Source organism: Lachnellula hyalina (assembly GCF_007821495.1).
Source record: "Lachnellula hyalina strain CBS 185.66 chromosome Unknown contig00016, whole genome shotgun sequence".
Taxonomy (NCBI): Eukaryota; Fungi; Ascomycota; class Leotiomycetes; order Helotiales; family Lachnaceae; genus Lachnellula; species Lachnellula hyalina.
Window position 1 is genome coordinate 94,280 of NW_022157130.1, and position 224,592 is coordinate 318,871.

The 224,592-nt window shown below is 47.9% G+C and overlaps 69 protein-coding genes and 1 non-coding gene across 70 annotated transcripts; 36 read left to right on the plus strand and 34 right to left on the minus strand.

Moving 5' to 3' along the window:
* Nucleotides 1-4,907: 4,907 nt before the first annotated feature.
* LHYA1_G000988 (uncharacterized protein) lies at nucleotides 4,908-5,792 on the plus strand (the record flags this gene model as incomplete). The annotated part of the gene is made up of 2 exons (XM_031145976.1): nucleotides 4,908-5,620; nucleotides 5,672-5,792. The coding sequence occupies 2 exons, from the start codon at nucleotides 4,908-4,910 to the stop codon at nucleotides 5,790-5,792; spliced, it is 834 nt and encodes a 277-aa protein (XP_031008382.1).
* Nucleotides 5,793-6,568: 776 nt separating this feature from the next.
* On the plus strand, nucleotides 6,569-8,767 carry LHYA1_G000989 (uncharacterized protein; the record flags this gene model as incomplete). Its single annotated transcript, XM_031145977.1, has 1 exon — nucleotides 6,569-8,767. One exon carries the CDS (start codon nucleotides 6,569-6,571, stop codon nucleotides 8,765-8,767), a length of 2,199 nt encoding a protein of 732 aa, XP_031008381.1.
* A 2,741-nt stretch (nucleotides 8,768-11,508) lies between these two features.
* On the plus strand, nucleotides 11,509-12,624 carry LHYA1_G000990 (uncharacterized protein; the record flags this gene model as incomplete). Its single annotated transcript, XM_031145978.1, has 1 exon — nucleotides 11,509-12,624. The coding sequence occupies one exon, from the start codon at nucleotides 11,509-11,511 to the stop codon at nucleotides 12,622-12,624; it is 1,116 nt and encodes a 371-aa protein (XP_031008343.1).
* A 1,646-nt stretch (nucleotides 12,625-14,270) lies between these two features.
* On the plus strand, nucleotides 14,271-15,481 carry DIM1 (Dimethyladenosine transferase; the record flags this gene model as incomplete). The annotated part of the gene is made up of 2 exons (XM_031145979.1): nucleotides 14,271-14,690; nucleotides 14,741-15,481. Coding segments are annotated over 2 exons (1,161 nt in total), but the record flags the coding sequence as incomplete, so codon positions are not given.
* Nucleotides 15,482-15,765: 284 nt separating this feature from the next.
* On the minus strand, nucleotides 15,766-18,524 carry alp6 (Spindle pole body component alp6; the record flags this gene model as incomplete). Its single annotated transcript, XM_031145980.1, has 2 exons — nucleotides 15,766-18,316; nucleotides 18,382-18,524. 2 exons carry the CDS (start codon nucleotides 18,522-18,524, stop codon nucleotides 15,766-15,768), a joined length of 2,694 nt encoding a protein of 897 aa, XP_031008341.1.
* A 409-nt stretch (nucleotides 18,525-18,933) lies between these two features.
* On the plus strand, nucleotides 18,934-20,469 carry HFI1 (Transcriptional coactivator; the record flags this gene model as incomplete). Its single annotated transcript, XM_031145981.1, has 4 exons — nucleotides 18,934-19,159; nucleotides 19,237-19,526; nucleotides 19,576-19,684; nucleotides 19,733-20,469. 4 exons carry the CDS (start codon nucleotides 18,934-18,936, stop codon nucleotides 20,467-20,469), a joined length of 1,362 nt encoding a protein of 453 aa, XP_031008342.1.
* Nucleotides 20,470-20,972: 503 nt separating this feature from the next.
* Nucleotides 20,973-22,913, plus strand: SPAC9G1.05 (putative WD repeat-containing protein; the record flags this gene model as incomplete). Its single annotated transcript, XM_031145982.1, has 3 exons — nucleotides 20,973-21,077; nucleotides 21,135-21,312; nucleotides 21,367-22,913. 3 exons carry the CDS (start codon nucleotides 20,973-20,975, stop codon nucleotides 22,911-22,913), a joined length of 1,830 nt encoding a protein of 609 aa, XP_031008347.1.
* A 482-nt stretch (nucleotides 22,914-23,395) lies between these two features.
* On the plus strand, nucleotides 23,396-26,774 carry LHYA1_G000995 (Uncharacterized protein; the record flags this gene model as incomplete). The annotated part of the gene is made up of 5 exons (XM_031145983.1): nucleotides 23,396-23,470; nucleotides 23,531-24,987; nucleotides 25,042-25,505; nucleotides 25,558-26,214; nucleotides 26,263-26,774. 5 exons carry the CDS (start codon nucleotides 23,396-23,398, stop codon nucleotides 26,772-26,774), a joined length of 3,165 nt encoding a protein of 1,054 aa, XP_031008348.1.
* Nucleotides 26,775-26,993: 219 nt separating this feature from the next.
* On the minus strand, nucleotides 26,994-29,445 carry dpb2 (DNA polymerase epsilon subunit B; the record flags this gene model as incomplete). The annotated part of the gene is made up of 2 exons (XM_031145984.1): nucleotides 26,994-28,668; nucleotides 28,721-29,445. 2 exons carry the CDS (start codon nucleotides 29,443-29,445, stop codon nucleotides 26,994-26,996), a joined length of 2,400 nt encoding a protein of 799 aa, XP_031008345.1.
* A 308-nt stretch (nucleotides 29,446-29,753) lies between these two features.
* Nucleotides 29,754-31,262, plus strand: sim3 (NASP-related protein; the record flags this gene model as incomplete). The annotated part of the gene is made up of 4 exons (XM_031145985.1): nucleotides 29,754-30,251; nucleotides 30,300-30,523; nucleotides 30,578-30,905; nucleotides 30,954-31,262. The coding sequence occupies 4 exons, from the start codon at nucleotides 29,754-29,756 to the stop codon at nucleotides 31,260-31,262; spliced, it is 1,359 nt and encodes a 452-aa protein (XP_031008346.1).
* Nucleotides 31,263-31,756: 494 nt separating this feature from the next.
* On the minus strand, nucleotides 31,757-33,916 carry gyp1 (GTPase-activating protein; the record flags this gene model as incomplete). The annotated part of the gene is made up of 4 exons (XM_031145986.1): nucleotides 31,757-32,020; nucleotides 32,071-33,403; nucleotides 33,457-33,572; nucleotides 33,875-33,916. The coding sequence occupies 4 exons, from the start codon at nucleotides 33,914-33,916 to the stop codon at nucleotides 31,757-31,759; spliced, it is 1,755 nt and encodes a 584-aa protein (XP_031008339.1).
* A 387-nt stretch (nucleotides 33,917-34,303) lies between these two features.
* SPBC660.15 (putative RNA-binding protein) lies at nucleotides 34,304-37,338 on the plus strand (the record flags this gene model as incomplete). Its single annotated transcript, XM_031145987.1, has 5 exons — nucleotides 34,304-34,350; nucleotides 34,482-34,736; nucleotides 35,807-35,847; nucleotides 35,908-36,658; nucleotides 36,699-37,338. 5 exons carry the CDS (start codon nucleotides 34,304-34,306, stop codon nucleotides 37,336-37,338), a joined length of 1,734 nt encoding a protein of 577 aa, XP_031008340.1.
* Nucleotides 37,339-38,223: 885 nt separating this feature from the next.
* On the plus strand, nucleotides 38,224-38,316 carry LHYA1_G001000. The gene has a single exon. It is a non-coding gene; the product is annotated as a tRNA-Leu (tRNA).
* A 256-nt stretch (nucleotides 38,317-38,572) lies between these two features.
* On the plus strand, nucleotides 38,573-39,571 carry PHYHD1 (Phytanoyl-CoA dioxygenase domain-containing protein; the record flags this gene model as incomplete). Its single annotated transcript, XM_031145988.1, has 2 exons — nucleotides 38,573-38,861; nucleotides 38,919-39,571. The coding sequence occupies 2 exons, from the start codon at nucleotides 38,573-38,575 to the stop codon at nucleotides 39,569-39,571; spliced, it is 942 nt and encodes a 313-aa protein (XP_031008404.1).
* A 2,705-nt stretch (nucleotides 39,572-42,276) lies between these two features.
* Nucleotides 42,277-43,326, plus strand: LHYA1_G001002 (uncharacterized protein; the record flags this gene model as incomplete). The annotated part of the gene is made up of 1 exon (XM_031145989.1): nucleotides 42,277-43,326. The coding sequence occupies one exon, from the start codon at nucleotides 42,277-42,279 to the stop codon at nucleotides 43,324-43,326; it is 1,050 nt and encodes a 349-aa protein (XP_031008419.1).
* A 136-nt stretch (nucleotides 43,327-43,462) lies between these two features.
* Nucleotides 43,463-45,250, minus strand: ustT_0 (Efflux pump; the record flags this gene model as incomplete). The annotated part of the gene is made up of 3 exons (XM_031145990.1): nucleotides 43,463-44,510; nucleotides 44,562-44,808; nucleotides 44,860-45,250. The coding sequence occupies 3 exons, from the start codon at nucleotides 45,248-45,250 to the stop codon at nucleotides 43,463-43,465; spliced, it is 1,686 nt and encodes a 561-aa protein (XP_031008403.1).
* A 1,056-nt stretch (nucleotides 45,251-46,306) lies between these two features.
* On the plus strand, nucleotides 46,307-46,689 carry LHYA1_G001004 (UPF0390 protein; the record flags this gene model as incomplete). The annotated part of the gene is made up of 2 exons (XM_031145991.1): nucleotides 46,307-46,453; nucleotides 46,513-46,689. 2 exons carry the CDS (start codon nucleotides 46,307-46,309, stop codon nucleotides 46,687-46,689), a joined length of 324 nt encoding a protein of 107 aa, XP_031008418.1.
* Nucleotides 46,690-47,202: 513 nt separating this feature from the next.
* On the minus strand, nucleotides 47,203-48,594 carry ARI9 (putative E3 ubiquitin-protein ligase; the record flags this gene model as incomplete). The annotated part of the gene is made up of 2 exons (XM_031145992.1): nucleotides 47,203-47,533; nucleotides 47,588-48,594. The coding sequence occupies 2 exons, from the start codon at nucleotides 48,592-48,594 to the stop codon at nucleotides 47,203-47,205; spliced, it is 1,338 nt and encodes a 445-aa protein (XP_031008402.1).
* A 1,466-nt stretch (nucleotides 48,595-50,060) lies between these two features.
* On the minus strand, nucleotides 50,061-51,677 carry LHYA1_G001006 (putative transporter; the record flags this gene model as incomplete). The annotated part of the gene is made up of 2 exons (XM_031145993.1): nucleotides 50,061-50,986; nucleotides 51,038-51,677. The coding sequence occupies 2 exons, from the start codon at nucleotides 51,675-51,677 to the stop codon at nucleotides 50,061-50,063; spliced, it is 1,566 nt and encodes a 521-aa protein (XP_031008415.1).
* Nucleotides 51,678-52,797: 1,120 nt separating this feature from the next.
* On the minus strand, nucleotides 52,798-54,636 carry PAO (Polyamine oxidase; the record flags this gene model as incomplete). The annotated part of the gene is made up of 4 exons (XM_031145994.1): nucleotides 52,798-52,976; nucleotides 53,088-53,287; nucleotides 53,353-53,933; nucleotides 53,986-54,636. The coding sequence occupies 4 exons, from the start codon at nucleotides 54,634-54,636 to the stop codon at nucleotides 52,798-52,800; spliced, it is 1,611 nt and encodes a 536-aa protein (XP_031008401.1).
* Nucleotides 54,637-57,525: 2,889 nt separating this feature from the next.
* LHYA1_G001008 (putative agmatinase) lies at nucleotides 57,526-59,017 on the minus strand (the record flags this gene model as incomplete). The annotated part of the gene is made up of 5 exons (XM_031145995.1): nucleotides 57,526-57,788; nucleotides 57,835-58,367; nucleotides 58,419-58,524; nucleotides 58,574-58,664; nucleotides 58,730-59,017. The coding sequence occupies 5 exons, from the start codon at nucleotides 59,015-59,017 to the stop codon at nucleotides 57,526-57,528; spliced, it is 1,281 nt and encodes a 426-aa protein (XP_031008417.1).
* A 1,769-nt stretch (nucleotides 59,018-60,786) lies between these two features.
* LHYA1_G001009 (uncharacterized protein) lies at nucleotides 60,787-63,750 on the plus strand (the record flags this gene model as incomplete). The annotated part of the gene is made up of 1 exon (XM_031145996.1): nucleotides 60,787-63,750. One exon carries the CDS (start codon nucleotides 60,787-60,789, stop codon nucleotides 63,748-63,750), a length of 2,964 nt encoding a protein of 987 aa, XP_031008416.1.
* A 2,228-nt stretch (nucleotides 63,751-65,978) lies between these two features.
* LAE1_8 (Secondary metabolism regulator LAE1) lies at nucleotides 65,979-67,475 on the minus strand (the record flags this gene model as incomplete). The annotated part of the gene is made up of 5 exons (XM_031145997.1): nucleotides 65,979-66,212; nucleotides 66,265-66,989; nucleotides 67,040-67,122; nucleotides 67,280-67,293; nucleotides 67,353-67,475. 5 exons carry the CDS (start codon nucleotides 67,473-67,475, stop codon nucleotides 65,979-65,981), a joined length of 1,179 nt encoding a protein of 392 aa, XP_031008420.1.
* Nucleotides 67,476-69,648: 2,173 nt separating this feature from the next.
* On the plus strand, nucleotides 69,649-71,145 carry ddc (L-2,4-diaminobutyrate decarboxylase; the record flags this gene model as incomplete). Its single annotated transcript, XM_031145998.1, has 1 exon — nucleotides 69,649-71,145. The coding sequence occupies one exon, from the start codon at nucleotides 69,649-69,651 to the stop codon at nucleotides 71,143-71,145; it is 1,497 nt and encodes a 498-aa protein (XP_031008421.1).
* A 369-nt stretch (nucleotides 71,146-71,514) lies between these two features.
* treA (Acid trehalase) lies at nucleotides 71,515-74,773 on the minus strand (the record flags this gene model as incomplete). Its single annotated transcript, XM_031145999.1, has 5 exons — nucleotides 71,515-72,653; nucleotides 72,718-74,292; nucleotides 74,354-74,409; nucleotides 74,469-74,516; nucleotides 74,592-74,773. The coding sequence occupies 5 exons, from the start codon at nucleotides 74,771-74,773 to the stop codon at nucleotides 71,515-71,517; spliced, it is 3,000 nt and encodes a 999-aa protein (XP_031008422.1).
* Nucleotides 74,774-75,502: 729 nt separating this feature from the next.
* Nucleotides 75,503-77,735, minus strand: ucp3 (UBA domain-containing protein; the record flags this gene model as incomplete). The annotated part of the gene is made up of 4 exons (XM_031146000.1): nucleotides 75,503-77,317; nucleotides 77,369-77,479; nucleotides 77,544-77,560; nucleotides 77,618-77,735. The coding sequence occupies 4 exons, from the start codon at nucleotides 77,733-77,735 to the stop codon at nucleotides 75,503-75,505; spliced, it is 2,061 nt and encodes a 686-aa protein (XP_031008423.1).
* Nucleotides 77,736-78,765: 1,030 nt separating this feature from the next.
* YML079W (Uncharacterized protein) lies at nucleotides 78,766-79,416 on the plus strand (the record flags this gene model as incomplete). The annotated part of the gene is made up of 1 exon (XM_031146001.1): nucleotides 78,766-79,416. The coding sequence occupies one exon, from the start codon at nucleotides 78,766-78,768 to the stop codon at nucleotides 79,414-79,416; it is 651 nt and encodes a 216-aa protein (XP_031008424.1).
* A 532-nt stretch (nucleotides 79,417-79,948) lies between these two features.
* fic1 (Ingression protein) lies at nucleotides 79,949-82,854 on the minus strand (the record flags this gene model as incomplete). Its single annotated transcript, XM_031146002.1, has 2 exons — nucleotides 79,949-82,574; nucleotides 82,622-82,854. 2 exons carry the CDS (start codon nucleotides 82,852-82,854, stop codon nucleotides 79,949-79,951), a joined length of 2,859 nt encoding a protein of 952 aa, XP_031008363.1.
* A 1,124-nt stretch (nucleotides 82,855-83,978) lies between these two features.
* lcc2_1 (Laccase-2) lies at nucleotides 83,979-85,811 on the minus strand (the record flags this gene model as incomplete). Its single annotated transcript, XM_031146003.1, has 3 exons — nucleotides 83,979-85,220; nucleotides 85,270-85,515; nucleotides 85,596-85,811. Coding segments are annotated over 3 exons (1,704 nt in total), but the record flags the coding sequence as incomplete, so codon positions are not given.
* Nucleotides 85,812-87,336: 1,525 nt separating this feature from the next.
* LHYA1_G001017 (uncharacterized protein) lies at nucleotides 87,337-87,994 on the plus strand (the record flags this gene model as incomplete). The annotated part of the gene is made up of 3 exons (XM_031146004.1): nucleotides 87,337-87,475; nucleotides 87,524-87,539; nucleotides 87,589-87,994. The coding sequence occupies 3 exons, from the start codon at nucleotides 87,337-87,339 to the stop codon at nucleotides 87,992-87,994; spliced, it is 561 nt and encodes a 186-aa protein (XP_031008426.1).
* Nucleotides 87,995-88,831: 837 nt separating this feature from the next.
* LHYA1_G001018 (uncharacterized protein) lies at nucleotides 88,832-89,575 on the minus strand (the record flags this gene model as incomplete). Its single annotated transcript, XM_031146005.1, has 3 exons — nucleotides 88,832-89,017; nucleotides 89,069-89,436; nucleotides 89,527-89,575. The coding sequence occupies 3 exons, from the start codon at nucleotides 89,573-89,575 to the stop codon at nucleotides 88,832-88,834; spliced, it is 603 nt and encodes a 200-aa protein (XP_031008374.1).
* Nucleotides 89,576-90,501: 926 nt separating this feature from the next.
* Nucleotides 90,502-92,139, minus strand: CG050 (Uncharacterized protein; the record flags this gene model as incomplete). Its single annotated transcript, XM_031146006.1, has 2 exons — nucleotides 90,502-91,923; nucleotides 92,077-92,139. The coding sequence occupies 2 exons, from the start codon at nucleotides 92,137-92,139 to the stop codon at nucleotides 90,502-90,504; spliced, it is 1,485 nt and encodes a 494-aa protein (XP_031008375.1).
* Nucleotides 92,140-92,235: 96 nt separating this feature from the next.
* Psma6 (Proteasome subunit alpha type-6) lies at nucleotides 92,236-93,310 on the plus strand (the record flags this gene model as incomplete). The annotated part of the gene is made up of 3 exons (XM_031146007.1): nucleotides 92,236-92,589; nucleotides 92,646-92,858; nucleotides 92,924-93,310. 3 exons carry the CDS (start codon nucleotides 92,236-92,238, stop codon nucleotides 93,308-93,310), a joined length of 954 nt encoding a protein of 317 aa, XP_031008406.1.
* A 1,139-nt stretch (nucleotides 93,311-94,449) lies between these two features.
* On the plus strand, nucleotides 94,450-95,173 carry LHYA1_G001021 (uncharacterized protein; the record flags this gene model as incomplete). The annotated part of the gene is made up of 4 exons (XM_031146008.1): nucleotides 94,450-94,462; nucleotides 94,533-94,770; nucleotides 94,825-94,990; nucleotides 95,045-95,173. The coding sequence occupies 4 exons, from the start codon at nucleotides 94,450-94,452 to the stop codon at nucleotides 95,171-95,173; spliced, it is 546 nt and encodes a 181-aa protein (XP_031008405.1).
* Nucleotides 95,174-95,455: 282 nt separating this feature from the next.
* On the minus strand, nucleotides 95,456-96,154 carry LHYA1_G001022 (Transmembrane protein 234-like protein; the record flags this gene model as incomplete). The annotated part of the gene is made up of 3 exons (XM_031146009.1): nucleotides 95,456-95,523; nucleotides 95,577-95,669; nucleotides 95,830-96,154. Coding segments are annotated over 3 exons (486 nt in total), but the record flags the coding sequence as incomplete, so codon positions are not given.
* Nucleotides 96,155-96,835: 681 nt separating this feature from the next.
* YCR023C_0 (uncharacterized protein) lies at nucleotides 96,836-98,994 on the plus strand (the record flags this gene model as incomplete). Its single annotated transcript, XM_031146010.1, has 4 exons — nucleotides 96,836-97,165; nucleotides 97,215-97,531; nucleotides 97,577-97,796; nucleotides 98,011-98,994. The coding sequence occupies 4 exons, from the start codon at nucleotides 96,836-96,838 to the stop codon at nucleotides 98,992-98,994; spliced, it is 1,851 nt and encodes a 616-aa protein (XP_031008407.1).
* A 935-nt stretch (nucleotides 98,995-99,929) lies between these two features.
* TRPT1 (tRNA 2'-phosphotransferase) lies at nucleotides 99,930-100,976 on the plus strand (the record flags this gene model as incomplete). Its single annotated transcript, XM_031146011.1, has 2 exons — nucleotides 99,930-100,223; nucleotides 100,281-100,976. The coding sequence occupies 2 exons, from the start codon at nucleotides 99,930-99,932 to the stop codon at nucleotides 100,974-100,976; spliced, it is 990 nt and encodes a 329-aa protein (XP_031008410.1).
* Nucleotides 100,977-101,242: 266 nt separating this feature from the next.
* Nucleotides 101,243-104,741, minus strand: SWI2 (Switch; the record flags this gene model as incomplete). Its single annotated transcript, XM_031146012.1, has 6 exons — nucleotides 101,243-102,435; nucleotides 102,479-102,710; nucleotides 102,770-102,970; nucleotides 103,019-103,325; nucleotides 103,372-104,575; nucleotides 104,624-104,741. The coding sequence occupies 6 exons, from the start codon at nucleotides 104,739-104,741 to the stop codon at nucleotides 101,243-101,245; spliced, it is 3,255 nt and encodes a 1,084-aa protein (XP_031008409.1).
* Nucleotides 104,742-105,389: 648 nt separating this feature from the next.
* On the minus strand, nucleotides 105,390-106,819 carry LHYA1_G001026 (Uncharacterized protein; the record flags this gene model as incomplete). Its single annotated transcript, XM_031146013.1, has 2 exons — nucleotides 105,390-106,514; nucleotides 106,565-106,819. 2 exons carry the CDS (start codon nucleotides 106,817-106,819, stop codon nucleotides 105,390-105,392), a joined length of 1,380 nt encoding a protein of 459 aa, XP_031008412.1.
* Nucleotides 106,820-107,203: 384 nt separating this feature from the next.
* On the plus strand, nucleotides 107,204-107,931 carry LHYA1_G001027 (uncharacterized protein; the record flags this gene model as incomplete). Its single annotated transcript, XM_031146014.1, has 4 exons — nucleotides 107,204-107,278; nucleotides 107,353-107,389; nucleotides 107,502-107,535; nucleotides 107,592-107,931. The coding sequence occupies 4 exons, from the start codon at nucleotides 107,204-107,206 to the stop codon at nucleotides 107,929-107,931; spliced, it is 486 nt and encodes a 161-aa protein (XP_031008411.1).
* A 780-nt stretch (nucleotides 107,932-108,711) lies between these two features.
* On the plus strand, nucleotides 108,712-110,587 carry prlL_3 (MFS transporter; the record flags this gene model as incomplete). Its single annotated transcript, XM_031146015.1, has 6 exons — nucleotides 108,712-109,062; nucleotides 109,118-109,324; nucleotides 109,378-109,823; nucleotides 109,883-109,989; nucleotides 110,055-110,330; nucleotides 110,400-110,587. The coding sequence occupies 6 exons, from the start codon at nucleotides 108,712-108,714 to the stop codon at nucleotides 110,585-110,587; spliced, it is 1,575 nt and encodes a 524-aa protein (XP_031008414.1).
* Nucleotides 110,588-120,739: 10,152 nt separating this feature from the next.
* Nucleotides 120,740-121,904, plus strand: LHYA1_G001029 (uncharacterized protein; the record flags this gene model as incomplete). The annotated part of the gene is made up of 3 exons (XM_031146016.1): nucleotides 120,740-120,862; nucleotides 120,916-121,159; nucleotides 121,312-121,904. 3 exons carry the CDS (start codon nucleotides 120,740-120,742, stop codon nucleotides 121,902-121,904), a joined length of 960 nt encoding a protein of 319 aa, XP_031008413.1.
* Nucleotides 121,905-122,400: 496 nt separating this feature from the next.
* On the minus strand, nucleotides 122,401-123,305 carry ABZ2 (Aminodeoxychorismate lyase; the record flags this gene model as incomplete). The annotated part of the gene is made up of 2 exons (XM_031146017.1): nucleotides 122,401-122,509; nucleotides 122,563-123,305. 2 exons carry the CDS (start codon nucleotides 123,303-123,305, stop codon nucleotides 122,401-122,403), a joined length of 852 nt encoding a protein of 283 aa, XP_031008366.1.
* An 827-nt stretch (nucleotides 123,306-124,132) lies between these two features.
* On the plus strand, nucleotides 124,133-126,143 carry tom70 (Mitochondrial import receptor subunit; the record flags this gene model as incomplete). The annotated part of the gene is made up of 4 exons (XM_031146018.1): nucleotides 124,133-124,318; nucleotides 124,375-125,326; nucleotides 125,374-125,847; nucleotides 125,899-126,143. 4 exons carry the CDS (start codon nucleotides 124,133-124,135, stop codon nucleotides 126,141-126,143), a joined length of 1,857 nt encoding a protein of 618 aa, XP_031008367.1.
* Nucleotides 126,144-129,597: 3,454 nt separating this feature from the next.
* Nucleotides 129,598-130,354, plus strand: LHYA1_G001032 (uncharacterized protein; the record flags this gene model as incomplete). Its single annotated transcript, XM_031146019.1, has 2 exons — nucleotides 129,598-129,757; nucleotides 129,813-130,354. The coding sequence occupies 2 exons, from the start codon at nucleotides 129,598-129,600 to the stop codon at nucleotides 130,352-130,354; spliced, it is 702 nt and encodes a 233-aa protein (XP_031008364.1).
* A 378-nt stretch (nucleotides 130,355-130,732) lies between these two features.
* On the minus strand, nucleotides 130,733-131,677 carry LHYA1_G001033 (uncharacterized protein; the record flags this gene model as incomplete). The annotated part of the gene is made up of 4 exons (XM_031146020.1): nucleotides 130,733-130,781; nucleotides 130,922-131,068; nucleotides 131,237-131,333; nucleotides 131,578-131,677. The coding sequence occupies 4 exons, from the start codon at nucleotides 131,675-131,677 to the stop codon at nucleotides 130,733-130,735; spliced, it is 393 nt and encodes a 130-aa protein (XP_031008365.1).
* Nucleotides 131,678-132,023: 346 nt separating this feature from the next.
* Nucleotides 132,024-133,598, minus strand: spm1 (Mitogen-activated protein kinase; the record flags this gene model as incomplete). Its single annotated transcript, XM_031146021.1, has 6 exons — nucleotides 132,024-132,316; nucleotides 132,452-132,772; nucleotides 132,822-133,136; nucleotides 133,183-133,249; nucleotides 133,297-133,429; nucleotides 133,486-133,598. The coding sequence occupies 6 exons, from the start codon at nucleotides 133,596-133,598 to the stop codon at nucleotides 132,024-132,026; spliced, it is 1,242 nt and encodes a 413-aa protein (XP_031008370.1).
* A 2,646-nt stretch (nucleotides 133,599-136,244) lies between these two features.
* UPS1 (Protein UPS1, mitochondrial) lies at nucleotides 136,245-136,976 on the minus strand (the record flags this gene model as incomplete). Its single annotated transcript, XM_031146022.1, has 1 exon — nucleotides 136,245-136,976. The coding sequence occupies one exon, from the start codon at nucleotides 136,974-136,976 to the stop codon at nucleotides 136,245-136,247; it is 732 nt and encodes a 243-aa protein (XP_031008371.1).
* Nucleotides 136,977-137,419: 443 nt separating this feature from the next.
* Nucleotides 137,420-138,964, plus strand: wrs1 (Tryptophan--tRNA ligase, cytoplasmic; the record flags this gene model as incomplete). Its single annotated transcript, XM_031146023.1, has 3 exons — nucleotides 137,420-137,799; nucleotides 137,889-138,158; nucleotides 138,211-138,964. The coding sequence occupies 3 exons, from the start codon at nucleotides 137,420-137,422 to the stop codon at nucleotides 138,962-138,964; spliced, it is 1,404 nt and encodes a 467-aa protein (XP_031008368.1).
* A 2,430-nt stretch (nucleotides 138,965-141,394) lies between these two features.
* Nucleotides 141,395-142,926, plus strand: pepA (Aspergillopepsin-1; the record flags this gene model as incomplete). The annotated part of the gene is made up of 4 exons (XM_031146024.1): nucleotides 141,395-141,473; nucleotides 141,560-141,867; nucleotides 141,921-142,793; nucleotides 142,846-142,926. 4 exons carry the CDS (start codon nucleotides 141,395-141,397, stop codon nucleotides 142,924-142,926), a joined length of 1,341 nt encoding a protein of 446 aa, XP_031008369.1.
* An 861-nt stretch (nucleotides 142,927-143,787) lies between these two features.
* Nucleotides 143,788-145,773, minus strand: LHYA1_G001038 (putative serine carboxypeptidase; the record flags this gene model as incomplete). Its single annotated transcript, XM_031146025.1, has 6 exons — nucleotides 143,788-143,954; nucleotides 144,021-144,721; nucleotides 144,771-144,895; nucleotides 144,945-145,274; nucleotides 145,355-145,530; nucleotides 145,581-145,773. 6 exons carry the CDS (start codon nucleotides 145,771-145,773, stop codon nucleotides 143,788-143,790), a joined length of 1,692 nt encoding a protein of 563 aa, XP_031008372.1.
* A 1,128-nt stretch (nucleotides 145,774-146,901) lies between these two features.
* Nucleotides 146,902-149,224, minus strand: prfA (Peptide chain release factor; the record flags this gene model as incomplete). The annotated part of the gene is made up of 6 exons (XM_031146026.1): nucleotides 146,902-147,092; nucleotides 147,146-147,233; nucleotides 147,283-147,410; nucleotides 147,459-147,900; nucleotides 148,014-148,027; nucleotides 148,096-149,224. 6 exons carry the CDS (start codon nucleotides 149,222-149,224, stop codon nucleotides 146,902-146,904), a joined length of 1,992 nt encoding a protein of 663 aa, XP_031008373.1.
* A 500-nt stretch (nucleotides 149,225-149,724) lies between these two features.
* On the plus strand, nucleotides 149,725-151,721 carry ywrD (Glutathione hydrolase-like YwrD proenzyme; the record flags this gene model as incomplete). The annotated part of the gene is made up of 4 exons (XM_031146027.1): nucleotides 149,725-149,889; nucleotides 149,944-149,962; nucleotides 150,015-150,364; nucleotides 150,417-151,721. The coding sequence occupies 4 exons, from the start codon at nucleotides 149,725-149,727 to the stop codon at nucleotides 151,719-151,721; spliced, it is 1,839 nt and encodes a 612-aa protein (XP_031008396.1).
* A 651-nt stretch (nucleotides 151,722-152,372) lies between these two features.
* On the minus strand, nucleotides 152,373-153,533 carry LHYA1_G001041 (uncharacterized protein; the record flags this gene model as incomplete). Its single annotated transcript, XM_031146028.1, has 3 exons — nucleotides 152,373-153,102; nucleotides 153,166-153,396; nucleotides 153,454-153,533. 3 exons carry the CDS (start codon nucleotides 153,531-153,533, stop codon nucleotides 152,373-152,375), a joined length of 1,041 nt encoding a protein of 346 aa, XP_031008395.1.
* A 411-nt stretch (nucleotides 153,534-153,944) lies between these two features.
* Cyp3a13 (Cytochrome P450) lies at nucleotides 153,945-155,990 on the minus strand (the record flags this gene model as incomplete). The annotated part of the gene is made up of 4 exons (XM_031146029.1): nucleotides 153,945-155,035; nucleotides 155,086-155,669; nucleotides 155,718-155,814; nucleotides 155,867-155,990. The coding sequence occupies 4 exons, from the start codon at nucleotides 155,988-155,990 to the stop codon at nucleotides 153,945-153,947; spliced, it is 1,896 nt and encodes a 631-aa protein (XP_031008394.1).
* Nucleotides 155,991-156,953: 963 nt separating this feature from the next.
* Nucleotides 156,954-157,678, plus strand: RPL44 (60S ribosomal protein; the record flags this gene model as incomplete). The annotated part of the gene is made up of 4 exons (XM_031146030.1): nucleotides 156,954-156,956; nucleotides 157,229-157,351; nucleotides 157,404-157,588; nucleotides 157,639-157,678. The coding sequence occupies 4 exons, from the start codon at nucleotides 156,954-156,956 to the stop codon at nucleotides 157,676-157,678; spliced, it is 351 nt and encodes a 116-aa protein (XP_031008393.1).
* Nucleotides 157,679-158,963: 1,285 nt separating this feature from the next.
* On the minus strand, nucleotides 158,964-162,762 carry LHYA1_G001044 (uncharacterized protein; the record flags this gene model as incomplete). Its single annotated transcript, XM_031146031.1, has 4 exons — nucleotides 158,964-161,285; nucleotides 161,466-161,716; nucleotides 161,786-161,857; nucleotides 161,946-162,762. 4 exons carry the CDS (start codon nucleotides 162,760-162,762, stop codon nucleotides 158,964-158,966), a joined length of 3,462 nt encoding a protein of 1,153 aa, XP_031008400.1.
* A 1,528-nt stretch (nucleotides 162,763-164,290) lies between these two features.
* Nucleotides 164,291-166,583, plus strand: sly1 (the record flags this gene model as incomplete). The annotated part of the gene is made up of 5 exons (XM_031146032.1): nucleotides 164,291-164,330; nucleotides 164,383-164,608; nucleotides 164,667-165,052; nucleotides 165,105-165,954; nucleotides 166,007-166,583. 5 exons carry the CDS (start codon nucleotides 164,291-164,293, stop codon nucleotides 166,581-166,583), a joined length of 2,079 nt encoding a protein of 692 aa, XP_031008399.1.
* A 1,856-nt stretch (nucleotides 166,584-168,439) lies between these two features.
* On the minus strand, nucleotides 168,440-171,384 carry chsC (Chitin synthase; the record flags this gene model as incomplete). Its single annotated transcript, XM_031146033.1, has 3 exons — nucleotides 168,440-169,175; nucleotides 169,230-171,109; nucleotides 171,163-171,384. Coding segments are annotated over 3 exons (2,838 nt in total), but the record flags the coding sequence as incomplete, so codon positions are not given.
* A 1,657-nt stretch (nucleotides 171,385-173,041) lies between these two features.
* On the minus strand, nucleotides 173,042-173,736 carry stp1 (Low molecular weight phosphotyrosine protein phosphatase; the record flags this gene model as incomplete). Its single annotated transcript, XM_031146034.1, has 3 exons — nucleotides 173,042-173,257; nucleotides 173,398-173,442; nucleotides 173,503-173,736. The coding sequence occupies 3 exons, from the start codon at nucleotides 173,734-173,736 to the stop codon at nucleotides 173,042-173,044; spliced, it is 495 nt and encodes a 164-aa protein (XP_031008397.1).
* Nucleotides 173,737-174,217: 481 nt separating this feature from the next.
* Nucleotides 174,218-174,862, plus strand: LHYA1_G001048 (Uncharacterized protein; the record flags this gene model as incomplete). Its single annotated transcript, XM_031146035.1, has 2 exons — nucleotides 174,218-174,717; nucleotides 174,775-174,862. 2 exons carry the CDS (start codon nucleotides 174,218-174,220, stop codon nucleotides 174,860-174,862), a joined length of 588 nt encoding a protein of 195 aa, XP_031008392.1.
* A 1,498-nt stretch (nucleotides 174,863-176,360) lies between these two features.
* Nucleotides 176,361-177,706, minus strand: LHYA1_G001049 (uncharacterized protein; the record flags this gene model as incomplete). Its single annotated transcript, XM_031146036.1, has 3 exons — nucleotides 176,361-176,869; nucleotides 177,096-177,298; nucleotides 177,348-177,706. The coding sequence occupies 3 exons, from the start codon at nucleotides 177,704-177,706 to the stop codon at nucleotides 176,361-176,363; spliced, it is 1,071 nt and encodes a 356-aa protein (XP_031008391.1).
* Nucleotides 177,707-178,405: 699 nt separating this feature from the next.
* pld1 (Phospholipase D1) lies at nucleotides 178,406-183,944 on the plus strand (the record flags this gene model as incomplete). The annotated part of the gene is made up of 2 exons (XM_031146037.1): nucleotides 178,406-183,882; nucleotides 183,938-183,944. 2 exons carry the CDS (start codon nucleotides 178,406-178,408, stop codon nucleotides 183,942-183,944), a joined length of 5,484 nt encoding a protein of 1,827 aa, XP_031008359.1.
* A 235-nt stretch (nucleotides 183,945-184,179) lies between these two features.
* On the minus strand, nucleotides 184,180-185,072 carry CAT5 (5-demethoxyubiquinone hydroxylase, mitochondrial; the record flags this gene model as incomplete). Its single annotated transcript, XM_031146038.1, has 2 exons — nucleotides 184,180-184,713; nucleotides 184,800-185,072. 2 exons carry the CDS (start codon nucleotides 185,070-185,072, stop codon nucleotides 184,180-184,182), a joined length of 807 nt encoding a protein of 268 aa, XP_031008360.1.
* Nucleotides 185,073-185,569: 497 nt separating this feature from the next.
* LHYA1_G001052 (RNA polymerase-associated protein) lies at nucleotides 185,570-187,573 on the plus strand (the record flags this gene model as incomplete). The annotated part of the gene is made up of 4 exons (XM_031146039.1): nucleotides 185,570-185,763; nucleotides 185,827-186,581; nucleotides 186,630-186,769; nucleotides 186,821-187,573. 4 exons carry the CDS (start codon nucleotides 185,570-185,572, stop codon nucleotides 187,571-187,573), a joined length of 1,842 nt encoding a protein of 613 aa, XP_031008361.1.
* Nucleotides 187,574-196,576: 9,003 nt separating this feature from the next.
* Nucleotides 196,577-197,697, plus strand: cbh1 (Exoglucanase; the record flags this gene model as incomplete). Its single annotated transcript, XM_031146040.1, has 2 exons — nucleotides 196,577-197,134; nucleotides 197,251-197,697. 2 exons carry the CDS (start codon nucleotides 196,577-196,579, stop codon nucleotides 197,695-197,697), a joined length of 1,005 nt encoding a protein of 334 aa, XP_031008362.1.
* A 230-nt stretch (nucleotides 197,698-197,927) lies between these two features.
* On the minus strand, nucleotides 197,928-200,140 carry PUT4 (Proline-specific permease; the record flags this gene model as incomplete). Its single annotated transcript, XM_031146041.1, has 9 exons — nucleotides 197,928-198,135; nucleotides 198,210-198,597; nucleotides 198,656-198,796; nucleotides 198,854-198,928; nucleotides 198,984-199,248; nucleotides 199,300-199,597; nucleotides 199,645-199,820; nucleotides 199,869-199,926; nucleotides 199,980-200,140. 9 exons carry the CDS (start codon nucleotides 200,138-200,140, stop codon nucleotides 197,928-197,930), a joined length of 1,770 nt encoding a protein of 589 aa, XP_031008355.1.
* A 1,858-nt stretch (nucleotides 200,141-201,998) lies between these two features.
* Nucleotides 201,999-203,963, minus strand: ght6 (High-affinity fructose transporter; the record flags this gene model as incomplete). The annotated part of the gene is made up of 3 exons (XM_031146042.1): nucleotides 201,999-203,202; nucleotides 203,254-203,510; nucleotides 203,559-203,963. 3 exons carry the CDS (start codon nucleotides 203,961-203,963, stop codon nucleotides 201,999-202,001), a joined length of 1,866 nt encoding a protein of 621 aa, XP_031008356.1.
* A 5,748-nt stretch (nucleotides 203,964-209,711) lies between these two features.
* Nucleotides 209,712-210,378, plus strand: LHYA1_G001056 (uncharacterized protein; the record flags this gene model as incomplete). The annotated part of the gene is made up of 4 exons (XM_031146043.1): nucleotides 209,712-209,829; nucleotides 209,867-209,926; nucleotides 210,052-210,231; nucleotides 210,326-210,378. The coding sequence occupies 4 exons, from the start codon at nucleotides 209,712-209,714 to the stop codon at nucleotides 210,376-210,378; spliced, it is 411 nt and encodes a 136-aa protein (XP_031008357.1).
* Nucleotides 210,379-211,165: 787 nt separating this feature from the next.
* het-6_6 (Heterokaryon incompatibility protein 6,OR allele) lies at nucleotides 211,166-214,578 on the minus strand (the record flags this gene model as incomplete). Its single annotated transcript, XM_031146044.1, has 3 exons — nucleotides 211,166-213,785; nucleotides 214,105-214,485; nucleotides 214,538-214,578. The coding sequence occupies 3 exons, from the start codon at nucleotides 214,576-214,578 to the stop codon at nucleotides 211,166-211,168; spliced, it is 3,042 nt and encodes a 1,013-aa protein (XP_031008358.1).
* Nucleotides 214,579-224,592: the final 10,014 nt, after the last annotated feature.

A 224,592-nucleotide genomic window follows, 5' to 3' on the forward strand; every position in this document is an offset into this window, starting at 1 on the left:
TGGAGTAGGGGATCCTAAAGTCGGGACTGGTGACTAAAACAATGCACAAGGGATCTTCTGCAGACGCACTACAGTTAGAGCTGCAGTAAACTACATAGCGATCACGCCTAAAGGCAACGCACAGAGCACATGCCAGACAATACGTTGGTCCTGGAATTCTCCGATTGCCTTCTTTCTGCCGTACTCCGTATGCAGAAGGTTTTGATCCACGGCGTGCGCGCGGGAAGAAGCTTTTACTGGTAGAAGTCCGGAGTGCAGAAAGGAGACACAAATCGAGCGGATACAAATAAAGAGATATAACACCTTTTCCAGAATATAAGCTATAGATATGTGTAGCCATTTTGTAGCTCTGCTTAACCGCGGGTAAGATTGAGGACCTACTCGTCTCTGCCATTAATATATATTAGTAGTATTAAAGATGCAACTAACCCCGGGTTGGTAAGATGTCAAGAACACTGGCGATGAACCTCTAGCTCGCTTTGGATTCGGCATTTGAGGGCCTTCCCGAAATGCGATATGGTGTGAAAAAGGTTCAATTACCTCGGAATGATGACTTCCCCTATACCGAACCTCCGGCCTCCTTGATAAACTTGGTCGAGGTAATTTCTCAGGACAAGAGGAGCATGTCAACTTCGAATGTCATCTTCTTGCGATTTCCGACCTTGGAAATCAACGAGAGTGTTGAAAGTCATGGTGGTACTAGCTTAACACCCTAGAAGTATCGGTAGGCTTTATTAAATGCATGACAGGCTTCAAGCTCTCCACATGCAGGTGTGGGGGTGCTTGTGAATGCAGGGCCCCGTGATTATTCTTGGCCTGCGTAAAGACGGTCTCTTTGATGGGTTCTGATGCAACCCCGTTGGCTGTTTGACGGGCCAATACTGCCCCAGTAGGCGGCTGGCAGAGAAGGGGAATGGAATTCTTGAGGGCTACGCATAGAACCAATCGTGCAGAAGCTAGGAGACCGTGTTTGAAGATTGGGATATTTAAAACAGTCTTGCAAGAATTGTTTGCTGTTTTGAAGCTTAAGAACCGGCATGTACGAGGCACCGTATTATAGAAATATTAATATAGTTGTGACCTAAGTGTCGTTAACCGATTGCAAAAAGGTTTAACGACTTCCACAGAGCTTGTGTTTTGAGGTATGTCTAAACCGATTGCAGCAGCCTAGTTCGGCACAGGATATTGTCTCGGCCTTTGATAGACTTCTTTCGAGATTAGCTTGCCCCCGACACTCGTGGACGAAGAAGACTGGTTGATGGAATAGTTATTTTTCAAGTGGACCCTTTTCAAACGCTCTTTGTTCGCTTTGATCCAGAACTCGTCTGCTTTACTTGATTAATGTTGCACTAGATGGAAGAATCTCGATATGTCACACTCTCCATCCCTTGTTGCAACTGCAGCAAACCCTCGAGAAATTGACGCCTCGACGCAAGGAGCGCAGCATATTAAAAATCCCAGGTATAGAGGTGCCCGTCTGATTGGACGTGAGGTATGTTGTACGAAGTGATTTTAGAGGGTGCGAGCCTCATACCTCGTCCGACCTCCTGAGAAGTGTATCCTAATAAACATTTCTAGTCTAAGCAAACTGTTGCCTGAGACGTTAATAGCTCAGATGACTCTACTTGAGATTTCATCCCTATCAAATCACCAGTACAAAATAGTATATTTTCCGGGAAATTCTCTTGTATATGCTGAACAATTGTAGAAAATATGAAAAATTAATACTGTCCAATACATCATAAAGACTTCTTCTACTCCAAAGCTCGTGATCAATGAAGCGGAAGCAATGTCATGCTCGCTCATGCGACTCCCCGAGACACCACACTTCAAGGTGGAGAAAGATTAGAGTAAGCTTTTACTCGGGAAATCTTTTACTTCGTAATACTCGTCCGGATTCAGAATCCAAATTGCAGCCAAGATCAATAACCGCGGGTCACGATGTTTTACTTTTCTTTGAAGCATTGGCAACAGGTGCCCCACGTATTTCGAGCTCACCGCCTGGCCTCTAGATCTTTAGTTTCGCGGTTTGGTTTTCTTATCCAATGCTTGCATTGCCACTCCCGGCAGCGGTCCTGCAGCTCCTCCAAAGACATGTGGTCCATGTGCGCCAGAGCACTTGCATTGCATATGCAGAGCGGCTACGCGCAGCTCAAACATGGCCAATCATCGGAAAGTCCGGAGACAAGAGAAAGGTGGCTGGTACATGGGTTCTTAGCCTGTTTCATGCGCTTGCCATAGCTAGAAGCCTGAGGCAGCGTTACAAAACCTAAAGGGAGCTCGAGGAACAAGATGATTGAAATTGAGCTGACAAAAGCGTACGACCACCAAAGAAAAGGCTGCCAAACAGAGATGGTCTCGACCGAAGTATCTGAGACTTCTACCCTATCACTTCATCGAAAGAGCACGTCGCGAGTGTCGATCAAGACCATGGTCATTGGGGGTTACCCCAATCACCACGCACCACGTCGTCGAACGACACACCTGGCACCCCTCCTTCGTTCCCCGTTTTGGGCGTCTAGGGTCCAGTTTTAGCGCTGTGGCACCCCCACCACACCAATCTGGACAACAACTGTGAACCCCCAACTCAAAATAACCCAAGCATTTTGGACCTCGCAGCGCATCGCAGCCTCGCAGCTGGTGGTGCGGACTCGCGGACTAGAACCATGACACCCGGCGAGGTGGAGAACATAACACCAACGAATGAACAGCTCGGGACTCTGGACTTACCGGAAAGTCTAGAGTACTCCGTAGCATCATTATGCAATTCATAGGGCGGATCAAAGGTAAATCGCTGTCTGCACGCGCGGATAACGGTCCGTCTACATCTAGCAAGGATCATCATCCTGCCTGAGATTTCCATGGATCTTGTGGCGCCATCAGCCAATCGTGAGCCATGTAGTTTAACGCACGACATCGCTTTGATGGCTTGAACGAGTATGATAGAGCTTCAACATAAAAGGATACCACCACAGTCCGAGGGCCATGATTGCGGATCATAGAAGCCGGGCGAAACCGACAAAAGGAAGATCAAGAGCAATCGGAGTAATCAATCTGGGGCTGATTCTGAAATTGTGGCGTCAACATCTGATTTCTAGCGTCGTCTTCACCGCCTTTCGTGGTCTTCACAGCAAACCCCTCACTGGCTTGAACCTAAATATTCGGACAAGGTACCCCACTACCAACCGGCCAAAATGGCTGTACCTCCGTAGTTGACGATATCTATCTCCTGGAGACCATATTAATTCAATAAATTCCTGTGCGGCGTGAATTCCGTTCATGTTCGGAATAGAGTGAGTAGTAGGCTGTACGGAGGTACAGAACATGTATGGCGCCAGGATCATGTCGCTATCCCACACACACCAGTTCTGGTCCAGGTTGCCATTCATTACTGGGGTGAAGAGCCGTGGGACCTGGATGTTTGACTAAGTTGGATCTTGTCCTTCGTGTGACAGGCAGGTGGTAAAGTTCTAAAGAAAGTAGTGCTAGTCTAGATTTGCAGGGGGTATAACATACTCAGAACTCGGGAGGATTCTCAAAACGGTTGTTCGTCAGCGTATCTGCAGCCCTTTGCTAAAGTCTTACCACCCTTTCCATGCTCACTTCTCCCCGATATTTTGACACCTATCGCCAACAGACGGAATGAAATGACAAGGGAGTTTGCCAGCAGAAAGAGAAATCCCCACCGAGGAAAATCAATAAGCGGAGGCGGGACAGCTATCGAAATCAACAAATGCTAGTGAAGCAGCTTCCCCTTTTGGTATAGTAGCGGGAGTATCCGTTTTTGCATTCGTTCTCGTGACTCAACTTGGCAGGAAAGCCTTTTAACGAGTTTGTGAAACGTCGTAACCGTATCGTCTGTCCCAAATGATGAATCCTGCTCAATTTATATTGCTGCTGCATATGTCACAAACCACAGAAGCGTATGAAAGATCCGGAGGAGGGGTATGGGGGGGGATCTTCATGTGTGTGTGTGTGCTCACTCCCTCGCTTTTCCTCTGGGCAGCGACGGCAAAAGTGGAGTCGATGGCTCTGTGCACCAGTGTAGTAGTGCCGCCATCTGTGGGCATGCGCGGAGACTGCGCTGCTCGAGCATCAGCTCTACAGAACGCACGACATACTTGCGTTGCGACTGCCTCGATGGAAGCAGATCTGACAAGACTGGCTGCACAACGCTGCGAGGCGAGCGGGAATGTGCATAGCATAGCATAGCATAGCATAGCATAGCATAGCATAGTGCATCTACTCCGTAAGTAAAAATGCTGGCTCTGTTGTTAAATTTTAAGTTGGTGGAACTGGACTGGACTGCGGTTCCTGATTGATTGATTGGTTGATAGATTGATTAATGGATGGATGGATAGATGGATCGGAGCTTCAAGTTTAGGATAGGATATTAATGAAGGACGCTGGATGTCGGTAAGGAGAAAAGACCTCGATCGAATAATTAATTGATAGTGAACTGAAGTGATACCGTACTGTTGAACTGCGGGTCCCGGAAAGGAGAGAAAACCGGGTGGCGAAGACTGAACGAGACCCTTCCCAAACGAAAGTGTGCATCCTTATAGGCAAAATGATTCTATGACACAATTCTCAACGTCGTCTTGTTGGACCTTCCAAACTGCAAGGGAGGAGAGTGGGCCAAGGTCGAAGATGGAGATGAAGTTAGAGTCGAAGTTGGAATTGTAATTGGAATTGAAGTTGGAGGAGTTGAAGTTGAAATAATCTTGTGCTTTGAACACACGTGATAACGCGATTTTATTGTCTAGGCAACGCAATCTACCCCGCGACAGCCAAGTCGACATATCAAAATGCAGTCAACGCGATCCTGATCAACTTCCAGGACCGATTATAAGTCTCGCAATGACAACATTGCGTTGAAGCCAAGGCGGTGAATATTTAAGCGCTGGATGGCTCCTCCAAATTCCTCTGTGCCACCGGCGGCGCAGCCAAAACACTCGGCATATTTCGACGCTTGGAATTCTTCTTCAACTGGGCATCAGAGAGCGGAGAATCGACTGGGTGGATCGATAGGATGGAGACAATCACGAAGCATGAAGCTGTCTCATCAATTCAAGAGTGGCGGGACGGGAGGCAAGAGAATTTCAGATACAGTTGGGGCGGGCTCCGAGGACTGGGACGAAAATGCAAAGGCTTTGATACCTAAAGATGTCCGAGAGAGGGCGAGACTCAGTGTTGGAGATATGCTGGCAAGCCAAGGAACCATTGGTGTGTTTGATGAGAACCCTGGCGCTGGAGATACTAAGATGTTTGTAGGGTCTTTAAGTGCCGAAGAGAAGTTGGCGGCCCTTAGGAAGCATGAAGACGTCCAGACAGAGGTCAACAAATCAAATACGAAGAAGGGTGTTTTTGATGGTCTTGTTATTTATATCAATGGCAGCACACACCCACTGATCTCTGACCATAGGCTCAAGCATATTCTCGTAGAGAATGGAGCAAGGTTATCGATTCATCTTGGGCGGAGGCAGGTTACGCATGTCATTCTTGGTCGACCTAGTGGGACTCGGGGACTAGGGGCTGGCGGTGGCCTTGCAGGGACGAAAATCGAGAAGGAGATCAAGAGGGTTGGAGGTGCGGGAATAAAATATATTGGGGTCGAGTGGTATGTGCAAGATTTCCCTCGAAGTTATGAGCGAAGGCTGATAGGATGTAGGGCTCTCGAAAGTCTCAAGGCAGGAAGAAGACTACCAGAAACACAATTCTCCAACCTCAAGGTTGCTGCTAAGAGGCAAAACAGTGTTTATGACATGTTCAAAACAGCTTCAACCACATAATCATTAGAAGGGGCATGCTTAGTGCGGTCTTAAGGGTTCGGGCATTAAGTGTTAGACGAGCTTTGTTCATGTCTCGTTGGCATGTCTATAATATTAGCCAATGCATGCGCGGTTGGGTTGGTTTCAGGGACGGAAGGCTGCGGATTTGGAGTTTGGACTGGCAGCATGGAAGGCAGCATGGACGGTAGCATAGAATGTAGCATGGGAAGTAGCATGGAAGAAAGCTTTGGGACATGCTGGATGCATTGGGCGGGATTTGGCGTCTAAACGTACAGTACATGGATATTTCAGAGAGTTCGAATGCAGATATCCACAGATACCCATGGTAGCAAGAGTAAACCAGCCTCTAGAGGATGATGTTCTCTGGAGTAGAGAGCATAGTACAATGTCCCACATTAAGTACCACTTCACGAGTATAATTCTTGTGTTAGGGCCAATACGTCTCAGAGCATCAATAAATATTTTATAAAGTCACAATCATTAGTCTCGTGGGAATTCTGTAAATACATCCATTTCTTCGGGTAGAAAGTTAGAAGTGTTGGCATATCTTGGTGTGAGATAATTACCTACTTGTATAGTACTGGCAAAATCGCTATGTTTTGGGACTGCCTAACCGAGCTTAGCGGTCGTCAAGATGAGACGAGATGTAAACAAAGCCCGAAGCAAATCAAAAACATCACACACAGCATACCTAACGAGGAATTCAATTCACTGATACCGCCACCGCCCGTACCATGATACGCGGAGTTTGGAATACTGTATCATCAACTGTCACAATGACAACTCCAGCTCCATTGTCCGTCACTGCCGATGCGGCACTCAATTCACAATCCTCATCCGACACCTCACGGAATGACAATGACTACTACGAGGTCACTGCGTACACAACTCAAACATCTACCGATACCGATCTCGAAAGTGAAGGCCCTCCAAGCTCGCCCTTTAATGCTAACGTTCTTGATCCTATCGACCGCGAAAACGTCTCCCCAAGCAAAGCGTCTCGACTGACATCAAAAAGTCCTATTGAGCGCGAACATAAATCCCCTTTCAAGCTGTTCACAAGTCGCACATCGCCAGGACCAAAGACACAGTCTCCCAGAAAGACCTCCGACCCATCGGGGAGTCCTCGAAAACTTTCCTCTCCTATGAGATTTCCTGTAAAGCCTTCCCTTTCGCCAGAGAAAAAACCCGGGACTATGGAAGGAGCATTGAGTATCGAGAATATCCTAAGAGATAATGAAGGGCTCACCAAGGCAATCGAGATATTGGAGGACGGGGATAGCGAGAACGAAGAGCACGTTACGGATGATACCCTGGCTAGCATGGCAGCCGGCCCCAGCCACGATGAGACAACCAATATGGATGACACAATGGCCAGCACATTTAGTAACTTCTCGGCGGTGCCAGACATGACTATGTTCGCAAAAACTGGGTATAGCCCTGCGAAGTATTCTGGTCCAACTCCCAGAAGAACCCAAATCCAGACTCCAGCAACAGCGCGACGACCAGCGAACCGTTCTCCCTCTCCAACTCCTCGAGGCAATAGATACGGACAAGGGAAAGATGATGAAGGAACTGTCAACCTTCTCGACTTCACGGAACAGTTCAACAAATTTTCTGGCCACACCTACCAATCGCCAACCCGACAAGCCAGACAGTCTCCATTGAAGAGCGCAACAATGCCAGATATGGCATGGGGATCGACTACCCCATCAATGAATCGAAATTATATGTCAAATCTTCTTGATTTCGATATACCGCCAGCTCCAACACCAAGGAGTATGCCATCCATCACACCGAGGGAGCTTGAGAGTCTGAAGTCAGGCTTTTTATCTGAAATTAGCAGTCTTAAGGCTTCTCTAAGTGGGAAGGAAGCTGAAGTCCAGTCTCTCAAAACCGCTGTCGGCGATGCAGAAAAGCGGGTCGGCGAGAGTACGGAGCAGGTCCGAGAAGAGCGGGATTTGAAAGAACAGCTCGCAGCCGAGAAGGAGGAGTGGGGAAAACGGGGTCACGAAATGGAGGCTGTTCTACGGAACGTGAAGGAGGAGATAGTACACGGGGAGCGCGAGCGCGAGGAACTTGAAGGTCGCATCGAGGAGAGTGAGCGAAGGAGAGAAGCTGCAGAAGTTATGGCTCAAGAAGCCGAGAGCAAGCTGGCCGCCATGAAGACAGGAAGAGTAACGCCAAGTCCAGAAAGTAACGAGCCAAAATCAAGTGATTGTGTGTGCGGAGGGAAGACTGTTGAGCTCGCTGTCGAGAGAGTCTCGAGAGAACTCCACACATTATACAAGGACAAGCATGAGAGCAAGGTCGCTGCTCTAAAGAAGAGCTACGAGCGTCGATGGGATAAGAAGGTCAGAGATCTTGAGTATCAAGTCGAAGATCTCACCAAGGAGGTCGAAGAGCTGAAGCGCGACACAACTATGACAAAAGTCGACCCTAAGAACCCTCTCGAACTCACCGAAGATCTGGAGAAGCAAGCAGCCCGGGATGCAAAGATGAAGGAGCTAGAAGCCGAGCTTAAGGGTCTCACGCAAGTCATTAACAGCGTCAAGCATGACAACTCCGAGCTTCGAAAACTTTTAGATGAAGAGAGAGTGGAGAAAGGCAAATTGGTCACTGCTGTCGATGAGATGATCCCCTTGGTAGCTGCTTTCGACGACATGCTCGCGGAAATGAATTCTGCACCTGTTCATCAGCAACCTACACCCCAACCGCAAATTGCAGCATCTAACGTCGAAAATCTAAGGGGTAGCATCTCAAGAGCTTCTGGCTTGCGGGCACCAAGTAGCATTTCTAGTCATGCGGCAGTGGAGAGTCGCATCGGCAGAGGAAAGTTTGGCATCCCAGCTGGACCTAATCATGATAGGAGTGGAAGTGCTCAGAGCATGAGACCCGGAAGTGGGCTTGGATATCGAAGCGGTATTATGAGTTCTATTGAAAAGATGGGAAACCATAAGGGGCGAGGAGACTAAATATTTACGGTTTGGTGTATAGCGTTATAATTGCGGCGCTGTCCAAGGGGATTGTTTTTAAGTTTTTTGCTCGGTCTGCCTTGAGATGGCGCCATTCTGGATGATTAATGCCCGTTACTTGTATATTTACAGCTGCTGAATAGCAGTTGTAAACAATGAAATGATTTATGAAAGCATCCATGTCTTCTCAGTGACAACCTCACGATAGCACCCCTAATCACAAAGAAATATATAGATGAGAGCAAATACTTCCTGTTGAGATAATCCAAGCAGGTAGGTGCCTTTATTTGGTCCTACTTCTCTGCTGGGTTGCTCTTTAGTCCACTTGATCTTCAACGGGACCACTTCCACGAGAAGCATCACTGCTACCTCTTCTTGTCGGACCAGGTATTCTGCTTGGATGCATATTTATGCGGAGTATATAATCTTCATTTGAATCCATGTTATTGAGCCAAACATAAGTACCATGCGCCGCATGGTTATTATATATCTCCATTATTTCCAATTTCCTCTCTCCTTAGCATCTACACCTCGAATGTCAAACCCTGTAGCCACGCCTTGAGTTTCGGTGAGATCATACGCCTCTGTCCTATATTTCGAACAAATACTAAGATAGGTGTAGGTGGGGTGTTGTTCGTAATTGACAAAATAAGTAAATATTTGGTGGGATGGTGAAAGCGGATTAGGTTGGGCGCCTCCTAAATACTGTGACGGTTAGGAATTACAAGCTAACTGTCGGTACTTTACCTTTGGGGGATAATAAACACCTGCACTGACGGAATAAGACTGATGCCAGTGACTCTGCCACCCTGTCATCGCGGTGATTAGCGAATATATATATATATATTAGGATAGATCTACAACACCTAGACTGTGCTTGCTGTCTAGCATTCAAGACTTGTAATACACACAAATATACCAAGCAATTTGTAAGTAGGCCACGACTTTCGAAATGGACCTCAATTCAAGTCTACCGTGGCCCGGTGTGTTGAAAAACAGGGTAAGAATACCCACTCGCCTAAAAAGGGGGTGGGGGCTAAAGATAGAAATTTCCTGACTCTCATTGGTGTTGCCGTCAAAGTTCAGAAGGCCAATCGTTCCTTTTGTGTTTTTGAAATTCCTAACGTGCGTAGCAGTGCTGAGAGGTGACCAAAAAGACTAACAATGACACTCGGGTTTTCGATATTCAAGTTGCGTGACTGATCTTATCTTTCCTCAGCTGAGAGAAGGCCTTGCAACAAGAGGCGTGGCATGGTAGTTATATGAGATAATATAGTGGTGAAGGATCACTAGGCTCTGGGGGTTTCCCCTGGCGTATATAGGCCAAGTGTTGGAGCAGTTTCGAGCAGGTGTTCAAACTGGATCTGGTGATAATCTCCTTGGCGGTTGCTGGCCTTTTGAGGTAATGAACCAATCATAAATTGCGTAGTAGAAAATTCTTCGATTCGAAAAGGTACAGAGGGACCTAGTGTTGCCTTTCGAAGGCTTCCCCCCGAAGTCTGTATTCATGTACGGCCTCATTGTTTCACAGGTAAGGCTTTAAACATTCACCACTTCAAGGACATGTGCTCAAAAGTTGGGCAGTATAGCTCAGCAGTTCAATGATGAAACTTGACAGGTAAGACGTAGGATAGCCGGGAAAATTTAACTGTGTACACAACCATCCACGGAGTCCTGCTGAATGTTGATCTTTGGAAGGCGGGCTCATCGCATACAATGCTCAATGATCCGAAAAGACGTTCGTATTCTGTGTACAAATCCAAAAGAAACGGTCTTTTTTTTGGCGCAATATGTGACTTCAAGTATCTCGAATGAGAGGTCAGCGTGCTTGAGTTGAAGGCATTTGATGGTCGGGACCGAAGAATATCATAATTGGGGGACTTCTCCGCACCATTCTGTATCATTGTCCAAAGGGGTTTCATCAGCTGAAGCAGACGCTTAAACGCTGTACTTCACAAGTCCCACGAGGCAGCACCGAACAGTCGTACTCGAATACAGTATGCTGCTATCCGTGCTGCTCCCCCTCCCTATGTCTTCCACAATGACAATGCTCGATCTTTTTCTCTCCGTCCCTTACCACGTCACGTCGCACAGAATGTGGAGAGCAGCAAGGAGCTCGGCTGCTGTATCCAGCAAGAATGCGTTGGAATGGCTTGGCATTCTCAGGAACGGGATGGGTGACATATTTTCTTTGTATTTTTCGGCCCTCTTGACCTTCTTGTCCACGCGGTACATGTGAAGAAACACGGAACATGCAGCTAATTACCGCCTTCTTACATCAAGATCGACAGCGAATCTATATCGCGGCACAGATGACGCTGTTTGTTCTGTCATTTACTTGTACCGGTAGCCATCTACCGTGGACGAGGCAACATCTTATTTCTTCATCGCAGCTGCTCTTTCTTCGAGATGTTTGACTAGGCGTACCTGCCTGGTATCATTGGTACATGTGCAACCGACATCACCTAATTTAAAGGTTGACTTCCTCCTCCAGCCTTCGTTCAAATCGTTGAAACATCAAACAACCAAACCAACAAGCCCAGCCTTCACCATCCTGGGTCTCTGCACGGAGGGCCGTTTTGAATAACAACCACATTTTTGGGCTTCCATAATCTACAACCACCCGTAGGTCCTCAAGACCCTCCCGGCCAAAGTTTTTTGACTTTGTGTATCGCAGTCCACCAGGTCCACTTCCTCAAATCGTCTGCCGTCAGTCAAATTACTGAGAAACCCTCTTCATCATGTCTCAGTTTATATTCACTATCACCACCTTCCTAGCTCTGATTCTGCATGCTTCAACGGCTGTGATCAGCCGTGAGACTTTCCCTTGCAACTTTTTCATGGTAGCTATTGGCGGACTCAACGGCACCATCAGCCAGGACGCCGTTGGTGAACCTAGAGTTGGAGGCACTTTTCCTCAGGCCTCATTCTTGATTGCTCATGGCACGTTGACGGATAGCTTGAACCACACATGCTTGATTTCGCCAATGACACATCAACTTCAGTGCACTCAAGGCTTGCCCGGCTCCGAATTCAAGTTCTCAGACAACTTTTTGGTGTTGCATGATGAGACCAACGCAAATTGGCTTGCGTGCCCAGCTCCTGGACCAGGCCAAGATGGTAGTTACAACATCTACAGCAGCCAGAAAGCAGACTCCACTGGATGCCATGCAATTAAGCTACAGGCCGGAAGCTTTGGTTGTGCTGCTCAAGGTCGACCTGATTCCTCGACAACTGGCATAGCGACTTCCGCAATTGCTTCATCGGCGTCTAAGACGACCAACGATGTTTTTATCACATCTGCTTCTATTCCTGCCTCGAGAATTTCGACTACGGCTGCGACATCAATGCCCTCTCTATCAGCAATATGCCCAACCGACATTTCATCGGGCATTTTCCAATTCCCCCATTTGATCGTTCCGACCTCACCAAAGAGCCCAGATACAGCTTTTGGCAACTCATTCAAAGCCTATATATCCCCTATAAATTCAACCCTCTTTAATTTCGATATCCCAACGACTGCGCCATACACCGGCTTCTGCTCCTTGATCTTCTTGTTCCCATACGCCTCAGAACTTGATCCTTCGGCGGGTACATACTACTTTTCGGGAATCGAGGAGGAAAAGGGCGAGAATGGAGGGCTGGACTTCGCACGCCTCTCAGGAGTGGCATCTGCCAGCACAACATACAACACAACCCCCAGAATTGCGACTAACGGCGAGTATGGCAAGACACAGATCATCCCGGGTAACGGTTACACGATAAAGACCTTCCCGTGTCAGAGCGGCACGCCAGTCACGTACTCGGTGACCAGTGTTGGAAACGTTGAATGTAACCACCCCACCCCTCCTTTTTAGAGTTTGCTGTGCTGGCATTCCGAAAGAGTGTTTTATGTTCTCAGCTCTTGCTCTTAACCGGAAATACCGTACTAATTCGTTGCAGTGGATTACTTTCAAGACAGTGCTTCGAAGGCGATTGGTCTTTATATTGTTCCATGTTCTTAGAGGATTGAACGAGTACTTGTCCGGTATTGGCGGGTGGACAGGCGGAGGTATTGCTAGCTTGAAAAACCACCACAAAAGTTGGCATATTAATGGAGAAGCAACGACACAGACTTGAACTTAGTTATTATGAGATAATGATAGACCTATTGACAGTGTACTTTTTGGGGGGCCTCGCAATACTACCTACCCTACGTCGTAGAGAGTTCTCGCGTATAACAATGCAACCCGCTTGTCCACTTGACTACGGGGGTGTTCTGTTGCAGTTCGTAGAGCCAATGGGAGGATTTGACGAAAATAATAAGGTTTAAAGCAACATCAGTTTCGATTCTGTTGCATTTCGCAATTATCCAGCCAACGAGAGCCTTTGAACTTGAAAATGATGTTCAGAGCAGACTAGCCTGGTGAATAGGTTGATCTAGCTTTGTCGCATTTTGCATGTTATGGACCAATTATAGAGAGCCTTTGGTAGTCCTTGGCTTGGGGAAAACATTGATCCCGGGGGGTTGAATATAGAAGAGCTCCGCCTACGTTTTCTCGGACGGAGAGAGAGCTTCCTTGGCATGGTGCAAGATACTGGTAAACCACTTGATGGTATTTTTGATTTGTATTCTTTTTTGCAATTCGACATAGGCAACGAAAAGAGTCGAACCTTTGATACAGCTTCTGTTGCAAGTCGTCGTTGTTGGCATGTAGCCGCAAATGAGCAATAATACACCCCAGAAAGCATTTGGTTTGCTGGGATTCAAATGCGTCGGGAATCCTATTCCAAACTTTGAGAGCATAGCAAGCCCGGTGTTCTCTCCCCACAAATGCGGGATGAATGAAGAGATATAAGATTATTGAGACGTTAAAAATCGCGCTAGATGAGGAACGATTTCCAGGACGTTGATTTGAAAGAAAGACTGTTCTTAGACGTAGGTCCAAAATAATGACTAGAAAGGAGGGGAGTTGCGTCTATCTGCAGATGCTCCAGCCGAAATAACAGCTGTGGTATTGAAGCTACAGAGTATTGCATTTGTATGTTTGGCAGTCTGAAGATTAGTTGCATAAAGTAAAGTACTGCCGGACAATTGCAACGACCGACCCTTGTGACGATATGTGCTCGTTCAGACATTATGAGACGTAATGTCTGTTGCCAAATTTGAAGATCTCAAGCGGCCATTGACAACAAATTTGGTCGCTGGCCGTGAATGCGATATTTCAGGTGGCGCATCTGCCAACATTGGGAAAATGCCCAGAGCGAGAAATACGAACTGAATATGAACTCGGGAAAACCATAAAGCAATCGCGAAAGACAACACCGAGCACATATCGACTTAGACCTCCACTTGGGCGTCGGAGTGAGGAAGAAAGAAGACATGCGGTCAAAACGAGGAAGAAAAGGGGTAGTGCATACACGTGACAGCATTCTGATAAGACCCCACCGCGCTAAGATAGGGACAGAAAAGTCCATCCATCCCATCCCACCAAAATAAGATCCAAAAGAATCTGACCTTCAGCATTTGAATAAATCTACAGCCATGGGCAAACTAAAGCAACCTAAGCGCAATAGCGCCTCTGCCGCATCCCCCTACGCCAAAGCCCAAGCGACCACAAACAACGTTTTCAAATTCAACACCAACGTCGGCCAGCATATCCTTAAGAATCCCGGCGTTGCAGAGGCCATCGTCCAGAAAGCGAACCTCAAGCCCTCCGACACCGTCCTCGAAGTTGGTCCCGGTACTGGCAATCTGACTGTGCGAATACTTGAGAAAGCAAAGAAGGTTATAGCAGTAGAGTTGGATCCTCGCATGGCTGCCGAATTAACGAAGCGTGTACAAGGTAAACCGGAGCAAAAACGGCTGGAGGTGTTGCTTGGGGATGTAATTAAGACGGAATTGCCTCACTTCGATGTTTGTATCAGTAATACGCCATACCAGGTTTGTTTCCCTTCTCTGAAAGGAAGATGAGAGGGCTGATTGAAGCGTAGATTTCGAGTCCGTTGGTGTTCAAGCTGCTGGCCCTTCCTAATCCGCCTCGGACGTCGATTCTCATGTTTCAGCGCGAATTCGCCTTGCGACTTACGGCTCGCCCAGGGGATGCACTTTATTGTCGGCTGTCGGTGAATGCGCAATTCTGGGCTAAAATTACACATGTCATGAAGGTGGGAAAGAACAATTTCAAGCCTCCGCCACAAGTCGAATCTAGCGTTGTACGTATCGAGCCAAAGATGGGCAGTGAAAGACCCGGCGTAAGCTGGGATGAGTGGGATGGGATGCTGCGGATCTGTTTCGTAAGGCGGAGTCGGACTATGAGGGCGAGTTGGATGGGAAGTAAAGAGGTCCTTGCAATGGTGGAGCGTAATTATCGGGTCTGGTGCGCGATGAATGATGTTGCGCTTGACGAGACGCCTGTTGGGGAGGATGATGAGATGGAGATTGATGCTGCGCCAGAGGAGGAAGAGGAGTGGGGTGGCATTATGGATGAGGATGGGGTAGATGACGTCCCTGCCTTTTTTAAGGAGGAGCAGCAGAGGATAGCGAGGGAAGCTGGAAGTAAGACGAAGAGTAAGAAGAAGAAGACTAGGGTTGCGGAGTTGGTGAGGGAGAAGATTAGGAAGGTGTTGGAGGATGTTACTGAGTTGGCGGATAAGCGTGCTGGGAAGTGTGACGAGAACGATTTTCTACGTTTGCTTTTTGCCTTCAACGAGGAAGGCATTCATTTTGCTTGATTGAACGGATACCAGAGATCTACGTTTAGCATGGAGTTGTTGGAGTTTCGGTGAGGGTTTGTGTCAAAAGTTCAGGCGAAATTCAATAGTTATATCTCGCTTCTATAGAAGGGGCAAAGATTCGAAAGATGTTTCAAGGCTAACAATTCGGCTCGGAATCTATCATCATCATCACTGTCATTCGTATCTTGACCTAGCAAAAAGTGTATCATCGCCCAATATCCATAAATTTCCGTGCATAGACAGACCTCCAAACGCCATTGTCCTGATACGCTGCAGATTCATCACGCTTTCGATGAAGTCCTCCCTTGTTCTTTCCCAGCAGGTCTACTCGTCTTCTTTCTCGCCGGTTGATAGACATCATTAAAATTCATAACCACGCCTAAGAATCTCATATCGACATCCGGCTGGTAGGCTAAATCACCTAACAGCAAACACACTTTCGTCTTAAAATGGACTCCTAATGCTTGGAGCCGTTCCTGCAGCACAGGAAACTCGTCGGAAATGGCATCATCAGAAGCCATGGCAGGAGTGGAGTCTGGGAAATGTTGAGGACCACGACGCGTGGTTGCAGGTGTATTAATGAACATCCCATCGTCATCTTCTCGCCTTCCTCTTACTTCTGAGCGGACATCTGCGCCTTGGCGTCGCGTGAAGTCTGAAACAGCCCAGCTGTAGAGACCATCCACAGCATCGCGGTAACTAAGCATGAGTCGGAGAATCTCGCCCAGCTGCACCATGAAAGTATTTTCATCCACTTCACCGTGGTACCTCTTTTTGGCCCCAAGGAGTCCCTTGTGTGTGATAGCATTCAAATACTTAGTATGTGCTTTAATGAGGTCATCCAGCGTGCAGCCCTCCTTATGGATTGCTGTCTGCAGCTCATCCCAAGAGCTTTCGATGACTTCGAAGAGAATGTAGAACTGCAATTGACCAATGAAATGGATCATCTCAGCTAGAACACCTCGTGTTGACTTCCACGCTTGGGTAGCATTTGCGTCTTCGCCTTGGAGCACTCCACGGGCGCCCGTCATGCACTTTCTCCACGTCGAGGCTAATGCAAATTCGACTCGTTTGATACGCCACAGGAAGTTAAAGACTTTGAGATACTGGCGGTTACCCCATTCTGTCACCACAACATCGACTGGGGCGTCAATCTTGTACTCCAAAGTGAAACAATCCCAGCCAATGTCTCCGTGCGACAACTGCAGCATCCGAGCATCTAATCTGCGTAGGACTTCTGGTGAGTCGTACTGCGCATTCGAACCCCGAATAGCATGCTCGAGTTGCGCGGTGAGAGTGTGGCGGTATTGTGCACCAGCTGGTCGGTCAAGGTTGGAGGACAGAGACTCCATAAGAAGAGCAATGAAGTCTCCTTGACCTAATAGAATATAGTTCTTGAGTGCCTTCAAGTGCTCAAATAGATGGAACTTTTCAGCCATCAAATGTATCAGCCGAGCCATAGTCGTTTTGTATGCCTCGTCAATCCAAGTCTCTAGCGTGGCAGTATCACCGTATCGCAGCTCCTTTGAGGCGTCTTTTGAGTAGTCTTCCACCCATTGAGAATCACCACAGCCATATCTGATGAAGTTTAAGGACTTCCCAATGAGGAACACCTTCTGAGCGAAATCCTGAGTGATAATGCTCGGCACCATGTCCTCATTAAGCTTATACTTGTCCTCCCAAACACTGTTCGCCCCTCCACGAGTCTTCCCCTCCTGAGCCTCAGCAATCGCGTTGGGATCTTGTTCGGAGACGAAGAACTCATGATAAGGATCTGATAACTCGCCGTCGTAAATCCACTGCCGCAGCATATCGTAAAATGGTCGTGTAACATGAATCAATAAACGTTCCGCGAAAGCCCCAACCATTGGATCTCCATGAGAAGAAGAGAATCCATGTATGAGTGAAATCAGTTGTCCACCTCTTTTACTCTTCGACTCCTCACTGATCAGACTCATTAAGCGAAGACCCATCGTCGCCTCATGAGTCCATACCACGCATCTCTTTAATGTAACACCGGCTTTACCGATACCTCCTCTTGGCTCCCTCTCATCCAGTGAAGATAATGCTCTTCGAATCTGACCTTCCAAGGTTGCTACCAACCCAAGATACGACCGGAGTTCCCCTGAAATGGCAGCTCGCAAGCTCTGACCAAGAAGTCCACCATCAGCAGACTTCACGAATGTTGCAAGTCCACGATACAACAGGGAGGGTTCAGCGAGTGTATGGAGAATCGATATTATGGGAACTGGTAGAGTAGGAGGTAATCTTAAGCTCGAGGTCGAAGAAAACGAAAGATGTGTGGAAGATAGGCCTTGCAGTGTGAAGGGTAAGTCCCGTAATAGAGCAGTCTCTGGCGGATCAATCTCGACGTAGTTTTCTGCTAGTAAAGCTGTCTTCAGGGCAACGTTTCCACGTTGCACAGCAGGTGTTTTGGCAAATGCTTGCTCCTCTTCCATCCTGTCCTTCTGTCCACCTTCACGAGTTGGCAGTTTCTTGAGTCCTTCTGGAGCAAAAGCCACGTGGAATGCCCCCTCTTCCCTTTGCGATCTTGGCAAACCGTAATCCAAACTTCGAGGTTCCTTGCGATTTTTCACTGGGCTTTTGAAGGGACTTGTTAAAATTGGTGGTAGCTTTTGCTGCTGGTCGCCAAGTTGGTACAAAAAGTATAGAACTGCCCATTTTTGGTTTATTGCTGGAATCGTAAGGAGTCTGCTGTATAAATTCGTATATCGAAGCGCTTTTTCCGGGGTGGGATTTGTTTGGATCAAGCGTTTCTTAATGAGATCGGATGCTTGATTTACATCTGCGACAATTGCTGGACCTCCCGAACTGTACGAGCAGAAGCGTCAGAAGTGTCAGAAGCTGGAAAGATTATTGTATGGAACACGTTGTACCTCTCTAAGAACTCTCCCACGAATTCCACGGCATTGCTTGCCCTCTCCTCTGCTGCGGCAGGATCCTCTCCAGGAATGTCCCCTAATAAGCGGCGAACTAGGCTAGTAATACCTTTATTGATTCGTTGATTCTGGGAAGACATAATTGCATTGTTGCGAGTCGTAGATTCTGTTTATGGTGGACTTGTTTGTTTTTGGGTGGGTACAGTAGAATCAACCACTTGTGCTGGGAGAGTTGGGTTAAACGCGTGAAATCAATCACCAACGCGACTCGCCAAAGTCTCGGCCCCGGCTCCAAGCCCACCCCACACCAAAACTCGGAACCTTAAATCCAGCCTCACAATCTAGGCAAGAGAAGCCGTGGACTGCGACCTCACTCGAAGAATAGCAGGGGGAAGAGCCATCTTGAGCCATCGCCCACAATCCCACATCGCCCCGGATTATCGCCATCTTGTATTTCCAGACTTGTCTGGCTCTTGCGATTTTCATGGGACCCTAATTACTACCCAGGTCGCGGTTTTATCGCCGCAGCAAGCGCGACTTCTTACCAATATGCCTGATATTGACCCCGCGGCGCTCAGCAGGCCGGCCATCTCGACAACTCCAATATTGCCTCCTAAAACTATCAGTGCTTCTTCGGCGCCAAGTGCACCGAAGCCCTCCAAGTTGAGCCATGTTCCGCCTCGAATTGATCTGGAGCCGCTGTACACCGCACTTAAGCAGGCGATTGGCGAACACTGGACAACATATAAAGAGTCTATAAGTCTTTTTGTAATGGGTGCGTATAATTTCAAGCTTGTTCAAGTTCGCCCAGAAGCCCATTTTCACATTCACTAATACTTTCCCCCATTTTAGGTCAGTTGGACCAGATCGAACTATCAGCAAGGATCGATAGCTTCATTGTGACCCCTGCCGGTGAAATAGAGCATCTTCATAACCAGCTTATCTCGGCGATATACGGAAACGTAACTCGAGAAATTCCCGATCATGGCGTGGCTAGCTGGGTTAGCGCGAACGATAAGCCAACGGCAGGGGCAGGTAGCAAACCAGTCACTGGTGATGCAGCCGAACAGAGACTCAAGACGGAGGTTATGCAGCTACCTAGTCGAGATCGAAGGCGGCTGAAGGACTTGAGCCAAAATGAGGTAGGTGACGTTCAAATTTCATAAAACGTTGACTGACAGAGCTGCCTAGTTTGACCCGCAAGATGTATTCGCCAGTGTATTTGGCGAACATCGTCGTCCAAAAGCCGCCAGACTCGTAGATTCAGTACCTGCAAGCGCTGGTGGTTTAAACAAAACGAGTAAGTTTGCGGACGGTAAAGTTTCTAAACTTTGCTAATACGTATCAGATTGGGATCTGGAAATACGGAAACGATATGCAGTGACTCTGGGGATGGAATCGGGAGAATTCCCGGATATGCAGAATATCGAAACACGGATGCTGCCCATATGTTATGAAGTTGGTCTTACGTCTGGGCACGTGGCTGATGCAGCTCAATTCATGTCTGTGGCTACGGAAACTTATCTTAAGGAGGTACTTTCCGCAGTGTTCAGCAAAACGCGAAGCAATGGCCCTGGAACTGCTGGAAGTGCAGGAACTGGAGGCGGGGCCTCTTGGGTGCAAACCCATAAGTATCGAATACAGCTTGAAAAGGAAGAGGAAGCATGGTCACGAGGCGAAGTGCAAAGAGACAAGGGTGGGCTCTTACCTACTGAAGCCAAAGCTGCACTCGAGCGCGGACCGCTTGGGATGGCGGATGTTCGAACGGCTTTAGAGCTGAACGACTGTGGTCTTAGCCAGATGCCAGTGGTCATGGAATCAATCACATTTGGATTCCGAGAGGGCGAGCTGGAGGCTTGGGACGATTATTCCTTCCCCGAAAGCTATACTCCTGGTTTTGTGGAGGATTTTGATGGAGATATCGAAATGGGAGGTATGAATGGGACGAATGGAGTAAATGGTGTCAACGGCCTTAATGGACACAACTACGACGCGGAAAGCGACTCTGGATGGGCTGGAGGCGAATACGAGGACAAGGCCGATCTCGACAACCTACTGGACTCGTGTCTCGCCATTGGTGCGTGAACGCGCTTCTATGTATAACGTTAACGGCGGATAATTGGCGTTGGAGGCGGCATTGATTCAAGGTTTGCATTGCATTGGCTAGCATTGGCGCAACGGATCCCACTTTATGTACATTGAGATATACTTGTACAAAAAAGATATAAAAGGTGGGGAAGGAGAGCGGGCGTCTTCGGTCACGGATGGCATTCTGTAGGAGACGATACCCCGGATGGCTCTTTTAAACGCCGTTCTGATATAACAATTAACATTATTGCCATTTGAATCTGTTTAAACGTCTACATGATGAGGTGTGTTGGTATTCGTGAATGTATTTGTTAAATAAATACTCGTACATCCCCTCTTTACTGGGGCGCCAAGAGATGCCCACTTCAGCCTCGCTATTTGCGTCAGCCTCCCGGTTTTAGACTTGAACCTGCAATTACTTGGCCCCGTTCAAGTCACCCACCCCTCATGTCCACTCTTCCTACACGAATTTGAATGAGTCAAGTCTACCTCAAGCTACAATGTCTATCAAGATTGACAAGATCCTTGCGGCATCGCCCAACACGGAACGTGGACGACCAACTCAACTCTCCACCGATCCCAAAGGAGAGCGCATAGCATATGCCGTGAGCCTCACCTCTCTACTACTCACCAATTAAGACCTTGCTAAGTGGCCCAAATAGTCTGGCAAATCCATTTTTCTTCGGTCACTCGACGATCCCTCCCTTAGCAAACAATACACAAACCACACAGCCCAAACAACTGTAGCACGTTTCTCGCCCTCCGGTTTCTACGTTGCCTCAGGAGATGTCTCCGGCGCAGTTAAAGTATGGGATGCAGTCGAAGGTGTCAATACCAAAGGTTCGTCTCCATTACTCAAAGGTCTAGTCTACAATTACTGATTGAGGTGTGCAGGCGATTACCATATTATCTCTGGCCGAATCAATGACATAGCTTGGGACGGCGACTCTCAACGCATCATCGCTGTAGGAGATGGACGAGAGCGTTTTGGCCACTGCATAACAGCCGACAGTGGAAACTCGGTGGGTGAAATTAGCGGCCATTCTTCTGCCATTAATACTGTCTCCATTCGGCAGCAGAGGCCACTGAGAGCTGCTACTGGGGCGGATGATAGTTCTATGGTGTTCTTACACGGAGCACCATTTAAGTTTGCTACGAAGATGGGCGGCTTGCATAAAGGATATCTGTATGGGGTAGGCTTCTCGCCAGATGGTAATCACCTTGTAAGTGTGGGTGCAGACCGTAGAATTCAGCTTTATGATGGAAAGACTGGAGAGGCGACGGTGAACATTGGAGATGGGGAGCACAAGGGTAGTATTTTTGGGGTGTCGTGGGCGAGAGACTCGAAGAGGTTTGCCACAGCTAGTGCGGATCAGACAGTCAAGCTTTGGGATGTTGAAGCTGGAAAAGCTGTTCAGACATGGCGGTTTGGCGGAGAAGGCACTGTCAGTATTCCGGACCATCAAGTTGGTGTAGTATGGCCTGCCGGACGGAGTGATGGGATGGTTGTCAGTCTCAACCTGGCTGGTGATCTTAACTATCTTGTTGAGGGGAGTCAGAAACCCATAAAGGTTGTTCAAGGACACAACCGGAGCATTACTGCTTTGGGCTCAAGTGGTGAAGGGAAGAACCAAACCTTTTGGACGGGCAGTTTTGATGGTCGTGTTTGTTCATGGGATACATCGTCTGGGATAGCTACTGCCGTCGAAGGTCAAACTCATTCAAATCAAGTCACCGCTTTCGATACAACTTCAAGCAGAGCGTATAGTGTCGGGTGGGATGACACACTGCGGATTGCGGATACAGCTAGCAACACATTCCTCGGCGAAACCTCCGAACTATCAGCTCAACCCAAGGGACTGGCTTCAGCTGGTGGACGAGTATACGCAGCCACTGTATCAGGGATCGATATCTTTGCCAATGATGCCCTAGTTGGAGGCCTAACCACAAAAGATTTCACACCTACGACCATTGCAGCTTCCGGATCTTGGGTAGCAGTAGGAGATGACGCTAATGTTGTCCATATCTACACAGCAGATGGCGATAAGATATTCCCCAAAGAGAAGCTCGTGCTTTCCACTGCACAAATAACGGCACTGAAGTTTTCGCCCAATGGAGCCTTCCTAGCAGCAGGAAACTCTTCAGGCAAGATTATCGTCTACGACACCAGTTCTTGGGAGGTCAAGACCGACAGGTGGTCAGCTCACTCAGCGAGAGTAACCAGCATTTCTTGGAACGCTGAGAGTACACTTGCTGTAAGCGGCGGTCTTGATACGAATGTTTTCGTGTGGAGCCTCAAGGCGCCTGGAAAAAGAGTAAAGGTGCCGAATGCTCACAAGGACGGTGTCAATGGCGTTTGCTGGGTGGATGGGGATAAAAAGGTTGCCAGCACAGGTGGGGATGCGGCTTTGAAGATCTGGGATGTCTCGGGAATCGAGTAGATAGATGACTTGATAGACTTCTACTTATGAATTTACGATCTAAGAGCTGGAGTTGGTGAAATTCCAGCCAGTGATAGGGCAGCATTAATTGTGAGAAGTAATTGAATGCTGCATGTGCATCAGTATCAAACACTTGTACAGTTGTTATCTACGCAAGGCGGGGTATAGTTTTCACTAAAGTAACAACCACTTGAATTACCAAGACCCATTACAATAGAGCCTGTAGAAATTTTATTGTGTAATAAACCTAGATGATTAGGATTAATTGATTTACTACAAAATTAAAATCTGAATAGGTTGTTGATATTAGGTGGCGTGCAGGGCAGGGATTACCAAAACCTGGGGTAAGTAAGCTAGTGCTACAATAGAATAGAAAATACTCCGGAATACGGTAAGGGAGGAAACCTTCTGATCCTTCCTAAGAGCCACGAGCCCTTGCGACCACTGCCCAATTTTCGGAAAACCATGAAGAACATACAGAGATGAACTCACCCACGGCTTCAGATGGCCCAGCGTCGCCATCAAGTCGAAGATTCTCTCGTTTTGCCAAACGCGGCGTAAGCTCTTCTCCATAATGGAACAGTACGTACATCACTGACACCAGAGCCTTGCAACAGAAGCTGAGAAATGGAACCTTCATTCTACCCGGTACAGGCGAACGAGTACGTCGCCAAATAACTCTCCGCAATCCTGCAAACTTCGACGGACAATCAAGAGGGGAACTAGACCCTCCATTCCTTCGCCGAACATACTCGCGGGTTGGCACAATTAGGACAGCCCTTGGCAAGTCCTCAGATGCTGGGAAAGAGTTCTGGAAATGGCTTCATACCCCTACGGCTAAGGGTATCCTGAAATGTTCCCTGGCGTATGTGTTGGGGAGTATGGGGACGTTCTTCCCGCCCTTCGCGAGTTTCTTGGGGCATCAAGATGGGAAACATATGGTTGCTACTATTACCGTCTACTTTCACCCCGCGAGATCTGCGGGATCGATGGAAGAGGCTGGCATGCTGGGGATTGCGGCATTCCTATATGCGACCTTTATCTCGATTTCTAGTATGGCAACCTCGGTGTTCTTTGAAACACAGATGGATCTTATCGAGCTAGGTTACGCTATGGTACTCATTGTATTTTGTGGAGGAGGACTGGGATTCATCGGTTGGTTCAAGCAGGCATATAACTCGCCGCTTGTGAGTGTTGCTTGCAGTCTGGCTAGTCTTGCCATCATCACGGTGTTGACCAAGGAGAATGCCATTCAAGTTGGGGTGTTCTCAAACGATAAGATTATACAAGTGATGAAGATGGTCATCATGGGAATCACTTCGACATCTATTGTTAGTCTTCTCGTATGGCCTGTTTCAGCACGTACAGAGCTTCGAAATACCATGATCAAGACAACGGACTCCCTCGGAAACATGCTTACAATGATCACCGGAGGCTTTCTCAGTGGATCAGAGGCAGATCTTCGATCGTCAGCATTTACCAATGCCTTAAACACGTATAAATCAGTCTTTACACAGCTTACTAAGAACCTCAAGGAGGCCAAAATGGAGCATTATGTGCTTGGGACTGAAGATCAATACAAGCATGAGGCTAGCCTTGTGAACTGTATGCAGAGGCTAGCTCAGTCTATAGGTGGTTTGCGAAGTGCAGCAATGACACAGTTTACCTTACTACGAGAGAATACGAAAGGCAGCAGTACCCCGATCAACTCCAACAGGATGCTACCGGAAATAGGCTCCATTTCATCGGTTCTTAACATCAGGCAAGATCAATTTGCGGTGCTAACAGCAATCGAGGAAGCTTCTGAAGAAGGGAGCGGGCCCGAAGATGCTAATACTTATCACCATTCAAGGAATCCGACTGGTGGCAGCATTTCAAGTATAGCAAGCTACCCTATGCCAACTGTCAAAACACCTTCAGAGATTTTCTCTCGGTTCATCACGCATCTGGGACCTTCTATGAAATCTCTGGCCTATACTCTTTCTCAAATCCTTGAAGAATTGCCGTTTGGTGATGGTCCTCGCTATGCTATCACCATAAATGAGCATTTCAAGACAAGCTTGACCGATGCACTGTAAGCTTTAGTCACCACAATCGTCTGATACATTTCCACTAATATTTTTAATAGAAAGCTGTATAGTAGCGCTCGATCTGAGGCATTACGGGAGCTTTACAAATCAAAAGAACTTGATCGCGACAGGTCCGAAAGTATCGAAGCGGATTTTGAGGAAGTAGCTGCCAGTTGTGGTCACTTCAGTTTTTCACTACAGGCATTCGCTGACGAGATGCAAACCTACTTGAGCATCCTCGAGGACCTAAAAGATGAGATCGAGTCATCGAGGCGTCGCTCATGGAAGTGGTTGCTGTTTTGGCGGAGTTCTCAGCATCCGAAAACCCAGAACTCCGACCCGGAGCAGGAGAGTCTCATCGACCAAAATGCGGAGACTGAGGTCCCGAAAGGTATTTCAAGCATTCAGTTTCAGGGGCGGTCGCCGAAGACTTGGACATCTGAGACAGAAGGGAAGGGCGGCGCAAAGGCAGGATTATACCGGAAACTTTTCCATATATTGAGAATTTTGGGACGAGATGATGGTAAGCCATAAGGCCTGCTTTCTACATTGCCATAGCTTACAAATTATCCTAGTACGTTTCGCAGTAAAGGTTGGGCTTGGGGCTTCAATCTACGCTCTTTTTGCTTTCATTCCATTGACCAGGCCTTTCTACCAACACTGGAGAGGAGAGTGGGGTCTGTTGTCGTATATGCTCGTTTGCAGTATGACCATTGGAGCCTCCAACACGACTGGCTGGGCTCGTTTTATTGGTACTTTCATTGGAGCTATCCTTTCCGTTATCGCATGGGTTATTTGTCAAGGCAATCCCTTCGCATTAGCTTTTTGCGGGTGGCTCGTCAGCTTACCGTGTTTCTACCTCATCGTCGCTAAGGGCAGAGGTCCTTTCGGCAGATTCATCATGCTTACTTACAACCTCTCCTGCTTGTATGCCTACAGCTTGTCGATAAAGGATGACGATGATGACGATGATGAAGGAGGAGTCACGCCAATCATTACTGAAATCGCAGTGCATAGAGTGGCCGCTGTTTTAGCCGGGGTCCTTTGGGGTCTAATTATTACAAGAGTTGTTTGGCCTATCTCTGCTAGGCAGAAGTTCAAGGATGGGCTTTCGTTGCTTTGGCTGCGAATGGGATTGATCTGGAAGCGAGACCCTCTTTCTACACTTTTAGAAGGAGAGTCGCAACATGCCTACATGAATTTGCGGGAGGAATTTGCACTTCAGAGATATGGTAAGCTGTTTTTTAATCCTTTTTACAAACACTAATAATATCCACTAGTCTTGCGCCTAGACAACCTCAGAGCAGCAGCAGCGAGCGAGTTCGAATTGCGTGGACCATTCCCCTCTAAGCAGTATGCGCGTATCATGGACTCTACCAACAAAATGCTTGACGCCTTCCACGCCATGAATATAGTGATTCAAAAGGATCTTAACGCCAGCAAAGGTGAAACCTCACTCCTACGGTACACCGCAAACGAAAGAGCAGACCTCTGCTTCCGCATTAGCCATCTATTCCAGGTACTTGCTAGTTCCTTGAAACTGGAATTTCCCATGAACGATGCTCTACCCAGCACCTCGAATGCCCGAGATAGATTACTTGCGAAGATATTTCACTATCGTAAGAATTTGGGGATCGAGGAAGGGGAGGAGGTGGCGAGAGATGAGGATTATGAGTTGTTATATGCGTATACCCTTGTTACGGGGCAGCTAGCGGAGGAGATCAAGAAGGTTGAGAAGGAGGTTGAGGCTTTATTCGGGGTTATGGATGATCAGCTACTGGAGCTGCAGTGATTTATGGCGCATTGTATGGGTAGGGACAAATACACGCATGGGAAGGGATGCAAAACATCGGGAATAGCGAGGTGTTATGGATTATAGTTCGTGGCTGCCTTTTGGGTTGTATATATATAATGACTACGTACGACGCCGGTACATGCAATTCCATCCATTCAAGACCATCATTAATTCATCAATGCCCACGATAACGCCCAGGCTACAACATGCTATAATTTAGAACATAACTTCCCTAACCTTCCCAACCTTCCCACGAACATCATATTCCACCCACCTCGCGACGCCTCTCCGTCCAGGCGCCACCACGCTCCCGGGATTCATAACGTGGCATCCCTCATAAGTCACACAGAATGCGGGTGCCTCGGTATCAGCTAGCACCATGGCTGTAGGCAACGGATATACTTGCAGCGCGGATGTGTAGTCCCATAATACAGGCCGCACGGACATGCCGAACGGCGACAAATACCCCTGATCTAGGACTGTCTTTACCAACTTCCTCGCAACATGGAGATCGCTAGACACTGCCTCTGCTGCAGCTGTCTCGGGTTCCGGGACTTGTGATTCAGCTTCTCGGACCTCGCTGTCGATATCCATAGACTGCTCTGGCTCTAGAGTTGGCTCTGGCATCTCGATATCTCCTTCCCCGTTTTCTTCCGTCTCGGGTTTCGAAGACGCAAATTTGATCGCTGTCCGCCTCAGACGACCGGTCATGCTATCTCTGAACAGCACGATTTCGTGCGTAGGACCGAAGAGTGAAAGTCGAGATGGATTACTCGTCCATATCGCTTCTCCGTCCGACTTCTTTCCCTTTCCCTTGTCAGCCTCCGCATTAGCGGTCGCAAAAGCACGTTTTATGCGTGATGTAAACATTTCTGGGACTCCTTTTCTAGGTAAAGCTGTCGCAGCGCCGGCAGAGAAAGAAGATGCCCACCCATCGTTGTCGCCGGGGACGAATATGAATGTTGCAGATTGAAGGAGAGTTGGATATTCCGACAATGTCAGCGCTAGAGCGTCGAAATACTCCTTGTACTCTATACTCCCACCACTGCCTCCACGTGCCATGACGGCGTGCTTGACGAAGTTGCCCATGAGTATGAACGTCATGGGCGTGTCTTCTTCTGGCTCTGCTGCATACAGACCCAGCAGTTTCTTCAGAGCTTGAAGCGTGCGTGGTTGATCTAGGTTCACTTCTCCTATAACCACCATTCGGCCTCGTCCTCCTTCGGTCTCTTCTCCATGTGGATTTCTGATTAATCGCTGTTCAATTTTCCGCATCTTAGATCCTACAGCTCGCTCACTTCCAACACCTAGGAAATCTACCCAGCCAAATCCGCCTCCGGCTGTAACATCCCCTTCGCCATTTTTACCACCGAGTCCAAGAGTTAATTGCCTCCTTTCGCACGGGGGACCGCCGACGAAGAAACCGATGAACTTTCCGCCGATGGTCCCTCCAATTCCTCCACTACCGCCGAGCCCTGAGCCCATGTTGCTGTTTTCCTCTTCATAAGTCCCGTCTACGAGGACGATCATTCCGGGCGCAAACCAGGCTCCATCTTCGGGAATAGCTTTCGCATGAGTGAGGTCTAGAGCTATACTTCCTGTAAGATCATTGATGGCTAATGTCCCGGTTGGAGCGATGGTTAGGAGGCCAAGGAGCATGTGACTGCTTCCGTTTCGGCCGAGGAGGTTGGCAATGGGGGTTAGTTTATAGGATTGCTGGGTAGTTGCTAGGGTTGATGATGAGCGTTTGAGGGAAGCCTTTAAGGTTTCGAAGGTTGGAGTTTGGAAAGATTCATTGCGGAGGAGACGTTGGTGGATTAAATTGTATCGGTTGCGGAAGACTTGGGTTTTGTGTGCAGGCTGCGGAAGTAATGATGGCTTTGATGTATCTCTGAGAAAAGGATTTAGAAAAAGTGGGATGGTATGGGATGGAAATGACTGACCTATCAAAGTGCTTCTTCCCAGCATTGTACACAAGTCGAGGCTGCTCGAAAGCATCAATAACTTTTAACCATTTCCTCGAATCCTTAAGACCTTCATCGTCCTCATCTTCCTCGACGTCTAAACTCGACAGCCCTAGACTCAACTGGCTATCTTCCCTTCCCAATCCTGACAATCCACCCGGTCTGAACCCCAATCTTGTATGCGAGACTTCGCCGTTTTGTGAAGAGCCCAAAACAAGACTGTTCTGCCGACTAAGTTCTCTGGATGCGACAATTCTCCCACCACTCATACTCCCTTCTAGATTCTTCAGGATATCCTTCAATCCAGAATCTTCTCCTTGAACAATCACTCCTCCATTCCGATTCTTCCAGCTCTTAGCAACCTCCTCCAGCACCTTCTCCGCTAAGCCCTCTTCTCGCCATTCTGTCCCGCAATGCCTCCCAATAAATGTGGCTAGCACTTGTAAAGCTGAAGAAGTAAGCGTTAGGCTGTGTTTCTTGGTAAAAGTTCGGAAGGCAAGCGGTCGTAGAGTTGCTGGAGGAAGCAGAATCGGAAGTATGCTAGCTTTTTGAGGAATTGCAGCGGGATTGAAAGGTCTAATAGGATGCGCGGGTGTTGCGAAGGCAGGCGACGATGAGGGGATTGGGTTCAAAGGCGCAGGTGTGGCAGGAGCTTTGAAGATGGGGGCCGCTCGAGGCTTATCTGGCAGAACGGCTTTACTCATGATGGTGAAGATGTCATATAAAGTCCCCAATGATCGTTGTTGACTCGGACAAGTTTAGCTGAAGTTTTGAGGGTCCCACTCGGAGACGCGTCTGGGCGCGTTGAGTGTTTTCGCGTGGTGGAAGAATCCCTGCAGTGGCTTTCAACTCGATCACCTGTCGCATGCTTCTCCCTCACATCACCTTCATAAACAGCTCTTGTCCATCGATTTGAGACCACTGCAATCAATCATAATTCTTGGGACATTGTCGAGAATCCCAAGTCAACTTACAATTTCAAAGTCTACTAAATACCAACTACAAACAAGCAATGGCAGAACCAATCGAACCACCCATCACCCTCTCCGAGCAAGCCTCTTCCGCCGCAGAAGTCTTCAATTCCGTCAAAGTCTCCCTCGCCGACCTATGCGCCAAAGGCACAGCGCAATACGCGCACAAGAACTACGAGGAAGCCGCAGACCTTTATGCGCGCGCTTCGGAACTGCAGGCTGAGCTCAATGGCGAGATGTCTCCTGACAATGCTGAGATACTGTTCTTGTATGGGCGCTCGCTGTTTCGCGTTGGCCAGGGCAAAAGTGATGTGCTAGGGGGACGGGCTACAGGTGAGGAAAAGAAGAAGAAGAAAGCGACAAATGGGGCGAAGGCCAAGAAGGTGGAGGGTGAGAGTAACACTATTGCGGAAGAGGGCGTTGCCATTGTTGCAGAGCAGATTGGAAGCGCAAAGAAACAGGATGATGGGGATGAGAAGAAGCCGTTGTTCACATTTACTGGCGATGAGAACTTTGAGGACTCAGATGATGAGGAGGATGTGAGTTTTCTCGTTGTCTTTAGTATTGCAATTCTCACAAATTATTAGGCAGATGAGGGTGAAGGCGAAGATGAGGAGGAAGACGATGATCTTGCCGCCGCTTTCGAGGTTCTGGATCTCTCGCGTCTTCTGTTCTCGAAGCGATTAGAGGAGCCACAGGAGGGTGACGGCAAGGGAAAAGAAGTCGGCGATTCAGCGATGACGAAGCATCTCAAAGAGCGCTTGGCGGACACACATGATCTACTCGCAGAGATTTCCTTGGAAAATGAGAGGTATAGATAGCATTTACACCCTGTCCGTTTGTGGACTGTTGCTAACCATCCCAGATTCCCTGCCGCAGTCTCCGACTTCAAGTCTTCATTAGCATTCAAGGACGAGCTGTACCCTGCAGAATCCGAGATCCTTGCAGAAGCACATTTCAAGCTGTCACTCGCGCTTGAGTTTGCATCGAATTCGGGCGACTTGAAGGAGGAAGATGGTCAAGTACTTCGAGATGAGGCAGTCAAGGAGTTAGAGGCTGCGCTGAGCAGTACGAAGCTTAAACTACAAAACAAAGAGGTCGAGCTGGCATCTTCTTCGTCCCCTGATGACAACGATGTGACAAGAGAACAAATCACTGAAGTCAAAGAGATCGTTGCTGAGATGGAAGGCCGAGTAAGTCTTCCACGTGGTCCTTGTGACAATATCACTGATATAAATCAGCTCACCGAATTAAAAAGCGGACCCATTGACATCGATGGAGTCAAAGCTACGTTAGGCATGGGCGGCGGTAATTCCATGGGTGGTGTTCTCGGTTCAACATTGGGCGAGACCCCTGAGCAAGCAGCAACCAGGATCGAAGAAGCAAAGAAGGGAGCTAATGATCTTAGCGGACTGGTTCGTCGCAAGGCAAAGGGTGCAGATGCTACCCCCGAACCTACCAATGGTACGAACGGCAAGCGTAAGGCTGAGGAAGAACCTATGGAGAGCGACAATGCGAAGAAAACAAAGGTGGATGTTGCAGCTGAGTAGGGGAGATTGTACGATAGCTAATATGCTTTTCTGAGAGGATGGGTTATGAGGAAATGAGGATACACAGAAGAAACTTGCTCTTTTGCCAGTATCTTCGGATTGTGACAAGGGAAATGGCGTTGTAACAGGATACTGGGGCGCACATGGCTCGATATGGCTATATTGCTACATGGGAATATGACATTTGACTCAACTGCACGTAACGCATCGCATTTCAACTCTTCTGTGGGCTTTAAGGCATCTTGTGATTCCATTGCAGTGAAGGCTCTTGATCTGCTATTTTACTCACCCATCCAATATAGTAGATGGATTTCCGGTCCTGTTGAAAGAGACTATGAAGTCTTCTGTCCGCAAATGTCGTGCGCAATGCGAGGACGGGTCGCTGATGAGAGGGTTTCTAGCGGGCGTGAGAGTTGTAGTGCTGTCATTAAAACCTCAGAATTATTGAGCTTTCAATTCTTAGGCTTGAGGGTATCGTTTTGAGCTTCGTAGAGTCATGAAAATGCAGGTCTTTGGTTCGAAGGTGTTTTATCTGACCCGCCTCGAAGGTGAGACGATGAACCTTTGAAAAGTGATTGCCAAATGAATGCTTCACTCAATAGAAGCTCAATATCCTTTTCGGTCCAGTCTCGCGTGGGTAAAGCCTGTAAAAACATCATGATTTCTTGGAAGTCCATCTTGCGCAGCTTGTCAGACCATTTGACAAGGAATGCAGCGCAGACGTAAAGGTGGAACTCGGAGAAGCCTTGCTCCTCAGCCTAATAAGATTGTAAGTATTTCGTAATACAAAGGTATGCAAACTACGAACCATATATGTGTCCCACATCCTAATGGTATTTTGCACACTAATCTCTCGCATAAGAAGACAGTTCATCCACCGGAAACTAAACTGTATGAATTCCACGCTTTCTCGTTCAAGATGTTTTGCCAAGGGCTCATCAATCCTTGCAGTGAGGTCATGAAGAGCTGCAACCTGGCGCTGAATGCCTGGCTGGGCGAAAATATAGTTATCCTGAATGCCATCCAAAAGTTTCGTCAAACACCAAAATGAATCTGCTTCGACGGCATCCAGCACAGCTTTCGGTAGCTGGCCTGGATCCATTCCACTTTCAACATCCGAGTCCGTAATGTAACTTGCAAGAAATACCTGCCAGAATGGCGTTACCAGATCGTTGATGCCTTGTACGTAGCCACTTGCCGGATGCCGCACAGCCCAGACATATAAAATCCTCTCTAAAGATCGCTGCGTAGCTTCGTAGGCGTAGAGCTCTAGATGTGGATTGGTTCTGGGTACATCGATACTGATTTGATGCCATACTGCTTCATCTAAACCTCTCATTTTACCAGCTGGGGCAGAGCTGCTTCCGCTCCTTTCAAACGCTTGCCGGACACCGTCAAGATATTCTTTTCGTTTTCTCTCCAGAGTGCCAACACGACGTTCACTACTAGTCGGAAGATACCCAAGGAGTAATTGCCAAGTCATTGCCCGGACTTCCTCAGGGACACCCGACCAGGCTGCAGCTCTTAGGTCCGTCAAAGATATCGAGGTGGCCTGGAGTATTCGCTTGAATTTATTAATCCTTGTAATTCGCGCTGAGTGTATGTCTATATCTTTCGGCGCGGCATCCGCAGGTATTGGTGGGTGGTTGATCAAGTGCAGCGAGTTTGCCGGGTCTCTGAGAATTTCCTTGTATTGGGGTCTTAAAATCTTCCCCTCGCTCTTCTTTGCTACTGGGTAGCTAGGTGCTGGCCGCTCAATGGCTATATCCGCACTATTTGAAAGTCTCCTAGGTCCAAATCCACCATATGCACCTTGTAGACTCTGCCCGAAAGATGCCATGTTGCCTGGGGGTTCTGTTTTGTTTTTGACAGGTGCCTTTTTCATTTTCCTTTTCATACTCGATATACTCGGCAGCCCAAAATCGTCCCCGTCATCATTATCATAGCCGTAGTCATCATCATCGTCCCCTTCATCTTCTAAATTCCAATCATCGTTCGTATGCGACAAGAAGTCTGTGTACGTTCTTCTGGGTGGCGAAGAAAGGCCAGATGGTCCTCGGTTCAAAGGCGGGGTATCGCGTGTTTTATGTGAGGATGAAGACGGAGGTGTTCGCGGTCTTGTTGAACTGGCGGATAGAGATCTTAAAAATCAAACATCAGCATTGTCCAACCCAGCCTGCATTCCGAAACATACAAATTGTCAAACTTCATCATATCTGCATGGGAATATGAGGCCCCCACGACCAAGCCTGGGTCTCGGGCCAGTGGTTTCTTGGGAGATGGATCCCGGCGTCCATCTGACGTTCGGCCCTTCCAGAATGGAGACGCAGATCTGGAAGTCCCCCGTTAGCTATTGCTATGTTTCCAATCCGAACTCTCGTTTGCTCGAAAGGAGCTTCGCAGTATTCGTTCCAACGTACTCGGATCTCTCTAAGTGAAGTATTATATATCAGCTTTGTTCAAAGCTTGTTATAATAGACAAGGACGCGCATAACAGCTTCAATAATGGTCGGGTGGGGAGGTGAACTAACCAACCTGGACCATCTCCTATGTTCACGAAGCTACGGTCAGTTTTCTTCTTCCTCCCAAAAACCCATTTATGCTTTACTAACCTGCTGTGCTGGCTTCTTACTGCCATTTGGGGAGGAAAACATAGTTTAGAGCCTCAATTCATGCATCTACCCTTCATTCCTGGAAGCTTGTCGTTTGCCAACGGAGCTCATGCGTGAGCCTATGTCCAAATCGGGTAAGCGCGCCTTCCGGCAGTTGCACGACCCCGACCCTACCTAGATAGAAATCGTCAAGCAAACTCCTGAACATCTCCCAAATTCATACAAAAATCCTCCCAGCATCAGACCTGAGGATAACTAACACTATCGAGTGGTCTCTGTCCATCACTTTCATTTCCTGAGACACTGGATAATCCGCAATCTGTAACCAGGCATAATCTCCAGAAACCTCAGCTCATGAGGCATCGCACAAGGACGGTACAACCACAGTAACTAATACCTCATCATTTTACCAATCTACAGGTCATCAAGATGGCCGAAACAGAGAATATCGAGGAAGACGATCTCTTCGCTGACCTGTACGTATTATTTCTGAGCAGTGCCTGCCCTTCCCAAGGCAACGCAACTTCTCAGCTTCCTACTGCATTTTGTAATTTCTGGCGTCTGCGCAATCACTTGCCATTGGATTTCTCGACTAATCTACTGTTAGGTACGCCGACGATGAGACCGCTCCGAAAGCTGAACCCATCGATGTCAAGACCGAGGTTATCGAACCAGCCGCGCCCGTAGAGCCAGAGGAGACTTCAATTAAACATGAGGACCACAATGGCGATGGAGATCAACAAATGTATGGGGGCGGTGAGGATGTAGATGATGAGATAGACTTCAACCTTGGGGGCAACGGAGCAACTTATGATTCTCCAGCTCACCATGAGGCACATGGACCTGGCATCAAGGAAGACGGGTAAGATTGCTACATTTTTCTTTGGTCTTGATGCATATACATATATTACTTGATCCTAGTATACACGAGCTCGATTTTCCATTCATCTCGTGCTTGGAAAGTCGTGGCTTGGGCTTTAACGGTGCCATCCATCATGAATGCTGCACACCTAACAAATTGGAATGACTGTCGTCGAAATATATTCTCTGCGCAACTCTGGGAGGATCAAATGGAGGAGACAAATATGGTGGATATTCGGAGGGAGGACGGGACCAGCCTTCACAAGAAAATGAACATTCTGGGAGCATGGTAGGGCAGGGGGAAAAGAAATGAGCAGTTCCAGCTTTTGGGCTCTGAACTTCGTTTCAAACAAGGAAATTTAGGGCTGGCATAATGGACCCGGATGGCTGAGCAGAGATAAGAGACTTTGGACAAGCCATACAAGCTGGGCGATGCAGAGGTTGCAAGATACACTTCGTGGATCTGGGGGCAACTGGAAGTCGCCACATGCAATCACCACCAACAGCGGCCATAGTCATGTCTACTACATAGCCTATTGTCGAGATAATCTTCATAGAGCATCAGAGGAGACCACAGATAGGCTTAGCAGAAAGGCAGCGCATAGCGCTCGACGCCAGTACCTAGCATCACGATAGCAAAAGACACGATTATCTTGGATATCCTGTGGTCATTCTTCGTTGCATGACTCGCATGGGTTCACAATGGCATGGCAAGGCCTGGTATCGAAAATCAGACGTATGTGGTTGCGAAATATTGCCACACGAACTATGAGAGCGCCAAATTCTTCTGCCTAGCTGTTCCCATCTTCAACGCCAAGCACGCCTGCTGAGTGCGTGTTGTTGTTCCTTTTGTGTGCCAGGCGGTTTGAAATGTCAATTTTACCGAACGAAATTAGCGAAGCCCAAGCCTTGCTCATGCCTTCCAGCCAGCCAGGGAATTCATTAAGCGAAAGCAACTGGAGTTGAGGGCATCGCCAACACACCACACTGCCCACATGACTTTCAAATTTTTATTTCATTCCTCTGTTTCAACCGCAATGTTTCAGTTACTAACTAGGCATAACTTTGTAGGAAAATGTTTATTGGTGGCTTGAACTGGGAGACCACCGATGGTAAGTACTGACAACAGTTCAACCCCTGCCCTAATCCCTAACTAACGGTTCCCCTGTCAGAATCGTTAAAGGAATATTTCTCCCAATTCGGCGAGGTACTAGAATGCACTGTTATGAGAGATGGTGCATCTGGTCGATCACGAGGTTTTGGCTTCTTGACCTTCAAGGATGCCCGGACAGTTAACATTGTGATGGTAAAGGAACACTATCTTGATGGTAAAATCGTAAACACCCATACTTTCATAAATTCCCTCCGTCAAGTTCTTTCAAAATCCAGCTCTCCTATGAAAAGCAGCTTACATAGTATCAAGATCGACCCTAAGAGAGCCATCCCACGAGACGAGCAAGAACGCACTAGCAAGATCTTTGTCGGTGGTGTCAGCCAAGAGGCCACAGAGCAGAACTTTAAAGAGTTCTTCATGAAATTCGGACGAGTCGTCGATGCCACTCTCATGATGGACAAAGACACCGGTCGGCCACGAGGCTTCGGGTTTGTAACTTTCGACAGCGAAGCAGCTGTCGATTTGTGTTTGGAACAACCCCTCGAAATCCTTGGTAAGCCCATCGAAGTCAAGAAAGCACAACCCCGTGGCAACATGCGAGAGGAAGAGGAAGCTCGAGGAGGCGCTAGAGGCGGTCGGTTTCGAAAGGGAGGTATGGAGGAAAACCAGAACATGAACCAAGCTCCACAAGGTGGTGGTAACCAAATGGCGCCCAGTGGTATGACTCCTCAAGTCATGGCCCAGTACTGGCAACGCATGCAGCAATACTTTGCAGTGATGCAGCAGCAAATAGCTATGGGTCGAGGTATGTCTGGTATGCCTGCAGGTATGAATCCCATGATGATGCAGCAAATGCAAGCCATGGCTATGCAGAATCAGATGCAAGGAGGCGGGGGAGGAGGAGGAGGAGGAGGAGGAGGAGGCAGTCGGCCGCAGCCAAAGTCCACAGAGTCCTGGAATGGGCGGTATGAACCAGCAGATGCAGCAACAGCTGATGGCGCAAATGCAGGGGATGCAAGGAATGGGCGGAGGATCTGGCAGCCCTGCTGGTCCTGCTACCGGCAACAACTATCAAGCTGGGGGTGGAAGTAATCCGGGGGGGCGAATTGGTACTCCTGGTTATAATGCATATGAGCAGCAAATGTTCGAGCAACAAAAGTATGAGCAGCAGCAAATGCGACGAGTACAACGAGATACTTCGCAGTATGGAGGGGGTGGAGGCGGTGGAGGTTATGGAGGTGGGCCGACTTCATGGGAGGGCATGTATGACGATGTTCCGCAACCAAACGTTCCAAGTGGAGGTCGAGGAGGATTTAGTGGAGGCCGGGGAGGAAGCAATCGTGGCTCTGCACCACCACCAAACGGACCCGTGAGTGCTCCGCCAGCCAATGCTCCTACTGGGCCAAAGAACGCTGGCAGGCCGGGAGCAAATTATCGGGGTGGAGGCCGTGGTGGCAACCGAGGATTCCATCCGTATGCTAGAGGCTAACGGGTCGATTGAGTTGCGAATTTGGGTTGGACTTGCAATATGGGGTGGGGTGTAAAAGCTGCTCGTAAAAAAGTGTGAGCTTCGTATAATAGTTTCTTTTTTCACATTGCATAGCCTGAGAGATTGGGACTAGTGGTCTTTCACTTGATCCCTATGTGTTACCTAGCTTCTGGTTACGTTCAACAAGGAATGCAAAGAAATCCTAAAATTCCACTATCATCATAGCACGTGAAACATAGTGTTGAGATAATAGGCTATATCCCGACCTTTATAATCATGTGACCTAGCTTAGTCATCCGCTTAGTTAGTAAAAGATATATATTATCTTTTACTTATAATACTATAAATACTAAGTATTATCTACTAGAATACTAGTATTATATTAATTATATTGTAAAGGTGCTGACATGGAGTATACCGCATCCCCAAGAAATCGCGGTTTTATCGTAGTGGTTCACATAGGCCGAATCGAAAGTAGTTATAAAAGATCGTTCAAAGAAAAGGTATGTATATTGGTTACTGCTAGAATGCCTCCAACTGGAAGGTCTTATATAGAGGGCAGAAGCCTCCATAATTTGCGCTGACTAATCCTCCCCATTACAATATATAATAGTAATATGATTATATATTAACCTATGATATTAATATATAGAGTCTAAATATTCCCTAGTGCTATAAAGCATATATAATTAATCTAAGCAAAGCGCTATAGCTAGTTTATCGTATTCTTCGTCAATCAATGCTTGAGCTATAATATCTTTTTATATCAAATATATTACTAAGCTTCTCGCTTCCACCACCCCACCACCGGACTACGGAGCGGAACTCTTCCGAAGTATTTGTATTAGTTTTATGTATTAAAATAAGCAGAACCTGGCTTACAAAGCTGATTTGGCCGAGTGGTCTAAGGCGATGGTTTTAAGTTTACTTGAATCACCATTATCGAAAGATGCGTGAGTTCGAACCTCACAGTCAGCACTGAAGAATACTTTTTTTGAGTTTCATTTTTTGGCATTCATAGTTATTACTAATAGGTAGAGATCTGATCTGAAGGAGGCTTCGTCCATGTACCTGGTAGTTATGCTTTTGCCTCCTCAGGCGAGGTTCCTTATCGGCTGTCTTCCGCGGGGCTGCCACCGATAAGCCTCCCCTTCAATTGACATTCCACTTCTAGAACAATAAATACCGTTTCCTCATTTAGGTTCTGTTGGGTTGACTTTTACGACTTCTTAAGATGGCCCCCTCACGAACTTCTCCAGATCCTTCTATGACTTCACAGAGTGGGCTTTCAAACGAACAGCTTGCAGCCTTTGATCGAGATGGCTACCTCCTCATTCCCAACGCGCTAGATTCAAATACTGTCTCTTCTTTGCTATTAGAAACCCATTCAATGCTCGAGAACTTCTCTTTAGATGACCATCCTATGACCAAATTCTCAACTGGCGAAGGCAAGGATGGCGAGCATGTTGGAGATGATTATTTCCTCACCAGTGGAGACAAGATTCGTTTCTTCTTCGAAGAAGGTGCCTATCCCCCCTCCCCCTCCACGCCACTCTGAGTACACAGTCTAACGTGCGTAGATGCATTCAATGCTTCTGGAGAGCTCACTAAGCCCAAAGCCCGCGCTATAAACAAAATCGGCCACTATCTACACGCTCTCTCCCCACCCTTCGCCTCCCTACTCAGTCCCTCGTCAACCCACTCCCCGGGTGCTATCGCCCGCTCCCTCGGTTTCCGCGAGCCACAATGCCTACAGAGCATGATTATATGCAAGCAGCCTGAGATCGGCGGAGCAGTACCTCCCCACCAAGATTCTACGTTCCTTTACACAGATCCGCCAAGCGCGGTAGGATTTTGGTACGCGCTGGAAGATGCAACCGTCGAGAACGGCTGTCTGAGTTTCTTACCTGGAAGCCACAAAACTGCGGAAATCGGTAAGCGGTTTGTTCGGAAGAAGGACGGGTCAGGAACCGAGTTTATTGATAATGAGGGCATGAGATTTCCTGCTGGGGAAGAATACAAGGCCGAGACGTCGGAGGGAGTGTATAAATTGGGGGAGGTGAAAGCTGGGACTTTGGTTTTGATACATGGCAACTTGCTTCATAAGAGTGAGAAGAACGTTAGTCGGAAAGGGAGGATTATCTACACTTTCCATGTTATCGAGAAGCAGGGGGCGGTTTATGATCAAAGGAATTGGTTGCAACCGCCAAAGGAAGGATTCACGAAATTATGACTGCATATACAGCAAAGCCTGCATTTCAATACAGACGGTTCGTAATACAAATCAGGCATCAAGTAGCAAATTTTGCAAGGCACATAAAGAAGCCGCGGTTCTTCAGTTGCGTTGTAAGTGGGTCTGGCAGTCTTTTCAACCAATCATGTACATGATGAAATCGCGGACGACTCACATCTTCCTTTCTTCACATTCTGGGCACGTCAACATCACTCTCCAATATTGTGAAAGCCTCAGTTCCGTGGAATACTCTTCCAAGCACAATGTTCTTCCATACTGTTCTCATTACCCAGAGTCACAGTATTTCCTGGAAATGAACCTCTCATCCAATGATCTTGACCCTGTTTCACCATATACTTGCTCAAAATGGCAGTCTTTGAGCTTTTGACTCACCTTTTGCCACAACAAATTGATCTTTATTGAAGCTACAAGCATTTCGTTTGTCCTCGAATTTGATGAAAGAATCTGTCATCGATGGTAATAATCAATTCTGCTCTTGGCTACCGCTCCCTACCATTGATTGACTCTAGCGACGTGAGTCAACGGTGAATGCTTCAGAACAACAAACGCCATGACTTGACAAGCAGTTATAGTCATTGATTGCCGGTTTTACTTATAGATCAAGGCGACAAGTCTGGACTCTTCTTCTATTGCACACATACCATCAACTCTTCGCATCGATTGACTACTACAGTCGATGTACAGCACCGAGTACGTTTCTGCATACCCCTCGCTGCCTTTTGCCCTTGTACATTGTTGCACCAGGTGTTGCATCTCCCTCGGTCTTCTCAACATGAGTGCCCTTCAATTGGAGAATTTCCTCGGAGAGAGGCATCGCGCCGAGTATGGCACGAATGGTCAGAACAAGTATGTCCATTTGTTTGTGTACGACCGGTACTATAGCTGGACGAAGTTCCAGAAGGAGTTCCCCAACGCTACTATGGGAGGGGTCGGATGGCTAAACGGCTGGGAGTGGCATATACAATCCTCGGGTAGGCTTTTGTGTTCCTGCATCTACGCACTTCATTACTGACGTTCCGTAGGGAATTCAAACATCCGTCCTGTCTATGGCTTTGACACCAGGGCTAACGGTTCTACTCCAACGGAGCAAAGTCAGCAGGGCACGTTTGGGTACATTTTCCAGGTTACGCTGGAGGATTTGGAGACTGTTCGGACGTTATATCGCGGCAAACGCATCAAGTTGACGACGACTATAGATGCTGCTCTTAAATGCTGTAAGATAATCGTCGTCTTAGAGTCTTATTTACTGCTTCTGAAACATTTACCTGTAACCATGCACTTCAACAATATTAGAACTCTCAATCCACACCGACTTTCACCTTTTTACTCCAGATAACGTTCTAAATAAGGAATTCTAACTAATTTTGTGTCTAAAGGGTCAAAGGACAGACAATTTGAAGTCGTTGCTTTTTTCGATCCCTACGACACTGATACGATCACTCGGAGAACTGTTGGTGACAGATTCGCCGAGGGGACACTGCTTGAATGGTTGAAGGGTGGTCAGGAACTGCAACTTCTCGGCTGTCCTAACTGGTATATGAAGAAGTTCTTTGACTCTATCTCCCGACGGGTGGCAATTTCACACAGTCTCCGGAGCATTTACGTTAAGCCAGAAACCCGAAAGGCGAACATGCAGAATGCTGGCAACCCTATCGATGAACTTCGTATTCGACTATGAGAACAACAAACAAATCACCAGCAAAGGCTACAAGTAAGAGCCCCGGGGAGCAGCCTGGCCAGCAATTCCGGAGTCTTAAACGTCTCAACTATGAAGGTCGCTCAAGGACCGTTCACACCTGAGCAGCAGCAGTACATGCTTGACACTGCTCAACTTACGCCTGAGGAGATAAAACAGAGAGCGATGTCTCAACTGACGCCTGCGCAGAGGGACCTTATGGCTCGTGTGGCTGGAGCTCAACTATAAGCTGGAGCTGGAGGGGTTTCACATACCAAAATACTCCGCAAAACTCTCGTGTATTGGAACATGGTGGTTACTCTTGGTACTGTTTTCTAGAGAATTAGTGACGGGAATTTTGCGTGCGAGCATAGGATGGAAGGACATACAGTGGAGGCAAGTAACTCATTGCGCTTATATTAGTACCAACATTGAAGGTTTCACAACTTTTTACAGTTGTCACTTTCTTGTTTTGGGAGTTCTGGACTTGCACTGCATCCAATGAGCCTTGTTTTTCTTCTTTCATTCTCCTTCTGGCATCCTCTGCGGCGTAGATTGAATACTGATACACATTTCTACAACTCGCCTGCTTATGGTTTTGAGAACTCCAAGACGTGTTTTTAAAGTCTTCGGAATATCGCGATCTATACTTGTATACTCTACGGCTGAGAGGATGCAAATTGTACAGCAGTGGATGAAGTGTTGTCCAAATGCAAAGTAGGGCAGCAACTCTCATGTCCGAAGTTCCCACGCACCCGCAGTTAAGTAAACCCTAATACACCTATATTTATCAAATTCTTACCCATATTCATCTTTATCTCTGCGATACCCCTGCTGCGAATCCATCACGTGTACCCCTCTGCTTTGAAATCAGAAGTTGGGAATAGCCACTAGATCGTCATACCCCTTTCTTGGCATATATACCGCCAAAAAATCATCCCACCGAGAGAAAACCGTCCATTTACAAGTACCATTCCCTCATCCATTCCCTCACAATCATTTCGTTATCATGAGCCCCTCCTCCAAGCCCAAAACTGTCCTGATAACAGGAGCAAATGGTTACATCGGGTCCGCCGTCACGCGATCTTTCGTCCGAGCCGGCTGGCGAACCTACGGCCTTATTCGCAAAGAATCCGCCATCCCAACTCTCGTAGCTGCAGAGTGCATCCCCGTCCTCGGCTCCCCCTCTGACACATCCTTCATCGCCAAGCTCGCAGAAGACAACGTCGTCTTCGACGTCCTGGTCAGTGTCACTGAAGATATAACAAACTATGTCCCGCACTATACAGCCATCATTTCCATGCTGCGCGCCCTTGCGACGGCGAGTAATGAGAAGGGAGTAAGGCCGTTGGTGCTGTTTACCAGCGGCTGTAAAGACTACGGCATGTCTCCTTACCTGGCCGACTCGCCGGGCCTGGAACCGCACACGGAAGAAACGCCCATCGCGCCTCCGCCTTTCGCCGTAGTGCGCGCACGGTACAGTCTCAAGACCTTCGAGCACACCGATCTTTTCGACACCACTGTCTTGAGGCCAACGAATGTGTACGGACACGATTCGTCGTTCTACGGCTTCTTCTTCATAACTGCGGAAGAGGCTGTGAAAGCTGGGGTCTTGGAGGTCAGGGAGAAGCCGAAGACGATCTTGCATGCTATGCATGTCGATGACTGCGGGGATGCTTATGCGGCGCTTGCTGAGCATTATCTTGTTAGGCCGAAGGAGGTGGCGGGGCAGTGTTTCAATATCTCTGCCACTGAATATGAGACGCTGGAAGATATTGCCGCAGCGTTGGTGAAGGAGTATGGGATTTCCGGGGGTGTGAAATGGGGGAACGAGAATGGCGAGGGACCGGCGACGAATGCCATGCGTATGTTGATGGGGTTCTCGCAGTGGGTGGGGGGTGAGAAGGTTAGGTCGTTGACGGGGTGGAAGGATAAGAGGAGGCTGTTTTCGGAGGAGATTGGTGTGTATAGGCGTGCTTATGAGCTTGCAGCTGGGAAGGGGGAGTTGAAGATTCATCGAGCGATCTTGCAAGTTGACTCTGCTTCCACGAAGAAATAGGAACGATTCCGTGAGCTCTGTCTCGCAAAGGACTATTGGATAGTAGCAGATTGCTCTTTTATATTCCGATATATGCTTATGATGCATGGGTATATACTTTCCTCTATGTAATGTCCAAAACTCCGACCATGCAAGTCTATATCCTTATTCTTCCTCCATCAGCGTGGTCCAGAATGTCTAGATCTCCAAATAGTGATTGCGCATCTGCATAATCGTCGCCGTACTCCTCGCCAAAGCCCATCTCTTGTCGTCGCCGCTGCTTTCTCGTTAATATCCCGAATGACCATACGCCCACACCAGCGATAGAACATATGACAGCGACGCAGTAGAACGGAAGGCCAATCCAAGATCCGCCTTTCTTCAATCCAACAGAGTACAACGCGTTCAGTGAGGGGCCAGCTGCGAGCGAGCCTAATGTCTCAACGACGGAGACAGCTGCAAAAAGGCGACCAACGTGTTGCTGGTCCACCAGCGTAGTGATCAGGGATCTCGCAAAAGCAGAATACCCAGTTCCAAGAGTTGTGACTATTAGGCCAAAGATGGTAAGTCCAATCGTCTCACTGGAAGCCATCAAGAGCGCTCCCATCACCAGTACAATGATTGAGAACCGGGCCAAGAACAAATCCTTGGCTTTTGATGAGAATCCGAGGCGTTGCATGAGAATTCTGGAGAGGAGCGGAATAATGACAAGAACAAGCGCTAAGTTTATTGAAGCGCGAAGTGAAAGTAAGAATGACGTCTCCTGTAGTTTCCATTGAAATCGCTTGGAGATATATCGAAGCGAAATATCGTCACCGACCGACGCAAAAGAATGTGATACAAATGTGAGAAGAAGGAGTACTACCGGGAGCGAGTGCAGGATTGCAGTTGAGCTAGATATGTTGTTCAAACCATCCGCAAACTGAGACTTGACAGTTGCGAGGTATGAGCGTGACTTGTCCGTCTTCCTGGTGGGGGAGAGGTCTCTTTCGGCCTGAGAAGCCTCGACAAGAGTTCCTGATGCTGAAAGTCGAAGATGGAGAGTTTCTGGAATGAAGACGACCAAAGAGCTTCCGATTGCTAGGATGATCATCCCTAAGATCATAGCTATCCAGGGACTTATGGCCATGAGAACGCCTGCGACAGTAGGTGCTATCAGTCCCCCTAAGAGACCTGCGCCATGCCCAATTAAAAATAGGTTTGTTCTTGGAGTTCATTAGCATGTTAGTTCGAGGGCGTGTTTAAGGACTGCTTACCTGTCTGCCTCTGTAGTAATATCACAGCCAATTGCATAAAACATCATTGAGGTTAAAGCTGAACCTCCCCCTATCAATGTGAAAATTGGTGAGAACCATAGCAACTGAATTGGCAAGATCCTCCACAAACTCATAACCAACATGTTGTAGCACCCTCCTAACAGTATTCCAACCATTGCAAGCGCAAAAACGGGCTTTCGTCCAACCCTATCAGCGAGGAGCCCATAAGGAATTGTTGTCAAAAGACCTATTCAAACCACAATTAGCAACACTCAACACTCCTTATCAGCCAACGTACTTGGTATCGGTGTCAGAAATGCAAGCACCCCAATAAATATATTCAGCTGGTTCTGAACCTGATCCTCTTTACACAGCCCTTCATCGATATGCCCGTCAAATCCAATATGATCCTCCCCTTGTAAATCGTTGTAGTAATGATGGCATATGATATCTTCCCATAAGCGTAACCCGGGCACCGCCATAAGGTTACCGCCGAAAGCCATTACGAAGATGGTTGTAAAGATGACACCGGTGACTACTCGAGGGGAGCGTGTTTGGCGGACCTTGAAGGAGAGGCGTGGTCGCGCCCATTTGGGCTGTCCATGGAAAAAATGCGTCTTTCGTGAAATGATTGGGAGGCTAGAGGTATCTGGAGTGTGTTCGGTCGACAAAAGATCGTGGGTAGCCATCTTGGCCGGTAGAAGTCGTCGCGAAGCTTTCCGGCAATTCGGAGTTACTGCTGTACCACGAATGTGCCAGCACAATCGCAAAGTCCAGCGTAGGTAGCTATAGGAATTATAATATGCTATATTATCAGAGAATCACATTGTTGCGGCTGAGGTAAAAGGGGACGAAGGATCGCTGTGCTTTAAACTCGAGACAGTGCTCACTCATGCCAAGAAACGGGAAACTTGTAAGGCGGGCAGTAGCGTACTGCTATAGTAGTAAAGAAAGTTGATATCTACAGAATGCTGATATAATTGAAGAGTTTGGCCTACCTTTGCAATACTTGCTGGGCTTAAAAATGCTGTGCTGTATTGCGAGCACGGAAAATGGCTTTCGAGTTGTCCGTTGAAGGCTGTGCTGTGCCTTACGCGGCCTCGCATGTCAAGGAGTAATAATACTTGTATAGATAGTCAGCAAGTAACATCGCCGACTCCGGCTTGCTGCTTCGTATCTGCATCAGCGTTCATCTGAGTCACGCCCAAATTGAAGGCTGTGTTTTTGCGTAAGAAAAAGGATAAACATAAATACTTGTGGTAGAATTACAGGTTACATGGCTATGAATAGCCTCACTCGGCTTTTACCACCTTTTCTCCCTGCTGCTTCTTGTTACAATTGCAATTGATGATATGCTAGTACCATCTTCTATTAAAAGATGACTTTATTAACTTAAACATGTTGTACGAAGTGACTTTGTGATCAAGCTTTCTATATAAAGTCGCGTATAAATCAATCATATATCTCTTTCCGCTCTTCTTGCTCTTTCATCCATATATCTTCCCTCGTTCTAGCCACTAGCATACTTATATTACCCTTTCTACCGCCCTTCTCACTCGAAGAGAGTAGGTATGAAATAAAAGTCAAAGTCGAAGTACCAGTGGTGGTTCTGGTACGCCTACACCTCCACCTCCACTTGCTTGGCAGGAAGATCACTAGCGCCGGGCACTAAACGTGGGGTCAAGCGAAATATCTTCACCCGCAAATATCCATTTCAACTCGACTCAACCACCCATACAGCAAAAATGGCACAAGGCGCAATCAAGGGCAAATCCACCGCCCCTACGGCGAAGTCCACTGGCCGCCGACAAACAGCTTTGGGCCCCAAGAAAGGCGCGAGGACGATTGCACCGAGGAAACAAGTGCTTGTCCGGAATGCCAAAATGACCAAGGTATGCTAAACGCCTTATAATGGATCACTTTCCTATTTTTAGAACGAATCTCAGACTAGATGGGACAATTAACTGATGTGTTGAAATTGAAGAAACATTCGGCAGGCTTGACGGCGATGACTGAGCGGACATTGGGAGCGAAAGCGGGACATTTAGAGTTGCTCAAGGGCGGGAAGAAAAACAAGGACACCAAGGAGGGCGAGCTTCCGAAGGGAGGGTCGAAGAAATTTGGTTGAGATGCAGGGCCGATGGACAGATTTGTGATTTTGAGACCCTCTCCGATGAAGAGCAGATGCAGCGAGGGCGGGAAAAAAGGACTGCATATGCAGGACAGCTACGGTTCAGAGAAAGGGCACACTGGGGAACTCCCTACGTGGGAGCAGACATTTGTTGTGAGGTTTTCGGAAGAATGGTGTGGGGGGCATTGAAGGGTCGAATTTACAGCCAGGCATAACCTGTCCCAGGAACAGCCTCCAATAAACTACGATTTGTGGTCAAGGCAAAGACCAAACGTTCATGTGACAATGCCAATGTGATATGGGGGTTGCTTCTTCACTTCAATTGGAAACAGTGGCTAACTTAAGTAAGTGGTTCAATACTCGAAACTAGTAAATTGTTCTCGAAGTCGAGATAGTTCTGAAAATTTAGTCACAGAAAATCACTTGCCAGAACGAACTTATACCAAAGTCATTGATAGGAGTACCCAAATCTCCACCACTTTTTCTCAACAATAATCCACAGCTTACACTCTACAACCTGTTCCTCCTGCATCGATTACAGGCCTGTATATTACATTGCCGACATTCGAAAATGTAAGAAGGCAATGTATGATAGCACTCCTCGCATCGAGCCTGGCCTCGAGCATATCTCCACTGCTCATGATCACAATTATGCCTCGTTCTAAGATTTTCCGCTACAGCCGCAACCCTAGCAATTCGTTGCGGTAGATCAGCTCTCACAGGCTGACGAGCAACGACTTGATTTGCTCTTTCGAATAGTCTATCCTCGGTCCACTGCGGACATAAACAAGTCTTCCAGCGTCGGGCACAGACATAGCAGAATTCAGATCCACAGGGGCACCTAGTAAAGTCAGCTATCCATCGACACTAGAAAATCGCTGTGAGATAAACATACGTGATATGGTTACAGCCGATGTCAAGCTCGACGAGTCTTCGGCAACTATAGCAGCGTTGCCAGCCGTTTTCATTTGCAGTGTCGAGCACGAGCTGCAGTGCAGTATCAGCGGGACAGTCTCCCCTATGGGCTTTTCCTTTACACATCGTGCACGTGACTTCTGTGCAAGCCGGGCAAGTTGCCCTCTCATTTTGAATGTTCTCAACGCGGATGAAAGCAAAGCAGAGAACATTAGAGCAGTATGTACGATCCGGAGTCTCGTACTCGATCTTCTTCGCTTCATATTGTCGAATTAAATCACCCGTAAGATGAATACGGACAGAGCCAGCGGGAATTGTTTGGCCGCAACATTTCGGGGGGAACAGCGAGTCATCGGTGATCGAGGCACGGAAGAGATCCTTGAGGCAAGTGCGGCAGTATTCGTGGTCGCAGGGAGCGCGGGCTGTATCGTAAAACTGAAAGTCATCCTGGCAGGCGGTACATTGGACGTTTGGGGGCCTAGTTGTGACCTTCCGTGAGGCAGCCCATTCGGAAGACTCGGGCGTTGAGTCTCCGTTTCCAAGGTATGTCTGGCCACCAGTGTTGGCGTCCTCTACAGGTGCACAGATATACAGAGCCTTCAGCTTCTCAAGCGTCTCGTCATTCAAAAACTCTGATCCTACTGTCCACGGCTCAATTAGAGTATGCTGTGCAACTCCACCCAATCTGCATGCAGTCTCTCGGTCACTGGCTGCGCCTTGTTCTTGGGACTGAGTTGCGATCAGAATTTCTTCATCGGACTGGCATGCTCGAGCAATGCTTTTAGTCATCTGCCTATCTGAGGCAATTGTAGCATGGCGCTTCAAGTCTTCGGTGTAGATTTGAAGGGCCAATTGAGCGTCCGAAAGCTCCCCTTCTCGATGTTTTCCTTTGCCCTCAAAGGTCTCGTAAAGTTCGAGACCATCGGATATCTGGAGTTGGAGGATCAAGTTGGCGGTCTCATCGTCTAGGACGTCGTAGGTATCCATTGTGCAAGGTTCGAGAATACTGTAGGGGAGAGACTCAGGCTGGGCTTATGAAGCTGGTCTTTCAATGGGGAAAAAGAACAATTCTAAATCAACGATTCAATATTAAACAGTTGCTCAATTCTGGGGCTAATTACAAGTAATCTCACGGAATGCACTTGTTTCATGTCGCTAATAAGTGCCAAGGCGCTAAAATATGTATGGTAAGTCCTCTAACAAACAATATCGTATATATGATATTTTACCTTATACTTATAGTCCTATAAGTTTTTAGCTTGGCTAATTAAAGTTGTCCTTATAGAAATAAGAGCAAAAGTAATAGGAAAGTAATTTCGATGTTCGAGAAATCCTTATCTGACGTATTGTAGTGCACAAACAAACAGGGATAGATGGGCTTGATGGGCTCCCTTAAGTCAACTTGGAAAATTGATAAATCGACTTAAGGGAACCCGAATAGTTGATGTGCAGAGTCTGAGACAACAAGTAGAGGCGAGCGTCCAGATTTGGAGATCATGAAGTAAAAATCCGTCATCCGTCAAGTACATAGCCGTGACTTGACTATTTGCTTCTCGGAAGCTGAGAACCAGTGATGATATCGGATTTACCTCTGAAGGCATGTTACACAATCTGGAAGAAAAACAATTACCCCTCACTCTCAGAACTAAAGATAACGGTGGTGAAACATGATATGAGAAAAGGAAGTATGAAAACGAGGTATAGTATTGAGCCCAGATCAGACCGTGCTTAGTCTACAGCCAAAGACAAAGCGATTCAGAGCAATGGTTTATGAAGCAGGAGATCGACATTTCCCCGGATGTCTCAAAAGTCGGCATACTTTGTCCTGTATGAATGATGGGATAAAGACATTTGCATATTCCGCGCTGATTAGGCGGGTTGCTGATTGTCTTGGAAAACAGCAAACAGAAGTCGAACCTGCTGGACTCGCTCCTTCCATTTCTACATTTGATTCTGCTGGTTGTGAGTCTCCTGGTCTAGTCTCTGCGGTAGTGTAACTGCGGTGGGTGTGGCGGAAGCTGCTGGACTTGTACATTCATATCGGAGATGTAAGAATAGAATGACACAGGTCAAGTCCGTAGAGACCTAGCTTTTTGAATTTGTGGTAAGTTTATATCTGGCAGTCTCGTGATTTCTCAATCTAGTAATGAAAGATTTTGTTGCACGTCGTTTCAAACTCCAGAGCCAACTACAGCACTGCGGTAGTACTACGGCTATTCCTTCCCTCCGTGATTGGCTTGTGATCATGTGCTTCTCTATTCCCTGCTTTTCTTTTATTAGTTGAAATCAAAAATACTTGGAAAGATCAGAAATTATTCAGAGTTCAATCAATCTTGGAATCCGTTGTTCTTGTGAACAAGCAAGGCATTGAGTATTGGTCCAAATGAAGGCTGACCGGCTGGTTATAGAGCCCCCTGGCTGCCTCTCATCTTCGTCATCTTCAAATTGGGGCTTCAAGATGACTGAACCCCTTCTCCAGCTTCTCCAGCCTCAGCCCTCTCTCCGTGGTCCATCCTCTTGAACGCCATCAGAACCTGATACTCCCAATCACTCCATGCAACAATAATCCACTCAATAGCTCCCACAAGATACAACGCAATGCACTGTCCAACCCACAAACCGGCCAAACCCCATCCATGGAACGCCAGCCAGATCCCTAGTGGCAAGGCACCCATATAATAACTAACAATATTGACTGCAGCACCAATATGCTGTCTTCCCATACCCCGGAGACTACCTCCACAAGACCCATTCAACCCATCTGCAATCTGGAACAGGGCAACATAAGGCATAACATCTGCCGTCAACTTAACAACGTCAACGTCGTCATTGAAGACCTTTGCATAGAAATCCTTCACAGCCATCAAAATTATAAGCACAATCAAACCCATCACCATACTCAACCAAGCCGCCACATTCGCAGCTCTTGCAGCACCCTTCGCGTTCCTTGCCCCAAGGAGGTTTCCCACACGAGCAGAAGCAGCAACGCCGATGCCAAAAGGAATCGTATTCATCACCTGATCCGTCGTCATGATCACGCTCTGAGCCGCCAGCGGAATCGTGCCCAGTCGTCCAGCAGCTAGGGCGACAATCTCAAAGGCCCACCATTCAGTGCCGACGTGCACGACGCCTAGGATGGCTAGGCGTGCAAACGTACCCATGTTTTGGATGCAGGCGCGGGACCAGCCGCCCCAGCAGCTCGAGCCGGCGATGAAGCGCGACCAGAGGACGAGAAGGAGGAATGAGAGCCAGTAGGAGAGTCCAGTAGCGAGCGGGGCACCGATCAGACCCCAGGAGAAGGTGTAGACGAAGAGGTAGTTCAGGCCAGCGTTTAGGGGTGACGTTATGAGGAGGACGTATGTTCCTGGGCGCATGATCTCTGAAAAGGAGATTAGTTTGGTGTCTATGGGAAGGACGTGGTGAGATGTACCTTGTGCTTGCAGGTATTTCTTCATGGTTTCGAAGTAGACATATCCCAGCCCACCTGGTATCAATGCAGTCAGGAACTTGGCGCTGTCAACACAGATGTATTCTTCTTGTCCCAGGAGTCTGAACACCGGTGCTGAGCAAGCCCATAATATTGCTACGGGGACATAGAAAGCTGTCAACACGATGAACGCGCGCTGGAGTAAGACCCCCAGATCGTGTGGGTTCTTGCTGCCCGTGAAGGTTGAAGACGCCAATGTATCGAGAGCGGTTGATCCTCCCAGGGCAATGAGCCACGCCGTTGACATGGCAAACATGTAGCTGAACGCTGCGGTAGCCAATGCTTCAGGACTTAATCTCCCGACGATCAAGACGGATATGGTTTGTAGGGAGTTTTGTAATGTATATGCGAGGACAACGGGAAGTGAGCCTCGGAGTAAGAGGAGGAATTCGGAGAGCCATTGTTTTGTGGGCGAGGTATCGTCTTCGACTTCGTAGGTTTCGCCTTCAGAGGGTATATATTGGGGATCATTAGGTTTGGGTAGGAGGGATGAATGCTCGTTTGGAGGGGTAATTGATGGTGTCGAGTTTTTGGAGCGGAACATTTTGGGGAGCCATGACTTGGAATCGTTTGAGTCCTCCATGGCGTCAATGAGGGGGGAGAGGGAGGGAGGGGGAGGTCAAGGATAGATAGACTACTATAAGGACGACAAGTGAAGTCTACTGTCTACTGAGACATTGAACGATATATGGGAGTGAGATGGAGCATTTCCCTGCCAATTGGGCTTACAGGGCTGATATATCTCATACTATGACAAAATTGAACAATAAGGACAAGGTAATCAAGACGTAATGAAGGCATGAATGAACAACAAATACTTGCACCGTGGCGGGCGGAGATCTGCATGGGAGAGCAATCTTTCGTCCACCGCCAAAGAGATATCCGGATGTCATATAGTAGTGCTGCGAAAGGCGACGGCGGATTTGTCACTGAACAATTGGCCCTCGGATCGGTGTGCAGTTGAAGTATGCAGCATCTTGGAAAACATTGGACGGAAGCTTATCTCTACGCTTGGACGGAAAGATAGACGCAATGCTTCTCGTAACAACATCACTGCCGGTAGTGTGTAAGGCACGTGATGTGTTGAAATGCTGGCAAGTTACGTAAATCTTCCCTCTTACATTCCCTTTTACACATTTTTATCGCCATGCTTCGTTGGGCTGGAGAACCTTACAGTATGTCAAAAGCCTGGATGCTCTCTCAAGCGGAAAGAGAATATGTGTCACGGGATGAGGAAATTCCACCTTGATATGTCGCCATTGCGCTTCATTCGCAAAACCTCGGCATTGTAATTCAATACTATATACTTTAGAATACTATACATGAAATGTTCGAGTTACCGGTCATAAAAGCCATATAACCGCAATGTCAGTTTTTTGCTTTTTCTTTTTCTTTTTCGGGCCTTTGTTACATAGAAGTGAATGCTGCTCCCCATTTGGGGTCATATATCGTAACGCTGGTTCAAGTTGCTCAAGCAAGATGTTATGTAATTCCCAATCGTATGTATGTATCTATGCCTCTGCGAGGTTGATCAATAATGATGAAAGTACCTCATGTTAACCACACGGCTGGTTTTATGGTTGCAGCGCCCTACGAATTTCCGTCAAGTGATTAGAGGACTTTCCATTTGCTTTGCCCCAACCATCCTACGGCAAAGCACTCAAAATTTCCGAATTTGCTTCTTCAAACCATCACTGTATTTCCTAAAAGCCAAAGGTATCCATACTAGACACAAACCACCCATTCTCCTCCGTCAACTGCCGCTCACTCGTCGTACAACCCTTTACAGTCCGATAACTCAGCTCACTCACACAATCCGTCGTATTCCCCCCAATACACTCTGCAATGGTCGTCCCTACAGCTTGGCCTTCCGTATACGCCCCTTTTCCAACCATTAGCATATGACACGACCTACTAATAACGCCGCATTCTCTAAAAAACCAACAATAGAAAATGAGAGTAAGATACATAGATACATAGATACTGTACATACCTTGCAAAAACCCATAATATTCTGCACTAGTAGCCTCCCCCGCAAACCAAAGCCGCCCCAAATTTGCGCGTAGGTTTTGATGCGTCTCGATGCTCAGCCCGGGCGGCCAATTGCTGTAACTGCCATATGCCCAGGGCTCGGTGCTCCAGCGCGGGTACATGAAATCTATCGGGTCGGGGATATCGGCGCCGAACATTTTTCTATGAACCGTCTTTTAGCTCTAGACGGACGTTCAGATAGGGGGGAGGAGTGGAGTGGGGCCTACTTTAGCACAGCCATGACTTCTGCCTTTGTAGCATCGTCGTCCTGCTGTTCGGCTCTGTAACTCTGCGCATATACAACTGTGACGAAAAATATGCCAGAACCTTCTATAAAGCCCGGTGCGGAGAGGGATTGGAAGACAGGATACCAGCCTCTTTCGACGGGGTCTGCGTACAGGAAGAATTGTGTAGTAGGGTCTGGGCCATGTTCCCAGAAGAAAGTCCCGTCCGGGCCTGGAGGGAATTGGAAGAAGATCTTGGTGTAGGTGCCCATTTGCATGCCTTCTATTCCGGTTTGTTTCCATGCTGGGAGAGCGGGTTGGAAGTCCACAACGTCGTTTTGGAGGACGCCGAGAGAAAAGGTGCAGATTGCGTAGTCGGCGTGGATGCAGGAGCCGTCGGCGTTGGTGATCGTTACACCGGAGTCGGAGTAGGCGATTGAGGTGATGTTTGTGTTGAGAAGGAGACGCGTGTCGTTGGGCTGGAGGAAGGTGTAGGCTTCTGACTCGATGAAGTAGTTAAAGCCGCGCTGATCGAAGACGTAATTGTTGTCACCGGAGAATTGGTAGAAGGTTGTGTTGTAGTTCTGTAGCTTCATCAGCACTTTCCCCCCTCCATCTTGATTATGTATAACATACCACAATAGCCCATGTCTGCGAACTTTGGTCGGGGCTATAAGCATACTCCCAATCGAACTCCCACCACTCGGCAGCTTGCATCTGCATGTCCTTCTTCGGCTTCCAATCCGCAATACTAAGCCCAGTCCTCATCGTTCTATCCTGCAGATTTTGAGTCAATATTGTTCCAGCATCTTGTTCCACAGTGCTATAAGCATCCTCGAAATCGTCCAACAGCCCCGCAAAATCTGCGGATCCATCCTGGTCATACGTTTGAATAGAACTGTAGTTTGAATATGTATTCTCCAGCCCCCACTTCTTCGCCAGTGTCCAGATGGGGTTCTCTGGCCCACCGTCAGAGACAAGGCCTTGTACCCAATTTGCGCCGAGTTCAACAGTGTAAGGCTGCTTGGTTGAGGGGTTTGTTCCAAAGGTTGTGTGTGCCACTCGTCCGCCGATGTACGAGTTCACATCAATAATCACAAATTCTGAAATTGAAGCATTATGCAATGATTGCGCAGCTGCTATTCCTGCCATGCCGGCCCCTAGTACCGCAACTTTCGCCTTTGTACATGTTGAGTTCTGGGTATTACGGGAATAAGCAGGAGAGGCTATTACAGTCTGAAACAGAGAGAGAAGCAGCACGGCCCTTGGTATGATATATTTAAACATTGTGAGAGGAGGACATCAGAGCAAGCACATAGAGGAGAGAGGCACATGGAAAGCACATAGATAAAGTAGATATCTAATCAAGGGAGAAATACTGTACCCATGTAACACCATAATCTAAACGTACAGCGGAACTACGATGTAGCATGCAGGCACACGTCAATACTCTTATCTAAAATCGGGTACTACCTCGGCCATAGACGAAACTCAGTGTCAGGATGCGATTGGGAGATTGACTTGCGGGGTGAAGAAGGTACCTTCTTAGATGGGTCGCAGATCCCGCTCGAAAAGGAAAGTGGTTCCGAAATATGGGGATATAAGATGGGACGAGGCGGAACTTTAAATTTGGGCTGTCTGATTCCTGGCTTGGGATGTATGTAGTCGAGTTGGTGTTTATATGGAAGCGGTGTTCAAAATTCGAAGACTTTCTTTTGAGAGGTTATACTTAGATTAGGCTTGAACCGTGATGACGCGTTTTGGCTGATGGGGCAAATATCGATACCCGGCATGGCATGTTCTGTTTGTTGTCGTACCCGGGATTGGGCCCAGGTATCTGACCTGTACCAGTACGGATGGTATCGACTTTTGACTATACTTCCCCGGAGTGTGCAATCAATGCACGAAAATCGACCCGACCAGGTGGTTGTCGGATAGCCCCTGATGTGCTGGCTGCAGCATGAAACCGTACTGCCGATTGGCTGGGTAAGTTCTGTCAATAAAGGCAGGTGGTTCATGTATGATAATATTAGTTTAATAGTGCTTCTACCATTATTTTAGACCAAATCCTCGAATTGAGAATGTCTTTACTTCTCCCATGCCATTATCGTAGCCACCCCGACCCCGACTCCCATCTGTATGCTATCCCGTTGAGGGGAAGATTAAGTCGAAGATGGCCTACCATTTCGACGATCACCTGAGACCACGACCACTCAAAACCCCGCGCTATAATCCGGTTGATATTGGCATGCTCGACTATAATCGTACATCATTGAATCGGAGGGATGCTTGGCCACTTCGGTGGCGCACCTGTCTCTAGTGGTTGGTTGATCAAGACATCCTCGGCTTCTGGTTCGAGAGTTCCCTTCTGCTCATAAGTATGCCCTTCCCTCATGTGTTCGTATGGCCCCGAGTATCTCCTCCAGCACCGTGATGCATCTGCTCGAACGTCCTGCTTCCCGAGCTTTGCGAGCTAACATGATCCAGCATCACATCCTCAAATGGTATTTCGCTCAAAGGCGTCTTTCCATCTGACACAACTGCGTCGTCGTCCTCACTCGTCGTATTGATATTTGGGATCCCGCCTGCAAGTCGCCGATGTTGCGGTGCTACAACTTCCTCATAACTCGGAGGAGCATCACCGCCCGGCCTGCCCGTCGCAACTGCTTCCTCGACTCTTCTGTCCTGTATCGTATGCATCGGTAATACCCCGTTCTCCGCAGCCGTGTCCTGGGACCTTCTCTTCTTTCGACGTCCGCAGCAATTATAGCAGAACCACGCGGAAAACACTACGACCAGAATGATACCGAGTACGGCGGCTATGACAATTGCGATTCTGGCCCCATGGGTCACTCTATCCCACAACATTTGGGACTCTGCAGGCGGGCTGGCATTGGGGGCCAAAGATGTATTTGTAGGTGGTGGGTCATATGTGGGTGATGCCGAGTCGGTCTCCTGGGCTTGGTGGTTCCAATTCGGCGTAGTAGGTGATGGCACTGCCATGGTAACAGTTTCCGTAACCAAGCCGTAGGCGGACGGTGTTGAAGGCTGACTGAAATCGTTCGCCGGCATGGTTGAGGCTGGGAGTCGGGGCCCTGACTGGATTGCGCGGGCAGATACCGAAGCAAAAGCTAGTTCATGAGAAGTGCACAAAAACAAAGTCTCGACGACGAGCCCGTCGCGATAGCGAATGACTTACAGTAAAGCAGGGAAATTGAAGTAAAAGAGAGACAGGAGACTACAAACAAACAAAGATGAGAGAGAACAGGAAAAGGGAGCAAAACACAAGCTGACAGGCGGATATGGCCATGGCCCACGCTATGCTAATACCATGCATGGGCTATGGAGAGAAAGATTTACGAAGTATCCTGTTTGTGCGGCCAAAAACCTACCGCAGTCCGCAGACCGCAGTCCGCAGCAGTGCAGTGCAGCACGCACACTAACGCACACGCACCAAGTTGGCTGGGGCTGGACTGTTGATTTACAGTACTGTGTAGAGCTCGAGCATTCCTGCAGGCACTTACTACCTTAGTACTGTATCGTGGCGCAGCCAGGCTTACCTTGGCTTGCTAACCTTTACCGTTTGTCGCTCAGGTCAGGCCAGATCAGGCCAAGTCAGGTCGAGCGGGCTTGGAGCGGGCCAATAAGAAAAGGCGACGGCGAGTTGAGTCTCTAGCCGACAACGCTTGCTTGCCTTGCTCTTTTAGAACACGGCTGGTGGTGGGAAAAGAAAAGAAAAGAAAAGAAAAGAAAAGAAAAGAAAAGAAAAGAAAAGATGAGGCAGCTTTTAGATTGTGCTATGAACTCCAGCTGTTTACTGCGAGTACGAGCACGACCATGGTAGCACAGCACAGTCGCCCTTGAGTTTACATTCCATTCCGTTCGTTTGACTTTCTCCCAAGGAAAAGACCTGGGGTGCATAATGAAAATAAATTCAACATGAAGAAGACGCGATTCAGGTCGGGGAAAATCTTGAAAATTCCGGAGTCCGTGGAGTCATGTGATTGGATGGACAGGACAGGGGAGAAAAGGTAATTTTGCTAGCTGCTTCCTTCGATATCTATGCTTCATCCATGTCCCACTACAACATTTCGCGCACACCGGTACTCAAATCCTCGAGCGTAACATCTTTCATAGCTCTTGCTGCTCATATTCTCATCATATCTTTTGATGAACCTACATCTCAGTCTTCTCAATAGACTCCACCTCCTCGCTCTTCACCATCTCACTCAACGGGCCCTTTTTGACCATCAAGCTCATGACCTCATACAGAGCATCTGCCGCAGCCATAGTTGTGTGTTCGGCATTGGTATCGTATGCCGGCGCGACTTCGACAATGTCTGCTGCGATCAAGTTGATCCCTTCTAAGCCTCGAAGGATGGTACGAAGCTCACGCGTCGACCATCCTCCAGTCTCTGGTGTACCAGTCGCAGGCGCGACTTGAGGCCGTTAGCCGAGATTCTACAGGGAGATGAGGAATCTTACATGCTGGGTCGAGCGTATCGATATCAATACTGAGATAGACTGGCTTGGTAGTGCCAACGCGCTCATGGATCTTCTTAATTATGCCATCCATTCCAATCGTGTCAATCTCTCTTGCTTCCACAATTTCAAATCCACAGTACCCATCATTTTCATAATCACTCAGGCCGCTCAGAGTGGTTCTAATCCCAGCGTGGATGTTGCTGTCATTCGCGAGCAAGCCTTCTTGCGCAGCATGGTAAAAGTACGTGCCATGATTGATGCTAGCAACCTTGCTTGGTGCGCCACCAAAGACCTTTGGCTTCCATGTATCAAGATGTGAATCGAAGTGGATCACAGAGATCGGACCGTAAGCGCGGTTGATGGAACGTAGGAGTGGTAGGGTAATGGTATGGTCACCACCAAGTGTGATGACTCGAGGAAGTGTTTTCCCGTTTTTTGCTGGGCCTTTCTTATTTGCGTCCGTAGCAGGGGCGCGGCTCAGGATAGCATTGTGTCCTTCTTCGATCTGGTGGAGCGCCCAAGTGTTGTCGTATCTGCCAAATCGACATCAGTAGGCTTGCTTCCAAGTGTAGAACAGAGCTTACGATGTGACCGGGATATCTCCACAGTCCAAGACTGTTGCCCATGAGTTGAAGGGGTTGGTGGCTAATGGGACATTATAGCCTCCGCTAAATCCGACTCTGCGTGAGCCTGTGATTGCAACAAAGGTAATCAGCGTTTGTGCTGCTGGGGTACTGACTATAAATTGAGACGACGAGAACCTTGACGAATTCCTGAGGGTCCGAAGCGCGCGCCCGGCCGGTAGGACGTTCCGGTGTCAAAGGGAGCACCTGCGAATTATGTTAGCGGTGACATCCTGATGGTTCGAAGATAGTATAAGTATGCTGCGACGTACCGATGAAGGCAATATCATATTTTGCTTCATCCGAAGCCAGACACGGAAAATATGGCAGGCGACCGAAAGTCGAGATACCAGAGAAGACCGAATCGGCCTTTCTACAGTCAATATACGCCCTTTGTGGATATATAGACTAAGTTGGCCTACCTGGGTTCCGCCATCACCGGGAAGAGTATTGTACCAAAGGGCTTTATGGGGGCCGGCAATTGGAACTTGATGTTCATGGTCACCATGTGCAAGTGCACTGGTTGCCAAGATGGCGACGGCGAGTATGTTGGTTAACATGACTGGGTGTAATTGTGAAAATGAAGAAGAAGAAATATTCCAGTGAGGGTCAGGACCCTTATGAAGGTGCTGCGCTGGCAGTGCTTCAATGCATCTAGCTTATCCTACAGAAGCTGATCTGACGGATGTGCTATCTCGGACCTGGAAATATTACCTGAGATTATGCTCTGGCGGGCTGGGAATAATATAGTTAGGTCAATGGCCTAGGAGAAACAGGACCAAGAGGCAACATTATTGGCCTTTAAATAGGATCGGAGTAGATAAACAATTTGGAGGGGTATATTATGGCGTAACAAGACATCAGCGGTGAATAATTGGAATATTAATGGATGCAAGAAAGGAACTGCCGCTACCAGTATCCAATTGGTACTAGGAATTTGGTAATGTAGATGTAATCGAACAATGTCACTAGAACAGGGGGAGCTGCCGCCGATGAGGTAATTGTACGATAAGACGTGGAGGGGAGGGGAAGCTTTATCATCCATGCCGAACTGATAGGCAAATGGGGAGGGAGACTTCGTGCCTGAGATCTGACCATAACTTTAAGGCATCTTACCCCCCTATTGGCATGCACGTGATATGCCTCTAGAAACATGCAGGCTGAATCACCAGATCACTTGTAACCGTCTGACCAACGACGACGACGAGCTTCAAAAGAAAAAGATTCTCGGAAGCGATTCGGTTTCAGGCAGTGTAGGTCCGTGATTCGCTGAATAGGGCCGCTCCTTCCCAGCTGGGCCAGACAGACTCCAACCTCCCCGATTTATCTTGTGCAGCGTGATGCTTTGGGCGGAAATGATGCAGAAAAAGAAGCATCGCATTCATCCTCAAGACTCGTAACGTTGTGCCCACCCGCAAGACTGCGAATGCAGGTGTGAATAGCATACCTACGTTTCATGCATCAATTCCTTTTGCTTTCCTACTCCCTCACTTCCACTTCCACTTCTACTTCCGCTTCCGCTCCCACTGCCTCCTCTCCCTCCCTCTGTAAATGTGCCATCTGATTCGAGGGTTTATGCCGATTACTTAGCAGGCCAGACCTCTTACTCGCAGTTGCACGCACAAATCAGCGTACTCGTAGTGTACCTTCGTAGTACGACTCCGTACGAGTAGCGCGTACAGTATTTGGTGCAAGGAAACCACCACCGCCAATCAGACGTCAATACCTCCTCCCGCTTTTGCGCTGCGCAACTCACCACCACCCTAACTCTTGTTACTCTTCCCAACGACATCGACAGACAGAAACAGAGACACCAGGCACAGGCTCGTCGCATTACCTGTAACTCCCCGTCAGCGACGACTATATCCTCGCCATCCGTCCCCACAGCGCTGTACTCGACACCAACTGGACTTGAGAGACCGCGAGAGGCTGGGTGCAGACTGCTAAGACGACAGACGACGACTGACGACGACCGAATGCCTCGAACACCCGAAACCATTCTTGATTGAGACATATTTCGCCGCGAGCGCCACTTCTTCCTTTTTTCTCCCTGGTCTGCTTTTCGTACCACGCTCCTTTTGCGACGCCCAGGACCCTCGTTCTCCATCAAATATTCTGCGATACCTTCGATCGCGAGCCACGAGGCAAATTCCTATCGATAAGATCTCATGTAGGCTGCCGTTGTATCGCTATGAGAAGTGGTGACCTGTTAAAAGCGAGTTCGACGACCGCTCGGTGACAAGAGGAGAAACGACCCAGCAATAGTTTTACCCCAATATTTCACGGCTCTTCGACGTGAATGCTCCTCTCGCACGCGAACTGGCTCAGGATGCCGGCACGAGAGCTGGGTAGCTCTTTTGATGCTCCAAACGGAGTCCAGCTACTCCGAAAGCACAAAGTCCTACCTCATCCTGGACAAGCGCGTCTTCCTGAATTATACCCTTCGACCCCTGCACCGAAACCGCGAGACCTCGTAATAGACACAGGAATACCATCGATACCCAGTTCAGCTACATCGAGTCCGCATACCCTGAAGCATGCGTCTAAGAAGATTGGAGGTCTGCCATCGCCGCCTCACTCTCGTCAGTCATCGGGAAGCCATTCAATCAACGCCTCAAGATACGACGTGGCATCTTCCAAGAACTCTGGAAATATTCCATCTATTCCTAGCACTCCACCAAATCAAAAAAGCCCGCCAACTCCAGATGTGACCCCTCCACGACCTATGCCTTTAGCATTTCGACCCCCAGCGAGCGATCGATACCCCTCATCGCGCACAGACTCTTTCAAGACTGCCCCAGAGAATCCTTATTCTTCGGACGAAGATGAAGTCTCTACAGTCCGGCCAGGTTTAGCATCCGTAAGGCAGTCCGCGTTGGAAGTCCCACAGTTTTTAGGAAAACCGCATAAACGAAAAGAAGTGGGTTTGGGGTTGGGACTCGAGTCGGACAACGAAGGAACAACCACACCTCGGGCAGAATCCCCACAGCCGGAATTTAATGTCTTTGACGGGGAATGGGGATCTGAAACAAGTGAAGTGGAACGGGAATGGGATCATAATCTCATGCGGAATGTAACAGTACGCAAAAGGCCTGGACGACGACTACATATGTTTACAGAGGAGGCCAATGAAGAAGTCATCGAAGACGATCTCGTGTCACCCACAAACGCTACGAAAGTCGTTCGAACTCTGCCTCTACATGAGAAAATCCCTCGCCATCGATTAGAAAGAGAAGCAGACCGGTTACCTAAAGAGACGAAACGTGCCACGTCGTCGCCTTTGGTCAGAAGAGATATTGAATTGCCTAAAACTCCAGACATCAGAAGATTATCAGCTATGTCTGGACGCTCAGGGACCTCGGCCGTTGTTGAAGCAATCGTGGTCGACGCACCACCAACACGGCGGAAGACCCTAAGACATACGAAAAAGCAACTTGGCTTGAGGGACTTCAGTTCTGACCAGTCGACACTGAGCTCAACCCCAAACTCTGTAGTGTCCACTTCGCTCTCGAGTGAATTGCACCGTGATTCAAGACATCGATTGCATCACTCGGCTGGCAAGATCCCCGAGACACGGCATCGAAGCCTGGCTTCCAACGTGACAGTCAGTACGGCATCGTCAAGTGGGAGATCTCGCCGAGAAGTCCTGAAGAGTGGAGGGATTCCTGTGGTTGTCATTCCAGAGCGACGCTCTTCCGCAAAGTCCTCAAAGGAACACTCTTTGCGATCCACTAGCAGTCACAAGAGCAAACGAAGCAACTCGCTTACCTCGGCACCTTTATCGCAATCATCGAAGTTCAATGGACCAGGATATATGGATTCTGTTGCGCCCCGTAAGAGGACCATGTCCGAATCCGCTGGGGATAGAGAGTCAATTCGTACAATCGACTTTCCACCCAATATCCCAGCTAGGAGATCATCTCTGTCTGCCCCAACAAGCCGAAACACTTCTAGGGCCGGATCTTTGACGGCCGAAAGCCTAAAAGCTCACAACATGATCCAAGCAAAGAAGCACGAAGCGCCAGAGCCTATGCAACTCCACACAGCTGGTTCACAAAAAGATTTGTTAAGTCCTAATCGGCTGAACGTCGATCATAACGGAGATCCTTTCTTTGGAAATCGACTATCAACACAAGTCACCCCGTTCTCCCAGGTATCATATGAGACTGCAGGCACATCTGTGGAAGTTTCAAACGCAATGGCTGTTAGCATCTTCCCTCATCAGAACAAGTCGGTACTCGTTGTTCAACAGACTGCCCCCCCTGAATCGTCTTCGTCTGCTTCAAAGTCGATTGGAGCTGCCGAGCCTGAACCGCCTACGTTGACTCTCAATGACAGAGACACCGGTCGCATCACTCCTCGTCAGCCAATTCATCGAATGGATGAAGTTGATTCACCGCTCCGAAACCCTCGTGCGCCTCCGGAGCCCCCGAAAATTGCTTTTATCCCGCCAACACCCGTTGTACTTACACCAGGGCAAGAGGAAGATCGTCAGCTGGGCTATACTCTGGATGAGCCACCTGTTAGTTCCGATAGTAAGTCTAAGCGAGGACTGTCACTTGTCCGCCGAGCTTTCAGCAACCGACGGAACTCAGAATCGACAATTAATCATCGCCCCGGTCTACTGAAACGCACACTGTCATTGAGCGGTCGGCGAAAGGATTTAGCCAATAAAGCCACCCAGCAGGCACAAGGCAATGCAATTACTACCTATCCTTCGGTAGTCGACCAACCCGCAGATGATAGCAAATTGCATCCTTTCTGGCGGCCATCTCATTTCTGGGATGATCTGGACAACGATTTCGCGGACGATGAACTTGTAGGTGGTTATCCGATGATTGACAACAGACCGAGTCCGCCGAAGCGGAGCTTGAGTGGGAAACTTAAGCGTACTTTCGCTATCTTGCCGATTCAAGATGACTTCGAACATCAACCGTATTCTATGGATCGGAGGGAGATGCGAAGGGGCTCTAGTGGTGATTTGAGGGTTGTGAAACAGAGAAGCAATTCCAGCTTGAGGCGGGAGGCTTATGATAGAAGGCAGTATGTAGAGGTACCGGAGGGAACCTTTGGACATGGTTTCAAGAATGGAAATGGTGGTAGGAGTTTCCATACTATTCCGGGTCTTGGAGTCCGAGTTGAATATGTTGGATGGAGTGGGATGAAGCGAAGACTCAGCGAAAAGAGGAGAAGGCAGAGAAGTGAAAAGCTTAGGGCCACGATCAGTACCCCACGGCAAGTTCAGAGCGGCGTCGATGATGTCTTGAGGCAGAGGCGGGGGAGTCAGATCTAAATTCGATCCTACCTGGACATTTGAATATCTGCTCTCGATGAGCTAGCTTTGGGAGACAATGCCCCCAGAAACTTAGAGATGGACCTAATGGGCTGTACTACCACGGAGATTAATGTCTCAAACCGGCGACAGGCGATAGGGGGTGCTTTTACAATACGCCTTGTATTCTGGTTTTATTTTCCAGGGATATCTGAGCATGAGCAAGCGAACGGTTATGAAGGAATGATTTTTATGAGATACATGATGCACGCGAAATATGCTTTTCCACCTACAGTACCTCTTGCTGGGCAAATGTGTTTGTTAAACTAAAAGACTTATTTGGTTTGCGCCTGCTCATGATTACGATGCGACGGTTGGCTAGTATTACTTGTTCAAAGGTTATGATGAATTGGAATGGATGGGAGTCTTTTGCATATTTATCTATAGATTTATCCTATATCGATTCCAATCTACACGTCGTTTGCTTGATTCACTGGCTTCCCCGGAGGGGTGTTTGAAGTTACGGAAGGGGATGCGATACTTGAACTCTGCTCCCGGTTCCGCAAGAAATTTTAGCTTCATGACTTTTACTTTTATCAGACTAAGACTCCAGGGTCTATTCACTTACCTCTATTTATCAGCAGCGAATTCATATTATGCTAGCATAGCATGGTAAGCACTTGTACCATATGCCTCGGATTCTTCATGAGTTCCTCTTTGTAGGTACCTACATACTTGCAACAAATAAATTATATTGTTTAGTGCTCGATTTACTACATCTCACCCACGTATCTCACCCACCCGTCCCGGAATAATTCAGGAATCACTCGACACCCCTACTATTAGGGGAGCAAGCAAGTCAACCTCACCACTTGGAGATTGATCTCGACGTCAATCATAGCGACCAAGGACACCGAATCCTCCACATTCAGTTTCCAAAAAACCACAAGCCTCATGGCAAGCTCAATTACTTCGAATGGAAGAGACATTTCATCCGAGAAGCAAAAGGCATGGATCTTTTTAGTCTTCTACACATCAAAGTAAAAGATATCCTTCAAGAACCCGAAGAAAAACACTTCATGATTCGAATCAAACGACAGAAACAGCTATAAGATGGTGCTGCTGCTCGGAACCTTAGCAGTCGTCGCCGAAACAGTGATATCGATAAAGCGGACTCCGGTCAAGTTTGTACATACGAGGCTTGTGGAAGAACAGGTCATCTTGAGATGGGGTGCTGGATCGCACACCCCGAGAAGAGACCTCAGCATATCAAGGACCGGGAAGCAAGGAGAGCGATTATCAGATCTGATAAGACGATGCAGACTAAGAAAGACGATGATGAGAACGAGGACGGCAGACCAAAGATTGTGGTCCCATCCATTTATATGGATCAGGCGGACTTCCATAACAAACTTCAGAAAGCAAAGACAAGAGAAGACCACAACTATAAGTCGATGGAGTTTCCTGCGGGACAACAGTACGACGATACAACGCAGGACCTAGGGACCATGGGGTAAAGTAGCGATATTTATCCAATTTAAGAGACGATATGTTGGTCATATAGTTTGAATCACCACTTTCGCTTTTGCTTGCTGGCAATTGAGATAACCTATCTCATACACTATATACCCCTCATTTCAGGTATTCATTGCATGTGTGAAGGGGTCACTTTATTTTCCTTTAGTTTCTTCACGTTGAAGTTATCTTGAGATTTAGGTGTCTTCAATATCGACCTCGTCAAGCGCTGAGGGTTTGACTGCGCTGCGCCTGCTAGTTCGGCAGCGAACTTTCAATGCTGGTGTACTAGGCAAGCGCTGAGGGTTTGACTGCGCTGCGCCTGCTAATTCGGCAGCGAACTTTCAATGCTGGTGTACGTTCCAATTTAGCTGGAGAGCTGAAGTAGAAGGATGTATATGATTCTAGTTTCTTGAAATGTGCTCTGATTTACTGTGGGTGACGTTTGGCTCTATCAGTGGTATTGTATGTATTTGGAAGGGAATCCCGGCCTGGACAGGAATATTTGGCTCGGTGAAGAGGATTTGAATATTAGACACGAGGATTTTGGATCTGACAAAGTCGTAGATCATAGTCGTTATATCGTTGCTAGATACAACTTCGTATCTAATAAAAACAGTACTCGCTTCATTCTTCATCAATTCGTGATCATCATGTCTTTCAAATGCGCCAGCCAACCCAAATTTTATCCCGCTATACCAAACGCCAATGCTATGCCATGACTATGCCGAGTCCTATTGTCCGTCCGCCACAGACGTGTTTTCAGTAGCTGGAGCTTGTGAAGGTCCGGGCACTACCATCTCAGCTGGAGCTTTTGAAGGTCCGGGCACTACCGTCTCAGTGCTGGAGTCAGGCTCCGGCGGCATTTGCTCTCCATCCAGAGGCTTCCTGCCCCAAACCACGAAGACTTTGTGATAAGCGTGGACACGTTTATCTTGTATTGCTTTCCTGACGTTGACCAGATACACCTACAAAGAGTTAATTAAGCCCGGCTAGTTCACTTCAGACGAAACCACGTACCTCGATCTGGGGCTTACTCCAATTCAGTATCCGAGAGAAATGACCCATGCTGAATGCTGATAGTCCGCATAGCCAGTTCTCTTCTGACATCATTCCCAAGGTTTTCAAATGCCTGTCTCTAGGCCAGGCATTGACAGGAACCTTGAAGACTTTCTCTTGCACGTCGACGAAACCGGCAGCCTTGTACCACCTCTTGAATTTATTGGCTATCCGCATAGGTCGATCTGCCTCCATGGCTGCATCGTCGCTATACTTGGTCCATTCTAGAAAGGGCCAATCGGGTGGCATAGTCCCATCGTCACAGTACGGGATCGAGTAATAATCTTGGCTTTCCATATATCCTCCCGGTTTGGTGTAGTAGAAGCCCTTCCGTATAATATCCCGGAAATCGGTAAAGCATCCCAGTAGCATGCGGGTATGTATATAGTCGAAATGCGCGGGCGGCAGCGCCCAGTCGTCGTCCGAGGCGTCATCGATAAAGAAATGTACATTTTCTGGGACCGTGAGCGGTTGGATGGGCGACAGGTCCGTTGCTTGAATTTCGGCCTCTGGGAAATCATCGCCCATCTCTACGGCCCATTGGCCAGTGCCCGTCCCGATATCAAGGATGCGTTGGGGCTTGTCTAGGGGCGCAAAGTAGTTGCGGTCTAAGAAGCAGTATTTGAGTATTTCAAACTGAAAGTCCAGACGGTCTGTCTCGGAGGGGTCGTTGGGAAAGTGATATGCTGAGGGGGAATGGTAAGCAGAGGTGGGTGGATTGGATACAAGATCTTACTTCCAGCACGATATCCATGATATGTGCGACCGTTCTCCTTGGCAAAGTCGTAGACACTGCTTTCGACGGCTAGTGAGGAAGTACTGTACGACGTCTGTCAGTCGGTGTATTCATTATTATCGTGAACATAATAAAGCTCAAGGGAAACAATTGAGTGGCACGGCATTAGACGACAGTAGGCTATCCTCGTACGACGTCGGTCGTCGTCTCCAGAGAGCTGGAATTCCAGTTGTAACTCACTCATCGTATAAGGACTAAAGATGTCTATCAATCAGCACCACGTTCCCGCCAATAAAGACATGCAAGTACCCACGTCTGCGTCAATAGGCGTCCCGTTTCCAGAGGTTGGGGAGCTTTGCGCTGGGCTGTGCGCCATTGCTGCCATGGAAAACTTCCTCACAGGAAGCGTGCCAGGTGCGGGGTCCTCTTCGTTCATATTACTGGTATTTTGGTTCTGGGAAAATGACTGCACACCGCTGCAATATGGAGATGTTTTCGATACATCCATAGAGTGGTTTTGAGCGCTTATTGGAGAGGGACTGGAAGGGAGGGAGGGCTTTGTACGAGTAGAAGAAGCAGAAAGCACAACACCGCTAATACTCTACTGTAAGACCACGACCCGGCTTATATTTAAGGTATGCCCGAGAGTCTGGCAATGGAATTACCAGCATGGTGGTTAGTGTCCTGCATTGGAACGGTAGAAGTGCGCCCGAACAACCTATCACTCCTGCATTGGGTCCACAGGAGGCAGGTCTGGAAGTCTACTCTGACTGTATAGGTACCGAGTAGAGCTTTACACCACCACGAGTATTCTCCTTTCTCGAGTGCTATTTTTTGGTCAGGAGGAGATGTAAAACTGTTATATTGTTATAAAGAAATAATAACTCTTCCCTATGCCAATTCACAACAAGTTCCTATTCGAAAGAGAGGATTAATCAACTTGGCCCGAAGATAGCCTTTCCTTTTTACCAGCAGTACCGTATTTCGTACTCCAGTGTATGCACGGTGTGGTGTTCCCTGTCAAAGGAAGGGTTCAGCCGCCCGTGCGGGGCAGCCGGAAACTACCAGGTAGGGCGAATTCTCGGGTTTCGGCCAAGGGTTTCACTGGTACTCAAATCTCTACTCTTCAAGTGCACGCACATATATATCTTATATGAAGTAGAAGAACAGCTGCGGCGTGTAGTTATTTCGAGGACTGTCACCTCTGGATGGGATGGCTGGGAAAGACAGACTTTTATATCCCTAAGGCGAGCTAGTAGTGGGTACTTCTCGCATTTGACTGCCTCGTCGCATTTGACTGCCTCGTCGCATTTGACTGCCTCGTCGCATTTGACTGCCTCGTCGCATTTGACTGCCTCCTCATGAAGTATTCCCACTTATCAGTAGCTGATAAGTAACGCTTTCTTTCCCAGCAGACGACCCCCTCTCCATATCCATGACAAGTGCAGATGCAGAGCGCAGAGTATAGTGTCTTGACTGCACCTAGCTCCTTCAAGCGGATCTCTTTTTTTCCTGCGGGGCGCACACTCTCGAGACACTTTAGACCCGGCATAGAGGTATGGCCGCTGAAGCGGGCGTTTATTGTGTGCTAGAATCCCTACAAATGCTTGCAGGACTCCATGTTCTTGCATAGCGCTCTGTCATATTTTCCTGCATCTAAGATAAGGTAGGGTAGGCATACAATTCGCCGGGGAGCTCCTGATTAGGACTAAATACATGTGTATTATTAAAACCCGATACTAATCAAAAGTAAATGCTTTCAACTCTATTAGCAAGTATAGTTAAAAGGTAGAGAGATATGAACCCGTGAGCCCTTGAAAGAATGCTAGAAAGGGCGCTAGAAACAGGACACCAAGGAAAGCTAGAAATAATCACCCGTAATGAGGTATAACCTAGAGTAGCTCGTAGGTAGTTAAAGTATAATTTGGGTCTAGATCACCTACGGAGACATACTCTCAGGTTGATTTAGCCAATGAGGGCTCTAAGCGTGATCTTTAGAAAAGCTAAACCGGACTTCACATTCTGTTTCTCGACCTGTACCTACCTACTGAATGAAGCTCCTCTCTACGCCTCGCCTCTCCCCCGAGGATAGTTCCTGCATATACATATGTAAAGGCAGAAATCATACAGGAATCGGACCTTCTTCTATTTACCGTCAAATCGCCCTTGTGAGCTGTCTCTACCGAGCTGTTCAAGGCCAGTCTACTCTACTTTTAAGCTCTTATTCCCTGCCAAAACCGCTTAACTGCCGTTACGGAAGCGTTATAGGGCTTACAAATCTTCTCTCCGGTTTTGGGGGAAATTAATTGTCCAGCTTGTTTGTAAATACAAGGATATATACAAACTACACTACCAGCATGCGTCTTTCACCATGCGCGCCATTCTTCCACGATCGCAGAATACAGCCTATTTTATTTGGTGAGTCAGTTCTCACATGGATCGAATGCTTCAATGAGTCATGAGATCCCACCGTACCTTCGTACTTATACTACATAATGCACTGGATGCATCACCCTCCACACGTTACATCTCAGACCACCCTCCATAGAATAGATAGGTATCAGATGAGACCCCTCTACTATATCTAGCCCGTCATCCCAGCGGCGATCATGTCGACATTATCCGTCTCCTCAGCGTACACCAAAATCCGCGCCCTCGTCGACAACATCACCACCGATGCCCTCCCACCCCCCTCATCCATCGTCGCAGGCGTAGAAAGCCTGCCAGCTAATCTCACAGCACATGGTATCGGAGAAGAAGCCACAGAGAGGCATCTCCTGTCTGACATATGCCCGGGTTTCAATGGCCCTAAAACATCACCTAATTACTACGGCTTCGTCACTGGGGGAGTCTTCCCTATTGCCGAAGTAGCGGATAACATCGTCACGGCGTTTGATCAGAATGTCTCTGTGCATCTACCCGAGCAGAGCATCAGTACCATTGTCGAAGACAAGGCGCTGAGCATGCTTGTCGAACTACTGAAACTCGATAACGGGAAGTGGCAAGGCAGGACTTTCACCACTGGCGCTACGGGTGCTAATGTGCTGGGCCTGGCTTGTGGGCGCGAAGCAGTCATCAGCACTCGTCTCAGAGCCGCCGGTGAAAGCCAGGGCGTCGGCGAGTTGGGGCTGCTGGCAGCGTGTGCCAGAGCCGGTGTCAAGGAAATCCAAGTCCTGACCACCATGGGCCACAGCTCGCTGTACAAAGCCGCCAGCGTGGTGGGCATCGGCCGCGCTTCAGTCAAAGACATCCCATTCAGCGCCCGCGAGCCATGGAAACTGGACATCGCTGCGCTAGAACGCGAACTCAAGCGCGAGCAAGACGGCATCGTCAGTATCGTAGCCCTGAGCGCCGGAGAAGTCAACACGGGGCGTTTCGCAACCACTGGCTCGTCATCCGTAGCGCAGATTCGAGACCTATGCACCAAATACGGATCATGGCTACACGTGGACGGCGCATTCGGGATATTCGCACGCAGTCTCCCGGAAAACGCCGAGTTCGCAGCTCTGCGCACCGCGAGCTGTGGTCTGGATCTCGCGGACTCCATTACAGGGGACGGCCACAAGATGCTCAACGTGCCGTACGACTGCGGCTTCTTCCTAACGCGGTCCGACGCCACGCTGTCCGCCGTTTTCCAGAACCCAAACGCGGCGTACCTCGCTACCAGCGGCCCCTCGTCCATCCCATCGCCCCTGAACATCGGCCTAGAGAACTCGCGGCGCTTCCGCGCCCTGCCTGTCTATGCCGTTCTGCTTGCATACGGCAGTGCAGGGCTAGCGGAGATGTTTACGCGACAAGTGAGGCTAGCCAGAGGCATTGCGGCTTATGTGCAAGAAAGCGCAGAGTACGAATTGCTAGCGCAGGGGGAAGATGAAAAGGGTGATTATGGTAATACGCACATCATAGTTATCTTCCGAGCCAGAGACGAGGTGCTCAACCGGGAATTGGTTAGTAAGATTAACGAGACAAGGGAAATATATGTTTCGGGCACGAAATGGGATGGTAGGCCTGCATGTAGGGTTGCGGTTAGTACGTGGAGGGTGGAGGTGGAGAGGGATGTCGAGTTGGTGAGAGGGGTGTTGGAGGGGGTTTCGAGTAATGGTTGATTAGGTTGGTTTTCAGCTCTTCAATTAGAAAATCTGTGCCGAATGACTATGTACGTACTTAAATTAAAATGCACGATATCTCAATCGATAGTGGATTTTATGGGCTTTCATGCCGCAATTTCGAGTCCGCGGAAAAGCCATGGCAAGGTTAATTTTGCCAGAAGCCCATAATTTCGGCTTGGAGAATTTGCATCATGGGGTGAAGGAAAGAGGGAATAACCAAGCAAAGAGGGATTCATCTACGAGTCTCTTGGCCAAGACTTTCAGCCGACTTCTCAGCAGGAACATGTCTTAGAATACAATTCTCTGTAAAAGTTACTTTTGCTATTGTAAATCCAAATCCAGTATTTTAGGTACAGTATGTGTTTTTCAAGATCCACGAACCAACACAAATTCTCCAACCGTAGCCCCCTCGCCATCTCCCTCCCAACACCCCTCAATAACAAGCCTAACATACTCACCACTCCACGCCCCACCCGCCACCTCAATCGTCGTCGTATTCCCAACCACCGGCACAACATCCAGCCCACCATCCGGCGCCATCCCAGCATCAAATGGCAGATTGGGCGAGATGTCGTTGATAGTAATGTTAATCTCGCGGCCGTAGATACCCGTGCCGTCCGTGCTATTCCCCAGATACACAGCTGCGGACTTGGGCGGTCGGGCGCCCCAGTCGAAGAAGAGACTTGAGACGGGGGACGCGGGGATGGATGTCATGTTGACGAGGAGAGACGAGCTCTCGTTGGTAGAGGGCTGCCAGCGCGTCGCGGATGCGCCGTCAATGGCTGCGACGGGGAACTGGCCGCTGGCGTAGGGGTCGGTGCTCGTGGCGGGGAGGCATTGCAGGAGGTTGTTGGCGTTGGTTGCGTTTTGCCAGTAGAGGCGGTTGGGGATCGTGAGGGTTTGGTTTATGGCGAGCGTGTAGTCCGTAGTGCCTGGCGAGTCGGGGGTTCCGACTGTTAGGGGAAAGGTCGTGTTGCCGTAGAAGTCAGCGACGCCGGCCGAGGGTGGTGTGGGTGAGCGGGTTATGGTTGTATGGGTGTTGTTGAGGCTTGCTGATAATGTTGCTCCGGCGTAATAGAAAGTGCGAACTCTCACATACGGGATTTGTGGTGGAAGGGACGGATTGATAAATAAAACAGGTTGGTCTGTTCGAATCCCCAAGAACCCAAAAGGCACTACTTGATTCGCACCTCCATGGCCAGTGAGAAACGGGAACGCTGGGTTGGTGTCTCCATTCAAGGAGACATCGTCAACTGCTTGTTCCGAGAATTGGAAAAAAGGCGCACGGAGATATGGAATATAATTGTTGAGTGTATATGTATATGCTGAGCACCCGGAGAGAGCTAATGCATTAGCATCGATGGCGAATACTGAGTAAGTCATTGCAGGTCCGTTTGGTGATTGCTTGTTGGCATAGTAATCAAGGTCCAGCAGTTTATCCTCAGCAGTGTAATCCTGGCCGTAATCCAAGGGATAGGTAAGAAGTACAACATCAGCTTGCTTGACTGTTGAGGTTTGTGTAATTAGCACTGTGCACTCAAATGAACCACATTGTTATTCAGGACTTACCAGCAACACTATTGTTCATAGTTTGATATTCCAGGGTGATATTAGATGCTGCTATTGGGTACTCGATGTTCTCCCATTGATCTTGCCAAGTCTCGTTGATCGGTTGTCCCTGGGCGACTCTCAACCAATTTGCCTGCTTCAATAATTCCGCCGCCGAAGCAATGGTAAAAGCTCCATTGTCAACATTATTCGCATACTCGTCGGGATCAGTCATGTTGTGCAGCCAGTAGCTCTTCGTAGTATCATTGTATTGTAGCAAGTGTCCAGTCATGATAGCAGCAGACTCGATAATTTGTCTAGGTCCATCCTCGAACCAAGTTTCATTGTTCGTGACGTTATACTGCTGGAGTAAGTTGAAGGCAATATCGTAGTTGAGATGATATTCATAATCGAGGCAAGGACCAGTGCCTGTGCAGTTGCCATAGCGGCCAGCAGTCCATGAGTAAAGAGAGCTTCCGTTTGGGTATCCGTTAAAAGCCGCATTATCAAGAGCTTGCTGATGCTGCTTAACGCGGAAGTTGCTGATTTGCTTGGCCCAACCGGGAAAAGCGAGATTAAGTCCAGGTGACATCCAATAATCTGCATCCCAGAATACCAGGCCAGCGTAGGAATCAGATACCAAGCCACCCACTGCTACCGAATTGTCGTTCAAACCGCTGCCATCTGGTTGGATGTTTTGCAGAAGATAGTAGGTGTTTGCTACTGAGCCAATGTGCAAAATTTGAACGTTTGTGTCTTCAGGGAGCTCTCCTGTTACGGGATCAGTAAAGTCGTCCACTGAGTCTTCAGTCATGATCTCTGCCCAAGCAGCAATATGCTCTTGTAGAAGCGTATCCCATCCATCTCTTTGCGCCGCAGCCTGAGCCTCGCAGGCCACCGAGGAAGCATCTGAAAACTTGTCGTTTGAAGCCGCCCCTACATATTTGTAGAAAGTGGCTGCTTCTCCCTTCTTGAGACTGATATTAAAAGTTTGGCCAATCGTCGTATCATTCGGGCTGATATAAGGACCTTGTGCCAGTGATCTCGAGGACAAATCGGTGTATGAGTTGGAGAAATTCGCCCCCGAAACAATACAAGCGGTGATATTAGCGAGTCCATTCGGGTGAACAGAAGTACGAATCGTGGTCCCGTTCGTGTCAAGTCCCTTGGTATCTAGATATGATCGAGCAGCGCTTCTACCATCTAGCAAGTCGGTAACCGTACCCGAAACATCATCGGAGGGAATAATGGATGCTTTTACAGCTATAACATTCGGTCTCTCCCTACTGAAAATGGTTGCATAGGAGACATTGAAAGACGTTCCGTTGTTTGGACTCCAAGTATAACTCCATATTCCAACACCGGTCTTGAAGGAGATTTTGGAGGCGAAGTTAGAAATCGTGGTATTGCTAACTGTAGCATCGAGATAGTTGTCTCCGAAAGCAAAGATAATTGCGGTTGGATGAGGGATTCCAGAGATGAAAGACTCCCAGCCGTACTGATTTAGCCACGGGTAGTTAGTCCCAGTGCCATTGGGTTGGACATTGTAGAAACCCGAGATTGTAGAGAAACTGATGCGGGAATCAAAAAGAGGCCCTGAAAGATAAATATCAGCATAGGATAACGAAAAGAATCATTTAGCTCTCGATCGACTTACATCCATTCGTTGGTTGTGTACCCTGAGCATTTGTCTGGTTGACATCGATCTCGAAGCTAGCACTTACGTCAGCACAATACAATATCACTTCAAGATTTAATGAGTGAAAACCTACAAAGGCCCTGCAGCTGCAAGAGAAGCCCCAACATAACTACAATATGCCCTACAAGTCAGCCATCCGATTGCCTTTTCTTTTCCTTTTGAATTATAATTCTGATCCCTTCATAGACTCACTCACCCATTAGCAAGACTCAGCCTCGATTGATACTGGCCCGGAATGTATTTCGTAGCAGTCAGCGACCACTCGCTCTGATTCCACTCATAAATGCCACTCCCAACAACCGAGAAATCCGTCTGTGCAGCCGTGAAGCCCACAAAGAACAGCTCAAGAAGGACCGGTAGTATACGTAATAACTGCATCCCGTCGTCGTCGTCGTCGTGGTCAAGGTGTTAATCAATGGACAACGACTTCCTTCCCTTTATCACGCATTACGCATTACGCAATTTACATAATTTCAACGGTACTCTGGGCGGCACCCTGGAGACCCCGCCATTAAGTTTACCTTAAGCTCATCCATCTATTCCGCTCGCTCCCAATAGTACTAGTGCAAGACCGACTATTACTTCCAAACCAATCACCTCTCCCATGCACAGGAAATGCATGCGAAAGATTATATTAATTACTATTACTTGATAATCTTACATACTCACCCTCACCTTTGCGCAGACTCGGAGGCTTCGGAGGATGAAGAGGTGAAAATTCCAATGACGAATTCGCATCACGGGGATTCACGGCACAGTACAGTGCAGTGCAGCTACTCCGAGGGAACCGGCTTGGTTTTTGATGCCACCAGTGCCAAGGTACGGGTAGCATCAGGTGAGCATCAGGTGAGGGCAATTAAGGTCACCCGAGCACAACGAATGCCAGGAACGGGATATCCCAGTTAGTATATTATTAGCATAATGCTTCATTTCCTAGTCATCCATCTTGATTGATCTTGACATGAACATGAACATACATGTTAACTAAATCTACAGAAATCTTAATCTTGCATACAACATACATTAAACCCCATTTTCCCACCTCATTGATTACACATTACATTTAATGCCAAATAATCGTAGTTCTATGTTCAAATATCCATTTGACTATCTCGGATACCTAGCACTAATCGTACCCCAAGCATCAGGGCTATGTCTCCCATTTTGCCATCCTCCAGCGTCAATATTGACGCTCTCCTGACTGGCATGCCTCGCTCCGTTTGGAACCTGCGGGAATGGATTCATATTACCTACTGAATCCCCTGCTGGACTATGTACACCACCTCCATTCGACATGAATGGATTCCTATTGCCTGCCATTTGTGTTGCAAGGGGGTTTGAAATGCTTCTCGGTTGCGGCGGCGGCTGCTGCTGCTGCTGGTATGCAACGGTTGATGGCATGGCCATGTTTTGAGCTTGTATTTGGTCTTGCTGTGTTTGCTGAGGTTGCTGGGGCGTAGGGGCTACTTGCGGTTGGTTGTAAAGGTCAAGAATAGTGCGAGAATCCGCTCTGCTAGTCTGTTGAGCCATCGGAGGAAAAGTCTGCTGGCGAGGTGCCTGTTGGAACTGATTCTGTTGCTGGTTTTGTTGCTGGTAGTCATATGACTGCTGAGGCTGACTGTTTTGGAGGAAAGGATTCGATTGCGGTTGAGGTTGATTTTGGTAACTATGGAAGGCAGCTGGTGAGCGGTACTGCTGAGGTGACTGCTGCTCTATAGGGCTCTGATATAGATTTTGCCCCTGAGGCTGCATCTGTTGCATGAATGGATTGCTTTGAAAATTGGTATTGATCGGTGATACTTGCTGAGTCTGAATTTGAGTTTGTTGTTGTTGTTGCTGTTGCATAAATGGATTGTAGTTAATACTCTGCTCCACTTGTTGAGGCTGTTGGGGCTGTTGTTGCACATTCTCGTAGATGGGTGGATAGTATTGTTGGGGAATAGATGGTACTGGAGGGGTCATTGATTGTTGGTACATTTGTTGTTGATTGGATTGTTGCTGGGGACCAGGAAGTCCACCAGTGTGGTTTGGGAAAAGAGGTGGCTGAGGTGATGAAACGGCCATGCTTTGGAACGCCTGGTTCAAGCCTACTTGGGATTGTGACGGCATCAACCCAAATGGGTTGGATGTCTGCTGGTATGGGTTCTGGTTCGGTGGCGGAGGAAGAGATCCAGTAGACTGAGAGGACTGGGGCGGTGCAATTGGAGGCGGGCTATCTAGCATATCAAATGGATTTGAAGTTTGCCTCGTGGCTTCCTTATGTGGTGTACGATCTATCGTCAACCCAGCAGTTGGACTCAGGGGAGTTCTTGATCGCGAGGAGGGTCCAGAGGTGTTAGTAGTAAGGTTGGGCTTGGGCGGCATTCGAGGAACACCATTTCCCTCCCCAAGCCTAGCTAATGTCTCGATGGATTTCTCCAGGTTTCCAGAGAGACCCTTCAAGACGGCGATATTTCTCTTCTCGTCCATAAATCCCATATCACGCAACTTCGCCATCTTCATGTCTAAATCATCGTCGTATGTAGCACCTACATTATTCCCAAATATCCTCGACTGTTTGTTCATTCTATGCGATGGCGATCTCTCGTCAAAGGCATTGAAGTCATCTTGCTGTGAGGCTTCGAACTCTTGTCGTGCGGCTGTTTCCCGTTTAGACTTCGAGGATAATGGGAATATCGACGACGCTGATCTAAAACCAAATCTCCTGCCCTCTTTCGGGGGTAGAGGTGGCGGTTGATCATCCGAGTTTGTGCTTCCAGTATTGTGGCGTGCTGGGGCCTTGACTGCTCTATCTTGATACTTCTGTCTAATGAACCGCTCCATCGCCGAGTCTGCTTCGTCGACGTCGAACGGAATGGGCGGCCGCGTGTTCTGGGGATTGTAGATTCGATTCGACACGGTGTTTCCAACTTTCTTCATATTCTGCCAGATATTAGCATCCATATCGCTTGATTAGAGAGCTTCAATCCATACATCTACTTGTTCGTTCGACCAGGAATCCATGCTTAGTGATTTGACCTTTGTTATATGGGTGCCCAGCTTGCGATGCAAGGCGGCGCATCGCATACATAGGAAGACACCCAGCTACACGGTATTAGTATTCATCCTGTGTCTAGAATATGCGATTCAATTCGGAGAAGAAGCTTACACTCCAGCTGGCCCATCCTGTCATACATGTCAACACAGTTGAAACCGAGCACAAGCGGGACGGGCATGTCTTACCTGGATTTCTGGCCTGGCAATCTGCGCACACATTGTTCCCAGGCACCGACTTGATAAGGTCCTGTAAAGTGCGCTCATTGCGCGCCTGCTGTCTCTTGCTCAACGCTCCTCCGGACATGGTGGAGGATTGTCCACGAAATTGTGATTAATCAGTATGGCGATGATTCCTTCGCAATTGTCCCCCAGACAAAGAAACCAGCTCGAACAGAATTACACCTTTATACAATGCATTGAGGAGAATATACATGCGCTCGTGAGGTCGTCCAGTCGTAAATCATGAGGGGAGGGAGGGCACAACCGTGCTTGATGGCAGGAAAGGAGATTGTAATAGCGTAGATGGTCAGGGCGCAGAAAGTGCTTCGTCCATGTGGTTCGTTCGTACGCGAGGGAGTTGAAAGAATCGCTTAAACGCCACCGAAGGAATAGAACTCTTTAGGAAGGAAGGAGGACGCGTGCGCGTGCTACTTACATAACTCTTGTCTGATATATTTTCTTGGGCCAGCCAAGGACATATAAGCGCTATTGGATGAAAGCGTTGGCTGATATTATTCACATACCTTTGCATTGTTTACTTTGATGCCCTCCAGTCTGGCTTTTACTGATGCAGTTATCTTCACAGGAACAGATTACTAATGTATACAGTAAGCAAGCATCAAATGGAGAGACAGTTTTGAATGTCGGGCACTGAAGCCTCTTGCTTTACTTCGCAGCTTCGATTATCCATTTCCAAAAACCGCTTTCCTGTTAATATACACTCTCCTCCGTGTATCTCACCGCTTCCACTTGCTCTCGAGTCCAAGCGTTTAGCAATCCCCAACATTCTGCTTATCCGGCATACCTCTCTCTCTCTCTCATACCTCTCTCTCATCCGGCAAATTGTTCTTGGGAGGGACGATGTGGCAATGTAGGTCACGTACTAGCAGGACCGTTACAAACCTCTCTTCTTCCTCTGTATATCCGTAGTGCTTACATGCTCCACTCTCTTCTTATTCCTAATGCGTGGCCGCGGCGCTGTACGTGAGCAAGACCCTATCCTTCGTACTTCGTATATATATCCCCCTTCCCCATAAGCACTTGTATTTCTAGAACCCCTCTCAGCATATACCCACACCACCATCCCTCCCCCCCAGTGCAAGAAACAAATCATCATGACACTACCTACCCCCAGCCCATCCTTCTACCCCTCCACTACCCCCGAACCCCCCCACATCACCTCCCTCCTTAAGCTCCTCGCCCTAGAACCCAACATCGAAGGCGGATACTTCAGCGAAACCGACCGCGCCCCCGATACCGTCCCCACGCCCTTCCCCTTCTCCACATCCTCCAGCACCACAGGCCTCGCGCCCCATCGCCCCGGCTTCAACCCTCTCGTCCGCAACTCCAGCACCACAATCTACTACCTGCTCACGCCCACATCACCACAAGGTGGATTCCACCGGAACAAAGGCCGCACTGTACACACGCTGCACCACGGCCGCGGGCGATACGTTCTGATCCACGCCAACGAGCCCGGGGACGAGAAGCGGATCGAGAGTTTTGTCGTGGGCAAGGATATCGAGAAGGGCGAGAAGCTGCAGTGGATAGTGGAAGGCGGGAAGTTCAAAGCTTCGTATCTGCTGCCGGATGAAGAGGGCGGGACGGAGAGTCAGGGCGGGCTGCTGATTAGCGAGACTGTAGTTCCGGGGTTCGAGTATTGCGATCATGATTTTTTGCCTGAGGAGGGGCTGCGGGAGCTGGTTGGGAGGAAGAAGGCGGAGGAACTGAGCTGGCTTTTGAGTCCATTGGGGAAGAAGGCGTGATTGGAAGGAAATATAGAAGGTTTGGGATGTATGTTTGGGAAGAGAGAATATGATTTGAGCGATAGACTTGACAGGCTATGGTTATATGGTACGTCGGATATAGTATCTGTCACAGGCGACGAATTCGTTGCATGACTAACTATTAGAAGACAAGAGATTGTGATGTGGAATAAAATTCTCCCTGTGGACACTCTCTACTGAAAGCGGAACGAGCGAGGTGGTGTTGAGGCAGAAAGGGAATCAAGCCTAGAAAAAAAAAGTAGTTAGATCTCGAGTCCCTTGGATGACTAAAAATATGCATCTATTGTGTATACTCCCCCCAACCGCATTGCAATACAATGACTTTTCTACCTAGACCGAAATACAGAAACGCCAAAAGACAATGCCATGCCACATTCAAGCAGCGCTTGCGAGAAATACGCAGATGCCCATTATATACCCACCCTAAAAGATGGAAGAAGTGCCCTGACCACGCCTAGTTTGAAAACACGAAAAGCAATCGAACTCCTCTCAATATTACACGAGTAATGACTTAATATCCCCTTCTTCTCGAGCGCCCGCCACCTAAATCAATATTCTTCATCTCCTCTAATAAAGCCCACGCGTCTCCTCCACCAGATTGCGGCGGTGGTGCCGAGCCCATTCCCATGGGCACTTTTGCGGGTATAGGTGGTGCTCCCCCTGAGCCTCTATAGCCGCTATTTCCAAGTGGTGAATAGTTCTCATTGGCATTATAATCACCGGTATTAGGTCTCGCTTGACTCCTTGGTGTATAACTATTGTTCTGGTATGGCGTTATAGGAGCGAGAGGACTCGAGTGTGGAGCGGGTTGAGCCGACATTCTGTTTGATTTTTTCTGCAGACGGTTACGACCTGTGGGTGTCATAGGGTCGGACGGGCCGCTCGTGTACGTCGGGGCAGGAGGTGTTGACATGGAATGAGGACGTGGAGCCACTTTCAGTTGCCGTCGGCCTGAAGCAGAAAGGGGTTGCGGGCCGTTGGGGGCTGGTCGGTGATTCCGGTCTGGAAGCTGGGACGCGTATTTTGGACCTTTGCATTCTAGTAGTGGTGCATAGTTGGATTCGGGGATGTGGTCACTTGGATCAATCTCCCGACCATCATGCGTAATGATCTTCGCATCTGCATCTGGCTCCTTCGTGTCGTACTTCGAACTCAAAGAAAGAGTAGATATTGAGCCAGAGATCTTGGGATTCAATGCATTGTATGAATCAGGACCAAATGGCACCCCGGATAGTCGTCTTCCGTCATCGACTGGTGCAGCGTAAGGACTGACGGACTTTCTCGCTGGCACTCGTGGATCGGGTGAGATTGCCCTTGGCTTCACAAGAGCGACGGTAGTATTCGAAAACTGACTCTGTCTATCATCGTACGAAGCTGCAGCAGGTACGAATGGAGGTGGTGCCTCCTGATATGAGAGCGGATGGGGCCGGCTTTGCTGATATGGAACCGAGTCTGGTCTGCCCCGAGAATTTCCACCTTGTTGATTGTAGCTTGCTCTTTTTTCGTCGTATATCCTCTCAGATATCTCTTGCGCAATCATAGGGTCCATACCGGGAACTAGTGTTGCTGGAACTGGTATCCCATAATCCTCAGCAGGGCCAACCGATGGATCATACGACTGCTTCCTTGATTGCTGACTTTGCTGCGGCATTTGACTATATGCTGGCCGTGGAGAGACAGAGCTTGCTGTATACGACGGTTCTCTATATGAGACCTCCGAGTTGGAAGCAGGATATCCGGAACTATTCGAGTACTGGTGACTTGGAGCACTGTTCGCGGCACCTCGACTCGAAATGTCACTTCCCCGGCCATTTAGATTTAATGGTGCAGGCGATGGGACCTGATCATATTTTCGCTCATCGTATTGTGATGAATGTGATGTGCTTCCTTGATGTCTTGAATATGGCGATGGAGACGGCGGAGCATCTTCGACGGTTGGTTGCATAGAGCCGTAATCATTAAATCTTGAATCATATGAGTCATGTTGTGGTGTTGTTTGCTGAAAGCTGCTATTGTCAGATTTTCGAAACTGGTCATCGTGTCCAGGAGAACCATAATGTTGATAAGAATTGCCTTGCGAGTATGCAGGCATAGAGTGCCCATGAAAATCATCTGGTGGCATGTCGTATGGGTTCAAGGGTCTTCGATCTGATGGGTATCCATAACTTCCTTGGGATATCATAGCAGGTGCTGGGCTGACCTGATTACTCCCATGCCTACTTCGATGAGCAGGCGGAGGGGGTGGAGGGCCTCCAGGGCTTGGTGTTGGGCCGAAATCTTCCGGTTGAGGAAGCTCGTAGGGGCTGTGTTGAGAATTATACGCGTCTCGCGGATCAACCTCTTCGTCTGCCTCATAATGTCCTCTGCCATTGCCATTTGCTGTGTGATTATTCGTAGCTGCTGCAGGATCGTATATCTCATATCTCTCGTGTGCAACTGGCTGTGCAATTGGTATAGGAGCAGCAACGTATCCGTTCATGCTTGGGCTATTGTTATAGCTTGGGAAGTGGCTCGGAGGAGTGCCATATTCGACATTTTGAAGAGGCGACTGGTTTGGGATGTAACCGGGGCTTTGATGTCCTCGAGGCGGGGTTTGAACGTGATCTGGAATAGCGCTTGGTGGTTGCCCCCGAGGTGTCGTTGGGGCATATTCTGGAGTCCCTGCCGACTGGTGTCCACGCTGAGCATAGTCTGGTGTCCCAGCTTGAGGTTGATATCCTCGGGGTGGTGTTTGGACGTGATCAGGAATTGGCGCAGGTGCTGGGGCTCCAGTGACTGGATCAGATGGTAATGGTCGTCTCTTAACAGGAGTAGACTTTGGCTGTCTCGGGCCCCTGAGAGAATCTCTTGCCCCTTCCTCAACTCCATTCGTGGCGGCTTGCTTGGTCTTCTCTGGCTTGTCCTGCTTTGGCCTGGTGTCGTAATAAGTGATTTCGATTCTGATCTCCCCCGCGTATTTCCCCCTGCAATTCAAGTTGTGCCACAGATCATTCTGCCCTCCACCTGGTATTACTACATCTTGCAGGTTTATCCAGCTCTCTCCAATCAAATCCGTCTTTTTATCGTCATTGAACACGGAGACCTTCAGCTGATAGTAGTCGGCTGAGTCGTGTACGGTGAATCGAAGCTCTTGGTCCCTGATAAAGTCAGTAGAGTTCAAACATCCGCTCTAGAACTCTCATACCATCTTGGGGTTTGACCTCCTCGGCGATCAGTCTCTGTCTTCTTTGCTTCCTTGCCTAGCCTTGCCGCGCAATACGGATCCTGCTTCCCAATGGTCTTCCTATTTGGCAGGTTCTTGGCACGATCAACAATAATAACAAGAGTTCCAATTTCCGGGCCATCAACGGTCATATCAGAGAAGATGCCAGCCGTATGCATGGAGTTGAGGCCATTGGCCCTGGACTTGGTCGCCATTGTGAGTTGAGTGCCGGATTCGAGTGCCTTTGTTGTGATTGAAGTTTGAGGGGAATCTCGGGATTGTAAACAAGGCTAGAAAGCTAAGCTCTAGCTGAGCATTATCCAACTCCCAGACGGCGCGAAGATACACCAATGCAAGCTCTAGCACAAGATAGACTGCATGGTGGGAGGGGAATTATTGGGATGATTATTGGGATGAGTGAGGGAGGAAGTACAATGCAATGTGCATTGGGTAATGTGCATTGGGTCGTATTGCAAGCGGTGGCTGGATAGCTCCGCTCCGGTACAAACTCGAATCTGGAGGGGCTGGGGCTGGGGCTGGGCTGGGCTGGGACGTAACCTCGCCAGGGATCTTACAATCTTATCGCATGATCGTCTGTCTGTCTGGTCTCTTTGCGGTCGATCGATCAATCAAAAATCTAGAACTTTTGCGATCATCTATATTATCAGATAATTAATAATCAATAGGTACTCATTCAAAATCTATACCTTGAATGTTGTTACTGGTGTTTGTTTACATTCGTCATCGCGGAGCTTTGTATTAGCGACCCCCTAAAATAGAATTCTGCCCACAAGATCTTCACAACGTGACATGCAGATTATCGAAATGTCTGCAACAATGTTTCAGGATGATTGTCTGATGATTGTCTAACTGGGGATGATGTGTTATTACTTACTAGTTGCCCAGTTTTCCTAACTATCGTTGAGGTAGGGCTTAAAATGTCACGTGAACACCCCTTTTCTCACTCTGAACACGGCTTGCGACAGTGCAAAACACAACCTAGAGCTTGGATGAAATGGTTCATATTTATTAACACACTATATTTGACTCGGTAATGTGCTAAATCTCAAATATTCGTCCTAAAAGCGAGATACATGGAAACCCAGAAAACACCCAGAAACCCAGTTCCACGAGCTATGCTGCTCTAAATCGAATCACAACATCCTACTCCCCCCCAACACAGCAGCAGCCAGACCGCAGCCAGATCGCAAACAAATCCCCACTACCAATCCCAACACTACCTGTCCGTAACCCCAGCACAAAAGAAAGTAAGAAGCAAAGACGTGATTTAAACCAAATTCAAGCGGACACTTTTTGTCCGATCCTCCTCAGTGATTCCTTACACTCCAGAGTCATCGGCGACGATGTCATCGGCCGTGGCATATGTAGTCCAAGCATCACAAGTATCACTCAAGACAGTGGAGTCGATAAGTGCAGCAATCTCAGAGTAACGCTCAACGATTTGGAGAGCGAAACCCTCACTGGTATGCCAGCCAATATGGCAATGCAGGAGCCATGCACCTGGGTTATCGGTTTTGAAAGCAATGACTAGATAGCCGCCGGCAGGCAACATGGCGACGTCTCGGCGGGGTGGGTTAGTGAGGGTGAGATCCACGGTTGAGGAGTCGTAGGTTCCCGTGTCTTGGGCTAGGATGTAGAAGTCGTGGCCGTGGAGATGGATGGGGTGGGGAACGGTTTGGATGGTCTCGATGACGAAGTAGACCCATTCATCTGCCGTGTCGACCTCAATTACGTGCGATGAAGTAGTGAAGTTGGTGTCATCGTTGTAGATCTGGAGGAGAGTTGGGTCGGCCCACTCGACTACAAAAGTAGTAGCTGCCATGTACCATTTGAAGAGATTGCTGCTCTTGCCGACGGTGACGGCAAAGTCATCTTCCTCGCTATCGGAGCTGGCGTCAGATGAGAGATAGGGGACGAGATCAGCGATAGCTTCATCATCGCAGTTGTCCGTATATGTGAATGCGGACGTAGTTGGGTCGCTAGTGCTGGTCGAGTCGTAGCGAACTATTCCCTTAATGTTATCGGCATTGTCATTGTCACTGCAGAAGGTTTGCGGAATCGCTCGCATCCAAAAGTCTCCAGTGGTTTCCGTCGCATTTAGTATGACATCGTATCGTTGTCCCATGCCGATTGAGAGGACATCTGTAGTATATGGTACTATGGGAACGAGATCCATGGCAATGACAGTAAGCGTGTGGTTGTCAACCATAAACTTGAAGTGAGAATCAATGGCACCGTTGACCAGTCTAAGCCTGTACGTTGATCCAGCAGTAACATCCATCTCGAATCGCGTTCCCGCATCGTCATAAGTGTTGGTGCCGTTAATGAGTCCGTTGTCCAAGGTGGGCGGGCCGGACGTCTCAGCAGTGCTATATATCTCATCTGCAGTTTGGTGGGTCCAATCGTTCAAAAAGATGTGTCCCTTATCGACATCGTAGTTCGCAGTGGCAGGTCCATTAATGAGGATGCCGCCGAGAACGCCTTCCCAAGCTTGTAGAGCAAAGTGAGAGTGGTACCAAGTTGTGCCATATTGTGTGGCAACCCAGGTGTAGGTCATAGACTAGAAACTATTAGCTATGCGGTCAATTCGACGGATATATGAGACTCACCTCTCCAGGCGCAAGTGGGCATTGAGTGATTGAAGGCACACCATCCATTTGGTTGGTGAAGTTTTGTCGAATACCGTGGAAATGCAGACCGGTACCGTTGTTTTCTAATCCGTTATAGAGGTGAACAATAACAGTGTCACCCCAGTTGGCAATAATTGTCGGCCCAGGGAAGGAGCCGTTAACCGTTAGAACGTCCCTTGAAACGCCATCAAGTGCGGCTGTTGTGTTGGTGAGTTCGAACCAGTACTGCAAAAGTGTTAATTATATGAACCAAAAGTGTGAAATTATAGAAAAGTTGAGACATTGAAAAATTAGGATGTACTGACCTCGACGGTGTCTCCAGTGTCAGGAACCTCAGTGTAGTAATCAGTAGACAGATCATAATCTCCCCAACAAGATCGATCACTGGCTGAGTTGGTGCATCTCTTGCCTAATTTATGAGATTCTGCAGAAGGAGCAGCAAAGACACCGGATGATATCAGGGCCAAGCTGGAGGCCAGCAAAGAAGTGAAATGCATGTTGATGGATGGCAATCCAGAGTAACTATGTAGGTAGTGCAAGGAGAAAACAGAAGAAGTAAATGAAGCTCCCGAGAAGGAGGAGATGATCAGAAGAGACGAGTGAGTGATGATACTGATACTTTCAAACCAGGCATTTCCAACATTATTATATATTCATTGAGACTCGCCCATTTCCATATAAACGTCCCCGCTCCCGCTCCCCGACCCAAGATGCACAGGGGGTTGAGGCTACATTGGGATACTTTAATCAAAGCAACTAGGTCAGGTACTGAATTGGGAAGCCAACGTATTGACGCGTACTCCAACATAGTGAAGCTAGGTCATAGGATATTCTCTGAATAGAAACAATATAAACGTGCACTCTAAGCGACAGCCACCCTAGAAGGATTCAAGCCTCCACGAGGACGTACTCGTACTCTTTGCTTCAGAAGTCCTAAAGGCAGTGCTACTTCTAGGCAGAATTCGTAATTTACTACCGGTAGTCATATATGCTAGACATGCCGGGGACACTTGGAAAGGTCAGCGGGAGGACCCGACTATCCCAGCGGCCAATCTAATCTGGCTTAGCAAACGTAGGCTAGGATATAATCGAAACGAAACATACGTTCACTGTTCAGCTATAGAACAAAGCGTTCGTCACTAGCGTAATGCAAACCAACTTTAGTAATATCATCAACGCGTTTGGTCCACGCATCCCCAAGGGCTTTATTGAAAGTGGTCCCGATGAAAAGGGACTAGAACAAGGCCATGACTTCAACTGCCGGATATCTTATTGTACAAGCCACCCTGCTCTGAAGATACAGAGTATTGTCACCAATACTGCACTTTTCCACTTAAAACCAGGATGTGACTAGGGTGATAGAGGGTTTTAATTGGTTAGAAAAGCCCCTGGATCGATCATGTGTGCCTTATTTAGTGATCAAACTGCTAAAAAACCCACTTTTTTACTAGAATAAGAATGTTTCCGGCTGCTAAAATCCATATAAGCCCTGTAAAAGCATTTGTTTTGGAAAGTTGGCATTAATTATGATAACACCCTGTAATGAAACCCGTTAGGAGGCGGTGCGGCTCCACAAATACCAATGCACGAAGCGAGAATTCGCAATCCCCGTCGGCTTCTCAGCCTCATTGGGATACGGGGACGTGGACAATGACGAAGTCGGACAAGTGACATAGAAATGCATCCATTTACAGCTGAACTTCAAAGGATTGAAAATAGATAAGCTTTTTTTTAAATGAGGTAACTCGTTCGTCACTTGAATGTGGCGTAGCATCCCTGAAGTATTGAGCTACCCAGCCCTGAGATTCGTCAGAACGACGACTTGCATATCCTCGGAAATCCAGGAAACGCATAGGCAATCCACCCAAAAGGACGAGGCCGACAATATGTTCAATAATAACCCAATCTAAACAAAACGTCCTCCAAAGTTGTATATAGCTATCGGAGGCTGCTGTAGCATCCCCAAGCACCCTAAGATTCTCATAACCCATTCCTTAGTTTACTTCTTTGAGATTCCAACAGACCTCACTCACCTTTTCTTGCAATATGTTGTTCACATCCTTCACTGCTCTGCTGGCTCTCGCCGGTCTATCCAGTGCCGCCACGACCAAGCGTGCTACCGTCTCAACCACCCTCTTTGCTTACGGCGCAGGCACCAATGGTGCACCAGTCTTCTATTCCGATGGTAAGTCTCCCAATTATTTAGACCACACAGCAGCTTACAGTCAAACAGGCCTTGCATACATTGGGTAAGCATTCTCAAGGAAAGAAACAACGAAAATATTTAACAAAACACAGGCAAACGGGTTTCGCCAGCCCCAATGGAACCCAAACAAACATCACTTTCGCTATCGACAGGACATCTACCACCACCCCGTGGCCCATCACCGCAAACTCTACAAGCGTAACCTTCAACTCAACCCTCGATCTTTACATCGTTCCAACCAACGGCACCTTCACCCAGGTCGGCTTTGCCGCTAACAGCAGCGTCCCAACTGGCGGTGTTACTACTGGCTTCGGTTGGTATGGGAAGTCGGTCGCATATGCTGCCAGTGATTCCGATTACCAGCTTCGGTTCTGGGCCACCAATACCACCACCACCGGTATTTATGCGCTCTACTGGAACGACAACACTGCAACCTCTGATACGCCTGAGGGAGCTTTCCCAGTTGCCATCAAGAGCACCCCACCACCCACTGTTTAAACTTGCATGAATTTCATTTCTTTCTGGTGGGGTTGCTTGGAAGTGTTGGGGTGTTGGGATTGGTGGATTTGCTTTGGGAGGTTAGTGGGTTGGAAATAGATAGTTCAGGGCTTCTAAAATTTGATTCTTTCTTAGAGCTGGCAATATTAAATGAACTTTCACTATTTTCTTCCCACTTCGTATAATAGCGTGAAATAAAAATTCTTCAACCTCTTATACCGCAGCTAACTGCCGCTCTGGCCCCTGGGGTCGCAATGTGGCGCATACGTAAGCAGCACTCAATGGTACGACACGAGTCACGATGAGCAGGGTAGATTTCGACTTTGAACGTCTCCTCGTGATGATTTTGAATTTTGCACAATTTCAAGGATACTTTAGCTGAAGACTAGAGAAGAAAGACAAAGCGTAAAACGAGTGATGTGTATATTAGATCCGCTTGGGTGGCACTAACGACCCTGGGACTTTAGTGTTATCCTTGACAGTCGTGCCAAATAATTACACTCACTTGAGTGCTGACATGAATAATAGGTCCAAGTGAAGTGTCAACCTTATTTCCCCCTCTTCAATGAAAATAAACAGGCAAGACGACCCGTTTACGAAATGCCCACTGGGGGATTGAGATAATGTGAAGCGTCATTCCCAGTAAGACGAGAGGGTCGAACACAACATCGATCGGATTCGATCCAAATATTAACCCTCCTTTAGAACATGTAACTCTAGCTGCTAACCAGCGAATGCTGCTGTGAGAATCGGCCAATATGTAAAGACAACCCAAACGCCTACAATGCAGATGCGTGCTATTCCTTCTCTTCGGGGATAATGTACCGGCCGACACCTTCAATTATCCACATGTCGTTCACTGGGTATAAGTTCGTAACCACCCTCTGGCGAGAAAGCATAAGCCGACAGGGATAGGAAGGCCGCAGATATCACCGCTATGCACCAGGAGACTGTGCAAAGAATCCAAGCCTTGTCCAGTTTCCAGCCCACGAAAAATCGGTCATCATTGTCGTAAAGGTATGCCTGGACATGATCAGCTTTGAACACTCCGCAATCCCAATTATGATGACTTACCACGATAGCCATTGCAGCGCACTGTACGATTCCCACAAGCATCAGCATAAAAGCCAAGACCTTCCAACCAATTTCCCTCTTCTGCTTTCCGCCCACAATCACCACGCAATAAGCCACAATGGTAACTAGCTCAAACACAGCGGCAAAACTCATCAAGAAGCCCACGCTCCTCCACATAGAACAAAAGTACCGATCATCGCCATCGCAGTCTTGTTTTTGTGGGAAATGTACGCATCTGCTCTCAAGTGGCGTGGTGGTACAGCTTCGATGGAGACCTATTATCCTCGTATTGTGAGCGCCCAATTGGGTTGTCACGTCCCATGTAACCCAGTCCGGTATGAAAATGGCAGCAAAGGTCATGGCCGTTGCTGTTATAGATTGTTAGAAGCTGGTCTTGCAAGTGTATACGTAATTGACGTAAATACGAAAAGGACACTATTGCGTGTTCTCGGGCTTACCTGCCACGAACGCGACGAGCGTGGTGCTGTACACTAGAACTCTTGTCATCCTGGCGACTGACTGACTGCCTCCTCGCGACGTCGCGAAGTTGTGCTCGATGGTAGAGTTATGAGATTTTACTCTCGAGGGGTGGAGATGGGTTTAAAACGGCGGCTGCCTTCGGTGGCTGGTGAGAGAGGGGGGCCTGGCACTAAGACTTATCCCAGATGCAGACACAGCTTGCATCCACAGAAATGCCTCAAAGTGCGGTGAACAATACGAGTATCACCCTCTTGAAAGATTCAGTGCGCGAGTTTGATAAGGAGGAGGCCTTGGCTTGCACACTTTTGGTGTTGGGGTGGGGAAGTTGCAAGTTACATGCAGGAGACGCAAATACCGCCTGCACAGCATGCGAATGTCATGGAGAAAGTAGAAGGTCTGTGCCGGCAGACCAATGGTAGCGTTTGCCCACCACCCCGTTATGACGCGAGTCTAGATCTATAAAGCTAATCGCCCATCATGAGACCAACTTTATGCTGCACGTCTAGAAGATAAGATTTGTATATCTCACATATCCGATGTATCTTGCATCTATGTGGTTGGGCCATTTATTGGTATTCGGGAAAGTGTGTGTGACCCAGGATGTGATCGACGGGCAAGACGAGTCAAGTCTGCCTTGTTCCAAGACTATCATTGCTGTTAGATACTCGAGCCTCAATAATACATAAGTAGTCTAGGGTTTTGATAGGACGCTGTGGGGCATAGATCGATTTGGTCACTGAGTCAGGAGATAATGTGCAATAAGTTTTTTTTCTCTCGATTATCGCGCTGCGTTGAAAAGGGGGTAAAGCCGCCATATTCTTCACGCACCACATATATCGCGATTGCCCATCACCCCATTGTGTTCCCCATAACGCCACAATGTATCTTGCCCGCCTTGAGGGCATTCGGCCGCTATGATTCGCTCCATTGACGTCGCTCACTCTGGGTAAACATCACTTATGATCGCCTTCGCTTTCCTCGGAACCATCCTCGCTATCACTCTCCTCAGAATCCGATGAGCTGCTGGATGAACTGGAAGATGAATCCTCAGCGTTGCCGTTTTGTATGGTGGACTCGTCTGAACTGCTCTCATCAGAATCGCTAGAGTCCTCCTCGGAAGTAGATTCATCATCAGCCACCATAGTCCTCTGCTTCCGCTTCCTGACGACCTTCTGAGAAGACCCATCATTCGTTCTCAACCGCTTCTGACTTTCATCATCGCCTATCACAATTTCTTTGTCGCTAGTTCCAGTTATCTCTCCCTCCCCAGAACCAAGTATTACGAGAATCCTTTCGACCCTTTTCCTCTTTGCAATTCTCATCGGCATTGCAATATCTGATAGCCCCAGCAAGACACCTTCCTCGTAGCCAACATCGGGTCCGACTTCCGCAGCGACCATTGTCGCAACGTATTCGTTCATAGCGACGTCGTAGTCTCGCTTTCGCTGTTCTGCGTTCTCCATGTTTGTGGGAAATGGTTCTTCCTGGTCCTTGACTTTGATTGCAAGAGCTGTATCCCGCAGCCGAGTCCGTACCCCGCCTTGTAAACCCTTGACGTATTCGTAGACGTAATGTGCGTAACTGGATGGGATAACGTCGACATTGAAAAGGTGCTTTAGAAGGTGTGATTGGTGATTCTTATTGAATTTCCAGGTCTCCTTCGACTCGCTGTATTGCTTGAGGTATGCTAAGAAAGGTTTCTCAGGTAATGCGGGATTTGAAGGACCTTTTGCGGTTCTCAGTTTCCTTGCTTTCGTGAGTTTTGATTGCTCAGTAGATTTGAGGCTCTCTTCGGCTTGTTTTGTTGGGGCACTAGGAGCTGTGAGGTGATCTGTCTGTTTCTTCTTCTTTACTTTTTTCGAATCAGTGGCTTTTGGTGGTTCTTGGGATTCCGTCTTCCCTTGCGTCGTTTTGACTCTCTTCACTCTCCTCTCTTTCTCGTTTAAGGTTGTGTCAAACGACTCTTCGACTGTTGTATATTGTGGAGTCTGGAAAACTGGTGCCGACAAGTCGTCTTGGTTTTTGTGCTCTGCCACCCAAGCACTGAACAACGCCTTGATGCTATCGCCGTCTTCGTGCTTGGTCTCCGGCGTGAATGTGACGGACTTCTTTCGTGTTGGCTCTGGGGTAACTTGGTCTACGATAGGTATCTTGCGAGAATCTGGCAAAAGTTTTGGCTTTTTGAGAGAGCTAGCTTCTTCAACTTCATCCAACCGTTTCCTCTTGGTATCGGCAGCAGGAGGTTCAGGGTTATCTTGAGCAGACTTAAGTTTCAACCCCAATCTTTTCCAGGCGGGCATTCGCACCGTGGCGCTAGAATCTGTGGCAGAGGGCATGTCGGGTGAATGTTTGCCAACTGGCAATGCGCCAATGCACTATAACATGTATGATAACTAAGAGGCTTTTGGCAGGGAAATTCCTTAGAAATAAAGTTAAAAACTGGCAATCAACAAGCGAATTTACAGATAAGGTTCTAATGGCCTCGAATTCAAGGCTTCATTTTTAGAGCTCGCGCTAAAACAGGCAACCCAACGTTCGCGTCTCTCGAATAGCTTCAGGAAGCTTCCCAGACTCCAAACCTGCTTCCCCATTACAACTTCCACGAACCTTTACGAAATACCTCCAAACCCCGTACCCGTACCGCCCACCACTCCCAACAGCTCCTCGTAGCTCTTCCATTTCTCAAGATGTCGGGTATGTTGATCTGCAGGCACCGTTTCAACATCTCCCAAGGACAACAACAGCTAATCAAGGTCCGTGAACAGGTAGTGCAGGATATGACAGACAGATTACGATATTCTCGGATCAGGGAAGATTATATCAAGTTGGTACGCATGTATCGCCCTCCCAAGGCCCCAAATCTCGTCACCTTCAGCTGGGGCACGGTCTCGAAGCAAGGTTCAGAGCTGTCTGAGAACATATTGTTAATGGACCATGTGAGCACAGAGTATGCATTCAAGGCCATCACAGCTGCGAATATCATGTCAGTTGGTGTAAGAGGAAAGGACTGCGCTGTTGTGTTGTCGCAGAAGAAAGTACCTGTAGGGCAGCTCTTGTGGTTGATTTGAGGGCTTATGCTAATGTTGCTCCACAACAGGACAAGCTCATCGACCCTTCATCTGTATCCCACATCTTCCAATTGTCTCCATCCGTTGGCTGCGTCATGACTGGTGCGATCGCCGATGCGAGAGCCTTCGTACAGAGAGCTATTGGTGAAGCCGCCGAATTTCGATACAAGTTTGGATACGAGATGCCTTGCGATGCTCTAGCAAAGAGAATTGCCAATATCAGCCAGGTCTACACTCAGCGAGTAAGCTCACCTAATCGGACCGCTCGGCACTTTATTTATTTTCCATAAACTTACTATTTGCGTAGGCTTACATGCGTCCATATGGCGTTGCAACCACATTGATTTCACTGGATTCCGAGTTTGGACCCCAATTATACAAGTGTGACCCAGCAGGCTACTACACCGGATACAAGGGTACTGCGTCAGGTCCCAAGCAACAGGAGGCGTTCAATCATCTTGAGAAGAAGCTCAAGAACAAGGATTGTGCAGACGGCAGTTGGGAGGAAGTTGTTGAGCTAGGAATCACCACGTTAAGCACGGTCCTCAGCGTGGATTTCAAGAAGGGCGAATTAGAGATTGGTATCGTGGGTGGGCCAAGGACGGATGGGAAGGAAGGAACCGACCCGGGATTTAGAGCTCTGACAGAGGAGGAGATCGACGAAAGACTACAGGGGATTGCGGAGAAGGACTAGAGTTCCTATGGTCATGATATCCAGAAGAGCGATTTAGCATTCGGCGCCACCTACAGCGATACGGGTCACGAAAAGTCTCCAATTGCCGAATCAAATGTATGAACAGAGAAAGCTGGTGTGGCAACACATCATCTGAAACTTGTGACATTAGTCTCAGTAATGTCCCATGGCCCAAATACAGAGAAGACGTGCATCATTGGTGATGATTATGGAGACAGATATACGAGTACAGCTCTACTGTGGCTTGACCCGACCTGAACAAAACATGCCTATGTATGAAACCTAAGGTGCCACTAACGATGCAGGAAGTCCCAGCCTTACGTATATGACGGCAGCCAATATCGAGACGGGAAAGGAGATATTGGCGGATTATTGGGAACACCAAGTGGCCGGTTTGGATGACTGTCCCGCCATATCCTTCTAGCCATGTGTTTTGCTAGGATAAAATCTGATATGGCGCAGTCCATGCCTTTGCCCATCTGAGTAAGTGAGATTTCAGCTTGGTGGGCGAATGTGGGTATGGTTTGCAGATCGAGCCGCCCATGGGCTCTTAATTGGATCGGAAACCCGATATGCCCCACACTGGCCCTGAACTCCAGTGAGGCACAGGGCGTTAATTGGTGGGTGCGCAGTAAACCATGTCGTGTGGCGTTCTAGACGACCGCTGAAACGAACACCCAGCACCCAAAGGTGAATACAACACCATGCTGGCAATCCCTGTAATATCGAAGCGGCTCTCATTGCTTTTAGCCCCCTTCGTCACCCACTCTCAAAATAAGTATATACTTTCCCACAGCTAGGTAGGGGTCGGGATTGTAGCTTTGAGCTAGCAGTTGGAGCATCAAAATAGCTTCAATCGCGTGGGGCAGCCATGGCTGTCTTGTTATTGGCAGTTCCTAATGGACCGACAGACAATCCTTTCACTGCTGAGAAGTATCGTGTAGCCAGCCACATAGAGTGTCCATTACGGAACAGAAGCTCCAGATAGCTTCATATATTGCCACGATGGTTCCTGGAAATGTTCTGAGACATCCTCAACGGCTTTACTGTTTCTTCTCTCATTCGTTTGTTATTTAGTACCTGGATCTCTATTCCCAGTTTCTTTAGTCTTCCAGTTTAGATACAATCATTGGTTTGAAATGGCGGACGGATGTAAGTGTTGCAATTGCCCCCCAAGCCAGGCGGCCATGCCAACTTATTCCAAAGCTAATCTGTGGGAAAGTAAACGATCAACGAACTGCTCGGGTAGCAGACCTTCTATCGGACTTCCGTACCCTCCAATACTATATCGCTGAAGCTCCAGTGGATCCCCAACACCAGGATGACTACTACACAGAAGGATGGGCAGCTTTGCGACAATGCTCGATTGACGGACAGCATATCTTGAACTGTGCTGCAGAGACTCGAGTTCCCCGAGTTCGAGGAGGACCAGAGGAGCAGGCAAAAGCTGAACTTCAGCAGTAAGTGTCACTAATTGAGCTAAATAAAAATACATTCGTTAACATTGGTTGTAGGGTTATGCTCGATGCATTTTCGCGTCGACATGATGCGCAGAAGATTTACCTTCGGCAACTTGCCGCGCAACGCTGGGTCGGATGGCGAGATCAGGTTCTTGCGGGGGGGAGGCCACATACAGGAAACATTGAGCAATTGGACGCCTGTGATGCACAATTGCGAGTCGTAGGTTAACCTCAGATTTATGAGCGCACCTTGAAACTAAAAGTTGCCCTTTAGGAACTTGCAGGCATTACAGATGACACTATCCATTCTGATCTGCGATCTTCTGATTATCAAATGGGGCGCTGGACGCTCGAAGACCCTTCACTAAGACATGTTCAACGGTGGCTACGCGCCCGCCGTTGAATCGATACCCATTTTTGCGCCAGGGGGAATGAATGACACGATAATGAAGAGCGGTAATGAGCATTTGCAAGGAACAATAGGACTAGCATAGGATGGGAGCATTGGGATGGCGCTTTTAGGATTCTCTTCTACCGGTCCCGGAGACTGAGACAATATTTCATAACCCTTTAGACATTGCCAGGCGCATTGTTGCAACACCGTCTCCCTAGCGGAGTCTTGTCTTGGTAGACACGGAACTGATACCCATAGATTATTGGAATCTATATCAATAAATCATTTCCATCACTTGCTCTTACTCTGAACACATAATCCGATGCCAACCAGTGACAATATCATGCCGATCCAGGTATCTTGAGAGTTAGGGTTAATAAACAATCCCCAAGACCGGAAGACGGAGATATACCTCTACTAATCACCTTCCTGTCAACATACCAATCGCCCAACACAGTAAACAAGAAAGCCAAAGAGTTCGTAATGGGAACCGTAAGACTCAATTCTGTTTCCCAATTAGCTCCATGGCTTCCGTTTCTTCCCTCGATACTACAATATCTCCGCATAGCTCTCCCCCCACCAGAACCAACTCATCATTTCCCCTCCAGAAACCTCCCACATCTCAAATCCCCAAAATTCACAGAAGAAGTAAAAAGAAAACTCACCAGCTTGACCGATCAGCAAGAAAAACCACACGCTTCCCGTCAGATTAATCACCAACGGCACGGCATATCTCGGATTCCTCAATAAATCCACAACGCCGAAGAACGCGCCATACACTCTACTCTTAAACCAGCTGCTCTTAACGGCCGGGGTGTCTAGGATAGGGTGAGCGGGGGGTTTGTGGGTTCGCGCTGCTTTGCGGATGAAGGGTGTGGTGAAGCCCCAGGCTATTCCAATGAGGAGGAAGCCGAGGATGTAGTTGAAGACTGGAGGGGATGGGGTGGGCTCGTCGTCGGCCATTGTGGAGGGCTTGAAAGGGTCTTTATGGCTAGGTTTGTTGCGGTTGAATCATAGGGGAGTGAGTGATCAAACTGTTGTCACGTTGGTTGGTTTATAACACTAGTGGATCACGTGTAAAGGGTCATGTGAGTATATCCGTATTTATCTTTGTGTTTTCGGACTTTCTTTCAAGGGACTTGGGTTAGTCATTTACTGGTCATGGACTTCCTCCTCTCTGCTTCTGCATTTGTTGATAATTCCCAATGCTGGTAATCAATCCCCTTTGCTCCCTCTCGGTCAAGCCAAGGCTCCAGCTCGCTTGCAAAAGCTTGTTCCACCTCCCTACCTCAAGTCTAAAATCACGACAATCTACCTATTCCTTTCACCTTATCCAACACCCCTTTTCTCAACAACATGTCCCGAATAACAAACAATATGGCTTCAGCTATAGGACTGGGGCTGAGATGGTGGCTGTGGCTGTGCAGAAAGACCGATAGCGTTACTCCGTACTGTAAGCGGGTGCCGACTTCCGTAGCGTTTCCCCATGCATGAACTCTTTTGTTCCAAGTGGCGGTGTCAGTGATACACAAAAGACCTTTCCACTAGTCGCTGTCAAGTTGAAGTTATTTTGATCTTTTGACACTTGGGAATCTTGTTGTCTCTAGAGGGTTTCTCGGTGTCTTCTTTCTAGATATCATTGGGTTGTGCTGCAGCTCTAGTACATACGCTATGCCAGCCTCTTCGAGGCCTCAAGTCAATGGATATTCTCAAGTCAAAGATAACGATAGAGATAGTGAAGAGGAGGGGGAAAGTTTCCAATCCACCGATCAGAGCAAGGGCCATACAGTCAAGTCTCAAGATCAGTCGCCGTATGATCCCGAAAGACGTGGTTCATTTCTGAGCGAGGATGGAGATCCTCTGGAGCTGGAAATCCCAGTCGGGACCAGAACGAAAGAGAAAGAGAAACCTGTGACGTGGAAGAGCTTACCTCGAAAGAGTCAGTTGGCAATCTTGACTCTTGCAAGACTCTCTGAACCATTGGTGCAATCTTCGTTAAGAGTAAGTGGTCCCGAAATATCAGGAGATCACTCTCTTATATACATGGCAGTCCTACATATTCTACCAACTAAAGTCATTTGACCAAAGCCTTCTAGATGGAACCATTGCCTCTCAAGCTGGTATAATGCAATCAACATTTGCTGCTTCTCAGTTATGCACAGCTATGTTATGGGGTCGGCTATCAGACCAGAGAGGACGAAAGGGAGTCATTCTATTCGGTCTTCTAGGAGCAATGCTCTCTTGTATTGGCTTCGGCTTCTCGAAGTCGTTTGCCCAAGCATTGGTGTTCCGAGCTCTAGGCGGAGCACTCAATGGGAACGTTGGAGTCATGAGAACGATGATTAGTGAAATTATCAGGGAGAAGAAGTGAGTTTGACTGTTGATTCAGAGCAGAGAGCTAACAATATCTAGGTTTCAGTCGAGGGCATTTCTGCTATTGCCGATGTGCGCAAATATTGGAGTCATTATTGGCCCGATGATTGGTGGTATAACCAGTGATCCGGCGGCCTCATATCCAAGCCTATTTGGTGGGATTGCATGGCTTGAAAAATATCCATACTCACCACCCCAATGCATCAGTGCGTGCATTCTCTGTACTGCGGCAGTCGCGGTATTCTTTGGTCTCGAAGAAGTAAGTTTACCTCCAACTATTAGGCACTCCCATAAGCAGGTGTTGTTGAGGATTTTGAATTGTCAATATACAATGGCTTTGGATTTTTTGATGTCTCAGATACCGCGTCGAGGAAAATGGTCTTGCTAGGCTGAATTTAAAGTTGAAACAACTTATTCATTCGAGAGCGTGCTACGAACGGCTTTACCTGTTGACAGACGGCTGACTTGTACAGACACATGAGACTTTTAGCCAGAACGATGATATTGGCATCAAATGCAGTCGAAAATTAACTTCAATCTTCCGAAAGCTGAGAGGGAAGAAGCAATATAATTCGGATGGGTATCAGGCAGTTGCCGATACTGATCCTAATTCACCAGTCGTGGAATTGATCCCTGCATCTACGCCTAACAAGTCAAAAAAACGAGTCGCAGCGCATTATCCCAACAAGCTGCCATTCCGCCGTATATTCACATATAACGTCATCTGCGTTCTGATATCCCACGGACTTCTTGCGGCTTCTATGGGAACTTTCCAGAGCATCTTTTATACGTTCCTATCCACACCCGTCTACATCCCGTCGGATTTCCCGGATTACACTCCCCACCCGCCTCTTACATTTACCGGAGGTGTTGGGCTCCATCCTCGTCCCATAGGATTTGCAATGGCCACGCTTGGGACTATTGGAATAGCACTCCAACTGTTTCTCTACCCACCGGTTAACACCCGACTTGGAACAATCCGATCGTGGCGAATCTTCCTATATTGTTTCCCGATTTGCTACACCCTCGTTCCGTTTCTCTCCCTCGTTCCGTCTAGCACGTCCCCGCCGGGGCCGAAGACCGGACTTGCAGTCTGGGCTGCACTTACGTCACTCATATTCATCTTCGTTGTAGCCCGGACATTCGCTGCACCTGCTACCACGATCCTACTCAACAACTGTAGTCCTCACCCTACAGTCCTGGGTACAATCCACGGTATTGGGCAGAGTGTGAGTGCAGCGGCACGAACAGTAGGTCCAGCAATGGGTGGTTGGCTCTATGGAGTGGGACTGGAAAAGGGAGTCGTGGGAGCTATTTTCTGGGCGTTGGCGGGAGTTGCGGGTATAGCATGTTTCGCCTCCAATTTTGTGAAGGATGGGGATGGTCATGAGATTCGACTCGAGGGTGACGATGAAGCCGAGGAAGAAGCGGAGGAGGCTAATAGAGGCCTTGGGTGAGTATCTTAGATGAGAAAAGACTTACATACATCCATAGAATTGCGTGGAAATTTAAAGATAACCTCGTCTTTGAGCTGCCTCTTTCATCCAAGAGCCTGAAGCCATCCAGACACCAGATCACCAAACAGGCCCGTCACTGATCGGAGAGGCTTTCTAAATATCCACAATTCGAGTTTATTTTGGTAATTACCCCTCTTTGCGCCTCGACCAACACTTGAATAATTCGTACATTTAAGATGATCTGCATATCCAAAAAGAACAACGCAGCTACCTCTAACCAAGTCCGCATACAAGCTAGCATCGTCAATCGCCCCTAGCAACTCGGACCCAACGAAAAGCGCCATATGTGCATAAAAGGGGCATGCACGTGACCTGCTTCCTCTTAGCGCCCAGTACACCGCTCCTTCCCAGCCACCAGAGCTCTCGCCGTTCAGTCAAGCTCAGGGAATTGACGCTGCAAAGCCCCGCAGAATCTGGAACGGGCGCATGAGAATCTAGCACGCGTCCATCTGCGGGTCGAGCCGCTGGAATATATGCTGTGTTGTACAATACAGGGACTCCACACCGCTATGTACCTGCTACTGCGGTCCCTCTCAAACACCCCACTTGAGATGAGGAACAGAGTGACAGATGCCTATGAAAGACATGCAGATACGCCTGATTTTATGCAGTGGTTAATTGCAAGGTCGTAGTCCGTACTTGGTGCAAGTCCAGAGTCTGTTTGTCTGTTGATTACCCCTCCAAGGAGCAGCAGACGTGTCTCACCGTATGTCTCCACCTGCGGGGTCTATGTTATATATCCACTGTTCCTACCCACTTCTGTGCTCTCATCTGTCCCTTCATACTTCCTTTTTCTCGATATCTGTCTTATCTCAAGTATACATACCCAATTTCCAAACCAGTTCTTCTACAAACAAACCACATTTTTATTCAAAATGGCAGCAGCAGTTATGCAACCTCTCCAAGGCCTTTCTCTCGATGGTGGCATTATGCCCCCTTCCCCCGTATCTGGAAACAACTCCCGCCATGGCCGAAGCAAGCACGGTGGAAGTGTTGTAAAGGGCAAAGGCAGGGGTCGGGGATACAGCGTGGTTGAAGAGCGAGAGGTGCAGATTTCCAAGGCCCTGACCTGGGTTTTGAAGAGAACTGTGAAAGAAGGCGAGGAGCAAGAGGAAGGAGATGAGAAGCTCGTGGCTGACGCTGAAGGCTGGGTCGAGTGTGAAGAAGTTGTGAGTTTTCAAGGAAACACCCATATCGTCCACCAACTGATGATATCCTTCCTTTAGCTTCAAAAAGCAAACCTCACCTCCCTCGAAGTCACATTTCCCGAACTCCAAGACCTGATTGCCTCCCCCGCCTCCAAATCCCGCTTTGCCTTGAAGCTAAATTCCGACTCGGATGCTGAAAATGCAGATGAGTCGGACTACCTCATCCGCCTGTCTCCATCCCACGCAACACCCCCTACACCCACCACCACAGGCAAACTCACACCTCTCACAAACACTACCGAGGACCTCCCGGAAATGGTTGTCTACGAGACCTCGTACGCCAACTACCCTTTGATCCTCGCATCTGGTGGCATTAAGCGAGCAGGTGGACAAGCCTACCTGCACTTCGCTTCTATCAAGGTGGACGAAGACGGCACTGAAATTAAGGCCTCATCTGACGCCGATGTATCCATCTACCTCAACCTCCGCTCCGTCATGGCAGCCAACGACAAGATCACCTGGTCTCGAAACGAGAAGGGTGATGTCGTTACAGAAGGCGATGCCCAGGGTTCGATCGAGAAGAACCTGTGGAAGAAGGCTGTTGGCCGAAGAGCCGATATCGGCGTCTTGTTTGAAAACGGGGAGGTGAGGAAGGAGGTCCCTATTGGGTTGAGGGGTAAGGGTGTTAAGGGGAAGCGGGGTGGTGGAAAGGGTAAAGGCCGTGGGTTGAAGGAGATGAAGGCTCGAAGTGAGGATGAGTCGAACAGCGACTAGATAGTTATGTACACTTCTTGTATATGGGAGGACATTCCGGGATACCCTTTTAGTCGAGTAAGAAGAATAGCATAATTGCATAGGAAGCAAAAATAGATTGCTTGTTATACACCGCAGCCAACTCAACTTCTGCAATTTGGCGACCACATTCAGTATCATTTTGGCACTCGAATCGGGAGAATTTCAGTGACTCATCCGAGGAGTGGATCAAGAAATACGAGGGGCCATAAAATATCAATCCGATCGCCTCTCCTGGGGTATCATTGCTATAGCTCGTCAACATCATCATCGTCCGTTTCTTCATCGTCCCTAATCAGACCCCCGGCTCCAGTTCTCTCGGATCGCGACAACTTATCCGTCCCCCGACCTATGTGAGGTTCTTCGAGAATATCAGCCAGCAAATCCTCATCTGCTTGGTTTTCTGCTCCTATGTCATCTGCAGGAACATTATCGACCATATCATTAACCATATCATCATCCGTTTCATCATCAAGTCCAGCCCTGTTCTGAGTTCTCGCCTCAGAAGGATACACCATCTCAGGCTGATTACCAGCTTCTAAATCGGCCATCCTCTCCTTCCTCTTCAAATAGAACCTCTCCAGACAGTCCGTCCTCTGCTTTTGCGTCCACCCCTCAACAATAAGCGCAAATTCCGTTGCACTAGCAAAGCCAAACGTCTTCGCCATGGTACAGAATTGTCTCATCATCACATCGTTCGGTGGGTGGTACTGGTACTGGATCCTACCCGGATCTGATGAAAAAGACTGTGATTCGGCAAAAAGCCTCTCTTCGCCATAATCGACATCATTACCTGTTTCTTGAGCGCGGCGACTAAGCTCTGCTTCGACTTTCGATGATCCTACGACTTCGGAGTTCTCGTGTGTATATTGGACACCTGCGGCAGCTAAGATGCCTTGTATAGTGTTTGTTTTTGGTTTGGATTTTACTTTCTTCTTCTTGAGATCCTCTCCCTTTTCGATCAGGGCAACGAGTTGGCTCATAGCTCCATTGCCGTTGTCATCATCATCGACTTTCAGCGGATTGTCTTCGTCATTTGCAGCATCGTCCATATTCATCTCAAGGATATCCACACCGCGCTTTGCTTCTGCTACATTAGTTTTGTTGACAATGTCGCGGAGAACGATATTGTCCGCGTGGAAGGTAAGTAAATTGTCTAGACCGAATATCTCGCCTTTTTGCTGCTTGGCATGCTGGACGCCTTTGAAATATCGACGTTCCGTGGACGCATTGTATCCAATGTTGGCTTGCTGCTGTTTGTATATTTGACGGGCGTATACGATCTCTTCAACGGTGCCTGCGGACACCAACCTGAAAACCTCAACATCCCGAAGCTGACCTATACGGTATGCGCGATCTTGAGCTTGGAGGTCGTAACTTGGGTTCCAATTAGGATCGAAGATGACTACTTTGTTCGCACTCGTAATGTTCAGACCGACACCTAATGATGTAAGTAGGAGATATGGCATGAACAATTCACTTACCTCCTGCTTTAGTTGAGATCAGGAACACAAATTGTCGTGGATCGGTGTTGAAATCATCAACGGTGGTCTGGCGGTCTTCGTTTGGCATTGAACCGCTGAGGAAGCTGACGTTGTAGCTTGTGTTGTTGAATAAATGCTGCAGCATCTTGAGCAACTTGACACTGTGAGAAAATATGAGAACTTTGTCGCCATTCTCATGCCAGAATTTCAGGAGTTTCTTCAGAATTCTCCACTGTGATTTGAAATTAGAGCTGAACGAGTGGGGTATGGATACGTCTGGATATGTCATACCTTGCCACAGAAATCTGGATTCGAAAGGTTGGATAACGAGTCCCTGTTTGCATAAAGCTCCCTCCAGCGATCCGGAACCATCTGCTGAAGAAAATCCAAGTCACGTTGCTGTTTGTCACTTTGATCTCCTGAATTCGGAATGAGGAGAGCAAGATGATTTGATAGCTTTTGGAGTGTTGTGATTACGGGAAAGACTAAAGACTGTATACGGTTAATTTATCGTATTTTGGTCTGAGGTAGCTTACTTACCTGCCACTTTGTGTTAGAGTCAGGGACATAAACATTACAGCACCACCCAGCTTTCTTTCCCGAACCACATTCACACGGCTCAGTAGAGTTTTTGACACATTGGACGGCATCGCTCCCAAGAAATTGCTCATAGGCGCTCTCTTGTAGTTCAGTGAGCGGGCAAAATACGACTTTATCGGTTTTTTTTGGAAGCTGGTGAGCAATAAGACTTTTCATACGCCGCAGAAAGAACTGGGGGAGAAGATTATTAACGAGCCTCTTCGCAGTTTCTCTTGCATTCTTCAACTGGTGATATGTGGCATCATGACTATATTTCTGAGCATCATAGGATGGAACAGGGTATGATAACTTACGATTGTCCCGTTCTGAGAGGCTCACTAATACTTGATTTCCAAGTCGATAAGGGGCCAAATCGTCCAGGATTTGTCCAGTTTAGTAGAGTCCAAAGCTCCTCATACTTGTTTTGAATAGCAGTACCTGTAAGTCCAATTCTACATAGGGCATTGACCTCATCCATCGCCTGAGTAATCTGCGATGACCGCTCTTTAAGTTGATGACATTCATCCGCAACTACACAGTCCCATTTGATCGTGTTGATCTCATCCTTGTGGTTCTTGTAGGTTGTATAGGTAGTGATGATGATTTCTAGCCGGCCAGACTTCGCACTTTCCAGCACAGCGGTCTTTTCTCGGACATCACCATGAAACTTGTCGACGTGCCACCATCCCCAACGCTCTAACTCGTTCTTCCAATTCTGTATTAGGGACCCCGGACAGACAATTAGGACTCGTGGGTACCAAGGCTTGCTCGGCGCTCTTCTCATTTTGCGCATTCGCTTTGCGTCTCTTTCATCACCGCTCTTTCCAAACGCCGCTGTCAGGAATGCAGCAACTTGCACAGTTTTACCTAATCCCATATCGTCGCCGAGTATGCCGCCCTTTTGATAGACAAACAGCTCGTGGAGAAACGCCACGCCTTCTACCTGATAGCCTCTCAAATACTGTGCGATGGAAGCAGGGATGATACCGAGGGAATGCGGAAGCTCGATATCTTTGTATAGCTGAGATTGCTCTACAGTCTCTGGAAAATCAGGTCGTTCTTGGAGATCTACAAGCCTTTCGTCGTCGGAGAAATAGACGTCTTCGTAGTTGGGAGGAAGCTGGAGACCAGCCGCAGCTAATTGCTCGTGCTTATGATCGAAATCTTTCCGTCGATTAATGATATAAAGTGGGACATTATCGTCCATCATCCCGTCATCCGACTCGTCTCCCCACATTCTCTCCTTCTTCTTGACCGGTTCGCCATTGGCTTTGGCTTTCTTCGTACCCGTCGCAGCATCTTTGGCTTTGGCCTTTATCTTTTTGTTCGTAGCGGCGATTTTCTTCCTCTTCGTCGCCTTCCTGTTCTTGAATTTCTCATACGCGTTATCGCTCTCGTCGTCTGACCACTGGACTTTCTCTCCGACCTTCCTCTTCCCTTTACTCAAATTCGATGGTCTGATATCTGTGATCTCGACATCAGAATCGGAATCAGTTCCGGCAGGCGTCCCGACAATTCCTATTTACTTGTTAGTGTAAAGCGGGGTGAAGGGTAGTGAAGGCGAACTCTTAATGTAATCATCGGTGCTTACCACGGCCTTGCCTCTCCCGTTCCTGCTCTCAAATGCATCTTCATCTTCTGTTTGTTCCTCTTCGTACCCTTCTGCCTGGGCTAGATGCGACATCTGGGCGATGGTTAAGAATCGCGGTGTTGAGTTGTGGCAGAAGTCATTAATGCGACACAAGACGCGACTCTAATAAAGATTACGCGGGGTCACGTTTATTATGGGTCCCGATAACCCTCATCTACCCCACATGTTATTCAATTGATCCCCATGCTGACTGCTTTCTTGAATATGTGATGTGTAACTTTTGAGACCTCACAAGATACGAATTATCGGTGTTGAAAAGGGGGGTACTTTAGTAAATCTATAGCACACTCGATACTCACAATAGCAATGGCTAATTCTTCAGCGAGTATAGAGCCTCCTAAACTTCTGAGATCCTGACCTCCATATATACACCTGCAGATATCCCCGACTTTTGGGTGCCGCGTCTGAAATGCATCATTTCGAACTCCAGTTCGAGACGTATAGTGCATTACACCCGGTAATTTCGGTATTCCCCAGAAGCAAAAGACGCACTCATACTACCACAGAATGCAGCATCTAGAAGCCGCCCTAAGGCTTCAAAATTGACGTGTCTATCTTTCGAGGCACAGCGGCCAGCGGCCGCGGATGACGGGCCACCTCGTGCATTAGAAAGAGAATCAAGCGACTAGATACTGCTTCGCCGATTATATGAATCAAGACTGCTGACTCGCATGTTTACATCTATGCAATCTCTGGATTCTCATCTTTCACAACCTGAACTAGCGCGTCCATCCCTCCAACTTCTGTCGGTCCATCAACTCCATCAGGAGGTAGGGCCCATGATGGAAGTGGGCTGATATAGCTCCAAGATCCACCGGCGTCTTCGTACCGGAGGCTGTGTAACCATAAAGAAAGTTCCTGCTGCCCAGGATCGGTGTAGAGCGGGGTTTGACAAACGTCACAAAGCTCCCCTGACATCTTTTCAGCCTTCTTTTTGTTGTATTCGTCAACCAGCTCATCGTGATACGCCACAGCATCCGCAACCTCTGATTTTCCCATCCGGGAAAGCCGAGTGATGATGTCCTCGTCTGTATCTTGAGAGCCGTCGCCATCGTTTGCACCCAAATTGGATCCCCATACACGTTGGTTGGCGTAAATTGGATCATTTGCGATTGGATGACCTAGATATTGTAGGTGAACTCGCAATTGGTGTGTCCTGCCGGTCACAGGGAGACATCTTACAATCGTATACCCTTCATCCGCGGGCATAGGCGCTGCTTCATGAACAGCCCCATCCGAAGTCGTTGCTTCTGCAACAGGTTTAGCTGCAGGTGGATAGTAAGCTAACTTCTTAAATACTGTCCGAGCTGCCTTTCCATTTGCGCGTACGCGATTCAGACCAAGCTTCGGTGATATCTGTAAGATCGGCATATCGCAGACAACTTCTTTGTCAGGAAATTCTCCTCGAACTCGAGCAATGTACTCTTTGCGGACAGTCCGCTTCTGAATCTGCATGCTTAGTTTCTCAGCAGCTTTTGGGTTCTTGCCGATGAACATAACGCCACTAGTCAACCGATCGAGTCTATTGCACGGCAAGGGGTTCCAACTGTGTCCTCTCTCAGCCCGCATAATCTCAACCACCGAATTGAAGTTGTAGCGGCCGGCGGGATGCACTGGAACTCCAGAAGGCTTATTTATAACTATCATATCGTCGTCTTCGTGTAGTACAGATATGGGAAGTGCGGTGACCGGGGGTTCGTGTCGATGCAGTGTGTGGGATATAACGTCTCCATTCTTGACAATTTGGTTCGGCGTAGGTACAGGCTTACCATTGACAACTACCGCTCCGCGTTCTATTGCATCTTTCTAAGATTGTTAGCACAATAAGCTCCGTTTCCTGAGGTAGCAGTACCTACATAGTACTCCAGTGGCCGATCCCGAAACTCACTCGAGAAAATGTCCAACAATTCTCTTCCCCTCCACCTCTCTTTGCAGTACGTATTATACGTGTAATGATATGGCGCAACACGTCGCAAACCGTTCTCGAGAAAGTATGGCCGGGGCCAGGGGTCACAAGGAGTAATAACCACAGAAGGGGCTTCTTCAAAAGGCTTCACATCTTCAAGAGGAGGCATGCCGATGGTAGCGGCAGGCACCTCAACGAGCGCCATTGTGGAAACCCGAGCTGCAGCTCGCCGGGCGAGGAAGGCGATAACAGTAGGTGAGGGAGCCAGCGGGATGTATTTTTGCAAGAATCTTGCACTTGGAAGAGGGAGTTTGAAATACAATAAAGATTTGGAAAATACCTGCTCACAGGCGGTCAAACACGGCAGAATAACTGCTAGCCACTAGTGCCCGTTTTGGAAATCACCATCTGCCTCGGGAACTTTCTTACAACCTCCAAGTTTATATCTGCAAGGCCGCAATATCACGCGCGAAGGATGATCATAATTCACCAGAAGCAACCTTGAAAGTTAGCTTTCTTCCAAACCTTTGGAAGAGTCTCGCCATTTTTCAGATTGATCAACCTTACGAGCACGTGCACCCCCAACACGATGTCTTACAGAGAAATGAAGGACCGAAAGAGGAAAGACTATCCTTACATCCTTGAGTATAGGACAAGATGGCACGTTCGATCTATGCTCTGATATGTCTTGTGGCCGCCGCTAATACCTTTGTCAGGTCTGATAATGATATGTGTAAGATATTCTTCTATTCCTGGAATATGCATGTCTTGGGTGGTGAGATATCTCCAGAGGTTGTGCTCCGAAAGGCTCCATAAAAGTCAACAATATGCCGCAGCTCCCAAGACACTGCTGTTTATGAGGATCAAGCTAAAATGACTTGTTACAGATGATCATATGAACAACAGCGTCTACAACTTCCTGTAAGTCTTTTTCCTGTGGAAGAATTGGCTGTATTGACTCGTACTGACTTCCTCAGATACGACTCCGTTGTCAACACATATCTCATTCAGGAGTGCGCACGACACCCTCCTACGTCCCCTCAATACGGGCTTGTGGTACACTCTCACAGCGATTTCTTCGGCAGTATAGCCTTTCCAGCTGTTGCGGACCTTGGGCTTCGAGTCAACAAGCTAGGAAAGAGCAGTGTTACATATGAGGTTGCCCTCTTTGAGCAAGGTGTTGAGGACGTCAAGTCAGTAGGAGAACTGATTCATGTCTTCGTCGACAGGGAGAGTGGTCGGCCTGCGGCGAATGGTATGAGCAACAGCCTCAAGGAAGGTCTTCAGAAGCTTTTAGTCACCAAATCCAAGCTTTGATCTGCGATCCAAACACAATTACAGTTGTCGCGTGCCATTACAACACAGTCTTAGTTATGAAACGTTTTTTGTTTATCTTCTGATTATCAAGTGGACCAAGATCTCCCCGAGAAATTATGGTTCTTCACCTGATAATTATTAGTCTTTCGATTTCTATTTGTCAATTATTTTTTCGGCAAATGTATCGGCATCGTAGAATGATAGCCCAATTGTGAATCTCTCGTCCAGGGCAGCTTTCCCCCCTCAGATTACCAGTAGCTTGAGTGATAAAAAACACCAATTTTTTCCCCTACTTAGTACTATGCGAATTATGACTTTTCTCTCTCCTTGATGATCTGATATCTCCCCTCCCAACTCTACTGTGTTTTTGATCGATTCGGATCTGGCAAAACCCGTTGCTGATCATTGTGAGCGGTCAAGCAACGGGCAGTTGGACGCTACGCTACCCCGGGGGTTCCCCGCCGCGGAGTAAATTACCCCTGAAACGAAATGTAATAGCCCAATTGGCTGGCTAAATTATGGGGAAAGCTCGGGTCTAAATAAATCCCCGCGCCCGCCCGCCTTTCCGCCCCCACTCCCTCTTTCGATGTCGTAGCTTTTATACGGAGTGGAAAAGTTACCCCACGGGCAGTACCTCCGTAGGTATCCTTCCCATCTGGGTATATAATCCCTTCCTACCCCGCCGTTCCGCTCAAGTCACTTCATTCCAATTTGCCTCAAATTCTTTTTCTCTTCGCACTTTTTGCAATATCCCCAACCAGAGGCCGATAGCGGCTAATAATGGCGACTGCCAGGGAGAATTACGAGCTCGGTTTGGTTGGCGCAGACATAGAATCTGGAGAAGATGATAAAGACCAGATCCAACATGTGGACAATAAGGCAAAGGACATTCAAGGTCCCACAGTCGCCAACAACGCTAGACCAGCTTTCGAGCCTCCTGAATACGTGCGGAACATGACTCCAGAACAACGAATTTCGATCGAGCGTAAATTGAAGCGGAAGATCGATATGAGGCTGATGCCCATGATTGTGCTCATGTACATCATGAACTATCTAGATCGCAACAATATTGCTGCTGCGAAACTGGCTGGTATCATTGAGGACTTGAAGTTAAAGGGAACCCAATTCCAGGTTAGCTGCACCTTCTCTATTGACTTTCGGTTTACTAAATGATGATTCATTGCAGACATCCGTGAGCATTTTGTTCGTGGGATACCTGCTCATGCAAATCCCGTCCAACCTCTTCATGAACAAAATCGGAAAGCCAGGGATCTATCTTCCAGCTTGCATGATTGTTTGGGGTGTGATATCGACTTGCACGTCAGCATGTCAGACGTATGGAGGGCTTATTGCCTGTCGGTTCTTGCTGGGTTTCGTTGAGGCAGCTTACTTTGTAAGTCTATTGCCAACGAAAAAAAAGGTGCACTTACTAACGGTCACTCGCAGCCCGGATGTCTCTACTATCTCTCCTGTTGGTACACTCGCCAAGAACTCGGATTCCGAACCGCAATCTTCTACTCTGGGGCTCTGATCAGTGGAGCATTCTCTGGCCTCATCACAGCCGGCATTAAATCAGGTTTGGATGGCGCTCGAGGACTACGAGCTTGGCGTTGGCTGTTTATAATTGAGGGGGCTATAACGATAGTAATCGCCGCTGCTTCCCTTTTCATCCTACCGAATTTCCCGGCAACAACGGGATGGTTAACAGAGGAAGAGCGGCAGTTAGCTGTGTGGCGTCTTGAAGAAGACATCGGTCAGGAAGATTGGTCGGACTCGAAACAACAGTCTTTCAAAGAGGGCATGAAGCTTTCAATTTTAGATCCCAAAACTTATGTTTTGATGGTTATGCTCTTTGGTATTGTTGCGTCTGGATCCGTCACGAACTTTTTCCCGTAAGTATTCCGAACTCATTTCTCTCTCGATCTTTTTAATACATTCTAACAGTTCCCAGGACCGTGGTAGAAACTCTCAATTACAACGATATCGACACACTACTTCTGACAGCACCACCATACGTACTAGCCGTCATAACTACCTTCCTCAATTCATGGCACGCCGGTAAGTTTCCTGCCCTCACTCCACTTCAAACACTTTCTTTCGAATAACTACCTAACTCTATGCAGATAAAACCGGTGAGCGATTCCTCCACATCGCCATCCCCCTCTGCTTCGCAGTCTTCGCCTTCATCCTCGCCGCAGCCACCACCACCACCGCCCCCCGCTACGTCGCCATGATGATCATGGTCCCCGGTGTCTACAGCGGTTACGTCGTTTCACTAGCATGGATCAGTAACTCGATTCCCCGGCCGCCGGCAAAGCGCGCTGCGACCCTCGCGTTCGTCAATGCGATCAGTAATACGAGTTCGATCTATGCGAGTTATATGTATCCTGCATCTGCCGGTAAGTAGTTTCTTTATTTCTTGGGGAGGGATTGGAATCATTGGATGAAGCTGATAATTTGTACTGTAGCCCCGAGATATGTGGTCGCGATGAGCGTAAACTGTGCTATGAGTACGATGGCGATTTTGGGGGCGTTGGCGCTGAGGATTATTCTTATGAGGCTGAATAAGAAACTGGACCGGGGGATTTTTGTGGAGGGGGCGATCAATTCAGGTGTCACGGAGGCGGAGAAGAAAGGATTCAGATTCAGGTTATAGGGTGGCATGGGTATATTGGCTCATAATTTGCAGATCCTTTTAGCTTCATGATATACAAATCCCAGAGCATATTCATCATCCAACACACCTTCTCCCCCTAGAACTCTCGGAACCTGTATTTACCAAAGGATCTAGTTGACTATTCTGTACTGTACATATCCAATTTCTGGTGACGAGAAAAAGAAAAATGACACAGAAAACCCTCAACCGTACATGGTCTCCATAATCCAAGATCCACAGTTGACACCTCAGTTATCCACCCTCAACGCCAACAAGGCCCCTTTACTCGTAGTCTGACGGCTTAAAGACGATGTCGGCAACAGTACTCGAAAATGGAGTCTTTGCATCAAATTCTATTTGGTCGAAACCCAAGCGCTTGAGGATACCGCGTTGGTGAGGTGGAATAACGTCTTGGCCTTCATCCTCTTGTTCACCATGGTCCAAAAATCGTAACATCTTCCCAGGATTACGTTGCTCGATGATATCGACATCAATCGTCTCAGAAGTTGCGAAATGGTAGGCATAGACCATCTTGCGCTGTCCCCAACGCTTGGCTCGGCCTATGGCTTGAGTCATTGTCGATTCCCACAGCTGTTGAGCAGAGGAGCCTTTAACATAGTATGGAGAGATGAAAATAATGTGGTTGGCGCAAGTCAAGTTGCTGAGACGGGGTTAGTGTGTATCTAATGCAGCGGGAGTTAGCGCACTTACCTGCCCGCCGCAGAGGCGTCGCTGGTGTTCAGAAGTAAGACCTTCGCACCCTCAATGCTTTGACCAGCTTCAACTGCCTTCTGCTTGGCTGCTTTGGTTCCGTGCATTTCGTTCTTTTGGAAAGCCATTAATTTCTCAGAGATATTTCCTTCGCTCATCAGACCCATCACAGTAACCTCGTTGAATTGGAGAATCTCCTTGACCGCATTATGAGCCTTCTCGAATTGTACGAAGACAATGACTCGATCAGCGTCTGGAATGTGCTGGATCAGGGTCACAAATTGACCCAGCTTCTGACCACATTCATAATGGATAACCGGCTCTGGTCTGGAAAGTGCAGAGCCCGAAACATGCTGATAGGAGTGATTTGATGCTTTGCAGACAGGACAATCGCCTTCGTATCTCTCTCTGGTGCATTGGTACTTGCAAACTAGATGCCCACATTTCGTGAGCAATATTACATCGTCAGGCGATAGTTTTGATTTCTTGCAGTCGGCGCAACTGAATGACTTCGACTTCTGGCCATCGAGGACAGCTTGGAAAAAGCGCAGTAATCTTTTGTGATTGATGTAGGATATCACAAGCTGATCAAGATTAATAGTGACTTGTCGAAGTTGTGCAACGTTTTGGTTGAGATGGCTCAGAATCCCAGATTTTACTCGACCTTCTGGCTTCATCGGCTTGCCTTTATCTGCATCCTTCTGGTTCACGAGACGATAGAACGTTTTCCATTCATCCTCTGTATCAGATCTAGCGGCATATGCTTTTTTCATGAAACGCACAAGTGTTTGAGTTACTTCAGCATCTCCATGGGCACCTTCTCTTGTTCGCGCTTTCCACTTCAGAAAAGTTTCATCGACATCCTCTCTGGTTAGGTCGAGCAACTCAGCTTGCCTCAGCGCCAGTTTGATTGCGCTTTCAAGGACAAGTTCCTCACTCTTTCGTGTTTGGACTGTCGCCTCGGATTGAGTTTCGTCTCCTCCAGTATTTTAAAGCGAATTTATACCAGTGGATTGCAAAAGCAACGCCTCACGTACATCTTCACAGCCTGCAAGTGCAAGCCGGATATGGTTCTCGGCATCACTATCCGAAGATTTATTACGCAAAAGGTTTTCGAAGCCCGATGCAGCCAATAGCTGTTGAAGCTCCTGGTAGAATGCCCACTCACGGTCAGTTTGGCGCACAATTGGGTAAAGCTCAACAGATTTGATTCCACTCAAGTCCGAAGCTTCCTGTGAATTTTTAGCTCGCGAAATTGATTGCACTTGTGAGAAATTGGACTTACTCGTCGTGCAAATGTAACCATAAATAGCCTGCAAAGCTCATAGCGGCGCCGATGCCAGGCCCGACTATGGACCTGTGTGAAAGACCAGAACTTTTCAGCATCTATATTATGACTCAGCAATTAGGTTCAAACAAACGCGTTCAAAGGGGGCCTACTTGTCATGTCGTCCGTTAGCGTAGGAGAGTAGTCATCGATACCTAGATTAATTTTGAGAAACGTCGCCATCGTCTTAACATCTTCGAATGACCCTAGTGGAGGCGTGCCGGAGAGAATCCAACGGCTTTCGGATCTGATGCCTTCAAATATAGTCTCGAAATCTTTAAAGTAGGTGAACTCATCCACAATAAGACGACTAAAAGAAAACATTTCAAGAACAGGCGACTTTAAAGTCTCCCAGCTTTTCAGCTTCTGTAAATCGTGAAAGTAGGGTTGTCTCTTCTCAAGCTCATCGTCTTCAGAAGTCGATTGAATCTTGGTTTCGAGAGCCACATCATCCTTGACTGTACCCTCGGAGTCAGTAAAGTCTTCATCAACCGATCTGCCACCTTTCTTCTTTGCCCCATTAGCCTTAGCAATTACTGGACCCTTGCGCTTTAGCGTTTTGCCGGAGTCTTGCTTGGATATGTAGGCCTTTCCGCTAACGCGCTTTGAAGGTACCGGCACCTCGTTCTCCTGAGCCTCTTTGACATCTTGCGTGAATTGTTCTCTCAGCTTGCGGCCAAAGTTGGAAGGTCTATCACGCAGCGATTCAACGTTCTGGTGAACCGTCGTAAAAGCGTTCCTACGCCAGGTTGACTTGGCTCTCCTCGTAGCCTGGTCATCAACCTCGACCACTCCTGCAAAACGGGCGAGAAATGCTTTGTACTGACTGCCTCGAAAGACACTCATAGTTATGATAACAATGTTCTTTTCCCGAAGCTCGGAAATGGTGGTATTCTTCAGATCAGCAATATGCTTGATAACTAGAGTGTTTTTCCAGTATTTATTGCCGAGAAATTTCTTGATCTCCTTGTGCCATTGATCGGGCAGGTGATTGGGAACTACTATAAGAGTAGCCTTGAGAGGAATTGCCCCCTTGATGGTCTTCTTGGAGTGCTTTTATCATCCTCTACCCACTTTTGAATAAGTGCAAGGGAAATGATGGTCTTGCCAAAACCGACATCAAATGCCAATATTCCTCCCCGCCGAGTAATTTTGCGGGTTGCTCGTCCTTCAGCACGATAGCCCAAATGAACAGCATTTGCCTCAACTACTTCTTCTTCGACGAAAGATTTTGGGCTACCCTCCTGCTCTTGCATCCAACTCAATGCTCGCAATTGTTCCAAGCGGAGTTGCATGTTATTTGCGAGAATTGGCTGCTCTGCTGGCTCTCGGTGCTGATTATCCATAAGCTTGATGGATTCAAATACTGGCTTAACGTTTGACTCGCTGTCAGTAACGAGTCTCCACGACGTTGAATAATCAGTGGCGTCTGGAGCTGAGTTGAACACCAACGTTGAAACTGCCCTGTGCACCAGAGTTTCCGCATCTACGCCAATCTGAATAGTGATATTCCCACCATCGAGGAAGTATAATATTGTCACTGGAGATGGTCGTGCCTTCAAGGCTTGCTCGCGCTCGGATGCTTCTCGAGGGTCCTCGTGAGGAACTTACTTACCATGTTCGTTGAAACACCAGAGTAGCTTGGGTGGATTGGGCGAGCACCTAAGGCAAGTATTAGGTTTATCTGAGTAGTGAGTACATTGCAAATTTTGCTTTTGCTCTTCGTGGCCCTTCATAACAAGGCCTTTCTGGAGCATCCACCGGAATTCATGCGTGAAATCGGCTTCTGTCGATACATCAACCTCGGCCCATCGATTTTGAAGCCAGGTCCTCAATGGTCTATCCTCAAGTTTTGTTTGGCACTCGAAAACTGCAAGCGGCTCGCCACAAGGTAGCTGCAGAGATACTTGAGCTGGTAGAAGATGATACTTCACGAGCTCCGTATCGACGTGAGCGCTAAAGGAGATGCCTTTGAAATCCGTCCAAGTGCCATCCGTATGAATTTTGATCTTCTGTTGCCTCTTGACTTTGTTCTCGAGATAAAAATCTTCTGCATCAAATTGGTACCTGGCGAGAGCAGCAGATCGGCCTTGTCGACCAAACGAGGGGTCAGCTGCCAGGCGCGTTGCCTTGGGCTGACGAAAGGACGAGTCTTCGATATGTGCTACAGAATGGCGGTGCTGTAACTTTTCCAACCGTCGCTGGTCCTCTGTGAAAACGAACGTATGGTCCCTAGGATTGCCGCGGCGAAGGTGATGTTCCAAGAAAAGGAACAGCGGACGCCCAGTCTCTGTTCCATCCATCTTAGCATGGAGAGAGTTGAACGCCTGGCCACATTCTTGTGACAGTTTGTACTGGCCACGGATGTCGCGTTCAAAGCATCTGTCATCAAAATCATTCACCTGGACGTCGATGTTGCTACACACATATGTATCCGTGGCGTTCAAAAGGCCACAATGATTCTCATATGATGGAAGCATGGGGCCCGTCATCGATAGGAGTGCATCGAACTCGCGAGCTTTTGGTAGCCATATTTCCCAACAGCCCTGAAACATATTTTCTTCGCGTCCAGATGCTGTCATTCTCGCGATAGGGAACGCACGAAGGTAATTTCCTATTTCGGAACCGAGAGGCTCTTTCTCTACATTGGCGTATAGTTTCCATTCAACGTTGCTGTCGGAGATAGTGCCCAATAGTATCGCACTGGAAGAGCTGTACTCAATCTCCCATTGCTCACGCCGGCGGATATGACGTAGGTACACCTCTGATTGCAATGCTTTCTTGACTTGTTCCAGATTGGCTTGCCATGTACTGTCATCGATGTAAGTACGGTTTTCGTGGGTGATCTTCCTGATCATTTTGTCGAGCATTGACGGGGACGTCTTTCTATCAAATGCAGACAGACGAATTTTCATTGGCATGCTATTCCTGAGCATAGTTTCGAATTTGACTGGATCAATGCGAGGCTTGATATCAAGTGGCTTGTAATTGTGCTTTGGCTCTTTGCCACATGTGAGGCAAGTGGTGTGTTTACACACGGTACATTCTTGGAAATCGGAGATCTTGACGGTGTGACGGCTCTCACAATAACATAATCTTTTTGCCAAATGAGCTTGTTTTGTAACGTCGTCGCAAAGCAACTTCATCTCATATGATGCTGCGCTCGAGGATTTTTCAGTTAGGGGACTCTTCTTGGCTAGTTCATGCTTAACGACCTCTTCACCCAAAGGGTCGGAATAGGTAAATTTTGTATGGAATAGGGATATAGCAGCAAGTATGCAAACTCCTACGACAGTAGAAGTCATAGCATTACCAGCAAGATTCGTCAGCTGCGGCTCAGTAAAGCGGCTCAAATCCAATCTTGAGGTAGGTAGACCTTGGAGGGCTAGACTTTCAAGGCCAGACAAGCGGCCACCTCGAATAGTGGGGAAGGGACGACCGCTTGGAGTTGGCACCTATGAGACCTTGTGGCATGCTGTCTGTGTCGAAAAAAACATTTTGTGATAACTGAAGCATCCTCCTAGAAAATGATCAAGTTAACATTTTGTCTGAAAAATACTAGTATGAGATACAAAACGTACATATAGTAACGGTCATCAAAGCCTCGAATGAGACTTCGCAAATGTGCGACATTGAACGTATCCAGGATTCTTTCAGTGTACCCTATCACATTCCGGTGAAACCAGTCAGGAAGAACGAAACAGGCCTCGTTGACCCATTTAACATGCTTTCGCTCCTGACCAAGAGCCAATTCATGGCGATAGTTACGATATCCGATTTTGCACGCCTCCCACGGCGTGCTCTTCTTATCCCTGGCAACATCATCGCTCCATTTCATGGAAGAAGAATCGAAGAGCGGATCATCGGAATCCAATAGCATCCACTCGACAGGGACACTCGCTCGATGTTGTAGTTTGACTACCATGTCTGCCCACTGGTCCAGAAGCTTACTAAGCTCTTGAGGCTCGCGGTACCGATGTGTTACTTCGTTCATAGCATAGGATTCGCCGTCCATGAAATGTTCCATATCTACACATATCATATAGCCTCGGTCTCTTGTATGTGGAAGGTAGAAGTTTTTTGTATCCAACTTCATAAATCGTGATGCGTAATGAATTTCGCTCATGTAAGTGTTGATGCCCATCTCGAATGTAGACTCGCCGTTTTTATTGCTCTTTCCCTTGCCTTGAAAAGGAGCGCTGGCAACATTTTCAATAATGATGACAACAGGTCGTTTGGCGATGGCGTACCTTCTCATAGCAAAAAAGGTGTCGCCGGATTCGCCGCCTTGTTCAAGGCCTTTTTTGTTGCCATTTAAAGACGAAAAGTCTACGCAGCAGGTGCCAGCAATCAAGATATCGATCTTTTCAGGTATAATAGCTTTGCCTGCGAACGCAGTTTCGCTGTAAATACTTAGTGAAAGGAAAATTCAATCATCAAGAGTCTTAACTTACATTTCAAATGATTTGATTTCTTCGACCGTGAGTCCTCTCAGGCCAAAGAAGTCCGTGATATCTCGAAAGATCGTCGTTGACTTGAAGTTAAGGTTGATGTACGCTTGTTTCCAAGCCACGATCTCGGCACTAAGCAGATGATCGACACCGAACGACTTGGCTTGTGAAAGAAAGACTAGATCAGATTAGACTTGGCGAGCCTTGGGTAGAGTGTGTTACTAACTTTCTGCGATAATGTTCAGAGCCAAGACAGGGCTTTCTGTGCCAGAACACATCGTAGCAACTCGAATGCGTCGGCCTCTAACAAATTCCAGGAATTCGGTAACTTTGGACCCCTCTAGGCTTTGCCATCTGTCGACCAAGTCTTCGAATATTTCATTGAGGGACGTTAAGGGGGGTAGATTCTCGTCAATACCATTCTTGTACGTATATGAATCTCCTTTGATTGTCTGGTTTTCGGACTTGGGATTGGGATTGGGATTGCCCTTGTCCTTCAGCTTTGGCTTTTGTTTACCTTCCATAAAATCAGTATCTGTCAAACATCGACGCGAAGAAAAAGGAAGCCAAACCTTTTGGTTTAGATATTTCCCTAGTAGCAACTTCGCCATCGGATTCATCCTCGGCCGCAGATTTACTGCTCTTTACATTTCTTTTCCATCAGCAATATCGGTATCGTCGATGTCACTAGATTCATTGGAGGAAGGGTCGTGCTGATGATCATGCTGGGATGTAGATGTAGATGTAGATGTAGCCGAGTAATCGTCGTCGGTATCATAATCATCTTCGAGGGCATTATTATCAAGAGCTCGGCGTTTAGTGGCTCGGGTTTTCGCATGTCGAGGCAGTCTAGTTCGAGATCCATCTGGTATAAAGGGTTAGCATTGTATTCTTTAGTGTGTTCAAATGCAAGATGAGGTGCTGTCGAAGCCACCGAGGTGGAAAAGGCAAGGGAGAACAGTGATTTATTTCTGAACACGTAATAAGTGCAATACTAATCCCACCAGAGCCATCAAGTAGTAGAATAGTAGAAGCTCTTCTATATTGATACTGGTAGGTGGTGGATGTGCTGATCTCAATAGGCAGGAGAGGTGCGGTCGAAATTGATTTCTCTGCTTCCATAGCATGTCGAAGGCTCGGCATATACTCTTAGAGATGAAGATGGAGCAAATCGTAACAAGAAGACTTACATTCTCTGAGAGGAGTACTCATCATGATGGCAGGAGTATGCGATGCAGAAAATCGACATGGAAGACGGCCTGGATCGTAATAAATAGGAAAGTGTGAAGAGGGAATAAAAAATGTGCGGAAGTGGTAGATATAAAGTGGCCCCTGCGTAGATTTGTCAGGCTGGGAGGCTGCCCGAAGTTTGGATGAGAAGTATAGATAGATATTGACTCGTTGATTCGAGAATAGCCTTTTGTTTTCAAAATACGGCCAAACCAGGCAGAATTGCCATCGACTTTCTGCAGTTGCAACCAATAGTGGCTGCGAAGTAATTGTCATACTGTGATAGCAGCAACAAGAAGGTATTGATTTATATAGAAGACTGGTTGTTTACCAGCAGCAGTCATACATCTCCGCTCCGACATAATAGCTATACGAAGGATAGGCAGATGACGAGATTCGGCATGCAAGTACTCAAAACGTATCTGCTGTCATAACTAACGACCAAGCAGATAGAGAAGACGAAAGTGTGTACCAGGAGCTATACGGAACCTATACAAAGAAGACGAAGCAAACAAAACCTACTTCCGAAGTTATATCTTTCAAACCTCCACTCCTTCTGTCGGACAGATCGAACCGAACGGTGCGTGTGGCTTTCAGCAATGGCATCCTGCTTTGAAGCAGAGATGTGCTCGAAACATGGTGTCGTGGGTAGGCAGGAATCGTAGAGTACTACGGCGAGCTTGGCACCTTCGAGTTGCTTCCATATAGAAGATCGTGGATCTGACAACGGAATAACTGGGAGGGCCTCCGGTGGAACCAATCCTCTAGGCAAGAAAGGTGCTTTGATGGAAAACGAAAGTCCAGCCCAGTCATCCTGATCTCCTGGAGACATGACTCTCAAGCCGGATACATCAAATTGTTGAGATAGAGCAACTTTGCGAAGGAGCTCAGCGCCATTCAAATTTTCATTCCTATAAGAACTACTCTCTTTCTTCCCAAGTTCTGCCAAAGAATAATTCGGTAGAGGAAATTTGAGTGGCTCTATCTAGGTCTAAGTCTGATCTCGCATTCGAATCGAGTATTCTGAAGCTGGATGTACTGGACTGCCGCATGTTGTGACAAAACGACTACTCCTTCTATGGATGTGAAACTTCTGCTGTGGAAGAACAGCCTTCTTGCAAGATTAGGGTGTAGACTTATTCCCTCGTTGATGCTGTTTCCACAAGTGGCGGACGTTTCTGCTATAGTAGATGTCTTCGTTAGACGCTCTCGAGATGCTCATGGAAAACGCCGGCCAAAGTACAGGCTGAATTATACCTCACAATGACATGAATTATTTCAAGCGCAATTCATGAAAACGGTCCTATGTTGGGACGATAGAGAATTATTCCTGAGTCCAAAAGCGGGTTTGTGCAAACACCTCGTCCATGGGAAGTGTCGGCGCGGGTAGCTCGATACGAGAACCGAGTGGTTCGAAGATAGATCGTATGCAGAATGGGTCAGCTTCCATAAACAATCTTGAGTTGAAAAGCGAAAAGGTTGGGAACCCTCTAGCTTGTCTAAGGGGCTAGCTCGACGGTGAAGTCTGGCAGATGCGATGGAGGCAGACAAAAACCGGTCCGATGGTGTACTTCGAGAAAGATGTGTTCCAAGTGCGACCCACACGAGGTAAAAGTACACACCCCTTGTAAACCATTGCATTTAGCAAAGGCATAGATGTAGAACGAGTACGAGAATGGGATATATTAGTTGTCGCCGCGTGAAGAAATTTTTTAGCGCGAGCATACGTCTAGGAAGAGTGAGAACTTACTTCACGTGGAAAGCTACAAGTACGTAGATAGTACACAAGTCCCTGGAGCTCAGGGGCGATGAAGATTCTTCTCTGGTATCCTGATGTTAAGGCATGGTGAAGAAAAGACCAAGAAGAACTTTCAACAAAATGATGAACAACATTGTTTGCTTTTTCTTGAATCAGTCGCGCTTCTCTCACGTATCCCTGTTTGGTGAGGGACAATTGTTTCGGATTGGTTGCCCCAACGCCAACGATATGGCTTGATTTGGGATGGAAGTGCTCTCTAGCATATTGAGAGAGTCTCTGAGATGGAGACCAAAGTAGTAGTAAGATGAAGAGGGAATACCTGATTCTAGTTCTCCGACATACCTTCAGGAGATCATTGATAGCAGGAAATCTGGGTTTATATCCCTTCTTTGGAGATGGTGACCTTGGCGCCGCCGCAAGTGCTGCTATCAGCCGTCCGCCAAAGGGTCATTCTATCGGGTGTCCAGGATGTATGCTGTGATCTTGACCTGTGATTTAGAGCAATGGTAGAGTCGTGGGAATTTTCAATGTTGTTATGTGACTATAGGAGACGTCAATTCCGAAAAGTGGGTGGTTTCTACCCCATGCCCATAGTGCCCCAAGCTGCGCACTAAAAATCACCACTACACCCCCCCCTCAGAACAACTCTGTGCAACATATAACAATCAGAAAAGATGGTTGACCACCACCCAGATTCTGTAGATGCCAGAAACACCTTTGAAGACCTTTCCGGGGTAGATATTGCTGCATTTGCCAACCCATACGATGCCCTCATCCAGAGCTCCCAGAATGATCCAGTAAGCCCCCCTAGACTGCTTTGCCAATACCTCAGCTGATATTTGCTCCGTAGGCCAGAATACAAAATTTCTATGGAACCCATCGAACGACGAGGAACGAGCAGCAGCGAGTCAAATTACTATCACCAGATTTCTCGGGCCTCATTCTAGACCCCATCCTCCAAAAGCTCACAGACCCCTCCATTGAGCCTGGCTTTCAAGACCCAAGATACTGTATCGTGTTCTGGGCTCGACCGCCACCTCATATCCGCTCTCTCGTAGACAAGGTCCAGCAAGAGCTCTTGGCACTCGCCCCGAGTAAGTAGAGAAATCCCACGTGTATCATCCAGCCTTCATGTCGCGTGATACTGGAAAGACTCTGAAGGTTAAAACCAGGAATCTCTGTTACTAAGTCCAACCTCTCCGCCATAGCTTACTCAAATATACACGTCAATCTAACACTCCACCAGACCTCTGGGTAATGCCAATCAATAACCTCCACCTTACCGCCCTAGAAATAACCCACTCCCTGACCTCCCCCGAAATCTACTCCATCCTCTGTGCCCTCGGCTCCCCCACCATAGAAGCCATGACTGACTACCCTTACTCCCACCGAGCACGGCTCATCAAGCCCATGATATCTTACGACGGTGCTGCCCTCGCGTTGTCATTCTTGCCCGCGGCAGGGGAGACCCTTCCCTCTGGAGAAAGGACCAAAGAAGACGATGCTTTCACCTACCACCATCTCCGCCGCGACCTCTTCAACCTCGCAAAATCTACCGGCGTATCCGTAGATTCCCGCTACGTCGTTCCCTCATCGCATATCACGCTCGGTCGTTTCCTGACACAAGCTGATCATGACTCGCCCGAGAAGATGCGGGAGTGGATCAAGAAGATTGAGGATTTAAATCAGTGGTTAGAGAATGAGTGGTGGCCGAAAGAAGGGGAAAAGAGGGATGGCGCGAAGGAGTGGGTGGTAGGTATGGAGAAGGGGTTGGATTGCAGGCAAGGTACACTGTGGTATGGGGATGGGGAAACGGTGAGGTTGGGAAAGGGATTTTAGATGACGAAAGGGAGCTGAAAGTATGCAGCAGAGATGCTAGTGAAAAGTCTTTCCTTTGGCTTTATTCGAGAAGATGGAAGTTTGCCATTCTTAGATATAAAAAGAGTTCGTTTTCTGGAGTAAAGACACAGCGGGTGGTCTTACTCTAAAATTCTAGGACGTTTCCTAGCTTGCTGAAGTTTCCTCAAAGCTGACCTCAAATGTTTCTTTTTCTCTTCTTTTAAGTTGAGTAATACTAATGTCTGGCGAGTCTCGGGCTTCGAGAGAAACTCCGAGGAGCCGAGAAACCATTTGACCTGCACTGGTGCTCCGAGAATGGAAGGACTCAGTCTGGATGTCAGAACGAGCCTCGTAGGCCTTTTGCCTCGAATCTTCCGAATCTTGCTACACATACAGAGCCCAATTTACCGAATGATGTGGTCAGAAAATAGGTGTAGCCAAATAGTCTCAGCTGCCACAAGAAATAATCCAAGCCTTACTGTCGTTCCAGATTCATCTATAGGAGCTTCACCTTTCCGGGCAGGAAACCCTTGACACCGTTGCTAATCCAGCATTCTTCACCATCAGCCAAAGAGTCGACCTTCACCACACCTTCAACGCAAAATCTAGTTTTATATCAGTTGCAAACTTTTGAAGACGGGTAGAGAAGTGAGTATACCCCTTTTCAAGGGCCCATCGTCTCGAAGTGCCAATTTGACCACCACTCGCCACGTTCGGAGTCGTCCATTTCCCATCCCTCCAAAAATACACACTCGTAAAGCTACCTTCCATAATCTCCCCACTATCACTGACAAGCAAAACCTCCTGCCTGGCGGTGACGTCCTTAATTCCAACCCTTTGCCGACCATTAGTATACATGTCTCGACTTGTGGTCTTGTACGACGTGTAAGGAGACGGCGTCGTTTTCATGGTATCAGGGATCACCTCAAACGGCTGGTTTGTGGGAGGATCGCCACGAACGCTATCGCCATCCCCGAGTTCTAATGCTCCGCCTGTCAAGGGGCTGACTTTCATTTTGCTCGCAGACTTTGGTGGTGGGAGTCTCGCAGGGTATAGTGCTTCCTTACTAGAATCCGGCGTAGGTGATAGCTCGATGGTGATCGTGCCATCTTTGCTCAGCAATACCCGAATCTTTACGGGCTTGGTAGATTGGGTGTCAACGGTCTCGGTAAGCTTCATGAGAAGGTGTTTGAAGCCATTGGGGCCACGGATAACATCTGCGGCAATTTTCCAGTCGAAATGTTCAGCGGCTTGCAACAAACGGTCTCGGTGGTACGTGAGCATATAAAAGGGGCTGGGATGTTTGATCTCGCTATCCCATGCCTCGGTGTTGGCGGAGATTGGGGGGAGCAACAGGTCGTAGCGCAGAGAGGAATAAAGCTGTAACTCTGGTTCCGCCATTTTGTGGACTGAATGTGAAGAATGTCAGTACGTCTTATGCTCTAGTATAAAACCACAGCTTTAGTGCGAACGATGTACGTGACTCCGAGGGTACTCCCTAAGACAAAATTATTTCGCCTTTGACAAGGCGTGCATCTATCTGTATTTGCAACTGAGCAATAGGGATATTGGTTATTCCATGTACTACCCTTTTGGTAATCTGCGATATGCTTCGGGCGTACTTATTTGTGTCTAATAGGTCAATGGAGAGCAAATCTTCCCAAGGGTTTGAGAAAGTACACCATCGTTGTAAATCCAGGACAGATTTAAAAGGAATACATAGATAGGAGAAGAGGAAAAATCAAGGCCTTACAAACAGAGAAGCTCGAAGAGGCTTAGCTAGCGAGAAGAAGAGTAGGTATGTATTTAAAAGCTCGGCTCCAAGAAAGACGTCCTTAATCCAGGACTCGGATCAGATGTAGAAAGGTGAGCTGCGGCGTGTAATTTAGGTTGAAAAGAAAATTTTATTGAACGGCTTGACAATTCATGAAGGATTGGAGAGATTCGTTGAACATATACTGTACCGGAGTGAAAGGAAGGCTCTATTAGTCATTCAAATAGGGTGTGTCTTGATAAGTGGATAATGCTATACGCACGACCAATCACGGATGGGGACGGGATGACTTTTGGAGCTGTGCTCTATGCCCTATGTCGCGAATCTTTTTACTTTTCCAAGCAGGCAGCTTGCATTTCCATCATCAACAAGTCTGCCAGCGCCGTCTATCGAGTATTTGTTTCTTTTCATATTATTGCTCTTTACCTTCTCTTAATACCATATTTTCTTCCACATGTCTAACCCAGGCCCAATACCCGTTGGGAGGGCGCCCCCAGACTTCGCATTGTCAACACCCCCTAATTCAGTTTGGGACCGTATATCGACCTGGGCATCGGAGAATAAGGCAGTTGTCTACACAATTGCAGGTGTCGCAGTGGTTGTCTCAGGAGCTGGTGTTGCATACTATCTAACGGATTCGGTATGAGGGCCAAGTTGCCCCTAGATTATCAGGCTTTTAGCTAACACCTGTTATAGAGTACCACCACAGCCAGTACACCAAAGAAGTCGAAGAAAGAGAAGCGAAGGAAGAAGGAAGAAGAGAAGAAGGACTTAGAAAAGGGAACTGCGGAGACTAAGCCAAAGACGCCAACTGTCGAGACTGTAGAGGAGCTTCCCGAAGTTGACGAGACAACAGTTGGAAGCCTTTCCGAACAACAACGAAAAGACTATGCTGGAAAACTGAAGGCTGCGGGTAACACTGCTTATGGGAGTAAAGACTACAACAAGGCGATCGATCTCTACGGAAAGGCTATCATCTGCAAACCGGATCCTATCTTCTACTCGAACAGAGCCGCATGCTACAATGCCCTTTCACAATGGGAGAAGGTTATTGAGGACACAACTGCTGCTATCAACCTCGATAATGAGTACGTCAAGGCTCTAAACCGACGAGCTCATGCATACGAGCATCTCGAGAAATTCAGCGAAGCGCTCCTTGACTTTACGGCAAGTTGTATTATTGATGGATTCCGAAACGAGGCCAGTGCCCTAGCTGTAGAGCGATTGCTGAAGAAGGTGGCCGAGGCCAAGGCGAAAGTCATTCTTACGACCAAGGACAAGAAACTTCCCAGCTCATCGTTTGTCACAAATTACCTTCAAAGTTTCCGAGCTCGCCCATCCCCTGTAGGATTGGAAGACAGCGAGGAGTTGTCAGAATCTACTGGCAAAGGACAATTGCAACATGGACTTCGCTCAATGGATTCGAAGACTGCTGATGGATACGAAGAGGCGGCAGCTGCCTTTGACAGAGCATTGCAATTGAACGAACTTGGAGATCTCGAAGCCTTTGCTTATAATATGCGCGGAACATTCAGATACCTTCGCGGTGACAACCTTGATGCATTGGCTGATTTGACCAAGAGTATCGATCTCCAGCCCTCCTTGACACAGAGTTACATCAAACGTGCAAGCATGCATCTGGAAATAGGTTGGTAAAAGCATGATGCTATATTGGCCTTGCTAATGTTTCAATAGGCAACAAGGACGCTGCTGCAGATGATTTCGAAAAGGCCATGGAACAAAACAGCGAAGACCCTGATATTTACTACCACCGTGCCCAGCTTCACTTCATCCTCGGCGAGTGGGCAGATGCCGCAAAAGATTACCAAAAGTCCATCGATATCGACCGGGACTTCATCTTCTCTCACATCCAGCTCGGTGTTACGCAATACAAGATGGGGTCGATCGCATCATCAATGGCGACGTTCCGCAGATGTATCAAGAACTTCGACAAAGTGCCAGATGTCTACAACTACTATGGAGAGCTTTTGTTAGATCAGCAAAAGTACCAAGAAGCAATTGAGAAGTTTGAGACAGCTGTGGAGATGGAGAAGCAGACCAAGCCTCTAGGAATGAACGTCCTGCCTCTTATTAACAAAGCTCTGGCTCTTTTCCAATGGAAACAAGACTTCGCCGAGGCTGAGAAGCTTTGCCAGAAAGCGCTTATTAGTATATGCTCCCACTCAATATATTGATCAATAGATTGCTAACCATAAGTAGTCGATCCCGAGTGCGACATTGCCGTTGCCACTATGGCCCAACTATTACTGCAGCAAGGTAAGGTAACAGAGGCGTTAACATATTTCGAGCGAGCCGCCGAGCTCTCCCGAACCGAGGGAGAAATTGTCAACGCGCTCTCATATGCCGAAGCCACACGCACGCAACTAGAAGTTCAAGAAAAGTATCCCCAGCTCGCCAACAGACTGCAGGGCATGAGCGGTGGATTCGGTGGCGGTATGCGATAAGTGGAGGTGGTGCTGGGGAGGGGGTTTTGATTTGAACACCGAGGCTTTTTGAGATACATAAGATGTCACGATGGATGCTACGGCTACAAATTGGCAGTGGGGTTGACAAGACTGCATGAAAACCCGTTACTACATGTATTTAATACTCCGCTTTTCACTCATAGAAGAGTGTGTACAGTAAGACGAACGACGCACTTTTCTGTATCTTTCGTGCCGCAGACTTCGCGATCAAGGTAACAAATGGGACCTCCTCCCATCAAGCTGATAGCTGTATGAAGATCAACTGTGTCAAACTTTCCCCGCAAAGGAAGACACCCAATCCTTCACTCCCATTCCGACTGGCTCGTCTTGTCGCTCTTGCCACTACTCACCCAACGCTACCCAAGTGCCATATCCTCACAACCTACCAGCAAAAACACCAGCTCATTGCCTCACTCCCTCCCTATATCATACTAAACCTACTCGTAGAATTTGCATTTACATACTAGTTAGTCACTACTACACTACTACACTACTCGGTGCTCAGAAATGCCTCGACGAAGAAAACGCCAGGCTAATTTTATACATAGCTATTTGTTCCTAGCTGATTAAGGGTCACGGTATATGACTTTTTGGATATGCCGGCCGCTTATGGCGGTAGTAGCTAGCGCTTCTATTTGAGTTCTGGTACCAAGCACCCGAGGCACCGTCGCGGTCGCATACTCGTAGGAAGACCGGATCAGCGAACGGCGCTTAATGGAGATGGGAATGGAGATGGGGATGGGGATGGAGATCAGCACTATACCCCTCGCGCCCGTAGCTATGGGTCGGTCCATCCTATCTCACTTTATGGCCATGTCATGCCATGTATTTGAGTTCATGTTGAAGAGCAAAAAGTGACGCGAGTAACAGACGCGTAAAAAGTGAAAAATGGAAAGTATCTGTCTGATCCGAATCACGAACAAGCGCAATCGATGTACAGTACAGTAGTATTTCTATATTAGGAAACAATGAATTAGCACTCGCTCGCTGTCTTACCTTACTTTACCATACCCGGGCCGCAAGCGAGAAAGAAGAAAATAAATTGCTACTAATTTGTGAGGTATGAAAATAGAACTTTAAATGGGGAAGTGGTGTCATGGTCCTGGCACGGCATGGAAAGTCTGGTAAATTTGCTCGCTTTTAATTTACAGTATGGATATTGATTGTATGCACGGACGGGGCGGGGCTTTTGCGGAGTAAGTTAGGGTACAGTAGGGAAACAGGGGGAGGGGAGGTACTGTCAAGCAGACAGTGCTTTTTGTCTAAGATGGTAAGAATTGTCGATGGGACGTGGAGATGGGGATGCTTTTTTCCAGAATAGTGGATAAGAGAATGTTCCGGGTAGGAAGGAGAGGAAAAGAGGCTCTGTAAAGTTGAGTTGCAATATTGGTGAGGTGGCGCCTAGGTAATCTCTCTACTGCTGTATGTACCTCATATCGGGTGTAGAGGTGGAAATTGGAATGGCTGGATGGATAGGTATTACAAGAATAAACAAATCTTTTTATTGATTGATAGATGCTAACGACTGACGACTGATTCTGATATTGCCGGTATTCTCATCCCATCGGTGCCCGGTAGAGCATAATTGCTTAGATAGGATAGCCTAAAGTTAGGGGTTGAAATGACAGGCTTGCTCCGTGGAGAATCGGTGATGTTTTGAAGGATACCGACGAGCAGTTATCAGAAACACAACTTCAAACCACCAACCCTTCCCCAGGAAGTTAGGAATGGCTTCGAAGAATCAGATAGACAACTTCTCCTGAACTAAAGAGTTAGGTCTAGTTGGGGTAGCTCACCACGAGCACAAGCTTCACGCACGGATGGGAGGTACGGAGTAAGTGTGTTTTAGATGCCTGCCTCCACGAGAGCAGAAGCTAAAAGTCTTGAGGGGAGGAGAGGAGATAAGATAGCAAGTGCTGGAAGGATCGTGTTTGAATGTTTGCACAGACACAGACACGGACAGAAGAATAATATAAGGTAGGTAGGTGCTCGTCTGATGTTTGAATATCAAACGCGATGCGCGTTTGAGGTGAAGATCGAAACGAAACAACGGTTGATAGACGAGCGAGGGGAAAAAACAAACGCGCCGCACGCACACGCACGCACCTTCTCCTGAGAGAATTGCAGGGCAGGACGAGTCGCACGGCTGAATAACAACAGCGTGGCAGGGCGAGCATGGCACACAACACGATGAATAGGCGTGTCTTCAAGGAATGCTCGCTGTAATAATCTAGGTAAATTTACAGAAGCCATGTGTGTATGCACCGGAAGAATTGATCTCGACAAGGATTCTCATCCAGAACGAGACGCACAGAAACCATACGGCTCAATGCTTCAGACGAAACTTAACCTGGTAGTAGTAGAGTAGTTCGGATGAAAACAGCCTTCAATAATATTCTATTCGGAGGAAGAGAGGGTATCGCGCCACGCATTCCACCGTCTAACGCTGATGTTATGTTCTCACGTTTTCAATTGAGGAATTGCCGCCGGCACGCTGTACTTACTGTACGAGTATTTAGTTAGGTAGGGATTCTTAGTAGTGTTCTGCGTTTATCAGAGCCTGTGAGTGATCTGGTCTCACTCACACTTCCCTTTCTTAGCGGCCGTTCTATGTTTGTCCTTTGTGTGGTGGCACGGCGCGGGTGTATGTACGTTTTCCTTGGTACAACATGTACACGTCCCAAGAAGGATGGTGGTGGTGAAGTGGAAAAATTGGCTGAGAGGCGCGATGAAGCCGCTTTCACCCCTCCCCTCGCCTTCTCTCCCCTGTTCATACACCAACGGGAAGACGCCTTACTCCTACCTTAGCGCGTCTTGGACTACCTGTCTCGCTGTTAAGCGTTCTCCGTATGCAGGTGCAGGGTAGTATGTGCAATTTTAGCATCAATTTTTTGTCGTTCTGGGAGTGAGGTACCGAGTACTGTAGTACGAACAGTAGTGGGAGGGAAGTAAGGCTAGAGCACCGACCTTCCCTCGACCTTCCTCCAAGGATCAGTCTGGGTCTGGCAGTACAGCAAGGATGCGTGGGCCTTGCAGCCGGTCGAGACACATGGGTACCGATGCATTTGAAGTCAGATTGCAGAGAAAGTATAAGATGAAGCTGTCCCTCATTGATGAATTGCATCTCAACCTCATATTCAAACCTCACCAATCCACATCTCCTCTTAATATACCATCTCTTTCGTCCAAGAAAGCTTGTTCAACTGGTTGTACAAGTCCAATTTGCTATTCATTTACTTCCGGCGCCAATTCACACGGCCAACGTTGCAGTTACTACACCAAACGAATATTGTATATCTCCATCTCATATTGACATTCAAATTCCACCCTCTCGCATACAATCTCGGTCTGCTCAAGAATACCTTCTTCTTGTTGTTCATAAAACACATCTCGAAACCTCTTCTTCCAAGATACAACCCCCAACCACCTCAAGATGCCTTCAATGTCCACCATCCTCAAGGGCCTCACGCTTGCAAGCATTCTCTCTCTGGCTACAGCCTCCCCATTCGCCGCTCCACCTCGTCCCAGCCTGGAATGCAAGTCAGCCGCCGCCACGCCAACAGGAGCAGCTCCCACCATCCCCACCAGCGGTAGTAAGTTCCCCATACCCTCCGCTTCCCAGACAGACACATCTAATAAGAAACGCAGACACGCCTGATTTACCATCGACCACTCTTTCCCTCGTTTACGTTGCTGTGGGTAGGGGTACACAGAATTACACCTGCTTAGCAGCAGGCGCAAACTCCACCGCAACCGGCGCAATCGCAACCCTCTTCGACGCCACCTCCCTCGCATACGCCAACATCAGCGCCGTGCACGCCATCCCGCCCATAGCTGTCAACCAAGCCGTCCCCTCGGGCTCCTTGGACTCTAGCAGCGGCCCGCTCAGCGTACTCGGGAACCACTTCTTCGACGCCAGCGGGACCCCGACATTCAACCTCAGCGCTGCCAACAAGATCCTCTTTGCTGCCAAGACGGGCGATGTGAAAGCACCGGCTACTTCCAGCAAGGGACCGGCTGGCACTGGTGCGGTGGATTGGCTGTCCTTGACTGCGAAGCCTGCGCCGTATGTCAGTGATGGGGTCAGCCTGGTGTATCGGGTTGAGACGGCAGGTGGTGTTGCGCCTGCTTGTACGGCGGCTGGGACGCAGACCGTGCAGTATGCTGCTGAGTATTGGTTTTACGACTGAATGAATGGGGTGTGATGTTTGTGCAGGGAGGAAAAGCAAAGAGGAAGAGTGAAAGGAAAAGAAAATTAAACGAATGAAAAGCATAAAGTCCGACAACACCACACGTTGGCCGGGAGAGACATTCGGAATGAGGTGGACGGATGATGAGATAGATTGCTTCTGCAGAAGACAATCAGATATCATGTGATATGGAGGGCACTTGGAGCATAGGAAAAGCGATTGGGCTTTAGTTTTTTGGTGTACATATTTCTCTTGACTGAGCAGACAAAAGACAGCAACCTATAAATAATACATACATCAATCATTCCAAAAACCCTCCCTCTTCCCTTCTCCTTTTTCTCTCCTCTCCTCGTACACACCTCGTCTTTTATTTACCATTCACTTCCCCCCAGCAACCCTCACAGCACCATCACGAATCCCTCCCTGTCTATATATCCACAACATACATTAGCACTTTCATTCCTCCTTGGACCTTACTCGCCATCTCACCCCTCTTCACTAATCCCCCCAATGGTACAAGTCGGTATACGAAGAAGAAGAAACGAAAGAAGCTTGGGAGCAACTCACCTAACATTCCCCTGCACCCCATCCTCACCCCCCCTCTCACTCGCCTCCAGAACTGCCTTATCCGCCGGCCCTCCTACGCCCTCGAAATCCCGCGCTTTAGTAGGTTGGCCGCTCGATGTGATGGTCCCGCCTTCTTGAGGGGGGATCCTATTTTCATGATTAGCATTTCTCTTTGCCTCTTCGTTCTCTGCCTCTTCAGAAAGAGAGGGGAGGGAAGAGGGAGGGTGGAAAGAGAGAAGGAAGGAAGAATAACAGGAACAGGGAGGGAGGAAAAGAAGGAGCATGGAAGGGAATGGGGAAAGGGAGGGTACACACTCGCGGTTCCCACCAGCTCCAGAAGCAGCACTTCCATATACCACATTCGCACCCGGGAAACGGGACTCGACGGATGCGTCGACGCCTGATTCGGTTGCTGGGTAGGTTAGTATGAGTATCCATTTATCCATCTATCCATCCATTCATATAATACAAAAATCCTCTAAGATGTATATGCCAAGTTATCAAACTTAAAACGAGGAAAGCCAAAACAGCAACTCATTAACCAGTACCATGAACCAAGCATAATTGATGATCAAACTAGATGTCTGTCTATTCATAAAAGCGCCCACGCATCATCCTCAAAATAAATTATAGAAGAAGAAAATCGGAATCCATACCAGAATCACTAGTACTATATCCCTGCTTGGCTTGATGGGAGTTGAGCTCGCGCTCTGCTTGTTTAGCGGCAGCGAGGGGGTCTTTATCTGCGTATGACATTTTTAACTTGCTTGAGGTGAAATAAAATAACCGTAAGAAGATTGGGTTTATTTTTTGAAGATGAAGGAAAAACGAGATAGATAAAGGTTTATAAGGGAGGGAAGATGTCATTGGAAATTAATATCTTGTGATATCATAGTTTATTGCGGGGTGCGGAGAACAACAACTGGACCCTGAAGATTAGCATCTCGATCACTCGATCACGATCATTATAGAATGGAAATAGAGGGATAGAGAAAGGTCATCAAATTCGTTATTGCGAGCCCTCTTCCCACATACACTATGTAATAGCCTGTCGCTACATTCATCGCAAATACCAACCACCAGAGTGTCCCATATCGCAAATCTATTGATGCATAGCATCCAAACCTCCTTGTAAATCCTGCTCCAAACCTGTAGCTCCCATTCCGTAATTCTCCTGTGGTTTTGGATCCTCGGCACCCCATGTTCCACCTCCTTGAGGAATAGGCACAGCTAGTCCTTGGTTCACGCCTCCTTGGCCTGGTTGGACTCGTACGTGTTGGCGGAATCTAGCTACCTCATCCAAAATCATCTTGCGCATTTCTCCTACGTCTTCGACAACTTCGAAGTCGAAGTTGAAGGTGGTGGGACATCCTGGCTCGTCTGAGGCATCGTGCCCTATAGAAAGTGTTAGAATCATATACTCTGGAAAGTTTACATCTGCAGGACTTCCTCGGGTCTTGATGACCCAAAGAAGCCTCAAACATTACCCAGCCCGTGAAATAGCCGTGAAATATGCATAGGAAAACTTACAAATATGAAGGTATGGGTGCTCCAAAGCCTCCTCAACCGAGATTCTCGACGACGGGTCGAATGCCAACATATGGTTCAAGAGGTCCAAAGCATCTGGGTTTGCGTTTGGGAAGAGACTTGGGAATGGTCGCTTAGCCATAAATGGCAGATTGCGAACGTATTCCTGAGCTCTTGGTGAGCCAATACGTGATAGAGTCTCCTCGTTTGGTGTTCCGAGAATGTGAAGAATCTGATTCAGCTGGTCGACATAATCTCTACCCTTGAAGAATGGGCGACCACCAAGCAGCTCTGCCAAGATGCAACCAACGGACCAAACATCAACTGAATTTGTCAGTTCTGAACCCAAAGTGCTAAAAACACAAAAACTTACTCGCTTTCGTGTAGCTTTGGAAACTCAACATAATCTCAGGCGCACGGTACCATCTTGTCGCAACATATTCAGTCATGTATCCAGCATTTTCTTCCGGATCAACAGAAAATCCTCTAGCCAATCCAAAGTCGCAAATCTTCAGCTCGCAATCGGCGTTAACCAGTAGATTGCCGGGCTTCAAGTCACGGTGAAGAACATTGGCAGAGTGAATGTATTTCAATCCGCAGAGGATTTGATAGATGAAGCTTTGGAAATGGGCGTCCGTGAGGGGCTGTCCGGAACGAATGATAGCGGCAAGATCGCACTCCATGAGTTCTAAACCAATTAGCATCTGGTCCGAAAATAGCATTGTTCGTATTACCTTCGTAGAGATAGGTCTCGTTGAAATTGTCCGGTCTTGGAATATCCATATCGTAGAGACAAGTGATCTATTCTTATCAGACCGCGCTCCATTATCCATTCAATACAAACATACGTTTCTGTGTCCTCTGAAATGTTGCAATAGCTTTATCTCTCGCAGCGCACGCTTGGCCAAAATCTTCTTGCTGAAGACATTGGTGACCTTCTTGATCGCAACTCCCTCTTGGGTTTGGGTATTCGTAGCCGCGCTGGTAAGGCAGCAGTTAGCGAAATGCCAACAGAAACAGCAGAGACAAGCACATACCAGACAATGCCGTAAGCACCTTGACCAAGCTCCTTTGTCACCGTATATCTCTCATCGACAATGAAGTCCTGGTTGAACACCTTGAACACCTTTCTACCTGCAAGGTCTGCCATGTTGTCGGAATGTACGTATTTCCGGGACTTGAAACAGTGTGTGAATCAGACGTGTATTTTGACCGTAGACAGAACAAAAACAAAGATCTAATTCGGTGTGCAAGAAACGTGCTAGTCGAGTCGCAAGTTTTCGCAAACAATAGATAGAAACGGGTTGCGGATTGAGGCAGTTGGTTCCGAGTGGGTTGTTCGAAGAGGGGAATGTGTACTGTAGCGGGGTGGAAACAAGACGGGTGCAGTTGTTCTTTCTTTATCAAGTAGAGCGAGTGTGAATGGGTTTTAGGGCTGAAGGTCAGAAATGGCAGCTGGCCTCTTGAAATGACCGCAGGTTGAGGAGGAGGAAGTAAGCCCTTAATGTAAGTTCTTACCTGTACTGAGCAGTATCCTCGAGGGGAGGGGAAGGATAGTTGAATTGGAGGTGGGGTGAAGCGTCTAGCGAGCCCAATGGATCAGGGCCGTTGTCAGTAAAGTGGACCTGGTACAAGGCTGAGCGCTTCAAAGCTTCACTTCAAATGCGCTCCCCTCCCTTCCTTTCTATATTTATTATTGTTCATTTCTTTCGCAGAACCACGCATCGAGTGTTTGATAGTCGAAATCCTAGCTACTGGCAGCTTTAGAGTTTCATACACCATTGTCTCCTTCCTTGATTGGTGACTTTCTTCATCTATTTTCGTCTCATTAGGTACGCAGCCCGGCGCGTAGCCTCCTCCATCGAGGCGCCACCATTTAAGTGGCCATGGTCACGGCCGGTCATTTTCGTTACTTAGGTACAGTAGGCAAATTAAGGAATGGGTCACATTTTGGGGGCTATAGTTTGTATGGATCAATCTATATTCATATCTTATTGATAATTTTAGAGCTGAACACCAGCAGCTAATAACAAGTACCTGATCCATATCCATCTCTTCGTCCCCCTTATCCATACAGCCAAATGAAAATCGGAGATGCGCATAAATCATTCAGTGCCTCGCACCGAATCACACATTTGCAGCTTTCATTTCATCCAGTTCATATTAGTCCTGGTGGTTGTTACTGACAGGCCATCCAGTCCTTCGAGTGCCTCCTCATAGCTGATATCTACGAGTTCTTCTGACGTCGGCGTCCAATCAGAGTCTCTCTTGCTGGTGCCAAATGGGTTGTACACTCTTCGTTGCTCTTGGGAGTAGCTACATGGATTGTTAAATGCCTTGTACATTCCTCTGTGCTCCTTCGAGAACGAGCAGTGCAGGTTGGGAGAATCATTTTTGGTAGTCTTCTGGGCCGTAGGGATATGGCTAGGTGGACATGCGTTCTGCTCGGTAGTCGGGTGGAGGACAACGGGGAGAGGCACATCTAGTATCTTCTTCGGGGTCTCCTCTACGGGTAGAATAGGGGTGGAACCATACCTCCAGTCACCCTCGCTCTGCCACTTCTTCTGCCATCTCAGCCCGTCCTTGTCCATCTCTTTGGCGTTGTATCCCAGCTGTTTCAAGCCAGTGAGCTTCAATACCACTTTAACGATACTCAGCGGCTCGTCCCTGGCTGTGGTCCAAGAGTCAGACTCTAGTAATTCTCCCAGTAGGTATATCTCTTCGATGTATCCAGATACCCATTCTTTGATTCCTTTGTCTGAGACTAGTACTTCCGCTTGCATTCTCTTGGGCACAGCCTTTTTAGCGAGCTTGACCATTGCGGTGGGCCATAGCTTTGTTAGAAGAAAGGCTATTTCTTTGTACGAGGGTGCTTGTTGGCAACGTAGGCGGAGGATAGATATCAATAACTCAAGGTTACTTCTGGACGGGGTCCGGTGTTGATGTTGTGTAGGTGTGATCATATTTGAAAGATTTATAAGGTAGCTAGATAGTTTAGGTGGGTGAATGATTTGGAGCAAGAAAGCATTCACTGGTAATTGAACTTTTTATATATGTGCGCGAATGTATTTGTACATAGCTGTTCTGTGCTCTTTGAGAATGGGGTTTTACATGCATACGAACAATGCTCTCTTTATGTAGGCTGTTCTGTGCCGAATCATAACACCAACAGGACAATAACAGTATTGTTCATTCTATTTCCCCACACTTCTACATCTCGAGTCAACCAGTACTTCCATTATCACGGTACTTGAGACTTAATTGGGTACAGGTCCTACATCGAACTGAAATCTCAAAAATGATTGAAGTGATCCAATTTATGACAAGTCTGTAATTCTTGAGTCTAGCTATTCCGAACCATATTCTCTCGATCGACAGGGGCGTCTTCCTTAACTAGGGCATTTCCTTGGACCCAAGACAAACTTACGTGCTAGACAACATGTGTGGCATTCGCCCAGCTTTAGGTCGACAGCCGCTAGCTTAGAAGCATTGGTTGAGCTCTGCGAATTTTCAGTATGAAGCCTTGTGGTATATCAAAGAGCCCTCCAGTAGTGTTTTAATCAACCACGAAAGAAATATGAATAGGACCTAAACATCGTAATCCAAGTTGTACAAATCGAATTGGAGAGGCTATAGAACAAACTCCCGCATACCCAGACTCCTCGCTCCCAATATTTGTGTATTTTACAAAAGGCATTGCCTAACGAGTGTCCAAACCTGAGTCCGAAATGTGCTCGTTGGTTTCTCAAAAGATATGGAGCCCTTGTCGACGTTGTACATTCGTTGCATCATTTCCTCAAGTTCCTCCCTGTCCATAAACCAACTTCTGGTCCTTCCTCATGCCCTCCAACACCCCAACCAAACCACCCCTCCGCAGTCTCTCCAACACAACCATCATACCCTCCTTACTCTTCCCCAACTGACTCTCAGTCTTTCGACTCGCAATCGCCTCAATACTTCGCTGTATCCCCGTCTTACTCCAACTAGCAAAGAAGCTTCTCTTGGGCTCCTCCTCTCCCTCAACCGGAGCAGCCTCCCCCTTCCTCGTAGCCCTCGCCCTCAAGCGATCCCCCAACCGACTCCTGCACACCACCGTACTCAAAACATTCGTCGTGCCAGCCCCAACACTAAAATCATCACCCTCGTCAACAGGCAGCAGCCTCTTATACTCCTGCTTCTCCACCACGCTCAAGATGCCCGTCCAATCCAGATTCTTACTCTCCGTGCGCATCCATCCCTCTTCCACATCTATCGTGCTGGTCTCCAAGATGAAGGTCTCGGAACGCCCACCACGTACACTCCCCAGCACGCTCTTCGGCAGCAGGTTCAAGACCGCAGAGGGCAGCTTCGAGCTCTTCCTGTGCAGGCGCGTGGTCTGCAGACGGCCCGCGGAGTCGATGGAACGCGAGATCACGTCGGTGGAGAGCACATGGGTGCTGTAGGGATTGGGGTAGCGCAGGAAGTACGCGAGGGTTACGGCGGGGAAAGAGTAGTCGTAGGAATAGGAGGACTCGTAGAATTTAACCATTATGAGTGATGCATTTGTAGATGTTTGCGTGAGATACTTGTACTCGCTCGAGAGAAGGGGATTTTGTTGAGGGGAAATCGGGTGATGATGATGCGGGAGATGAAGAACAATCGTCCGACTAGAACTATTTAATCCCTGTCGGGAGCTAAACCCGATTCCGCCCGAAACCTGGGGTAAGATGAAAGCTGCAATTCTTTGTTGACTTCTTCCTCCTGAAACATGTTGCATTTTATAAACAAACTTTTATAGATATTAATATTCCATCCACATTTAACCTCTCATGTAAGACTCTCTCTGTCCAAGGACAGCAAATATTGTACGATTATCACGTGACACCATTGACTCACCGCTGACGGATTCGTTTGTACCATTCCGGCAAAATAATTCATCCCACATTCACGCGATCAACAAACCCCTCCTTCCAAGAGAATCATCACCCCACCATGGCAGACCCAGAACCCTCAATCACCGCCGCACTGGCAGCAGATGCGCCAACTATTACTGCCTCCAAACAGACTGTTGATCCATGGAATGTCGCTGGAGAAATTGGAGCCGATGGAGTTGCCAAAGCAATCAATTATTTGACTCTGATCGACGAGTTCGGGACTAAGAAGATATTGGAGGAGGATCTGGCGAGGTTCGAGAAGGTTACTGGACATCGGCCTCATAGGTTCATGCGGAGGGGAATTGTGTTCAGTCATCGGGATTTAAATTTGATACTGGATCGTCATGAGAGGGGGGAGCCTTTCTTTTTGTACACAGGGCGAGGACCGAGCAGTGATAGTATGCACATTGGACATACGGTTCCTTTCGAATTTACCAAGTAAGGATTTCTAATTCCCTGGATTGCAATGGCAGATTCTGTTTTAATTCTGGAGCAATTTGATATGGGCTGTTACTAATGACTCATAGGTGGTTGCAAGATGTATTCGATGTACCATTGATCATTATGCTTACAGACGATGAGAAGTACCTTTTCTCAGAGAAGCGGACGATTGAGGACGTACAAAAATTTACAATTGCCAACACGAAGGATATCATTGCCGTTGGATTCGATCCTAAAAAAACTTTCATATTTAGCGACTACGAGTATATGGGTGGAGCATGGTACCGAAATATAACTCGAATCTCCAAGCACGTTACCTACAATGTTGCAAAAGCAGTCTTTGGATTCAACGACAGGTAAGAAAACACCTTACTTCTTTTGACATGACTTACTTACTAATTGGACTAGTTCCTGCATTGGCAAAATCCACTTCGGAGCCGTCCAAGGCGCCACCTCCTTCGCATCTTCCTTCCCACACATCTTTGGCGAGGACGAATCCAAGACAAATGCAATCCCCTGCCTAATCCCCTGTGCCATCGACCAGGACCCCTATTTCCGCATGACGCGGGACGTAGCAGCGCGCCTGCACTTTGCCAAACCGGCACTCATCCACGCACGCTTCCTCGATGCTCTGCAGGGCCCTGGATCGAAGATGAGTGCTTCGGTCGACAGTTCTGCCGTCTTCATGACAGACGAGCCGAATAAGATCAAGAACAAGATCAATCGATTTGCCTTCTCCGGTGGGCAGGTGACGGAGGCTGAGCAAAGGGAACTGGGAGGAGATGCCGAGAAGGATGTTTCGTTTCAGTACCTGACGTTCTTTTTGGAAGATGATGAGGAGCTGGAGCGCATACGGGTTGCGTATACAACCGGGAAGATGCTGACGGGGGAGCTGAAGGCGAAGTGTATTGAGGAATTGCAGACCTATGTTAAGAGTTTCCAAGGCAGACGGGCCGCTGTCACGGACGAACTGGTGGCTGATTTCTTTGCGCAAAAGAAGCTGCAGTGGGTGGGGAATCCAAATCCTATAGTTGTGGCTAAGGAGGTGGGAGAAACGAGTGAAGTGCCTGCAGAGGGAGGGATGACGAAAAACCAATTGAAGAAATTAGAGAAGCAGAAGCAGATAGATGCAAAGAAGGCTGCTAAGGCGGGAGCTTCTTGAAAAGGATGTTGATGAATAAATGATAAATACCCAGCTACTTGAAGCCTTGCTCTAAGCTCAGCTCTTTAAATGCTACCGATATGTATGTCTGTACCAGTGGTCACTGGTTTGATTCTAAAAGCTTAGTTAGGTACCTACCTTCTCACTTTGTTTCTCCAAAGACTCAAACAATCAATCTATCACCATACTATTTCTCTTCCGTGTTACTCACACATATATCACCTGTCATGCTACGCCTCGTTCACCGGTATCCTGTGCAATAGTCTAGATCCAAAAGAACATTCATTGGCGTGAACCTTCAAACCTCCCACCAGCAAAAACCTTATGTCTCGTGCATCGTATCACATAAACTTATTTTTTGACCTATTACTGGTATGTACGTACAAGGAAAGCTCTGCTTGAAAATACGATATCCTGGATATCATACCTGACTTATAAGTTATAGTATTATATCATAGGGCTGAAACACGTACACGGCACGGCTCCGTCTGACAGAAGCCACGACTAGGTTGTATTACCTCGCTACAAAACCTTGGATCAACGTCCTTTTTAAAACACAAGTTCTTACCGAGGCTCTATCTGCACTTGGTAGACTGTGGACTGTGGCTCGCGTTGTTGCGCAGGGAAGAGGACCGGTGGTGTCTTACTCGGTACCCTATGACTTCCTACCTTAGCCGCGTATGTACTTCCCCAACAGTCCCGTACTTTCTCCTCGAGCATCTATACCATACTTTACGGCGTTGTTGCAAGCAGCAGTGACACAAAACCCAATCATCCATCCCTTCGCAACGTTCATTCACGTCGCACAGATAGATACAAACCAGTTTCACCCAGCTTTCGCCATGTGCCGCGTACTGCACTGCATGACATGCATGCCTACAGTACATGCGAGTATGGTATCGCCGCAAGACATACATCATCTGCAGAGGTGGATAGCAAATGATCAAGGAACGGCCTCTCTCCCTCTGCCTGAAATAGAAATAGGTGCGATAAGATCAGCAGCGCAGAGAGAGAGAGACAGGTTTACTTTCAGGCTTTGAGTGAGTCGAGATTTGCCGCTTGCGACGGAATGTGGAGGTAAAGTGCCGTAGGGGAAGTGAAAGTGGAAGTGGAGTGGTGGCCGCCAGCTCCAAAACTGGATTCAGGATGGTCTTTTGGGAGATGTGGATGTGATGTTCCAACGGCGGGCCCGCTCTTGCCGAATGATGTTTCAGTGGAAATCGTCCGAGATAGGAAGCTGGGAATCGATTGCAACCCACATGGATGGCCACGATCAATATTGCAATCCAGCCAGCCATCTTGTTTGTTACTCGGTATACGTACGCGTTTGGTTTATGATCTGACCTGATCATTGGATGGATGTCTCTACGTACATTCTTCTATGATGTGCGCTGCTACTGTATTGCACTTTCAGCTGATGTTCCTGATCCAACGTTAAATCAACCTGGTGTAAGAGGTTCTGGTTTAAACGTATCAAAAGCATCTACAGTATCTCTCAGGCCAATAGAGGGGAAGTTTTATGACGTCAAAGTCGCCCTAGGACTCGTCAGCGCATGAAATACGGAGTGCAGTCGCAAGCAGGATCATCAGTCTTCAAAGCGCGCGATAAGGATCTCTACTGGTATTGAGTATTTGTTTCTAACTCGGTTGTCAGTCGATATGTATGGTATGTAGGGTGGGTGGGTGTACAGGCACAGGACAGGTACCCCTCTAGTAAAGTACAGTACAGTATACAGAATTGCCGATAAACTCCCCCTTGTTGCATCACATCTTCCCAGAGTCACGGCACACGGCTCGTTGTTTCTTCCCCAGTATCCCTTGGGTGACCTTGGCACAGTGAAACAAGCTGCGTGGAGGCATGAACGACATAGCCACCAGAGACAGCACATCGCCCCAAGCTCGCCGAATCGGGTCGAGGTGGGGGGTACGAGATCTAGTTCCAGTGATAGTCAACATCTCCAGAGCTGGATTTGCTACTAATAAACCACCCAGCGGCCCCATATTCGCGGGCGGCTACGGGTTCGATTCGTCCCAGATACAAGTGTCCACGCCAGCGACCCTAGTAAGGTACTGACTGTCCTGTACGATATGATACTCCGTAACAAGCTTCATTTAGCTTCGGAAGGCGCGATGACGCCGTTCCAGCTCCTCAGAGCTCGAGGTAACCATACATCCATCCTAGCTGCTTTGGCAACTGTGAGGCAAGCTTGACTCTTGCTTCCTCCCTCCTGTCTGCGATCACCAGACACAGGCCAGCTTAACTCACAGACCTAATCCAAGTAAGTATATAGGCAGGTGTCCAGCCTCTTTCTTAGCCTTCCCTTCTTCATACCCCTCTCATACATCCCATTCACATCCAACCTACACATACAATTTCCTACTTCACCAGCAAACAACTCTTATCTACCAAACCCAAACGACTATCTCAATATGTCTGCTCTTCAAGGTCTCCAGAAGGTTAAGCTTATCCCCAACAAGAACTACAAGAGATCCGGCACCAAGTCCTATGGTAGGTTCACCCTTTTTCTCCCCCCAACTGTGTTGGAAGCACTCCAATGCTCCTCCATCATATATGACCATACTAATTCTCAACAGTCTACCTGCTCAACAAGTGGGGTTTCGAGCCCACTAAGCCTGGCCCATACTTCCAGCTAAACAAAGTCTCCCAGTCTGGCCACCATGGTCTGCTGCACAAGGTGGGTGGTAAGGCTACCACTCAACGAGTTCTTGCAAAGAAGAAGCATGGCTCAACAACCTCTGGCGCTGCTGCCACGGGTGAAGAATCTGGAGAGGTTGGTGCAGATGACCAGCAGAACGATTCCGAATATCTCTGCCCTGTAGCAATCGGTACGCCCGCTCAAACTCTTAGCCTCGATTTCGATACCGGTTCTGCCGATCTATGGGTAAATATATGTATTTGAGATAGCAGCATGCCCAACCACTAACTCATTCCTAGGTCTGGTCTACCGAGCTTTCCGCTTCTGTCAAGTCGCAAGGTAAAGGACATACCATCTTCGACCCCTCAAAATCGTCTACATATCAGGCTGTGAAGGGCTCAACCTGGAAGATCTCATATGGAGATAGTTCCTCCGCTTCCGGTGATGTTGGTACAGACAACGTGAATCTTGGTGGACTCGTAGTCAAGAACCAATCTATTGAGCTTGCGAAGCAGATGTCAGCCCAGTTCGTTCAGGGTGCTGGAGATGGACTTCTCGGTCTCGCATTTGGCTCCATCAACACTGTTACGCCCAAAGCTGTTGCAACCCCTGTTGAGAACATGATTACCCAGCAAGATATCCCTCAGAATGCCGAACTTTTCACAGCCAAGCTTGGTAGTTGGCGTGACGCCAACGAGCCTGATAAGGGAGAATCTTTCTACACCTTCGGTTACATTGACCAAGCAACTGTCACGGCCTCCGGTCAAGATATTGCTTATACCCCAATCGACAGTTCTCAGGGATTCTGGATGTTCGATTCCACGTCCGCAACCGTGAACGGCAAGTCTGTTGCACAGTCAGGAAACACTGCCATCGCTGACACTGGAACCACTCTCGCTTTGGTCTCTGATGATGTCTGCCAAGCTATCTACAATGCCATTCCAGGTAGTACCTACGATTCGCAACAGCAGGGTTGGACATATCCTAGCAGCACCACCGCAGACAATCTCCCGGTTGTTACATTTGCTGTCGGTGACAAGCAATTTGCTGTTCAGAAGGAAGATCTTGGATTTGCGGATGCGGGCAGCAACATGGTGTATGGAGGTATTCAATCCAGAGGTACCATGACCTTTGATATTCTCGGTGATACTTTCCTCAAGGGTATCTATGCTGTAAGTGACTCGCTTGATTCTCTTTTATGACAAGACGTGCTAATAATTGTAGATCTTCGACCAGGGCAACAGTCGCTTTGGTGCTGTCCAGAGAGCCGAGCAAACCCAGAACGTTTCCGCTCCTCCTTCTTAAGCGATGGATGAATTGTACACATAACATGACGAAATTGATGATATGATTGGGCTGGGATGGGATGGTTGGGATGGCGGGTTTGGTTTTTCTGCTTTGGAACTTGATAGATGCCTTTAGGTAGCAAAGTAATAAATACACTTATACTACTATTGTTCAAACACGTGTCATGAATTATAATTTTTGTTTGACTATTGTGGCAACATGGACAACCTATTATATATGCTAGCTATACGTCCGTTGGGATACTTATGAGCAACTGTCTGTCACCAAGAAAAAAAAGAGAAACGGGAGTTAGGTATTAACTGTTACTTAATTAGCGATGACGATGCTATGCTATGCTATGCTATTAAAGTATAAGTATGTATACGGAGTTATCGATGCATGAGTGAGTGAGTGAGTGAGTGAGTATGAGTTATGGGGTATGAAGTATGTTATACAGTACAGTACTATAAGTTAGGAATGAGATTAGATTAGATAAGATGAATTCTACAGTAAGCTTAAATTAAAGCTCTCTTTCCTTTCGGTTATAGTACAGTAAGATCTTACATGTAAGCGGGAGGGGGGATTCACATGATTGTATTGTATCCGTCGTGGCTAGCTGGACTGGATTGGGTTGGGTTTGGAGGTGCTTGTAAGACAGGGTATGGTGTATATATATATAACATATACCGAGCGAGATGCATGGACTGACTGATATTCATCTGCCTACCTGTCTTCTGAAAGTGGAAATCATCTTACTCCATATAAGGAGTTTCATAAACCATAAATCATATATATTACTTTTTCATATATTATAATTATAACATACCTTGCGAATTCAAAATCACATGTCTGTCCAGGCATGAGTTTCTATACTCGCATTCACATCTTTGTCCTCCTCGTAGGTGGACCGGTGCCAAATCCAAGCGGTCCGTCTGGTTGAGGCGTATTATCGGTGGTGAAGGGGACGGTGCTGGAGAGGGAGTCGATTCGCCCGAGGAGGAACTCGAGGTGTCTGTAGGAGGCTGTGGGTGCGTATTGTGGGACCACTGTGATGTGTGAGTTAGTGAAGAGAAGATTGATTTACTCGGAAAGAGGGAAAGGAAAGGACTTACTATGACCGGAAAGATCAACGCTGACCCAAGTCAAACCTCTCTCTGTATGCGTGGTTCCAAAAACGCCGGACGCGGCGACGACTGAGAGCGCGGGATCACTCTCTCCGAAATCCGGCGAGTAGCCCTCGGAATGATAGGGCACGTAGAACGGATCAGAAGGCTTGCTTTGAAAGCCCTGAGCACCGTTCCACGTCATGTTGTTGATCATGAGAAGGGTGCCGTTTGAGATGAGCACCATGTCGAGAGCACCGTGTCCGATAATAGTACGCTTGCTTCGTTCGATAACTCCAGGGAGGACGCTCAGACCGGATGGGGGGCTGTTGTCTTGACCACCTACAAACACTTCTGTGTTCGTGCACTCGTCCCACTCGATCAGAGGCGCGTTGATGGCTTTCTGCACATCGGTTCTGTTGAAGTAGATTTCTGCTCCGGCTGGGAGATAGCTGAAGGACCCGGGAAAGCCCATGACATCCCATAGCTCGGGGCAAGTTGTAGCAACTTGATAGATATCCCAGCAGGGGTTCACGTAGAAGATCTCGTTGTAGATGGCATCGAAAACATCGCATTCGTCGGTGGTATCTCCATTCTCATCAGTGCCTGGAAGCTTAGCTGGCAAAGGCCCAGGAGGAGGGAAGGTCAAGTATTTGCTGATGTAATCGTCGTAACCGCAGGAGGCTGACATGTTATGGATTTGAGCATTACTAGAGGCCTGTTAGCATCTTGACGAACCTGAGGGGCGAGGGTTCATACAATGTGTCGTTGAATGGGAACAAGCCTCCCCAGTAATCGACAAACTGGACGGCTGGGATCTGCTCTTGAATAACGTCAGATGAGGTTGAAGGGTCATATATCATAGTAGCTTCGACGTTGAAATACTGAGATCTATTAGCATTTCCCTTATTTTGCGAGTCTAGGCAAACCCACCTTGGTGTCGTTCTTATTCAGCATAGCATCTGCGATATAAGGAACATAGTAACCGGCATAACTCTCCCCAGTAATGAAAACTTTACGTCCTTTCAGTTCGAAGGTGTCCACGAAATTCTTCCAGAACCCAAGGAACTGCTCTGCAACATCCTTTTCACTGGTAGCAGAAGGAGTACCTTGCGAAAACCCAGTACCAACTGGCTGTTCAACCCAGACAACGTTGGTAAGGTTTACCCAAGTATATGGGTTAGACACAGGCTTGAGCGTTCCGTATTGCCAAATGAAGGGGCCGTTTTCTTGGAGAAGACCTTCGAGGGATGAGCAACCTGGCTGTAGTATTGCGTTAGCACAACTTCGGTTTGGCAAGCCACAGAGACTGTTGTTATAACATGGAAATTGTGAGTACTTACGCCGCCATTGAGCCAGATCAAGATCTCATCTGAGGCATCGACATTTTCAGAAGGGAAGAACCAGAAATATAGTTCTCTGGTCTCATTCTTCTTCTTTGAAATTGGCATTAAACCAGCATAACTTTCTCCAATGTCGAAGTCCACCTCGGGAATCCCAGTTCCATTAACGACGTATTCTAAAAGTATATAAGTACGAGCCTTAACTTGGGATCAAATTTCTTCTTACTCGAACTGGAATTGGTGAGGTATCGAGAAGTGTCTCTGCGGGTCTGTTGCTGGCCTTGAGGTTGTGATCTTTTAACATGATTCCGCGGCTTGTCGGCCTTGCCTACATGCTTCAAGCTTCTTCCCGAATGGTGAGCTGCGGATACTAGACCAGCTGCGATTGCCAATGCAGAAAGATAAGTTGAGAAACGCATCTTGACAAGAGATTGGTCAATCGGAAACTTGAATTACAAGAATATACAAGAACTGACAAACCAACGAAGCAAGCAGGATCTCTTATCGTTCTCGGAAGAGGACAAACTGGGGCGGGGGGGGGACAAGGCTTTTTATTTTCTTCTAGACTCCTTCCACAGCTTGAGAAATGAGTAGCTCCCCCGGCCAAAAGAACTTAATGACGAGGGTGCAAGATACTATTCAGGTACTCCGAAGTACTATCCTTGCATAAGATATAAAGCCTTGTCCCATATTAATCGACTGAGCCAATCCTCGGCCCCGCCGTGGAGGGGTACGCAGGCGTGCTTCTCGTGCCTTGCGCCAGACATGGGAGGTGCAGTGCAGTGCTGGGGCTCCAATCGGAATACCGCATTTCTGTCCAAGATCATCGCTTGGAGATACAGCTCTCTGCTCTCAGTGGATAGTGGTTCGTCCAAGCTTTGATCAGCCTAGCCCGTTAAAGTGGCATTTGGACCTGCCGTTTGTAGCAAAGTATACAAGTTATATGCCGCTTCTAGTGTAGCCTCATCCCTAGTTCCAGCTGCCGCCGGATTGCAGCTTCCTTGCTGGAACAAATGCCACAAGCCTCTTTCCCACGGCGGCGGGTTCCATCTGCGAAAGGCTTGAGATGATTCTCTGACAACATTCTACCGTTATCACAGTACCGGCGCAAATCAATCGGCTGGCGATAACCTTCCTCGTTTAGGTAACAATAATTACCTGGTAAAGTACCGGTAATCTCTTATAAACAATGGGATGTGAAGCTGACAAGCTTTTCCAGCAATCAAAACAGGGCGCATTAATGTTCTTCCGCGTCTTCTCGTCTTCTGCCTCGAAAGTCGAGATGTTGTTGAGGTATTGATGAAGTAAAGGCGTTCAACGCTGTGGAATCTCTTCCCGCGCGCCACCGCGCCAATCTGCCGATTTCAACGGCATTTGCGGAACAACGGCATTCGCGGAACAGAATCCCTTCGTTACAGTACAGTATTATATCTTTTTACCTCACACGCAGCAGCCTTGAGATTGCAGTATAATGAAATGATTTTGCCAGTCCAAGATGCGTTATCTTTCTCGTAGGCAATACGAGAGAGTAAATAGGAGATCATTTTCTAAAACAGTATTCCGGTCTTGTTATCCAGTCGTTTCTCAATCAGCACCTCTTTAATACTCTCCCAGTCTCTACATCGATGCGTAGCATTAGCTCCAGTGAAGCCATACTTCAGCTCACTCCCATCTGCATTATACTCAATCTCAGCATGATCTAGGGTCGTGTCTCCTGCGCATAGAACTGCTTGCCGAACTGAGTCCCATGTTACTTAACTGCTCTAAAAGGTTGGAGCGTGGAGAACTCACTATAGTCAAGACAGTGATACCCATGAGCGCCTGCAAACCTCGATTTATCTCCCTTGGAATACTTGGTCATTATGTCTCTTATAACGCCCTATTACACGTCTTAGTTTACGGATCTAATAGAAGAGGAATTTGTATACCAAGCAATGTAATTGATGTGTCATTGACACCGAATATATCTCGGCCTCCTCAATATCATTCTCAACTTTCTTACTCCGCGGCATAGCATATCTCCTCGGATGAGGGACACGCAGGAAACCCGAGCCGACTGCATTGCCCGTTATTACATGTCCCATATATAGTTCTACAAACTTACGGGGCATAAGATGGTTCCATAGTTCATCTCCCTCAGTCCCTTCATCTTCATACCCAGACGGGAAGTGGAACATAAGCTCTTTCTTAGGGACTATTCTCTCATCAGCGCCATCTTGGTGTACTGCCCTGATGTACATACTGGCACCAATAATCACTTGCGGATCTACCAGTCCATCCTCCCTCTTTATCTCCCAAGGTGCCTTCCTCGACGCCCAACTGTCCCATTTTCTCCCTACGTGAAAGCCCACTCCGAAAGATATCAATGTCAGTGTCAAGAGACACGAGAAGACACAGATACTGGAGCCACTGAATGAGAAGAGCCTGCGGGTGTGTGGTCTCAGGCGCGGTTGTTCTTTGGAGTTCTCGTCATTGGGGACCGATGTGTAAATTTCAGACGGCGGCATCGTGGCATTTTGGAGCTGAATGTAGGACAAATGGCGATTCTAGTTTCGTAAGACAAGGTGGTGTTAAAAGTTCATAGGCGGCGCGGGGTTGAAAGGCTTCATTTATCCATGACGGCTGAAAGAAGAGATTCACGGATGTTCTCACGACTCACGTGCATTTTCATCTCTGTACAGGGTAACATTGTAAGATCGAATGAGGCAGACTGAGCTATTCCTTCTATTTTGTCTTTTTACTCGTTTCTTCTTCCTCAGCAAGCAACGAGAGCATTTCTTGCTCTCCAAACCAGGTCTTTACACTGTCAATTACCGTATCCAGCTGGTCACCTCCTTCCATAACATCATCCAGATGGTGAATAGTAAGTCCACTCCTGTGATCCGTGACTCTCTGCTGCTGCCAATTATACGTCCTCACTTTATTCTCTCTCCCCATCTGTGCAACTCCCATCACACTCCTCCTCACTTTGGCCACCTCTTCCTCCCTCGCCTCCCTCCTCGCCTGCGCCAACTTCGACCTGAGCAACTGCCATGCTTTCTCTCTGTTCTGATGCTGTGACCGTGAGTCCTGCATAGCGACAACGGTATTGGTAGGAATGTGGGTCAATCGAACTGCTGAATCCGTAGTATTGACATGCTGGCCACCTGCTCCTCGTGCACGCATAACATCCGTTCGCACATCCGTAGGATTGACATAGTAATCGCTCTCAGGGTCCGTCAAATCCGCCTGGTTCAATTCCTGGCCCTCATTCCCATTCGAAGGCAAGCTGGGCAAAACCAGTACACTAACAGCACTTGTGTGCACCCGTCCTTTGGCTTCAGTCGCCGGCACACGCTGCACACGGTGGACTCCAGCTTCGCTTCTCAATTGTCCGTATGCGCCTGCACTCTCGATTTCTAGGATAGCTTCTGAGAGAGGTGCTTGGCCGGTGCCATCCCCAGCCCCATCCGCCGTTTCGTATTTCATCATCGAGACGCGCATTTTCTTCCGCGTGCAGTACGCCTTATACATCCGTAATAGATCATTCGCGAATATCGCTGCTTCTCCTCCTCCTGCCCCGGGCCGGATTTCCATCAGACAAGGCATGTCTTCGAACGGATGCTTAGGCGTAAGCGAAATAGCTAGCTTCTGTGACAATTCCTCTAATTGGGTTCGTGTCTCGGCCAGGTCATCTTCTGCGAGATCCCGCAGTTCTTGGTCGGTCGTGGGATCGTGAATGAGGCCGCGAAGCTCTTCGATGGAGCTCTGTGTATCTTCCCACTCTTTCAGAGCCTCTGTGACGCGACTCAATTCCCCCACTCGTTTCGCGATCTTGGAATCAAACTTCTCGGCCGTTTCTTCGCTCAATCGATCGTGTTCCAAGGCCATGTTGCGCGCTCGCGCGAGCAATGCCGGCGAAAAGGAAGCATGATTTGCTGTGTTGATGTGAGACCATGTTCGAACGTGGCTGAGGGAATTGCCTATTTACCTTTACCAGTGCTTGAGAATCGTATAAGTCGCCGTCTACCAGGCTTTAGACATGTATTTATACATCGTCTGCAGATCCAGGGAGCTCCAAACATAATCGATTGAACTGAAGCTTGTCTCGCTCTCCTGAATGTCTCCAAAACTTTTCCACCAATACCCCTGTCATTAAATTTCTCCGCCTCCCCATCAGGAAATAACGTATTTTCTGCCATCCGATGGGCCGTCGTTCGCCGCGGGGCGTGCCGACCGTCTTCCCCCACCATTGGAGTCATAGGGACCAGATTTGAAAATCTTTACATATACAGCTGAGTTGATTTATTATTATATGTTTATTTTACCCAGCATACTTTTGTGTTATACTGAAACTTAAGTTATCTCCAATAACTTTAACCTGAATCAAAATGCCTTTAAATCTTGCTTCTGTGTACCCGGCCGAGGATCCGGAATTCCAATCCTTTCCAAGTAGAAGAAGTGTTGTACATAGTACTGAGGGCATGATTGCTTGTACACAACCTTTAGCTGCAAGATGCGGACTCAAAATACTTGATGCTGGTGGAAATGCTGCTGTAAGAATACTGTCAACCCCACTCTCCAATGCAAAAAAATGCTGATGACTTTAGGATGCTGCGGTAGCTGTTGGTAATTATAACTTATAAGATGAGATGAATTGGTCTTTACTAATGGTTCGAAGCTGCTGGACTGAATTTGACTGAGCCAACCTCGACTGGAATAGGGGGCGACATGTTTTGTTTATATTACAATGCTAAAACGAAGAAAATTGACGCTATGAATGGTTCTGGTCGTGCTGGCATGAAATGTAATCTCGAGCATATACGGAAGGATCTCGGCTTGAAAGATGGAGAGAAGGGTGAACTTCCACTACGAAGTGTTCATGCAGTTACTATTCCTGGTGCTGCAGCTGGCTGGGTTGACACTGTTGAAAGATTTGGAAGTGGAAAGGTATCCATGGAGCAGATATTGGCACCTGCTATAGAGCTGGCAGAGAGAGGTTTTCCATTGTCTGAATTATCTTCCACCATGGTAAGTCGCGCTCTGATATCCTCGTTTGCCCCCTTTACTAAATGCCTGCTAGTGGAGAAACGGAGAGAAGGACTTAAAGGAGGCATCACCCAACTTTTCTGAGCTATTGAAAGAAGACCCAAACGCCCCTGAGGGTTACCGCGGGCCAAGACCGGGCGAGCTTTTCAAGAACCCAGGCCTTGCAGCAACCTTTCGAGCTCTGGCCAAGGATGGGAAGAAGGGGTTCTATACTGGAAGGATTGCTGAAGCAATCATCAAAGTTACGAAAGACCGAGGAGGGTTTCTTGAACTTGATGATCTCACAAAACACATGGAGGCAGGAAGTGAACCTGTAGAACCCATTTCCTACAAATTCAAAGGCCAAGGTTACACGGAGACGAAAGTAAAATACGTCGATGGAATATCAGGCCAAGGAAGCAACGAAGACAACCACGGAGTCGAAATCTGGGAGCACCCTCCCAACGGCCAAGGAATCGTGGCACTGATGGCTCTCGGTATACTGGAAGCGCTCGAGGAGCAAGGCAAAATCCCCAAGTTCCAGCAGGAGGAACACAACTCAACAGCATACCTCCACGCCATCATCGAGTCCCTCCGCATCGCATTCGCTGACGCAAGCTGGTGGGTCGCAGACCCAAACCTCTCCAAAGTCCCCACGGCCGAGCTGATCTCGAAGAAATACCTCGCCGAACGAGCCCAGCTCTTCGACGCGACAAAAGCCTCAGACAAGATCTACGACTACGGCAGCCCGGCCCACAACCACAGCGATACGGTCTACTTTGCCGTCAGCGACAAGCACGGCAACGCCATCTCGTTCATCAACTCCAACTTCCACGGTTTCGGCTCCGCCATCGTCCCGAAAGGCTGCGGCTTCGTCCTGCAGAACCGCGGCGGCAATTTCAGGTTGGATCCTGGGCATGCGAATGCGATCGCTCCGGGCAAGAGACCGTACCATACCATCATCCCGGCGATGATCACGAATGTGCATGACGGGAGCTTGCACTCCGTATACGGCGTCATGGGCGGCTTCATGCAACCGCAAGGCCACGTGCAAGTCCTGCTCAACATGATCGCGTTCAAATACAACCCGCAGGCAGCGCTAGACGCACCGCGCTTCTGCATCGGCGCCGAGGAGATGCCTGGTGATGGGAATGGGAGGAAGGTGTTTTTGGAGGAGGGGATTAGTGAGGATGTTGTGGCTGAGTTGAAGGCTATGGGGCATGAGACGGAGCTTGTGACAGGGTATGCGAGGGGTTTGTTTGGGAGGGGGCAGTTGATTAGAAGTCATGTTGAGGATGGTGTTCATGTGTATTCAGCGGGAAGTGATCCGAGGGGTGATGGGGCTGCTTACCCTGGATAATTTATTTGTAATGAAATGTAAACGGAATTGTATCGGGGTCTTCACTTATAAGACTGTATCATGATTCTGGAGCTCTAATGTTTCGGCTCAAAGTGATGGATTGCTCTCACGTCAAAGTCATAGGTAATGAAGCTCTCGAGAGTCCATCGTTCATTGAGATCTTCACGGATAAGCAAAGGTCGACAGAATTAGTACAGGTGTCACAAAATGATAGTCTTGCAAATGCAGTAGGTGAACCAAAACATAAGTTTGCATATTCCTAGACCAATAACCAGAAGCCCCATTCATCCCCAGTCATTTACACATTCCTAAACCCAACGCGTACACAATAGTGCAAAGTGTTAAAACAAAAATAGGTATCCCATCGATACGCCTTAACGCCTTCCTATGGATCTCCCAAGAGACCATCGTGCCAGCACAAAGAGCGTCGCGGGAGAGAAAGCGAATGAGTTGAAAAAAGCGCTCCCCCCTTTCAATTTCTCCCCAAGATGACATGTTCAACCTCCAAGATTATCATGCTGCAATAAAAATAAAACCGAAAACCGAAAACCGACAGACTACACCCTCCTATCCCTCCTGTACAAATTCAATCCCTGTTTTTGCTTGTAGCTGCACTTGCAGATCAAGCTTCCAATCATTTTGAGGGAGACCCTATTTCTTGAGAACAGCTTCATAAAGGGTCACAAGGGTTCCAATTCCAGTTCCGGCGAGGATACCCTTATAGCCCCCAAACAAGGCTGAGTTAATTCTGGCGACGTACTCAAGATCTACGAGACCGCCGAACGTGACGTCTTGCCCGAATATCGCGTAAGTCAACAGCGCCTTGGCGATGTTAAAAGTCAATGGATCGAATGTGTAGTTGAATCTGGTACCATGGCTGCGCGTACGAGGCTTGCTGGTCAAGTTGAAAAAGTACGCCGCGGCCAATGGGACTAGAAAGCTCGAGAATGCCCAAAGCGTAGCAGGGCCCCAGAATGAGCTTGTCAAGAGGAGAAAGAGGTCTGGAATCTTGACTGGATATGAGTCTATGTTCAGCAATTTGATAGCTGGGATAGTAAACGCATATCTGAGTGGCAGGAGCTCGGGTCGTAAGTGAAATAGTTCAAATAAAACGATCAAGCCCTGGATAGCAGTGAGGCTCGAGAGAATTCCGCGCGTAGCTTCGGCGCCTTCGACAACTCCCGAATTCTCGTAGTATCCAGCAACCTTGGATCGCAAAACAGAAGTGCGACGATCAATCGCGTCTGCGACGACAGCCGGAGAGGGCGGCAAAGGCAAATTCGACGCGAAAGACAGGTTTGAGAGCGCAGAAGAGCGGGCTGGGGTTCTCGTCAAGGCGCTACGCGCTCGAGTAGTCGCGGGCTCGACTTCGGAATCATCACTTCGCAAATGTTAGCGGTTATTCAAGAACAAGCCCACGCGCATCGCAACGCGTTTTGCTTACGTCGCAAACAATTCCTCCGCTGCCTTTGTGACTCTACGCTTCACAGTCCGAACTTTGCTCTCGACGTCTGACATAGCCGAGGTGAGCTCCTTCTTGATCGGAGAGCTCTCGCTGCGTCCCCTCGTCTTGTAGAATGGCGCAAGACGCGCTTCTCCCGAATACTGGTCGGCGTTTTCTCTGAGGTAATCGTCGAGCGCGACTTCAATCTCGGTCTTCTTCAAGCCGCCGTAGCTGCGCGAAGGTTAGCTGTGTGTGCTGGGGTTTCTGCAGGGCGCGGTGCTGTCATACTCTTTGAAATCAACGGACTCGCACAGTTCCAAGAGCTCTGCTTTGCGCATTTTCTGCAGCCAACTTGATGCGCCGGACATTTTGAAGAATTTATTGATTGAGATTATGCGACTGCAAGGGATATAGTTCGGGGTGAATAATTGAGAGCAGCGGGGGGAAGCACGAATGTTGATGTCTTAAGATGTGGGGGGAATGTAAACAAAAGGCTAAATACAGCACATACGTAGCAGCTTAGCGCCAAAAATGCGCAACATGGTAACGATTAGGTATTCCTCACATCTAATTGGTTTGTTTAGGAAGAAGCAAATTACATCGAGCAAGAGCAACACTTCTCACTCATGAGGGAAATGGTCTTATGCTCGGTTTATTGTGTTCTATCAGTGCTCCATGTTGATGCTCCAGCTTGCAAGGATCGCGGCTAGTTATGCCATCTGAACTCCATCTAAAGCGTTGATCAACATGAGGCTCTACCATGATGCTCGCGTTTCTAGCTAATCTATCAGGTGAATGAATCTTTCCTTGCCTTTCTTAACCACACGGACTGGTATAAAACCGGGGTGCAGCTTCAACGTAATAAGTGAGGTAGCGCTTCTCAACTTCGCGTGAGCTGCGACTTGCGCCTTCTTATACACTATGCGTTTTTCCTCATCGGACATCTTCGCAACTTGATCATCGGTTGCCCATTCATCCACAGCCAGCTCAATAGAGTACAATTGGAATATGACAGCGAGACTGGCCATGACCTTGACCTGCGCTAGTCTTCGTCCGAGACAGGATCGTGGACCTTCTGAGAAAGGCAAGTATGAACCCTTTACTGGACGAAATAGCTTTGCATGAGAATCTTGACCTGTGAAACCTCCAAATTCGTCATTATCTTCAGCACCCACTTGGCCATTTCTGACGTGCTCGCCGTCGGCTTTGAGACTGACAAGCCATCTTTCCGGCTTGAAGTCATTGAGATCATCGGCGCGATCCGAGATCTTGGACGGCTGTGTGGGCCAATATCTTGGGTTCCTTTGGACACCTACAGTGTTCAGATAGATCATGGTACCAGCAGGGAGCGTGATCTTCTTTCCATCCACATTCAACACTTGATCTTGTCCTTTCGTGACGATTTTAGGAAGATTTGTGATAGGTGCCATCAAACGTAGCTGCTCGTTCATAACAGCGCCAATTATGCTACCCAGAAGAGAGTTTATACTGGAGTCGTAGTCCCACTTCTCTGGAGGCTCGTCCCCAAAGATGGTGTGTACTTCTCTTTGCACTAGCCGTTGCGACTTGGGACTCATTGCCAACTCCATCAACGAGAAATGAATGCTGTTAGCGGTAGTCTCATGGCCTGCTACGATCATCACGAATGCGTTGCCGAAAATGTCCGAGTCGGAAAGAACTGGCTGCTCCCCTTTCGCTCGACTGGAATCTCCGTAAGAGCTTTTGACGAGAGAGCCTAAGATATCAATACCTTCCGTCTTCTGGCCTTCTCGGGTTTCTTTGACCTTCTGGTCAAAAAGTTCGCGCATGTACTGGCGCCAATTAATGAACGATTCATAGGCTTCACGCGCACTGTGCATGGGAATCCGTTCTAGTGAAATCAGTACGAGCCCGGAGAACGTCTCCAAATACTAGACTTACTTAGCAGCCACTCGGGCACTAATAGTACCCAGTTTATTCTCTGGAGAAGTGTGCTCAGCGCTTCCTCGAAACCCATCGAGTGGCCCTTTGAAAGAACGTTGCCGCTGTAGATTCCCTTGTCCTTCTCGGTTAGTTCCTCCCCAGGCCAAAACAATCGCACTCCAAATCCAACATCACTGATAATATGCAGAGTCAACGTCTCGGTATCAGTTGGGACTTCCTTGAGGGTGGTATTCCCTGTTCCATCAGCACCCATCCATTTCCTCAGCATTCCCTGCGTTTGCTGGGCGGTTTCAGCGAAGATGAGTCCGTTGTTCTTCTCGTTGAAACCCGGAGACGTTATTCTTCGGTGCAGCTTCCAATCATTCCCTTCAGTGCTTAGGATATTTCGACCGAATATATCAAGAATTTTGTATTTCTCGATTTGTTTCGGAAAAGCTTCGCGTCTCGCTGTGATCTGATGTATAGCTTCCGCATTTGTAACCCATAGCTGAATGGTACCGGGGGAAACTGTCAAGAAGAGATCTCCTTTGCGTTTAACACCGTCGTAGAGAAGGTGCCAGACCCAATCGGGAGTTATAACGCTGGAGAGGTTAGCTTCCAATTCAATGAGTGCGCGACCGGCCACTTACTCGAGCCAGTTTTCGGTCCATGATTTAGGTAAACGATTGAGCCATGGCAACCATAACTTATGGGTTAAAAGCCATGGTAGGCCGTAGATATCGATAGCTAAAATGTGGTGAGCTTGTGCAATTGAATATTTCAAAGCTCGTAGACGTACGAACGACAGTCCAGGGAAGTCCTGATCGTTTGGCGGCGGCAATGTTCTTTAGCAAGCCTGATATGTTGGAGAGAACCAACCATACGCCGAGTCCGATCAGAGCGATTGCGTAGGTAGGAAACATCTTGCCCAAGCTATCCTGAAGGTGTGGGAACACTGGAATGGTGTAGCAGAGAGTATAGTACTCGGTTGGTATGATGGAAGACTCAGCATGCAGTTGCCAAAGAAACAAAAAAGAAAAGAAGAAAAGAAGAAAAGAGAATTAGCGCATGTCCTTCAAGTGAATGCGACAGACAGACCGTCGCCTTCAAGGTATGTTGACACCAAAAGCGGTAAACGCTCGACTTGAGGAGGGAGATCTTAGAGTGAAATCGTGGCGTCACTTACTGCGGAAGGGACACGAGCCGGCGGCACCTCTTTTCTCATTGGCCAGAATGTTTTACATTTTGATTTTGAGATCAGGGGCAGGGCAGGGTGAGAAACGTCGTACATGTCAAACATCAAACATCAAACATCAAACACCATCGGCCGCCAATACTGCACTGCACCAACTTTCTCTTCTCGTATCTCTTCTCATACTCGAGTTCTCGGCCAGTCGCACTTTCTACCAGAAAGGCTTTTTTCTTCTGCTTGTGGTTCTGCTTCTTAAAGCGCTATATCTCAAGAACGAGAGTATTGATTATGAACATCTTGGCTGGGTATTGTTTCGAAGGGGTAGAGGGGTAATAATTGAAATGGTTTGTAGCCCACCTACCTGTGGGTGACCGGATTTGCACTCAATCAAATGTAATGGAAGGAGAAGAAGCGTGATTGTCTTCTGAATTTGGGACTTCGAAAAGGGCTTTTGCTCATGGGGCAGTCCATATTTAATATTATTAACATCAAAAATTATAAGTTGCTTCGCTGGAAAATAATCTATGGTATGGTAGAAAGTTAGAAACCCAATTTTGAGGCTTTGCACGTGATAGTGTGGAGCCTTAGCCTTCTCGCTTAGCCGCACAATGTTCAACCATCAAATTTGAGGTTGACAAAGAACTTCAATCATCAGCAATCTTTCGACGACCACGCGACAATCGAAATCGCCAAGATGGTAAGGGATCCCTTTCTTATTTCCCATGTTCTGTAGGAGATGGTGATTGAGATGGATGGAGTCGCGGCTTGGGAAAGAGAGGAGGGAAGAGGGCAACGTCAAGACCAAATCGCGAATTCGATCCACGAACTGAAAAACTCGCCCCCGAAGCTTCTCCAACCTCTCGAACCCGCACGTAGACGTGTGTGAATCTCGATCACATATCCCGGAATGGCAGAGAAAGAGATATCGACGACGCGCGCTGATGACGAGGATGGGAATCATACAACTAGAGAATTGAAGCTGACAAGAACTTCCCACAGGTCAACGTACCCAAGACCAGACGCACCTACTGCAAGGGCAAGGACTGCAGAAAGCACACCCAGCACAAGGTCACACAATACAAGGCCGGAAAGGTACGCTCTCGATCTGCCCCTCCGAAGGACACTACCTAACAATACAACTCAGGCGTCCCTGTTCGCGCAAGGAAAGCGTCGTTATGATCGCAAACAATCCGGTTACGGAGGTCAAACCAAGCCCGTTTTCCACAAGAAGGCAAAGACGACAAAGAAGGTTGTGTTGAGATTGGAGTGCACAGCTTGCAAGACGAAGGCACAATTGGCGTTGAAGCGATGCAAGCATTTCGAACTCGGGTATGTAATCTGCGATGGTTCAGGAAGCATGGGGGCTAATTATTCTGCAGTGGTGACAAGAAGACCAAGGGTGCTGCGCTGGTATTCTAGATGTTCTGCGACGACTCTCCTTTCGTGTGGGCTTGGCATGGCATTGGGTGGATTTTGCGCGGCTGTGATGGCTGAGATGGATGGAGCAAGGGACTGCGGAGTTTGCGATCCTTGTATCTTATTCGACATGACATCGCCGAAGATGCATAGCAAAGTTCGCTGATACCATACATGTTCCACAAATGCTGTGATGTGTTGTGATATCAAGTGGATGGGATGCGGCAGCGCTGAATCGTACCGCGGGGAAACGTGTGATTATTCACGGTGCTGCTCTAAAAGTGTAGTATGCTCCCTATTCGGGCATCTGTGCCAAGTGACCAGGTCCTAATTTCCTCCTTATCCAAGGAGGCCCCTGAACTGCCTGCTGCTTCCTCTCTTCCTGAAGATGATTCATCACTCCATATCAATGAACCGCTACACCGAATCCGCTGGAACCCGCTTAGAGACAGTGAAGAGATAGATACATGCCAGTAATCCAAGCACCGTATATATCATCGCAGTTAACCACAGTTGGCAAATACACCACGTGCACATGTATCGTTTCATTCATTAGCGAATGGCAATCGATGTAAGAGGATCCAAAAATAGAGGAATGATGTACCTACCTACCTGGCTGAGCATACGAGCGACTCTGCGATCTGCGGTGGCCATTGACAGATGGAAGGCAAGCAGGCAGGTTATATAAAATGAAATGAAATGGAGGCTGATTTCTCTCTAGATCTTTGTAGGTGGGTGAATGAATGGGAATATTTGTTGTTTCAAGTAGAAGATGTGGAATTTGAAAATCTAGTCAAGGCACTTATGAGTAGAAGATTAAAGTATAAGATGAGGCATTGCATTGCCCCTCACTTTCTGACTGACGTGGAAAATGGTGCGAATGAGGCAGATAGATATATCACGATCAGCACTTGCCATGTACACATTTGCAGTATATTTAGTGAACGAGTTCTTCGCAGTTCATTCATCACAGTTCATTCATCAGATCTCCCTCCGAGCATCTCTATAAAACCTGTTCATGATTTTTGTCTTCTAGAAGCTAGCTTCATCGCTAATGTATTTGATGATACACCTAAACATGCAAAAGCCAAATCCTTCCATCCCTCCCACCCCTCCAAACCATGCAAGACGCCAAAGCAAATCGCTACGACTTATGCAGCAGAAGAAGTTTTTTTTCTAGAATACAATGTAAAAAGAAGTAGTAATTGTCACGGGTATCCACTGACCGCCGCGGACAGAATATGACAAGAGATGTGGCTTTTTCGAAGTATCGACTTGACGTGGAGGCTTAGTCGTGGAGGTAGGTGCATTTGGCACCCTTGGCACATTTTCCTTCTTGGAAGAAACGACAAGGCTTCTTCTTGCCCTTGTATTCTCCATTTTCGTCAAAGATGGCAGTATTTCGTGGAGGATCGGCGTTGAATTCCTTCATGTCGTAACCACGCTGCTTTGCTTTGAAACCCTTATTCGACTTTGGCGGTTGGCTTTCATTCCAATCATCATATCGTCTCGGTGGTTCCGGCTGCGGGGTATATGCCTGAGCCTGAGCCTGAGCAGCAGCTGCTGCGTCGACCCATTGTTGATAATCGTATTGTTGTTGAACCAAGCCGTTACCGCCGCTGGCATAGCTGGCGTAAGCTGCTTGCATTTGATTCATATCGAACATAGGCGCTGCGGCGGACATGTTCGGAGGGGGTGGTTGATAAGGCTGAGTCGGCATCTGTTGTAGAGGTTGAGCTGGCAGCACTGGTGGTGGTTGGAATCGATCATTGTCCACTTGATCAGGCTGCCTTATCTCCTTGCCTGCATTGTCTCTCTTGTAACCATTCCACCAAGCAGCTCTCTGGCCTTCATTCGTCATCCAATCCGGTGGTTCGTTGGCAGGATAAGGCTTGCCCTTCAAAGAGTTGACGATGCTCTCGAGGTTTTCTAGAGCTTGAGAATCCATGGCTTGTCTGGTATTTTGATTGTGAGATTCGGCTTGCTGCTGCAGTGACTGATTAGGCCCTCCAAGTTGTTGAAGGATTGAATTGATGTTTGGCGAAGGTGAATTTGAAAATGCGTGTCCAACACCGCGAGCCCTATTCTCAGCTTCCAAACGTCTCATGGAAATTTGATGTGCTTGGTATGGACCGTGATGTTCGATCTCTTGTAGCCGTTGAGCTAACCAAGGAGTAGTCGGTGGTTGAAGTTGGCGTTCCTTTGGGATATCTTCAGCACCGTCAGTCTGTGAAGGCGCAGGAGGAGGCTCCTTTGGAGAGGTCGGAATATCGTCAGGATCAGTATATATAGCCATAAGCTCCAAAGCTTCCCGTCGTTCCTGTAGCTGTTGTTCTGGTGTTGTAAAGGTAAGGTCTCCACCGCGGGTAACATATTTTGGCCCAAAAGTAGTGTTCTTTTCCACACCACTAAAGTCAATTGGGATCAGTTCTGGATATGGTTTATCCTCCCACTCGCCCTGATTATCATCATCCTCGTCCAGTGTCTCCGAAACGCGCCTCTTGTGCATCATACCCTCGCTACGATCGTCGTGAGCGTCGCGAACAAGCATATCGTCTTGTCGCCCTTCATCTTCTGCTTGCTCATGCTTGAAGATTTTGATAAGCGCCAACTCCGCTCCTTCCTTGAACTTCACCCTCAAGTGACGTCTGCTCTCCTTTCTCTCACGTCGGGCTTTCTCTTCAGGCGTCTCAGGTGCTCGAGGCGGTGCCTCGGGGGCCCTGGGTGGTTCGGGGGGCTTGGCAATGCTTGCTAGAAGCGCACCTAGTTTTGACTCTTGAGGAGGAGAGACGTCTCGCTTTCTGGCAACAGGCTTTGGTGCAGGTTTGGAGGATATGCCAAGCAGATTGTTTCGCTTGGAAATTGGTTTCGAGGACGGAGTACCAGAAGCATCAGAGGCAAATTTCTTAGTTGGCTTCCCATTTGTCCCATCGCCATCATGTGGTCTCTTCCCGGGGTTGGCAGACGCGCCTTTATTGGCGTCTACAGTACGTTGTTTGGCAAGCTCAATCTTTTCTAAGATTTTCTTCGACTCTTCAGCCTTGACTTTCTCCTTCTCGGCTCTCTTCTTGGCGTCTGTTGTATTCTTGAGGATGGAGGCAATGTTCTCATTGATGGTTTTATCATTCTTCTTGCTCCAACGTTTCTGAATGCTATCAAATTTGAGCCTCTTCAGCAGATCATCAGACATGGTTTCAAATTTGGCAAGTAACGCAAAAACTGCTCTTGGAAGCTTCCCTAGGTAATCGTCGCTCTTAATGCACTCAATCAAGGTAGTTGTCAGCCCATTCACCAGCCTCTGATGTCCTCCTAAGTTCTCTACAACTGGCTTGAAACCATTCTTGTTAGCAGCATCGATAGCTTGGTATAGTTGCTCAAGTAGGACCGCGCGAGCTTGTGTAAGATTGTTGGCGTTGGCTGGTTGAGCAGTGATATCAGACGCGTTGTCTTTCAGTTGCGTTCGAAGAGCAATAACAAAATTTCCATATTTTTCAATAGCTGTCTTGACTTCAGCTGGATAGGGGCTATAGCGAGGATCTCTCCAAACGATGCCAGTAGCATCGTAAAATGTAGCCTCAACCACATTAGTTGGCCGCTGGGCTCCACGGATCTAAGGAAAGGACGTCAGGTGATTTATTCAATTATAGCTGGTTGGAAACGTCACATAGAACGGATATCAAGCCTTGTGGATCAGAATAAGAATTGCGATGCATCTCAAGCAGCGCCAAATCTTGCACAGCGGACGATAATGCAACCGCTTCATATTATGAGGAATGGGGGTGTGGCTCACCTCGCTCACATCCTTCAAAGGCATGCTGTCCTCCTCATATTCAGATTCTTCGTCAGAGCTGGATTCGCCTTCGGAAGAACTTGTTTCTGTTGTGGTAGGGGTATTGCTGGTCGATCTTACACCTCTCTCCTCCCGTAGACTACTTAATTTGTTTGCTGATTTGGGTCCTTGACTCGTGCCTTTCCATTTGCTTGCATGCTTTTCTTGGGAGGCGCGATCTTTCTTGATGGTTCGTGCTGGTGCGGATGAACCTAAGCGAATGTAAACAATGACGAACTCGGATCTGCAAGGCAGGAACGAAGCGGATGGACTGTACTTACGGGATATATCAAACCCTGGGACAAGTTCTCGTCCACTTCTTGGTTTTCGAGGATGGAATTTAGGAAGAGTATCTGCAGGATCACTCGCATTAGTATAGAAATATAGGAGTAAAAAGAAAAGGGGATAATTGGGCCCGGTGAGAGATATATGTCCACTGACTTTTTAGACCCAATGGGACCTGAACCGATTCGTTCTCAAAGTACACAAATGGGGCATACGGCATCTGCGGTCTGGATGAACTACTCCTCTTGGCTAACAACTCTGGATGGGTAATTCTCAATGGGTTGGGAGGGATGATTTCTCTCTGCTGTTGGACGCGAGCGGCCTTCAATGGGGGTTCTCCATCCATGTTTCTCTTGATCCCCGGTCTGGAATCATTCTGCTGATCGACAGGAAGTGCTGGATAGGGGATGAGATTACTCAGAGGGCGTTGCACATTGATATTCTGGGAGGCATTATTGAAGTAAAGCCCCGGGGGGGCTTGCTGCTGATGGTTGAAGTTATTGGGACTCATTGTATTCGCCGAGCGGTTGAAGTCAGCCGAGGCAGCACGATTAGTGGGTTGGTTGGTGGGTATGCCGTACTGAAGATACTGGGGCGATATCGTTGTGTTGGGTGCAGCCGAGAAGGAGCGATCGAGAGGCTGGAACTGGCCAGAACCTTGAAGAGAAGGGTCGACGTGGGTATTGCCAGTTTGTCCAAAGACATCGGATGGCCTGGCATGTTGATATTGCGCGGCATACGGAGAGTTGGAATAGGGTATCGAAGGATATGTAGGCTGTTGCTGTTGCTGAGGTGGAACATTGTACTGATCGAAGGCTGGTTGAGTGGCTCCGAAGCGTGAATAAAGGTCATCCTGTGGTTGCTGTGTGTAAAGGAAGTGGTCATCGGGACCTGACCACCCCGTGCCATTCATCAACTCATCGTAGCTATTATCCTCCTGGATATAGCCGTGGCCATTATTCCCATCCATCATGGTGAAAGGGGGTGTTATCACGTGCGTAGGTGGAGTTGAGGCAAGGCTGTGAATAAGGGGCGTGTGTCGAGAGAAAAGGACGAGGGGATTATCGGGAACGAAGGTGTGGATTGGAGTGAAGGGAATGGGCGGCTGTGGTTGGCTGGTTGGCTAAACGAGAGGATGAATTAGCATCGGCTACTTTATAATCCCGACTTCCGACAATCTGATTCGACACCTGAGGAAATGGCGCCAAAGAAAGGACAAGTATGCAGGCCAGTATGTATGAAAATAAAAACAATATTGTATAGTGTAGTGCTCCCTGCCCCGTCCTGGGAGAAGAAGGAATTAATGCTTTGCCTGACTTTACCCAGGAAGTTTTTGCACTTTGGCTGGCTTAGTGACTTTGTACCAAGAGCAGAGTCTCTGAGTGCAGCGCAGTACAGAACAACCAGGGTGGAGCAAGTGAGTGGGCGCAACAAGCCTTCACCTCACCACACCAAAAGCCCACCACACGACACGACCGTAGAACCCGGTCTGGCACTCGCCCGCAGTGCAGAGTGCAGGGCAGTACAGGCCAGCAAGCACAATCTTTCAGCGATCGACTTGCCTCTTGTCTCCTGCCTGCCGCAACTCTGTAGGGTACGGGTACAGTACGGTACGGTACGGTACGGCAACTTAAATCGTGTGGCCTGTTATAGTGTATAGTGTATAGTGTGCAATGTATAGAGAAAGTGTTACCCTTCAAGTGCTGGAGCAGAAGCGCGAGCTTATGTCTAGACAATTTGAGGATGGAATTTTGGCTTGTCGCCCACGCGCACATCACCACCCTTCTTTGACAGGTAGGTGACAATGCAATGCAATGCGACGCGATGCGATGATGATGATGATGATGATTTGTGCCTCGCTTTGCCTTTCTTCCTTCCTTCTCACCCTCAAACAGACGAATGTGTGCAATGAAGTGTAGTGTAGTGTAGTGTTAAGGTGTTACCGTACCCCTTGCTTTTCTAAAGGCAAGATTTGCTCTGTCTGTTCTCCCGCGACACGAGCGACCGTAATCAACACCTTCAACCCGCTTGCTTCACTTTTGTTCTGTTAAGATTCATAAAATACGATCATTTGTATCTGTTAAGTGTCGTGGCCATGATAGCCGGATGGATGAGCTGGAGGGGACAACAAATGGATGGGAGGAGAGAAGGGATGTCGTTGGGGAAGGAGGATGGATTTTAGACGGGCGCGGAAAATGAGGAGACAGCTAAATGTTGGTACCAGCGGCGGCCAAGTGGTTATGCGCTAACCTGCATTGGTCCTCTCACATCCTTAGCGTGAGCGCATGCTTCAACACTGGATTGGATTGGACTGGTGTACAGAAACATTCGAAGTTCAAGAACTTGATATTGTCCTTTCACTGATTGATGATCTGGCCTGAATACGCAGGCCCAACTTTACAGTCCCAAATTATACCAACTGCCCCGTCTGGAGCTGAGGAAATTACATGCGACCGTTTCAACAGTCTGGCTGATTTGCAGCCTTCCCTCTTCACCAAACCATGGCATCCGCTCACAATTCCTTGCGGGACCGCCAGATCAGTATGACTTTATGCCACCTACCCGATACTTACCTAAGCTTATACCTTTTTAGGATCGATTGAGCGCATGCTAAATTTGAATCACGAACCCGAAGAATCAGCCAATGGCCACGCCGAACAAAGCTCTAGCAATGGCCTAGCTGTCCCATCCACGCCTTTACTGAACTCGGACGGAGATCCAATATGGAAAGTTCTTGTGTTTGACGACTTGGGCCGAGATGTAATCAGTAGTGTGCTGAGGGTCAATGATCTGCGAACATGGGGGGTTACGATGCATATGTATGTTTGAAGGAGCTTGAAATACTGGCAATACTCAAACAGAATACTGACCAGTCAGGCACATAGGTTCTGCGCGCCATCCAATCCCAGATGTCCCCGTTCTATATCTGGTCGAACCTACGCCCTCAAATCTACATGCCATTACCACCGACCTCTCTCGTGGCCTCTACTCCCCCGCCTACATCAACTTCCTCTCCTCAATACCTAGACCCCTCCTCGAAGACTTTGCGAGACAAACAGCAGAAGCTGGGACATCGGAAAACATTTCACAGTTTTACGACCAATACCTAAACTTCATAGTTGGAGAGCCAGATTTGTTCAGTCTGGGAATGGGAAAAGAAAACACATATTGGGCATTGAACAGCGCAAAGACGAAAGACGAGGAATTAGATCATGTAATAGACAGGATTGTGAGCGGGCTATTCAGTGTAATGGTTACTATGGGTGCGCACACCTGGCAATACATGTTACTAGAGCTACTGCTAACCTTTGCTAGCTGTTATGCCCATTATACGCTGCCCGAAAGGAGCGGCAGCGGAAATGATTGCTGCCAAGCTGGACCGAAAACTTCGAGACCATATCTTAAACTCGAAAGATAACTTATTTTCTGCGCCGTCAAACCGACCCTCGACAGCATCAGGAACACCTTCATCGCGGCCCGTCCTTGTCATTCTGGACCGGAATGTAGACTTAATACCCATGCTTTCACATTCATGGACCTACCAGTCGCTTGTACATGACGTTTTGAACATGAAACTCAACCGCATCACTGTCGAGACTCCAGTCGATGAGGAGAATCCTGCCAAGGGCACGACCAAGAAAGCATACGATCTCACATCGAACGACTTCTTCTGGAGCAAAAATGCCAGCGTACCTTTCCCGCAAGTCGCAGAGGATATCGACGCCGAGTTGGTACGGTACAAGGATGATGCGAACGAAATAACGAAGAAAACAGGAGCTTCATCAATAGAAGATCTCCAAAACGATACCAGCGCTTCGGCGCAACACCTAAAAGCAGCCATTACCCTCCTACCAGAATTAAGGGAACGGAAAGCTGTGCTGGATATGCATATGAATATCTTGGCCGGTTTATTGAACGGTATCAAAAATCGATCACTGGACAACTTCTTCCAACTGGAAGAGCAGATCATGAAACAGACAAAAGCTCAAATCTTGGAAGTTCTCAATGACGAATCGAAGGGCAAAGAACCTTCAGATAAGCTACGACTGTTCATTATTTGGTTCCTAAGTACCGAACAAGACGTCTCCAGAACCGACATGGAGAAATTCGAGGAATCTCTCAAGGCAGCTGGTGCAGATACCACCTCCCTCGCATACGTCAAACAGTAAGTCCTCCTTACAACCCCCTTCTACAAGCACAATCTAATCCCCACCCAGAGTCCGCGCCACAACCCGCATGACAATGATGACCTCTGCACCCTCCCAAGCCATAGCCCAACCCAGCACCGCCAGCACCGAACTATTCGGCCGCTTTTCCAGCATCTCCAACCGACTAACCTCCTCCTTAAAAGACACCGGCGTCGGCGCGAACTTTGACTCCCTAATCTCTGGCGTGAAGAACTTCCTCCCCGCAAACCGGGATCTTACCGTAACCAAAATCACAGAGTCACTCATGGACCCTGCTTCCGCATCATCCTCCGCTATAGCCAAGACGGAAAACTATCTATATTTCGATCCACGAAGCGCTAATGCGAGGGGTACGATGCCACCTCCTAGCGCGGCGAGGAAGGAGGGGAGTAGTATGCCGGGCGGTATGGGACCGGGTATGGGCGCTACGTTTGGACAGAGACGCCAAGGGTTTAGCGAGGCGGTTGTGTTTACGGTTGGGGGCGGGAGTATGGACGAGTATGGGAATTTGCAGGAGTGGGCTAAACGGACTGGGGCTGGGGGAAGTGGAGCTGAGAAGGGCGCAGGGAAGAGGAGGGTTGTGTATGGGGAGTACGGAGCTGGTTAATGCGGGGGAGTTTTTGAAGGGCGAGTTGGAGAGGTTGGGTGGTGAGGTTGCTTAGCTTTGAGTGAGTAAGTGAGTAATCTACTTGACATCCTCTTAAGAGATAGGGAAAGAGTAATAGGCTCAGTATGTTGAAGAGATGCTTGATTCTCTTCGCTATATTGCATTACACTATGTGAGAAGACTTATAAGTTACAGCGTTGTGTCTGTCCCGATGTATTCATTCTCTACCGCTATTCACATCACATTCCCACCAACTAATCCTATGAATCCCATCCATCCATCTACCCATCCATTCCCTTCCCCAATTCATTTCCTACATCCTTATAACTCCCATATCAACTTCCACACCCACACCTATACCCATACCAACATCTACAAACAACCTCAACCCCTAACAACGTCCACATCCATCTATCAATCCACACCACAAACCGAACCTGAAAATGTCCAACCCCAACCTTCACCCTCACACTAAAAACGCGAACCAGACACCACCCTACTCCACCAAATCTCAATCCCGACAATCGTGCTCATTATCTGTACTTCCCCTTTCCTTTCCCCCAAGCTTCAAAGCCAACTAACTTACTTTCTTATCAACACAAGGTCTAGCTGCACTCCTCATCCTAATAGCAGCATGCCTTGTATATAGCAGACTACGCGCTAGACGTGCGAGAGCGAGGGTTCGTAGGAGAGGGAGAGGTGGGTGGCCTACTGATGGGGGTGGTAGTGGAGGTGATGGAGGGGGTATGAATTAAGGGGCTATGGAGAGGGGGTAAGATGCTTGTGAATCACTACGTGGACGAGAGGTAGATGGAGGAGAGAAGGTGGAAGGAAGGAAGGGTATAAGAGACGGCGAGGGAACTCCAAGTCGGTTCTTCGACTACTCGTATATTTGAAAAGAATGGAATGGAATCTTAGAACCTTCTTGATCTCGCTCATAAAACCAACACTCATGACCTGGAGATAATAATTCATGCATTGCGTAAACTCTTTCTTCATGGCGTGGGTGTTATACTTCCTCCCTTCTGCATAATTTCTTATATTAGAGAGATAGATAGATAGAGAGATAGATAGATAGAAAAAAGTGGCTGCGACAGGACAGGCATCGGTTATAATGACTATAGTATATATACATATATATATATGCTAGGTGGTGTTGGATATTAACAATGACATTAAAGTCAAAAGGCGATGAATGATAGATAGCTTACTATAGTAACAAGTGTCGATATTCTGTTCGATGTAAGGCGTCTCCGAGTACTGTAATGGCTTTTATTTTGTGAAGATGGAGATGGAGATGGAGATGGAGATAGAGAAGAGCTAACCGGTTCTTGTGTATACAGGGAGGGAGATTAATGCTATACAATATGATGATGATAATGATATATCACAAGCAAACAAACCAAACAGATCAAACCCTACAAATCGAGAATGCAAATAAACCCCTAGAAAACTAGACAAGCGCTCCATAATTCCACAACAATCATTCATTCATTCATTTTCACACATTTCACAAAGAGGTATTTCGCTTCGCTTTGCAGATATACTGCTGTGTACTCAGTTCCAGAAACATAATGCTTTAGGGGTATATTGTCATGCCACTATGTAAGTCCACGTCCGTTCGTTCGTTCCAGTAGCGCTCCATTCCAGACCAGGCGCCCTCGCACTTCATGATATTCCTCTGCATGCTCTCAACCGAAGAAGAAGAATCAAGCAGCAAAACAAAGGAAACGCAAATTCTACACTAGTGTAACTACAATGATGAAAACATCCAGCGATCCGTTTCATTTCATCTCTTGGAAAACACGCATGCATGAACCGTCCATCATCACCAACTTTAATCGCCGCAAACCAACCTAAACTCCCCTAAACATCCTGACAATCAAAAACCACATGGCGCCAATAAACTTAAACGCACTAAGCCCAGCAACAGACCACAGCACAACAGCCATGTAAATAGTTGATTTCCGCGTCGCCTCTGCGGCTTCCTTGGTAGCGTCGTCCGTCGTGCTAGAAGTAGAAAGGCGCTCTACACCAGCTGTACTCTGCACAGCAGCAACGAGGGCGAAATTGCACACCAGCCAGAAAATAACGACGCGGGAACGGAATCCTTTGTAGTAATCCTCCTGCTTTTCGCTGGGTGAAATCTCGCGCTTTTCCTCGGGAGCTTTGATTCTAAAGACATCGAGTTCTTTCTCGTACTGCTGGTTGAGATCGCCGTCATCAGTCGGTATGTTGACATCTACTTTGCCACCAGGTTTCAAGGTTGCGGTAGGCAACTTCTCGGCTTTGTCATCTCCCTTTGTACCCCAGGTGATATCGTGGGTGTTGCAGAAGGCATAGACGTTCAGGATGTTGATGTAGGAGGGCGTCAGGAGGAGATATTGGATGAAGGAGGTGAACATGTGCCAGGGGTCAAAGAAGAGGAATGAGGCTACAAACCACATTACGTAGGTTGAGGCCAGGGAGACGATGACGGTGTAGAAGACTTGGTTTTTGAAGAGGTCAGATATGCTGAATTTGTTGTCGTTGTCCTTGAGCTCTGTTGTGATGGATTTGACAGTGATGAATACCGAGGCAAATGTAAGATAGCTGGACATGTTAGTATGCTTTCGGTAAAAAATTATCAGAGATAGAGGCACTTACAGCATGATGACAACCCAGAAATAAACCATAGACATGTAGGCAAAATTTGATCCTTGCGGCCGATTACCCAATGCCAGTATGAAACACGTAAGAAGTGTGAACAAATAGAGCCATTCGAAGACGACACCGAGAATCCTACCAGCGAGACCAAGCAGGTTATCCGAGCCAAGAGAAACAGTCAAGATGTGGAAAACCAAGAAGAAGTTGCCGATTCCGAACCAAGCGAAGATCATGCTGATACTTTGATATGTAAACTCCACCAAGAACATCAACTTCCGCAAGAAACTGTGATCGCTTCGGAATATCTCGTAGAAATGTGCTAAAGCGTAAACGGCAGCGAAGAAACTACCATTCAGCCATCTTCGTCTCTGCAAGATAAGTTCGGCCATGGTGTCAGGTACATCGGTTTCTCCAGTTGCAGATTTGACATATTGGAGAATCCAGTGGCAATTCCGCTTCGAAACCAGTTCGAAGCAGAGAATACGATCCTCAGCCAAGTACATATTGGCAGTGAAAATGCCAGCGTTGGAACCGTGCATCTTCTCTCCGGCAAAGTACTTCTCAAGTGGCCCATTACCTGCCTTGTCGTTCTGCAAAGCCACATATCGGTATGCCGAGAAAGCACCTGGCAAGACCGAAATGAATCCAAAAGCGGACTCAAGTGGTTTGTCAAGAATGTTACTCATCTTGTACTCGAAATTCTGAGTTGCAACCAACGGGTTAATCAGGTGCTTTCCACCAGCTCCCAACATGGCCTTAATCTCTCCACAAGCTCCAGCGCACATGGGTTCCAAATCAAAAGCTTTCCACAGGTGGTAAATTGAGTCCTTGCCAGGCTTGGTACCCGCATCGATAAGAACGCAGATATTCGGGTCCAAAACTCGTCCAAAAGCCTGGAAGAACCATCTGTGGGAATTGATTTTCTTTTGATTCTTCTCCTTGAGACAGAAAAGCATCTGTACTGGCTGTTGCCCTTGGCGAATTTCCACAATGTCCTTCTTGACTGAAATCGAGCATTGTGTAGTGTACTCGTAAATGTGTGCTGTCACGTCCTTTTTATTGACCTGTTGTTTGGCGATGCCATCCTGGTAGACACCCATACCGGCCAAAACAGCTCTTGTTCGCGGATTGATCTTCGCACGACCATCACTGACCACGCAAACTACAATCTTCTTCCACGCATCCTTTCCCCACGTCTTGCTATCCTTCCGTGAGCACATATACTCGATATTCTTGAAAACACCACTCATTGTCCGCGCAAATAGCACATCATCTTCATTGTACATGGTAACCACAATGAAAAGCTCAGTATGTCGGGGCTTCGCAAATAGCTTTTGTCGCAGAGTAAATCGCTCCTCATAGAACTCGCTAGGATCGCAGGTTGCCGCTGAATATCGCATATGGGTGAACTCATCTCGCTCCGGCGGCTGAGCATGCGGCACCGCGTTCAGAAGTCTTGGTGGGATTGGGCAATCAAGCACGAGATTACCATTGAACAGCTGTACCTCCTTCACCGTCTTATATCTCTTGAGTCCAGGTCCAGGAACTGGAGTTGGCGCAGGCGAAACACCTGATCCATCATAGTCCTTGTACTCTTCCTCCGGAACAGAGTGAGGGTCTGGTCCATAAGCGTTGTCTTGTGCTTGCAGTATTGGGCGATGGTCATCATCGTCGAAATAGCCATCAGGTTGGGAGGGGAAGGTCGTCAAAGGGTGTTCTTCGTGCGGGGATGGTTGGTAGGGGGGTTGGTAGTATGCATCGTGGTGTTGCTGGGGATTTAATGCATAGTCTTGGGAATAATTATGATCGGGGTTGAGGGGGTAGTGTTGTTCGTATTCTTCATTATGGCCATATGAATTGTTGATGTTTTCGACCGAGTACTACAGCACTCTGGTAAGTCTATATTCTGCTTTATATAGCGCCAGCAACTTACTGTAGGTTGTGCCGCCAATCTGTCGCTGGGTGTTCCATATCGCTGTGGTCCAGGTCCCATAGGAATCTCTAGATTATGCTGGAGCCCAGGTCCTGGAGAAGTAGAATGCGCTCGATATGGTTGCTGCTGCGGATCCTCCAAGTGGTACCCTTGATGCGCTGGATTTGGGCGACCCGCCATCTCGTAGTGGTCGTCGTCTGGGTGAGGACGATGGTCCGGCTCGTCTATTTGAGGGGAGAGGTTAGATGTTGTTTACAAGTCTTGGAGTCGCAGACTCTATGCGAACGTCGAAGAAAGCTCTGCAGATCCTGTACTATGCAGGAGATGTTTGAAGAGAAGGTACGTGTTCCATCAAGGAATCCTCAGTTTGCGCGCCGATCTAAATATACTGGATGACTAGCGTACGTAAAGGACGAGCTGTGAATGTTGATCGGTTTGAGGACATTCCCACCACATCACAGAACCGGCGGGTGACTGAAAGTAGCTGGCAGAGCCGTGAATATATCTAAGAAATGAAGGACTTACCTAAACGACTATAAGACATCCTGGTCCGTTATATGTGCTGCACTGGTGGGGTTGGAGAAATCCTAGACGGGGGGCAGAGAGGAATGCCAATGCCAATGTCAATGCCAATGCCGCGCAGCCTGCGTTGATGATGTGCACACAACCGGTCGGTTTTTGGTATGGCTGGGATGGATGGATGGACGCCTTTCTTACTTCCTAGTTGGCTAGATTCTCATTCTTTCTGGGTACGAGTAGGAATAATGATAGCAATAATAGGAGGCTTCAGTGCAGGTGACGCTTCAATTCGAGAGGTGTTTCAGGAGATCTCCTGGGCAACAGGGGTCGGCTAGCCAGATACTTCTAATCCGATGCGGGTGATTGAGATGCCAAGGCCTGTACCACAGTTTCAGAGTAAGTTAATTACAGGATGCCACCTTCTTCAATCAACGAACCAGAGGAGAAATAGAGGAGACGAGAGGAGACGAGAGGAGAGGAGAGCAGGTTCGTTCAAGAAGACTCCAAGAAAGAAAATGCAGAGGTCGTTAGTTTATGTAATAATGTACGAAGTACGAGCTGATACTGTATCACGGCCGCAATCTAGACGGTTTTGAGACATGGGGCTGAAATTACTCGCCTTTTTCTAAAGCTGACACTTAGCGTACATAGATAGATTTCTCCAAGTCTAACAGGCTCTTCACCCTAGTATAGACGCTTAAACTCCCTTTAATTGTCGGATCGGAGCTCTTTGATTGGTACGGAATAGACATATATGGAGTAAAAACAGCGGGAATATCAGACTTACGGATCAAAAATACGAGGTACGGAGTACTGCGTATCACCACCATTTCTCTCCAGCCTTTTCCGTTCTTGAAATAGCAGATTGCATGCAACAAATCAGCAAAGGCAAACGACGCCACAGAACACGAATCAGCCTCCCCGCACGAACAAGCCACGCCCAGTAGCGCGTCAGCTCAACGTCAAAGCTGCGAGGCTGTGTCCGCTACGAGTAATGGAGAAGATCGGGTTAGTGCTTTGGTAGCCAAGACCACGACCATCTGGGGCATGACTTTGAAGAACATGCAAAGGGTAAAGACATCGAGAGAATCTCATTGGGTCTCGTTAACCATCAATTGTTTGCTCAGATGCATGTGACGACGCATGCTGAGGAGATCTCGATGCTAAGCCCTCGGGACTCAAAACATGCCGAGAATGGTTATGCCGTTCAGACTGTTTAGACGGTTTATCTAAGACAGGCAGGCTGACTGTTGCCTTGAGATACCTTATCCCTTCTATCTTCATTCCAATCCAGCCCGAGCCTCTCTCTGTTCCCATACTCCATACTCCAAAACCCCCAGTCCTTGACAGGAAACACCCTTCAAGCCTTGACATCAGGAAAGACCTCCTGCAAGAAGTTCTTAGAGAATCTTACACACTGCTCGTAGGCAATCTCGAACCCGTCCCTTGCCCCGTAATAAGGATCTTGAACCTCTTCAGCCTTCTTCTTCCCAGCATGCTCTCCAAACAACATGACTTTAGCCTTGCCACCCGCTCTTGCATGGACTCTCTGCAAATCTCGAAGATTGTCGCGGTCCTATGAAGTGTGAGCCAGGGTTCTTTCTTTGCCACCCCATAACATGAAAACAAGGAAATTTGGTGAAAGCTTGCTTTTGCACATATTAAATATCTCCAAACCTGCAAGATATTCTAGGAATAGAAAAGCACTTCACTCACCATAGCGAAAATATAATCAAACTTCTGGAAATCCGACACGTGAATCTATCCCCCGTCAACAAATATCCAGCACCTTGAACCCCATCCTCTCCCCACTCCACTCACCTTCCTCGCCGCATGCTCATAGTCCGTAATCCCATTATCCTCCAACGTTGACATGGTTCGAGAATCAGGACTCGATCCCGTATGATAAGCTGCAGTTCCACAGCTATCGACTTCCGAGACAAGGGCTTTGTAGGGTGGTTTCGAGACCATGGATCGGAAGATGCCTTCGGCCATTGTGGAGCGGCAGATGTTTCCTAGGCAGACGAAGAGGATGGAGATTTGGTCTGTTGCCATGATTGCGGTTGTTTTTTGATCTCACGTGGAGGTTGATGAGTGTATAAGAAAGCTGGAGGGGGAAGATTTTCAGGGGTTTGGGGTCGGCTTGCTTCGGCTTCGGGAAGCGAGAGCGGCTAGTTGTGAAGGAACTTTTTCATTTTGCTCTAATAACTCTGTCTTTTTCTGATTTACATCAACAGAAATTACCAAGCGGTTTGCATAGATCACACACCATACAAGCTAAGAGGCACAGTATACAAGGTGTAAGTTTGTGAGCAGCCTTATATCGAGTCCTGATTGGCTCGATCTGATCTCGGCACGACCCGAGCCACGCCAACTACCTCCGTATATTCCTACTTATTGACAGCCCAGATCTTTCTCTCATCTCCAACTTTCTCTTTTCATATATAGTAACATTATATTATGTTCCCTTCCACTCATCTTTCTATGAATTCCCACAAATAAACTCCCAGTGCCTTCTCACCCTAATAAATCCATCATGACCTCAAATAAACCAGTAGTTGTACCAACCCACCTAATCCTCGTCTGCTGCCACGCCATCTACCTCGGCGGTCCAACCCACGGCATCTCAGAATCAGAATGGCTCATAGCGCCCTTCCAGACCAACGAAACACCAACCTTCACCTCCCACATCACAACCGCGCTGGCCCTCCTCTCATCCACCCCGTCCGCGCTCCTCGTCCTCTCAGGCTCGAGCACGCGGGCTGAAACGAGGAAGTCTGAGGCGAGGTCTTATCTGGATCTGTGTGTCGATAATGGGTTTTGGGGACTAGATGGAGATGGGGATTTGAGGGGGAGAATATTGCTTGAGGAGCAGGCTTTGGATAGTTTTGCGAATCTGGTTTTTGGCGTGCTGTGTTTTTGGATGGAGGTGGGGAAGTGGCCGGAGATGGTTACAGTTGTTAGTCATGCGTTTAAGGAGGCGAGGTTTTTGGAGTTGCATGTGCCGGCTATGAGGTGGCCGAGGGAGAGGGTGCGGTTTGTGGGGGGTGGATCCGGAGTATATGGACGAGGGCAGTGTTGGGTTTGATGCAGAGCGGTGTGCGAGTGTGAGGAGGGGAGAGAAGGAGAGGGGGTTTGGGGAATGGGAGAAGGATCTGATGGGGACGGGGGAAAAGCTTAGGGGGAAGAGGAGGGAACGGAATCCGTGGAAGGTGAGTCAGTTATTTTTTGAAAGTGAGGAGGAGAGGGGAAAGAGCGGAGTGAAAAGTGAGGTTTTGAGAGGGGAGGTTGTTGAAGAGGTGTTGGTAGAAGATCGAAAGCCTTGGGAAGGGGTGATAGGCGTTCAAGTAGACAGGTGATCTGAGTTGAGGTTCGTGAGAGGTTGAAAGAGCTAGCAGAAGCTTCAAGGATGGTGCCTTCCCAAATGGTAGGAAATATGCCTATATTGTGGCATCGTTGCCTACCAGATCCTTCGTTATCTGCAACAACGTTACAAACTTCAACTATCAACTTCTTTTGGAATTCTTGCCATTATTTTCAGTCGGTATAGATACGGTATCTAACAAATATCACCCGAAACATCCATGGATCATTCTCCAGAGAAGTCTAATCCCTCAAAGGAGAAGTCGAGCCACTCTACCCATCAGCTTCTCAACTTCCACAACTTCTCTGCGGACCTCTTGCTAGTTCTTTTCGAAAACCTCGATGCTGCCACGGGAGTCTGTCTTGGTCTTACCTGCCGCGTTCTATGGACTCTCCTCAAGACTATTCATCCTGATAGGATACCCCTCACGTGTTCTACAAAACTCGGTGCCCATGCATCGGGCAAGGATAATTCAGTATTTCTCTATGAATTGTTAGGGGACTGGGTTGGCCCTCGATATACTTTCTTCTCTAGGTAAGCCGATGAACCTTTCCAAGCACGCGTTTGTGAACATAGTATGATATCATTTGCGAATGTTGAGGGAGTTTGATAGCCATTGCAAGATAATTCCGAACTTCAAATTTCTTTAGAATAAGCAATGAGTACTACTAACAACGAACACTCATATGCCATGGCGCTCCGCCGTTACAGGTTTCTGCATCCACAGCCAATGGGGACACTTCCCACCCATGTTCCTCAACGCCGATACATACGGAAGCTCAGGAACCCACGACGTCGATAAACAGAAGTACGTATGTCGACATGGCGAACTAGTCGCTAGATGGAAGGACCACAAGTTATCCAAGAGTCTGCTACCACGGCCCTTTGGGATGGGAATGGAGTGGTATGTGGAGGCTAGAGATCTAATCATGAATGATTCGTTGAGGGAGGTGGACTATGATGCTTGGGAGAGGTTTTGGGGAAGGACTCATGTGTTTTGATACGTGCAGGATGAGGAGCGCTGGAGGTGCTTTGTTAAAAGGTGTGGTTAAAAGCTTTCGAGGATGATGAAAAGGGCTTGGGGCAGTGGTCGAGAAGGATTTGATAAATGCTGCAGAGGTGGAATTGGGCTTGCAGGCTTGGAGATATCAATATTGGGTGTGGTATCTTGTATCATGGATACGATGGCGCGAGAGAGCTTAACCGGGGTACTGTTATGGATTTGCCGCTTCAGGAAATTAAAAAAAAAGGAAAACGAACTTAACCCCTCTTAACAGCAACCGAAAATCATTAAAAGAAGCCATGACATACCCAACTACAAATTTGAACTAATCGGAACCCTCGCCCCATCAACCAAAGCATCCCTAACAAACCTCGTCGTATCCCTCACCATGCCCTCACTATACGCATGTCCAACCCCCTCATAAACCCGATCCTCAAGCACCACGTCCCCATCCGCATACCAGCCGCCCGTCTCCGTAGCGTCTTTCAAGAAGCGCAGGAAAGGCTCGGAACAATGGTACGGTACGAGCTTGTCTGCGCCGCCGGAGCAGACTAGGATGCGTTTTCCTGATAGCGAGGTGTTGAGAAGGGGGCGGATGCGGTTTTGTTCCGAGGTTGAGAGAGGAGGAGGTGAAGGGGAAGAGGAGGAGGAAGGGGGGATGGGAGAGGTGCCGAAGAGGAGGGCTTTGGGGTCATGCTTGGAGCATGCGGTGATGAGGGAGCGGGGGAAGTCGGGACTGCCTAGGAAGGATGCTTCGGGGGTGTCCTCGGTGGTGGTGAAGGTGGAGCGTTTGGAGAGGCGGGCTCGATCGGTCATTATTCCTGGGTTTGAGGTTTAGTTGTTGAAGTCTACTATGAAATGAAGATGTAGGAAGTCAAATATAAGAATTACAAGAGTTGTTCATGAGCGAGAATTGTCCACGTCACTTGACTAGAAGAGGAATCAAGGAATACATATTTGATACTTTGGTCCTCCATGGATGATCTGACATATAGCACGTTTCCACGCCCTTGAAATCTTTTGGAAAGAAAGCAGTAAATGACTTACTCATATAGTCCGGACAACCAATAACCACAACTCCTGCCGTCACCCTTGGGTCTCCGAATAAAACCTGCCACGCAGCGTGCCCGCCTAATGAAATGCCCATAACTAGATGTTGCTCGATTGGCGGAGCATCTGGCTCATTGAAGACATATGAGCCCAGGTGGTTTATCAGGAGACTGGTATCAAGAGCAGTACCGTGGTAAATACTGATACAGTCAGAAGTAAACATCAAGCACGGGAAAGCCAAATAAATACCTGAACATATCCTGTGCGTGAGTCTCGTTCCCTGATTTCCACGCCTCGTTTGCAATTGCCTTGACCTCTCTAGTCCCGTGATTCCTCTGATCAAAAGCTAATGCAATAAGTCCGACCTTGCGGTCTCCTGGGGCGCGCTGGTTCCAATCACTGATGCATGTGGAGGCCACTGTCCCCATGAGTTCTTTTGTCTGCAGTCGAGGATGGAGAAGCCAGAGACATGAGATTGATTTACAGGATGGCGATACTTCGTCGAGACCGTATACATCTGCTAGGATTCCGGCAATATGGAAGGTCTTCATGGAGACAGAAGGAGGTGTTTCTGAGGGGGGATCTTGAAGAGGGTTTGGAGTAGCCATGGTTGCGGTAGGAGAGGAGGGGAAGAAGCAATCGAAGTGTATGAAGAAGGAAATAAACAAACAAACAAGTCAATAAATATGATAGGAACAAGAACACTCGAAATTGATGAATATAACCTTGGAGGCTCTTCTTGTCGGATTATGGAAGAAGAGAGCTTGTAGGGTTATTTACTCTCATACTGTACTACATACACTATATTATTGTACGGAGTAAGAAGTGCAGGTCGACCGAGAAACACCAAACACCACAACGTCATCCGCCGTCGCCAGTACTCGCTCGGGCCAAACATTTAATTTCCACTGGATCAGCGCAAGCTCGATGCTCACTTCCGACCTCCCGACGCAGTACGAGAACATTGCAATTGTTTGACAGGAATTCGAGCCTTTGCTTTGATATATCTACTTGGTGTTTGGAATCTGTCCTGCTTGTTCCGCGAAGAGAACCGTTCAATCCCGCAGCGTTCGTGTTGACGGTGCCACGAATCCCCGGTCAACATCCAACACCACCCCTAAAACAACCCCTAGACCCTTAGCCATTTCCGTCTACTTGTGCCCTGGACCCTGAACATTTTAGTGGACTGGATTATCCGCCATGAACTACACATACAACGTGTAAATATTTACGTGTAGCCCTTCAAAGGACACTGCTTGGGATTCGCGCGTGTGGAAAGGGGTTTGGGAAGAAGGCAAAGCTTCAGCATGGCACAGCACAATGAGGAATCTAGTCCACCCATTTCTAAGAGCCCACGGGCAGAATCGCCGCTCTACACACATGCGAACGGGTCAGCGACTGTACGACATTCAGGTTTGCGGACAGAGTTGAATCCCGACGGAACCTCCCATGATTTTGCACACTCTCCCACCGCGTCTAATGTCAATACGAGCAAGTCCCCCATCGAAGCGCCAGACTATTTGAATAGAGGCCACCCGCACGACGGAGAAATTGTGGTGAACGGCTCTGCGACCGACAATGTCACGTCTTCCGTAAGACATTCGGCGCTGAAACCACCCGCAACTTTCAAAGATGCCACAGCACCAGCAGCAACAACAGCAGGCACTGCAACACCACCCGGACGAAGAAGTGTACAGTTTGTAAGGCCGGATTATACCGCTGGTGGTTCAGGTCATAACAGACAAGATTCATGGGGCTTGGCGGAAGATGGCGACGCGGCTGGCAGGGACCGCAGAGGCCAGTCTTTGATGTCAAAGTTGAAGGCATTGGCTTCTACAAGCGGGTTGCAGACACATATGAGAAGTCAGAGCAATCCTACGAATTACGGCGAGGATGGCACAGGATCCGCTCCACTCTCACCAAGCGCAGACCGTCTGAATCGATTTCCACACACATTACAAGAGGAAGATAGTGATGCTGATGCGGAGGAGACCGCTGATGAAAATGCTGCAGCTGATGTCAAAAGAACCAAACGGAAACGCCGAATGCGAAAGTTTCAAGACAATGAAACCAACGGTCAAAGTCAAACGGTTCCAAATACACCAAGAGCTCGTGGCATGGGGAATGCAGATTCTCCTGGTGGGAGCAGTCGGCCTTATCCTTTCCTGAGTCGACGGGCTACGGATGGTTCATTGGAACAGCGGGGGCACTTGTCTGAAGGCGAAGGTCGAGATCGACTCAATCAAAGTGGTTGGAGGCGGGGAAGCTCATGGTTATCTGGGCCTCGTGGCTTGACAAATTCCGGTGGAAACACTCCAGGTGATTTTGATGGAACCGCAACACCACGGAGACCAAGCAATTTTAGGCGCGCGTTGACTGGATTTGGAGGTGGTCAGAGCGAAGGCGAGAATACCACGCCAAGGCGACCTTTCCTGGCTGGCGAGCGGGCTGCTACTTTCGGGGCCCAAAGATGGCGAATGCTCAAGCATGGTTTGAAGCTTTTAGGGTCGGCGAAGGAAAAGGAGCACAGGCATGATTATATTAAATCTACTGAGCTGATGGCTGAACTACGTGCTGGAACTCCAGCTGTACTCATGTTTGCGAGTATGATTCAAAGGGACGATCACGGAAACAGGAGGATACCAGTCATTCTTGAACAGATCAAGTTGCGTGTCACCGATAGCAGACCTAGTATCGAAGACCCCGGTGATAATGAGAGGCACCTTGTTTTCAGAATTGAGCTAGAGTACGGAAATGGCCTAAATAGGATGTCGTGGGTTATTGATCGTTCGCTGCGAGACTTTTCAAACCTACATATACGGTATAAGATTCAAGGACGCAGCGACAGGTTGAACCCAACCAACACCACTGCAAGAACGAAGAAAGCGAAGCAACCTCGATTTCCAAAATCGGCTTTCCCTTATTTCCGAGGCTTCCGAGGGTTGGGCGACAGTGATGAGGAAGAGGATGAAGCAGATCCCATCCGCGTGGATGAAACCGTGGGTGAAGCTACGCATAGCGAAACCGAGCCAAAAAAGAAGAGCAAGCGACGACCTTCATTCAGCAGCTCAAGAAAGAAATCCATCGTGGCAGGACCAAATGCGGCAGCTGGAGGCGTGCAGGGAACAAAACAATACAATGAGAGGCAACGACGAAGGCTAGAGCAGTATCTTCAAGAAATGATCCATTGGCTCATTTTCCGACCCGATAGCAACAGACTTTGTAGATTTTTGGAACTTTCTGCTTTAGGAGTCCGGCTGGCTGCTGAAGGTAGCTACCATGGCAAGGAGGGCTTTCTAGTCATCCAATCTTCGAAGGGCTTGGATTTCAGACGACTGCTGACTCCAAAAAATGTCTTCGCACGGCACTCACCCAAATGGTTTTTAGTGAGACATAGCTATATCGTTTGCATCGATTCTCCCGAAAATATGCACATTTACGACGTTTACTTAGTAGACCCCAAGTTCGAAATACAAAAGAAACGTCGAAAAATCACCGAGATGGGCGGCAAAGAGCTCCTAGCTAAAGCCGAATCGTCCGCCAAACACCCACAGCACCACAGTCTGAAGCTACAGAATTCCGAACGCAAGATTAAGCTTCTGGCAAAGAACGAGCGTCAACTTAGGCAATTTGAAGAGTCTTTGACATACATGGTGGGCAACACGCCCTGGGCTAAAGAAAATCGCTTTGGAAGTTTCGCCCCTGTTCGAACCGGTGTATACGCGCAGTGGTTAGTGGACGGCAGAGACTACATGTGGAATGTCTCAAGAGCCATCAACATGGCTAAAGACGTGATCTACATTCACGATTGGTGGCTTAGTCCCCAACTATACATGCGAAGGCCTGCCGCGATTAGTCAAAAGTGGCGATTGGATAGATTGCTCCAGAGAAAGGCCCGAGAAGGCGTTAAGGTTTTCATTATCATTTACAGGAATGTCGAAGCTGCTATCCCAATCGATTCCGAGTTCACCAAATTCTCTATGCTTGACTTGCACCCGAACATCTTCGTACAGCGGTCGCCCAATCAATTTAAGAAGAATCAGTTCTTCTTCGCACATCACGAAAAAATCTGCATCGTTGACCACACTGTTGCCTTTGTAGGTGGTATCGATCTCTGCTTTGGCCGTTGGGATACACCGCAACACTCCGTCGTGGATGATAAGCCAACTGGGTTTGAGCAGTCGGACTTGCCAAAAGATGCTGATCATTGTCAGCTGTGGCCTGGAAAAGACTACTCCAACCCCCGAGTCCAGGATTTCTACCAATTAAATGAGCCATATGCTGAGATGTATGATCGTTCTAAGGTTCCTAGGATGCCATGGCACGATGTTTCTATGCAGGTCGTTGGTCAACCCGCCCGAGACTTGACCCGCCATTTCGTCCAAAGATGGAACTACGTGCTTAGAGGACGAAAGCCCACAAGACCAACGCCATTTTTGCTTCCACCGCCTGATTACAAACCAGAAGACCTCGAGGCTCTCGGCCTCACGGGTACTTGTGAAGTTCAGATTTTGCGATCAGCCTCAGACTGGTCTCTTGGAGTCACAGAAACCGAGCACAGCATCATGAATGCATACTGCAAAATGATTGAGGAATCGGAGCACTTCATTTATATTGAAAATCAGTTCTTCATCACTAGTACTGAAACGATGAACGTCAAGATTATCAATAAAATCGGAGACGCTATAGTTGAACGAGCAGTCCGTGCCTTTCAAAACAATGAAAGTTGGAGATGTGTTATAGTCATCCCCTTAATGCCTGGTTTCCAAAATACGGTGGATGAGCCCGAGGGTACTAGTGTTCGATTGATCATGCAGTGCCAATTCCGCAGTATCTGTCGCGGAGAGGGCTCCATCTTTGGCCGTTTGAGAAGCCAGGGAATTGAGCCAGAGGATTTCGTCTCATTCTACAGTCTGCGATCGTGGGGTAGAATTGGCCCTAAGAAGACGCTGGTCACTGAGCAGTTGTATATCCACGCCAAGGTCATCATTGTCGATGATCGAATTGCGCTGATTGGTTCAGCTAACATCAACGAAAGATCTATGTTGGGTATCAGGGATTCCGAGTGTGCTGCTGTAGTTCGCGATACCGATATGCTTTGGTCGACTATGGATGGAGAACCATATCTCGTGGGACGCTTTGCTCATACATTGCGCATGCGACTGATGAGGGAGCATCTTGGGATTGATGTTGATGAAGTCATGGAGGACGATCGAAGAGCAGAGCTTGACAAAGAGGAAGACGAATACGAATCAAAGATGGACAACATCTACAGAGAGGATGACTCCGATTCCGATTGGGGAATGGCTAGACCTGCAGTACAACCTCTAACCCCCGACCAAGCCGCAAGGATTGCCAATGCAGAACGCAGCCTCAGTTTCAATCATGATATTGATTGGGAACAAGAAGACAATCCTAATCTTCAACCAAGCAGATTCAAGGGGGTCACCAGCGACAATAGAGTCACTGGGAACAAGGAACATGCTGCCGAAGTCGATGGGGAGGGTGAAGATCAACTAAAGGCTGCCGAGCAAACTGGGACTGTTCGTGGGCGGGACTCGAAAGTAGTGGATGGAGGTCGAGAAGTGCTGATTGCAGATATCGCACCAGAGGGTAAAGGAACTGTGAACCATCCAAAAAAGCGCCACACTCGCATTTCTTCACCTCATTATGATCACGGGCTCGAAGGGCATGGCACTCATGACGTCCTTCCACCTATGCCTGGGCTATTCAGAAGGACCACAGAGCAAATGGGTCTGCCTCAGCTATCTCAACTTCCTTCCCTTCCTATCATTGATGATACAGATATTGGCGGGCCGCCTGTCCAAGTAGACTCCCATGGGAATGCTGCGCCGAAGGCCTTCAACCCTGTGACTGCCGATCTCAAACTCGCTCAGGTTGATAAAGATTGCATGCGGGATCCTCTGAACCTTTCTTTCTTCGAACATACCTGGCGTCTGATTGCGGAAAACAATACGAAGATATTCAGGCGGGTCTTCCGATGCAATCCCGACAGTGAGGTCACCAACTGGCATGAGTACACACAATTTATTGCCTACGCCGAGAGATTTGCCCAGTCTCAGGGAGTCAAGAGCACAGAGCGTGAGGAACAGGAAACGGTTAGCAAAAGTGGACCCCCTGGAATATCAGCGACAGCGACAACGACAGCAGCAGTGGCAGCATCGGTCACTGGTGTAGGTGCAATTGGGCAAGGACTCAGCAGCATCGCCGAGAAATTTAACACACACTCCAATGACAGTCACCATCCACTTGGCACTGTGGCAGACTGGGCAGACAATGCCAGCAAGGGACTTGAGCCTCTTGACACCAGCAACACCAAGAACACTCAAATCAATGGCCAGGTCGATGGGATAGATGAGAAAGCCGCTCTAGGCAGATCAGATGAAGCCGCATCTCCAGAACAACCAACCGGGAATGAGGCATTCCCCTCTCTGGACTCTACCCTGAACCCCCCGCACTCAGATGCAGAAAAAGCCACAGAACCTGACGCTAGGAGAGTCACAGTTTCTTCCTCGACGCCATCAGATAAGGCCCCGTCCTCGCAAATTAATCAGAACTCCATGAAGAAGCGTCGCCGAGGGACGAAAGGCAGCCGAAGAGGCTTTAATGCTAGCGATGACTTACTCAGTTCAAGCGATGTTGAAGAGTTGCTCAGCATGATTCAAGGACACCTTGTTTCATTCCCATATGACTGGCTGATCAAAGAGGAGTTGAATTCAAATTGGCTCTACCAGGTAGATCAAGTAGCCCCTCTACAGATTTAGTAAGTCGCATCACCTCGGCATGTTGAAGAAACGTAATACTAACTATCTGCGTAGCGATTAAAGAAGACCTTACGGCCTACGAGAGCGTTTTGTATATTTTGTTGATACTTGTTAGAGTAGACAGGCATAAGCGAGACAAAGTGGGAAGGATTGGATGCATTGCCATTGGAGTTTATTCACACTTTCTGCATAACCAGCGAGGCGTTCCTTTTTTACCCTCTTATAAATTTATATTGTAACTAGTCATCAATGCATCAAAATCCTTACACTCGTTTTTGATATACATCCACATCATCTCATACTCGCTCACTAACCCAAATCGCTCCCCTACACCCCGCCCTAATAACACCCGTAAGCAATTCATGAGGTACCGCCTTCTGCGCATCATTCTCAAGAGCATGATCCAAATGCTCTAACTCCTCATCCCTTATCCTCCTAACCGACTCCACCAACACCCTCAAATCCTCCCCCACTTCCACCCCTTCTGCCTCCATCTCTTTAAAAATCTCCAGCAGTCCGCCCACCTGCTCATTATAATGCCCGCCTATCACCGTCTCCACAGCCTCTGTACACGCCATTGCCGCTTCCCGGCCCATCACAGCGGTGCCCCATCCTAGCACGGTGGCCGCCATGGTCCAGACGGGGTACAGGGCTGTTGGGCGCACGCGGTGGCGCGAGAGCAGCGCGTTCCAGGTGACGAAGTGCCCAGCTTCTTGGTCGTACATGTGTTTCATTAGCGGGCGCAAGTGCGGGTGGGATGCGACGATGACGGGGGTTTGAGCGGCGTAGATTAATACTGCGGCTAGTTCGCCGGTTTGGTTCACTCGTAGCTGTGTTGTGTTAGGATGAGAGAGTATTGGAAAACGTGGAGAGGGCGAAGAGGGGAGGGGAGAGGAGGGGAGGGGGAAAGACGTACGGCACGGGAGAGGAAGTCGCGCTGGGCTTGGGTTAGCGGTTTAGATGTAGAGGCCGGGTTTGAGGTTGCTTCTGTCCCGGTTTTGGGGGTCCTTGGAGCGGTGGATGGGGAGTCATTTTGGAAATTGGAAAGGGTATGGCGTTGAGGGGTGGTTGAGAGATGGCGAATTGAACGAGGAGCTCGGTGTATTTGGAAAAGACTTGGAGCTAAGAAATCGTAGACTGGGAGAGAGTGTGATGAGAAAACTGGGCGAAACGCAGAGAATAAAGCCATTATATGTATTCGGTTTGGAAAGAGAAAGAAACAGAAGGATTGGGTGCGGGTTTGTTTGTTTATTAGTAAATTGAGAGTGGTCTTATGGTTTATGACGCTTCCATCTAATAAATTGCGAGGTACAGTTTATATCGGCGTTTGTAGACTCCGATGCGGGCTAGCTATATCAAGCTAATCTAGTTCAGGTAAAGGCTCATGATTGAAATCCCCTTTATGAACCTCCGGCGACAGCTTCATTCACTTCAAGGCTCTACGAAAACCCTCCTATTATCGACAGTTGCGCCCATATCTCTGGCAATACTTCCCTTAATACGAATTCTCATTCATTTGGATAGCACTCCTTTTCAACCAACTGCCATCTCCAAACCAGCAAGCAAGCAAACAAATCAGGTATTGCGCACACACCAATCTACCTGACATCGACCAGACCACAAACGGAGTCCAGTCTCTACGCTTTATCGCAAATATACTTGCACACATACGCTCATTTATACACGATGGCAGACATCGACGACGAGCTTCTTGCTCTTGCAGGAGATGCTTCTTCTGATGAGGAAGACGAGGCGCCTACCAATATCAGCAAAGCAGGCTCCGCATCACCAGAAGCTCATACATCGGGTAAAACCAGCACGAAGAAATCTAGCGGCAGGAAATCAAAGCGACATGATGACTCCGAGGAAGAGGGCGAAGCGTAAGTAGAAACAGCTTGCAATTCAATAAAACATGTCTTCAGCAGTAGCTCATTATTCTACAGCTCCTCAGGTGCATCATCTCCCAACTCCTTAAGATCCGCTCCGATGGACGAATCGGATTCAGAATCAGATTCTCCTGCCATGTTCGACGAAGCCGATAAATACCCCCTCGAAGGCAGGTATATGAACGCCGCGGACAAAGCTGAAATCATGGCTATGCCCGAGATTAAGCGTGAAGAAGTCCTTGCTGAGCGTGCTACGGAAGTCGAGACACAAAGGCAAAACCGGGCGCTTCGTCAGCTTTTGAATGCCCGTGATGCCGAGGCGAAGAAACTGGATAAAAAGCGTAAGGCTGGAGCAGCAGACCTGGACGAAAATCAACGGAAAACCTCTCGTCAACGCACAAAGCTCGGTGGTGGTAAGGTTGGGGAAGCAAGCACAGGTATCGATAGTCTTAAGCGCGCAAGAGCTGAGAAGAATGATCGCCAACGCCGCCGCGAGGAAGACAAGGAGCGCAACAAGGATCGCAGAGTTGTACACGAAGACTACTCAGATGCTGATGCCGATGGAGACTCAGAGGTGGAATGGGATGATGGCAAATCGAAGAACAAGCGGAGGAGTCGCTCCCCAGAATATCGAGATGCCGAGCCTGCTGGCCTTCACGACATTGAGCGCGTGAGAGTTGGGAGAACAAGGTTCGCCATGGTTTGCTTTTACCCAGGTTTTGATGAGGCGATCACAGGATGCTTTGTCCGCATCAGTGTTGGCATTGACAAGGATAATGGACAAAATATCTACCGAATGGCTCTCATCAAGGGTATGTAGAAGAATTTTAGGATCTTGCATTCGTACTGACTCTTGTAAGGTTTCGGAGAAGAAAGACCCTATGCCGTGGAAACAGCAAATGGGAAGCACTTTAAAACGACTCAATACATACGCGCTGCTCATGGGAAGGCGGAGCGGAATTGGCCCTTCATCACCTGCTCAGATTCTCCGTTCACTGAGGTTTGTTAAAGAGTATCTGCAAGCTAATTACCCATATTGACGATTTCTTAGGCCGAATGGAACCGATACAAGCAGACTTGCATAGTCGAAGGTGTTCCACTACCAACGAAACCGAAACTTTTACAAAAGGTCGCAGACATCAATAATCTAGTGAACCGCTCTTGGACTGAGGCTGAGCTTCAAGAGAAGCTCACTAAGTCCGGTGCTCTTGTCAACAGGTTTATTCCTATCGAGCGTAGCCGCTTGACCAACCTCATCAAGGAAGCCAAGAATGCAGGCCACACTGAAAAGGAAGAATTACTCAAGAAGGAATTGGAAGACCTCGATGGTCCAAAACTTGCATACAGCACCTCCATGCGACCATCTCCCAAAAAGTCCACCGTTTCGGCTTCAGGGATGAGCCAACAAGAGCGATTGGCAATTCTCAACAAACAAAACCGCCGCAAGAACGCCGAGGAAGTCCGCCAAGCGCAGATCAACGAGAGACGTGCGGTCAAGATGACTGAAGCTGCCATAGCCCGTGGTGAAGATGTCGCAGAAGATACCTCTCGCCGCTTGAAGACGCGTGCGAAGTTTAAGCACGATGTCACGGACACAGGGATGAAGAAGACGGACAGCGAGCGCAGCGGCACTAACACGCCGACCTCTGGGACGCCCAAGCTCAATGCGAAGAAACCCTCTACTCCGCTTCCTCACCTTGCGAAGCTGCAAGCTGAGAATAATGGCATCCCTACACTTCGCAGACCGCTCATGGATGACGATATTATTGGGGCGATTGATCTCGGGATCGATTTGGAACTCTAGTAGAAAGGGGAGATTAGAGAGAAATGCCACTTCAGGCAGAGGGGGTCCACGTTTGTTTTATTTGCTTGGGGATCTTAAAACAGCGTGCGGCGCCGGCGTCGGTTTTGCGGGGGGAATCGGAAAGGCCTGGTTCAATATTTTAAAGTCTGCTTATTACCATAAAGGCCAAGTCGATACTGCTCCTCTCCAGTCATTGTCTCTATAAGCCGTAGGAGGTGAAAATCGATTTAGAGAAATACTAGTCAGATAGAGATAGATCTTATGAATATCAACGTAATATATTATCCTGGTCATATTAGGAGTGAATAGTTGAATTGCTATTTAGAATGCCCTGAACTAGCATGCTCGCGTATTTGGGAATATGCTAGTTCCTGAGGTGGTCGAGAGGATATTCCAAGATGAGTTGGACTCTATTTCATGTATATTTCTTGTACTGAAAGATCAAAGATGTATCAGGACGAGAAATATATTAACAAGATACGAGCGTACTTCGTACTCTATACTCGTAACATTCCTACAACAAATCACATATTTACTCAAACTGTTTCTCATTGCGCAATATGTAGATGGACCTTAAATACTGCCAATGAGAAAGTAATCCTTAGCGAACGGCATTAATACAACTAAAGAAGATATACATATATGGAGGCTGCAGTGTATACGCGTGCCATGCATGCTGATATATCTAAAACATATGTACTAGTAGCATGGGTATGAAGTAGACACATGATCGATATTATCTCAACTTTATATAGACGTTTGAATAAGAAGAAGATGAAGAAGGGACTAGTCTATGACTTCAGAGTTCAATAATTCCAAGTGGAAAGAGAAAGACGGCAACGTCTCTTCACTTCGATCTGTGTATTCGAGTCACCAGAAGACAAATAAATGGACCAGCGGAAGAAAGTTTTTCAATCATAAAACATAAGTCTGGCGGTGAAGAAAACTTGATCACACAGACTTTTTAATGAGAGTTCCAGTCTACCGGTAATATGAGGTATCACCTGTAGGTATCTCATCGAGATGCACAAAAGCACAGCTCAGAAAACCCCCCTTTTTGCTATGCCACGTGATCTCGAGCAAACTCACCGCTCGTTGCCTCAGGTTGCACAACAAATAAGGTTACATCGGATGATTGAAATAGAAAATCGAGATCCCGTTTGCAAAACGCGTACCCACAGACTTCTGATGTTTGATTGACACTCCGTGATGTGTTCCAGGGAGTTGCGAGACCGTGTCCCAGCTCGCGTCAGAGGTCAAAGAGCCTCTCGGATCATTCAGCTAGGAGAAATTGCAGAACAAGTTGCAGCACCATCAATCAACACAGCCTCAAAAGCCGTTGTCTGTGCGAATGTCTTCCCGCATGCCGCCAAAGAGATCTCCATGCCGGTGCAGGGATGTTCCGGGTGGGTATCTGGCTGAAGGCATGAACACTGCGCCTTCTCGAACTCGTCAGAGAGAAAAGATCGGTTGAAAGTTTAAAGCTCAAACTCGCGCAACTGTTCCAATTAAGCTTGGAAGCACCCCAACGGGCTTGGTGGTGTGTCGGCGGTGCAGCATCCCAGCGATGTTCCGCAGAAGATGAAACACGGGGCTTTCAGATTTCGACCCAATCGCAACTCAGACGGCACTTGTCTACTCATTGTACATCTGGTGCTCCGAATCCGCTTCCTGTGCTGAACGCTTGGATTCTTGGAGGCACTGGTGCACCTAACCAGGCAGTGGGAAGCGGGTTGCATCTCCAAATTGAAGTCCCAGATCATAGTTGCAATACGAGACAAGCTATTCCTCCGATATGAGCTCCGAATGGGATGCAAAGATGCGCTGGCAGCTGAAGCTGTGCGAGTGTGAGTGTTGAGAAAGTGAAGCTTGCTCTGCTCGTAAGTACTTTGTACCTCCGCCAACACTTGGAGTGGCCGTTGCACGACAGCGTCACGAACCAGCAACTTCCCAGCCTCATGCGCCGACAAACATAGTGCACACGAGGCTACCTGGATCCGCTGCAACAAAGGCAAGCTATTCGAGAAGGCTATTGCCGTAACCAGTCCAGCAACCTTCCAATCTCGAGATATCTTTTGATAGCTAATTTGCTAGCCATCTAAACTGCCGATGTCTTGCTGCATTATTCCGTAGGTCGACGGTCAGATGCTTGCTTCCTCAAGTCACAAGTACCTGCCTAGATCTATTGTACCCAAATCGCCTTGGGGTCAAACATCTCTGCCCCAGAATTACGAGGACCGTTACGAGGACGATCTGAGCCACGGAAACTTCCCGGGAGCCGCAAACTCGAGGCCTGCTAGAATCTCCTATCTCTCGCATCAATTGCTGTTGGAGGAAAGGGAATGTGGTGTCAGATTTGCGTGTGGTGTCATTCGTGATTCAGAAAACATCTGTTCCCTGAGAAGATCTGAGGTTCAGTTCGGACGATAAAATACTGGTAGTTATGATCAGCGTCAGGATGCTAGAAACGCTGAGACCAGTTGCATGGGTCTGTCGAACCCTCAACCAAGATGGTCTGTCGATGGCTTGATCCAAGACCCTTGCCCACTATCGACAAGGCTCCGAAGATGGGCCCAGTTGCTGGGGGTCATGCTCTCGAATAGTGTGGGGAATCTTAACGTCAAACACTGGTCGAGTCCCCCTACTTGGACATAATTAATGCACTATGCACCACACACACGACGCGCACGGCAAAATGGCCCTCGAGCTTCACATCATTTCCTCTTCCCACATGTGTGCTAATGTCGGTCGCCGTTTGTTGCTTCTCTTCTGCTGTCTATTCCACTAGCCATCGACCCAACGTGGCCATTCTTTCTTCCTGCATACCCGAAGTAGCCCTACATCGTCGTCCAGGGAGTCTGAATGGCCTAGGTCTTCATCCTATGTTTTCGTATCTTGCCATTGTTATTGTTAAAGGAGACAAGTAATCTATCCACGTCCTTCATTCGTCGACTATTCTTCCCATCCCTACTCTCAACAGACTGTACACACGGTCGTCCATGTCGAGTTGCGTAACCACTCTAGCTGAAGTCTGTTGACGCCTTCTCTGATCAATAACATCAAACCCGTATGATCTATCTAAAATATCAAGCCTGAACGTTTCGGCGAAAAGAGTGTGCACTGTGTTGACCCTTAAAGGTATCTTGGTGGATCTAATCTTCGACCTGATATGCCAAACATTTAAGACCAGTTCAGACGCTACATCTGGGGTGTTTCGAACGTTTCCGGTGAGGTCAAAGCATTTCGGACGTCGATCTCTCCCCCGTCAACCTCTCCAGATCTGCTCGCAAGACTTGCTTCGGCATCCAGTCACAGCCACGTTGGGGAAGAAGTTTACCTGGACCGAGAGCCGGACTCCTCCAAACGACAAGCTCTAGATTAAGATAAGATACTGGAAACGCCCTAGAGAGAGGTCTTATAGATCGGGCCTGTATACGTTCGAATCTCTTTCGACTAGATGATAAGTGCTGGGCTCTGGAAAGCCACCTCTCATTGCGACGACGATATTCTTGTTCTTTAGTCGAACCTCAAGCCGGATACTTGGGCCCCGTTTGCGAGAGAACATACAGCCTCGTCCTTGGTGTAGAGTAGCTGGCTAGCTTGTCAAACCCCAACGACGAAGTTATTTCAAGATGGACGTCACCTCGCTCTTGAACGCGAATTCGATGGCTGGTGGCGGCGGAGATGATGGCCAGAAGGAGAATGATGGCTCACGACGAATTCGAAGTCGGACACCGTGGGATGCGGGAGGCTATTCACTGCCCATTATGTCGAGTAATCCAGCCTCGCGGACGGGAGCGGTAGCAACAATATCGCCTTTCACAGTTCCCATGGATGATTCACGAGCAGAATCACCGCCAACGAGTCACAAATTCTCAGATAGCCGAAGCAGCTTGTCTTCTTTCACCTCTTCGATACATTCATCGACACACTCAAGATTTTCCTCAACGTCAACAGTTAGCGGCTGTTATCCTATTTTCTCTCCCAAGTCAACGCCTACATCCTTAGAGTTAACCAGCCCTTCTAACGACGCCTTTATCAACGAAACAAGACCCACACCGACGACCAACGAAGCCTCCGATATCCTTTCTACCATCGCAGAGCACCACATTGCACCGGAACTCGAACAGCAAGAACGAGACGAGCACGACAGCGAGGGCCCGTCAAATCAGACAACTACGCTGCCGCGGCCCAGTTCACCGAGCGACGCAATCCTGATCCGACGTACAACTGTCCCCGTCCTGAGGTTAGATACCTGTAGCCAGAATCTCAACCGGCTAGAACCGCATGATATGTAAGTGACCAAAATTTATACAGTTCTCGTCAGGGATTATCTACACTTTGTACAAGCCTCGGATTCAAAGCTCAAGGCTAGCCTTCCGCGCGGTATTGATCGTATACGACAACAAAACTCGCAGTTGAAGTCAACTGCATCGGTACGGGTTCTCTTTGGTCGGGAGATGACTAGGCGCCGGGGAATGAGCATCAGTCACGAACAATCACCTTGTATTATTCAAGTGGATAACAACCCGGTATATCTCCAAAATGTGAACCAGATCGCACTTCTTGGTTCTTTCATTCCTGGTATTTGTGCCACTGCCTTGCCTTGCATTTCCGCGCGCAATGACTGTGGCAAAACGAGATGTGCGAAGCAAGGATGTTTTGCCATTCACACAACAAGCACTTCAAATCTACTCAGTCCCCCAGATTTTTGTGTTACAGAGCAAACACCACCGACAAGCTGTCAGGTGGATATTTCCATACCCCGGTTGATTTTTACAAGCAAGGCGGGGAAAAGGGGGTTTAGCCGAGGTCACGAGGTGCACCCCTGACTATGCACCCTGAGCCTCCACTCCGAGCTTTTGTCATATTTTGCATCCCCGAGTCAAAGGAGGACTGTATAATACAGTCAATGTTCTGTTGTATTTACTACAGTTATGCCTCTTTCTGAAGTATTGACTGCTAAACGGGCCGAAGGAGGCTTTCAATGGTGGGCCGTCAATAAGTGAATGACAGCCGGCCATTGTCAGGCCTGTCTAGAGTCATGTATTAGCGTGGATCATTCACACATTGAATCGATCAACCAGTGTGGACCGCCTCGCGACGAACGCATAAAAACTTCCATCGCGAACATCGGACCATCCCTTCCCTTCCCTTCCTGTCTACCTACACATCTAAACTTTCCACCCATATCTCAAGTCTGAGAGCTTTCTTTGACTAAGACAACCCACCATCAAAGGTACGAAGCGTTATACAGTCTTCTGACACCAGTCACATATTTGAAATCTCCCCCCACCATTGTACCTTGAGTACAAGGCTAGATTGAATCATCTTTTCTATCGCACGGAGAGTTCTGACGCGTTTTCGGAGGCAATTTCCTCGGAACGCTTTTCCTTGTATGCTACTTGATTGCTACGCCAACTCATCAGTTCCTGCTCAATACTCGTCGGAATTTTCACCCCATCTTCAAAGCCTCAGACTTTCTTTCGCATGATCAAAAACATATGAGGAACAACCCTGCTAATACTTTGCTTTAGTAGCAAGCACTACTTGAGTGCTCCCCCAGAGAATACACATCATTTGTTGTGTCGTCCGAGCTTACACAAAAGAGCATTATCGGCCCCAGGGAACATCATCATGAAGGAATCAGCAATCATCAGTCCACAGGGCGAGCTTACCCCACCCTCTTCCCTCCACCCCGACAACGCCTCTCCAACAATTCCATTGGTATTAACTGCGCCGCCCGTCACCCCTCTTACACCATTGCAAGAAGCCAGCAACCATGGCGACGTTCTGAATAGGGTGGCCAATGAGCATAACATCGTATGCATGTTTCAAAGAGCCTGCGACACTAATTCTGCGCTGCGTAAGGCCATCTCACATATATTCGGCCGCAACAAGATGTGCACTAGGCTTGTCCCTCCGGAAGTCTGGGTCCACTATTGTCGCAAGCACTATCAACGCTCTAGGTATCGCAACCCCAAGGAGTATGCCAAGCTGCAGTGCGATTTGGTCCAGAAACAAATCCGTCGGATTCATGACTGGAGTTTATTCAATCAAAGAAATGGTCGCCCCGGTGTTGTCCAAGACTGGGGCTTGGCTGTTCGAAAGCGTGAACAGAAACGAATCGATGGGCTCAGCGGTTCTAAGCGTAAGAGAAGCTCGTCGCAATATGACGACACCGAGGAAGATGACGACTCACCTGTTCCAGCAACTGCTGTCCCCAAATGGCTGCGAGGCCTTTGTGGTAAAGGATACGACACTCATAGCATCCTCAGTATCTTCAACCGGCTCCATACAGAGATCTTGGCTGACCTGATGCCCCAATTTCCCGACATCGAGATCTTGCCCAATATCGCAACCGAATTGGAGGCGCCGCAACAACCCAAGGCCTTTGTCAAGCGTCCAGTTGCTGTCTCTGGCCACAAGCGCTCCCAATCTTTGGGTGTTGGTGCCACTCCAAACATGTACTCACCAATTAGCGGACCTATACGGACAAATGGGTGGGGTAGTGCAGATGGCTTGCCAATGCAAAAGCGTCAGCGTCGAAGCGATCATATTGAAGCGGCTCCTGAGAGTGTCACTCCAACCTTTGGACGTCGTTCTCTGGGAAGCAACCGCTCAGGCCACTCGAGCGTCGCCGAAAACCACAGTGAGAGTGGACGCATGGGAGAGATGAGACCACACCCTAATGCATATCAACCTCATCTTGTCGCACCTACGCCGCAGCGCCACGGTGGTCACTCAATGGCTGCACACCTCGAGACAAGCAGTGCCCGTCGCCCTGTTCATCATCGTTCACAGTCAGATGTGGCCGGTCTCCATCGAAGCAATGACATGTATGGTGGCTCTCAATATACCACTTCAGCACAACCCTCCGGTATGAACGGCTACGGACCTAGTCCCTTCCAGCAAGCCCCTCAAAACTCTTTCGTCATCAACCCGACTCAACCGCGTGGACAGCTCTCTAAAGGACCATCTCAGCAATCAAGTATGCTTTCCTCTAAGCAATTGCCAAGTCTTGAACACTCAGGTCGCTCGGGTCACTCTCGTCATCAGAGCGTTCCGATGGCCCATTTCAACCGCAGCCCTTCTGGCACGTTCAGGGACCGGGACATTTCTCGGGGTCTTCCAAGCATCAACCAATCTCTATCTAACAGCAACACTCTCCCTCCTGTTATCCAAGTTACGGAATCCGTTCAGGAAGCCTCCATATTCCGCGAACGCCGTTAATTGATAAATATATCCTCGTTGTTCCCGCAATGCGTCTTCGCTTGGTTCAACGTCGCTGTTGAATTCGCACACAGAGCTCACCTTGTTCTTCATTCAGCGTCTAACGATGCAACGTTTTCACTTCTTTACGTACGCCACCCACGCCATACTTTTGGAGCAAGACTCCCCCTACCGTGTATATTTCCTTTGTCTGACAAACGTCAATGAGAACTTGACGTCCGATGATTTGAGCGCTACAACTTCTCTTCCGCACTGGCTGTTATAAATAATCCGTGTCTCTGTCTAGACTCACTTGATTAAACGAATAACCTACCAGTAATACGATAATCACACACAAACACGCACAACACGCAACGCATACACAGAACTTTTCTTTCTCCTTGTACAACAATGCAGATTAGAATCGATGGAGCACTATTTTCTTTTTTTTGAACGATGAGATAATGAGAGATGGTTTGCTTTTTCTTTTTTCTTTTTTTTTCTTTTCGGTTCGGATGAGCATGAGCTGCATGGCATGGCATGGATTTTGGTGGGCGTTAGAAGCGAGGGATATGGCATGGAATGGAATGGGGCGTGTATGTTGCTTGGTTGGTTGTGGAAGTGGATGGAAGGAAAAGTCCGGACTTTATGATTGGGATGGATGGTACGACATGGACATGCATGATATTGCCACCTGGTGGTGCAGTGCGAAACTTAATTAGAGTCTGATGCATGCGAAGACCTTAGAATGAATGAATGAATGAATGAAAGCGTTTTCATATATATATATATATGGGTTCCCGTGATTCGTGATGTGGTGGGGGGCTGGAATTGAGTGCTTAGGTACTGTAGCTGAATGAAGCTTCTGTCGTTAGTAATGCCGTACTGCTATGTTTTTCTATGAGAATAGATGTATGCCCTAGCTAGTCTATATAGAGTGCTTCTATCCCGAGTGCTCTTTGAAAGCTATAGATTAGTCAAGCGCTTTTAAATCCCGGGGAAGGAAGGGGAGGGGAATGGACATCCAGGGGGGAGAATATCACAGCCACAAGTGGCGCAAACAGTTTACCCCACACCGCAGACACCCTGGTCCGGAAGGGAAAATACGAAGGTAGATCTAGATGATCTCCCCGCATTATACCCACAGCCGCGGAATAAAGTTCTTTTTGGCTGCGTACTTTACACCTTGTATAGTACGTATTGAGGCAGAACGGCCCGCTCGAACTTGTGGGTTTGCTGCTTTGGGGGGGTATGTACGATACAGGGTTGAGGATACAGTAGGTAGGGAAGGGCGATTATCAGCTCTACTCATGAATTGTGTTTTGCTTCCCTTTGTCAAGTGGCTTGTCATTTCCACCAGCTAGGATGTTTCTTCAAGGAAAGAATAAATGAATGAGTGATGCGTTCCTGGCGGTAATTATCTCTTTCGGAATAGATGTTCCGCATTAACGTGGCATTCTCTGGTAGCGGATAAATCGATAGATGACTACCGGGTACTGTCGTGTACCTAGGGTTGTTTATCGAATGAAAACAACATTATATATGAGAATTTCTTGTGCGGTCCGTTGTTCCCTTCCAGTCGAGCACTTGTAAGTAAAGTGCTTTGCCACTCAATGGGAATGAAAGTGCCATGACCTGCTCATATGACCTGAGAGGTAAATGAGGTGCTATTTGCAGGAGGTTCTGGACTAAGGGCTATTTATCTTATAATTCCTCCTTCCTACTCACATTTCTCCTCTCCCCTCCCCTATTCCAAGAAATCCACCCGTCTCTCTCCATCTATCCTCCAACATGCGTTTCACACTCGCAACCCTCGCAGCAGCACTCCCGTTCATCCAAGCCGGAACCATCCTCTGGGACGGCCGCTTCAACGACTTCACCTCCTCTGCCGATCTCAACAATTGGTCCTGGAGCAACGAAGTCGGACCCTACCAATACTACATCCATGGCTCCTCCAACGTAACCTCCTACATCAACCTCTCGCCCAGCTACAAGAACCCCGCCGACCTTGGCTCCACGCAAGGCGCGAAATTCACGCTCGACGACACGGCGTACTGGAACGGACAGACGATGCGGCGCACGGAGCTGATCCCGCAGACCACTGCGGCTATTAACAGTGGCCTGGTGTGGTACCATTTCAGCATCAAAAGGAGTGCGACGAATGCGCCGAGCGTGTATCGCGAGCATCAGATATGCTTCTTCGAGAGCCATTTTACGGAGTTGAAGGCCGGGTGGATTAGTGGGGAGGCGGGGACGGAGGATACGGCGCTTAGGTGGGATGTGGGGGGGACGAGTCAGTGGAGTGTGGTGTGGGAGGCGGATGTTTGGCATAATGTTGCGTATGAGATTGTATGTTCGTTTCCGTTCCCCTTTCCTTTCGTTTTCCCGATCCGTATATATATATATATATATATGTACGGAGGTATCACCGTCCGACATGCTGATACAAGGCGGTACTTGAATAGGACTTCTCAGCCAACACAGTAGCTTTCTGGCACTCCACCGGATCCTCCGACTTAACACTTACAGTACCCGCCGTCTCGGCTTCAACGTCCTCCAATGGCGAGGACTGGCATCTAGGGGTTCTCGAACTCCCTGTAACAGGGCAGGCGGATACCGATGAGGATATTTACTTTAGCGGTGTATATGTCGAGTCTGGATCCCTTGATACTTCGGTCAATAGCCCGGGAGGAGGCGCTGCAGGTTCTTCTTCAGCTTCAGCTTCGGCTTCGGCTTCGCCTACTACACTTGTTAGTTCTGTTAGTAGCAGTACCGCCGCTGCGCCGACGACAACGGGAGGGTCGCTGACTAAGTACACGCAATGCGGTGGTACGGGGTGGACGGGTAGCGGGGCTTGTGTTGCGGGGACGACGTGTACGGTTTCGAGCGCGTATTATTCTCAGTGTTTGTAAAGAGGGAGAGAGAGGTTAGACATGAGTATATGAAAAATGAAAGAGGGAAGATATTATTGAAGGAGTGGGAAAAGGGGTATGGGGATGCTGGAAATTTGTATATATCGCGCACGTATGGTACATACTTGGTCTGAACGCTTATTTGTTATTCTATTCACAAGCATTGTTGTTTGTTCCTCTTTCTAGCTACAACGTACCACTTCTCAGTCTTTAAACCGTGTGCTGGCTGTTCAACTCCAAAGGATGTTTAACCTCCTCCAGCCGGTGAGTGGTTTTGCAGGTGGCTCCGGGTTAGCGTTTGCGATGTCGATAAATTGGCGAATCGGCATATCCTCAAGCGATACAATTTTGGTCTTCCTGAATAACTTGTAACCGAAGTAGAGGCCTAAGATAATGGGAATATTGATGTATGAAGAAACAAAAGTCTCGGTATCCCAACTGTGTACGATCAGTCAGTCACATCAATCCACATCTCGAAGAATAAGTGAGTGAGTAGGGCACAGGGAACTTACTGCTTATGGAGAAACACCGTATATCCACCCGTCAACAGCAGAATCGTGAAAGCAATCAGCGAAATCCAAGCAGCAAATGGTTGGAACGGGGCCTTCCACGGCAACTCGGAGCGATCGATGCCCTGCTTCTTCATGCCGTAGTAGAAGCGCAGATACACGATGCAGATAATCAACCAGCCGACAAGCGCAGACACGGAGACCAGATCTTGTAACCAGCCGAACACGGTGCTTGCGGAGTCCGATAGCGTCATGTAGCCCAGACCGATAAATAGCGCGAGAGAGCAGACGGCGATATAGGGGATTCCCATGCGGTTCACGCGGAGGAAGAATTTCGGCGCGTGGCCTTCCTTCGCCATGCCGTATAGAGTTCGGGATCCGCCGAGGAGTCCTGGATGGTGTTAGAGAGGGGGGAAAGAGGAGGATGGGAAAAGGGGGGAGCGGCTTACCAGCGTTACCGGAGCTCCATGCGCTGGTTAAGACTACGGCGTTGATGATGGAGGGGACGATTTTGATGCCCGCTCTCGTCGCTGCAATAACGAATGGCGATTGTGCTGTGAAGAACGTCCAATTAGTAGTGCTTTCTCGGACTGACTATAGATTCAAGGTGAAGTGGATAGAAATGACTCGAGAGTTGTGAATCTTACCTGCGGTCCCCGTGGACTTGAGAAGCGATGGGTCATTTGATGGGACAATGAGTCCAACCATGAAGATAGAAAGGCCTGTCAGGCTAAGTTAGAACGCTGAATGTGACCAATTTTCTGACCAAGAACATACAATAGAATATCGCAACTCTCCAGAAAATTCGCTTCGCAGCAATGGGAATATTGCGCCTCGGGTTTTGGGTCTCAGCCGCTGCCACAGAGATGGTCTCAACTCCCGAATAAGCATAGACGGCGTTGGAGAATGTTGTATAGAACCCCATAAAACGTCCTAGCGAGCCCCCGTAGCCAAGGTATTGGACGAATGGACCGGGATTTCTCCAGTATTGGAACCCATATTTGTGATGATCCGGTCCACCACCACAGGTTACAACCAATGCCTGTTTAAAAAAGTCAGCACGGATCATGCAATTAAGAAGCTCGTTCCTTACCATGATGTTCAGTCCAACGATCAACATAATTTTCATAGTTGCGAATGTGAATTCAAGCTCTCCATAGACTCGCACGAAGAGCACGTTACTGATGACGAGCAATATGCCACATACTGTGATCCATACGGCAGAGTTGACAGTTGACCAGAACTGGATAATCACGGCTGCTGCAACAAGTTCTGCGGGAAGTGTAACCATGTGGTTGTAGACGGTATTCCACCCCTGGGCGAACGAAAGGGCAGGGTCGACAAAGTACTCCGCATGACGGATAATGGAGCCGGTGAGGGGAACGAGGGCACTTACAGTGTCAGTGGAGGCATTAAGACTAGTAGATGGGCATCTTACCTGAGTTCTGCAATGGACAAGACAACTCCAGTCACCAAGGCTCCTACGAAACAGTATCCTAGGCTGACGGCGGTGTTAATACACAATATAATTGCAAAGGTCGAAACTCTCACAATGCTCCCAGAGGTCCTGCCCTTGAAAGAGCCTGGCCTGATCCAAGGAACAATCCCTATAAACTATATTTCAGTGTTGATCTTTCTGTATAGCCATCTGGAGAACTATACCGTGCCAATAGCTCCACACAGAGCTATCATCTGAATATGTCGCTGGTTGAGGCCCTGCCTGAGACGAAGTGAGCCTCCATAAACGATTGCTTCTTTGATAGCCAAACTTACTTCAACTCCCTGGTCTCCTCAAAATCAATGACATCTTCAGCAACTGGCTCCTCCGCATAGCCAGGGGCACCTTTCTCGCCATCAAACTGAGCTGTCTTCTGGTCTGAGTGATAGATGCCCTTTTCCGCATCGGAACCTGAAGACACTGGTGATATCGCCATTGTGTACTGTAGAAAACGAAGCTGCCAGCTGAGAATACCGGTACAGGGAAAGACGAGATATTGTAGTCAAAGAGGGGTCGTCAAGTTACATATCTTATCAGCCGGCCAGCTGGTTGGAGCACAATCTGGATATAAATATCACCCATGCGGGCGGGTCGCATCTGCATCTGCATCTCGATAAGAGTGCCCACAAAGAACATCACAGCGGGAAGTAACATGTACAGTACAACGACCAATAGATTCCCGGCCGAGATGTTCTCGGCGTGATACCATCAAATGGTATCAAATCAACGTGCTTCACTGTCGCACAGGCGGGCATTTAAGCCACAACACACCCCTGAAAAGAAGCTTGGAAAACGCAGAAAGAAGATCTAGTAATGATAATCATCGTTCCAAAAACAATGCTTGTAGTTCTCAAGCACTTAGCCATGCGCATTCAAAGCATTTGGTAGTGATGCTTATCGTTGCTTCTTGCCACCTACATGTACCTGGTCTGTCCTACGGTACTGACTGAGTACAGTTTCCAGAATTCCCTTGGCACATATTCTTATTTACTGACCTTCCCTTTTAGTACGAGGGGCAGCATAGATGGCTCGGCAATTATTACAGTCTCTAGGCGCGTCAGTGGATCCATATTCCGTACAATACTGATAGCTCTGTGCTTGTACTCGATGCTCTCATGTTGTCCAACCCGATAATCAAGACATAAAGATTATGCGCCGTCCGCGACTCCGCGTCGATATCATATCGTATCGTATCGTATCGTATCGTACAGTAACGTATCCTTGTTGAACCGCGTGCACGGGTTGACATGGAGTCCTGGACGCTTGATTCTTATCTATGCAGATCCCCACTGACAGGCCCTGTTCTTCTCAAAGGACGAGCGACGAATGCTCGAGCGGGATAGGTCGGGTACAGTATATGAAGCTCGAGATGTGGTGAAGATGTTGATAAGATGTCGGTTTTGGTCGATTCAATTTCGGCTATTCGGCCTCGGCTTTTCCCCACTCGTATACATATCACTCCATCCGTTACCTCCATACTGTCGTACTTTCCCGGGTTTTGACGTTGTTTGATCGTTGTACTTGGGAGTTTTTGATCTTGTACTTGGCGCTGTTAGAAAACGAAATCAATTCGTCTCACAATAAGTGCTATGAATCAATTAATCATTTAACTCGAAGAGCTGAGATTCGCAAGCAAAGGATTCTGGCCGTCATCCCATGATAAGAGTTGGCAGATGGAAGTCTCGCCCATACCCTCTATCAACACAATCAATAGCACCAGCGTACCTTGCATCATGCCGCATAGGATGGTTCCATGCTTACATACAGTGCAGCTCACGATCGGCTGGCCGTGGATATGAGGCCGACCGGCCAACTTCAATATACGCCGTAAAGAAGATAAGTATATACTGTAGCAAAGAAACGAAAGGATGGAGTTGTGTAGTAGAGTAGAAGTGGGATTCTGATACCTATATAAAGTGTAGTGCGAAGAGATGGATTTGCAATTTATAATCAGCCATCGGCGAGATGTATTCTTTTTTCCCCTGTGACGAGCGACTAATCAATAGTGAGCGACTAATTAAATGTGCCCCTGCCTGGTGGTGGGAGAAGGCAGGGGGAGCCACCGATTATGTTTTTACGGGGGGATTATCTACAGATTGGGTCATATGTAGGAATGAATGTGGATGATGAAAGTTTAATATTTGAAGAGATGTTTTCTAATTGACATCTATGCCCAGAGGCTCCGTGGTATATATAGTACACTCGTAAGTCACAAACCCCTTTTAGAAAACGCCGTGCGAAAACTTTCTATCAACACTAGGTATTCAAAATTGCATAACAGGAGAAGAGGAAACCTAGGCAGCGCCAGTCGATGTAATCGGATGAGAACCGTTGCTCATATCCGTGACGTTTGGCGTGTGATGGACAGGGGCGCCCTCCTCGTGGAAAACACCTCCCTGCCCCGCCTCATTGATCTTCTTAATCTTGCGCCCTCTGCGCTCCAACTTCATCGCATCCGTATTGAGGATATGTCCCAAATCCCTCTTCGTATCTTCGTCGAACTGGAACTTAGCGCTCTTCCGCGGCGACACATGGATCAGGTACATCGCATCGACTTCCTCTAGCGTCCTGCCGCTCGACTCGATGAGCCAGTAGTAGGCCATGAAGGCGCCGAAGAGATTGCAGCCCGCGAACACGTAGCCGTACGAGAAATTGATATCCTGGGTGATGAACGGTGTGAAGAAGGCGAGGAGGAAATTCCAGAACCAGTTTGATGCTGTAGCGAGGCCCATTCCGACAGCGCGGTAACGGTACGGGAATAATTCTCCGATGCAAGCCCAGACCAGGGGGCCCCAGGTGCTGGCGAATCCGCAGATGAAGAGACATGCGAACACGATCATGACTGTGCCGGATGTCTTGGCTTTGCTGGAGCCTTCGACTGCGTCTTTAAATATGAACTGGCCGACAGAGGCGAAGACTAGGAAGCACATGCACTGCCATAGCCCGGCGATGTAGAGGGACTCGCGACGTCTGAATCTACGCGCCATGGCTACACCGAAAAAGGTTGCGCCGACGTTGACACCGCCAAGGATCATAGATGTAACGAAGGAGTTCTTGATGCCAACGCCGCTGAAAACAGTGGTACCATAGTAAAAGAAGTAATTGGCACCCGTCAATTGTTGAAACATTTGCAATCCCATGGCGAGCACGATGCGGTAGAACATGCGCGGGCCCGTGATTGCTTCGTACCAAGGATGATCTCCCTTTGTGGCTTCCATGACCTTTTCGATCTCCTCGGCTTCGTTTTGGATCATCGGATGCGATGCTGGCTCGCCGTAGAATTTTGTCATGGTGTCGAGACCGCGTTCGGCACGTCCGTGGTTCCAATCGAAACGGGGAGTTTCGGGCAGAAATACAATTCCGATAGCTAGAATGAGCGCCCAAATGAAGCCAACTCCCATCGGGATACGGTATGAACCTGTGTCGTTGCGTTTTTCGGTGCCGAAGTTGATGCAGTCTGCTGTGAAGATACCAATTGTGACAAAGAGTTGGTAGCAGCTGCAAGAATGTTAGCGTGTTTCTTATAAATCGCGTGGGTATAAGGCTTACGAGACGACAGCTCCTCGTACAGGCACAGGTGCAGTCTCAGTCATATATAAAGGTACCAAAACGGACAACGCTCCAACACCCAAACCTGCAACCCATCGACCCATAGCAATTCCAACCCACATGCCATCTCCAACAGCCTCCTGTACGACAACACCAATGCAGAATATAAGGCACCAGAATGGGATGGAGGGTCTCCGTCCGAAGTAGTTTGATGCAGGTCCTGCGATCAGAGCGCCTATCAAGGTACCAATTGACAGCTGCTGCGATTAGCATTCGTCTCATAAATATCAGCCTAGGCAACTTACAAGGCCGACAATCAATCCCGATCGGACATTACTAAATTTATAGCCAGAGGAGTATGTGTCGAGGTCGGAAGTCGGCTCGCCAAATCTTTGTAGGAAAACGTGCATTTCCAAAAAGCCACTGATTTGTCCAGTATCGTAACCTGTGGTTGCCAAAATCAGTTCCCGGTGCTGGCGCAAATGATGGGATAAATACGAACCAAAGATAAATCCTCCCATGGACACACAAAGGGTCATAATAACAGTGCGAATAGTGACGGTAGGGATTTTCCCTGTGATGAGACCTCCATTTCCCTTCTCAGTCTCACTCACGTCTTTGGAGCTATCGTGGACAACGGATTCAGAGGGAGAAGGTGCCGCATTGCCATTGGCAGCAGTGTTCTTTTTGAATATATTAAGTGGACTCATGGTGACGGTTGGCGGGAGAGAGGTGCAAAGGTGCAGAGTCGTGCGCACGAGAAAATGGAGAACCTGGGGAGAAAGGGAGAGGAGGAGAAGAGGGATAGAGCGGAGCTATATATTTACTTATGGAGCAGAAAGGGAATGATGGTCCTAGTATTGTACGCCAACGCCAACCTACCTAGGCACTTATACTGGAGAATACCGGAGAATACTTTACAGTGGGTAAACGGCGGGCCGATTAATGTGATGGTCGAAGTACCTTGAAGTAGAAGTGAAGTTTACGAGCAAAAAAAAAAAAAGAGCGTGCCCTGACGTCGTGCGCCTTGGCCTCTGACTCGTAAACGCCACCAGCTTCACATAAGACCATACCAGACCAGAGTTGACGGAACGGGTACTGCGGTAGGAAGAGGAAGAGGAAGAGGAAGAGGAAGAGTACGGGGCTGTACCAACTTGCAAAGTGGAATGTCCTATCCTCATGATGGAGAAGAAGGACTGCATTAACATTAGTCGTGCAAAATGTGACGTGGGAAGAGCTTTTTCAGTGGGACAGTGAAGCCGGGATTTCCCCGATCAGCCTCACAGCTGGTTCCCACACGTGACATTCTCCGTTTTTTCCCTCTTTCCAGCCAATGCTGTTTTGGCCGGCTTGCCGACAAAATCGGGTCTTTCGTACATCCGAATTTGCCATGTATAAAAACGGTCGTTTCTCGGTGCCATTTGTAAGACGCGTTTCGAAGTTGAAGTACCTACCCGGTGAGTATCCCATACAAAAGGTACCGCCGTAAATCTCCATGGGGTTAATCTGGGTGACTGGGAGTCTGGGACAGTGGGACAGTGGGACAGTGGGACATCTTGGGGTCTCTCCATCTACGGAGTACGTTGAATGCGGGATAGGCGTGGGAGAAGCGTGGGTGGTGTGTATCGTAGTTGGGGTCGATGACGTGGGCACTGGGAAGCGGAGAACCTTTTCGGCTTCGACGGACTTCGTGACTCCGAGTCACACGACCAGCACCAAAAGAACGTCTGGCAAAAGGAATTCGAGACCAGTTCACAAAGGTTTCTATGATCCTATGACAGAGTGCAAACAGTAATTTAAATGTACTTAATCGACGTACGTATTTTGGTGAGGGATGTATGTAGCCTTTGACATTAATTCTGGGTACATTGAACTTCAGCCCGGTCTAGAATCTCTCGATAGTCCCATCGTGTCGTGAACTTCTAGTGTTCGATAATGACAACGAGCTGCTTCCACTTCCACTTCGAATTGGGAGATTGAGACTGGCCAAAAACGAGAAAAGCAGTTGCAGTAGGCAAACAAACATAAAGGAAGAAAAAGACCAATAGAGTGAGCTCAATAAGAGGGAGGTTTTCAATCGTCCCTTCCACCAATTGTACAAGTCCTGATACTGACAAGACCCGCGATCTGGAGAAACACCTAGAGAAACATCCATCACTGCAACCTCCCTTTCTTCCTTTCCACGAGCTCAACATACAAAAGCAGACAACTAGCCTAGCCTCTACCACTGGCCTTGAAACAAACCCCCTCGTCGCTAGACAAACTCAAATCCTACTGCCAGACTTGAAACCAAAGTATTCCAGCTTGAAACACCGATTTTCCCCGCTTCATGGCATGATGAGAAGAGAAACATGAACACGCCAACTTCACGAAACATGCCCAAGGAGTTGGTCTTTTGATATCCTCCATGTCCTCCATGTCCTCCATGTCCTCCATGTCCTCCATGTCCTCCATGTTCTCCATGTTCTCCATGGAGGATTATGCAGCGGCTATACCCTTTTCCCGACAACAGGCTGATATTTGATGCATTGAACCTTAAATCTTCCGCTTAGATTGTTTACTGCACCGAAAATGCTTGTTTTGTGGAAAGCGCTGTAATATGTGATATAGTATAGGATGCTTATAATACCAAGAACCGGTCTTGATGAAGAATGCCATATCATTGATAAGTCTGGTAGTCCTGTTGCTGTACAGTAATCTGATAACTACGAGTATTTACTACCAGGGAGGAATAGAAGAAAATGCTCCAATTGGTGATACTGTTGCCCTATTGGTGGAAGTTTTGACCCCTCGGTACATATGCCCGCCTTCTCCCCCACAAATGGGGATTTGGAGAGTCTCCACTTGCCCCAATCCGTCACCACAATTCCTCATCGACTGGGCGCAGTCAATGCTGTTTGCGCTTCAAGGTTGCCCTTTGCCATATTCTTACCTCTCGTCGGTGGAACAATCACCACCGAGAAACCATATTCTGTTCCTCTTTTCCCCATTGCCCGCTCTGGTTCTATCCCCCCCTCCCCTTCCCCCCAGTCCCTGGCTGCCCGCTCCATAGAGACTGGAAGAATAGGAACACCAATCCAATCTAGTCAAGCCTGGGCCCAGCACATTTCCCTTCGCAGCCTGTTCAGTTCGAAGAAAGAAACCCCCGGCGGAATTCCAATGTGTTTCCTGCCGTTGCCTGCACGACCACGATCTGCAGGAGATTCGCGACACCCTCCGCTGCTTGCTTCAACGACACTCCAGCAAAGCTTCGTGTCCGCCGCGTCCGACAATCAGACTACGCATGTATACCACTGGACCCGCTCCATGGGATCACGGGAGCTCATGTATGACAGCGATCTCGAGTGTGAGACAGATTCCACCCTGACGATACGTGCGGAAGTAAGATTTTACCATCCGAGATACCAGTAGTAGTTGTTTATGTTCGTCGCCGTGCATATATAGCAGCTATAGCTTTTGCGCCTCAGCCCACGGATAAGCAAGACCAAATTCTCCGAGAATAGAAGGGCTGCTGCACTGTAACGCGAGAAGGCTCGTGGCTTGTGGACCTCTTACCCCCCACTAGTTCTATATTCGAAGACTCCCACCCCACCTACAACCCCTTCGAGGCCTCAAGAGACCAGCGCTACCTCCCAATTTTCCTAGTTGCGAGCACCTTTCTACACATGGCGACCAAGCAACTCCAGTCAGCGCCGACGCCTGCTCGACCAAAGAGCACGAACGGGGTTATTAATACCACAAAAGCTGGCACTGGAGACACTCGCGTAGTGGTCATTATATATGGGCAGAATCAGGAGAAGATTGTGTCTGTCTTTGCGGATGTGCTAGGAAAACCGTACCGGATAGCCTCGAGCTTTTCCGCGGTAGGAAGTGAGGATCATGGCACGGTAATAGGGATGGCGAGCAGCGACGCCAAGGTTGATATTGGGTCCCGGAACAAGATGCTTATGGTCGCCATAAACGCGCACTGTGTGCACTTGGGAATGCCTCCAGATGTTGACCTGTCGGCTGCTTCAGACTACGAATTCTTATATACAGAGACACCATTTTTCCGGAGAGACCTTTCGCGTTTTATTGCATTTACACTCGGGCAGATCAGTCACCATGAAGCTCTAATCACCAAACAAAGAACATATTTTATATCCACAACATTTCCAGACGTACGGACGGCACTTTCGAATTTGGATATCCTTTCCGTTGGGTCAGATGCGGTAGAGATTCGAGTAGATTTGTTGAAAGAACCACTATCGGATGGAACATTCGGAGCTGTTCCTAGCATGAGCTATGTGGGAGAGCAAGTCATGCTTTTACGGCAAAGGACGAGCTCCCTATAATTTTTACCACCAGATGTATTCGAGAAAATGGACGTTTTCCAATGGATAACCCAAATCTGTACTATGAGTACCTCTACCGAGCGATACAATGGGGCTGTGAGTATATCGATGTTGAGGTCTGGCTTCCGGAAGATATTCGGCGGCGTCTGTATGAGCAGAGAGGGAACAGTCGTATCATATCAGCCTTCCATGATTTTTCCGGGACGTTCAAATGGCCTTCGCTGCAAGCGCAACAGATCTTCGATGAGTCTCGTAAGTACGGAGACATAGTAAAGATGATCACCATCATCAGCTCTATGTCCGAGAACTATGAGCTGGAATACTTCAGGTCTCAAATCAAAGCAAACAATCCAGATGGGCCCCCTTTATCCGCTGTCAACATGGGTCAACTAGGTCAGTTATCGCGTGCTCTCAACACTGTCTTCTCGCCCATCACCCATCCACTACTTCCCATCGTTGCAGCACCAGGCCAATTATCAGCTGCTGAGATTAACGGCGCACTGAGTACCATGGGTCAGCTCCCTAAAAAGAACATCTACGCCATCGGCTCCTTTCGCTCCACACCCCAAGCGACTTTCTTCGAGAAATGTTTCAACGAGCTCGGCCTCCCGCACAACTTCGCCAGTGTAGACAGAGGCGTAAAAGGCTCCGTGGAAGCCTTCTGTCTGCAACCAAATTTTGGTGGTGCCTATATCAACCCACCCCTCCACTCCAACCAGCCATACATCCCCATCCTCTCAGATGCAGCCCGCACCATCGGCGCCATCGATACCATCGTAGTCCGCGGCGAAGGTGCATCATGTTCTTTTGTTGGTGACAACGCTACCTGGAAAGGCATCCGCGCGACCTTGACCCGGGATTTCGCGCCTTCGGCTTATAAAGACCGCGCCGCCATCATCCTGTCCAGCTCTGGCGAAGACGCAGCGACCATCATATTTGCTTTGAGAAGCCTTAATATCGGCAAAATCTACACCGTGGGTTTCAAAGCCCAAGGACCCCTCGCATCAGGTGTCGAGCCCTTTACATCCATCGAAAGCGTACAGCGCGTTGACCAACCCTTCGCCATCGTCTCGGCCTTGCCCCCGGAAAAATCCCATCTCGTGCAACCGCTCCTCCGCCACTTTTCAAATTCCAACGGCCGACTCACGCCCACCAGAAAGGCAGCTGGAATAGGAGGCAAAGGCAAGGTCTTCGTCGATTTGGCCAATGGACCGAGGAAGGGGGATCCGATCGCGGTGGCGGAACAGAGCGGGTGGACTGCGTATGGGGTTGCGGATACGAGTGCGTTTACAACGGTGGAGACGTTGCGGTTGTTGGTTGGGCAGAACGTGCCGTACAGTTTCGTGAGGTTGGCGAGTGGGAGGGGGCTTTATTGAGTTGATGAGGTGAAATGAAATTTGCATTGGCGGCTGCATTTTGAGACAGGTGCAAGCTTGATTTGCTGCACTGTATTGGCGTCTTGTGTTGTGGGGTAGACTACTTACTCAATTTTTTTGGGGGTTGCGTTAGGGATAGGCAGATATGGACGGTACAGTACTAGATATATATTTGTATTTAGCTATGCGCAAGATACGCTTTATATACTCTTCCCCTAAGCCAAGTGCCCTTTTTGTTCATTCATCTGCTTACTCGTAGGAGCATATCTCATTTTATTAATGTCCTACGCCACTCTCCATCTTCTTTTAAAAGTACGGGAATGCTGCATGGCATGCAACGTTCTGTATCTGGGCAATGTCACGAGACTAATAGTAAAGAAATAACAAACATCCTAAAGGGAATCCCGCTATGCACCATCGTCAGTGATAGCTTTTAGTGTGATTACCGGTGCCAGCGTGTAAAAGAAGTTGAGTTGCGTGAAGTCTAGATACAAACCCAACTAAACTCAACTCGAAATCGCGCTCCCGTGACCTGCCGGGGTCTATCCTCGGATCTCGTGACACGCCACATGCGATGCGCCCGAGGTCTGGCCTCAGTGAGACACAAGCGTCATCAGACCGTCGCCTATTTCAACCTCATGATAAGACAACAGCCACGACCTCATCCTCATCCTCCATCTCTCTCTCCATCTCTCACATACCACATTAAATACCAAACCCATACCTCCGTACGCCCATCTTCGCAAATATGTTGTTCATCAAGTCGGCTTTGACGATTTCGGCGCTGGTGGGATTGGCAAGCGCGTTGACGATGGAGCGTGTTGGTAAGATAAGAGCTGTCTCGGGGTGGGAGGGGGGGAGATGGGGTTATGAATGAGGATTACTGACGCGATACTGCTGCAGTTCCAGCTCACGAACAGGCGTCTATCCTCGAGGCTAATGTAGAGGCTCATGGTTACAGAGGTATATAAACCCAACCTCCCTCCCTCCCTCCACCATATCCCATCCCATCTTCCCCCTCTCCCATCCATCCATTTATCAACCAAGCCCTTCCAATCTAAACTAATCTAACTATCCTCAACCTATAGCCCCCTTCGCAATCTCCAACTCGGAGTGCGAGAAAGAAGACGCAGATGACTGCACCGAGTTCTGTGGTGCGTCTGAGCAGACGGCTACGTGTAGCGCGAACGGGAATAAGGTTACTTGCTCTTGTAAGGGCGGCAAGGCACCGGGCGGAGGCACGAATTGCGAGGAGAGGTGTTTGTTGTGTATGTATAATCCTTTCATCACGTGAATCTTTCGTTTCAGGAGTTGAGTGAGTGATGATGAGTGGAGATGGATGGCTGACTTGTGGGGCATTAGGCATGCCTGATAAATCTGCGTTTGAGGAGGCGAGTCGTGCTTTTGGACTTTAGGGCTCCCTTAGAGCTGGTGAAGTGAAGATCTGAGATGTTGGTTTTTGGAATTCGAGTACATATAGCAAAGCAGCGTTATATAGTCATTTGACTATAATTCTCAGTAGTATATATAATTTGTGATTTTTCTAAGTCCGCAAAATTAGTTGAGTTAAGTTCTTGCTGAGCATATGGTGGCGGCTGGTCTGTACCACTGGCATGTTTCCTTTTAGTAAAGACGTTAAGTCCTACTATAAGTGTAAGCTGCAAGCTAGATGGAATTATTAATGTTCACAAAACCATGCGATTCTTTATAGCACATATACGTCCCTTATTGACTTGAAGCTTTTACCCTTGGTCCTGTCTCATTAAGGCTTATTGATTACCTTATTAATCTGCACCGAATCTTGCCCTCACTAAAGTCCATCTCTGTCTTTAGACCTGAGCAGTCGCTGCTCTAACCTGAGCCGAGCCCTAAGTCCTACGCACGCTAATGAGTCAGCTGGATTATGCTCAGGGGGCCTCTTCAGGCTCCCTAGAGAATCGGTTACAGTTTCTATGTTTTCTAAGTGTAAATATTGATGCGTACAACGTCGGAGTCGTATCCAAAAGAATGCAGACCTGGCGGAGTTTTACAAGTAAACAATAGAATCGGCTTTCATCCACTTGCATCATTACTCAAACAGAATAACCATTTCGCTATCCTAACTTATCAATTCGAGCTAAGAGTCAGTGCAAAGGGGATTCTCATCATTTTCCATCGCTCGGCGGAGAGGGGCAGCAACCTTGCGAAGGCTTCTACTAGTTTTCAATGCAAAACTAACTTCCGAATTTCCAAACGCCCCATCTTCCATTTCTCAATGGCTTCTCCCTCCATAATTCCCTGAACATATGTCTCCCCCACCACTTCCCATCCCCCTTGAGAGGTTCTCTCTCTTTCCCTCAAAATCAAAGGCACATCCGAACCTAGCAACACACTCACTCTATCGCCAACTTTTGTATCTCTAGGTCCGAGTCCCAAATACCCCTTTTTTGTAACGAAAAACCTCCGTCCAAGCGCGAAACTCTCTAACCCCGGATCAAGTGTACCTTTAGGTACAACCGGTACGTCTTTCTGTAAGGCTTGTTCAAACCATTGGCGTGCATTCCATGGCTGTTCATCCGGGCCACTGGAAGGGTTGTAGCCTATCATGCCTTCGAACTCTTGAGTTTTGAGCCTCAAAAGTGCCACCTGATCCTCTGTCTGTCTTGTTTCCCAGAATGGATCCGGAATAACAGTTGGTAGAGCGAATGGCCGATGGTACAGATCGAACGGTTGTTGGAGCCACAAGGAACCCAGCTGCTGGAACCTGGTAGTATGATACTCCAAATTTATATCCGTCCATTCTTCAGGCTGAAGATTGCTTAACATCCTCGCTCCGGGCGATTCTATCTTAAAATTATGACCCGGATGTCTACATTTCAGCTCGCTGAGCATAGATTCCATTGCCTTATGATTTTCGCCTGCTTCCAGTCGGCCTGTATTGGTGACAGTCACTCGAGGTGGCCCTGGGACCCAGGTAATAGGGATAGGTGGTAGCCATTCGTGAAATGGCATCTCATCGATACTGAGTTCTGCTCCCGAATTATCTGTTACTCGGCCGGCAAATAGCGTGAGCCAGAATGCTTCCACTCGTGCTTCAAGGTTAATGTATGGGTTTTGGCCTATGTACTCACTAAGCGCGAGTTGCTTGCATTGACCGATCGCCAACATAAAATGGGTTGAATTCTCCCATTCTGCATTGAGGTTATCGACGAATGGATCATGAGTTTGGCCAACGACGTCGAATAGTATCCCTTCAGCTTCTAAAGTATTCGTAGCTTGGTCCGCTGAAAAATTTGCTGTTGTATCACCTGCTGCTGCATATCTTACAACCGGGTCAGCTGAGAAAGCTTTTGCTTTGGATTCTGTATTCTGGCGTGTTATCCTTTCGCTTCTTCTAACAATTCGCTTTTCAACATCTTCAATTGTCTTATTGCCATTTTTGCTGACGACCTCGTCTTCGCACTCGTCGTTCGTCGAGACCCCAATCAATCGACCAGCATCCATCAATTCTTTTATCACGCCTAGTATTTCTGGCGAACTAGCGTCTGCGAAACTTTTTGATATCGTGTTAAGTTGAATGTCGCCGGGTAAACCAGTGTTTAGCCGCAATCCTTTTCCCAGGCCTTCCTCTATGAAAGCTGGGCTGTCCTGCTCCTCACTTTCGTGTTTGCTAAGAGAATGCTTTAGCCTAAGCCACCATGGATTATTTTTATCTCTTGAAATTTTCCTGCTTGGAAGAGGTTTCTCAACTCTACCAAGGGACCAATCCGGAACCCAAGAAGGCAGCAATTCCACGGCCGGAGAGCGACAATGGCGCAAAATTTCCAAACCTGGTCCGTTCTGCAAAGCCAACATGGCAAAAATCACATATAGTTCTCTAGCATCCATAGAGTAGTCAACCCTAATCCCAGAATAAGGTCTGTGGCCTTCGCCAAAAACCATACCCATCAAGGCATAAATCTTATCTCTCGGATCGGTAGCCTGAAAATGGCGATGCATAGCAACTAGATCCATTACCATCATCTCATTTGCAACACTTTCCCCAAACAATTCGCCTTGATTACGATTTTCCTCAAGCTTTAGAATATTTTCTATGGCGGGGTAATATTGCCGTTGATCATCGGCATGAGCTTGCATTCGAGCAGCTGCAATGACAAGATTCACCCACCATACTTCCTTTGTCCCACACCGTACGCGTATGTCGTGAACTTTGTGGCCTAGCCCACCCCAGACTACTTCTTGGATGATCCAGATTCGCGACCACCAGCGGCGAGTGAGGAGCTTCTTGACGGCCGTTAAAACTGAGCCACTTAGGATTGGCATTTTATCATACGGTGACCCTGCACCAAGGCGTTGTAAATCTTCCATGGCGAGAGAGCTTTCGTCTGCTTCTGGACCCAGCCAAACCATCAATTTTGTTGCGCAGGCGTAGATCTTATTCATCATGCGAACCTGGGAAGATTTCTCGGGATTGGAGGACTGATTAATGCATAATGCGTCGATCCAAAGATTGACTGCTTCTATTTGTAAACGACGGTGGAGGAGGAATGATTTAAGATTTGATGTGACAAGATAGGGTGTGTTCGAGAGCTTGATGGTTTCGGTATTGAAGCCTCCGTCCCACGTGTAGGAAAGAGCTTCAAATTGTGGGTAATATTGGAGATTGGCGATGGTCAGGGTGCAGCAGATTTCATCTGTCCAGGACACTGCTGGCTCTAATGTAAGGAGCCGGATTTCGAGAGAGTGTGGTTTTAGTGGGTGGTTTTGGTAAGGGGATGGGACATATTGTTCAGACATCCTTGGGTGCTCCGGCAGAGAAATGCCAATTTGTTCCAAAACAAATCTTTAGAGACTGTCTGGGAATCTTGAATACGGCAACTTTTACAGAAGCTTAAGGTGGTACTATTAGAAGCTCCACAAATATGTGTCGAGAGCCGTGCTCTTAAAATGAGGCTGTATATGTTGGATTTAGGCAGACATTTGCCGAGTGGATCCAAAATCGGCTCGCAGATGAAACTGTAGGCTGCGGACCAAGCTTCTACCTCGATGCTGGGGCTAATCCCTAGCGATGCTGCACTCGACGGTGCTGATCTTATACTCTTAGCAAATCCACCCCAATCTTGCCCACCAGCACTAAAAATCCGACTTGGGTAATTGCTGACAGGCGAAATCCCCCGTAAGCCCACCGACCGCTTCCATTGACATTATTCTCGCTTGTGCTAGTATAACCCGTAGCGTATAGAATACGCCCAAAGATCCAAACCGCACCCGCTGCGGCTGCGAATATAGGATATCTCAATCCACTGATGAGCATGCCCGTCAAGGCAGCCGGATAGTTCTCAAGGAAGTTGTAATGCGCACGCTGGGCGCAATTGAACAAATACAAGGCACGTTTCTCTTCCGCGGACGATGCATTGGCAATGGTTTCTACAGATACGAAGGCGTTCGGGTGGTCAACTGTGGCGGCTCGACGAAAGGGAGCAATGCGCGCTCCGAGCCAGTTTGAGAGAAGGTAAGAACTCGCTGCCGTGATGAGGACATAGCTACCAGGACAGTCAATCCTGGGAATTGTGTACGGCATGAGCTGTTAATTACCCATATTCTTTAGGGAGCTGGATGGTCGTCAATGTAGCCATGGCGTCTTAGATGCAGGCGGGAGAAGGCTGAAGATTGAGCAAGATGTATAGTATGCCAGACGGGTACGACAGGTGTAATATAGCACTCAATTCACACTCTTCAAAGGCTGCGTAATAGGCAACAATGTTCTGCCTGAAAAAGAGGGCCACTGCTGTCGGAGAATGGAACGATTCGTGCCCCGAGTCGGTGCAACAAATGCTCGATCTTAGTTCAAGAATCTATCTTAAACGGGTAATGGGGGCCGAGGTTCTGCTGAAAAGTTTTCCTGTTTGATTGATCTCAAGTTGGAGGTGTCAAGGGATGCCAATTTCAAAAGCGACGAAAGAGCTCCGAGGTCGCTTAGCAATGGGTACCTGTAACAACTTTGGTATACGCAATTTGCTTGAAGACCTCTAACGCATTTTCAGACGCAATCGCACCTAGCTACAGACATAGTCATAGCGAGGATAGAATGACACCATAAGCCACAGCTCGCTGAACAAGATACTATGGCTTATGCAATGTTAGGTGGATCTGGCTCGTTACCGTGATTTCCTTTCAGGTCCCTTTGAATCTCCCCAGATAGCAATACCTCTGCAACTCTCATGGGTTCTCCCGGTAGAGAAAGGCTGATCTAATCACTTGTAAAGGGGCCAGTTTCCCAAAAGAAGCCTCTTTCAAAATCACCTGACTGGCCTCCAGTATTTACCCCACTAATTAGAAGAACAGTTATATGCTAGAATACATGTAAATAGCTACTTCCTTATCAGCCGGGGAAAGCTATAGCAGCCAATTTCCGCTAATGCCTTTATATATGAATTACTAAGTTGAGTCCAATTACTAGCCGAAGCAATTGACGGCCAACTCCCGAATTAGTGAGGTACCGGCTTGCTGTGGTTCGCCATGCCTTCCTTTCGGATCCTTCGCACAGTTAGGTCCTTCTGGATGTAAAATAGCCAATAAGAGTAAATATCGTACTTTACTGCCTCTTTAGTAGCGAAGTAGCTATTCACAGCCAAGAAGCCAAGCTTTCGCTATTGGTTAGCGTCGACATCATTATGCGGCGATCCCTATGATGAGAGCTCGCAGACTTGCACGTACAATAATTATAACTTGAGTTATACTTCGATCTTTGACTTTAACCAGCCATCTTTGAATTTATCCGGACGATCCAAAGAACCCATGGCCATGATCTTTGACTTTGTCGACTACCAGAGGGCAAGAAGGGTGGTGCACGGGCCAGCCGTCGCTGCCCCTTTTGCGGGACATGAAGAAGGCGCTCGCTCGCCCCTTTACCTTCTTCTATCTTTCGCAACAGCCCCAACACTGCATCTCCCTGTAAAAGAGGGGCAGCATTGACGCCAAAGCATTTCCCCCCTCTGCCATCGTTTTGCAGTCCAGTTTATACATCCAGCACTGAGCAACTTGACTACTCCCAATATTTCCATGCGCTTGAGATAGCCATTTTTGGCTCCGCTTATACTTATGCTATCAGGATAAATCACCATCGTCGTCTCAACTTCAGTTGTGAAGATTTTCATCTCTGCTGGTATCACTAGAGTGTCACTTTTTGCATACGATAGCTAACACCAGATACATCTGGGGCGTAAATAAAAACAAGAATTAGAATGAACATAGTAAATCTTCAACTCTCAATTGCAATCCTAATTCGTTAACACTTTCAACATATTCCTCGCTCTATCTCATGTTACAACTCTGTTTTGACTCATCGCACACTGCGTTTAGAACCACGAGATCTGACTTTGGAGAATCATAGGCGAAATTGCACTGCAGTGTCCAGTAGAGTTCCTATGGGCTTGTCAGTGTCTGGTCACTTCGAAAAGGTAGACTGGAAAAAGCGGGTACGTACTGTTACAAACCAGCCATAACTGTCTGCGTTTGCTACGGCGTCGTTTGAAGTTGCCTTATTTGTCACGAGTTGCTGACAGGATTGGGGACCGTATTTAAAATCTTCCGCATTTCCACAAGTTGAAGAAGGCTGCATGGGTATAGGAATCTTTAAAGCCGCGATGGCCGCGTTGGAGATATCTGCCACGTGAGATAGCTCGTGTACAAGAGCATATCCACCAAGCGTCTGCATCTTCACACTGAGAAATTTGTCGAGATCACCGCAAGTAACGCCGCTCAGAGCCGGTAAGGCATAAGCATTGGTATTGTCGGTATGACAAAAGTGCATGGTGAGGGCTATTGGATCATTGGCACCATCTCCAGGGGCAGAATTGATGGTGTATGCAACAGTCTGGGCACATATTCCGTAGGGATCATCGTTGTCTATGGTGATTTTTGACAAAGTTGTTGATCCTGTCCCATCCGTGCTAGCTGGGTTGACCATCCCTCCCAATACGCTCTTCACAGCCGCCTGCTGGTTGGCGGGGAACCAGTGACTATATACACGAGTGAAGATGTCGGAATCTGCTTTTAGGCATGCATTGACCATTGTCGCCATATCTTTGAATGCTTGTGTGAGTTGTGCCTGGCCAGCAGCATTGCTTCCAAAGTTGACAAATTTTGGAAGTGATCGCTTGGTTAGGGAATTGGAGCGGGATTGCAACGAGCTTGTTTGTCATTGTCAGCGAAATAATCAGATATTGTAGTCATTGAACGTACTCAGGAACCCAGGCTGCCGACGCGCAGGTGCTAGCAAGCAGGACAGTAGTGCAAACACTACTCCATTTTGCAATAAAGACCATGTTCTATGATTTAACAAAATGTGCAATGAAAGGTGAAGTATAGAGAATAGTAGGCTGAGTGAATGACTTGAGAAAGTTGGGATATCTTGAGGAGAATGATAAATGCAGAGAGAGATGGAAGCAGACAGTAAGAGACATATATATTGCTACGTCAAAGGACCTTTTAATGGACCTCACCTGATGTGTAAGGATCAATCCTTCACAGCTTGAACTTGCTTTTGCTTGTCATTGCATACCAATACTTAGGTGTCAGCTTGCAGCAATCCTTTGAATGATGAGACGTATTTTTTTTTGGAAACATGCGTATTTGCTCGTGAGGCTTGTTAAAAAGGATCCGTACCATTGAGTACATCCGGGATCAATTGACGCGTATTCATAGGTCAGTGAGAATAATATTACTACATTAGGCTTTTACCTTGATGGTGTACTGTGATTTGCTTCATCCGTGACTAGGTATTTGACATAATAGTCGGTCTTCCTTCTCTCTTAGCTCTCTTCGGTCACAGTCGGTATAAGCAAAGTGACTATGATAATTTAGGTGTAAAAAGATAGATTAAAGTACATATAACTCCACTACATTTTAGATGCATAATAAAATAAATTATCTAAGGTATATTTATATATATATCTAGTGATATGACAATTTAAAATAAAAATTAAAAGGGCTGCATAGCTTAAAAGTTATTAAACATAGTATTTTAGAACAATTTTTTAGTAAGGAAGCGGTGCAAAATAGGTGTAGAAATAGCTCTTTTGCAATTTTAATAAGGAAACAAATCGCGACGCGGCCACTTTGCTTACCATATTACGCCGACTGTGACCGAAGGAAGCTAAGAAGGAAGACCAACTATTAAGTTTAGAATATCGCAACTACGTGCCCCATCCTTCATTTTATCATAGACAAGGTCTCGTGGGAGCATAAGCAAGTCAGCTTGGTTGAAAGCTTAAGTGTGTCAAGTATAAGACTACCATGCTTCTTTTGTATAGAAGCCCATTTCTTGTCTTTCACCATATCATCAACATTTCATTTGCACGCTTTTTCCTTTGCTTCCACTTACTATTCTCTCTTTCACACAATACCAAGTTTACCGCCTGACAGTCCCAATAGACCCTCATCATGCACCTTGAGGGAATATTTCGTGGGCAATTGGCTCCATGGCTGCTGGCAGTCTTTTCAGTTGCCCCCGCATTGGCCATGCCTGGTAAACCTATCCAGACCCCAAGCCCATCCCGTTTCGCTGTTGTAAAGCGGCAGACCTCATCAACGTCCGTCTCTTTCGCCTCTGACCAGTGCGGAACACCAGCCTCTGGTCTGCCCAACCTCTGCACCGGCCAAATAACACTTCCATCATACACTGCGGCGTACACCGCAGGCACCTCACTGACATCTGGTTCGTCCTCTGCCCCAGCCTCTTCAGGGCATCCAATCTGCGAGAACCAAGCAGATCCAGACAACGCCGGCCCCGACCTTTGTTACTGCTCGCAAGGGACCTTGACAACCAGCGTCGCCCCTGTTACCGGTAGTGGTGGGCCATGTCCTTGGACGGCCCTACCGATCACCGGCGCCAAATCAGCGCCAACCTTCACTTCGCCTCCCGAGACCAATACGGCACTGTACTCGTACACTGCGGGCTACGATGTCATTGGATGCCAATCCTCGATCGTGAGCAGGGAAGACAACGTTGCCACAACCTCTTGCGCGGGCTCGACCTACACTATCAGTGAGCTGCCTCATGCGACCGTGCAAGTTGGAAGCAGCACTCAAAATGTTGGCACCCTGTCCTCGGCTGCACTCTATACTGCCGTCTCGAATGCACTCACAAGCATATGCCCGCCTCCAGCTACTGGATCATCCACATATTGTACTGCTGCGGCAACTATCACTGGCGTCTCTTATACATACAATGAGACCATCACAGCTGTCAAAAGAGATGCAGATGATCTTGTTGGCGACATTGATAGCGCTGAAGGCGCTGTTACAAAGGGAGAAGAGACCTCGCATGTCGACAAGCGCTTAGACGTTCCAACACCTGAAAAACCAGAGAAAGTCACCGTAATCAAGAGCGACGGCGAGTTGGTCATCAACGTCGTGACCAGCAATTACACCAGCAAGGGAATTCTCGACTCAATGATCGTACTGGCAGCAAGCACATTTTCCTCTTCAGCATCAGGCAAAGCTTGTGCTTCGTTCCTCGACCGGCAATATGACGGCCCTGCTCGTCGGCTGGCGATCCGTGATACTGCTTCGTCGACAGTGCTATGCGGCGCAACACATTTCGCGGGTGTCGAGTACACCAATTGGGGATTGGATTCAGGCGAACCGGCAGCGTTTCTTGGTGTCGAATTGGACTTTCAAAAGGGTATGTCCGAGATATTAGACATGGTCTTCGAGTGCGAAGAGCTGGTCAATGGCTTTCTTGGGATCCTTGGTACCTTTTTCCCAGAACTAGCGCCTTTGGAGCTTGACAGCGAGGAACTTGTTGCGGCTGGTTGTGAGGCGGAAATGACAATTGGAAATGCGGCAAATGGGCATTGATCGTGATGTGCTGGACGACGGCTTGTGGGAAGGCGTTCAGTGTTGCAATCTTTTTCGCGCTATAGCTTCTGTGATAATAGATCCCGCTTACTGTACCTTGATTTCTTGTTGACCCCTGAAAGTAACGTTGAACACTAGTCACGAAGAGAACAAACCTCTCAGTGTATGAAATAAGTGGCCGAAATTAGCACACGCCCAACACAAATATCTTCCCGTTTTCCTTTACTTTTCGGGTCAAAAATATATAGAAAAGAGTCTAAAAAATAAGTGAAGCCTTTTTGAACTACTAGTATTGCAAGACTTATTTCATGCCTAATTTTCTAGAAGGGAATACACAAGTTTCCTTGAGTGTGGTAAGGTACCAATTTCAGCCACTTATTTCGTACACTAAGAGAACGAAGCAGATTCCAGCGTAAAATGGACTGCGGTCGTAATGCCGATTATTGGTTTGATCGATGATATTTACCTCTCTGTGTAACTTGGCGCATCCAATCATTGTGATCTAAGACTACTCAGACGACTCTGTCAAAAGTGTTGATCAGCAAGTATATTGATTGCCTTCACTAGTGAAGATAAAGCTAGCAGCTTGCAGCTAGTGCGGAAAGTGAAGTCTCTCGGACACAGACAAAGCACAGCAAAGCATAAACAATCGTGAAATCCCTGATTCCCTCCAAGTTTTGAGACCCTGGTCCAACCGATCATTCCACCACAGAAAATTCAATAGGTCTGATCATGCGAAGCGGGGGCTGGTCAGCCAATCCATAGGCCTCACGGGCTCGGAAACTCCTACTGCACTCGCCAGTGTGACCAGCATGGCCATTATCCTTCACATATCTCTCGATAATGTCTTCTTTGGTGCCCCAATACAACCACAGAATTGGCTGGGCCGCGGCGCCAAGACACATCTCATACTTCTCCCCGGGTTTCAAGGAGGACAACCAGCTGCCGAAGAAGTATTTTCGTTCTTCACCGTCAGCAGCTTTAGTGTAAACTTTGGTTGCAACATCGACGGAAATAGTGACACCGGGATAGAGGGTGATCAGATCTTCTTCTATATCAATCAAAGTCCCAGGGACAGCGTTGATATGAACACGCCGCCAGCCGCCCTTTCCGTCGTCTGTTGCCGGATGGTAGACGCGGAATCTGCTCTTGAATGTCTGATTCTGCGCGATGAAGCTGTCCTTCGTGTAGAATGACAGTGGAGAGTCTGACTTTTGAAGTGTTATGTCGAGGCGGACTGTAATAGTAGAGCCTTCAGGTAAGGAGCGCGGCAATGGATTTGGTTGAAGTGTACCGATTATCTGGATTTCGGCATCGGCATGGCCGTTGGCAGACACCCTGGTTGTCGTATCTGTATCTGACATAGTAGCGTTTCGAGGACGTTGCAAGGAGCAGCTGTGGTGAAGAGTAAGAGTTGATTGCAGGACAACCGACTTCGTAAAATTGAGGTTGAGGCATCAGCATCAATGATGAGCTGAGGCGACAGCATTGATGATGATTGAAGGAACGCGGTCACGTGGTCCTGTAATGAGATACTCAGCCTTTAGAGGTGTCAGCACTTTGCCTATTTATAGGTAGCTAGCGTATGTAGTTTCGCCTACCTACCTACCTACATAGGTATCGACTAGCAGATTCCGCGGTGATACATCTTGATGCGTGATACCAAATTTGAGGTTCAAGTCATTCACGACGGAGGTAGTTGTTGCAACCATTTGAAACGGAAGGGGCGAGTCTGGTATCGTGAATCCCAGAATTCGCGGTTCAATGGCGTGTTGCACAATCCGACGGAATTCGAAAAAAGCACCCATTAGATCCCACCCCCTCCCCCAACGCTGATCGCTCACTAGATCAATGAGAATTGAATGGAATGGGCTGATCGCATAATATTGACTGCACCTCGTGCGTTTCAACGCCATACTGTTTACCTAGTTTCTATTTTTGTCCGGTGTAAGTTTTCGGGCTTTATTGAACGTGCGAGAACCAATTACTACAAGTATAGAAAATGAATATGCGGAGCGCTCGTGGCAATGCTGATGCGCCTTGAATTCCCGATGGTGTGCAGCGATGCAATGTGTGTGGTGGAGAGCGGGGTTCAGCCTGGGAGCGACTTTTAGTGGATAGGGGATTTACTCAATCGGGAACAAATCGACGAAGCTGGACTTCCGATTTCTGTACCAATTATAGAATATCTACTGCTACCGCCTTAGGGACGCGCCGACTGTATTACTTGAACAGCATTGACTAAATTTATCGTGATTTATCAAGCTGAGCAGCATTCAAAATAATATCTAGCCCTCGGTTGGAACAGACAGCTTTTAGTAGAGTTATTATAGAAGGCAGTTAGTTATATTTCAACTTTGTGTTATGATTCTTTGAGATTTGCACACCACGAACCGAAAAGGAAAGCGCTTGAGGAGAATCTAGCTACAGGTCGACGGTGTCCCTCTATATGCCAACGAATGAGTGCAATCAAAGCATGCCAAGTCCAAATTAAACTTGGAGCGACTTTAGACTTAGACCTGAGTCAACTTAGGCGAATTGTCTAGAGTATAGTTTAACAAATTAACATTGGATTTTGGTACATTTCAACCTATTAAAAAATTGATGTTAAAACTAAGCCTACTCAAGTACAAATCCAATTCTTTAAATATAACCCGAAACTTGATTTGTATTTGGAATTGGCAAGCCCTAAATACAACAGCCAACGGTAAAGACAGGTGCAGATCTGCCATTGGTGTCCTAACATGCCCCCAAATAAGGCGACTGGCACACCTTAAAGTAGGCAAACGAGCTCCAGGTGGACTGAACGCGGGTCACATTTGATGCAACCAACTACAGTCAAGATGCTATTATTAGCGACGGCGCAAAACTGATTGTGACAGACAGATTTCTCTATTGATATGAGAGAGTCCCTATAACTTTGACTTTCTCTTCATGGCCGACTCCTAGTTTCACGATAAACACTAGAATGGCAGGCCCAAATCCAAGTTCCGATCGGGGATATATTCTCAATGTTATCCAGGGCATCTTCTTGGCTCTGGCCTTTACTTCATTAATTGTGAGAATGTATGTTCGTATCAAAGTCACTAGAAATCTGGGCTGGGACGATTTCTTTATCGTTCTCGCTACGGTAAATCGTCCATTTGATACAGTATTTTTAAAGTTACCTCTGTGAACTAATGAATTCAAGATCACTGCTTTGATTGGAATATCCATGGGATTGACTGCCGAGCACTTCGGTCTAGGGAAGCACATAGACGACATAAAGTCAGAAGATGCAATTTACCAAGCTGTCAAGTGGGACTATGTTCAATCGCTTCCTCTGGGCCTAGCCGCTATGTTCACTAAGATATCCTTCTTCATATTTCTAAATCGTGTTTTTATGACCACGCAGACAAGGTGGACTTGGAGATGGATCTTGCACTTTGCAAATGTCGTCAACATCATTGCTAATATCATTTCTGCTACGACTGTCCTTGCACAATGCAAGCCAGTGCAAAAGCTCTGGAATCCAATGATCCCTGGTACCTGCTGGGCGCCGAAAACACAATCAGGAATGGGGATATTTCAAGGAGGTAAGAGCTCCACGCAATCCTTGTGCTCAAGTCTTGACTGACTATTGACTTGAGCTGCATCCGCATTCTGCGATATTCTTTTCTCAACGCTTCCGATTGTTCTTCTATGGAACGTCAAAATTAGTATCCGGAACAAAATTGGAATCTGTTCACTTGTGGGACTAGGATACTTGTCAGTATTCACTTTGGAGCTTGAAAGTTATATTGACAGAATTGGCCTTAGTACAGCGGCATGTGCTATTGTTCGCACTTACATAGCAAATACAGAAAACTACGAAGACATAACCTGTAAGTGTTGGAAAGATATGAAGCCATGACTAAACTGATTGTTCTAGGGAACGACTTGCCTTGGAATGTTTGGATTAAGTCAGTCTTCTTCACCAACAAGGCTGTGATATCACTGATGTGTGTAACCATCTAACTGACCACTTTCACAGTATGGAAACAATATGTGGCATTATTGCAGCCTGCCTGCCTACGATCAGACCAGTCTTGAAAGATATGTTCGTTAAAACCTCCTCCATCTTGAGCTACTTCAGTGGCAAATCTCGTTTGGAATCGTTTTCAAACCCCGGATATCCTTTGCCAGAAATAGCACCGATGAGCTTGAATGGCTTCGATTCGAAGACGTACCTTCGAAAAACTGTGGATGTCGATATCAACACACGCAATGATTTGGAGGATGAGGGCTTCAGGCCACAGAGGGCTGCTTTTGTTTGAGTGAGGATTTGAGATAGGGACGAGTACCCACGAAGAAATACTTGGATTCTCTTTCGTTATGTCTGTATTCATCCTGAAACGTACAATGATTTGGTTGTCAATTTGATATATACATAATGGGTTTTTAAGTTACAGGCTTTTCGAGCTTACAGCTGGTGTAGCTAAAAGCTCGGCCAGTGTAGAAAGTCTCCACTTTCGCTAAAGCTTATCCAGTGTAGAGAATACGTGTAGAATACGCGTAGATAACGCGTAGAGATATAATATGCATCTTTTCATATTATAACTATTATCCTCAGAAACTATTAATTTTTACATGTTTAGTTATTATTCTTATGCCTTTTACTATAGCATATACTTATAAGAAAAGGAGAGGCATATACTAAGTCATAAGGATAGAGCATATGCTTAACATATGCCTATTAGAGAAGAACATATGCTAGGCTAGATTGGGAATGATCTTATTATGCAGAGCGCGCGCGTCCGCCCCACACC